The sequence below is a fragment of the Leptosomus discolor genome, chromosome 1, assembly GCF_034619465.1.
Source record: "Leptosomus discolor isolate bLepDis1 chromosome 1, bLepDis1.hap2, whole genome shotgun sequence".
Lineage (NCBI taxonomy): Eukaryota > Metazoa > Chordata > Aves > Leptosomiformes > Leptosomidae > Leptosomus > Leptosomus discolor.
Genome location: NC_141391.1, coordinates 159,093,758 through 159,344,766, shown reverse-complemented (window position 1 = coordinate 159,344,766; position 251,009 = coordinate 159,093,758). Strand labels below are relative to the sequence as shown.

The 251,009-nt window shown below is 44.8% G+C and overlaps 1 protein-coding gene across 5 annotated transcripts; it reads right to left on the bottom strand.

Annotated features, from left to right (window-relative positions):
* Nucleotides 1-20,148: 20,148 nt before the first annotated feature.
* On the bottom strand, nucleotides 20,149-204,736 carry ABTB3 (ankyrin repeat and BTB domain containing 3). 5 transcript variants are annotated; one of them, XM_086468482.1, is made up of 21 exons: nucleotides 203,954-204,736; nucleotides 203,761-203,899; nucleotides 197,664-197,681; nucleotides 156,308-156,326; nucleotides 154,177-154,193; nucleotides 96,594-96,674; nucleotides 83,118-83,322; nucleotides 71,420-71,572; nucleotides 57,313-57,478; nucleotides 53,816-53,905; nucleotides 50,541-50,642; nucleotides 49,316-49,409; nucleotides 49,071-49,206; nucleotides 47,177-47,397; nucleotides 45,547-45,725; nucleotides 31,794-31,899; nucleotides 30,914-31,016; nucleotides 29,116-29,197; nucleotides 28,072-28,140; nucleotides 24,975-25,088; nucleotides 20,149-20,464 (listed from the first exon to the last, which is right to left on the bottom strand). In XM_086468482.1, the coding sequence occupies exons 1-21, from the start codon at nucleotides 204,734-204,736 to the stop codon at nucleotides 20,255-20,257; spliced, it is 3,087 nt and encodes a 1,028-aa protein (XP_086324608.1). In that variant the 3' UTR covers nucleotides 20,149-20,254. The 5 variants fall into 5 exon arrangements, with proteins under 5 accessions (XP_086324608.1, XP_086324602.1, XP_086324575.1 ...); XM_086468476.1 differs by lacking the exons at nucleotides 154,177-154,193; nucleotides 156,308-156,326; nucleotides 197,664-197,681 and adding exons at nucleotides 122,180-122,201; nucleotides 154,987-155,013 and having other exon boundaries at nucleotides 96,594-96,684; nucleotides 203,769-203,899; XM_086468449.1 differs by lacking the exons at nucleotides 154,177-154,193; nucleotides 156,308-156,326; nucleotides 197,664-197,681 and adding an exon at nucleotides 48,490-48,513 and having other exon boundaries at nucleotides 96,594-96,743; nucleotides 203,773-204,736.
* Between the last annotated feature and the right edge of the window lie 46,273 nt (nucleotides 204,737-251,009).

Here is a 251,009-nt window from a genome sequence, read left to right as displayed (position 1 = left end):
GGCGGGCGGGCGGGCGGGCGGGGGCTGCCCCCTCGGCCGAGGAATGAGAGCGCTCCGTTCCTGACTGGGCTGGCTGGGAGGGCGACTGCCTTCGGCAGCGGCTGCTCTGGTGTTCGTAAAATCGATTGCGGAAAGGGCGCCGAGTTGCTTTTCTTCACCAGCCCGGGCTGTGGCACTGGGCACCCCGGCTGTCTTCAGCCGGGGCTGGGACCAGCTAGAGCCCCGAGACCCGTTTGGTAACAGAAGTTCTTGCTTCGCCGTGTAATGGGTCCTCCTGCAACTGCTCCTCCTGGGTGCTCAGGTGAAGCAACGTGCTGTCCCATAATATCGTAGAGCCGTTAAGGTTGGAAAAGACCTCTGAGGTCATCAAGTCCAACTGTCAACCCGACACCCCCACTAAACCATGTCCCGAAGTGCCACATCGACACGTTTTTGAACACCTCCAGGGATGATGACTCCACCACTTCCCTGGGCAGCCTGTTCCTATGTTGGACCACTCTTTCAGCAAAGAAATCTGTCCTGATGTCAAATCTAAACCTCCCCTGGCGCAGCTTGAGGCCATTTCCACTTGTCCCATCGCTTGTTACTTGGGAGACAAGGCCGACCCCACCTCCCTACAACCTCCTTTCAGGCAGTTGTAGAGAGCGATAAGGTCTCCCCTCAGCCTCCTCTTCTCCAGATTGAACAACCCCTGTTCCCTCAGCCGCTCCTCACCAGACCTGTTCTCCAGACCCTTCACCAGCTTCATTGCCCTTCTCTGGACATGCTCCAGCGCCTCAGTGTCCTTGTCCTTCTTGTGGTGAGGGGCCCAAAACCGCACACAGGATTCGAGGTGCGGCCTCACCAGCGCCAAGAACAGGGGGACAATCACTTCCCTACTCCTGCTGGCCACACTATTGTTGATACAGGCCAGGGTGCTGTTCGACTTTTTGGCCACCTGGGCACACTGCTGGCTCCGGTTTCTTCAAGTCCTTTGCTTTCCGCACTGGATCACAGCTTCCTCTGCTTGCAGGGAGAGACCTGCCCTGCTGATGTTCACTTCCACTTTGGCTCTGAAATATCCCAGCAGCAATTCACAAAAATTAAAGGTTGAGAAAAAATGTTTTGTTACTGATATCTAAAATTTATCCAAGGAAAAGAAACCAGTGCACAGAGTCAATGGCGAGAGGGAGTTGCAGGAAGTTGTGAGGGACTGGCATCTTCACAGGAGGTGCTGCTTTTGCCCTCCCAAATGTCAGCACTCTATACTCTATACATAACTCATTAAATCGGAGAAAATGGATAAAATGTCAGCTGGAACATACAGGAAGGTAGTCTTTTACTAAAATGTAGAAATCACTGCTGTTTCCATCACTGAAATCTTAATTTGGGGGATAACTGCAAATTACACAGATGGGAAGCTGAGGTTAGGGGAAGGAGCATTTCTTGTGGTAAAGCTCAAGGACTTGGCAACCGAACCTCAGCTTGGCAGATAGGATGGCTACATTATTTCATCCACATGTCACTAGACAGCACCAATGTAGCATTTTCATTATTTTTATCCTGATTCTTCTGTGGTTCTGGCATGAGAGAGAAATAAGGACTTATCAAAATATTACTACCTCTTTACTACCTTGTTCATTTCAGTCATTTGTTGCATTTTGTTTTAACGTAGACACAAACATAGCAAGGCAATAGCTGTATCTTTCTAGCTATTCCTTGTAGTACCCTGTAGCACAGGCATCCTACCTGGGGTCTAGATAATTACCAACCTTGCATTTTGGTATGCTTGCCTTTTTGCTGGCCTGTTACTATTTGCTTTGCTGGTCACCTTCTCTTATGGTGTTCAAGAAATCCTTCTTGTCCTCCCACACTACAGTTTGACTGTCAGTCTTCCTCCAGATTCTGAGGGAAGTTTTGTATAAGCAGTGCTATTCCCAAAGGACAGGCAGAGGGGAGTGTTATGCAGCCAAGAGCAGGAAAGCAAGATTACTTTTCAGTGGCTGTGGTTCCTGGATATGTTTGGGTTTTTTTGCAGATGTGTACATTTACAGCATGGAGGCTTGCACAACAAATGCTTGAGCCAGACTTGTTTTTACCGAAGCAATACCCAGAGGGGGCACACATGCTCTACCTTCCCACCCACCATATACACAATCACAAAATAGCAGTGTACTGTGGTGAGGCTCAACAACAGAAGTACCAAAAAAAAGAGACTTGAAGAAGGAGGAAGGAAGGAAAATAGGTAGCAACTGTGCATATGGATTTTACAGCGTAGAGACCTGCAGTTAGTAATAAAAATTTTTCTTCTCTTTTGAGACTCAGTCCATAAATGCTGAGTGATTCCAATACTTCTCTCCATCATACATGTGCTAGGGATGTGGAGCTGGGTCTCAGGGTCTTCTTAAGAAAAGAAAGACAGTTCTGTTAAATATATAATTGCTCCACAGTGCCTTGACAATCACAGAGATGGGGTTGAAAGAGTGGTGCCCCAGGCAGGAAGCTCCCTGCAGACATCTGAAATAGTAACTGATAGGAACTGAGATCTAGCACAGTACAGCCCACTCACCCCAAGGAACCAGCAGGACGACTCATAGGTCGTAACACACTAGTAAAAAAATGGTCTTCTAAGTAGTGTCCAAAGATGACTCAACCACAGAGGTGTGAGGCTTGGGAAAGCAAGCAGATGTTCATTTTTTAATTTGGATTGAATTCTGACACAATCACTGGAAGAATTTTGGGATGAACTCAAAGAGTTGTCCTAATCAGGAACAAGACTGTATAGCTGACAGAAGTCTCTTTCAATCTCTGCTAGGTGTAAGAAATGTCCATGAAGATGGATACGTGCAACAGGAGACAAGCACACGAATGGCTGTCTCAGGAAGGGTGCAAGGACCAAGTTCAGACCCTATGGAAATAAAAAGTCTGTGACACGAAGAATTGTCGTCAAACATTCTCATGCCACAGTCTGTTCTGGACTGGCCTTGGGCCTTTACTAAAAATGAGCTTCTAAAATGTAAAGGCTTCATTACACACACATACACTCCCATCAGAAATCAATGAGGCACAGCAGTATTTCTCCTCCAGAGCTGTTTTGTGCCTGGAATCCCTCTTAGACCCATTTCTTAATCCTCTGATGAGCAGAGCCGAGTTTCTTTTTATCCTGATGGACCTCCACAAAGTGAGGCAAGACTTGACAGTAGTGATTTTCTTTGTTTCAGTTTCGTCACTGATTCTGGTGTCAGAAACTTACGCCTGTCTGAAGTGAAAAGCACTAAAACATTGACCCTGTTTCTGAATCTGCACTTGAGCCTCCTGACCTACTGCTTTTCACCTGAGGATGCAAGTGCCGGATAGTTCCCATCAACAGGAAGTGTGTTTTTGTACAGCTTCTTTTTTAGGGGGTGTGACAAGGTGCCCAGAGAGCTATGGTATTATTCTTCACATTAAGTAAGGGTGGAAGAAGGAAGAGAGCTGGTTGATGAAGGAGTGATGTTGAAGCAGCTGGTGCCAGCAGGCTCTCCAATAACTCTTTGAAAACTTGAAGAGCTCCAGTGTCCAAGGCTCTGCAGGGACCTTGATATACCTCAAAACATGAAACTGTCAGAGACGCTGTAAACATTTCTAATATGACAGCTGGAAGGTACTACAAGGCCATGAAAAGGTTCATACTGCAAATCATGCAGGCTGTAAGCAAGAAACAAAGGGAATTTTATGTGCTTTGAGAGAAGTTATGCTGCAGGCTGATGGCTGTGGTTCAGCTGACCTCTTCAGATCAGAAGAGGGGAAAGGGACTGTTACACTAGCATGGCATCTTACTCAAAAAAAAATTTCTCTTTTCTCAAATGAGCTGCAAAATATTAGTGTTGCAGTCCCAGAGATGCTGAACAGCTAAAAGCAAAGTCACAACATCAAGAAATTCTCTAACTTAGGGAAGAAATAAAGGAGTACTTAGGAGTGGCTTTGAAACACCAAGGGCAGCCATAAAAGTCCTCAAGGTTACCTTTTGATTCTCTATTTGCATTCCCTGTGTGTTCCTGTGAAATACAGAGCATGAATAGTGGGAGGAAACCAAAGGAAGATCAGACCTCAGTAGGGCACCATCTTGTCAAGGGAGACTACATACCCTATTTGCACACAGCAACATAGCCTGGAGGGAAGAACTCTTGAACCAATAGCTAGGCATAAAGTTAAGTTTTCAGGTACTTGAAACAAGGCTGCTGTGGTTTTCTTTCATCCATGATCTCCTTAAGGAGTTCTCTGGGAGAGCACCAACCTCCTCACTTTAAAAGATAAAACATTCTTGCGCTAAGGCTTATTCTCCCAGATCCTAGGTGTTGCTTTTGGTGCTCTTTGCTTAACTTTATGGAATACACTAGATCTGTCACTTATCTTTTACCTGTGTCTAGTAAGAAGAATGATCTCAATGTGAACGAGATAGGCATTAAAGACATTAAATCCTTGGAATATAGTGAATGTGTTACCAGGGCAGAGAGGTGTACTTATGGAGCAGCTGCTTCCACAAAAATGTGTGCTGAGAGCTTGGGAGTGAGAGTCCCATCATCCCTGCAATGACTGCTGTCAGATAGTGCTGGAACCAACATAAAGGAAGAGAAAGAAATATTGTCAGTGCCCTCTCAGCAAGCTGGAGAAAAGATGGCTGGATATGAAGAACAGTCACGTTTGACACATACAGCAAATAGAGAAAAACAACTTTAAATGCATTGGTAGAAATCCAGAAGTAGTGAGTTGAGAGGAAAAGAAGCGTCTGGCAGAGGAAGAACCAAGATGCACATGAAGGTAGGACACAGTCAAGGACCTCGCAAGCCATTCTTGGCCAACTTACACAGAGAGAATGAAGGAAATTGAAAAGAAGCGTAGAACAATACAACATGCTAGGGATTTACTAGTAAAGGAAAGTCAGTAAACATATGGGTATGGGAAAAAAAACAACTGGCAGTGCTCCATGTGCTGGGACTCAGCCAGGTTATGTGAGTTCTGCCCCGTAACGCTTGTTCTCACAGCAGGCGGGAAGTGGGGTCTGTGTGCGTTCCCCAGATGTCACTATGGCCTCCAGCTCCAGGCTTTGCCAACCAGAGGTCCACAGTGTCAGCGTACACTTGGGTGAGCACCGGGAGAAGTGGCACACGCGTGTGTGGCAGGGCTCCCATCATGCCTCTGAGGGCAGCTGGACACACCAAGACACCTGAGAACTCTCACCCCTCCAGCACCGTGGGAGCGATGGGAGACATTAGGGCCAGTATTTGTCTCAATGGTGGCACATCTTTGTTTCCTCCGTGTCGAAGTATATTGCTCAGTACTGGTTGCCTGAAATATTTGTTATTCCAGGAGAAGACCCCAACTTCTTACACAAGCCACTGGGCTTGTAGAGCAGAGGGGCTGCTAAACTCTAGGAAGGTAGCCAGGCAGTAGGGTTGTGCTGGGGATGGCAGCCTGCCAGGATATGTGCACAGGTTCTCAGACGTCATTTACCTTGTAGTCTTACATCTTCATAGCAAAGCTTAGAGATAGCCAGCCCACACACCTACTTCGGAACAACATTTTCCTTGAAACATTCATTAGACAAAATGAAAGCCACTGCAGAAGTGTCCATTAAAATATAAGGCTCTGTTGACATGGAAAAAATTTGGCTGATACTGCTACACACCTAGAAATATGCCTATATAAGCCACTATGCAGTTTAAAAAAAAACCCTATTATTTCTGAGTGGTTTAGATGTTACAGTTGCTTTCTAGGCAGTCAAACTGAGACTTACAATTATCTTTTTTATGCTACACAGATGCCTCTGCTACTGATTCCACCAGCAGACCTACGTCAAGCACTTCTGACAGTGCTTTTGCCTCAGGACAAAACCTGAGACTCCTCTAGGTAAGCCCTAGTATGTAGCAGTGGAGGTTTAGACATTGCTGCCCCTTTCTGCCCTGTAGAGGAGACAACAGAGCAGTGGGCAAGGCTGTCCTAAACCTTAATTAGCTCAGTGACCGTGTGCCATAGCCCTCAGTCCATACATGTCAAGATTGTCCAGAAACCCTCAAAAAAATGGGAACTGAATGTAGCAAAAGCATAGCTGAGTTTACACAGAATCCAGAGGACAGCTGAACTACCTTGTTTTTCTCAGTGAGCAGTCGACTCAGATGCCCAGAAATAATGTTTTTAAATTGTTGCAATATCACTGGTTGGGAAAGGAGACAGATCAGCCCAGTTCACTACACGTGAAGCTTGCTTTGTTTTTTTCTGGATCCTGGGGAGGCAGGCAAGGGGGCCCACATCTCTTACAAAATTTTGGCAACTGCAGGGTTCCCTATGAGCTGCTTTTCAAACTCTGCTCCTGGACAGCCGAGCTTGCAGAGCCCAAAGGCACCTGACAGAACCATGATCCTGGTCTGGACAGTCACCCAGTCTGGTGCGAGCACTGTCTCACTCCCACGACTCACACATAGACCGCACTTGAAAGGATGTTACCACATTTTGCTTCCTGAACCAACCTGTTTCCTAATAATCCAGTACATTATGAAGAAAGGACTTGACTCCAAATCCACTAAAATGTACGAAACAGAAAACATTGTAAATTAATTTAAAAATTAAAAAGTAAAAATAAACCCCTAAAATAAAAATACTTGTCAAAGCCCGACTTTTACACTCATACCAAAGTTAATCAGTTCCCTCTATTTACTTCTGACTTCTCTTTGGGATACCCATTTGCAACTTATTTGTATGCACTTGCAGCAATGTTGTGTCAGGAGGCAAGCCTCCAGCCTTTCAGGTCTTCATGCATCCAAACCATCTGGCTACAACACATTTGCAGATGCTTAATTTTAAGCACCACAGAGCTCCATTCCTGGGTCATATGTGCCCATTTTTTGCCAGATCAGGGCTCAGAAAAAAGCTTTTCAGAATAGACCCTGTGACACTTCTTCACACACACATCAACCATACTGAGAGCAGCGTACGGGGGAAACAGCAGCAGGACTTCCAGATGTACAATCCCAAGCATGTGTTTTCTGGGAGATGGTTCCTGGGAGAAGTCCAGTCCTGCTGCTGTCTGAAGTATATTGAGAAACACCTGAAGAGGAGAACAACAACAAGACACAACAAAAAACCACTGACAGCAGCCATTTCCTAGACTAGAAAACAATGGAATTTTTATTGAACAGAGATGGCTCATAAACACGCTCAAAGGAGTTCCACCTGCTGTTCAGCAATATTCATTGCCATCCGATAATAACCTATGGGGGCAGCTGTATAAAATAGGAATAAAATACCAAATTGCTATATTCATTAATAAGTTTGCCTTCCAAATACAGAACCGTATGTTATTTAAAGTCTGAAAATAGACCACAATTGTTAGCATTTAAACCAAACCTTTATGATAACAAATATACAAAAAAGGCAGTCAATATATTAAACATTTAAATCAATAGCATACATTTCTCAGAGGTAAACATTGAGCAAACAATACCACTAATGATGTTCAGAAATCAGGTAAAAGTTTCAAGGTCAAACTCCAAACACTGTAGCTTTCCTAAAGCCATAGTGGTATTACACTTTTATCTAGCCCCTAAATTGAAAACTATGTAGCATGAACATTTGAAAACAGAACATTGGCTATCTGGCAGGAAATTGGAAGTTTCTTAAGTCCTCATTGTATTTATATTGAAGCACCTGCGGAGACAGAGGGCAGTAGGAGTTAAGCACTTCGTTTTGCAAGGTTGGGGTTTTAGTTCTATTATAGATGAGGGCAACAGCATCCTCATACCAAACACGAATTCCAGCACTGACAAAAGAGAAGTATTGGCCTGAAGGACTGCATGAAGAATCAGCCTTGCAACTTACATTAAACAGAATGGGACCTGCATACCTGCCTATTTACTCAAAGCCTGTGCTACTTCTACCGCACAGAGAAAGTCTCCTTCAGTAGTTGATCTAATGCCTGAGTTTGAAAGCTTGGGATACGTACCTACACTCAAAAATAATGTGACCAATTTACTATCAATAAAAACATGTTTTAATGCCAACAACTAATAAAAGTTCATATCGCAATATTGCTCACAACATAAATGTACAATTTGCACAAAACATGGCTCTTCAACATGAATATTTTGCAAGCTACAATATATATATATATATATAATATGTATAATTTCTTTTCTTAAAGAATTAAATGCCAGAGTGCATGCAAAGAATTTCAAAGCGGTAACACAACAGGAGCAATCACTTGTTTACAGGTTACTGAAACCATTCAATACAGAAACACTGGGATATTAGATAACAGACAGACAGATAGGTAGATGTATATACACACTGCTTTTTCATGGACCTTCCCATGTTACACCAGAAGCGTGGGTTCCTTATAAGCTCAGACCCCTATGAAAGACGGATCTAAATAGGGCTCTGAATGTTCTCCACACTCTTTGACCATAAATCACTTCTGTTGGAGATGACAGCGAAGGAGGCACTTGTCCTTTAGCCAGGGGTGGAGGCAAACAATCTTCTCCATAGCCAACATCTGTTCCAATTCCTGCTCCTTCACTTCTAAGCAGTGGGTGGTGAGCATCTATCCATCCTATGTTTTGGCTGGTCCCAAGCAGTCTCCTGCAGCCTTTACAGTTGGAAATCTAAGACTGGAGAACCTGGATCTCCTAAACAGCAGTGCACAGCACTGCCAGCATTCTAGTCAGGTATGTACAAGGAATGACGCGTATCCTCTGGTTTAAAATTTACATAGAGTATATACAACTAAAGCTATTCTATCAAGGTGCAAGTTTATTATTCTCTGGTGTGTTCCAACGAAGATTTCTTAAAAACCTTTATCCAGACCCACCAGGAGAGTTTACACAAAGTTGACATTTTGTCATAGTTCTTTACGTAGGCTTCGGTCTGCAAACTCCATAATGGCAACTCCTGCTACTTGCCCTTGGAGTTCTGCCTATGCACAGGACTGGATTTGGCAGACTGCAGTCATGTCTAATATAATTTCCTTGACTTCAATACATTTTTAACTGGGGTGAATTGGCACCATGTGTTTGGTTTGGGTTTTGGTTTTTTTTTTTTTTTTTTTTTTTTTTTTCCCCAGGAAGTCATCAATCTCTATGAAATGAGCCAGGACATGTAACTGGACGTCGGTGGGTTTGCAGTTCATGTGCCCAGTTCAGCTTTCATTGCTTTTCATGGGACTCTAGTATGTGAAGCTAGCACAGTTTGGCCCTAAGGGTACGTCTGGAAGTCCCTGGCACTATTTTACACTAGCTGACGGCAGGCGCTGCCCTCAAAGAAACTTAAAAAAAAAGACCAAATGTAATTTACTAAACAGTAAACATCAGACTGATCCACTAAACAGATGGATATGGAATGCAACTTGTCTAAAATTAGAATGGTTGATGCTTTCTTAGGCAGGTCTAAATTCATAAAAATCTTTCCCAGCCCACATTCTACAGCATGTAAATATACGATGCTTCTGATTAAGTCATTGGAAAAGCAAAGGCTGTGACCAACGAGCAGAAGGAAAGCCTACCCTCTCCCATTTCTCTTCAGCAAAAACCTCAACATTGTGCAAGTAACTCATGTAACATAAGTACATGTTTATGATCCCTGCTGAAGTAGGGCTGCTGTGTGCAATGACAGCAGGATTTGGCCTTCAGCCTTTATGGTGTACCAACCACAACTGTGCAGATGACTGGATGGGAAATTATATCTGCTAGTGCATTAAAAAACCATACAGCCCGGCAGTAACTCCCATTAAAGATTCCCACTGACTTCATGAGAGAGAGCAGACATTAACAAGTGTATGTTCTGCACCACTGGAGTTAGGTTTCTCAAAAATCTTTCTCTAATACCATTTTCCTCCATTTTGTAACTTGATTATAACAAGGCATTCAGAGCAGAGGCTTTGCACATGTCCTCTCAAGCTAAGGGGAGTATTTCACACTAGAAACAAAGATCTGGTTAGTTTTTCTCTTTTTCAGAGCAATACAATAACAAAGAAAACAACTTGCTGGTTTCGCATCCTGCCCTGACTTTGTAAAGTGTTAACAAAATGACATCTAGCAATGACAAATGAATCATAATCGCATTGGAAATTTTAAAAGGATTAGCATCAGACAGAATGGGATTTAAGATAACCTAAGCTGCACTCAGAGAAAAGGCTTTCAGTTTTCCCAGCATTTATGCTAAAGACCTGGTTATGTGATAGAACACGTAAAGGTTTCTGATTTTGCTGACAGAATACATTATACTCAAGGGAAAATAATGTTCGTTTAAAAAAATGTAATTAAAAAAATCAAAAGAAATTAAATACAAGCACACCTTTTAAAGTAACGTTCAAGTTGTGGACTTAGCGGACAACAGCTGCCACTTTAAATTATAGCTGAGCTCCTCTAATTTTAATGCATTCCCTTTTGCCTCATTTCAGAGTGCCCTCAGTTAGTGTCTTCGGTGGAGCGGTTTGCTCTGGAACATTAACAGCACGAAACAGGCACTTTTCAAAAGCATCTAACAGACTTGAGAGACTGACATCTTCAAACAAGCTACAGATGTCTGTCTGTCTTTCTGAGGAAAAATATTTGGTTCCAGAAACATTTGTATTTCTTAGCTACACTCTTTCTTGATTGAAAACATCTGCCATCCTATTGTCTATACTTGTGACTCTCTGCTATTTTGTTTTTATCCATCATAAATGGATAAGCAAAGGGGAAGAAAGTTTCACCTGTGTTGTTAACTGTAGATGACCTCAAACATGCCTGTGAACCCATGGACCAGTATTTCACCTCCATCTGTGGGATGGAGGACTCTATCTCTATGTTTGTTGATGATTACTGTTGGGTCATGTGATCTTTCATTTGCTTCTCATTAAAAAGTGAAGTTCGACCTTCCCGTAAAACCCCAATCATGAATGGCAGCAAACAAAACTACTCTGCTAGAAAAAAACCCAACCACCCAAATTCCTAACAATCACAATAAATGCACAACAATCATAACCATTCCTGGGTTTATATTACACAAATTAGGAGTCTGCCTAAAAACTGCAAAAAATCAAGATTAACTCAAAGGCTCTGCACTGTTGTACAAATCATCTTATTTCTAGCACATCCTTTTGTTTTCTTTTTACTTTTTTAGCTTTAAGTTCAAAGACATCTCAGGGACAAGAAGAAGTGGAAGTGAAGAGGGAGGAAGGAAGCAAACAGTTGTCCCACAGACAGTGCTACCTCTTCTCTCTTTTCAGGATGCTTGCACTGAGATTTCCCTGTTCAGCTGTTGTTTTCCATGGTAAACATAAAGATACAAAACCCGCCCTTCAGAAGTGGATGACATAGGAAGGATCACTTCCCCATTTAAAAATCAAGATCATGCTTTCTAATTACAGATATGCATTCAGCTTGGGAAGTGCAAGATATGCAAAGACTTCAGAGGTGACATAGTATGAGAGACGGAAAACAGACCTAATCCACAGAGTAGAAAAATTGATGAAAAGGCTTCCAGTGATACTTAATGTGGCAAATTTAATCATGTTTTCATGTTTGGTTTGTGAATGATGTTATAGTAGAATCTTAACTTGTATTTTTCTTAGAACATTCATATATCCTTCATTTAACGTGTAGATTACTTCTTGAACCTTGTATCAAATATAAATGCTAAACTAGGTACAAAGTGAAACCCATTTGGAAAAGTGGAGTGGAGGGAGGTTTAGCTGCACTAATGGATATTGCATTAATGCTTAGCATCCAGGAAGGCTGACTGCCATTAACAAAAAATCTCATTAGAAACATGATTTCACGCCTCATAACATATCCCGTAGATCTATTTACTGTCCATCTCTCTCTCTTGAACATACAAACACACAAAGGTAACTATGGACAGAAAATCCAAAGTATTGCATATGCTTAACCTTTTCTTCCCAATTAAAAAAAAAAACAAACCAACAACACAACACCAAAAAACCACAAAGAAGCAGAAAATGCACAACTTGGATGACATAGAACAAACCATTTTACAATGCCACATCTGTCATGAATGACTTAAGATGCTTTCCAGACTTCAACCTAATCAAAAGCCTGCTCTGAGGATAACTAATGCACAAATGGCATTACCACAAGCTTTCAGATGAGCAGGACTGAAGGACACTCTAGCAGCCCACCTGTTACTGGAGGGGTGTGTTTGCGCGAGAGACAGCATGTTGTATTTCCTGCTTTTTTTTCCTGTTACTCTTCATTATATTATGATTCAAAAAATGCAGGATCAAGATCCCTCTGCTGTGTGGTAGTTGCAAGAGTGAAGAGAGAGTCAGGGGAAAAAAGAGCATTGACCTTATCTTGGGACTGTAAACAGCAGAGATGCATTATTCAACCTTCCACATAATGCTGAAGGGATCAGTACAAGGAATGTCCTGCATTGCAGAGAGTGGGATTTAGTTATTTATTGTATGCATAATGCTCAGGCACCTGCATTTTCCCTACTGGTACAGCACATATGGCTGTACAGCAGCCGCAACACTCAGAGAAATATGCACAGGAAGCAACATACTGGTCAAAATGTACTGATGGGTCTTAAACAGGTCGAGTTTTTCTAGTATTAATTGGAATTTAGCCAGGAACATGAGGTCAAAAAGCTCTCAAATACTTTCCTTTAGTCCTCGTATTCTTCAATGGATAAACATAAACTCACAACTCAAGAAAGACTGCACATTTTACCACGTCCCCAAATGGCCCAATTAGTCACTGGGTCAGTAACTGCAAGGCAAAAATCAGTTCCCAAGGTATGGAACCGACTGTCCTAAATCTATTTCTCGGTGGTCTACCCAGGCTTGAGCAGGTTAAGCAGCGTATTTGATCAAGTGACTGCTTGGATGCTGCGGAAGCAGCTTTTACTCTGATGAGGCTCCAGGGGCTTCCTGCGCTCCTTCCTACCTTCTGCCCCAGCGAGGCACAGCCAGTGCTGGGGTGCAGGGGGCTTTTGACAATGCTCAGGAGCAAATCTCAGCCTGCAGATGTGCTGTGAGCTCTTTAAAAGCTATGTGGAACAGAGAAAACCAGGCTTTGGAAAGGCTCATTTGAAAGCCTCTCACGCAGTAAGCTATGCGATAGTCAATTTATCCACTGCTGGGAAGGGGAAAGGGTAAGGCTGGACTCCCTTGAACCTGTGGCTTGAACATCATGTTTTGAACCATGTTAATCTGTCCCTGCCAGAACATACAAGGTGTTAAGGCTTTGACCTTAATTAATTAAAATAACCTCCTAAAGCATTGGCTTTCTCTAAAGTGGCTCTTTTTTTTTTGTGTCTGAGCACCTCCTTTTTCTAATGTGGCCTATTTTAAACCATGAATTATTTCTGATTGGGTATTTCACAGTTTTTTCCCCATCTTTGTTTGCTTTAGAAAGGCAATAAGAAACAAGATTGCCTCTCACTGCGCTGGGCAAAGACGAGTAATGGAAGTTTTAATGAAAACACAGCAGCAGAGATGATGGGAAGTAGAAAGACCAAAGTTAACCACACGCAAACGGGTTCAGGCAAATTTGCTCTTGCAGCTGCGGCTGTGGAGATATTTATAAGGACAAAGAAAAGCTACGTGCTAGAGCTCCACGGCCATATCTGAGCACCGAGACTGAGCAAACATTCTGTGTGAGCACTGAAGAGACCAGAGCTAAATGCAGGCGATGCAGAGCAAGGGCTGGGAGATGGTGCTGCTTCCTCCTCTCCTCCTGCCCTGTCTTCTGCCCTCCCCTCCCCTTCGATTTCATGGAAACTCTGAGTTGGAGAACAAATGAAGCAGGAAATAGGGAACACTATGCCTCTGGAATCCAAGGCAAAGATCTGGGGTTAGGCATTCAAATTCTTGTACCTAATCCTCTTCCCTTACCGAGACCTCTTCATTAGCGTGCCATCCAACGCAGACAGTAACCTGTGCCTAATCGAAGCATGCCTGTTTGCACAGTGTCATCACCTCTGCAGGATGAAAGAACAAAACTCTAAGCCTGAAGAAGGATGAAAAACGGCTCTCCAAAGGAAAACAAACATCAAAATTGCTGTTCCAGTACATCACATACAATCAGGTGGACAGATTTAGCCAACTAAACGACATAGCTTGAAAACCACAAGATGTTTGGAGAATTTAACTTATCCAGCCAATGCAACCTCTCTTGTAAGTTGCTGCCACATCTCCTGGGTGTTTTGGTGACAAGCAGTCCAAGCAAAGCACAAAAAACATCATCTACCGAGATACTGACTTGAGAACATGAGATACCACATTTTGAGCCTCCTGCTTATGTCTAAGATAAATACACGCTAGGCCATCCATGGCTGTTCCATCCAAGAAGCCTTGAACCAAGCTGAAAGAATTACAGTTTAATGGCAACAAAAAGAAATGGAATACCCACTTCCTATCCACACTGAGCTTGCTTCCCAAGTTCTTAGGCTCACTGAAGGCAGCTGACAAATGCCCATTAGCTTCTGCGGGTTTCCTTCTGCTTTGGGCACCACATTTGTTATGTTTTCAGCAGCAGCCTCATTGAACTCACGGATCATTGACTCACAGCTGAAGACTCAGCTTTGCTATTTTTTGCCCTTGGAGGCCAGTTATAAATGGTAGGTCAGGTGCAATTCTACTGAAATGTGATAATCTGGTCAGAGCGGGCAGCCTCAGCTTTCACCCACTGAAGATAACGGGCCTTACCTCAAAATAAATAACAAGTTAAAAAATAACAAACATTAATTTTGTTATAAATGTACGGAAGACGTGATTGGAAGTGCTGCAAGTTAGAGATGTAAATGTTGTGCTTACAGGCATCTAAAATTAGTGACGTTCTCGTCTATGGGGTTTCAGATATCGAGTGCTATTTCAAGGCTAACTTTCTACAAGCTAGTTTATTAAATATTACGACAAATCCTAAGCAGCTTTTTAAATGCTTATATATTTCAACATCTCTGGGCCAGAGGATGAAAGCAACATCAGGCCCTTCACTTCTGTAAAGCACTCACAAAGACTCACATGAAAGACAATTTTTCAAACAAACTAACTTCAAGTCTTTGAGTTTAGGTAACTCTCATTCATCAAAAAAAAAAAATTCCACTGACTTCAGAGGCAGCTTTAGTGAATGCAGGCTTCAGGATGTCATCTTTCAGCAATATTTTTAAGACAGAGCCAGCTCCTGAGGGACACTGAATACCTGCAAGTGACTTCGACAAGTTCTGCAGGTTCTCAGCTTCTCCCACAGATGAGAGGGAATGGCTTTTTCTCTAGGATGGCCTGAGCCTTGCCTTGAGCATGTGGATGTGTGAACTTTAACACCACCTGTCTTTTTCTTGAACATAACAAACCCACTTAAGCAGGGTCCTGCATGCCTGAGTCCCCGCAGACCTAGTTGCGTTGCATGCCGTAACAGAATCCTTCTCTGATTTGAGGCAGGTATGGGGTGGCAGAAGAGATGCCCTTTCTGTTTTCTCACTGCACCACCTCAGAGCACTTTATTTCAGTACAAACCAAGGATTTCCTTTTTTCTTTTAACCTTCAAAGAGCAGCACATCGTTCTACGCTCTGAAATAAAACCAGAATTTCCGAAAGCCTCCAGCACACCACACACTGCAGCGCATCCAGGACTTGTGCAACGCTTGGTATGAAGCCAGTGGATATTCAATACAAAAAGGCTCAGTGTCAAAAGCAACTTGTAGAGGATTCTGCAAGAGCTCTCATTAGTGCCACTAGGAGCCTGGCTACTAAGCCTTCGCACCTCTTTAAAGACGTTTTCTCTGTCTTTAATAGACATTTGCACAAATCTACTCCGAAGCTGAGACCAAGCAGGGAAAAGTTTTAGCTGGGAAAAAAAGTCTTAGCCATTAGAAAGCTGGCCCTTTTCCAGAACGGAGAGCATCTGGCCACCAGCTGTGTTTAGAGGACAGTAGGCATAAGGAAAAGATCAGGGGAAAATCTGAGAAACAAGTAGATAGGGCTGAAATTTGTTGTGAAAAGAATACCAGCCTTCCTCTGTGATGTCCAAAACCTTTGCCCTCCTACATTCCCCATCCTTTTCTCCTCCCAGCTCTCAAGCCAATTACTGGAAAATCGCCCATTCAAGAGAAGACATATACCTCTTTCTGGGCTTGGGAAGGGATCCAGCAGGGCTCTAGAGTAAAAAAACCTGTGAATATGGAAACTGGCAGCAAAAAAACTGTGAGGAAATTCTGGAAACTAAGGGAGGACCTTGCAGAGAGGCAGAAAGAAAGACCTGCCATAAGGCAGGGGCAGGATGCCTGCCACTAATTACAGCAGCGGATTAGTATAAAAAAGACAGATGGAAAGGAACCCTTCACTCATTACAGGCTGGAAAGTTATTATTAAAAAAAAAAAGTCACAAATTTTCCTAAGGATGTTGTATTTTTTGCCCATTTCATCTAGATTGGAAGCAATATTTTCCCTCAAAATTTGTAAATTATTGCATATCATACAAAGACTAAAGAAGCAGAAGGCTTTTTATTTTCTAAGATGATGATACCATCTCTCTAAAAAATGCTAATAAAATGCTCTGCTGGAAAGAGCCTTATCTGATAGGGATGGTATTCATGAGCACCCACTGAAACTCACACTGCTTTTTAGATTAAATTGACAACAGAGCCCTTCCCTCCCAGCCCTAGATTAATGGAATGAAGAATCCATGCATGAAGCCACGTATAATAAAGCTTGGAGATTATGAAACAGGCTAGAAGACAGGATCAGAATTGCAACTGATGTTGGTGAACTGAGGAAATTGCCCCAATTAAAGCAGAATAAATTCAATAAAAACAAGTTGAAAGTGTTATACTTTGGAAGCTGCAGTAAACAAATGCACAAACAAAAACACGAATTCCTGGGAAAGCAGTAGTGAATCACCCAGGAATTATAACAGAAGACCGACTAGATCAAAGTCAGCCATGGGATGTTCTTGTAGAAAATATTCCAGGATATATTTTCTGATATACTTTACATAAACCACATGAGACAGTTACTCTGCTTTGGTTGTTACTGTATAAAACCCCTGCTGGAGTACTGCATTTTGGGGAAACCAGGGAGTCATGAGGCGAATGACAGCAAAAATCAGAGACCTAGAAAATACTAGCAAAGGAACTAGGAAAGACTATACTAGTGAGGAAAGTAGGATAATTCCTCTCATATACAGAATAATCTTGTAAGATAGGTTCTTCCTGTCAATCAGGGCTTGAAGGAAAAGCAACTCAATTTCCAATAAAGAAATTCCAAATAGTCTCTTAGGAAAATCTTCTGATTACAATGGTGGTGAAGATCATGGATCCCCGTCACTGGACATTTCAAGAGCCTGCAAGGTGCACATTGCCTGGCATGGTTCAGCTAGACCTCAACTCAGCCTCACAGCAGGAGAGGTGGACTAAAATCACAGTTTTCAAACTCTGGTCTGTGGATCCACAAAGGTCTGCTGACTCCTTCCAGGTGAAATGAATGCCAGGGTTACACAGGGGCTGGCTCTTCTGCTGGCAAAAGTGATGGGGCTCACATGTTGAAAAAGAATTGAAAGTCATTATCCTTTTTTTAAAACTTTTTTTTTTTTTTTAAGATTCACAAGACCTTGAAGGAGCAAGGGGACACACGACTGCATGGGCTGACGCAGCTTTGGTGGCAGACTTGCGCAGCATGCGTTTGGAGGCAGCTGCACTCCGTTGCTACAGCCTTTGGCTTGCATTTGCCTTTGAGTGCCCAAACACGGTGACCACTCAGTTCACGTACAGCCACCAAAGGCCATATTAAGCCCTTTATCTCTGAAAGAAAACCAGTCAATGTTACCACAGATACCCTCAACTCCTCAGAAGAACAACTAGCACAGTTATCCGTGTTTCCTTCCTAATGACTCCCAGGCAGGTTCCTACAAATGCTCAGAAGACATCACCTTCCAGGGGCAGCTTGTGCACACACAGGACTCTACACCCCCTTACCAAAGCACAGTTAGTATTTGAGCTAGAAACAGGGGACAACACCCATGGCTATCATTATAGCGTTAGATGCCAGACTGCCTATCCACAGGTATACCTGTGGGCATGTTTCCCAGAAAAAGCTATTCTGCCTATGGATATATGCGTATGCAACTCCTGAGGACTTTGTTGGGCACTACATATGTATCCAAGGGAAGAATTTTAATATCATGATTATTGTTTGGAAAACTTTGCTATTTTAAAGCATGAAGCTGCAGGGTGAGGTCTGCTCCTTCTAGTTATCATTGGCATGGAAGGATGGATTTCCATGGATGAGGAGGCACACCAAATGACCACAAGCACCCCTGCGTGTTGCTGTTGCACCAACCATGGTCTCGTTTCTCTAAGACCGCAGCATTCACACAGAAGTTGCCACTTCCTAAATGTTCCAGATAACATCTTCTGTGAACATCTACTATGCACCAGCCATGGTCTCGTTTCTCTAAGACCACAGCATTCACACAGAAGTTGCCACTTCCTAAATGTTTCAGATAACATCTTCTGTGAACATCTACTATGCAGATTAAAAAAAAAGTCTAATTGACTGACATGCTGTGTCTCTTTGACATTAGTGGCAGTTTAGACTTTTTGGTAATTTGTTGCAGAAACTGTAGAGGCTTTAAAGGACCAAGCACACAGGAGGATTTACACCTCAGAGTCACAAAACAGCTTCCTACCATGTTGATAACTAAAGCCAAAACTGTGTTCTCTGAGCATGCCAAAAGCTATCAACATGGAAGAGCACCTGACGTAGATACTTCAACAAAAGAACAAGAGGTTAACATGCACTGTCAAAATAAAACTTGTAAAGTCTATGAACTGGGCACAGTTTCTGAATGGCATGCTAGAAAATAAACATATTAATGTCACTTCGCCATGGAGAAGGCAACATCTTTGCCTACTTCTTGCTGTGGTTTTCAGAGACAGAGCATCAGGAGTGTTGTGACACATAGCAGATTTGTCTTGCTAACAATATGCTGCAAAATAAAGGAAGCTTTGACATCAAATCACACCCCCCATCCCACCCCACCCAAACCCTGCATTGTAGATAACCTATACATTCTCAGGATACAGTGAGAAATCATTCTATAGTACATATTTAATTATAATTTAAAAAAGTCTAACTCGGACACAATCTCTGGCCAGTAGCAAAGTACCAACACATTACTGAAGTAAAACTCTGTTATTATCCCTCCACTGTAACAAACAGAAATCAGCACCTCGAGAAGGGTCTCCAGGGGTGTCATATCACAACCAATCACACCAAATAAAAAAATATGCTAATTTCACAAATGAAGTTTGACAGGAAATAACATTGCATTTGTCTTGGCGAAACGAAGCACGAACGTAACATTTCACAGCTACAGTTACCATGCAAATGCATGTTTAGTTTGTCATTGTTTTCAACCCCAAATCACGAGTAGCATGCAGCTCTCCTGCCCCCCCAACTACTGTATTAGAGATAGTCTGGGTAATGTACCTCTTTGGTGTAACCATAGCCTGTTAGGCAAGATTATACCACCCTAGGAAAGAATACAAGCCAAACTTGATCGTATGTATGTTTACACAATGTACATTTTACCATTTAAAAAAAAAAAAAACAAAAAACATGTTACATAGGTTCTCAAACACAGCTCTGTCGAAAACGAAATTTTAAGCTTAAGAAATAGTTTTTAAACTACAAGGCCACCCCAGTATTTTTTATGAACAATTTAAAAAGTTCCCACCCCTAAAAATCTGCCAGTATATTTCCTCAGCCGTAACAGTCTTACCCACTCTCTAATACAGTTGATCTTTGCTCGACAGCAATAACAGTTCTTACATTTCTTAAATGCACGAGATAATGGACTCCAGGATAGATATAGTTCTTAAATGTGTAACACTGGAACAAATCCGCCTTAAATGATTAATCGGTCGATTTGGGTGTTCCCCGGCACCACCGCCCAGGCAGGGGCTTCTGCTGTTCACTGGTGTGAGTTCTGGCTTTTGTTGGCATCAAGCTCCACAACCACACGTGTGCGTTCAGAATTTGAGTACAACAGCGATTCACTGGATACTCTTGTACCTCATTTGCTCAAAAACACAGAGGAGCTTTGTTTTCTGTATTCCCTCATCCAAATGGGGCTGCAGCCCCAGCGCAGCACCTTTGGCCAACACAGATCTATTTGGATGCGAAGGAGAATATTTTAATTTTTTTTTGTAGTCATTTAAGCAACTGCAACGGGTTTAAGCAACTGCAACAGCAGACTTAACTTGCAGGGTCTTTATTAGAGGGTTACTGTCTTCCTCAGCTTTACACGATGGAGCCCTTTGAAGAAGACAAATGAATTGACTGAATCCTTGTGGCCAACGTCCTCTGTAAGTCCTGTAGTACATTTTGACCAGAAGTTTCTCCATTCTTGTCATACAACAGCTGTTTGAAAGCTTCATTTTCAATGAGGACCATCATATTTTTTAGGAAGTAGCCTTCACAATAGGAAGATAGTTCTGTGACTCCGAGAAACTACAAGAAGTGAAATTAGAGTAAGATAACCATTCTGATAAAACCCGCTCAGCAAATACAGTACAAAAGAGCTGCACACAACAAATACACAAGCTAATAAGCCTTTCAGACAGGCACAGTAATGCTTACAGTTACGTAAGTGTGGAAGGGAAGGAGTTAATCAAACAGCATGTTATGCTGATGATTCTGGTAACAATTCCATTATAGGGCCCTGGCTGTTAAGGAAATGAACATCCTTGGAAATCGGTGGCAGTTTTACCGCAGAGTTCACCAGACCCATGATTTCATGCCAGAAGTTACACCCTAGAACTATAGGTTTGGGAAAACATACTACAGACCAAGCTTCATGAATGGCATCCTTAGATAGGATGGGACATAGGACTGCAGAAACCTGTCATGCAAAGTTTCATGTTTTGAGGAATCTTTGCAGAAGAAATGGAGGTTTGTAGAGCATGTGGTTTGGGGCTGTCAGTATATCCTTTATGTTGGACACTGTGTTAGGGTAATAAGCAGGGAGACGGTAATGTGTGAGCAAACCTTAAATGACCCGTACTGGTCATTTGACGGGTGACCCATACTAGTCATCGCCCACTGGGTAGATCCTGTGGTCATACAAAGAGTATAGCCATGATATTCCACTATAGGTGTAATTATAAGCCATAGAACTGCAAAGAGCAGTGCTCAGCCCATCCTCCTGCCCACGTAAGCTCCTGCTAGGTCTGAGCTCCGAGTAAAGTGGGAACCTTTGGCTGCAAGGTGTAGCCTGAAGGGCCAGAACTGTTGGGGCATTGCATAAGTTTGGGTCCAGACTGGAACAACTACACAGCAGTGTTGCCCACCACCACTTGATCACATTCAGAACTAAGAATGGAAATTGCTAAAAAGTAAAAAAAAAAGGAAAAAGAAAATAAATACAGCTTAGGGTTAGGTAGGACCTGACTTCTGGAGGAAAATGAATGAATTTAACTTGATTTCAAACCATGCAAGTTTTCATCAAATTATGAGTGCATTATTTTGCACCTGGATGTGACAGCACATGTGTGATCTGTATTCTTCTTTGAAACACCATTCATCCCTATTCATTACTTCAATATATTCAGGAGATTAGGGAAATAATGTACTTATCTTGTTCAGATTTGTTCTGAGGCCCAGATTGCAATCTGTGCAAGTGCAGAGCATTTGAGGCATGTATTTGAAACTCCAAATGATTTTGTTGGGAGTTTGGGGGCATTCATGTAAAACACAACAGGTATCTAGCTGTAACTAATCAATCACCACTATAAATCCAATTTGCCTAGTTCCTTAATTTCTTTCTGGAAGTAAAGGACAATAACAAAGGCTTCGAAAAACGAAACCTTAAAGTGCTATTAATCAAATGACTGCCTTTGTAGATGTTGGGCCTAATGCTGTTTAATATCTTCATAAGTGATCTGGATGATGGGACCAAGTGTACCCTAATGAAGTCTGCTGATGATACCAAACTGAGTGGGGAAGTGGACACTTTGGAAGGGAGAGCCACCCTCCAGGAAGACCTAGATAGGCTGGAAGAGTGGGTTAACAAGAACCTTATGAAGTTGAACAAAGGCAAGTGTACGGTCTTACACCTGGGAAAATGTAATCCAGGAGTGCAGCACAGGCTGGGATCTACTGGCTGCGGAGCAACTCTGTGGAAAGGGACCTGGGGGTCCCAGTGGACAACAAGCTCAACTGAGTGAACAGTGTGCTGTGGTGGCAAGGCAAGCCAATGGGATGCTGGGTTGCATCAACAAGGGCATCAGCAGCAGAGATAAAAAAGTCAGTATCCCACCCTACTCAGCGCTTGTCAGGCTACATCTGGGATACTGTGTCCAGTTTTGGTCCCTGCTAATGCAAAAAAGATGTGGACGGCGTGGAGAGGGTCCAGAGAAGGGACTCAAAGGTGATCAAAGGACTGGGAAGCCTGCCATATGAGGAAGGGCTGAGAGAACTGGGTTTGTTCAGCCTTGAGAAAAGGCGGCTTAAGGGAGACCTTATCACCATGTTCCAGTATTTAAAGGGCGGCTACAAAGAAGATGGAGACTCCCTTTTTACAAGGTGTCACATGGAAAAGACGAGGGGTAACGGGTACAAGTTACTCCTGGGGAGATTCTGATTGGACACAAAAGAAATATTTTTCACAACGAGAACAATCAGCCATTGGAATAAACTCCCCAGGGAAGTGGTGGATGCCCCAACATTAGACGCTTTTAAGATTCAGCTGGCCAGGGTGCTGGGCCATCTTGTCTAGACCGTGGTTTGGCCGAGGAAGGTTGGACCAGATGATCCTTGAGGTCCCTTCCAACCTGGTATTCTATGATTCTATGCTGCAATTTTAAGAATGGAAAGCCCATAGGGATGCCACAGATTATTTTAATACTCTCAATTCAGCTTTTAAATTGTAAATGTGGCCAAATCCACCTTGTCTCTGGGCCAATCTGCTTGCACATCCCCATCTGGAAAGGCAAGTCTCAGCATCACCTGTGCTCCTGGAGCTGCAGCTGAGCTTGCAAAGTAGGAAGGACTAGAAATGGTACCTATTAACAGGAGCAAGTCACTCAAAACCTGCTCCTGGCTGATGTGGTGGTTCCTGGCTTCAATGCCTGCTCACCTTATTCCCATCCTCACTGCAGTCTAACATGGGCTTCTTCCACGCTTCGGAGAGCAACACGGAAAGGGAGATGGTCGGTTGGCAAGCTGCGCTTGAACTCCTTTGTGAGCTCCCCTGGCTCATCAGGACCATCTGGCCTCTTCAGCCACATTCCATTACCTCATATTCACGTAACAAACAAATGAAGCTACTGTGTGACGGGAGCACTCCGAGCAGAATGACCTGTGCTCAGATTAATCACCTGCACATCACACAGATCGGGAGCAAAAAGATGGAGTGTCTTCTCTGCTCTGCACACAGCCTAATAGAGAGGTATCTGAACTAGCTTTCAATGTGCAAATTCAGGTCCTGGAAACCTTCTAGCTACATCAGTATGAAGCTTGGCCTTGGTAACTTACTGGAAGCTGGATAAATTAGCCCATGCAGAGCTCTAGTGTGACGTGGCTTACCTAATTCCAGAGGTCAAGATTTCATTCACAGCTAGCTTGGCTGTCTCTGCAATGCACTACCCATGTCAGTGCAAACATGACCCTGGTTGTAAAGGCCTTTGAAGTACACCGTTTCCACTGCCTCCATTGGGAGTTGCAGGCACAAAAAACTTGTAGGCTGGGGCTCTTACAGGCAACCAAGGAGCTGGATTTAGCCACCGGGTTTGTTCAGTTCCAGCATCAGCAGTGTACCAGTTCCTCAGACAGGTCTAAAGCTCCATGTAAGAACTTTCTTCAGTCGGGATGTAAATAACAGCCACATTTCACAATTCAAAGAAAGCATGTGATTTTAAAACAAAATTATTCATTTTACTTTTAGTAACAGAAATACAAATCGAGAAGTTGCCACACGAGCCAGAGACAAAACAAGTATTTTTCAAAAGATTCCTGCACTGCTGATTTTTTTCCTATTACAGCAAATGGACCTGCAGATACACCTCATTTCTTATTCATTTTATAGGTGGAACTTCATGCTATTTCAAACGCTGTTGGTGCGTTATCTGTAGATCAAGACCTAACATTACTACTCTCTGTAGGAAACACCTGATGACGGGAATGGCGGTCAAATCTGCAGGGGTTTGGAGCAATCTGCAGGATTACTCTGTTCAATCAAACCTTCGTGTCACGCTGCACCATTTTATCTCTTCTAAGACACAATGTAAGTTACAGAAAAAAAAAATCTAAGGGATGCTTTAAAAATACTTCATTACAACTATTTGTCTATCATTTCCATCCTCTAAGTGAAAGTCTAACTACTAAGCACACAAGGGGAAGAGAAAAACTGAAACTAATCAATGTGGCAGCCACCTTAATCAATGAGCAAAAATAGGTTTTCTAGGTCAAAAAATGCCATGCTTTTATGCCTAATGACTTAGGCCCCCTCACAAGCTAAGTAAATAATTTTATTCCAATAAGAAGCTGCAAACCTCTGCTCTCCAAGACATAAAATTCTCATTACCATCCTTGTATGGCTTCGAGATGCTGCACTTTGACAATGTGGCATTTTTATATATTGACAAGCTGTCACCAGCATCGAGTATATCACCCCAGTGGGCTTCAGGCAGAAGAAAACAGGAAATTGTAATGGCGAAAATGCAGCTTGGAAGGTGAGAGAGAGGTGTCTTATTCAGTGAGGTGATTCCTGTTGAGATAAGGGATAGGTCTGCCACACAGTGGTACACTCAAATTGAGTTTGAAGCAATTGGAGAAGAGGGTGAGCAGTTGCCACAGATGCTTTTACACTACACGACAAGACTGTCGCTATACTAGGTACCTATTAGTCACTCAGTCCCAGTAAAGGACAAATCTTAAATAAATAACAATCACTACTTATCATAACACTGACCTACAAGTATGACGACAGACACATAACAAAAGCATATGTGGTTATTTTTACCTTGGCATGGTTATAAATATCCACGCAGTTTTCTGTATTAATGCTTTTTGCGCAAATGATCTCACAGTGTCGTTGTAAAGCTTCAAGCTGGAAAAATTTAGCAGCAGAGAGAAGCTAAAAAAAAAAAAAAAGGCAAGGAAAAAAATAGTCAAAACTGCTGAGTGATACAGAATCAGAGCTTGCTTCTTTACTGTTTCATTGTATTTTTTTCTCTGCCCCTGCTTCAGTTAGCATGAAAGTACTGACAAAGTGTCAGAATGAGAAGGTTGCTTGGTTGCTTCAACCCTTTGCAGTCTAGATCACACTGTGGGAAGCTGTACATGGAGAGAGCACCACAGGCTGCTGACTTTGGAATGGGGTGGGAGGGCAGAGGGGGTGAGAGGGGAAAAAGGAAATGGCAGCTTGGAGAGTCTTTGGTCACTTTGCAAACATGACTCTGCAAGGAGGGATCTGCAATTACATTCCAGGAAAAAAAGGTTCCGGTTCAACCATTCCCCAAGCTCTGGCTGAAACAGAGCACCTGGGCTGGATGTGGGGATGTCAGCAGAAGGGCCAGGACCAAGAGTACAGAGGAATTCAAACCAGATGATGATGAACACCCTGGGCAGTCTTAAAAAATCTAGCAAGGCAATAAACCTCAAATCTGTCACCTCAGCAGGTTCAAGGACATGGAGTCAGATCTCCATATGCTCCTTCCTCTAGCTTGTGCGCTGCAGTAAGGTCACGTCTAGGCCACGGGCATTGGCTCCACGTTACTCCAAGGAGTGGGTGCACAGCGGGGTACAACCCTATGGATATATGACCTGGACTGACACTACCTTGGGATCTCTGCATGCCACTGTACACTGTGGGCATGACCTGAAGCCTGTGGGGTGAAAATGGCTTAAATTTTGAGTTCTCCATCTGATTTCAGTAGTGCTAAGATTTCCCCTATTGCCCCCTTTTTGCCCTTTTACAGCAGGGAAAAGGAAATTCATTTTCTGTCTTTCCATGGTAGGTCATTGCCTCTGCCTCTCTGCTTTAACTTAGGAAGCAGGTTGAGGTTCTTCATTGCTTGACACTTTGTTCTAACCCAGCCAGGTCTCTTAGGCCAAGCTGTTCAGGTGTGTAGGCATTTACATGGCCCTTATCATCTAGGACTGCGTGACAAAAAGCTATCCTGTGAATCCCAAAAGGGCTCTCATGCCGCTAGGTAGGAGCACTGGGGAACAAAACTCTGAAACTTCCATGACACTATTCTGACTTCTCCTATGCATTCTGCTCAAGCTCTGCTTTAATCCCATAAATAAATCAAAGTGCTGGAAATCTGCAGTGCTGATGTGATAGCAGCCAGCTGGCCCTAATTATGAATTGCAGCAAAGATTTCTGTGGAGTATTTCTGGTGCTTCTTGTTATCATATTTGTAATAAGGCAAGTTGCTAAATGCAGTTTTGAAAGATAAAGCCAAATCCTATTCCAGCTGCCTCTGTGGCTCAAGCAGTCACGTGCTGGTTTGTAATTACTTTAAACTGTGAGGAACCATGGCCAGATCTGTTATCAACAGATCAATCAATCAGTCATACATTCTTGAGTCCCAGAAGTTTTGAGATGTCACAAAAGTAGAGCAAGCAGCCAGCTGAACTGCAGCATAAGCTTTTTAACAGACTAGGTGATAACAGACGCGTCTCTCTAAAGCTGGTGCACTGCCTAGTCTAAGGCTCCTTATTTCAGAAAGGGTTAGAAATTCAGGAGCTTCTTTCAAAACTACAAGTGAAACAGAGAATCAGTTACCTTTTCCTATAAAGCTCAGAAAGTCAATGTGGGTATGCTTAGTTAAAAAATCCACTGCCTGTGTTGGAGACGGAGAATTTCAGTCCTGACCAGTTCCATCCCCTGGCTGCCTGCAGGGTTGGTACAGATGTCCCTGTATCCATCAGAATTGATTAATCCTGTTCACTCGCACCCCAAATAAGAGTTGCTCTCAAATTTCTGGTTAGCAGTGCTTTGATAAAAGCCAAGCCTTGCATGGATGCCCCAGACAGTAGTGTCATAGGGACAGACGAATGTAGGCAACAATAAAACATCATGGTGGCAGACTATAACCTGTACACTGATGATTACCAGCTGTTTAAATAGCTCTGATTTTAGTATCTACTGACTTGTATTCTTTTTGGCTGCTATAATTCGGTGACTGTCAACAGGAAAACTCCCTGAATGACTATCAAGAATTTGCTCAAGTATCCCTTAGTTCTGTTTAGTTGGAGTCGTCAGACTGATCATAGCTGGCAATGACAGCACACAGTATTGGGAAGAGAATGACTTAACATCCATACAGGTTACGGACATGTGGCTACACTGAAGGCTCGTCCAGCTCCAGTTGGCTTGGTTTGGCTTTCACAAATGGGCAGAACGGCACTGGATGTTTTACGTGCAGTGAGAAAGGGGCAAGGAAGTCTCACTATCTCAGGGAGGAGCTTAAGGTTTTATTCAGAAAATTTCAGTCACATGCTTGAATTTGAACTGAACCGGGACTCCAGTGGGATTTCTCCCATGGTTAAAGCCAGGTACATGCCCAAGAACTCTCCCAAGTGAGGAACCAAACTGGATGCTTTTATGCTGCTGAGATAGGTCTGGACATGTAAGCCTGAGCTAATAAACCAAAAGCAAAAGTGTGATAGAGAGAAGCTGATCAGCCCAGCTGGACCAAAGCAACTCACCTATTGGGCTGAAAGAAAGAGATGATGGTATACTATGCTGCCAGAGTTCCTTCCAGATCTTGGTAACACCAGCTTTCCATTTCCTTGAAAGAGCCTCTCAAAGCATCTAACTAGGTATTTTTATTTCAGACACATTTTTTGCTTGATGATCATAATTTTTCTACTCTTTTCCTCTCTGACAGTCAACTCCGTACTGTCAAAAGTTACTGTAAAGGGCAACTGGCAGAGAAGGAGACCGAGTGTCTCCTGCAGGACTGCAGACAGCCTGGACACTCCCGGTGAGGCAGTGCTGGCTCTTACAGGAGTGCTCATGTCTTGCCCAATGGCCACATGCCCTTGGGTGAATGGTACACAGATCACTTAGCATTGCTCCCACTGCAATTAAGATAAATGTCTCTTACCTCCATAATTTCATTATTTTTAATCAGGAGTGACTCTGCACCTCCATAATAAAGATACTGCATAACCAGCTGTAATAAAACAAAGGGAGTGTTTATAAAAGCAAGCCAAGACATCAGGGAACAGGGAGTGATGTAAAGATTGCAGGCAGTACCCGAGGCTCTCCAACACCACCAGGATTTGTAGATGAAACTGGACTAAACCTCCTGATTTCAAGATACATTTATTACTCTGCCTCTCTGCACAGTTCAATGTTTCCTTCTCACAGGTAGTCTTAATGTCTCAACCCTCACCAGCCACATTGTCCAGACTTACTGGTGAGCTCCAAACAGTTTGCAGGAAGCTGATTAATTAATTCTGAATTTTCAATATTTTCTCAGTATGTTCAGGACCTCATCGATTCAGGAAAATACAGCATATATAATGGTTATTCCTTTGTTCCTTGCCTGTCAATGGCACCCCCGCCTTCACCCAGCTCTGTGTGGGCATGCATGGATGATGAGAAAGAGTAGGGGAGGCTTTGCACTGTAATACGAGCCAGCTAAGATCCCTCTGCAGCGAGCTTCCAGCAAGCCTAAAGTTATTGTAGGCACCTGGGAATTATCTGCTCTGTCTGAGCTCTGACTCAAATAAAGGGAAGCATATTCATGTATACAGATACAGACACAGAAACCAAGCTCTGTATTTTCGTGGTAAAAAATTGATTGAATATTGCTAAGGAAGGGAATGAACTGTGTCTCTTTCAAGCCTGTCCATTAAATACAGAAAGAACCAACAAGAGAAAAAACAATCAAGTGCTCTACCTTGACATGCACTGCTTTGTCTGCATAGCCTGTATAAGTGAAATGCACACTATTGTATCTGGTCAGGCACAACATGTGTAATCAATAGCACTCTGCAGCTTAGTGTATGGATGAAGACTGTGCTCACGAAACCACTACCCTGAGCTATGTGTTTATCAAATACATACGTACTAATTTGGACAGGGCATGTACGATGTTCCTATTACAAGTTCCATTCAAATTCAATGTGAGAACTGACTTTACCTGAAAGATGGGGTACTTCACATAGTTGATCTCAATACAAGTACTATCAGATGAGGGCTTGCTAGACAGCAACGCTTTAAACCTAAATAAAAAGGAGCAAGATTGATATACCAGCCCAATTATCTCTGTGAAAAAGTACAGCAAAGCGGAAGGACAGCATCAGCTCTTGCAAAAAGAGTACACTGAAATGAATGGATTTGTCACTGAAAAGCATCAAGATTTAGACACTGACATAAAATGAAGCTCAAACCAAAACGAAGAAGTCTCTCTTTTAGAAGATTTCGATTTGAAATTTTGGGAAAATACACCTAGTATCACAATAGAATAAAATGTACATATACAAGTCAGATTCTGTAATGATGCATATTACAAAATACATTTTTCTTTTATTTTTTTCTTGGAGGCAACATAATCTTTTAGGAAGACTTGCAACATTTAAAAAATGCACACCTTTTTTTGAAGGAGGTAAATTTTGGCCTATGTCCATTATACTGCTTTAAAAAAATGTTTTGGAACAAAGTATTGAAACAACTATACTAGGACTTTTAATGCCTCTATGCAAGCTCAATACAATTACGTAAAAAGAGGCAGGAGAGAAAACCAGATAGGTTGCTGTTCTCTGAAATTCAGACGCAAGTTTCAGGAAAAAAGCACATTTTAAGTTAGTAATTGCAGATTTATGTGAGCCATATATATATATGTAGCAATCTATTTCTCAAAACCAGATATTCCCATTTGATCAGAAGGTGAAAATAGGAAGCGCTGTCAGAAACATCTGCCCTTGTACTTCCTCTTTTTGATAATTCACCTGACCTTCTAAGCCCTAGTGCAAAGCTTGGCTTATCTATCAAGACCAGTATTTGCTGGATGGTAACCTTTTCCATATCACGACTGCATCTTGTTAATTAAAATATGGATAACAATTGACTTGCTTTTAGTAGTGTCAAACTCTGTTATGAAAACAATTTAGTAGGTTTAAAGCTGGAGTTTGGAATGTGTTTGTACCTCTACCAACAAGCTCTAAACCAAAATATCCATTTCTTAATTGAAGGCAGGGTAAGATACTGCAGTTGCTTTTTACAAATCTCTTTGTGCTGTGGGCTGGCAGCACATCTAGCATCAATTCCCACATTGCTCAAACTACCCAAACTCAGTGGCTTGTCCTTGCCGCATCTTGAAATAAGCTCTTATGGAGGGCGAGCTAAATTTGTTTAAAAGCACACCTTTTAATCATAAAGCTGCATACAAATAAGGTCTGTGAGCAACTTCAAGGTTGGATTGAGCTGGATAAGCCAGGTCCAGCCTTCTGAGCACAAGGAACAGACTATAAATACTGCCTTTGGATAGAGTATGGTATGTTTCGTAGTTATTGGATTTTATTTAAAAAATGTCAAATGCTCTCAATGAACGTGTGACAGTAGCTTGTTTTTCCTGGAGACTGCCTACATTGATGCAAGGCAGGATTTAGCCACTCACAGGATAAATTATTATTAAGAACCAAAATATTAAAGATTCCTCTGCGATTAAGAGCCGGATGGACCAATGAGGTCCATGAAACGTGCCTCAGTGGAATGAAGTCAGATGCATGGTCAGAAGCATGGAGCATTTACTGGGTGGGAATCTAGTGACAGGACCACTTGTAAAACGTCCTGCAGATGAAGCAGAAACAAGCTGTTGAGATGTTCCGCTTAGGAAAAACTTGAAGACTGGACCACCAGCTGTCAAAGAATCTTAACAGCAGCAAAAAACCAAACAAATCCAGAAACGGTTAAAAACCAGAAATGTCTCTATATTTTACCTTGGTGATGCAGTAAATAGCAACACTCTATGTGCATAAAATGGTCTTCCTTCCACCAGAAATGTAACATCTGACATCTCTTTGTTGTTAAGAAAATGGGGATCTAGAATCACAAAAAGAAGGGGAAAAAAAGCCAATAACTTTAGTTTGGAAGAGGTCATGAACGTACAGAATATTTTCCTGTTTTGACAAAAGAAGACAATAGCGTAAAAGGATATTGTTTTTAATGAGTAAAGCCCATAAAGCTATTTTGGACAGCCTGAGACAGAAGCCCCCCAGACAGCCTCATGGAGTTCAGACGAAGAGAATGAAAAGCTTTGAAGTCTGTGACGACCTTTGCTGAGATGACAGCTCCTCCCAGCTCTGCTACCCAAAGTAAACTGGAGCTGAACGGATGCTGGAGGGCCCTACGCTCATTCACACCCTATGATGCCCCTCTCCCTCTGCAGGGAAGTCTTCGTGCCAAGGGGAAGAGGGTCCTGGAAAATCGCTGGGGTCTTCTCTCGGTCACATTAAAACAACCCAGGCACTGTCAGCAGGGCTGGGAGGGCTGTGCCGCCACGGCATCACCCACAGCCAGCCATGGCGGTCCGAGATGCGGACAGACATTTGGCTCTGGGCCCCAGGCTCGGATCCCAGCCTAATTAGCAACACAGACAAATCTTGGCAGATTTACGGTCCCACTCTAACGCACCTGATGACCCTCCTGATTTCAGCAGGAGTTTCAGGTCAGGCTAAGTTTGGGGCCCTTCCTTCTTCTAGTTCTGCCTCTCAAATTCAGGTTTTTCTCTGACTCATGCCTCCTCAAGACCCAGCCAGCGACGCAGACTTCCCACAGCTTTCCTTGGAGAACCAACAAGTATCTTCAAGTCACACTTACCTAGGCGAGAGGTCTGCTTGCGCTTAATTTCAACGAGCTTTGGAATAGGGTAGGGTCCATAGCAATGAGTGAAAATGACAGAGAGCTGCTGGCTGATCACTTCATTCTAAGCAAAAGAAAACAAATATATGCAATGTAAGTTTAATATGCAAAGTAAGATCAGTATGCAAAGGAGATGTTATGCTGTTCTCAAAAGTTGCCTGTTTTGAAGCTGAAGAATATGATTGCTGAAGCTTCATTAAAAATCACAAGCTTAAGATTATCACTATTTGTTAGAAACTGCAGTTCTCATTTACTAGATTGCTATGTCTTCTGTAGGAATCAGTTAAAATGAAAAGTCCTCTTCTTGCACCAGAGGTCTTCTTTTCCTAACAAGCTCCATAGTCCCTGTCCCCTCCGTAGAAATGAAACTTCTTTACAATAGTGATTTCATTTCACTTGCAGACTTACTGTACTGGAAAATGACTTTCTGTTGTTCTTGAGAAAATGGTCACTGGTCACGTTTTAGAAGACCAGAGCTACAAACAGATACAGCTGCACAGCCTGCATGCATTTCTAAGCGCAACAGTCTCCCAAGCAGACCCTCCCTTACAGAGTGACTGAAGCGTCACAGTCTGCCACTGAATCTCCTCATTCAATCCCATTTTTTGGGGGATTGAGCACATCAATGTGCTCTTACACCGCTGGCACTGGCCTGAGCACCACTGTCCTGAGGAATATACCAGACCTTCACAGAACCAGGTCTTTCCCATTTCTGCCCAGGTTCCAAGGGCAAGGCACCCACAGGACACTTTCCTAAGCACCCAAGCAACTTGAGTATTTGTACACCTAAGCTGCAAGGATAGTGAAATGGATTTAGTGCTTAACTACCTAAATCGCAGCCAAAATCAGGATTTAAATGGTTTTGCAAATTTTATCCCACTCTTTGATGAGTAATTGGAGCAGGTCTAGCAAGTTCAATGGTGCCACGCAGCTAATTCACGATGACATCTTTTAACTACCCTGTTGGCTGCCGATTCCCTTCCATAGCAGGAAACTGAAAAGGCGAGGCACTTGGATATGTGAGGGTCCAAGCCCAAGGAAATAAGCAGATGAGAGAAAAAAAAAAATCTTAATATAAAAATTTGAGGAGTGTAGATATTATACTAAAAATATCTCCAGGCTTATAGAGCAGAAATTGAAGCTTTCCTTTCTCTGAGCGCATTTCAGCTCAGTTCTACCAGTGGTGCTCCTTAAATCCCATGAGGGATGAGGAGGAGTGGCAGAGATCCTATAATGACTCCCTTACTGAATCTAATCAAATGGGGTGGGAAAGGGTAGAGCTATGCCTCACAGGCACACGCTGATGTCAAAGGAAATTGCACGCACTCGCCCTCAGGCAGGAGTTGGCTCCTATAACTACGTCAGATGCAGCATTGAAAGAAATGCTAAGATAAGAGAAATACTGATACTAAGAGACACCATTTAGCACGGCGCAGGGACCAGCCCTCGGAGAGGGGCTCACCACTGTGGCTCTGAGACAAGGAGGACATCTCGCACCGGGAGCATCTCTCTGTTCAGCATCTTCTAGCCAGAGCTCTGCAAAGCCCTTCACAAAGGGAGTGAATCACAGGGCAAAGAGAAAAGGAAGATTTAAGGCCAGACTTAAAGAAGGAAGTGACTCAGCTGCCAGGAGGGCTGGGTGGGAGAGCTCTAGACAGACAGGGCAGAAAGAGCAATTGCTTCTCTGCTCGGAAGGGCTGTGCTGAAGCGCTGCTGCCGACTGACTCAGCCAGGGATGGGTGCATCCGGGGGGGATGCTGATTACCAGCAGGGCAGCTCCCAGTTGGATCTGGCAGATGCTAAGAAGTCAGTAAATACAACAGAGGATGAGGATAATTCTGTGGTTCAGAGCAGAGTGAAGCTTCTGGACAGGAGAGGAGTAATTGGAAGAGCAATGCTCACCTTTACCCACAGTGAATAAAAGCAGAGTAACTGCATTAAAGAGAATAGCTACTGGCAGCTCCCTCTCAAATGTGCCGGGGTGCACAGGTCCTGTCTATGCCGCTGAGGTTTCAGTGGGTCCATGAACTCACCAGTCCCAGCCACAGCTATGCCTGGGCAATAGCTTTTTAAAAACACAGATATACCTCGATAAAGACAATGCATCTCCTCCTTCCAGGGTGCGCCTGAGGGAATGCACTCATGGAAAATCTGTGTATTGACCTCCCAGCGCCTCGTTAGGAGCCAGAGGTCTCACTCACCAGTCCAAGCCATGGCATCGCGTACCAGGATGTCCAGGTGCACCAGGGAAGAACAGGCCAAACCCAGCCCCACAGGTGAGAGAACAGGATCCCTGCTCATAACCCCAACCAACATGACGACCAGGTCGCGAATGTGGACGACCCCATGGTAGTCTGCCTACGCAGGCGAGGTGCTGCCAGCTCCCTGGATCACCAATGGGGCTCAATCCCTGTGGTGTGTGCGTACAAGCCCATTATAAGGCCACCTTGCCACTGCCCGCAAGCCTGTGAAAAACCTGGTGTAAACTAAGCTCTAATTAGCTCAAGATGTGATACATTCAGATGAGAGAAGCTTAAAAGCCCTGAGACACAGAACAGAGACGGGACAAAGAGAAAAGCAACCTTAGGATCAGCACATCAAAGAAAGCAGGGCCATCAGACACAGTGGCTCGATGCATTGTGCAGCTTCAGACCTCCAATGCAGGACACTGATCTCATTTGGCAGACAGGAGGTTGGAGACCTTTGGCTGCTGTCGATAACATGAAATACTTACAACGTGTACCACTGAAAGGCCAAAAAATGTGCTCGGCTAGAAAGCTGAAGCATGTGCTCATTTAGAGTCATTGCTAACAAACAGCAGCACATTTTCTCCCTGAGACATGGGGATGGGAGTGGTGAGCTATCACAGCAGAGCAAGCTCGCTTCCCACACCACCCCACACGCAGCCAAGCTCAAGGGGCTGTGGCCCTGGATCTGCTCCCCACGGAGCCTCTGCTGGCTTTTACCAATAAACCAGGCAGGAACAGGCAGCAAAGAGGAGACAGAAAAGGGATGCTTTGTTTGCGACTGGATGGCTGGGGAAAAAAAAAGGCTTTTTAAAGCCAAATCCTTCTCTTGGAGCAGGCTGAGCTGGGCTGCCTGTGAAGTAACTGGGAACAACTGCAAGAGTCCATAACCTGGAGCACCAGCATTGCTCTGGCAGAGAGAAGGACATGTCCAGCCTATCTGACCTTCCCTTTCCCACACTGGGAAGCTAAGAAGTTGCCCTCGTTACCACATCCATCCCATTTAAGCACCGAGCTGGATAATTCTTCCCCATTTATCCTATCACCCTACCAGCTGACTGTGAAAGAACAGCTGTAAGAGCTCGCTGCAGCAGTTGTGCATGGCGATATTAACACCGTAGGAGCAAACCAAAGACTGTTTTCTTGCTACAGTTTGATGTTGGAAAACATTGTGCCAGGATGTGTGAGGCTGAGATCTGGAGCAAGGCCAGCTTCCTTTCAGACACGGGTGTTCATTCGCAGTCAAAGGGAGTTGATGCACATTTTCTGCTTGGGAGGGGGAAGAAAGCTTGGCATAGGATATAATAAAAATATTTACCTAGCCATGGGGTAGTTTACAGATAGGCAAGAGGGAACAGGGAACAACGATGAATCTCCTGAAGGAGATGATGCTTCCAGCAGAGAGTTGGTCGGTGAGCAAGGAACTTTGCTTTGTAGATACAAGCAGTCTCCTGACTTAAAAGCATTCTTCAGCAGAGATCTAAAGGAATTCCCCACTCCTGGTGAATGCACTTGAACTGCAAGGGGAATTCATAAATTCTTTTGAAGCAAAGCTGAAGGTTTTCAAGTTGCTGGAGCAGAGATGACTAGTCGATTGATCTGAAAAGAGGTGAAGACCTGGGTGGGGAGTGCAGGGGTATTTTTTCCTGAATGCTCATCTGATGAAGGTCTGTAGCAGGACTCAGGAAAGGCTCCTCCAGACTTTGGCACGTACCCTGGGTGAGCTTGCTCTATTCCAGCTTATGCACTTCAACCTAGCCTAGCTATTCTGGGATGTGGTCCTACAAGGTACTGGACACAGCTTGGAAATACATAGTCAGTTTTCTCCAGTACCTGTGGAAGATACGCATCATCTTGGTGGCTATGGTCCAAACTCTCAAGGGGAAAACTCTGATTGGATTCCACAGTTAGGCTAAGGTTTCACTCTTCTCTGACCACACGTTGCTTAGCTGCCTCTTCTTCATAGGCTCCCCCGTTCCCACACCACGTCTCTCCGTAATGCTCAAAACCCCACTACTTAGCTCTCTTTAGTGGCCTATAGATATCCCACCACCTCCACATGGCTGCCCTCAACAGCAGTAACAAGTTAGGCTGTTTTTCTTTGCCTCTGAAATCCCAAGCAGTACTTTGGGTTTTCCTTCTATTGATGTCGCCCTCACCAGCTCAGCCTCAATAATGCCCATTTAACCTAAGTGTGCCAGGCCCTCAAATTCCTCTGCCATGAAGCTCCAAAACCAAAAGCTCACCATGTTAAGCAGAAAAATCACACTCACTCTTCTGAGCTCGGTGTCTGCCTGTTAATACACATCTCTCCCCTGCAAGCAGAGAAACCATGCTGCTTAGGGAACAGGGGTGCTGGCAAAGGCATCTTTCTCTCTCTGGTCCTGAGGATGCTGGAATGACCCAGCTCTCTGCTAAAGGCAGAGCAGCAGAAGCGCTGCTTCCACACATGGTCCCTGGCAGCTGTTCCAGCAGTGGCAGAGCCTCAGGACACACCAAGGCCACTGCAGACTCATCCATGAACTTCCTTCCACAACAAGCTGGGAAGCCCTTGAATTATTCCTCTGTTTATCTTCCCTTCTTCGCAGAAAGGGACGAAAAAGAGTGAAGCAACAGAGAGGGCTTTTGGCAGATGCCTCCAGCCCTGAGCACTCAAACACTGTAAGACTTTCTTCACTGTCTCTCTGAACCTTTTCCATCCTTGCCTAGATGTTTCTGCTACGGTCCTCTAGCACAATTGGCTTTTGCCAGCTGCCTCAAAACTGATTAAATGCCACTTTAAAGGGTCAATCCTAGATGATTAAGCAGCATACACATAATTAATATTAGTCAACAGCTGCAAAGGTAAGGAAGCCCCAAAGGTTGGAGATACAGTTAGAGGCAGTGAACTGCGTAACAAACTGGGTTTTGTTAGTGCTGGGCTCAAGTCCTTCCACTGCAAATACAAACGGAAAAGAATTAATCACAGGTAAGGCACAAACGGACCCTTCAGTTAGCTTCTGGGAAAGCTGCCAAGCCTCCCTTTCAAAAGGCTCTTTATATCACAGCTGTGCATTGTATGTAAAAAGCTCAGATCCCGGGGCACTGTCTAATCCCTGGGTGAGAGCCCAGAAAAGGGCAGGTGTCACATCCATGGCATTTATTTATTGTAAATGAAGAAACTGCTCCTGCCTCTGGCAGGGAAACATTTTAGAAGGCAGACAGAAGGTAGAAAAAAAAAATCAAACCTGTGTTAGTACAAAGCTGAATCTGCATTACAAAAATACAAGACAGGATTAACAGTCTGTTATTAACATGCCGCTCGGTACCTGGCGTTCCCATCTCACATGGAGAATGCACGACGTACATGTGTGGATAACTTGCGTCCTGGTTACTGTGAACTGTTTAGACACAGAAGTACTACAAATAACAACGGGCAACATTACAGATCGCTGCAATTACTTGAGAACACTGAAACCTGCCGTACAAAATCACTCAAAGTTCCAGCCAAAAGATCGATCGCCGAGCGCAGGCTGAGCACCAGGTGACACACAGAAGGGCATTAGCCACTCCATAGAACCTGTAAGTGGGCACTTCGGCAACCTGGATGTCTTCAGGGTGATTTTTAGTGCAGGTTTTGGTGTGTGTGTCTCCTCTGTGGAAAGTCCACATTTTCCTTCAGTTAAAGTATTTCATTAGCCAAAATATTCCATTTTCAAGTGCTAATTTTTTCAAGACGGGTAAAATACTATGTGGAGAACCAATATTCTAATGAAAACTGTCACATCAGTAAACCCTCAACTTTCTGTTGCAAAGCAGTTTAACAAGGAAGTAAAATTTCACCCAGCATAGAGGTGTCTTTCCTGATCTGTCTCTAGGCAAGAGAAACATGCACAGCACTCTCCCAAGGGAGGGCTTTCCTCTAGGAGCTGATCGCGACCCAGTGCCTGCCTGAGCACCGTACAGGGTTCACCTCTCCCCTCTAACCTAAGTCCTTCCTGCAGAACAGGGTAGTCTGGCTTCGTACAGCAAAATACAGCTTCACTCAAACCCATCTTGAATATTCATTTCAGCCCGCTGTGAAGCAAGGGACAAACCTGGAATTTTCTAACTCCTTCATCTTCCAGTGCCACTTTCTAGGGCACGTGCAGACCTTGGGGGAAAAGCTGATGTTTGCTGACCACTGTGCCTGGACTTTGCAGAACAGACGCATGAGCTCAGTCTGTTGACATTCTCTGAGGAACCTCTCCCGACATTTATTTTAGAGGAATTAAATCCAGAAAGACCATAGCAATAAAGAAACAGGATGCCCATCTCAAGCTTCAGGTTCTGAGCATTTTGCTGCAACAGAGCAGGCAGGTGTTTCAGCCTTTCCTGCTGCTTTCTGTTTGTTGAAGATGTGAAGGGTTTTTTTTCAGTAGTTACTGCATCTATGACAGAGCCTGCATGCTGCTATTTCTGAAAAGATACATTAAAAAACCCCAAACGAACTATGTTCTAAAAGATTTTGGATTCCAAGTAGCTAAGTTACTGCTAAAAGAGTACTTCAGCTTTTAAACTGTATAGGCCAGGTTTCTCAAGATACCCACATGCCTGAATCCTTTTGGAATTTTAAATACTGGTTATTGTTCTGAGTTGTTATTTGTTCTCAATAACTGTCAACACTAGACTGGTGGCTATTATTCAAAAAACTCAGCCTTCCAAAACAGCCTGTGCACTCCTCCAGGTTGCTTTAGCTGTCTATAGGTGCATTTGTAGAGGTTGGGAAACTCTGCAGGAATTTTAAATTCTGAAGGAACACCTTTGCAAAGTAGTTTCCTGCACCTTTCATCAAGCCTGGCTGCACATTGTGATCAACACCTCGCTAATGGGCTGAATTTTAAAATAAACGACCTTGTCACTGACAGAAACCGATGGGATGGATGAAGAGAAAGCTGCGGAATGCAACTGAGGAATGGCAATGAAGGACCCCTCCCATGACTTTTCAAGGTGATTTTGTCTCGGACAATACACTAGCAGGAATACTTGTAGTCCTAAACCAAATTTTCCTGGTGTGAAGCACCTCCAGTGTAAGGCGAAGCTTCAAACTTCAGCACTTCGGGACTCATACAGGCACTTCAGTGATGTATGCCCACAAAGGATCCAAAGTAATGGCAAATAGCAGCTCCTCACCCATACTATGGGGGTAGGGAGAAAGTTGTAAGTGAGATTACTTGGAATTAAGATTGTATTTTTCTCAAAAAACTAGGCCAAGGACAATCTGATGAAAACTGCTGTACACAGAAAAAGTAATGGATGAAACTGGCTCATAACCTCGTACTACTAGCAGCTTTGCATGGATGGAGCCGGGCGATTTTAATGACAATTCAAGCTCATGCTGAGCTCCAGAGTGGAAATCTAAAACCAACCTCCTCTAAAGGCCACATGTGTTTAACTTCCAAGATTGTGGTTTTGAGTCTCTCTCTTTTCAGGCTGTGGAAACGTCAAGATCAAACTGAATCAGCTCCAGCATTTTCATAGACAGAGAACAAAGAAGCGTTCCACATGTTCAGCACACCATCCTCAAGGGAACCTCCCTGCAAAGACCGAAGAGCTGACCTGTGAGCCCCACCTCAGGAACTACAAGCCCACAGATCTGGGTGTAGGCTCCATGAAGCTCTACTAAAAGTTCCTATTTGGGGGGGCCCAATCTCCAAGCCAACACATTCACTCCTCAGGCAAATAGGGTCCTCCAACATGGAGTAGGAGGGCAATCCAGCTCAGAGCCAAGCTCAGGCAGACCAAACATCAACCTCGTCTGGAGGCAAATGAGTTTCCAGTGAGAAGTCTGGGGGTTTCCTCAGGCCGTGAAGAGCACAACACAGATTCCAACAGGCAGAAATTCAGTTGTATCTTCCTATCCTTCTTCTGTAACAAGATCTCCACTGTCATCTTAGCTTTGAGGGACTCAACTCTGCTCTATGCAGTAGCTAAAGTTAAGCTTAGGGCTACTTGTTCCCAGAAGTGTCTCTCCGGCTTCTGTCTCACACAGCCCTGTCCAAACCACTTTTAGCAGGCTATGTTTGTATGCTTGTCTGCCACAGACATTCAATCCATCCTGAAATGGTAGCACCTTTCCTCCTCATCTGGTGGCCCAAGTCCACCACCATATCATTGATATTTTTAGTGCCAGAGCTTTCCCAGTTTGAGTTTTGCTTGCTCTTAGGAAAGCACCTTAAACTGAGCTCTCTGTGTCCTTTCCACTGATTCTGCTTTCTCTTGAGTACCTCGTCTCTGGTCTTTGGTTTCGTAACAACCCAAGGTCACTGCATGACAGCAGGAACCATGGGGGGAGTGAGTGCAGAGCAATTCTCTGCCTGTTCTCGCAGCTCTGCCTCGCCAGCATGGAAATACTGCCACTTCCCTGCTCGCCATCCAATTCTCAAAGGTGCAGCTGATAAAGACATTTAAAGGCATGAAAGGAAATGAAAGCGCTTCGTCCCACTGGAAGTCACCAGGAGCTGGGTATCGAACCTTCATTTGTGCTTTTGGAAGTCATCCTCCAGGGCTTTAGTGCAGCAGTGAACAACCCATGTCCAATCTATTCACTGTTCTTCCCTGCTTATTTCACAGCTTGAAGAGAGGCAATAAAACTAGGGACTTCAGCTCAGCAGTTCTGCCTGATGTGCCAATTTTTGTCACCCTTCTGTACTCCAGCATCATGACTTCTGCAAATTTTATTTTTATTATTATTGTCAGCATCCCAGCACACAAATGGGAGTGGAGTGCCACCCTGCAGGACACCAGCATCAGTGCTGGCTGGTGGCAGAGCTCCCACATAAACCCTTACATCCAGGCCCTCTAGGAACAGGCATTTTACAAAACATCTTATAACACAAAAGGTATTCCTTATACAGGAATCATAGAATCATTAGGTTGGAATAGACCTCTAATATCATCAAGTCCAACCATGTACCATAATACCACCAAGCCCACTGAACCATGTCTACAAGTGCCACATCAACACGTTTTTTGAACACCTCCAGGGATGGAGACTCCACCACTTCCCTGGGCAGCCTGTTCCAATGTTTGACCACTCCTTTGGTAAAGAAATTTTTCCTAATGTCCAACCTAAACCTCCCCTGGTGCAACTTGAGGCCGCTTCCTCTTGTCCTATCACTTGATACTTGGGAAAAGAGACCGACCCCCACCTCACTACAACCTCCTTTCAGGTAGAGAGTAGACAGTGACAGGGTCTCCCCTCAGTCTCTTCTTCTCCAGACTAAACAACCCCCGTTCCCTCAGCCGCTCCTCATCAGACCTGTTCTCCAGACCCTTCACCAGCTTCGTTGCCCTTCTCTGGACACGCTCCAGCACCTCAGTGTTCTTATCTGATGGTGTTCTTCTAGGTATTGGTTATTTTTTCTTTAAACTTTTCAATTTTTGTAGTATCTGGCCTTTTTTGCACGGCCTGGGAACCTGCAAGAACATTTTGCCTGACAGTGCAAAGTAGAAGGTGGGGGCAGAAGGCTTGCTTCCTACTCTTGAGACCTGCCCTATGTTTCTATGTGATTTTTGGAGAATCCCTCTGGCCAAATTAATGAAATCCCCAGAGTCCCAAGGGAACTGGCCGATGTAGTTGCCAGGCTACTCTCCATGATATTTGAAGAGTCATGGCAGTCAGGTGAAGTCCCTGGTGACTGGAGAAAGGGAAACATCGCACCCATTTTTAACAAGGGTAGAAAGCAGAACCCTGGCAACTATCAACCTATTGGCCTCACCTCTGTGCCTAAGATCATGGAACAGATCCTCCCGGAAGCTGTGCTGTGGCGCACCGAGGACAGGGAGGTTATTTGAGACAGCCAGCATGGCTTCACCGGGGGCAAGTCCTGCCTGACCAACCTGGAGACCTTCTATGATGGAGTGACTACATCAGTGGACAAGGGAAGAGCTGTGGATGTCTTTTATCTGGATTTCTGTAAGGCCTTTGACATGTTTCCCCCACAACTTCCTTCTCTCTAAATTGGAGAGATATGGATTTGTTGGGTAAACTGTTCAGTGGACAAGGAATTGGTTGGATGGTCGCATCCATAGGGTAGTGGTCAATGGCCTGAAGTTCAGATGGAGACTGGTGACAAGTGGCATCCCTCAGGGGTCCATACTGGGACCAGCGCTGTTTAGTACCTTCATCAATGACATAGATGGTGGGACTACGTGTACTCTCAGCAAGTTTGCAGACACCACCAAGCTGAGTGGTGCACTTGATACACTTGAGGGACAGGATGCCATCCAGAGGGACCTGGACAACCTTAAGTGGGCCCATGGGAACCTCATGAGGTTCAACAAGGCCAAGTGCAAGGTCCTGCACATGGGTTGGGGCAAGTCCCGGTATCAATACAAGCTAGGGGATGAAGGGATTGAGAGCAGCCCTGCTGAGAAGGACTTGGGGGTACTAGTGGACGTAAAGCTGGACATGAGCCGGCAATGTGCGCTCGCAGCCCAGAAGGCTGTATCCTAGGCTGCATCAAAAGAAGCGTGGCGAGCAGGTGGAGGGAGGTGATTCTGCCTCTCTACTCCACTCTCACGAGACCCCACCTGGAGTGCTGTGTCCAGCTCTGGGGCCCCCAGCACAAGAAAGACATGGACCTGTTGGAGCGAGTCCAAAGGAGAGCCACAAAAATGATCAGAGGGATGGAACACCTCTCCTATGAGGACAGGCTGAGAGAGTTGGGGTTGTTCAGCCTAGAGATAAGAAGAATATAGGTCAGGCTGGATGGGGCTCTAGGCAACCTGATCCAGCTAAAGATGTCCCTGCTCACTGCAGGGGGGTTGGACTAGATGACCTTTAAAGGTCCCTTCCAACCCAAACTGTTCTATGATCTTATGAAATTACTCAAATTACAAATTGCTGTCTGACAGGCTGTCACAGCTTCTGAGGCAGAGACTGTCACTCTACAAGGCGCTGAAAATCTGTCTGTTTAATTACCTCAGTTTCCCTGTTTGTAAAGGGAGGATAAGATCTTCTTCCATATCTCAACTCATTAAGATTTGTTAATTGTTCTGAGATTATGGGATAGTTGGAACTATTTATAGGAATGCAAAATGCCATTTCTATTAGGTGCAAGTTGCCATGTAGTTAAAATATACTGAGCATCACAATATGTAGCAAATGGGACACCTTGTTTTACATCAGCCAAGAAATGCTAAGTGCTTCCTAGTTGCTTATTTTATACTTTTTGCCCTGAAAATCTCATTAAGGAAATGTACTGGGCCAGACCGTGATGTTTAGTAAGAGTCATAATCCTTCTCGAAGTTCCCAGCCCACAGGGAAAAGGATGTCCATGTGGGCAAATCAAACTCCTCTCCCCACAGCTCTACAAAATGTAGAGCTTTACAATTTGCTGTTGAAAGAGAACCACAGTTACGGCCCTTCTGCACTTCTTAAAGCAGATTTCCATTCTGTGGGTATACATGAAGAACAGAATCTGCTCTCAGCCCTTCCAGAGAAGGGAAACAGAAGATCCTTTGAATCTCAGCTTCCCTCAGCTGCCTTCTACAGCATGACCAGGGAGAACTTTTATTGGCTCATTCTACTACAAATGAATTTATTTTGATTCCTTCCAAAGGGCTGCATAGAGTATGTCCTCATTTCTGTCTGGGAGAGCTTTGTGAGAGGCCGTTTGGACAAGACCACCACAATAATTCATGCCATTTGCAGACAATTTGTAAACCCTTATGGTGTCCCAGAATGATTCATTATTTTTCTAAGAATATGAAGCGGTGTGTGCATTTGTGAATATGCATGCTCATCAAGAGTGAAGACAGGCAGCTCCCCTAGGCCCAGAGGCAGGGATAAAGATCAGCACATATTTCTTCTTTGTTATGTAGAGGTTTTTGTGATACTTCAGTTGTTTCACCCCTCCACATGTTAGGTTTTAGGTGAACCCAAAGCAGAAGGTAGCAGTCTTATTTGTTTCCAGGTCTCCTACAACAGACTCTGGAAGACGCACTCATGTCCCAAAGGTATAATCCCATGTATATTACTTATTCTAACAATGATCATTGGCCACGGCTTCAGCCACCCTGGAGAAGAGTAATTAAAGCCATCCCTCGTCCTAGATTACAAGGCCTAAACTTAATCTCATTAAGTTTTCAATAAGATCAGTTTTATAACAGATTTCAAACCAAACAGCACCTTGCTGGTAGTTTCTGGATGAACATTCATTAACCCAAGCAAGTTCAGAACAAGGAATCTACAAATCCTAGGATTTGGAATGATTTCCTAAAAGCTATTGCAAATATTCTCCATAAACACCCATCCAGTACAAACTAATCCCAAAGGGAAGGCTTACGGGAGCAAAAATCAAAACAATTGCTGGAACAAGTGTTCAGGATCTACTCGGGACTGTAGTCTAAGCCCTCTTTTGCAGCAGGATACAATAAATAAATCCATGTATGCTTTCACTAGCTATACTAAGTTTGGAACCTTTTCGTATTGAGCACCTACACCAGAACCTCTCCCCTTCTCACATTATTCAGGCTATCGCTGCAGGTGCTAAAAGTTACTTGCTCCTTGCTGTTACACGTAGAGTTGGGTGAGAAATGTTACTTACTTCCCAGTCAAACAATTAGAATACCGTACCAACGTGTATCGTGGTGCATGAGAAAAAGAACAGCAATCAAATCCTTTTGATGCTTTTCATCACTAAAATGATTTTCTGGTAACAGTGATGTTGACTGGGCATTCCTTAGGAGCAACTGACTGTCAGGGGGACTTGAGCCTGTTGGTTATAACAAGTTTCAAAAGGAAGTATCCATCTTTCACTAAGTAAGACATTTTCTTCTCCTTGCCTGCCCCATGATCATCCCCTTTGCTATTTATTATACTTGCATACCCAATGGTACCTCCCTCAAAAGGTTTTGTTAGTCTGATTTGTTGGGCTAAGAAAATGTCATCTGAAAGAATAAATCTGGGGAGGCTGCAAGTACAAACATTCACACAGAAGATTTTAAAAAATTATCCTGTTCTGTGCTTGTGGAAACCAGCCTCCCCACAAGTTTAAGAGTCAAAATCCCACATGAAGGGAAGAGAAAGTCATGTGAGAGGCTGAAGAAATCCAAAGCAAATATGAATATTAGCTCTGTTGTACAGTCCTGTAAAACAAGCTGGGTAAAATTACTCTTTGGGTTTGGTTTATCAACATTTCTTGCCATACCACAGTGACCCTTTTGACTTTAATTCCACCACTATGCGTCAGCTTCTGTTGTCTCTCCAGCTTATTGTTAGCATCAGTATTAAGCTGTTCTAGCAGGAGATGTGATTAGCTTGTGTGGTTTTAACCCATGCTTCCACAGTGAAAAAAACCTGAGATACATAATACAAATAACCATAAACCTGTACAGTCCAAACAAGCTTTAGGACAGCTATGCAAAAACAGTATTGCAAGCTTTTTGTCTTATGGGATGGGAATGAGGCTGACTTCTTTAAAACACCTAATTTATCATACCTTGCTGGCTTTCAGTATCTCAAACATCAGAGGCAACCCTTGTGTGATGAGCTCCTCTGTGTACTCTTCTTCCTGAATGGACTTGAATTCCTTTAGCAAGCACTGGATGAGGGGTCGCCTGTGCTGCTGGAAGGACGTGCGCAAGGACTCCAGCCACGTGTGCAGCGTCCAGGGAACACCTACAGATGGAGGACAGAGTTAATTCTCAGCTTCAGAGAAGGATGTGCCCTTCTGCTTTTTTACCTTTATTTATGTTAAGATTTTAAGCAAAAGCTGACAAATAACCCTAGAAATCAAATTCCTATTTATCCCCAGTTGAGAAGGCTGGTAGTTATCAGGACATCCCAGACGTAATGCACAGAGGCTTTCCTCCAAATGCTAAGAGAAGACTGTGGTCTCTCTGCTCATCTAGCTTTCAGCTTCTCTGCTGAGACTGCCAATTTGTGGTAATTGCTGTGGTGCTCTGTGATGCAAAAGCCTTTTGGAAACTAGATTTACTCTAGCTCATTTGTTTGAATGCAACCCTGGAGAGCCATTAAATGGTAAAAACCACGATTTTGGTCACTACCCACCTGGATTCAAAGTGGTGGTCTTCAGATTAAAACTTTCTTTAAGCACTACCCCACGTCCTCTCCTGATCATTACTATTTTCCCTAAACAGCACTGGTCGAGTTAAGCAGATCAGCCTTTTCAAGCAGTTTGTCGTGGCAGAACCACTCTCCAAGAACTTAAAGGGAACTGCTCCCATGCACTGAGTGAGAAAGCACATGGAGCTAATGTACCTCTGCAGGCATTAGACTGGATGTGACCTAGTTTCTGCTCTTGCGGAACAGTGTGGGAGGAAATGCAAGCCTCGCGTTTGGCTACAAAAGCTTTTTCCTTCCATTTCAGCAAATGTCTAGCACCTGGAAAGCAGCCCTGTCGCTCTCCTCTTGTTCACCGCCAGGTCTTTGCCTGCTCAGCCCATCCAGCGAACCACCACTCAGACCACTGCACATCCTGACCCATGCCACATGTCCCCAGGGCTGAAGCACAGCACTAGGCAGAGGCATGCTGGGCACTTGGGTCTCTTTCTCTGAACGCAGATCAATGGGGATGATAAATACACAGTCCAGACCAATTCCCCTCTGCACTACCCAACCACTGTCCCCACGGGCAGAAGCAACTTCCCAGAAGGCTGGTATGATGTTCAAGCCCTGCATTGGCAGAGTTGGCACACCAAGAAGCCAGTTCCCTGCTCCTGCCCTCAGAGGCTCACAAACCTTGCAAAATATAAATGTTTTAATGGTGGACTGCTTTATGGGAGAGCGCAAAAGAGGAGCTGCTGGAAGTGGCCCATGGCAGCTGAACAGTGCTCCAGAGCCTTACCTAATGCTCTGCCACACAGCAGTGAAGATGTCTGCTCGTGGAAACCACTTTGTCCTGCAGAAAAGTGCCAGTGGCCCCTGAACGTGGTGCGCTATGGAGCCGAAATGGGATGAGAACCTGCCAGATCCCCATCACTTTCTGCTTCCACAAGAGCTGAAGAAGATGCAACTACGGTTGGTTTAAGGAACAACCCATCAAGAGAGATGCATTTCTTACAGTGGTCCCTCCTCTGAGGGAGAGGAGAGAGGGTGACGGAACTGACCTATGCTCCGTATGTCAATGGTCACATCCACGTAGCCATGCTCGGCACTGTGGTACATGGCCTCCTTTAGGGCTTTCAGCTTGGCCTTGCTGTTGCGGCTGGCGCAGAGCGGAGCTGCTGCTGAGTCGGGCAAGTCTGTCCCCTCGGCCAGGATCTCCTCCAACGACAGAATATCACTCTTCTCCTTCTCCGGCTGAGCAAGCAGCTTACGAAAGACATTCCTGTCAATCACAGCATGACAGAGAGAGGGAGAGGGAAAGAGAGAATGTGAGAGCAGGGTCAGCGGCTTGGCTTTCTTTGTGCCCAAGAAACTTGCTGCGATGTGGCAAGTTAGGACACCCATCCAGGAAATTATTCAAATTAATGGCAGCACTGGCTGAGAGCAGTCCCGAGGCAAGCACTGCTCCTGCTAGGCCACCTGCACTGCCTGGGCCACATCTGCAAGATGCTGCTGTCATGACAGGAACTGTACAGATGTCGTATGAGTGCAGCACTTCAAGGGAACAGAGACCCATGAGCTAAACGTGACTCAATACTTCTTCCCACAATCAGGACAGGCTGTGGTGCCTCTGGACAAGCTCTCAGGACTGTCACCATGGAGGTCACTTGAGAAGGGAGCTGCCTGGAGCTACTGAAAGCACCACCACCCAATTAACACTCAAAGCAGTCTGGGAAAGCTGGAGCAGCTGGACATTCAACAAGGACAGTCAGGGCAGGTTCAAGCACATCTGGGACTGCTCTGCAAAGCCACTGATCTGTTTGGGCCATCAAAAAGCAAAGCCCAAACTCAGAGACTTGATGCCCTCAGGTTCATGCCAGTGTAACGTCATCTGTCTCAACAGAGTCACTCTTGGTTTCACAGGTGTGAGAAGAGAAACCAGCCTGTCTCCCATCCCGCCTCCCTCGTACTTGGACATCCTCCCTGCACCTGTGCAGATCCCAGTGTGGGGTGGCAGTGGGGCATGGCGTATCCCAAACAAATTTGTGACAGAGAGGGAAGGAGGAGGGAGTGTACGTGAGTGCCGTACAGGTAGGAACATAAAAGCCAGGCCCTGCAACATGCACAACCAGCAGCCAAGCCGAGGAGAGTCCCAAGTCCTCCTCGGGCACATGGCTCCCACTCATGCCAGCTGGCAGCAAGGCCAGATCAGTGAGCGTGAGACTCTGATAACCAAACTGTCCTCTTTGTCCCAGGGATCCCTCGCAGGCTCCAGATGGACAGCGTTGTGCGAACCCGCCCTGACATGCCATTAGCATGTTGTTAGACTGGCAGTTTGTTTCTAAGCAAACAGACGGTAGGTACTGTCTCTAACCTGTATCTATGTTCCTCTGGATGGCTACAATCAGAAAAGTAGGAAGTGAAGATCATAATACTAATCCATTACACTGCAGTCAACTCCTGAGCGTTGCAAGATCATGCATGCCAGGTGCTCATTTCATTACTTTTTTTTTAAAAATCTGCAGCATACACACAACATTAAGGCACACGGGACTTCACAGTAAACACAGACACAGAAACTCTGTTCAACAGCAATTAAGACTGCAGCATTACAGACACAATCCACCCCAAACCTGAGAAATATGTCAACAAGAAATTCAGAAGGAATGTCTTTGGCATTCCTTTCTGCTGTCACATCAGCTACCATTTAACAACCATTGCATTGCAACACACCACGAGGAGTCTCCTGCCTTTTTTTTTTTTTAAATCAGCTGTCAAAAAGCAGCTTGTACCACCAACCAGTTAAATTCACATGCTAGCAAAAAGCCTTACATTTCTGCTCAGTTGGTGGCATGTTCAATTGTTCATGCAGAACTTTCACCCATCTGCTCAAACCAGATGCCCAGGCAAAAAATAAGCACTTGAAGGATGCCACTAGACTTGTTCCCACTCTACCTGTGTCCATGTGCAGCAGCCTGACTGAAAGAGTTCATGTCACCTTGTGGAGTCATGGAAATGCCGTTCCTGTACATTGTTCCTATCATGGGGTCAGCTCCTCGCTCCAACAGCAGACTGACCAATTCAAAATTTCCTGCAAGTCAAGAGATGCATTTTTACTTCTTTTAAAATCCAGTATTTGCTCACCTAAACCACATATCCTGAGTAAAGAATTTATTACAGTGGGAGGAGAAAGTCCTTACCAGCAGCTGCTGCCAACTGTAAAGGAGTTTCTGAGTAATTTTCCTCTCCATGCTCCAAGGAACCTTCTACCTTTGCTCCAGCATCCAGCAACAGCTAGAAAGAAAATTGACCACTTAGAGCAACTGGGGGTATCACGGTCTTCAGAGTTCATGAACAGTGACAAATGAGAGTCTAATGCTTGTTGTTATCTGCAAACCAGATATGATGGAGACAAGTGACATGCAGATTCTGCCCATTGTTTCACAGAGGCAAATTGATTCCTTTTTTCGCTCATTTTATGCTGCCAGACACCAGGAGCACTAGTGTCCAACTTCAGAGCCAAAAAAGGGTAACCCAGTGTTTCTGAATGGGAAATGGGATAAGGTCAGCGTCAGGAAGTAATGCGCTGAAGATGGAAGTACTGAAAATTAGCCCGACAAGCATCCTTCCTTCAAGGTCTTCTAGAAGCCCAGCACCGTCCTAAAATGGATCAGATTGCAATTGCCTCCATCTTTAATATAAAGACACGGCCAAAAGAAAGGCAATTCTTAAGACCAATTGCAGCAATGAGTCCAAAAGCTGTGATCTCCATCAGGGACACTTCCACGTAAATAACAACGCTGAAAACAAAAGTGGCCAAGGAGAAAAAAGTGGCCAAGGAGAGCAGGGTGGAGCCTGTGCTCCAGCCCCCTCTTGGCCATTTCTGTCTTAAGGCCTTCACAGTTTTGGTGCTTCATTCAGTGTGCCATAGACACATCTGTTTTGAAGAATAAACCTTCTCAACTTCTGAGATGCCGAAGCACAGAACCAGCATATCCCACGCAACACCTCGATGGGGTAAGGAGAGCAAGTGCTTCTCCCCCTTTGGTGCAGCACAAGGGCTGTTGCCCACCTCTCTCCCACCAAGGCAGTGGTTTTGTGTTTGCTAGAATATTCTAGTATAAGAAAGTGTAATGAATGAATAAACAAACATATAAAACAAGTGGTCAGGAAGGAGCACAAGGAGTTGTCAGACTTTCTTTGGTGCAACTTTGCTCTAAAATCATCCTATTTAAACCTCATATTGGTTAAGGTTTGAACACCGTATTTGCTATATAATAGGTCTATTATATATCAGTACACTCTAGAAGAAGCAGAAGTAACCAATATGAGTATGATGAGAGGATACTGGTTTGAGATGGATGTAATTAGAACTGAAGAGGAGAAACAAAAGAATGAGATGCAGGTAGGGAAATACAATAATACCTGAACTACAGGAATATGTCCATGCAACACAGCAAATGTCAGAGCTGTCCAATGGCGGGTCTCAGGGTGGACGGATGGGTATTTATGAGCAGTACTGACAACCTACAAACAAATTAAAGTTATTTTTTTAAAGAGCTATAAGTAATAAAATTCAACCTGCCTTAAAGCCAGGCATGTGAGGGAGTAAGCAAAATAGAAAACCTGGGAAAGGTGCTTTATAAAATGATTGGCTTCATTTTTTTCCTGCAAAAATTTTCTCAATATTAAAACTGTTCATGCTGATTTGACAGCTTGAATAGAATTCATACCAAATGAAGTCTTTTTACCAACTACTGTAGCTCCATCTAAACCACTGGCCACCAGATACTTTTGCACAAGGTCAAAACATCCACAGCTGGTTACAGCAGCACACACTGGGGAAGTAGGGACGGATCAGGACGCTGACAGCTAAGGATTGCTCCCACTGACTTTTCCAGACCGTGTATCAACATCCCCGGGTCTTGGGATTGCTTCAGGCCCAAAGAAATTCTTTCTACATAAATCAGTATGACTTTTGTCACTGCCGTCATGAAAGACACATCACAAGCCCTACCCTAGAATCCACAAATGTGCTTCCAGGTTCCTCCTCTTCCACCGGAGGAAAAAGACAGCTGAGAAGTGAGGGGGCAGAGTGGCACTTCAGAAATGTTTTAAGAAAACTCCTTTTTACTGCCTTCTGTCTGAGTTGAGTTAAAAGAGCAGGGTGATGACAGTTAAAAGAGATGCAAACTACATCCTTAGGAAACAAAACGGTATTTTTCACATTGCTCCTTCCATTTTCTATGTCTTAATGCCTGCTGCCTCTAACGTAGACATTGGGGAAGATGAATAACCACTCTTTGCTTCAGTTTCTCTGTCTCAAAGATGGGGGTATTAATATTGATGAGGTTCACAGAGATGGTAAAATCTAATGAATGTTTGCAATCCAAGACAGCACACTCAGATGGAGTGTGACACTAAAATTCAAAATCTTATTATTGATCTTCAGAGGAGGACTAAAATCAGAGTAAAAGATGGACCATCTCTCTGTCTCATCAGCCAGCTATGCTTTTACTACCTTGTCTGAAGTTCTTTTATCCACGTAGTGGAGCAGGGCCAGTTTTTAAATGCTCAGTTGCATTAGCAGCTTGCATTTCCAAGTGCCACATGCAGCATTTTGCTAGATGCACATGACCGGGCCCTCCGTCCCAAGGACAGGGATGAGGGCAAAATCTGAAGAGCCCATGCAGATCCTGCAGCTTGCCAGAGAAGCAGATCTGCACCAGCACCTGGCTGTTGTTGCCCAGATTTGCCAAAGAGAGAGCTCGAAGTGCAACAGGAGAAGTATGTTGGCCTCTAAGCAAAGGCATGGGGCTTCTTTGGGTCTGGGTTTGCTCAGAAGGAAGAGGATCAAGCAGCTCGAGCCTTGGGGTTTAGGCTGGGGAGCAAGAGCAGCAAAGGATGGGGATGGGCAGGATCACGGTTCAGTGAACTTGCCAGCTCCTCCTCAAGCACAGATTCCCGCCACTGTTCAGGGCAGCCCACAGCAAGCAGCAAAGAAAATGAAGTCATTTTAACTCCTTTGCTCCTTTTTTTTTCTTTTTGGTTAGAGTTCTTCCCAGTTGACACAGTGTTTGCAAAAGACCTGTGGTTGAACCAGGCTTTTAAGGACTCAGTTGAGATTTGCAGAGGAGCTACAGGTCCCACTGACTCCAGAGCAAATTGCAGCTTCTCAGCACATCTGGAAATGAGTCCATTTTTGCTAAAGATGGGCAATCAAAAAGGGAGGCACCCAGCATTTGAGCCTACTTTTGGAAACGTGTATATATATAACTGATTTGCAAAGTGAAAGGGGGAAAATGATGCAGGCACCTGACAGAGTCTTTATTTTTGTTCATGGTTGATTTGCCTTTTTTTTGCCGTAATTGCCCAATTTGCACAGTTGGTTGTGGTGTGCACAAATCATCTTATAATTGCACACCATAATTATTCACAGTTCTTGTCCCAAAGTGTTTTCATTTGATTTTAGAGCAAACACTCTACAGAAATGAATTGGGGAGGTTCACATTCCTCATTGGAGCTGTTCTCTCAGATGTCAGCAGTTTCAGGAAGAGAAAATTGTTTAAAACTGTTTAAATTTGCATTTGGTTCAAGTCTGGAAGATTACTGGAGCAACTGGGAGGACTGTTCCTAATGAAAACTTGCCCTAGGAACCAAATAATGCCATCTCACCTCTGAGCCACAGGCAGGGTTAAAGGACAGAGCAGTCTCCACACCCCTCCAGTCTTTGGTGTGCCTATCGAGTATTCAATTATTGCCAGCTCTTGACAGTGGTGTGCTTGAATTTGAGGAACTGAAATCATCAGCTGATTTCACACAAGCCACCGAACAGCAATCAGATAGTAACGACTATCAGTCTCTTAAAGGTGACAACCATTTCTACTGTTAAATTAGATTTTCTAAAAGTGCAAAATGTCTGGCTGAAAGCAGTGACTACAATTTATCAGCTTGCTCAAGTCCAAACAGAACAGATGGAACATAGATAAGTGAAGCAGACAGCTTAATTTACTCATGACCTCAACAAATTGAAACTGGGATCATTAACAAATAATACTTTTGCGGATTTTCAAACGGCTCTTTAAAAATGTACATACCTGCATTGCACAGAGTTGGACCACAATCTGTTTGGTGGACAGATTGTGCAAGTTTGTGATATGCATTCATCAAAGAGATTTTTGTATTCTGGAAGCTTCAAGATCCTCGTCCAACAGTTTTTAGCCCAAGGCACTTTGTAAAACAAAACAGTGGAACCTACACTGCACTTGTATGCTGGGGATACTTAGCTGGAACATCCCAATGCATAGAAATACTCAAGCTTTGGCAGGTTATCAGAAGGGTGTTTCTTTTACCCTCTCAATTTTAACTCAGATGAGATTCAGGGAGTCCTTCCAATGTCATTAGAGCTGCGTTCCATGCTAGTGCTAATGCCTGTATTCATTTGCAGTGCGCAAACACAGCCAAATCAGTTATTACCTGTGGGGTAAGTCCAGTGACGACCCCTTCTGTGCAGCGAATGTTAACCAATGTTAACCTAATGCAGTTTGATTTCACTATTCATTTCAAGTGGTGCCGTCCAGGATAAGACAAATTTATTTTTGTTTTAATTCTTGGGATTTTCCCTCTGCTACAGTTTCAGGGGGTAGTTTGAGATGTAAACAAATAACAGAACAAAGATACAACCAACAAAAAGTCCTCACCTCAGCATTCAGATCTGCTCCAGCATCTAGCAGCATCTGCACCATAGCCTCATCACCCCTGACACAAGCATACATCAGTGGAGTCATGCCCTAGTCATTTTTTGGAGTTAAAAAACAAAGGAATTGACAAATTTAACACAGAACTCTCTTTGACTTTTTAAACAATTATTTAAGTATATATCATCAAGACTAACAGTATGTAGTTAACAAAAGTCATTACCTCTGTTACAGACATGCCCCTCAGACTAGCAAAAGCCAACCATTTCTGTAAAATCTCCGGTTTTGTTGTCACTTGTGTTGACTGTTTCTTTTTTCATGTTATCCTCAGCACGGTGAGTGAAACTAGGCTAGTCAGCCTCGCCTCCATCTTCAGATACTAAACTAGAGCATCTTTGTCTTGGGGGCCCCAGCAGAGAAATATTTTTATCAAAGCAACCGTATTTCCACTGGTATTTTAAAAAGACAATTCTATTCAGTTTTCTATTATCACAATTTCACAAAATCTAAATTTTTAATTACTGAAAGAGCCTTTAAAAACATTCCAAGCTCCTCTTAAGAGAGGTTAGATATGAGTGCAACTTTTTCAACGTGGATACTGTAAGGGGCTGGAAATGTAAAGGCTTTGTATAGCACGCCCTACCAACCAAGGACTTAATTCTAAATGAAATGCCAGACTGTTGCAAGTTGCTGGCTCTAGGAAAACATGGGCCTGTTTGGAGGAAAAGTAGATTAAAGTGACCCTTCCCTACAGAACCACCACAATGCAATTTGTATTAATCTGAAATACCTGCTGTGGCTGATCACCATTTCCCTTAAGATAAGTATTATTGTGGCTGTGGTAATAAGCCCAGATGAAAACATGAAAAAAAAAATAATCATTAAATCTACCATAAATTCTAACAGAAAAGCTGCTTATTAAGTACAGTAGGGGGTGTTGATCAACAGCCACCAGTTGTTTTGCAGTAAATCTACCGCAGCACGCAGCTACCTCCGATGCATGTTTATAGCCTACCTCGAGGTCCCCTGCTAAATTTGCTGTCAGATGATAGCCCATTTGCTGTTTAACGTGAGCACTGCTGCGAAGTGAAGTGATTTTCTGAAAAACTGGAGGTTCCCAGCATGGCCAGACACAGAGCCATGACACCGCTCTTCCTAGCAAAAGCCCAGCATGGTTATTTTTCCTGAACTACCCCATTTTTCCAGTTTGCATGCAGGGCTAAAGGTATTGGGTGCTTATGTACGGAAGGGCTGCTCTTGTAGAGAAAATACAAATTAAGGTTTGCCTCTGCAACATACTTGGATCCCCTCCTTGAAACACACTGAGCATTTCACAGGATCAAATCTGCAGTGTACTTATAGACATACAGAGTAAATGAATAGGCATCTGGGGCCTCATGCCATTATTAAGAAAAAACAAGTTCACCCCAGGCAAGGAGAGCTCTTGGGTGAATTGAAGTTACTCACAAAGAGAATTTGAAACTACTTCATCTACAGTTAGTGGCAAAACATTTCCCTTGGCAGTCAATAAACGCTACAGGAACAAACAGGACCATGAGAAGTACAAAAAATTGTGTTATGGGTTAGGGACAGGACGGCAGCTTAAAATTAAATACATGTTCCTTCAACTATTTTTTCAATTTCTGTAAGTGGCGTCATTTAATAATTAAATCAAGCGTTTAGCACAAGGGGTCTAATCAGATCTGAAAAAAGCCATTTGAAAACCTGGTGCCAGGGCTCCCCCCCTGCAAAACACAGCATGTGGGCAGCTGTGGTGAAGAACCCCACAGGAACGCTTGGAGCAAAGGGGTCTGCCTGGGGACCACACGGGATATTTTGGCCCTGCTGAAGCTGAAGAAGGACTTATGACTGACTAAAAAGGGCCCAGAATGTCATGCTGCAGTATCAAGGTTTTAAAGCATTAATGGTGTTTCTAACTTCCCCTTCCCTTGCACTGCTGTCCCAGCTGCTTTTGCCTCTGTTAGTCTTGTCCCTGTCCCCCTGCCCCCCGGCTTGTTCTGTAGCTCAGCCTCACGTTGCAGCACTGCTCAGGGCCCCTCTCTTTGCACATGGGAGGAATGGATTTTTGATGAGCCCACCGTTAGTGTTCGGCACACACACAGGGACATGGTAACAACATGTACAATCGACGCAAAGGTCATTTGGCTTTTGGCAAAACAAAAAATTACTCTCTTTCGGCCTTGTATCACTTAGGGCTCTGTCCTGCAAGATTTGGGATCCTACAAGACGTGGGATGTTTGATCCAGCAAAGCATTTAAGCACAGGCTTAACTTTCACTCAAATAGGATGTAAGCATGTGTTCAGAGTTAAGCATATGATTAGGTACTTTGATGAATCAAGCCAGAATGTTCCCAGGTTTCAGCCCGGAGGACAGAGGAAATACGCTGTGAAAAGTTTCCAGGTTCAGGCTAACTTATAATAACAGTTTTAAAAAGTATAATGTATGAACCTTGGAATGAGCAGTCTGATACTATTATTTGGGCGGGAGTATTGCCCTCTTCTAAAGCTTTTCTCAAATGAAACCACAATATTGACTCAGACTGAAGCTACTGAACAGCAACATAACTCACATTCCTGGAGCAGCTTTCATCTCAGAACACCTAAACCCACTAAGAGTCCAGGTCCTGTCCCAAGCGACCACCTCAGAGGCAGCAGTCACCTGCTTCCTGCAAAGGATACCACAGCTCTGGGAACGTGCAGTGACACTTTCAACAGGGGCACCAGAAAATTCAGAGGACTCCATTTCAAAAGGAAATGGTAGTGTCCATGGCCATTGTTCTCCTCTGGGAAGGCGGAACCACCTCAGTGAGCATCACAGTCCAACAGACTGCTCCCAGTAGGTAGCTGCAGAGGCAGGTTTATTCCCAGACACAACGATCAGCCTCATGGAGGTGTAACTCCAGGGAAATTTAGGCTTCTCAATTGGTGGATGTTGGCCACAATGACCAATGGAAGGGTAACACTGCAGAGATACTTTCATGTCTGGAAGGTCAGTTCAAACTGCGCTGAGCTCAATTAAAGTGTCAGCAATCAGTTGTTTCCTGTTGGGGGTTTGGTGGTGCATGTGAAATGCATTGCAGATCCCGTGGCAGTGTTCAGTGGAAGGATGTTCACCTCACAAAGCCCTGCTCCACACCATTATTCATGGCATTGAAGCAGTTTTAAGTATTCAGATCAAGACTAAGCTCTCTTGGGATCTTCTTCTGGCTTCACTTGACTCAGTTGACTGTTAAGAAGACTTCAAGGGATGCATTTGCCCTCATGCTAGTTTACTTCAGTACCAACGAAGCAATACAACTGTAAAACATCAAACTTAAGGTAGATGTTCACCTGGCAGTGCTTTAACTCAATGCAAAGTAATGTAGGGAAAGCATTAAGGTCCTATCTATGTTTAGCTGAAAGCTGGGGCTTGTTTTCTGTGATAAGCAGACAAAACTCTCACATTTCACAGTTGCATCTTTATGTTTTTGTCTCGTTACCTGTTCACTCATGCTGTTAATCCCATCAGGCCCCAGCAAGGATATTGCTTGTTTAACCAGATCTGTTCGGCCACAGTTGAGCATCCGGAAACCCAGGTCCTGCTTGAACTTTGCTTCGGTGGCAACTGCATCCAGTTTCCGAGATGCACAAAAACAGTCGTCGATTCTGTGGATGTAAGAAATAAATTCCCTCAGAGGACAATCAGAGGACAGACCTTGCTGTCCCTAGGAAAATAATACTTTGCCCTATTTTCGAAGGATGTAGGTCATGCACACATTCACTCTCCTTTGACCTGTATGTTTGAGGGAAGTGCTGAATGGGAAATGCTAATGCAAGCTAATAGAGATTGCCCTTGGTCTCTTTCATGGGACAAGTTACACATTTTATAAAAAATTGGTCAAAAAAAGGCACAGATTTCATTTGATTTTGTTTCCCTGTTTAAGCAATACACAACACATTCTCACCGCAAGTTTTGTCTCTGCATGTCAAGGTTATCCAGTCCCCCTGACCTCTGAAAAGTTTCAGTGGCTTCAGTAAGCTTTGAACTTACAACAAATGGATGTATAATCATTGTCAATACAAAAAAGAGACAATAAAGTCACTCCAAACACCTTCAAGGATCTCACCAGCACAGCTCCAGTAACAGGGAAGTCTTTTTGGAGCAGAAAGTGCAAGTCTCAGAATGCCAGATTGGCTGAGGTTGGAAGGGACCTCTGGAGATCATCTGGTCCAAACCCCTGCTCAAGCAGGGCCACCTGTAGATCAGGGCACCATGCAATCAGGCAGAAGGCAATCTTGTCAGGTAATCATGGCAAAACACCACAAATCCTTGCTGGTTGTGTCTAACAGATGAGAGGTTGTTCTTTTAAGATCTTATTCAAAAGATCTCCAAACTGTAAACTGCTCAAGATATCCATTTCAAATGGAAGAAGGGCTAGCAGTTATTTAGCCAAGATGTGAATCTACAGCTCCAGAGAAAGCCAGGCAATTCAAATCTGATGTTTATCCAACTCGGTTTCATCTTATTAAAACACAGATTTGCTTTTCTTTCATGCTGAGGAGTGTCTGGGGCACAGGGTGGAGTCCAAATTCACAGTGCTTTTGGTGTGAACTTGGATAAAGGACTGTATGGAAAAACACCACTTTCATTCTCCAAAAATGCTAGGTCAGAAAACGAGGGGCTACTTATGAATGAAAAACAAAGATCAAAAGTGCGAAAGTCAAACATATCAAATATTTGTTTTCTATTTCATATGTAAAAAAATGCATCAAACCAAAAGAAAAATCTGAACAGCACATCATTATCATGTAAATTTCTTCTTCAAAGTGCTTTATCAGAGCTTTATAAAATATATAACACTGCTTAATATTTAACAGCAATATGCAATGAATATGCTGTTTATATAGAAGCAGTGGTATGTAGTAATAGCTACTGCTCTTCCTCTTTCAACAGAGGAAGGAAAGTGAGAGGAAAAATACAAAGTATTTTGATCAAAGCTTCTGCAGGACTTAGTACCGAAACTGGCATCTGAGCTCCAGCTTGCTCTCTGCTGGGCCATGACCAGTCTGGAAGACAACAGGTATTTTGTTGATGTTCATTCTACACCATCAGTTTGGGTTTTGACTGCTAAAAAGTCGACATCCTAAGAATGCAAACAAGGTATGCATGGACTATCATTACTCAGGGGAACAAGGATGACACTTCACCACAACAGCATGCTGCAAGATTAATGCACAACACTCGGTCACAATAAATACACAGCAACAGGAAAAACAGATTCTGCATCAGTAATATGCCTACAACAGAGATGAAGAAAGCAACACATAGCAAGGCTGGGTTTTCTGCAGTAGTTTTTGAGCGAGTTTAAGGAAAAAGCAAAACCAGCACAGATATGCAGGGCTGAGCTCAATGACACTGAGATCCACTGGAGCAATTGCGGCTTCACACGTTCACACCATATGGCACATTTCTGACACAAGAGCTACAGCAACATTTGGTACTTGTTACCCCCATAGCAGGAGAAGCTAGAGATCATCTGTGCCCTCCTTTAACGTATGGCAAAGACAAAGCATTCTCAGAAGTTAGGTGGTGGGGATTTTGGTGCACAAAGAGAGAGTCTGGATCTCCCAGCTGCAGCTGGCCATTTCCAGATGAGTCTGGGCTGAAAATGAGGCGGTTCCTCAGCAAAGTGCAGCTATGGAAAGATATAGACATCCTCTGAGGACTGCAGAGGTGTCTGCCACTATGAATCACTGCCTGTGTTAAGTCACTGCTTCATCATTTGTACTGAGGTACATAACATACACTCTGAATAAAATGGGTCAAACTCAGCACTGACAGAAACAGGCAGTTTCACTGACGTCAGTTCAGCTCAATGCAGGCAAAATGATAGCTGACGATCTCCTCCTTAAAAAAAGCCAGATTTTGACCCGGGTTGCACACCCACACAAGGGAGGAAGGAGGAACAAGGACCTATCACACCTATCCTGGACAGGCTGCCCAAATCTCTACTCTGGCATGGGCTCTGAAATGACTTACTTCTCCGTAAGTAACTACTCCACGAATTGGCTCTGGTCAGCTAAAAGCACATCAGTTCACCTGCTTACTATAGCCGAAGAAGGGGACTCATTAATTACTGCTGATATTTGGTAACAGCAAATTAGTACTCCTCAGTCAGCTGAGGGGATATAAGGGTCTTGGTCCAAGGGCTCCGAGATGCTATAGCTGTAGAAACACTGTAACAATAACACGGATGGAGAGGAGTGCCCGGGCTGCACAGCTGGTAGGACACCAGCAAGGATGAAATGTGACCTAGCCCAAGTACCACAAAGCAAGAAAAGACAACTTAGTCCCACTACCAGTGGCCCACTGCCTTTTTATATCCCAAAAAGGTCCCGGTCCCATCGTGAGCGAGTTACAGCCCTGATTTATGGGACATAGCAAAGCAAACTATATGGCAAAATTTGACATAGATCATTGCTGGTGCTACCATTGTCATATGTTGACTAATAAAACAGATAGTGATCAAACTGGGGAGTTTAATAAAACAAGAGCATGACACAAGGCAAAGGAACAGAGGATGCTTCGGAAGAGAAAGCATAGCAATGTCTCGACAAGCCAGAGAGATGAATGAGTTAAGGAAAAGGAGATTTAACATGCACAGATACAAAGAAGTGAAGAGACAGATCAAAAATCATCAGGAACTACAAGTACAAAAGAGGAGAACACAGCATCACTTTTAACACTGGAGAAAGCCAACTGGGAAGATGGTACAGCAGATAAGACTGAGCAGTTGCATTTCAAAATGAAAACTGAAAAATAAAGAAATGACCCCCAAATCCATAAAAAAATCAACCGCAAGCCACCAGAGCACTGCATTTTCTCCCAAGTCCTCTTTCATATCATTAACTACATAATGTTGATCCCAACAGGAGCAGAGGGTCTGCTATATAGACCCTCTGCTCCATATGACACTGTTATGAGGGGATGCTGTGCCATCATGGACACCATCCAGAATCACAAACACTAAAGGATGCAAGACAAAAAAGGAGCAAGGGAATAGGCACCCAGGCTTGACTCACTCAAGACTTCTTAACTTTGGACTGCAACAAATACACTGACAAGCCTTGAAGAGGTGGGAAAAGGATGGGGAAAAGCTTGAAAAATAAGGCTGACAAGGAACAGTTAAGTCAGCTAAATATATAGGGTCACTTTTTAGAGCTGTGAAACTGTGCCTGCAAAGCAAGGGAAGCCAGAGTAAGCACAAACAGAGCTGGAAACCTCCCCAGATGCACAGTCAGTTCACCACCCTTTTGCCAAAAAGTCTTTGTGATCTTTCCAAGTGCACAGGAGGCTGACACTGGCCTGATGGTGGGACATCCCCTCCAAGGCCACCTTGGTTTGTTGCCAGATTCTGCCAGCTGCCAGCACTCACACAGGTTGTCCTTTCCCCTACAGAAAAGGTGCTTTTTCATTGAAGAGGCAGGGAAGGCTGATGGGAGGAGCAGAAGACCATGAGAGACCAATGTTCTTCTCCCTAGGGACAGTTGAAGGATGGCAGGACATCACCACCCTGGATGCTGACTGGGTGAGCTGAACTTTGAGGGCCCCCGGATTTGATATAGTGACCAGCATCCTTTGAGGGTGATATCCTCTCTCAAAAGACTGAGCCCATTCTGGATTTCCCTATTTAGCAACCTGTGGGGCTGAACAGGCTCCTTGGCACTACCAGCACTATACGCATGCTCCCACTCCCAGAATCGAGAAGCAATATGCTTGAATTAACAACATACACTGATAAAAGTCCTTGTGCTCAACAGCATATCCACCCCTCTAATTCAGGGCTTCAGCCTGTAAACTCCCTAACTGGTCCCTCCCGACCTGGAATAAAGCAAACAATTGCCTTTATAAGTAAAAGGAAAATTAGAAACAGGTGAAATCTTCTTGATCTTCTATTTGTATCAAAGCTGTGACCACATTTTTAACTTACAATGCAATACAATTATCTCCAAGTCCTCTTTTAATTCCTCACAGATATTGCTTCTACAGCAGTTATCTTCAAGATCATTACAGTGTTGCCACTCCACATAATTAACTTTACTGTGGCTTTATATGGGGAATGCCACGGTAACATTAATTATTTGCAAATGGTCACTGTCAAATGCTGCATGGTGACCATGACACTCTATCATACTCTGAAATACTCAAACCTCTGAAAGGAGTCAGAGATAATCTTCTTCATTTACAATGGGTCCTAGCAGTACAGCAAATTATTTTCATCTTTTCCCAAACTCACATTATGAAAACATAATGCAGCACTTCTACAGCAACGGTTTAAATGCAAGGGTTTGGGTTTTTTTTTTTTTTTTTTTCATTTTCACTCAGACTGGCTAAGATAGAGTCTGTGTGGATCTTTAATAAGTTACTCATGGATTGAATACATTTGGGAAAAAGGATGATTCAAAGGCAAAGTGTTTCCATCGTAACTGATAGACACAGCAGCTCTCTTATTACATAGCTTTTTACTTATTTGTTCTTTGGGAGGGGATTATTGCTATAGTCAGTAACGGACAACTGGGGGGGGGGGAACCAACAAAAAACCCAACCCCAAAGCAGTGCTGTGTAAATGTTTCCAACAAGAAGTAGACAACATCTTAATCATGTTCTAAGCTACATGTGCCAGCATAGCATGCTAACAGTTGATTTAAAAGAAATGGGAGTGCAGACTGTGAAGAGCAGCAGGGCAAATGTTCCCCTCTGCAGAAATGAACAGATCATCATTCTGATAGCCAAGCACCAAAAACTTGTTTGCCCACCTGGGACTCGATTGCCAGCCCTTTCAATTAAAAGAATGATAATCTATTAATTAAGTCAATCTTTTTAGCTCTGTGGAGTTTATTCAGTCTGTCCCTGTCCTAAATATGAATGAGGTCTCGAGTCAGAAATTATAGTTCAGCTGGTGGGATGCCTGGAAGGAGCCGTATTTCAGCCAACAGTACATATGCATTCGCAATACTGAATTTCTTGGGGTCAGGGATCAGTTTTGATCTGGGTATGCACAGCCTGCAGCACAAAAGGGTCCTGTTCCTCGCCTGGGGCTCTTCAGTGAGATTACAGACACAAATGGCAATAGCAGGAGAGCAGACGATTTGATTTAAATTTGTGAGCACTCTTTTTTACAATGTGGTGCTTTAAAAGGGAATATAATGGTGATACTAGCAGGACTGCAATATAAATACTATTTTGAGACAGTTACTTGCATTTTCAGTTTTGGAGAGAGAGGAAGTATGAGCACAAACATGTTGATCTAAGTGATGAAGAGCACTACTTTTTAACGCAGACATAAAATATCTCCATTTACATTACTCAGGAGCCAAATTAAAACAAGAAAATAAAAATATTCAGGATATTTAATAGCCAACCTCTTATTCTTGTCAAAGGCCTGAGAATAAATAAAGGTTACAGATACTGGAAAATACATTAAAAAAAGTGATGTGACTATCAAATCAAGACCCAAATCTGTATTTCAAAACACTCTTAATATTACAGTCCCATGCATATAGGCCAGGATCCATGTTCAAAATTGAATCTTTCTTCAGATTTTGAACAAGGCCAACATATCATAGGAAAATTTGGGTACAGATTCACCTTTCATATAAATAGATAGCATGAGTCTTCACTACTGAGACAATATGCTACCTGTATCCTGATTATTATATTCAAGAATGTGTAGAGAGACAGAACATATGAAACAGTAATGAACTTGCTTGCAATAGGAAAAGCGCAAGAAGGCTGGATCCTAAATCCTGGAAAAATACAAGTGTGTTCTGCCCTAAAAGTGAAGCAGAACATGAGGACAAGGTCCTCCCCTTCAATAATTTTTCTTATTACTGTTGTCTTCAAGCAGCCGGTTGGCAGGAGAAGTTGCGATTCACCTCAGGAAACCTGTGCTTTACCTTTTAAGTAATAAAATCTCCTTCATCCACTGGCACCATCTGCCTCAAGGGACTGCTGGATTTTATCAAGTAGTTTGCTTGCTACCGCTTGCTGGTTTGTCATTTTTTGTCTAATTATGGCAATAGCCATGGCTGGTGTTAAAGGATTAGTGAAAATTTGTGGGAAGAACAAGGACATTCAAGGAGCTAGGCAAACACCAACCGTCCCTACTTAAAAGTGGCTCTATCTAATTAAATAGCAGAATTTCTTAGCAATTTTATACTCTCTTTCCCTCTCCAGAAACTCAGCCCCTTACCCAGTGCATTTTAAGAGAGAGCGAAGAGCAATGGAAATATTTTTCTGCCTTCAAATCTCTATTTATTAAAGTCTATTTATATTTTCATGCTGTATTACAACAACAGGATTTCCATAAATAAAACATTACATGCAACTCTTCCTCTTTCACTTTAAAGTTAGAAATGCATATGTGTGGTATAGTATGAAGATGACATGGCAAATGGTATAGACTGCTCTGAAAGAACAAAATAACACATCTTCCCTTTATGTTGCTGTATTTTTCCCTTTCCACAGTCTTAAGAAAACTCTCTAGAATGAGCCAAGGATACTCTCCTGTTAAGTAAGCTTCACTCTTGAGGTTGATAATCCTTTTTTCCTAGAGAGCTTTCATTAAGAGGGATGATCTCAGACAGAAACGCAGACTTAGGTATTCTCAGGCAAAGGCTAATTGGAATTCAGGACTGATTTTAAACTAAAGACAGGTTTTCAAAGGCACTCAGACACTGTGTTTGCCCAGAGACCTTTCTGGATCAGAGCTGTAAATGCAGCTTGGAGCCCTGGGTAAGGCTGCGACAGGGCAGCGGCTGCGGGAGTGTATGGGACTGGAGAGTTAATAAACCCAGTCCTATCCTGCAGCAAGGCTTGGATCCATCTACACTTTCAGTTTGAACTTACTCATGACTTGTTAATATTCACATATTCCTGTGTCCGCGCTGCCCTTTAAATACTGTATTTTTCCTTCTGTGGTGTTTACTCCTGAGGTATTTCTGGAACAGTCACATGTTCCCTCAGCACCCACTTGGCTCAGCTGAATGAGACCCTTTCTTCTAGTCTCTCTCTATGAGAACATTTTGTCAAAACTCAAACTACCCCAGCCCATTTCTCTCTACCTGGTCCAATGTGAATATTTTCTTGACCCGGACACAGGATTTGTGATTCCACAACACTTCCTACCACTTTCACGTACAGAGGCACCAGTATTTTCCCGCTTCTACTAGCAATACCTCTCCCGATGCATCCTCAAAAGCATTTGCTTTATTCATGGCTGAGAAAAAATCCACTTTTGTGGTTTAGAATCATTCTGAGATTGAAATACTGGTCTACAGTCTTTGCCACCACCTTTCCAATACTCAGCTCCTAATATAGTATATGTTATACAGCATATATAGTATATATGTTACATATACACTGCAGTATGTATTTTTCTAATTAACCTCCACGTTTGCCTTTCATTTGTGGAAAACTGCATTTCATCCCATTTCTTTTGTCCCAGCCCTCAAGGTCATCCACTTTTTCCTGGATGATTTCCCAAACTTCCTCTGTCAGGACAATGCCTCTCTGCATCATGGCATCAGCAAATTTTAACTTCATGAGCACACTGCTAAGACTTGTGCCAAGACCCTTTCTGAAAATTAAAAAAGACCAGTTCTAAAGAGCGAGAGCTGAAGATCTCTGCTTGTAACCCCATTGCAGGCAACCCAGACCTTGTCACCTCTCTTGAAGCCAGTCCCTGCTCACTTTCCAATTCCTTTACTAACCCCCATCTTCTCCATCTTAACTAATAGCTCCCTGCATGGACTGCATCGAATTTTTCACTCAAGTCCAAATAGATGAAATCTACTGAATTTCCTTGGGGTAGAAAATCAGTTATCTTATCAAAAAGTTATTAGATTAGTCTGGCAAGATCTATCTTTAGAAAATCTGTGTCACATTTTATCCTATTTTTCCCTCAACAACATGTCTTTAATCAGTCTTTGCTTGAAAAAACATTCAAAGGCCTTGCACTAACAGCCTGGAATTTTCCTCGGATCGTTTTTCATCCTTTTCAAACGTTGGGCATTACTATTATTAATCCTTAAGAGTTATAGCACCACTCCAGGCTTTGTTAAAAATATTTCCCTCTGACCCTCTAATTTCATGAGGCAGCTCTTTCTCATTGCTGGGATAGAAGTTATCTGGTCACCCCAATTTGAGTGCATTAAGCTGCATAATTCGCTCTCCTTTTGATTACTGTTTTTCCATTCTCATAAACCTGTTGCTATTACTTATTTTTCCTTTCCCCCCAGGATTCTCTTCCTGAAAACAGAGGCAAATTATTTACTTCAGTTCTTGGGTGGCGGCCTCTGTTGGCAGTAATGCACACCCCTCACAGGTCCCTCCAGAAGGCCAGCACTTACAGACATCAATTTCACCTCTGCACCCCAGGAAGAGAGGAGAAAAATGTGCACATCCGTGGTCAGAAGTAGAGACAGGACCCCAACTCACAGCCAGGCAGAGAAGAAAAGGGGTATTTGCTGCATTCACTTCATGTGAGCCCAGCGCCCTCACAGAACCCAGCCATAACTCCAAAATGCTGAAGTGCATGAGCAAGAGATTAACGGGGATCAAATTATGTCTCTCCATGTCCTGTTGCGCCAGCTCCTGCTCTCACCAGCTCTGCCTTGACAGGCAGCAATGCTGCCACCTCCAACTAAATTTGACTGGAATGTAAGGGGGGGCTCTGACCACACCAGCAGGGTTGGCATGCAAGCCCCGCTGCCTAGCTTTGTCCTCCAGCATCCCCCCAACAACCAGAGACTGCAAACAATGGACTGTGATGCTTTTCACGGGCACCCTGGTGGTACCAGAGCCCGAGGGGTCTCCATGGGTTGTATGTCAATATGGGACAGGGCAAGAAGAAGACAAACCCCTGTGGGACTCCACCCATGAAGAGCCTGACAGTAAAAACGCCATTTCCCACCACTGCCCTTTGGGTATGGCTGCCAAAAAGGACTTCAGACCTCTTTACAGAATTGTCCTGGGCTCCTCCTGCCACAGTGTGGCACCTGCCTCCAGTGTGTGGCCATGGTGCACAGTAAAGAATGCCACAGGGGGCAATCTCGCTTCTCCACTGTACAAAAGAAAGGGACAAGCCCTTTCATCTATGGATAAAAAGAAAACACTCCTCAAGATGACTAAACTCTGCTTCTCCTCCAAATCCCAGTCAGGAGCTTTGCAGGCTGCTGGGCAAGGGGACAGGAGACTAATGGGCATGAAAGGGCTTCCACACACCCCTATGGCTCTGGAGAAATGCCCAGCCTCATGGGCAATGCTTCTGGAGGGTCTTGGTGCCATGGGGACACATTCAGTGTTCCTCTTCATTCAGATGCCAGGATGGTCCCTTGATGTCGGCTAGCAACCCCACAGGGCATTCCTTCCCCAGTCAAGCTGGGGTTCAGATGTCCAGCTGGGATGTTCAGGGTTCAGGAGCCAGTACCCCAGTGCAAGCTGGGATCTCCTGAAATGCCTCCTCCTGCATCACTGGAAGTTCTCGAAGTGAAGACAGTGCCTACCTGATTCCCTTCAGCAGAGCTAAGAGCCCTTCTCAGGGGTGAGCGGGCTGCTTGCCAGGACCAGAAATACCTGAGAAAAGCAGCTTTCCCAGAGAAACCAGACAGGGGGTGACTTGGAACCAGAGGTCTGAGGCAATGCTGAGGGCAGAAGACAATACTTAAAATAACATATGGGAATTGCCCTTTGTAGAGCGGAATTGCACTCACATCTCTGAGATGGTGTATTTTTCTTCAATTTTTGCGGCTCCTGGATATCAGAACGAACACGTGCATGCACACACACACTCATACACTAGCCTATATCCTTCTTTTAACTTCTGACCAGCCAGAAAAGAGCCCTTTATCCAGTCAGACACAGAAGCGACCAAGTAACAGTCTCTCACATTACACTACTACCTCTCTTGGGTCAGTTTGTTCCAGCATCTTTACATCCTCCAGGATTGCCATTATATATTGCAATCAGAAATGAAGCCACTGACCCTGATAAAAAACCACAGCAGCGTTTGTGCTGAGCAATACAGGATGCTCCTCCCTTGCTCTGTTTCTCTGTCGTCAGCCTCCAGTCCCCAGATGTAGTCACCCATTAGCAATCCTCCCCACCACATGTCTAACACATTGGGGGGGTTTTGTTTTAAATAAATGTCCCACAGAATGGAGGAAGGAAAGACATGCAAAGAGCTTCTTATGTTTGGGTGGAGCAAGGGGAAAGGTACCCTTTGCAGATGTGATGATGCAGCCAAACCGAGGCATCTGCAGCCAGCCAGCCCCAGTGCAGACGGAGAAGTGATGCTACCTTACTGCAGCAGAAAGGCAGGTCAACACATTTTTACCACCGTGCCCCTTTTTGGCAACAAATTACCTTCGTCCCTGATGCCTTCATTAATAAAAGATCTAGAGCAGGGAGCAGAGCACCCATCTTCACCAGATTTATGCCAGCAGAGAACTGCTTTGCACACAGCTCTCTACTGACTACATCCAGCTGCCTCAGGTGGCCCAACAGGCCCTGGGTACAGGCGAGGCTTTATTTAAATCTGGTCTCCACTATGACAGAGAATATTTTGGACACAACTTGAGCTTCCATCTCAGCTAGCTGCTGTGCATCCAGCAGTCAATCCATCTGTGAAACCTACCTCCTTGCAAAAGGTGGAGACAACTGGTCTATCTAAAGCTTCCACTCCTGGGGCGAGGTGAACATTTACATCCCTGCTCATGTCTCAACATTGGGAAAAAGGAAGAAACTTTCCAGCACGTCTGCTGCTATAAAATGAAAAGAGATCAGGAAGGAGACAGGCAGCTCCTCCCTGATTCCAGTTTCCCTCACTCCTGTAGCCAGAGCAAGGGCAGCTCCTCTTTCAGGAGATGAAAACATCACAAGAAATTAAGGCGATGGATTTTTAAAAAAGGATCAGAAGAGGGGAGAAAGAGAGGAAGTACTGGAATGAAAGGCAGGAAGAAAGCAGAGATGATTTACAAAGCCACATATAGGGAACCTCACTGCTGGAGTATGTGACTGTGCTGGGAAGTGTCACATGAATCTGCTGGGAGATCTCTGTGCTGTAGTTCAGATAAGAAACTGAACATTTGGTTTTTAGCCAAACTGATCCTGAACTTCATAGCCTTTGAGATCCTGCCAATCTCTCCCTCTCCCCGTATGCAATGTGGAAGCTGATTTTGCTTTATGCGTTTGCTATGACAGGTTGTGAATCAACACCATAGAATGATGCAGTATCACATGGGACTATGGGAACTTTTGGGTTCAGGTCTCTATATTTTTGTGACTAAAGATGACTGCTAAGAAAAGTCTAGAAATTGAAACAGTTTCAAGGCTCTACTTATTAAGCTGTTTCTATAAAAGTCACAAAACACATCAAGCTAACTGCATTTAAAATCCTCCAGCTGTCATCCATCACACAGCTTATTTTAAAAGCCATCCTCTGCCAAGTTGTTGTATTCCCCCCCCAGTGTTTGCATTTATGGCATTGATGCTCTCTGAAGAGTTGATAGTTGGAAACACTCCCTCTCTAACGGGGAGGCATGCATGAAAGGTAGGCGCTTGGCTTAGTGGAAATGAGAAGTGCTGATGGTCTGCCCTGCACACAAATAAAAAAATTACAAGCGGCAACGTTTCAAATTAACATCCTGATGCCTCACGTTATTCTTCAGAAAAGCTCAGTCCTTTCTTTGATCTCGGGATTACAGGCAGCCAGGGTCTGATTTTCAGCTATGCAAAGAACCTGCTGCACTACGCCGGTGGTAGGCACAGATCTTAAAATAAACCCCAAAGTACGCAGACCCTCATTTGCAGACCTCTGCCAGCACAGTAGAGTGAGATTGTAATTTTGGGACATCAGTGGGTGAATCAGGCCCCTACAGTCAAATAAGGGCACAGCGCAAAGTCTGGTCTCTCTAAAATCCAGAATTTGTCTCAGGAATTATTTCTCTTTTCATTCCCAACTGATTAATCCCAGACTGCGCTCTTCAGGCTCATTCCCACTTGCAAGAAAAAGAGGACAACTGCAATCGCTTCTATTCTTTATGAAACGAATTCTCGATGGCAACTTTAAATTAAGTGCTGATTTGTTCCACATAATTAATAAATCCTTCTGCAGCATCATACAACTCCCCTCAACCTCAAATGATTTGGAAACTCCCAGAAAATTGTCTAAGAGTTGATATAATTTTCTACATATATACACACCCACAAAATACAACTTTAAGAATGGTATATTGTGTTTTTTTTAATCCACAGATATTTAACCGTATCTACCCTAATTTTTAAGACAGAGAATGTAGAGTAGGAACATTATTGCCTTATTTGCAATCCTACCTAAATACTGCAAGAGGTATTCAATTAATTGTGCCTTTTCAAAACCAAGTGCTAGGTCTCCAGAAACTGCGCAGTACCTGTAAGTCCTGACATTTCAGTAGGGACACAGAACGCTGCACTTCTGGAAATGAGCGCCAAGACGGTCACACCAAAGGGAAGCAATTACAGCCAAGATCTGAAATCTGAAACGCTCAAGATTTCGCTTTTGAAATGCAACATATTTCTTCAATTAAATGTTGAATAGCTGTTACTATAAAAAGCCTATGCAGATCTCGAAGTAAAGCATTATACTCTCTGGTGAAAGAGTATGTCAAGGCCAGAGTCAACAGAAGGCAGCTGCTCCGATGCAGGTTGTCACAGCTAATCATGTAGATCACCCCTCTGCTTTCTGTGTTGCAGGAAAGAATGCACCTACTGCTGTAACAAGAGGCAGACTGCTGAAAATTGGGGTTTACGTACAATTTTGTCAAGCAATAGCAGTAAGCAATTTCTGCTTTGGCAGATTCAGAATGTCTTTTCATATGAAAATCAAAACCAAATATATTCTTGACTCCAGAACAGCCCTGGATCATGCTTTTGTACATGTACATAACAATAAGGCAAAACAGACACTAAAAACATATCCTGGCAATAAATACTTTAAGACTTAATTAGAAAACCAAAAGGTCGCATCCAATACACGAAGATGTCAAATTATCTAGGCTGACATTTACAACTAATTTGAACCGACATTAGCATGAAAAATACAATTTTACTGCAAGAGGTAGTCTTACCTACAAGTTTAAATGTGCCCTTTAAGCATTAATGCTGAAAACAAAGCCCTGAAAAATATCTGCAGCCCTGCCAATTACATTTCTGTATTCTATAGCAAAGCAACGTGTAGCAGACAATTAGCAGAAGATTTCAGCCCCTCATTAGCAAGCAGAACCTAATAATAAGAGAAAAAAACCACCAACATATGAGCTCTGATGAGCAGATTACGGGCTCGATCCAGCTGTGAGATATTCAGGCACCCATTACCATGCAACCAGCTTATCCACAGATGTGAGCAAATACCAGGAGCCGATTTTGCAACGCAGACAGCGATGAGCCCGAGCATCCATGCACCTCTCAAGGCAATAACAGAGCCCTCTGCCTGCCTGCTTGCTCACTGTCACTAGGAAAGAGACACACATTTTGCACAAAGCAGCCGATTTTTTTTTTTGTGGACTTACTTTAACTGTCGAGGTTCGCAGTCAACTCCCGGCAGTAAGAGCCTCGCTGCCTGCCGTACGTCATCGCTGTCCACCGAAAAGCTGCGACGGTGCCCTGCGTGAGCCACGGCAACCCGTATCCACTCCATCAGGGGAGGCAGCACAATGAACGGCCTGGGAAAGCACACAGACATGAATGCTACAGTATACTAGCATCAAAATAACAGGTATACAGAGAGAGGGGGCAGGGGTGCGTGTGTGTGCATGTGTAAATATGTGAGAGAATATATATATACACAGAGAGAGAAGGAAACAAGCAAAACAAAAGCATAGGAGAGCAAACAGGCGCAGCAAATTAGATGTCTCACCCTGTCTCCTGAGCAGGAGTATTTGTAGAGTGAGATTTATGAGCCACGCTCATTTATGGGGCTCCTGTGAGGTCAGTGCACCCGCCTGGCAAACCCTCCCTCCCTCCCCCCATCCTTCACACTGTGTATCCCGAAAAGAGGGCAGGAGCCTGGCACAGGACCACGTCCTGCTCTGGCTGACGTGCTGGGCTGGGTACACTCCCCAGCCACTTTGCAATAGGGATGGGAGAACGAAACGGGGCAAAGAGAGGGGATGCCCCCACCCCAGGATGCCATGGACGGAGAGGTGATGCGTAAGGAAGTCACCAGCATCTCCTGCCGATGCAACGCGTGCCTCGTGCTTGGTGCTGAAAGCGGGGACCTTTGCAGCTGACCCTGCTGTACTGTGGAGGTTATCAGTGAGCAGCGTCAGAAACCACACTGTTCCGTTCCACTTGTTGCTTGTATCAAACCACCACACCTTTGGGTACCAGCTGTTCCGCCACTTGAGCAAAAATGCACAAAACCAACCCTCAAAGTGGGTGGTGGGAATTTGGGCCACAGCCCCAACTTAAGTAAAGCACGGACACTATCAGAGACATGGTCCTTCACAAGACCTGGACACCCCTATGTCCTAGCAGGAGCTGCCCATGCTTTTTGGGAAGCACACAGCATACAGTTTACCCCCACCTACACTAGAAACTATTTGGGGACCAATAAAAAAACGCCAAAATTTAAATAAGAACCATAGCTTCAAGTCCTAGTTTGGAGTTAAAAAAAAAAAATTTAAAAATTTGCAGCTGAACATCTTGGAAGGTCACTGCCTGCTAGGTCAAGGTGGACAGAATCCCCAGAGCAAAACAGGCTGCAGCAACTGCCCTCCCATCCCCAACAGGTTTTTGTGCCCTTTTCATCACTGAGCTAGGGTGTCCAAAATGGGTGTCTCCTCTGCAGCTGTACACAGGAGACAAAGTCTGTGAGGGGAAGGGATGAGGAAGGGTACAAGAAATCCCTCTTTATAAAAATATACTACAAAATTCTAAAAATTGTAAAATCATTAAAAACCAGTAAATCTGTCCAAGAGCTACTTGAGAACTATGCTGAAAGTCCTGTATTTAGTCAGGACTGCTGAAAACTCACAGTGAAACTGTTTCATCCACACTGTGAAGAAGATAGGCTAAGGAATGTTAACAGAGATTGCTACAATATTAAAAAAGGGGGAAAAAAAAAAAAGACGAAACTTGTAAATGACTACTGTCCTCAAGGAATGTTTGTAATTAACCTGCTCTTACCTCCTTCTTCTGAACCTTTGTCTTTTGTCTCATTTCCATGTAGCTCCCTTTCCCCTCCTCTTTAACTGTATATTCCCATAGTCTCTCTGTTTATTAGATCAGTATATCATCCTAATACTGGAAATATTCCTTTTAGTGCAGCATCATCCCCTACTTTTTGCTCCCTTCACTTCTCCTGCTCCTTTTCGTTTGATATTGCTTTCCCTTACTTGCCTTCCTTTCTGTGGGGGGGAAAAAAAGAAAAATTCTGGATTAGGTGCCCCGTAGGCAAATACTTTACATTTTAAATATCTAACTTTACCCAAAAAGGATCTACTCCTAGAAAAATTATTTAAGATTATGTTGATTCTGGACTATCCTTTTCCTATTTATAGCTCTTTATGCCATTTATTTCTCTTTTCAAGACTTGACTTTACATAGCTCTGATATTAATATTCTTGAGGAGGGATGAGATATTTCACAAGCGCCGAAGGACACAGAAGCCCCGAGGCCACTAACTTTCCCTGGGACACTGGGTTCCCAAATCTCACAGGCGCTTAAATAAACGACCTCCTTTTGAAACATGACATCTTTGGCTGACTTGCCACTTTCATTGTTATTCCGTTCAAACACATCGCTGTCACCTCAAGACTAGGCTGCATTTGTTTCCAAGGCTTTTTGCTTTCCTTGGACCTGCCACGGCCACATAAGGAAGCAGATAAGGACAGAATATCTTCTCCCACAGCTACAGTGGAAAGATATCCATTTGTTGTGAAGGTGGTGGTGGTCAGAGGAGGGAGAGGGGAGAAGTGAAGGGTTCATCTGCTCCTGGAAGGTGACCTGCTTCCTAGATCACCTGCGACATGTGTTATCAGAGCAGAAAGGACCCTCTCTCAAGGCGTTAAGTAGCTGGGGACAAGTAATCAGTGGGAGTTGTTTTCATCACTTACTGTGCAAACAGCAGGAAGGGAGCTGCAAATCACACTGAAGTGTAAAAATGCATACAGTCACCCATAAAACGTGGTGCTAGGAAAGCAACTAAAGGGAAACTCAATTCTAGGTTATGGTTTGCATGAGTGAACATGGTCTGGATCAGAGAAATGAAGACAGGCTCGTACGGAGCCTTCCTATAACATCTGCTGGGCAAACAGAAGAGCGGAGGGCCATGCCTGAACTGGAGACCCTGGAGTTTCACACTTTCTTCTCATCTCTCATGCACGTCAAAAACTCGCCCAGCATAAAATCTGCCCCACCACAGTAAGAAGCAGAGCAAATAAAATTATATACAGGAACTGTGATAATTGCAGTATAAAACTGATTGGTTTTCCTTTCCTGGTCTTGCAAACTTCAACAGAGTAATAGAAATGAACATGGCTATTTGGTGCAATAAATCCCAAAAGGGAAGAGAATCGGTGTCCTGCAGAAGCGGGGGAATTTTCTCTAAAGGCCTGTTTCAATCCCTACATGAGGATGTGGAGTTTGCTCACAATATACTACATTCCTTTTTCCAAGGCAAAAAAAAAATCCTAACTGCATATCTGAGCATGTCAGGGAATTCATATTTTGAGAAGAGAACCAAATATGGCTGAGTGCAATAGGTTAAAAATACCCTTTGAGAGTCTCTACATCACGTGAAGGGGATTTTTTTTCTTTAAATACTGTTTGTGTGCCAAAGAAGAAAGAGGAACACAAATTTACAGGGGTGTGACAACCCACAAGACAATGTGACATCAGCAGGAAATATTTCACTTTTCAAATGACATCGAGCAAAAACTCGTTAAGCAATGCATCACATCATTGGCGTATACATTGATGTATCTCTGGTACAAAGGCAGGTAACAACCAGGAGAGTTTGGTACTTTTGCGTTCCAGAGCAGACATGTAGCAGATAAGTCATCCCATTATATGCTTTGGAAGTGCACACCTTAATCAAATTAACCTAACCATGGTAGGTATGTGTGGAGCTTGACCCTGTCTGAAGGGTATAAGAAGTCAGGAGCAGCTTGACTGCTCCAGAAGCACCTTACCGGGGTGCGGGTCCATCCTCCTCCAGCTCATCTCAGTACCTGCGCTTAACTTTAAACGCGTGCTCCCATCCTCTTTAATTCACGGCAGTTCGAAGTTAAGGAGGAGCTTAAGTAATGTCCCCAAAAAAGACGGTTTTTGGCACAGGCTAGTATTTTCCTGAACTGTCATCTAAGGGGGAAAACATGCCAGATCAGGATGCAGGGAGAGGTCTCTGCACAGAGCAATCCCCACCCCATGCAAAAGAGCTGAGAGAGGGGGAAGGGATGGGAGGCCAACAAAAAACAGATCCCAAAGGGTTGGACCCTTCTTGGCACTGTCCCTGGGTCCTTGCTTGAACAGAAAAGGGAATTATGAGTGTTCCACAAACACATCCCCAGTTCTTCCCCCCACACAGCATCCCTCCCCGTTCCCTCCTGCCACCCAGTGCCCCTCTCACATCTATTTTGGGATGGGTCAGGGACCCGTGAGCTCCTGTGCATGGCAGACATCTGCAGGCAATACCCAGCCAGCACCCCTTCGCAAGGGACAACCGCTCGCCTTCATCTCCCGTCCCGGATATCACACGTCCTTCTCCGCACCTCCCTCAGACGTGGCAACTCCCCACTGGCACCCGCCCACACCTCTCCCCAGCACCCTCCCTCCAGAGCAGGGCCAACAACCCCTCCACGCCCAATCAGATGTCAACCTTATCTCTTTTTTTTGCAGGGCTGATGTCTCTGAGGCACTTCGAGTTACAAAATGGCTTTTCAGAAAAGCAGGTGTAATGGGGGGAAAACCTAAACATAACACCATAACTGCACGAGGGATTGCCTAAAATCCACATTCCTCCAGCGAAACACGCTGCCCACCATTCCCTCCTTGGCTTGCTGGCACATGGAGATATTTAAAGTCCCATCATGCATATGCAATAGCTCAGGCTTTTTCACCACCACCACAACCATCATCATCATCATCACTATTATTATTATTACTATTGTTATTATTGTTATCAGTGGCAGTATACCTGTATATAAACAGGAGGAACTGTCAGATGGAAGAGGAGCATGACAAATGTGCACTGTGAAATGCAATAAGATGCTTCATCATTTTTGCCTGAGTCTGTGAGGAGACGGATGAAGCTCCTTTCTGGACACTGTCTGCTCCGATGCCAGAGTTGCAAAGCACCTGGGCCTGCAATCCTACAAATTCCAGCTCCCAATAACCCCTCACCCTGGTTTTTCTCTGTCCCTACCACCTTTGCAGGGTGCAGACTCCCTGCTGCCCACCGACCATGACTTCAGAGTCCACCTTTCCACCCAGTCCTTCAAAAGCAAGGCTGCCACGCACACCTACCCTCTTCTTCTTGATTTCCCAGAAGCTTAAGCAGTTTTTCCTCTCCCCAGTAGCTCCCTCGCCCTTGCAGTGAGTAATCCACGTTTTTGGCAGGACCCTCCTGCCAGGAAAGCAGTGTCGTGTCCCACCCTCTCCTCCCAGTTCCCACTATGGGGGTGACTCCCTAATCATTTTTGCCAGGCGATGAGAGTCCCAAACAAGGGACTATTGCCTGTCACCTTCTCTGGCATGCAGACTCACCACCTTTGAATGCTCTTCACCCAGGCTCAGTCCTCCTCCATCACTGTGGCTCACAGATCTCAGACAGACCACCAGCCCCTCGTTCACAGCAGAGCCTGCAGTACACTCCAGGTCCACAAGCTCATCAAATGTGCATGAGAAATTTCCCCAAATAATCACAGTGCTCAAAGAAAAAAATCATCATTTCTGGTGCAGCACAGCAGCCTCTCTATTTCCAGAGGTACTTCACATTGTTCTTCTTCAGACACCAAGCCCTTGCCCCACCATATGCACATGCTCACTGAATAAGTTAAATCAACTGCTGTGGAGAGGACTGGCTTGATGGTCTGCATCATGATGGGAATGGAGAAATCCCTGAGTGCTGATCCTACTCAGACGTGAATTCATACAGCTGTGTTGTGTTGTCCCTCCCTTAGTTTCACCAGCTGTGGACAGCTGTATAGACCTGACCTTGCTTTAACTTAAGCACCTTCTGTATAGCCCAATTATTACAACTGCTTTGGATAATTTCTGTTTGCAGGATCCTTTAGCTACTGAGGGTGCTATTGTGGTAGGCATTGAGTTTCTTCACTCACTCCAGCCAAGGAGAGGTGACTGCAAACCTTCATGGCAATGGCAGCCAAAGAGCTACATGCAGTTAGGTCACTGCTGTTTAAAACTGCAAAAGCAATCAAGAAAGAATTAACGGTGCTTTTGAGAAGTGTAAGGCTGTACTTTTACAAGAAAAAGCCTATCTAAACAAAGGTAAGGAGATGTTTCTGCTTGCAGATATGAGTCAGCAACTTTAACGTTATGAAAAGATCTTTTCATTTCTTTGGTTTGTTGTTTATGTTTCCATGGGTGGCTTTTAAAGAAAATCCCAATATACCAAAGGAAAAGCGCCCTCAGTTCTGACAGCTTTCATTTAGAACATATGAGGAAACCATATATGCGATGCTAGTCCATTTTTAGCGTTATTGGAGGACAGAAAAGCATGTTTTTTCCAATGTTTAGCATACATTTCAGATGGATTTCTAGGCTGCAAAACTCATATATTTACATCACAAACTACTTGTCTTCAGAGAGAGCCAAGTACTTTCTGATGCCTTCAGAAAGCTGCCAGTCCCAATCCTGCCCAGGTACCCAGTGGCATCAACCGATGCACCACGCCGAATCCATGCAGCTATGCCATGCTAGGCAGCTCCTCCACCACCCCACAAGCCCAGCTGATGGTGACCAAGTAGCCAGCCTCTGAAAAAGCCAATTCTGCATTTTGTTCAGGCTGAAGAATCAATTCTCCTTGCCCTCACACAAACCTCTGTGAGACCCCCTAGGCCAAGGGAGGGTTCGCCCTTATGCTTTCATGTACCAAGACACTGGTCCTCCAGAATCTACACGAGGGCATCTGCAAGTCACAGTTTTTGACTCGCATCCAGCATTCAAATGTGCCGTCCCTGTTGCCTCTTCTGTCTTAAATGCATTACTCACCAAGACTTAAAATACTTCCCAGACAGCTTTGACATCAGATTTGACATGACTGGCTGTGGCATAAATCTCTGAAGAGACATCAGCATTGGGAGTGCGGCACGGAACAGTGCAGGTAACGCGCTGTTCTCGCAGTGCTGCACACAATTTTCTCTATTAAAAAAAACCATACAGCCATTCCACGGACAGCGTAAGCCTAGCTTGATAAATTAGGTGTAGAATACAGATCCAGCCCAGCAAGGATATACCGTCTGACAGCTCAGCTACGAATACTGCCTGAACTATTTCTTGTAATGTGCAATCTCACATGCTTCTGGCAGCTGCCAATACCATTTCTGAAGGGATTTTTTAAAAGTGGGAAGTTTAATATTTAGAACGCAAACCTAGAGGATTTATGCAAGAATGCATCTGAGATTTCTTTTCAGTGGTTCCCAGTCAAATCAACCCTGATGTTAACTCTGAGTTCAGCAAGGCCACAGTTTTACTACATGAAGTTTCCAATTAAATAGTGGATAAAAATATATAGGGTCATAACAGAGCTATGCCATACTGAAACATCAAGCATGTGTAATCCCTTCTTCTGTTACAAGGTTCATTCAGGTTTCGTAGCTGGACTTCGACACTCTCAGTGCTAGTGCTTCACCTGTTCTTCATGAGCACTCCCCATCATTCCCTCCACTCTCTGCTGTCCTTTGCTGGAGACTGCCCTACCCATGGAGTTTGTACCACACACAATTTAAATCAGGGACACATTTCTCTAGTTATACTCTTACTGAAATTGTTCAATGGGTATTATCTGTACTACAGACATGAAAGTGCTTTGAAAGAGTTCAAGTTATTTTATAGCAGTGGAACACTCTCTCATTAAGGGGGCTGCATCACAATGATCAGCCAGGCACACTAATAACTATCCAAAGCATGTACCAAAATTCAGACGATAATCCTCTCCTTTAATCACGAACGACTCTAGACTACAATTTGTACATGTGTGCATGTGCAGGGGACATGCATATTTTTGTCTGTGTGTCCACGTGTGCGTGCAAGGCAGGTAGAAAAAAATAAAAAGCAAGCAATAGCCCATGGGAATTTCCTAAGGGACTGCTCCGCATGCAGGGGAAAGTAGTGAAGGAAAAGTGAAAAGATGGTTAAAACCAGACACGTATCCATCAACTCAATTAAGACCCGAGGGGAAAAGCTAAAGGCTGCCGGGTGGTAAGGGGAGTTAATGCTCCTCCAAGGCAGAGCAGCAGAAGAAATGCTGGAGAAGGAACTTTGCTGCCAGTGAGCAGAATTAATGGGTTGTTCTGGACAGGCTGAGCTGCTGAGCCGCTGCTTCTCAATGAGTTGTTAATGGGGAACATGGAGAGTTAGGAAGTAATGAGGAATTTGTCAATACAGCTGTGGATAAAAGCGGGTAAGGAACCACTTAAAGAAAAAACCATCAAACAAATCTGCAACTACAGATTCTGTGCTTTCCGGTGCTCAAGAAATTACTTGCAATAATTTTGGAAGTGTTAGAGAGGCTGAGAAGCAAAACACAGCCACGGGACAGATCCTTTTATTAAACCAGAAGCAGCAAGCAAGAAAAAATTCTTGGCAACAGTGCCCTCATCTACAATTCCTTCTTTCCTTTTTTTTTTTTAATTCCTGGGAAAGCATAAGAATGAACAAACCTAAATAATCCACAGCTGCCCACAGGTGGAGGCATCAGAGGAACACTGGTTTCACAGGCAATACATGGCACAAGACAAATGTCTCCACTGGGTCCCCAGCTGGGTGCATTAGGGAAGGGGGACCCCACAAACAGGTCCACCATCCACTGACCCCCTGTATGTCCATGCCTGCTAAAATAGCTGTCTACATGGCATCCGAGGCCATTATATAACCCACCCCAGCATGACTGGCTTGTGCTGGTGCCAGCAACACAGCCAAAAAATCAGAGGGTTTCTTCCAAAGTGACCAGCTTGAAAGAAGAATATGAATTTGGGGTGGGAAGGGGTCACGCATCCATCTTACAGTTGCATTTGGTGGCATTTAGGAAGTGTGGAAACTTTCCCAGGTTTTCTGAGAAATCCTGGCCACTGTCCACCTCCTCCCCCTCCCACGAAAGCAGGAGCTTCACTGTATAATCACTTTTCCCTTTTATTTTAATGTAAAGACAAACACTATTAAAAACACACCGCATTCTCATTTCTTTACCTCCATGAAGAGCAAACACAGAGAAACACTCCCTAGAAACAAAGCACCAGATTTATTCAAAGGTAAATATCCCATTTTATGTGTCCCCCAAGACTTTGAGGGAGGTACCGCTTTCTGTGCTGGGACATGCTAGGCCAGGCAGGACTGCCACCATATCAACTTCCCTCCCGTATCCAGCCTCTGCAGAAGGATATGCAGAGCCTTTGCAGGTCCCTAACTCAACCTGGCTCACAGCCAAAATCCAGGTGGGCTGGAGATGGGTGGGAAGGATGGGAGCAGCTCTCATGGGGCCACCGAGCCCTGCAAGCGCTGCGGGAGCTCTCTGGCTGCATCCTGCAACCCTCTCCACCCTGAGCATGCCACAGTCAGGGAGGAGGGGGCCAAGACAGTAGCCAAACTGGCTTCACATGAGCCAAGGGCAGCCTCCATTTCATGGAAATACTGCCTACAGCCAGATCGACGCAGTCCTGGCTTCTCTGCACCAGCAGGGACACAGAGAGTCCAAGGACGGGGAAAGATGCCTGGACCTCCTTGCTTCCTTCTGGGCTTCTTCCAACATAAAAGCAATTGCCACAGCTGGAGAAGCAGAGAGGGAAGACACCACACAAATATGGCACAAAGCTTGCAAATATTCTGCATGCAAAAATGTCATGTTTAACAAATCCACTTCCCTAGAACACACAAAAACCCATCATGGAAACTGAAACCACCAGAAATAAGTCATGGACCACAAAGCGTGCTTGCATGTAAGAAAAAGAGATGTGAAATAGGTAGGAAGGGTCCTCAGAGCACTAAGGAAAAGTAAGCTTCACCCATCTCTTCTCCAGGCAGCACAGGACGGTTGCGCCCAGTTGATGAAGCTCCAGAGCACAACCCCATGGAAATATCCCGGCTCATGCTTAACCCTGCATCGCTCCCACTCCAGCTCTAAGTACTAACGCATGTTTGATTAGGCAACAGGACTATCTGCTCCTTCCAAAAGTGACCACAACCTCTTGGCAATAACACCGAGTACTTGCTCTGGCCCTAACCGCACACCGCAGTTGTTAAACTGTCCTGCCAAAGGAAGACGTCTTGCCCGACAAGAGTATTCAAAATAAAGCAAAGAAGAACAATCGCTTTAAATAACCAGCGTTTCAAGTGCTCTAATGAAGAGAACATGTATTAAGGTGACCTCAGGGAAAGGAAAACCTATTAAAGTAAATGCTAAACGCGATTTTTCAAATATTCCTGCCCTTTTCACTTTCCACAGGGAAGTCTGCAGAAATCTTACAAAATCAGAGCCTCAGCATTATTCGCTTTTATATTCCCACTGGTTCCAGTGGCATTACTCCCACAGATGGGGACTACAGATCAGGTGAAGGTATTTTCTAATTTTGGGGTTTTTTTGTGCATACTAAACCAGTCTTGGACCCAAGTTAGGCCTTCCACAATAACAAAGCTGGATGACAAATTAAATTGGGAATTAAAAATAATTTAGAAAAATGAGAAAATTCTGCATTCTTGTAATTTTCCTTCTGTTTTTTTTCCACACTTTGGAAACAATAGAGCAAAAAGCGACAAACATGCTCACAGAGCGACCCAAACTTGAAAAGAAACAAAATGCCATCCAAAGGCAAATGGCAAAATTCCCAGTAACATCATTAATGCCAGAGTCTCATCTTGTACTCTTTTCTGTGAATCGATACAAAAGTATTTCAATGAAGACAACACATTATATACCATTTACGATTACACATACGATGAGATGCTCAAATGCTGCTTTTGAGATGCAGACCTCATACTGAAACAATAACTGAGCCCCATATGCGTGGCTCCTGGTGCACACGTGCAAATCAGAGTTTGGCTCACATGTACAGCGTGATATATACATCGGGATGTAAATGTGGAGCCCAGCCTGAAAAAGCAGCTTGCATTTGCATCATCGTGATACCCATCCTAAAAATGAATACCCAGCACTTTCTAAGCACCAGCCACTCCTCTCGTCTCCGTACTGGGGAAGTCTGGTTTAGGGCTGGTGAGAAGCGCAGCAGGGAAATAGCACAGCCTGCCTCAGCACACAAGTGGAAGCTTGCGTTACTAGAGGGTTTTCTGGGCTCCTGACAGGAGATGGCTTTATTTTCTTGACCAGCAAGCTGTCCTGGTCGCTTTCTGCAGTGCCTGGCTGCAGAGCTGCCCTGTACTGGACACCATGCCCGCCTGCCAGCATTTGGTAACCCCATCACCAGCTTCACCAGTGTCTCCTTCTCACCTTACGGCAGACCCTGAGTCGGGATGGGGCCTCAGGCATGCCTCACCTGCCCTGGCCAGCCCCAGAGCACAGCCAGAGCCTGCAGTGTCCCTGGCTGGGGCAGCCCCGAGGTTACTCCTGCACCCAGGTACTCGGCACGGCTGGAGCCCAGTATATTTAACAACCTCTCCTTTCTACGCGCTATTCTATTCATTTTCCACTTCCCCAGCCACAGCTGTTGAGCCCTATTAATGCACAGAAAAATCACATTTAAACCCAAACCTGCTAGGCCAGAAATAGAAGTTCTCATTTTCTTTTCCAAAACACAGAATAGCTGAGCAACAACGAAAGGAAAAGGAAATCTCTCCCGAGTGCACATCTGGAACCAATTTGCTGTATGTAGCCACTGGGTGTCACTTTTGATATATATTGGGTCAGCCACGCAGCGCTTCAGCGAGAGAAATGGATTTCAAAGAGGTGATCCTAAACCAAACCAGACTGCTCCGAAGCCTCTCATGCACAAGCTGTAATTAGCAATTAGCCAGGCAGGCTGATTTATTAACGAAATGTCTTCGCCATGACATTAAGCACCATGCAGTGGCTCTTACCTCTCAGTCTGCAGCGTGACTTTTGACGGCTCCACATTAGGGTTTTCCCACTCCATCTGCGGACAGTGCATGAAGTAGCAGAGGGTGTACAGAGCCTCTGGCTCCCAGTACAGTGAGCCCTGCTTCTGGTGCATTGGCGTCCCATTCCCATGCTGCTTGGCATTGAGGGGCTGGAGGTGGTGCATTGCTCGAGACACCAGGTCGCCTGGAAAAAAGGAAAAGCTGTGTGAATGCCAGGCTTTCCAGCCGCATCTCCTCTGAGTTTTCAAACCAAAAGACACGCTGGGTTGGTTTTCCCTTCCATTTAACCTCATGGCAAAGGACAGGACAGGATCCTGTGCACTGCTCATTGCCAGGTCAGACTTTGCCTGGTGGTTTACGTGGTGTGGTGTGACATACTCAGGCTGCAGACAAGCCCCCGAAGGCCTGCAGGTGACACATTTCTGCAAATATAGGGTATATGCAGTGTCAGGCTGGCCCATCTCAGCACCACCAGAACGGCTACGTTGGTGCTGGGGTGACAGCTACCTACAGCCCTCCAAACCCACAGCAGAAGTGGCACCAAAAGCTGCATGCTCTTGGTTAGAGAGTGGCAAGGAAATCCAGCCCCTTGCAATGAGGAAGGAGGCAGTCAGGTAATGCACAGAGCACTGCAGGAGCATGCAAATAGACACGAGTGGAGAAATAAGTTGGGGGGGGGGGGGAGATGCTAAAAGACAGTATCAGAAATGTGCAACCAAAATTACAATTTGTAAGCCCAGGCTGGGCCTGGAAAACTACATGTTAGCAGAAGACTAAAACCTGTGAAGTAGGTTCACCCAGCCATTTAGGTTTCCAGAGCACAGAAAATGGCCCAAAAGAAAGATGCTCGTCGTTCCCCCTGTGCTGATGTGGTTCTGGGCACTTCCTCACAGGGTGGGTATGCGGAAATCAGCCGCAATACAGAGACCAGGATCAGCAAAGCCAGCTAGTGAGATTAGCAGGCAAATATACGGGCAAGCAGCAGTGAGTCTCTTGGCACAGTACTCATTGTAACTAATTAACTAAAGCATCTCCCTCTGAGGCAGTGAATTTTACATTTGTTGACTAGTGACCACTCTATCAAAGGCAGGGAAACAATTGTGGTTATAAACTGCCTGTTTTCACGTGTTCAAATCACTCTGAGAGTGCTTTGGGGGGAAATAATGATCTTGGACCAAATCAGATGGTTTGTTTTAAATGAAAATCTGAGTAAGAGCCCTTTGGGTCATTCTCAAGCTATACAAAAGCAAGTGATGGGGAAAAGAGGACATAATTTTCCAGTGTTAAGAAGTCACACGCTTTCTGTTATTTGCTTTGCCCAAGTGACCACTGAGCACAAACTTGGAAGGAAAAGTTGGAAATGTACACTGAGGTGGGAACATAAGACCAAATCTGAAGGAAAAGAAATAAAGGCTGAATAACAAACTCCTGGGCAAACTTAAAACAGAACCATTTTGACTGTGTGCAAGGCAGAGTTACAGGTTTTTTTGCAAAGTCCCACCCCTGTGAACACATCACAGCACATCAGCTCTCTCCAGCCTGACTCTCACAGAAAACACTGCTGCTGCTGTGATAATGTGCACCAGGGGAGAACAGAAACATCTCATTCAAAAATGGTCAGCCCAGTCCTCCAAAAACACAGCCTTAAAACCATGAACAGAAGAAAACCGCTGGCATGAGAAAACTGCCGAGTCCATGATTTCAGGGTTTTAACACAATTTTTTGCTGCACTCTGCAATATTCCTCTGATTCAAAGCTTTCATTTAAAAATAGTTTCTGTCTTTTCCCTCTGCCAGGAAATTGTCATGATAGGACCAATCTTGCAGCCCTGCACGCTCATAATTTCCACGAGGAGCTGTGCATGTGGAAAGCTTGCAGCATCAGGTCCACAGCAGAAACAGATGTGCCTCTGAGACGACTCCCCAGTCCTGCACAAAATTATCTGCAGGCAACCAGAAGCAGCAGGGAAGTTTGGGACCCCCTTCACTCAGCCTACTCTGTCACAGCAGACATGCATTACCAGGCTTAGCACAGGCCAATTTAACTGCTAGCAACCTCGCTGATAGCAAAAGTAAATTCCTCTCTTTTTCGCCATAAGGAAAAAAAATAAATGCATAAAAGTGCTGGCTGCAACATCCAGCTTTAACAACAATAGCAAAAGCAGAGAAAAAGGAGTTGCTGTAAATTCAGCCTTTTCAGACCCAAGCCACTAAGGCATTAAAGCATGTGGTTAAAGTTAAGCACATGCCTTGTCTTATTTCAGTGGATTGAGACAGCAGGCACCAGAGAACACCTCTGACTTCTGCACCGAAAGATGAATAAAAATCAGGATGCAATTTAGGCCCAGATTCAGGCAGCAGAATTACTTCATCCCCATTCCTCCCCGAGCGCTGGGGCGACGTGTCTTCAATGACACATCCAGCACCAGAGGAAGCTTCACGGTGAGTAAGAAGGGAAAGTAGCTGCAAGAATGACGTAGGCGGGGTGGGCAGGTCGGCATCGCTGCTACTGAAAGGCTGGAGGAACTCGAGCCTCGCTGAAATCAATGGCAAAACTCCCATCCATTTCAATATGACCAAGAGTTCACCATTTTATTCTGTATTTCCTTAACTGCTTCCTAAGAAACCCAAACCAATCCATGCTATTAAAGCTGAAGTAATGCTTTTCATGTTTAAGCCTCATTTAATTACATTGTACCAAAAATTGATTGGTTTAGATCTTGCTTTTGCCTTTGCTACATCATCTCTGGTTACATTTCAAATAATCTCTACATTAACAATTATTAGAACATTCCTCTATCAGAGGCAACTCAAGGCTTAAATAATCAATACCTATAAAGCATCGAGCTTCACAAAGGACAGTAAGTAGGCATAGAAAGCTGCATTATGACCCTGGTGTCCAACAGGCAGAGCACTGGAGGCAGGATGGGAATTGCTGCTCTCTATTTTATTCCACAGTGTAACCTCGGACAAGCCACTGCATGCCCTAGTGCCCTGTCACTCCTCCATCCGCTTACAGTTACAGAGCTAATTCTTCAGTGCAGACACTGTGCCTTAGCATATCTGTGCACCAGGATCAACGTCAAGAAGGGATGAGGGAGCTGACAGGCGCACGCACACACTGTATGGCAGTACTTATGCATACTCTGTAAAATGTAGCGTTGTCCAACATCTGGTTCAAGATGCACGTGTGTTGTTTCAATCCCTATCACGTTTTGCTGCTCCTATTCTTCCTTGCTAAATATGCTTTTGCTTCTCCATTTTCCTCCAAAGAATATACCAAGAGTTGAAATTCTCTTTGATCTTGGCCAGGGCACTCCAAAGCCCATGAACACAAAAACAGCTCCATGATGGGACTCATTGGTCTGGTCTCCAGCAGTCAGCCAACTCAAGACTCGCCTGGGAAACCCAACCTATATTTGCTCTCCTTACCAGCTGTAAAAGCCACAATATAGCTGAACATCAAGGGTGACATTGAATTTGTGGACAGTTATAAAGAGGGAAGCCCCCTCCATCACTTTGTGTTAGCCGTTTCTGCTCTTCAGAGCCATGTTCAGCTACAGCAATGCTCTACAAGGGGAGGTTAACTGCTCACACCATTGCTGGCTCTTCTGCACATTTTTTGCCCTGAAAACATGTCCCAGATGTATCAACTGAGCGCATCTGGAAGGCCAAGAAATTCCTGAGTGCATCATTTCCAAAAAAAACCATAAAAAATAAAAATCCCGGCAGTGGAGTCAATCTCGTAACTCCAGGGATGCAGCTCCCGAGGGCTGTGGTGTCACGACACAAGTGGGTCAGCAGGGATGCCTGTCTCGTGATCTCCTGCACTCATTCTCGCCCCTGTACCACAGCCTGCAACCCATATGAGGAACAGACTGGGGAGCCAATCTGCCTGACAAAAGACCTTGCCAATTTTATTTTGTTTTTAACTTAAACCAAATAAACACTTCCACAATTTAAGCAACTTAAGCCAAACCAGACCACGCAAAAACTGCTCTGCTGGCAGAGCTAGGGAAAGGAAGACACCATATTGTGCAGGGTAGACACACAAAAAAAACCCGAATAGCAACATGGGGGTATATTTGAGGACATTTTTGTTGCCAAAGCTGGGAAGGCACAACTGGAAGGCAGGCTCCTAGAGGGCAGCAGAGGCGGCGGCAAGCTCCAGGCTGGCACTGCCTTGCAGCCCTGGATCCAGATGGAGAAGAGATCCAGCAATGCAGCTCCACAGCCCAGAGGAGAAACACTGTGCCTTGCACACCGGCTAGCAAAGGAACTACGAAACCATCCCCACACCACAGGGTATGGAGAGCTGCTGCTGTAGCTACCAGCATTTCATCCTTTCCACAACCAAAGCAGGACTCGCCCATTGCTGCTGCTGTCAGTTCAGCATGGTTTATGAACACAAGGTCCACAGACATTTGATTTAAAGACTGAAAATGTTATGTAATGTGACACAGGCCTGGTTTAAGGCAATACTGAATATTTAAGGAACAGATTCACTGATATCAAGCCAAAGATGTGATGGGACAGGAAAAGTTAAGCGACTCCAGTCTGTACGGGGGTGGTAACAACATGTAATGACAAACAGCACACAAGTGGATGGCTCGCGCCCTGTCCACAGTGACCAGCAAAGCCTTTTTTTTTTTTTCCTGTGTTTGGCTTCAGTAAAAGCTATTATCACTGCTTTTACTATTTTAGGGCCCAGTGTTTAACAAATAACACATCCATTTCCAATTTTGTACCAGAGGAGGGGTGAGTAAGAAGAAAAAAGAGGAGGAAGAAAGAGGAAATGATAGATGCCTGATGCCCATTTCTGAGCAGCTTCCTTTGGGATTTTACAGTCTGTGATGACAGACCTGATCTTGCAGTCATGCCTACCTAGGAGCAGGCTCACTGCTTTCAGAGGGATAAAATTCCACAGCCTAAAACATTCAGCTGGGTGTGTGTCTGCACAACCATGACCCCGAGGTCAATGATGCTGGACCGATCTTTACATGGCTACTCCCTACGAGATCTACCTCAAGTTTTTCTTGTTCCAAAAACATATCCTAAAAATGCAAGAATAACTTAACAATGACATTTTTGCACACTGAAAAGAAGCCACACAGTTCTTTGGCCCATGTCTTTCCTTCAAAGCCCAGGGGACAGAGGAGGATCTCTGTTTCTACCACAGCCCTCTTCCCATGTGATGCCCCGTTAGGACACCATGTAAAGCAGGGGCAGGCTATGTTTCTAGCATGACAGCATCCTACAGGCAGCACGCATCAGTTTGATAATGCTGGTCCGATCATCCTTCCAGCTGTTCATGACTCCAACGTGTGTAGCCTGTGCTCTCAGGAATCATGCCCTGCAGTGGGGCATGATGACAGCAGCAGTGTAACTGCTACCTGGGTGAGCGTTTTGTCCTGCAAAAAGGGGGCCAGAGCCATAGACTGGAGTTGTGCCTGTCCTTCAGAGCCCTTAATGTCCTCCTGTGTCCAGACCATGAAAAGGAGGAGTATCGGTCAGGGAGCTGCACTCCAGATGCAATCTCCAAAGTTTGCCCCCTTACAAGCATGTGAGCCAGATGCAAAACTCACTTTCTTGACCTGGATTCATCTCACACCTCAGTATAAAAGTCTTGGATCTATGGTTTTGTTCATGACCAGCTCCGGGGAGACTGTATTGAAAACGGGAATTATAACCTTGATAATAAACCATGATCTGTTCAATCAGACTGCTACCTGGTAGCCATGGCCATCTTGCATCCTTCCCAAACTGTAGCTAAGTCTCTCTTCCTTTATACCTCTGGTTTCTGCACCAAAGGGATGCATTGCTACAGCTCACCCCGGCATATGCCTGTAAGCGCAAGAATGCAGGTAAATACAAGTAGTTGAACTGTGTCTCCTGTACCATGGCAGAGTGCCTCCAGCAACCCGCTCAGTCAGCTGCCCAAGCCATCCCTACACTCCTGATCTCAGCTGCACTGTTCCTCCATGTTTGCTCTGCCTTCAGTGTTGCATCCATCTCTACGTTTCAAAAGTCAGCTGAGCAAAAACTGCTCAAGCAAAACCTTTTCTCAAATGATTTACTGGAGGTCTTTCTGTCGTTAACTCAAGACTACCCATCTATACCAGGAAAGGAGCATGCAGAAAGCTAGGGTGGGTGCACACTAAAAAGTGTTTAGTATTTCACTGTGCACATGCTCTTAGCACAAAGTATCTTCAAACATAAAGCTATGATGTTCTTGGCACACAGTATACTCCAGAATCAAGAGCCACCTGCCTCGGGCCACGCGTGTGCTTGGGGTGCCATAACCCACAGTCAGTGCAGCATCCCATGTGCAATAGATTCACCATCAAGCTCACCTTACAGAAACCTCCCCATCTCTGCCATCTCTGCTTGCCCACGTCCTGCCCCGTGTGAATTTACTACCCCAGGCAACCTTTTCTTCTCTTACAGCCATTCATCTCTCCCACAGAAGAACAAACAAAGGAACTGTGGTCCCAAACTCTGAATTCAGCACCAAAAAACCAGGACCAGGATACGACCAGTCCATTTCCTGACAGTGACTTCCACGTGGCCTCCCACAGATCATGTAACCTTTTATCACTACTTATCCTACCATCACAAGAAGCTTCTATTTATATTGCAGAGTGTTTGCGTGCAATTTAGTGCAAAGCCTTTGAAGACTGAGAAATTAGGCACTGGATATATGCCATAAAAAAGCCACAAATATAATTAAACCTTCTCAAGTTCACATACCTATTATAACAACACTATTACCCTCAAAATCTCCAATCCAATGTGGCAAGCATGATGTTTGTATTTGATTCCCCTTAAACCATGTCAACTACAAACAAAACAAGCTTTGACTTGGATGAGCTATTCATCTGCTGACCTAATGCAGAGCCTTCCCTCTGCACACCGTCGCTGCCTTACAGACCACTGTTCCTGGATTTTCTTTGGCCTGACATAGACCCATAGCCTCAAACTCTGAATTTAAGAGCCCACCCATGGCTGAGCAGGCCAGCTGAAGAGTGCTTATCCTGGGCTGACACATTGCCTGTGCTCTGCACAGCAGGGACTGGGAGGACTACAGACCTAAGGAAAAGAAAATGCTGTTTCAACCCTGAGCGTGCTGTGATGCTCAGGAGTTCAGGGGTGAACAGGATTCTGCACCTCAAGGGTGATGTACATGGAGGAGTCCTAAGCTGATACACTGGTGTATCAGGGAAGGGTGGTAGAGGGTTGAAGCCCACCAAGGCGATACCCGTTGCTTCTAAACCATCAAACCTGAGTGGGCTTAAACACACGAGGTAAAAGCCCTGAAGGAACAAAACCACCTGCACAGGGAGAGACCCTGGCTCAGTCCCCACGCAGGTGAAGGGGACTGAGTCTCACCTGCGGGGGGAGCCAGGAAGCCCCAAAGGAGCTGACAGCAGACAGGGACCAGGGCAAGCGATAGCTGCCTCTGTTCAGTCCCTGTAACCCCCAGATAGAAATCCAGCAGGGCAGTGAAAGGGAAGGTAAAGCCTCAGCAGGATGTAAACTGGTACTTTCAAATTATCCTCCCTCCTGCTTCATTTTCACTGATAAATAAATGCATTGCTTTATGGTTTGTGATAGTGGGTGTCTCAGGGGGAAGGGAAGAAAAGCAGGGGGTTGTTCGAGGCTATTAAGTAACGCATAACCCTTCTCGTGCACAGACGCAGACAGTGAATGGAGGCTGAGGTCCATTATTCAAACGGGGCTGCAAGGGGAACACAGTAGCAGCTAGGGGAGCCTGCAACCAGCTAGCACTTAATGGAGGCAAGAAACTACCTAGCATTTAAGCACTGCATTAATCTGTCTTGTGTTCTCTGCTGGGGGGCAAAGGGGCATCTCAACAACTTCCCTTTTTAGCTGTTACACACAGAGCGGACGACGTGGGGATCACAGCAAGAAGGAACCAAAACCAAGAGGCGCAGAAAGCAGTGGGAGAGAGAGCATGTAGAGATCTTGTGCAATAACCCCGCGGAGGGCCCTCAAAAACTAGGAAAAGTATCACCACATCTGGAGAGTGCCCACACAGGCTGCCAGTCTATGGCCAAACCCTATGCTGAAAGGAGCGCTACCATCTGAATTGCAGGTTTTGGCTAGTACCTCCGCTCAGCACTGCGCTGCACAAACCAAACCGTTCACAGGGAACAAGCTTGGGCCTTTCTCTACGGTGCTACTTAGTCTGAGAAAGGTATCTGACAAACAGGGCCTTTGTTCTGGCAGTAAATAAGTAGAGCACTTACAACGACCCTCTTTCAGATATCACCCTTTCTAGCAAGCAGTTTTACCCTGGCATTTGCTTCTAAGCCTAGATTTAACCTCTTATTTACAAGACATGAATCAATTTATACGGCTCCTGCAGTTCTCCTTCCTGTTGGTTGCAGAGAATTGAGACTAGATGAAAAGGCAAGGGAGGGGGATGTCGACTTTCATCATCTCCTCGGCTGGGGCTGTGAGAAGAAATGAAAAACAGCATTGGTATGTGCAATCATATTCCTACTTACAATTGAGCAGTAATAATTTCTTTCATCCCTAAAAGTGTGCAAAGATCTACTAGGAGGCTGTTATTTTGGAAATACATACATTCAGCACTGTGAAGGCAAGGAGAGGATGATGGGGAAGGGTGGCATTTCTCCAGTGGCAAAAAGGAAAACCTTGCTGAGACCTGAGTGGTGATGTGGAGCAAAGACTGGCCTGAACATCGCATCTGGGAGCTGTTCTAAGTTCAACACCATTCAAAGGCTAAAAAGCTGTGAGATCAGCAGTGTTAAGAGTCGCACCCACATCTTCAGATTATCCTAGTTTAAAATAAAAATGCCTACTCGTTCTGATCAATGCTCAGAGTAACACCACCACCACCGGTTACCGTGGTTTGCACAAGACTGGGTGGCAAACTTCTCACCCAGGAAAGCCATAGTGGACTAGTCATCTTTGGACTCAAAGCAAGCCCCAAACAGTTTTCTGCTCTAACCTGAAGACATATGTAAAGACATGGTTTGGATGATGTCCTAAGCCACAGTTTGTTCCTCTGTGTGGCTCGAGACACACAGCCCTTCTGCAGCCCTACACATGCACCTCAGCGTGGGGTGGTTGTCCCAACTCGGCCAGACACTAACACCTTACAGTCTTCACCCCAAGTGAGCGAGGGAGGAATATCTCTTGGTGTCAGGATTGGTGCTTAGCCCACCCCTAAGGCTCTGCTCTTCCTTGTCACCACCTATGTTCACATCCAAGAGAAAGAGGGTCCTCCTTCATCCAGCAAAACACCAGCCACCTCCACTTGTGAGCTTCATCCCTTCTGTACCCAGTCTCCAAGCTGGCAGCGGTATTTTTATATGGCTGTGTTGTAGTGTTGTGTAGTTAAATGTAACATAAATTTTTGTGGATTGCAAACATGCATATAAAGAAGTTAGAAAAAATATTAAAGGTCAAAATGCAGCATCATGGGATCTTTCAACAGCCAAAGCTCTCCCTAATATTCCGCTCTTTTTCTATTCATTCTACTCAGTTTTCCCTGTCTGAAGGGGGAGGAAATAAAAGTGAACTAGAAATCTAGAAAAACCTCCTAAACTTTCTGGAAAAAAACCCAAACAGATCTAGTCTCCTTCTCCTCTGTATCTGGTAATACAAGAAACACCAGGAAAAATTGAAAAAAAAAAAAAAAAAAAAAAAAGGAAAGAAAAGTCTCGTGAAATATTTTCTCTAAGATTAAACAGTGAAATACTGTCAGTCTACTGTTTAAAATCCTATTATTTTTGCTGTGCTTCAGTTCTTCCCAATGTTCTCTATATAATAAGCATTTCAAATGAAATTACATTATTTTAAAACACACTGTAGTAGGCAATTACAATTCCTGAATACTAAATGCCAATATAACATAGGCTGGATTCATTGTTGTTCCTTAACTTTGTGCCATGTTCATTATATTTTAATGAATAAGGTTTCACATTAATTTTTCAAGCCTTTTCCTTGGAATCACACATTACCGCTGTAATTGCATTGCAGAATTAGGTCTCCATTTACATTCTCCTCCTAAGTTCTGGAGACAAAACCTTCCTTTGATTTTTCCCCTAAGTCAGCAACATCGCCTCTTCTTCCTATTCCGGGAGAGCACCCCAGGGCCAGCAGCATCACCTCGCCTCGCCACCACCAGGCAGGGCAGGGCCATCCCGGTGACGACGAGTGCCTGCTGCCTGCTAAGTCTGGGAGATGAGAGCAGAAGCACCAGGCAAGCAGGGTTGGGCCGGGTAATGGAGCAGCATCCATGAGCCTGGTTGCACCTGCCCCGCCATGAGGACCCCTCAATGGCAGCCTGGGTCAACCTTCTCCTCTGCAGCATTCCCAGATGGAGCTGACCTCCCTCTATGGTTGTGTCCACCATCCCACCATTCCCCAATTCTCTCTCGCCTCTGTCACCCTGAAACACAGCTCACCTAAATGGTCTTTTCTAATATGCTGACAGCATACATGAAAAAATAAAGGGAGAAGACAATGAGGGCCATCACATGTAGGGCAAGGTGAAGGTACCACAACACGCAAGGCTTTTCACCTATTTTCTACCTGGGACAGACTGTGAAGAAACTAAGAAGATTTGACCTGAAATACAGGTGCTGGGCAGTAAACAGGTCCCATTTGCCAGCTGTCATCTTCCAAGGGACAGATTTGATTTCCTGATCTCAAAGCCTCCAGCAGCTTGGCAGCCAGTGATGCTGCTGTGTGCAAGGATGCTGGGCAGAACTGAGAGCAGGGGAAGCCTTTCCTTTGCATGCAGGCGCTTGTTAATTCTAGTTATTCTGAGTATTTGCAATATTTTAATTATTAATGTCGATAAACTATAGGAAATCTCATTCAATGGAATTGCTTTCCCCCCCCCCCCTTTTTTTTTCCTAAGATAAAATTAAATTGCTTTATTTCAAGATCACTCTTTCCCTTGTTTTTTGAGTTCTTTTGAACAGAACAGAAGTCCTGGCTTCTGGAATACTGCAAGCCAGTGAGACATTGCAGACACATGCCCAGGGACTGCCCACTCTCATGGTCCGGCAGGCCAATTTTCTGTCTTTCCACTCACTCCTGGCTGCCATCTCCTCCTCCTCCTCTTCACAAGTGCAATCCAGTGAGTCTCCCTCATCACCTTTATTCATCCCCACAAGAGCAGGGGTTTTTACATACCTAACCCTTCCCTCATATCCCACTTTCTCCATGCCAGAGGCTTGCCATATTCGCTTTTCTCTCCACAACAGCATTTCTAAATCTCTCCACCCCCCTCACACCAGGGCAACAATAAATCCTTCTTCGCCTACTCCCTCCCTGCCAACGCGCCCTGATCCCCAGGTGTTCCCCCCTGGCTTTTCCCCGCTGATCAGCATTTCTGCCCCCACGCTGAGGTTCCCCAGCCCCCCTTTATGGCAGGTGCTTTGCTGTAACCTCCAGGTCACAGCCTCTGCTGATACCAGAGACAGATACAGAAGCACTGAACAAAGAGCAAACCCTCTTGTACCCCCCACCCCTCTATTTTCCTTCTGCTTCACAATTTTCCCCAAAATTCACAAGTTTTTTGCCCACCGACATGCTGTGCCTCCTTCCATGTTTCACAACTCAGTTTTGGACTCTGCACCGGCACTGCTCCACAGCAAAGATTGCTACCCAACTGAGCATGAAGCCTTGCAAGCTTTGCCAATTAGCACTCCTCCTACTGCTTCTTCCCTGACATGCATCTGCTTGCAGCGTCTGGGGAGGTACCTTCGACGGTTGTCCAGAGGGCTTTCTGGAGGGCTACCAGCATGCTGGAGGTGCCAGCCTCTCTGACAGCTGCGTCTAACTCCCACTGATGCGCTCTTTTCTTCGAGTTGGCCACCCCAAAGAGTGTTTTGCCTGTGTTTGCAGTCAACAGACATACAGAAAGCAAACCCTATCAACCAAGCATTTGAATCTAAGGTAGGGACTACTTAGAGATGATAGATTTCTGGAAATCAAATTTTAAAAGGCTGGGGGTAATTAAGGAGTTTGGCTTTTTGGGTTGCACACAGAGGTTCAAAAAAATCCAGAATGGAAAAAAACCCCTACCTGAAATATCCACAAATTACTTATTTATTAAAACACAACCATACGTACTTTAAGAAAGAGAGCTGTATCATGCATAATTTAGTTGGCATACAGACAGTACTGTTGTGTGTTTCATAAGCGTGAAATAAATAAGCATAAATTACCTAATTTGAATAACACCAAACACCTGATTCCAGAGACGGAGCAACACTTCACGCTAAGGCATGTAAGTGCTCTTGGCTTGTTGACGTTTCACCAGAGCAGAGAAAAATTAGCAAGCTGAAAACTGAAATTCACATTGTGGCTTGTAGACAAACACCCATGGTACATCCACAGGGCTCGTAAACAGCACTGATGATATGCTGCAGCTACAGAGGAGACTCCCATTGCTACACAAAACGCCAGGTAAATGAACATGAGATACCTATACATGTTCTTTGCGATGTCGGTAACACAAAATTCAGTAACAAGAACAACAGTGAGCTTGGCAGCCTGTATCTTCATAGATTGGTGTCCTTTTAATTTCTCCCCAAAATTTTCTAACAGACCTTGGAAAAAAACCCCACAACTTTTTTGCTTGAACATTTCTGTTTTCCCACTCATAGCTTCATATCTCTAACTATACCGTAAACATGTGATTGGAAGGCTTCTATTTTAATAAAAAAAAATTCTTTAAAAGGCACTTCTGGTAACTTTATCTCCATGTCACATGAGGATTCACAGGGAATTTTCCTCCTACAATTTATTTGTGCTGAAACCAAAGCTTTCAAATTTTGACAGATATCATAGTTTCTCACATTTCTCAAAAAGTGTTTTGATTAACTGCAAATAATTTATCTTCCAAGCACAAATTCCTCTGGTGCAGGTTTGAGTCATGGTTCTTTCCTTTGCTGGAACTGGAAAGGCAGGGTGAAGGACCCTCTGTAACAGAGGTTGAACTAGCTCTGCTTTAAATTTGTGACGTATTTCCTTCACTTGTTGCAACCTTCAGCATTTTGCCCACCCATCTCAAAACAGGCATCCCAGTGAAATGAGACAGGACACCAATGCAACAGACATTTGCAAGTCTAGCCAAGCTGTGCAGTGCTCTCAAATGCAATGTAGGGAAGATGAAATAAAGCGTCTTTCAGCTTTAAAAATGGAAAGCAGTGTTTGCAAAGAAGTCATAGGCACTGCCATGAGACGGCATGAGGCTTCTTTCCTCCTATGGCTTCAGCTTCAGCTTTCAAACTGGCCATGGAGCATAAGCATGGCTAGATCTGACCCAGTGTCTCCTTCAACATCACACATGCCTCCTCTTCTCTCCTCTGCACAACCAGGCAATGCAAGTAGCTTTCGTTTACCCTGAGGAAAGAAACCCAAACATTATCAACAACATTGTACTTACTGAGTTCAGCAATGCTCCCCACACGTGTAGCAAGTAAAGACTGTTCAATGGTCCTTAGCTCTGACTGGCTGAACATCTGCACTTCCCCGGGCTTGTTTGACCTTGGCTGGTCTTTGTGAAGGTTCAAGCTGTCTGGCAGGCAGAGAACACCTACAGTGGATAAAAAGAAAGGAGAAGTCCAATGTAATTTCAGCCAGTATGGATGACTTTGCTGCCACCACGACATCATTTTGGTGACAGTCCAAGACAAAGCCCATATGTGCAGAGCTCAAACATAATCAACATCTATAACTCAATGTCACAGATGACTCATGCTCTCAGAAGTGGCCCTCGTTAGCTCTTCTGAATATCCTCAAGTCACTTAGGATGTCAATTAGAGATAATTCTTACAGAAGATCCTAGAGAACTGCCCAAGGAAGAGGTCAAGAGCGTTCGAAAGAAGCCTCCTAAAAACTACTCCAACCTCATACAAATGTATTAGAAAATGGTATATCTTAGTGACAGAATTCTTAAAGATTAGCTTAAAATTATGTATGGGACAGGCAATACATTTACAGCATTTTGCTGTAAGGGGAATTCCATTGACAATTGCCAAAATAACAGACAGCATCAAGATGCTTGCAGTGTCATTGACGGGCTTATTGAACTTCTTTTGTAAATACAACTCCTGGCATTTGAACTGCTTGGGCTTCAAAAGTCCATTATGCAGAAGCCCTTACAGCTGTGAATTTTTGTGGAGCAGGACATAAGTAAAGCTACTGACATAAAATAATTTACATACACATTCATTCAGGCACAAAAGTCAGTTTCTTCCATGACATCTAAACCCTCAGGCATAGACAGAGGACACATGTTTATTACTCAAAATCACTGTCATGCTAAAAACCCAGAACTTATTTACAAGAGCAAATGCTGCATTACCATCCTTGGGTAAGAGATGCATGGAAGTCCAGCTTGGAGAGCAAGCTGTCCTCCCTCCCTGTGGTCTATAAACAGACAGCTACAGCCACGCTCTCCACTGCATCACCTTCTCAGTCCTGCTGGGACACACACAGGTGGAGACCCGTTGTGGAATTGTACCTCTTTATGATAATTAAATTTCATCTTCTCTCCAATTGTGTGATATGCAACAACTACCTTCGAAAAGAAGGCAGAGTAGGAAATGTATTTTTTCTACTAGCTTTCACTACTCCTTCCTTTTAAGCAAAGGGAAGAGGTTCTGTCCTTATAGACCAAGCAGACTTTACAAAATACATTAAGGAAGAGGTACATAGTTTGTGTTTTTCTTCAGGGGGAAGAACTTATCTAGTTTCCCAGCTCAGTAAATACATGTTGTCTAACTCTACTGATCAATAATTCTACCAATAGGTACAACATTGGAGGTCCCAGACAGCATGGCCACCTTGATCCCTCTTTACTTGTTAATGAAACAGCCCCACAAACATCACTGCATTGGAACATAGCAAGACCAGGTAACATGCCTGAGAGGAGATGCCTCTCAGCCACCTTGTTAGCTCCACCAAACTGCTTTGGATTCCCTCCTCACATCCATCTCCTCCCTGCAAACAGTTTAGTTTAAAAGTTATACTTCTAGAATGGACCTAAGAACACCCATCCTGGGAGGAGAGAGATGACACAGGTTCAGTGAGCATGTTCAAAACAAAAAGCAGGGATATATACCCGGAAAACCAGGACCAAAGGTCCTGTCCACCATGGCTGGAAAACAGCAACTAAACCAGGATCAACCTCTGTGCACAACAGCAACACCAGAACAAACTCCCTAACAGCCTGTTTGAATGTTGGAGATAGAGGAGCAGGAGCAGCCTTAATTCCAGCCGTGGCTCCAGTCTTGGAGTTGTAACAACCAAAAAAAACCCATATGCACGTGTGGAAGGCCACAAGAGAGGAACACAACTAGCAAGGAAGTGCCCTGGAGAGAAAGAGCAGGACACAGCAACAGGGAGGAAAGAATTAAAAGCAGAGAAGTAAGGGATAAAAGCAACAACAGCTTATCAAACAAGCTCTCCAAATTCTCCTGCCATTGCTCAGTGGCTGACTTGCATAAGCAGTAGGTGCACTGATCAACATTAATATTCTGGGGATGTACAGAGTTCAAGAAGTACAACACCTGGATTTAAAATGCAGACTTGCCTGCATATTTTAATAAGTATTCTCTCTTGGAAATCTTCCTCATTTATTTAGATTATTCTTTATAATTTTAACAGATAGAAATTAAGGCAAATTGGAAGACTCTTCCCTGCAGAAAACAGATGTGTAACTGATCTAATACTTGAAGAGATTTTTACAAACAAGAAATAGAGCACAAACAGCTTTGTGGCACCTTTAAAAAATGATATCCAACAAGAAAATCTTTTTGAGTGAAAATACACCTTAAGTGTGGAAAAAATGCTGTTTTAAGATGCCTTTAGAAATGAGAGTCAAATGGTTTAAAATCATAATATGTATAGGAGATATTTCTCCAAGTGATTAAAGCAGTGAGACATAGACATTTTATCCTCTACTTTGTCTATGATTCCATTCCCACAGCCAGGCCTTTTCCTTACAAACAGCCCTGATGATTAATTACTCTGTTCTTGAGCGGGAGGAGTGTATTCTTAGGTTCCTGGATGAAAAGTGCAAATGAAATGCAAAATGCGCTATTGTTCAAAAACTTAGCAAATTATAGGATATGTCATGCCAATGGGTTTTACTTGGGTTGGAGATTAGTAAAGACATGCAATGGCCAAACATCTAATACTTACATGCCAGCTTCAAAACTATAATTGACCACAGCGGGTGACCAGTGGGGTGATGGAAGATTTGTTTGTACCTCTCATAATTTTGCTGGATCAGGTCTGGTTTCCGCCAGTATGGAGAGAGGGAATTCTATGGCTTGGGCACACGACGCTGCCAATTTTCTAGCTTCAACTGTTTTCCCCAAAAATTATTAAAGAAAAGTGAATAAAACGCTTTTTAGATGAAAAAACCTGCTCTCACTTTATCAGTGTTTGATGTAAAGCTCAAACTCGCTGACGAAAGACTATGTCAAGGGATTGTTCCCTGGCAAGAACAGAGCACACCAAATGAAGGCAGGGTAAAAACCGTAAAAAAAATATGATTATAAATACCTTTTTTATAAGTAGAAACATTTAAATACTCACTACCAGCTTTCACTGGTTTGGCTATAGTTCAACTTCCTTATTTTAATTCTCTGCTGATGGGTATTATCTACTTGCTTTTTCAACAGAGGGTTCAGCCACACTGTGTTCTACTTGACAAACAGGTGAGGGTCTCAAGTTTCCAACGGCCTGAAAAACAGGACTTTTTCCCCCTTGCTTTTCTGGCTGTCACTGACGATGTTATCTGTCATTCCACAACAAAGATTTCTGTGCAGTATCTTCAGAAATGAACGGCAGTATCTGTCTTCTCTCTCAACCGGCGCTATTCAGTGTCCTTCCTTTCTGCACGGTTACTCAACCCTGTGCGCTTCTTTGCCCATTATTTTATCCCTCTTCTTCCCTCTGATTCACTAGAGTGGAAATTAAGCAGTCAGTTGTTGCTCAGCGAATACGGGGCCAGACTCACTCAATACGCCTCTGGCTGCTCTGTGCCACTGAGCAATGTACAGCAGCCATACATTGCATCTATGACTGCTGCGAAGCACTGGAGCAAGGCAAGACAACCAAAGTGCTCAAGTGTATTTGGAGTTTGTCACCTCTTTCAGTGCTTCCCCTTGCCTGTACCCCCTTGGGGCAGGGATCTGTCTAGGACTTGTCTGCAAGAGACATATCCAGAATGGGCCATACTCTAAATTGCTTTATTCACTTTGCCCTTGGCCTCAGGGTACCCTGCAGTCCGTAGGTAAAAGACCAACGGGAAACGCAGAGTATACATTTTAAAATCAGCAGGATGCCAAAAAAAAAAATAAAAATCACAATGACAAGCTCCTAATGCTCCCTCTTGCAAATCTCTAGAGAAAAAACAACATCTTAGGGAAAATCTGGTGTGCAATTAATACACTCCACATTTTTGCTGCCCTCTGGGCTCAGCTGAAACGCGAGCCAGAGCTCAGTCCCCAAGGACTTAAAAATCCCAAACCAAAGAAGTACTGCACAAAATGACAAAGCGAAGACTGAAGAGTCCCAAACTTATAAAAGAAAAGTTATTTTAAACCTTCATGCAAACTCGTCCAAAGCCAGGGGTACCTGGTAACACTATTCCAGTTTCCCCATGGCACACCTCCACCTCTTGGGCTTGGCTGATGCACCACCCTTCATTGCAAGGCCGATTTTGGCACTAATATACATACATTCCTGCATACTCATTTCAGAGCTTGCCATGGAGCTGCCTGTGCTGTCCTTGCAGTGTGACAGAAGAACTGCGCGTGCATCACACAAACATCCCAAACTCAGCCCGGCAGAGCTTGTCCCTGCTCCTCAGTGCCTCCCCAGCAAAACAGCTTGAAGGACCTGATGGCCAAGAGCAACTTCAACACCAGATATATCAGTGGTTCTGTGACCTCTTTGGCTTTCAGGGCACAATATGGGGTTTACAGCCCCAAACTCACCCAAATACAGAGAAATCATCAAAAAAAATCTAAGTTCCCCCCCAATGTTCCTCTACTTAGACAGATATCTGCACTCATTTATACACCAGTTGTTGCAAAACATTTGATTCCTGAAGTGCTGGCACCTACGGTGCACAGACTCCAGGACCTGCAGTCGGACTTCACTTTCTCTCAGGCATAGAAGGCTGCTGGCTTTCCATGGACTATGTATTGCTCTTGGCACCACACAGCTATTTGCATCATGCAAAGGCAGATCAAAGGCCAAAACAGCAAAAAATAAGACAAGCAGTCTTTTGTATACCACCACGAATGACTACACAATGTGGAAAGTAATAAAACAAGTCTGTTTATTTGGAATGGGTAGTAACGTTTGGGGCAAGGCTGTGTTGCATCCTCAAACATCCCATAGTTTGGTCCCAAACCAGCTCTGCCACCTAAAGCAGCATTTTCATCTGTGAGTCCATCTCAGAAGAAAAAGAATGAGAGAGCCAGAATATAAACTTGCAGTTCCAGTTACTGCAGGTCTGAAGTTACTGCTCCAACCTTCCTCTTCTCACCTATTGTAAACATGCTTCACTACCATACACCTCCTATATTTGAAGCTTTTATTTGTATTTCAAGGAGTTTGAAAACATTTAATCAAGCTATTGCTTGAGCATACAGCAAATTCACCAAATGACACCTCAAGTATCACTGAATTAAGTTTTTTATACATATCTGTATACAAAGTGAGTGACCAAGGCAAGCAAGAAGTCTGCACTGCCTACACTCATGAAATACCTAATGTCATCCATGTTCCAAATTCTTTGCCTCCTCCCTCTCCTTTATTATTCAAATCCCACTGTCTAAACCAAATCAAAATTTCCAATGACATAAAATTAATAAAAGTGCCCACTGGACAATGTGATTCAAATGATCTGTGCTGAGGCATCTAGCAGAAACCCAACATAGATGTGTTTGTTTTGACTAAAAATATAAGTTCTGTAAAGACTATAAAATATTTTTCGCACATTTCACAATTTGCTTCTTTGGAAAGACTGCCAGACTTCTTTATATATATTCATTTAGAGTCTGAACAGAGGCATGAAGGTTTTGCCGCTCTCTTGTTATTTTTCTTTAATTAAGCGCTCCTACTTTCAAGAGAAAATAATACAAAGTATCTTTGACCTCCTCTTTATCTATGTATTACATCCTAAGCAAATGCACATATCTGGAAAACAGCTTATACTCCCACTGCAAGTAATAGCTGGACCCTACTATAGAAATTAAGTGTGCAGGACAGATACCAGGCAAATTGCTGTTTAAAGCAAGCCTGAAAATGGTAGTTAACCCTGAACAGTCCCTAAAATGTGGTGTTGCAGGTTATACTGCTCAAGTAAATGCTGACCTTACCTAGGAGGACTATGTTTACGAGTAGGAAATCCACTCAATCATCATAACTTTTTTTATTTTTTTATACAGGAACAGGGGACTAGAATGTCTTTGAGTTCAGTCTTCTGCTCTCATAAAGTACCATGTGAAGTTCAAGAGGTCATGAAACATCCAAATGAAAAAAAAATCCATTTTCTCCCACAAGCTCACGTACCAAATTATTTCCCAGCACCACAAAGCATTCTTGAGATCTACAACACAAGGGCCAATGGGAAAGAAATAAAAGGAACAAAAGCATTGCCAGCTGCCTTTGCAATACCAAAACACTTCACTAGCTGCAAACCCCACATGGTTGGTATTCCAATGTGCAGAAAAACTCTCCTGACCCCACATTTTGCAATTGTGGCAATCATGACTATGTGAGGATGATGCACCATGCAGCTACACACCAGATTTTCAAGCACAGTGTGAGAACACCAGCATCATGAGCTCAGCATCCTGACACCAACACACAGCAGCTAATGAATACAAAGAGACAGAATATCACGTAGAAGCTCAAACCTGGAAAGAAACCCTATGGTCTCTGTTGTTTGAAGCAACCTGCGCCATGACTCCTTAGTTCAGCCTGTCAACCTGACCAGCAAGGCAGACGGAAAACATCTTGCCTTCTTACAGAAATGAGACTATGGGGAAAACCTTAAAGCTAATCATATCAGCCAGTGCTTTGAGTTAACAGAAGACCTGGAAAGCGTTCAAGGGAAGGAGTGCGAAGTGTCTTCTTTCCACACATTCCATCCCTGTTAAGTAACAGGGAGAGGCTGAGGCTTTGCATGGAGAAAATGCAAAGTGTTTGGGAAAGCTAAGTGGTGATATAGAGTTTCCAGAATCTGAGTCTTAGAGTAGGCAGAGCAGCCTAAATGAGGAAGGGTGGAACAGATACAGGAATCAGATGCAAGAGACTAAGGGCACACTACTTTGTATGTCTTTTAACACCTACTATTTAAAGACATTAATAAGTGTTACCAGCTTTAAACTTAGCCTCAAGGCACCAGCGATAAGCAGGTAAGGCAATATTCATGTCCAATCTATAGATGAAGTGAAAGTAAAGCATTAGAGAGCTTAGTAACTAATTCAAGGTGAAATAAGAAATGTCAGAGAAAACCAGGAAAAGAGCATAAGGCTTCTCGTTATGCAGTTTAACCACAAGAGATCACCCTTTCTCTCCTGGAAAAAAACAGTAGAAGAGCAAATGAATAATGCTTGAAAACGAAAGAAATGAGAGCCTAACATAATCCGCCAAAAAATCATCAATGGCAGCAAACACTGATAAACAACAAACAGAAGTCGTATAAACTGCAGATTTTGGGTTCTCACCAGCAGGAACTTTACTTCCATAACAACTGCAAAGAATGATCCTGTGAGCTATGCAAGGGCAACTTCTTTTATTTCACCTGGCCAAGTTTGAAGGTTTTGTCTGAGAAGTTTTGCCTCTGGCTCCTTGCAGTTGGAAATTTTAGTAACTGCATATCTGCAGAGCAGTTTTTTCCAAAGACATGTGATCATTTTCAGGGCAGTATCCCAGCTGAGTTGGATTTGATTTCATCAAAAGGCAGAACGAATGATCATCATCCAAAGCAAAGAGCACCTCTGTGAGATATTAGAGAAGATGTTAAAGGAAGATGAGATAATAGAATTATATTACAACACACAACTGTGACATCTTTTCTTGCAAGGAGTTTCTTAGCACAACACATTCTACTTAATTGGGACGTCCTCCTTATTAGGATCCTTCTAAAGGCAATCATTTTAGCCTAATGATAATGAGTGGCAATCACTGCTGCTTAAAATGGCATAGAAGTAACAACAATTCAACTAAAGTAGGATATATTCTGCTAGCACCAAGCAGTTAAGTGGTGTACAACCAAGTGGAACACAGGATGGATTTGATTGCTTAGGATATATATTACAAAATGAAGAATCAGAAGATTAGATCCCACTAAACACAGGAACTGAGCTCCCAAATCACCAGCTACAGCTTTACATTTATTTTTATTAGGATATAGAGAAAACAAAATCTTGGTCCTGCCAAAATCAATTGCAAAACTTCAAAATCCTCAAAACCACCATCAAAAAAAAATAATACAAATACAGTGAACGTGAAGCAAGCCAGTCCACAACCAAGAGAAGAAGTGGAGATCCATCTCCTCATACTTATCCCAAGGTCTCTCCCAGTTCCCTAAAGTGGTCTTCATGGTACTGCCATCGGGCAAGCCACAGCAGATACTGCTTTTCGGCATGCACCCATGGGCTGTACAGAAAACACGTGTGATGATGGCACGGCAAGCTGTGGCTGATGCAGTAGCTGTATCCCCCTCCCTTTCCCTAGTGAAGGGACTGAGGTGCACCACACACCTTCACCTACCTGTGATTTTCACCACTGCTCTCCCTGTTGGCCATGAAGGGGCATTTTATCGACTTCACAACAGGAAAACTGCACAACAGCACACTGTGCTCAGCCACGCTATTCCACTGTCACAGTGACCATGAAAGTTTCAGTACAAGTTCTGATTTTTTTTGGCAGAGAGATGTTAGAGCTGACACAGCACATTTATTTCACGCTGAGTACCCATCAGCTCGAGATTACCCTGATCTAAGCTATGCTGCCCTGGAACTAGCGATGTGGGGGTGAAAGGTTTTTCTATCACAGTCTTTGACAGGAGGCATCCAGATACAGAAAATAAAACTTTAAAATGCCAGTATCATCTTCCATCTCTGCCTCATGCAAATAAATACAATACATGCAGCCCTCAATGTCTCAATACAAGCAAGAAGTTGAGAGGTCATGGGGAATCTGACGGAAGAAAAGAGCATGATGAACGTGTTGGCAGCGGTGGCTAGTGAGTAAGCTCAGAGAAACGTGGATTTGATGGTACCCAGTCTAACTGCAAGATGTCTCTTGCAGCTACCAGCAAGTACTCAAGATGGCAGGCACATACTCAAGGGGGAAAGGATGTGCACTGGTATAAACATGGACTCTGGACATGCACAGGAGTACTACCTCATGCAAAAATGGGTCTGGCTAAAAACAGGCACAATCCCCTATTAGACCGAGAGTTCGCAGAAAGTCTAAGCCTTTGAATCACTGAAAATGATGAAGAACGTTGTTAATGGGTTTTATTTTATAGAAGAAGGCCCGTCAGCTGACAGCAGCAGAAACAAGAGGATTCAGTGATTCATAGCTTAATATGCGTTCCTAGAGCCTGTAATTTCCTTCATTCATTACCATCAGCCCCCCAAAATGCCCAGCCGTGACAGACTACTTCCCCTTCAGCAACCATGATGGGGGCACAGCCTGAAAGCCTGACGGTGCTGATATGGCATCTCTCCTAACCCAGTCTGGTCTCCTCTAGTATTTGATAAACAAAATAGCTGCAGCTAATTAAGCACTATCATATAGTATATAAGCAGTGAGTTTCTTGTGACAATACTGTTTCGGACTTCTTCAGAATAGAGACTGAGTATTTCAATTGCAAATGAATAACCCCTTACAAGCACATAATCCCCATTTTTGCAAGACCTGCTATCCAAACAGGCTCCTGCACCAGGTACTTCAGCTATAGTAAAGCAGTACAAAATGCTTGATCCAAAAGCGCGTTTTTTCCACCACTTTCTCTGTGCACCACCATCCCTTTGGCATAGCCACCATGCGTCAGATGCCTTTGAGGGTCAGACACATAATTTCAAAAACACTGGTGCACTTACATTTCTGAGCAGTTGCACTGAATACTATACAATACACTTGGCAAGAATATTTTGAATACCTAAAAAAACACCTCCTCCATTTGCTTCAGTATTTGCAAAGATTAGTATGCTTTTTACAGGACAAGGAATTGTTTGCCAAAATTCCTCCTTTCGCTTTGGAACACCATCAGCTTGTACAAAACCCCATGAACAACATATAGCGGAGCAGCATTTGGTGCTGTGACTGGGCGCGGGGCGTTCTCATCACAGTTACCAGCTGCACCCTTCCCATTTCACAGGTGGGCACGATGGCAGCAGCTGGAAACAGGATCAAGGCAGCAGGACAAGGCGCCTGTGGTCTATGGAGCAATCATGGCCTTGTGCTTGGAGCCAGTTATGTTCGCAAAAGCTTATGCAAACCATATGTACATGAATAAGGATGATCTGCAATTCGAACTGGTGAAACACTTGACCTTACAAGGTTGGGGTGACTGGTTGATAGGAGAATGACACCCCTTTCTGCAGAACTGGATGCTTGCCGTTTCCTTTGTAGGCCACTTTCCACAAACACCAAAGCCTTGGGCTCTGCCCCAGGCAATGTTACTGTAACATCAAAAAGCAGATAAAATCACCTCTGTCCTTCAGCTTTGAACTAAATCATCAGCCACAAATGTTTCTGGAAGGCACTAGGGTATGTGATTGAAAAAAATAAGTAAAAAATAAATTAGTAAAGTCTGCAGTCGGTATGGCATTGAACCCAAAAACACATGACATGTAGGGGCTACAATGAAGCCTCCTAGCCTATGGACGCATGTGAACAAAATTGCACCGCTGCAGCACGTTGCCACGCTTCAGTGGGGAAACGCAAGCGGCTCTGGCACAACTCTTACTGACTTCGTAAGGGTCGGGATAGTACCCCTGAGCGATGAGTTTTGGGTAAACTGGAGCGTGCAGTAAAGGTTAAGTAATTAGAATTTCCTTTCAACTGCTTGCACAGATGAATATCAGATTAGCCACTCCACCCACACCATGAAAACCCACGCTTAATGAAAGTAAAGAATGATAAGATGTTTTAGAAACATGAGCTGCTATTTACTGGCTTTAGGGCAGCATCCCATCACCCCAAGCATTTACTATGCTCCCTCCCACCCTGCTAAGGATGGCACTGAGCAAACGGATTATCATAGCAGGATAAAAACCACCTACTCTCGAAGGTATATCGTATAGGACTACAGTGATCTCCTGAATTTCAACCATCCCAGAGCAGGATGTGTCCTACAGTCCTCTGCATCTCCCCGAGTCAGGTTTGCTGCACCATTTGGAGTATCCCTAGCAGGCGACATGTTCTCACCTGCAAACACCTGAGCTCAGGTACCAACAGCTGTGACCTGCGTGGGACCAAGGTACCCAGCTCCCACCATCAGTAAAGGAGTAACTCTCTGCCTTCAGCATGTGCTTCAATTGGTTTTTACATGTATTTAAAGCCAAATATTAATCTAAAAATTTCACTGACTGGAAACCCTGGATGCTGGCCAGACGACAGTCCTTTCTAAAAGTAACCTTTACGTTCTTCAAAAATTCCACTTGGCTTACTAAATAGAAATGGCTTGTTAATAGCACGTATTTCACCATCCAGACCTTTGATATAGACACCTACAACAATAAATCAGCTCTGACCAGTAAAGGTTAACCTATACATATATATGGTAAAATCATTACAGACCATGAAAAAAATTTACAAGAAGAGAAATTAGGCTATGTCGTTAGCATACTTTTATGACCGCTTGCCCTGCAGATTGGCTGGTTGAACCCATTTCAAATAATTCAGGTTTTACAGAGCTGATGGACAACCTCTTCTCCACCCAGCTATAAGACAAACTAACTGTTTTCAGGTTCATGAGCTCATTAAATGGCTACCAGTTTAACTGAAAAAGACTTTCGAAAATTACTTCACAGAGCTTTAATACTTCTTTTCTGATCCCTGCAAAGTATCCGTTTGTACATTCTGAATTTTATGATATCAAGATAGACAGTTTTATTCCTAAAATATCTCATTCATTTTTTGAAAATGATGCCCTCTATTACCTTTTCCAGACAGAAATGGCTGCACATTTATTCTCAGAGTGGTTAAAGATCAAACACAGTTTTCATTTATGCATAATCTTCAGATTTGAACCTCTACATTATTAATCTCTTCCACTGTTTCACCCAGACATTCACACACAGATCAACAAACACCAAAATCCTTGTATTCCTGCAGTGAAGGAATACGATCATTTCTATGCCAGACCCTTCTCCAGTGCACCAAACAGATAGTAGTTAATGAATAAACGGACGCTCGCCATTTTATCTTTCTGGTTCAGTCTGGTCTTTGGGATGACTTTGACACAACTGCATCTTATACAGCCTCTGCTTCAAGTAAAGCATGACACTGTTCCCTGTGGGCTCAGCTCTTCCCATGGCTACCCTCGCAGGGACAGAGACACATCCCCAGTGTGCCTCTGCTGCCCCATGGAGCTGCTTCACCTCCAAGCACAGCTTCATCAGCCTTTCCCCAACACTCAAGTAGCAAAATTAGGGCAGGGAACAAACTGTGAATCAGTTTTTCCCCCACAGCCTTGGTCTTGGAAATGGCTGAGCCAACTCGGCTGAAATTTAAAAAAAATAAAATAAAATAAAAGCAAGAGAAGTATTTTTTAAATCATTTGGGGGAACTGACTGCCCTAGAAAAACCTAAATGCCGTTGGAACACATCAGAAACAACTGAAATCAGGGATGTATAATGATGACCGGCAGGTAGCATGACAGTAGGCCATGCTAACTCCCTCGCTGACTACGTCTCATCCACTGATTTTATTTGCCTTTTCTCTTTTAAGCAGACTGAAAGAAACTAAATGGTATTTGGAAACTTCCAGGCACAGCTTCAGTGGGTCAGTATTACATAACTGATAAGCTGACTAAGCAGCAATATATGCTATGAAGGACATAGAAATTGAATACAAATCTTGGAAGTTGATTCAAGTCAAAAGCCAGATGGAAAAGAACACCCAAATAATAAAACTAACACAAAGTAAACTCTTCATTGTAACCGTTTTCCCAACAGTCAAACAAACTCCATTTCCATCACTTGGGTACAGTCCCTGAACAATCACCTGTTAATGACATCATGTCTTCCCTCATCTTGCTTGCATACAGTCCTCCACTTCATTTTTTACCAGCTGTGCTCATGACAACTATCTGCTGCTTGCAGCATCCCTGGAACGCATTCCTTAGCATCTTCTCCAGGGCTACAACAAAGAGACACCCAGTCCTTTTACTGGGAACATCATCTTATACCTGAAACAAATTAATCCCATGGTTCAGCCTGGAAGTCCTCACTGGAGGTGGTTACAGCTCCTAAACAAGTCAAGTTGCACTTATTCCAATCACATTCTCTGTGGATAAGCACAACAAAATACTCCCTGTTTTAGATTTCTTAATATTAATAATTATATTAATGATAGGCAATTATAAGAGAATTATGAAGTTCATAATATTTGGAAAAGACATGGATTCGACGAGAACTACTATTTCGTAGCATAAAAGCACACCATGAAATGTTAATTGCAATGCACAACACTGCAAGACCTACAGGAATTACAAGCAAGTTTTCATCGTCTCAGCTGCATGTCATGAGGAAAACCAAAAATAGACTAAATTTCTACTTTGAAAATAAAATAAATTTGTAATTAGTTATTTTAATTCTATTCTAGTGAAAAGGCAGAACTTTACAATTCACATCGTTTGTAGATACATGGCCTCCAGCCATGAGCGGACAACACACTACCATTGACTCTAGCCACAGGCACCGCTACAGAAGGCCAAGAATGATCTATGAGCTTCATTAAGAAATTTAAATAGAGTTCATATATATAGATATATAGATATATACATACACACATCCTATGAAATTAAAGCAGGCATTTGCATGCACTAGGCTTCCCAGAGAGTACCCTCTGCTGGAGAACTGTCACTTACTTAGGGCTCGTTTGCCCAGAAATAAGTAATCAAGAAAGTAATTCTTAACTTGCTGCTAAGAGTCTGAATACATGTTGGACTTGGCTGTGAAGAGACATGCCTGCAGAGCCACCTCCATACGTACCCCTCTTGGTGGATACTTGGTGGAGCCAACAGACAATATGCAAAAAAATGAGTTATGATGCCTGTCCCCTGTTTATCTATGTATTCATTTCATCTCAAGAGTTAACAAGTAATAGGATCCAACTCTTCTCCTAAAAGCATCCATTTTCGTGCGAGGGCTAAGCCACAGCACAGTGCTGAGGCTGCAGTCGTACAGGTATCTGACAGCTCCTGAGTGTAACACACAGAGCACCAACCCATTAGAAGAAAATACCATATTAAGTAAATTGATGCAATTTCTCTCATTGCTATGGTCTTTTAAATCAGAATAGTTTGGGTTGGAAGGGGCCTTTAAAGGTCATCTAGTCCAAGCCTCCTGCAATAAGGAGGGACATCTTTAGCTAGATCAGGTTGCTCAGAGCCCCGTCCAACCTGACCTTGAATGTTTCCAGGGATGGGGCTTCTGCCACCTCTCTGGGCAACATGTTCCAGTGCTTCACCACCCTCACTGTAAGAAACTGCTTCCTTATGTCTAGTCTAAGTCTAACATCTTTTTACTTTAAATCCATTCCTCCTTGTCCTAACGCAATAGGCCCTTCTAAAAAGATTGCCCACATCTTCCCTGCAGGCCCCCTTTAAGCACTAGAAGGCCGCTATAAGGTCTCCCCGGAGCCTTCTCTTATCCAGGCTGAACAACCCCAACTCTCTCAGCCTGTCCTCACAGGGGAGGTGCTCCAGCCCCCTGACCATTTCTGTGACCCTCCTCTGGACTCGCTCCAACAGGTCCATGTCTTTCTTGTGCTGGGGGCCCCAGAGCTGGACACAGCACTCCAGGTGGGGTCTCGTGAGAGTGGAGTAGAGAGGCAGGATCACCTCGACCTGCTGGCCACGCTTCTTTTGATGCAGCCCAGGATGTGATTTGCCTTCTGGGCACATTGCTGGCTCATGTCCAGCTTTTCATCTCCTAGCACCCCCAAGTCCTTCTCAGCAGGGCTGCTCTCAATCCCTTCATCCCTCAGCCTGTGTTGATATTGGGGATTGCCCCAACCCAGGTGCAAGACCTTGCACTTGGCCTTGTTGAACCTCATGAAGTTCACATGGGCCCACTTAAGCTTGTCCAGGTCCCTCTGGATGGCATCCTGTCCCTCAAGTGTATCAACTGCACCACTCAGCTTGGTGTTTTCTGCAAACTTGCTGAGGGTACACGTAGTCTCACCATCTATGTCATTGATGAAGATATTAAACAGCACTGGTCCCAGTACAGACCCCTGAGGGACTTTTAAGCTAAGTTTTAGTGCACTAAGGGACAAAAATATACTGTCTAACCACAGACTATTCATAGGCAGAGATAAACTGTTCATTTAAATGTGAAACAATACCATTTTCTCTTGCACCATTATATATACGTTATACAGACGTAACACTTCAAAGACATGTTGCACATAGGTAATGTTTTCTGACATGAGGTTTGCATAATGAAGACAGTTCTTCTGGCCCAAATTCCTCATGTTAATCGTGTCTCTAGGTGACTAACAATGGATTTAGTGGATGCTTAAAATGATATGTTGAGTAAGAAAGTTGCTTCTTACCCTGGCAGAAGAGGAAGCAACCTCCCTTCTCCCCATTTCTTGCAGTGGAAGAGTATAGTAACGACAATATTCCAAAATACGCAGGCCACCATGAACACGACTGCAGTGGGCAAATCTTTCAGTATGAGAACTGGAAGACCACATTTGATAAGAAGAATTTTGACAAAAGAGACGAGCTTCTTTTTTTTTGTCTGTGGAAATTGTTATTCTTGGTAGTTCCAGAGCACAGCAAAGCACTGAAACTTCTTCATTTAATATATCTTTAAGTTCCTTTCTCAGACAATTTCATCTTTGTTCAGCATTCAGGTGGTATTTTTTTGTCCACTACACATAGCTAGGCAATCTGACACATTTTTATTTAGTTTCCAGAATCAACTGTGCGCATAAACATCACCAGTACTGCTTCATCAAATGATCATGAGCTCTTTCCCCACCTCTGCTTAAACAGCCACTACTTGAAACTTTGAGTTCACAACGAACTTCAGTGTCAACTGACAAAAAACTGAAAAGTCTCCACCTCAAATCATTTAAAGGAATGAGTGCAACAATCATGGCAAAAGCAATGACAATGTGACAATCTGAAAGCCTTTGAGACCAGTTCTCAAAATTAAAAACACTGGAGATTCAGGCTTTACCCTACATTCAACCCCATAAACATTAAAAATTGTACCAGTTCACATTTAAGGATCCCCAACTAACCTTGACTTTGCCCTAACCATGAAATGAAGGAAACAACTGGAAATTTTGAGACAAGGTTTTTCCTTCCAATATAGCTGGAAAGAGGAACTAGAAACTGTCCTTTAGTTTTGGTTATGGACTGATCATAAGGCTGCCACTTGCAAAGTCCACCCACTGGGGTTTTTAAGCACAAAAATGTTTCAGAAGGGATCTGATTCAGAAAGGGCTAGTCCAGCAGCATGGCATTCCCCAGTACACTCTGAGATAGGGAAACAAGATGCAGATGCTGACACAGATTGCCCTGAACTGGTTTCTCAGGATCCATAGCCTTGATCTTCGCATACTTTAGAAAAATTCAATCTGAACTGTTCATACAGCAAAAAATACATTCTAGGGTTTACACATAATTAATTGGCGGGGGGGGGGGGGGGGGGTGCGAAGATAAATACAACTGCTAGAGACATGTTTGCAACTCTAAGGAGAAAAATAGTAAAATATTTTTGGGATGACTTCAGAATCATGGGAAATATGCTGGATGAAGCAATGGCTTTCTTGTGCAACTGGAAGTATGATTAAAATGTCCTTAGGCACATAACTCAAGAGTCAGCACAGACCAATATGATGTAGACAAGAGAGATAAGGAGCTCGTGAACTGTGGTTTATTGACAAGATATACAAGATGAATACAAGCAGCTATAGAGAAGGAAAATAATAAAAACATAAACGATGGAAAATAATCCTCACACTGAGCCATTTTGCACGCTTTTGGGGAATGAACTGACAGCTGAGTATGCAATAACATTCATGTGATCTACCATCCTCTCACTTCTTAGGAGTTACTAGTAACAGAATGGTGCGCATGTCAGCAACATAGGAGAACAGTTCTGTTGAAGCAAACACCAGTTTGCACTTAATTTTAACTGTACAGGAAACCTTAATTTAGGTGCTTCAAAAGCAGACTAACCAAGAAATGACTCTGAAGCAAAGCAAGGAGAGACATTTGAAATATGTAATACTAATGCGGCAAAAGATTATGCATCTTGGGGGCAGCTAGAACATGCAGCTCTTCATCCAAAGGCGACAGTGTCCAGGACAACAGCCAAGACAATGTCTTATCCACAGACAAGAAATATATTACGAGATGAACCTAGACTAGGCGGGAACAAACACATTTTTGTCACCTCTCAGCTGGATAAGGGCAGTTCATCTACTGATCATGAAAGCTCCAGGCCCTGGGCAAGCCCCAGCTCATGCAGTACATTGTCTCAGCCATGCAGGCTCCTAAGCCACCACACTTCCCCTAGAACTAACAGCCTCATGGTGTTCCACCACCTTGCAGTCCAGGTGCAAGGTACTTGGCTAATAACTACTTACTTGGCTAATAATCCTGTTTGGATATCAAATCCAGTGGCCTGTGGGACACATTGGAAAATCTGCCACTAAGCTGAGGAGACCAGAGATGTTTGGATGTGGAAGGTCACTCCCGCAGGTATGCAAAAATCCTGCTGTGCTGAGGCTCGGCTGGTGGCAAACACCAATGAGCTGCCCGCCCCTGGAAATCCTGTTGCAGCAACAGCTCCCCGCTGGTACGTTTGTGCATGTGCCAACACCTGCTCTTTATTCAAGTCCCTCTGTTGGTTTATTTTGGCTGCCGACCAAATCTCCACATGCTGTAGTCTACAGCCGGCACTCTGAGAGGGCAGCGGGTGAACAGCACGGGGGTTGATGGCACAGCCGCACCGCTGCTGGCCTGAGAGCGGGCAAACCAGCATCCCTGCTGAGCTAGGCTGGCTCCTCATCGCTTCAGGATGGTTCTGCAGTAACCATAGTCTGTGAGAACAGAGTGACCTCCTTCATCCCACCAAGGGACGTACGTGACATCTACAGGTGCTGTGGTTTGCAGGCTGTGGTTGCAGGCACGGAAACAGGCTCGTGTAGCTGTGCGTGCTAGTGAGCATCCTCTGGCTTTGAAGAGCCATCAGCACATACCAGCCCTGCACTGGAGGGGTTTGTAAAGCACATTGCTGGGTTTGCTTTATCACCACAGACTAAATGCTACTGCAGATGACTCCAATAAAATGAGATACATTGCTGTAATAAAGGAAACAATATTTACCAAGATACTTAGAACTTTATTTTCAATATATATCTTCAAAGCAATTAACTAATATTAGGGCATTAATCTTACTCAGACCTCCGTGACTCAGGTGGGTATGGTTAGGCCTCTTCTAGTTTACACAGTTATGGTGTAATGCTGCAAATCTGCTGCTTTGAACAGCAGCAGAGATACTGGTACCTGTGGCAAAACTAGAGCTCAGAGGTCTTAATCCACCAGCCCAAACCCCCTTCTTTAAAAGAAGGGAAAGAGTCAGCAGCAAGGTAAAACAGGGTATGAGACACTCCCTGGGCAAAGCCAGCCACACGAGGCTCACTGCCACAACCACCAAGAGCATGCAGCATGACCAATGCACCCTGTAAGCATTTGAACGCATAGATCCAATGAAGGCTCATTAAAGAAGCAACTTTCTAGCTTGATGCCATGCAAAGTGGCTTCAGGCCAGCGTATGTACACTGACACCGGGGACACTGCCCTTATTTACACCACTGTTGGTCCCAAACCAGCCCTAACTAGGAGCCCAAAATGCTCATCACGATGAAGAATGAGAGCTATCCAAAGGAGCATGCTACAGAGGAGCAGCGAGGTGAGAAGTAGAGCTTTGCTCCTACGGGGAACATACGCCTTGTCCAGGTCCTAGGATCTTCTCCAGCAAGCACAAGCCACCCATAGCACCACTCCAAAATAAGCTGCGAGTCAGGACTCCCACCTCCAGTTGCAGCCTGCCATGGACACCTCCTTGGCCTCCAACAAGCCCACAGACCTATGCATGCCCCAATTTACTCCTCTGTAAAACTGCTGATGCCATGGAGGTTTGTTTCAGTAATGTTTGAAAAGCACCTTGAGGAGAACTATGCTACGTAAACAGCCCCCCCAGTAGGTTTATCAATAAATCAATTCTCAAAAAAACCAGTGAAAATGGAAGCTTCATGGTGGCTTATTTAAACACAGGCAGATGACTTGGCCTTGGTAGCAGAAGGGCACACGCTCTGCTCCTTCGGCGCGTTTCAAAGACAACTCTGCTATGCAGAGGTGAAAATGAAGTGCTCCTAAAAAAAATGCTCCCCTCACCCAATGCTGTGGACTTTAATAAATCCAGATGTCTAATATTTCAATTCTTAAAACTATGCCTTGTAAAAAAAAAAAAAAAAAAAGGGCAAAAAGAAAAATGTGAGGAGGAAAGCACACTTTATATTCATTAAAGAGCTCAGAGAACTGCACAGTCTACCTGGGAGAGTCGAAGGAAAGAAAAAAAAAAAAACAACCAAACCCCAAAGTACAGACGTTTCAAATCATACAGAGCAAATATTCAAGGGCAGTGAAACATTATGAAGTAGCTTAGCAGAACTGTTTAACAGTCTCAAAGATACTTTTAAACATTTCATTATCGAGAAATCCAAATGTCAAAAAATCCCAAAATTGGCTTAAAAATAAATACATTTTTATGAGTAACACTGGGGTTCTTTCATTTGCTGCTTTATTTCCAGAGCTTTCAGCACACACTCTGCTCTAGTCGTGTTGTCAAACTTATCTATTCAAACAAGAAAAACAGAAATTACATTTTCCTGCATGTCAGAGGAAAAGTTCTCAAGAAAACCCAGCCGCCTGAGAGATGGGGCTTTAGGAAAACCATCAAACAGGCAGAGACCTTTCCTGACCACATCAGCCATGGTTCTTAACTGGATCCTCACCGGCATCTCAGACATTCAGTCTGAGATTTTTAGTAGCACCTTTCATAGATTTACAGGCAATAATTCTATCAAAGCCTTCTGCTTTTCTTTCATCTTTTGAGGAAAGAAAAAAAAAAAAAAGATTAAGAAGAATGCCAAAGAAAAGCTTGTGGCATTTGCCAGGGAAAGAGGAGACAGTGAAAATAATTCAGCACTAGGAAAAAGAATCTATATTGACAGAGTTTATAAAAGTATTAAATAATACAAATATAACCCATGCAACAGCCCCAGGACAAGAAATCATTGTTTTGCAAGCTGTCCTTGTGACCTTATTATTATTTCTTAAATTGCTCCAACACTTTGAGCTTTGCCGGTATTAACACAGAGAAACCCCTGCAGGGTTGGGGACAGAGGCAGAGCCACTGGGGCTGCGGGCCAAGGGCTGGAGCACGGTCCCACCACCCCTCACCACTGGAGCTGGCTGGTGGGACTGGCAAGCCTAAGTGCTTTGCAGAATGAAGTAACCCCTATCAAGGTCATGCTCTGAATGCAAACACGCTGCGAGGAACTTAATAGAAACTAATGATTGTGTAAAACATGGTGATTTTAAATTTAATATAGAGCTTTGTGATTTGAAAATCTGGGCTTGGATGTCACAGCATTTCCTTGGTTTCAGCTTTTTCTAAAGGTGTAAAAGCACCACGCTCTTGTTCTTAAGAGAAAGTTTAATGAAAATGCCAAGGGACAGTGATAAATGACTTTTAACTCAACCACTGATTTAGCAGAATATCCTTAACCAGATGAAGCCCATAGGAAACAGGTTTCAGACAAGGCAAAACTCATACTGATTTTATCATCAGCGCAATAAAGATCAAAGATGGCGGGACTTTTTATTTGGCAACTCATCTGCTTTTTGTTTTTTTAAATCCTACCATAAAAATAACGTACCAGATCAAGCTCTCCATCACTACAGTGAAAAATGAGCAGTAACACCAATAGAGTCACTGAGACTACCACTGAGCAAAACAAAAAAAATCCGGTCCCCTCTCTTTTTTGGGTATAACTAGATCTCAGCAGCAGCTTGCTAATCGCTCAACTCCCAAATCCCAACAGGAAGCAGTGGATAACAAGGGAGCCGTCCGGAAGGCGTGCAGCCCATCCAAACAAGACCTCTTGCTCTACGGCAGAACACACTTATCTCTGCAAAGCCTTTGTTTAACCACTCCAGCTGAAAACACATGCGGATGACAAGCATTTACAAGTAATTTAACCTAAAATTCATCGTGGGGTTTGTTAGTCTTTGCTGGAAACAACATTTGGCAGCCATACCAAGCCTCTGAAGCCTCAGAGATGGGCACTCCTGATAACATGAAACAGAGGCTGGCAACATTTTCCATGGCAAGCTTTAACACAGTTCACTGGTAATCTTTTCAGAGATGCTTTTCTCTCTCATTTCATGTAAACTTTACATCAAGTTCCGTAAACTTTTGTTTAGTGAACTCAAGGAACTCATTTTAGTAAAAAACATGAAAAAACAAAATCCACGAAAATCTGAAAGAGGAAGGGAGTGAATAATTTGACCTGAAAGCTCATGTGTTGACCAGATTTTCACTGTAAGACTAATCACTGAAGAAAGCACCAAATGGCAAAATTCACTCATCATAAACTTCAGAGATTTCAAGAAAGCACTTGACAGACTCCATCACTATTCACTTTGGAACATCTTGAAGTGTTAAACTTGCCAACAAAAATAATTACATCATCAAGCTTTTATACCAAGCTGCAGCTTGAATACTTAAAGCAAATGCAGATTTAAGTACAGGGTTCAACATAAAGGCTGGTGTCAGATCAGCAAGAATTCGCTCACTTCTGTAGCTGGGCACTGCAACAGACTTCACTGGGAAAACAAACATAAATGTAACAATATACGGTTTAACAACAGCCCCCTTCAAAATTCAGCCGTTGCTGATGTCCCCAAGTCTTCCAATTGTAGCCTACCCAACATGTAAGACTGATAAAAGGCCACCAGTTGGATGCAGCACTGGAGGAAGATGAGGTTAGCAGCCTGCTACAGAGGAAAAAATGTAATTAAAACACAACTCCCATCTTAGAAGAAATGATGCATTTTATACAGTAATTGGCCATAATTCACAGTCAACTGGGATAATTTCACCAACTGAAAAGAGGGTATTTGTGCTTAGCATCTTAAATAGGATTCATCCATTAAAAAAAATTATCTACAACTCAAACTCTTGAAGACTACAAGTCTTCAACTCAAATTGTATTCCTGCCTTGATATACGGACAAAAAAGCTGTAAATCTGTGAAGGGTCCAGCCAGACAAATGCTGTTAGAACCAAATGTATCAGAAGATCCTGGGGATAGCATAAAATTAACTGGTAAGAGAAGCAAGGATTTACTCCAAGGCTGTCTCTTATCCGTAGGGTTATCCAGAAAAGGTGTGTGTGGGGGGGGTAATCCTGACCTTGAATGTCCAGGGATGGGGCTTCTGCCACCTCTCTGGGCAACATGTTCCAGTATTTCATCACCCTCATTGTAAAAAAAATTTCTTCCTTATATCTAGCCTAAATCTAACATCTTTTAGTTTAAATCCATTCCTCCTTGTCCTATTGCAACTGGCCCTGCTAAAAAGATTGCCCACATCTTCCCTGCAGGCCCCCTTTAAGTACTGGAAGGCCACTATAAGGTCTCCCCGGAGCCTTCTCTTCTCCAGGCTGAACAACCCCAACTCTCAGCCTGTCCTCACAGGGGAGGTGCTTCAGCCCCCTGACCATTTTTGTGGCCCTCCTCTGGACTCGCTCCAACAGGTCCATGTCTTTCTTATGCTGGGGGCCTCAGAGCTGGACACAGCACTCCAGATGGGGTCTCACTAGAGTGGAGCAGAGCAGGAGAATCACCTCCCTTGACCTGTTGGCCATGCTTCTCTTGATGCAGTCCAGGATACAGTTGGCCTTCTGGGCTGCAAGTGGACATTCTCCAGCTTTTCATCCACTAGTATCCCCAAGTCCTTCCCAGCAGGGCTGCTCTCGACCCCTTCAGCCCCCAGCCTGTATTTATACCAGGAGTTGCCCCGACCTAGGTGCAAGACCTTGCACTTGGCCCACTTCTCAAGCTTGTCCAGTTCCCTCTGGATGGCATCCCATCTTTCAGGCATGTCAACTGCACCACTCAGCTTAGTGTCATCTGCAAACTTGCTGAGGGTGCATGTAGTCCCACTATCTATGTCACTGATGAAGACATTAAATGGCACTTGTCACCAACCTCCATCTGAACTTCAAGCCATTGACCACTACCCTATGGATGCGACCATCCAACCAACTCCTTGTCCACTGAACAGTTTACCCAACAAATCCATATCTCTGCAATTTAGAGAGAAGGAAGTTGTGGGGGAAACATGTCAAAGGCCTTACAGAAATCCAGATAAAAGACATCCACATCTCTTCCCTTGTCCACTGATGTAGTCACTCCATCATAGAAGGTCTCCAAGCTGGTCAGGCAGGACTTGCCCCCAGTGAAGCCATGCTGGCTGTCTCAAATAACCTCCCTGTCCTCCATGTGCCACAGCACAGCTTCCAGGAGGATCTGTTCCATGATCTTAGGCACAGAGGTGAGGCTGACAGGTTGGTAGTTGCCAGGGTCCTCCTTTCTACCCTTTTTAAAAACAGGTGTGATGTCTCCCCTTTTCCAGTCACCAGAGACTTCACCTGACTGCCATGACTTTTCAAATATCATGGAGAGTAGCCTGGCAACTACATCGGCCAGTTCCCTCAGGACTCTGGGATGCACTTCATCAAGTCCCATAGACTTATGTACATTCGGGTTCTTCAGCTGGTCACACATCTGATCTTCTCATACAGTGGGAGGGACTTCACTCATTTGGCAAGCATGGTAGGGATGCAACTTGAGCAGAAGAAGGTAGGGGGAAAAAAACCTGGAAAAAGTGGAAATGACAATGGAAGTTTTGCAAGCACAGATAGCTTTTTCGAGTAGTTCCTCCTCGTCTTCACCTACACAGGCAGATTAAAAGCTGCATCATTAGATCCTTGCTGCAGTGACACAGACACCAAAAAGCAGTAATTTTGCTTGTGTAATGGCACCTAGACTCTGGGCTTTTGGCTAGTTGGGCTTTGCCAGCCGGAGGCAGCAACTCCCTGCTGACAGCCACGCCAGCAGGACGCAGCAGCATCCACACGGCTTCAGCCTCTCCTACGCCTCAGCCCCAGCAATCGCAGGCTGCCACCGTGCTCTTGCACGTGCAGAAGTACAGCCTCACCCCTCACCCTTGGAAATTATACTCAAAACAAAACTGCCCACAAGCAAGCACACAGGGTAACAGCAATAAATCTGTCCCCTCACACAACTGATCTTTGCTCAACTGAAGGTTTTATAGAGCTGTGCTACAAAACTGGGGGATACTTAAAAGTCATTGCTTAAGAGACAAGGAGCTTACCAACTAGAAATTAAATGTGATGTGAAGGGATTGCTTCTTTCTATTCTTACAATTTTAATGTTTCTATAAACGTTTTACATACACACACTATCTGTCTTCATTGTAAGCTTGTAAACTATGAAGGCTAATTTTAATAAAAGAGCAAATGTTTAAAGCAATGTAAATCCTCCTAAATGGCAAATGCAGTCTATGTCTTATAATATGCTGCATCTACTAGCAATTTACTAGCATTTAAGTGACCAGTGTGAACATGACCTGGACTAAAATTAAACTTCACAGCCCAGTGTTACATGGCTAACAAAAATTGCACAGATTTTAACATATGCACCAAATAAAAACCAAAGAATCCTAAAAAAAATCAAAAACCTCACATGTGCAGGAAAACAATTGTTCTCATCCATATATGTAACAAAATATAGAGGTAAATTAATAGTTTTGGGTTGATAATTCACTTTAAGTTACAACACATTCCACACACGACTCAATCAGAAAACGTAATTTTTTGGAACAACTTATTTAACTGTATGTCGAAACCACACCAAAGGAAAGCTAAAGTCACAAAGTCAAGTATTCTAAAATTAAGAATTGCCAGATTAAATTTACTACAGCAATCATAATTTTGTTCTCTTGTGCATGCGCACTACCACACATGGTTTTATTCTGCTGCTACTTTTTTCACAAAACTGACAAGAGACCTGCAAAAACTTCTGGAAAGTTGGAAGGAAAGCAGAAATAACAGGAGACTACAATTATTAGCCTCTGATTCTAGAGAAAAACAGTAACATGGAAAGAAAAAGAAACACAAACTCCCACTACATTTCCTTGTCCTCATGTCACTGAGATGGATGGCTTCACATCGACGTGTTTCCAACGTACAGTTAGCCACCTTTTCTCTGGCTGAACATCTACAGAGCAGTATATTCTCCCTGGTACCCTAGATTTTCCATCTGTAACAGGTAGTATTCCAGGGATTATGGAAACACAGGACAAATCTGCTTTTGTGAAATACTGCTCTGCAATGCCAGAGATTTGATCATCTTGAGTAGGACAGTCAAACACCCAGTAACACCCCAAAAGAAGGAAGCATCTGAAACTACCTCTCACCCTTTCTTTGCTTGGCTTTAAAATTATAACCCCTCATTAGAGGAATATCTCATTAAATAGCCTGTCTGGGTCATTGTGCAGGTTCTCTGCTCTAACAGGCAGCACAAAACCCCAGAGAACTCGGAGACAGTTGATGTCCAAGAGCTTTTTCTTTGCTGCACTGAGCAAAGATTTGCCTGGTGTCTCTAAGGACTCTTACTGCAAGAAAGTTGGGAGCCTTCAGTTTGTTCTCTCCATCATTAAATCTCCAAGGGAAAGCACTGTCTTTCATTATCACCATCATTAGCACTTCCTGGCAACTATGAATTCAGTTCCTTGAACCACCTGTCCCAGCTCTGCTAAAATCCTCTGGAGGAGCTTGCTGACTCCTTCTAAACCCAGGTAAAAATGTTGCCATTATTACAAGTTATTTAAGAGGACCTTTACAAAGCACAAAGAGCACACATTTCAAGGGCGAAGTTCACTAACAGTATAGGATGATGAGCATTATGGCACTGCTGAAGCCATTTTTTTAACACCTAAAGAACCTAAATGCAGGTCCATACATCCCAAATCTCATGTTTATTTGAAGTCAGAAGCAGTGGTGACTGAATCTAGACTAGCATTTGTGTCCTCAACGGCAATTTTTCGGGCATTTAATGATCCTCTCTGACCTTCCCACATGATCAGCAGCGTAAACTTCAGCTCGGTGAAACAACTGATGAACATATTGAGAAAACCTGAGAAGGTGCAAGACAAGAAACAAAGTGTCCTAATGGCATTTCTTTCCTTGAATGCCACTAACACAGAAAACAGAGCCCCACTTATAGTCCCAAAGGCAGCAGATATTAAACTGCCCTCCTGATCATCTTCAACGTATTTCCATGAGTAACTGCAAGCTCAGGCACTCTCAGCTAATACCAAAAACAGACCGAGTGAAAATTTAAAGCTTCATAACCTTAAGATGGTAAATGCTTCCACAGCAAAACAAGGTAGATTTTCAAGACTACTTACACCACAACATACCCTTACAGATGTTTTTTGAGCATACACGTAATAAACAAACAGCCTAAATGTCAGAAAAACTGTTGATTTAAAGCCTGGAGTAAAAAGAGCATGCCGTTTCCTGGCGGAAGAGCAGCCGAATACTGCTGCAATGCTTGCACACGTGGATCAGGACATCAAAAAAGCCAAACTTGACACCAACAGCTTTGAAAGTAGGAACAAAACAACACCTTGCTTAAGTAGACAAGGAAGCATAACTTAAATTCCAACTTGAGATTCAAAGCATCTTAATAAAGCACCATGCATACATGAAAAAGCAAAATATTTTAAACCTTAGAAAGCACCTCTTTGAAAACTTTTTATTTTGTTTTCTAGAAGATGCACTTTGACCCTCACATTTTATGCCACCTTACTTTATTTTGCTATTTCATGTTTCATTCAGAAAGAACAGAAAAAAAACCCATGAGTGGCTCAGATTTGCTGCTCTTTTTGCACCTTCAACGGTGTGCAAGAGTGAATAGCACAGATGTTTTCCATCCCTCCCTCCAGCTGCGACCAGTGAGATGCACATCCTCTCCTGGCTCCAGCTGCACCCCCAACAACCTGACTACACCAGCCTGTCTCCATCTGCTCATGACAGCTCCCTGGCTGGAAACGGGGACCCCCTGCAAGCTGCCAGCTGAACCCAATGGAGTCGCCCAGCCATGCAAATGGCCAGGCTCTGCAACCAGAGGGGGACGAGAAGCGGCAGGCCAGCAGGCCAGCCAGGCGATGGATGACTCCGCAGGGAGCACTGGTTTTTGGCAAGATGCTGTGAAAGCACCAGGGCAGCTGACGGCACCTCTCCCGACGGCTTGACTCTCTATCGGTAGGCAGCAACCACGTTGGCTGTGCCTGCCTGCATTCACGGGTCCGAAGCCATTCCCTCCTGACCGCACGTGGCTTTACACCAGGCGTGTGGCTGGTCTGTGGTATCTGCACTTCATGAACATCCAAAGCAAGAGCTATCCAGAAGCACAATGTTTTGCAACCCAGGCCGAATCCTCCAAGTGAAGTGGTGCTTTTCTCTGCTCACAGAAGATTGAGGGGGATACTCATTAGCTGCAGCCTTCAACCATAAGCTTTGTAATCTGCAAAGGCAAAAATACTGCTGAGCACTCCTATTAGCAGGAAGTCTTAATGAGGGTAAATGCTGGGAGCGTGTCTCAAGAAAACCAATTTCCTCGCTTAATTTGGACAAGGTGAACCTGACAAGATGATACTGCAGTTATACTTCGTTGTACAAACTCAGGGCAGATGGAGGATGCTGGCTTCAAACTCGGGGCTACTTCTTTTACAAGGAGCCCACTCCAGGAGACCTCACCCATTTTTCTGCTGATTAGGTTTATCTGTCCCTCAGCTGAAGGACAGGAAAAGGCAAGGTGTGCTACAAGGCACAATCCCACATCAGACACACTCCTAGAGCAGGTACGCAACAGGAGCATCTCCTAGTTCACAGCTAGACAAGCAGCTTACAGAAGTGGGCTTTTCCTAACACTTCGACAATATCAATCAATTAAACATTTTTTACAATTCAACCTCTCTTTTTTCCCCCTTATCCACCTCAAGCAAAATAATTACCCGGACCACAGACATAATTTGCCTTTACATCCACACTTACACAGGGGGGGTTCTGCTGGCACAGATATCCTAGCCATAGGTAACACAAAGTCTAAGGCTCTGATAAATTTAGCATAAAAATGCAGCCAGTGCAAGACTAGGCAATAGTGGTGCCGGGTTTTGAGGAATATGGTCCTGAATGTCTACACGCTGCTTGTCACACTTATTTCCATTATCCCCTCTTTCTTCTCTGTGTACAGAAAAGCAACTTAAATTATCAGGAAACCTGTTTTCCATGCAAACACAAGGCAGATTCTCTCTTTAACGAAGAATGGCTTTCAGAGTATTCTGGCTATGAAGAGGCATGGACTCTATTCTCAACTTGAATAAACCCTAAACTTCCAAAATTACCTCAGGAGGAACACACAGGCTTCCGCCCTGCAAACATATACATATGTATATCTTTGCTTAATTGAACTGTTATTCATACATATAGATATTTGCAGAGCTCGGGCCTCTACCTCTTTGTATTCAAGTTGCTTGGCAAGGAAAATGCAAACGCGCTAATGTGCTGCAAATGCAAATTACGTATTATTGATAAAAAGTTATAATTCAGCGTGGAGGATTTAAAGAGAAAATACTGACGCCTATACTGAAAGAACGGAGCAGAAAAACTACAGATTTTTTTTAAAAAAATGGTTTATGTTTTCTAGTTGTTCTATTTATTTCCACCTATTAAACATTTTTCTGTTTATTATCGCTCAAAATGGAGCACCTCACCTTGTTTTCCAACTTCAGACTGCATACAGATGCTGAGACACTATTCTGCCTATCAAGATGCGGTTTTCACTACTTTAAATTAAAAAATTCCCACAGAAGGCACCAAAATGGGGCGATGGCAAGAAGGTGAGAGAGGCAGGAGAGACTGCTGTGCTGAAAAGCTCTGTTGTGTTCGGCCACATATTTTTCTCATTTGTTTAGTCTGAAATTCCTCCTTCAGTGACTCTGGATTTGTTACCTTTTCGGAAGGCACTGGGAACATCTGGAGTCCATATGGCTTGCACCTACTCTGTGCCAAATGAAGCTATATTCTGTTTTCTAAACCCTTTACTTCTCCCAGCATTGCCATCAATGAGGTTTTACGTATCTCCACAATGGACTACAAGGTAAACTCAGAATCACTCAGTTTATTGACACAAATTCCATGGCAGTGCATTAACTGTGGCTGGGTCAGCTGGCATTTTTTTGCCTCGTTTGCTTTATTTTTTTTCTTTTTTTTTTTTTTTCCTCCAACATTATGACAATACAAAGGAACGTATACTGAGAACGCAATTCAGCGATAATGTCACCTGCACTCAAGGAAGCTGTCCAACAAGATAAAGTCAGGAAACAGCTCATCCTGATGGTCCTTGTGTAAAGAATTACATTTCTAGATAGAGTTAAATATTTCCTTTGGTGTCCTAATTTCCCAACCTCTTGATAGAGCTACCTTGTGTTTTCTTCCAAGAGAGTTATGATTTTTGAAACTCAAACACTGGGGAAAGTGGCAAAACGTTGTAAAAAGTATTTCCCTCTCCCTTAGCTAAAAAAGGAGAAATATAGCTCTTACTTGCCCCCTCCCAGCTAGACGTTTCTGCATCTCCCACAGGTTTCTCTCATATCCACTGCTGCTGGAGCTGCAGCTACTGGAGAGACAATGAGCTGAACTGAGGTTTCCCAGCCAAACCCACTGACGCAGATGTCTGTACCACCTTGAACCTTGACAGAGGGTTGTTTCACTATTCCTCACTCTCCAGGAGGGATGCAGAGACCCAGAAACACTCCACTGATTATTTGGGTACTGTCCCAAATCCAAACGGGATTTGAAATATTGTCTCTGTTGTAGAACAACTAGCAATCTGTGTATTTTTTTCTGTTGTACACCAGGTCAATTCAAAGGCATTAATCTCAGCAAGGAGCCCACTCACATTCTTTATACTCAAGGAAATACCAAGCCCTGGATCCCAACGACCACTAAATTCTATCTGTCAGTGTTAGAGACGTCACGCTTTTGCCTGAGTCATTATATTTTGCTTTGTCATTTACAAATTTCATCTCTGTATTCAGGCACTAGACTGAAATGGGAAGACTGGAGTCCACTTCTACAGACTCCTCAAGGGGCCCTGGACAAGCTATCTATTTGAACCTCCAACCTTCTCTTGCCCCTCATCTGCCCACAAGATACTGGGCTTGCAGGAGAAGGTCTTTCTCAATGCAAAGAATATGCTGACCATAATGCAACCAGCAACAAGACCTTCTGGATAATATTATAATAGAATCAGGGATAGTCACAGTAGTGTTTTTCTGCAGGTACAAGTCAAAACCAGAGCAGTTCACCCCAGCATCCCAAACACTGATGGTTCAAGCAAAACCTATCTGTACTCTGGGTGTGAATTTGCTAAGGCAAATCTTCCTCTTCACAAATACATCTCTGTCACTAAGGTCATATTTAAATTCTGCAGTAACCCTTGCATGAATTCACCAACGTACAGAAGGCTGCACCTTCCTTTTCTTTCAGGCCAAGCACCTTCAATGCTATTAACTTCCTTGCCGATTAAGGACAATGGTGCTTAAAAAGGTGTTTGCACACAAGACTATGTATTTACACTGAGTTGTCTGCACACACGTGTAGTTGTTACGCTGCACAGCACGGCACAAGTGCTCGCATCCCCCGGGCACTGCGCAGCCCTTCCTTCACACGCTCTGCAGCAACATTAGTTCAGTCTTCACAATGTGTCGGGGAGGTCAAGCCGCCAACTCGACGGTGAACCTGGAGAGTAATGCATGCCATCACTGCCACAGCAATGCTCCTGCATGTCACCAAAGCAAAAACTCGCCCCGACTGGGATGGTTTCAGCAGCTTTACTCTCCCCTTCCCAGCTCTGCCACATACCAGATGTGGGAGCCAGGCTCCAGTGCCACAGGACTATGCTGTATGGCCAGGTGCACGGGCAAGTGGGGGAGGCATGAGGGGCATGAGGGCTGCGCTCTCCCTCCTCTGTAGGCTCCTCCTGCCCTGGTCCCATCCAGTGAGCAGCCTGACAGGCTCCAGCAGGGCTGCCCACAGCATTACATATCTCCAGGACAGAGACCTTGCTCCGAACATCTGCCGACCCTTCACCGTGTTTACTGCTTGCTAGAGGCTGCACAAGAAACGCTGCTTCACCTCCACTGCTTTCAGCACCCACAGACCTCCTCACCTCCACTCCCAGGGTTCACATCCAAAAGGTGCTGAGTAATTGGGCTGTTGTCCAGAAAGGCACTTAAAGCATCTCCTTGAACTCTCCGACACTATTCGCACCTTACGAGCTTAAAGGCTTTGCCAGGCCAACGCTGCCACTCTGACACGACGTACACCTCTTTACCACCACCATCCATGCAAACACAAGCAATGTGCGCTTCTCTCTCACTCACATGCACATCGCTGTCCTTCCAAAGCACAAAGCAAAACAAAGAGCTGCCCGCGTGCAAACATCCCCGAGAGGAGGAACCACATGTGGCAGATGCTACTGCATTGCTTAATGCATCATTTATAGCCTTTCAGGGACTGTACTGCCATGATGAGTAATTTGGATAGAATATTGTCCAGAGACTGTACTCTGTGGATTAGGGCTCTTTGAAGGTCACTAGCTGGGTCAAAAGCAAGAAAGCCCTGGTAAAACCAGAGCTTATCACCAACATAGATCTTGCAATGAGAATGAGAGCAGAAATGGGCTCTGCAACACTGAAACATTTATTTCTTTCACTGTCGAGCCTCCTTCTGTATAGCCTATGTATAAAACATGCTGCAGATCTGTCTGTCGGAAAGCAGAGGCTGGCAGCGTGCTGTCTGTTCACATCCATGTCCAACCCCGGCTTCAACTGCTTTGCGAGCTGGGCTAGGTACAAGTTCAAATGCAAGGAGGTTAGCAATCACAAACCACGTCTCCACCACAAGCACCTTTTGCTGCCCCACAGCAATGCAAACATCACATCTGAAAATGAGATGAGACAATCTTAACTCGTCTTTAACAGAAAGAGTCTCAGGTCAGCAGGGACGACAACTGCTCAAGTGCCGCCTTGATTTACACAGCTGTAAACTGTGGCCACATATGAACCCAGGCAGAAAGGCAAGTTCATGAATTATGAACAAATACGGCGTGCCAAAACACATCAATCATCATCAGTCACGGACAAGCGCAGCACCATCAATTCGTAATGTTGACATTTGCACAAAACTTATACAAACAATCAATCGAATTGCATGGCTGACTGGAAAAGGAGATGTCGGGTTTATGTCATTTAACACTGGACTTTTCACTGAATGCGAAATGCTAAAAGACTTTAAAATAAAATTGATGGAGAGTCACTGCTCTAGTCACAAGTCAGATAAACGGCCTTTGCCAACTAGAGAAAATAGATTAATTTACCCATTAATTCTTTTCTTCGGGGCTGTTGGCAAAAGTCAGGCAAGCAGCTGCCTCCCTAAACACCTGAAAACCTGAAAGTTTGTTTTACTCAGCAGAAAACGCACACTCTTCTCCCAAGGAAGAGCATGAGAGGAAAAGCTATGAACATGAATGTTTTTAACTAGGTAACCAATGTTTTAAATCAATACAACAAGGCTGTATAAATCACACAAAGAGCCAGAAGTTGTAGACTGTCATTCCTAAAAGTAGCAGGACTAATAACATTTTAATGACCCATTTTAAAGAAAAACTTGCTTATGGACATGTCTTCTTCAAACTACTATTATCAGCAATTAGATTCATTTAACTGCCTAATTTCCATCATTTTACAACTACTGATGGTTGCATTAGGGCAGCTTCCAAAATGATCTAGGCTCACGCATTTTGTGCCACAGTTACAAACTACAGAGCTTCCAACACTCTTTGCTCTCAGGCAGGAACAAGTATTTCCTGAAAGCATGTTTTGAGCAGAGTGCATTGAAAGAAGAGGAAACTTCTGTGGTTTTCTTTCTCAACTGCCACACAAAAAAGGACTTCCTTGCGTTTGAAATGAAAAGGGAAGGCATACCTTCCAGATAGCGGAGCAGCCTTTGCTATAAACACAAGGTGAATGCAGCTCTTGTTCTAGAGGCTGTACGGTTACAGATAACAGTTTTACTTGAAGGCTTTTAAGAAAAACCTGCTGCTGTTCACTTGCCAGAACACTTTTGCTTCACTCCTCAGATCCAGCATCGCAGCATGCGCCAACGCAAAACCAAACCATTTCTGCAAGCGCAGGAGGTGGAATGGGCAACCACCTCAGCGAGGTGTGCAATTCCCACCACCCAGCAGAGCATCCCAAAACCACCCCCCGACCCTGAGCAAGATGATGTGGTCCTGTCAGAGCCACCCGGCTGCGCGGGTGTAAGGCAGGTATATCCAAGTCAGTGTGAGTACACAGATGTAAAGGTCTTGATGAGATAAGAGAGCATCTTATCTTTAGCCAGCACTGCTCTCCCCTTCCACAACATACACATAAAATTGGGTGCTGGTTCAGCCAACCACAAAAGCACCTACTTAAATTTCAGACGGTAAATGTTGGTTATAGTCACACTACAAGAATTGTTGTTGTTAAAGGTAGATACAGGATTAAATACAAGTACTTTGCTGAATCGATGTCTTGATCTCTTTTTACTTGTGTCCAATCCTACACCTGAGCTAGACCATAAGCCCCTGAGCGTGGAAAGAAAAAACACCCTTCTGCGACCTGAAGATACGCCCTGCACAGAAACAGGTATGTGAGAAAAGGGCTAACTATTTATGTAACATTAGGTATGACTTCAGGTTTCACTTCACACTTCAGTGACATTCAGAGCAACTCTAAAAAAAAAAAAAAAACAAACCCAGAACTGTCAGATATTTTCCCTCTCTCTGGAGGAAAAAAAAAAAAAAAGGTGGGAGCAGGGGAAGGCAAGGAATGTTCATACGCTGGCTGGAGCTGCACAATGGGGTGGTGTTTCTGAAGTTGGGATGAGGCCCTGGGAGCCTCCCAGTCTTCCAGTGCCACTTTGGGGTGGCTGCAGGACCAGCCCAGCCCCACTCACTGACCTCCACCCCTGGCTCTTGGCTCTGCTGCATTTCTCCTCTCAGGGGCTGCACCTTCCACCATCCCCCAGTGGTTCTGCACAGCAAATGGAAGATGCCGACAGCATCTCCCAGACTTTCCTTTTTCCCGGGATGTGGGACCTGGCCATGCCAACACTTGTGAAAGCAGAGCCTGCCCTTCCTCTGCCACAGTGCTGACTGCCGACAGAAGGGCTCCAGAGTCAGGATCTTTCAAAAAACTCTTATCTGAAATGGCAGGAAAACTTTGATGACTGTTTGAGCAGTTAAACCACAGGCATCCCCGGCCGCCATGCAGAGCAGTGGGAAGGAAAAGAGCTCTGCAGGACGCGGAGAGCAGCTCTTTGCTGCACCCAGCTCCGTGCAGCAAGTAATTAGTGCGTTTTGAGGTCAATACGCTGCAATTGATTTTTCTCTCACTTACCGATGTAAACTGGGAATAATTCCATCACAGTTGATGTAAACATTAGTATAAAATTGGTTTAAGTCAGAAAAGCGCTGGGTTGACTGTGTTACTGTATCGGAAAGCCAGTTTCAAAAGAACAGTATTTCCTTGTAACTATGTCTACATCAATAAAATTCCATTATTATCTTTATTTGTTCTAATGCCGTTGCTCAGCTTCAGACTGTAACAGGAAGTGCTTTCAAGTCAAAATCCAAAGCCCCACAAAAATCCACAAGCTTCCTTCTCATGTGCCACAAGCTTTTTTCTGCAGAATACCAAGCGTAAAGGCGTCACTAGCTGTAACATATCCAGCACGCCGAGTGACCCTCAGGCACGAATGCCATCATCTCCACCCTGATGTTCCTTCCTCAACAGAAGTGGAAGTGCTCCTCCTATTTTCTGTAAGGATAGTCAGAAAGACCCTCCTTTTGTGCATGAAAGAGGATTTCTTTCTGCTTAAGGTGCATCCTCACCAACACTAACATCCCATAAAGCAAGAGCCGATGTTTCCTACTAGCTGTAAGGAGAGTACAGATACTTTGCCACACTCAAAAAAAAAAAAAAAAAAAATAAAAAAAAATTGCTGGCTTAAATCTTACATATGAAAGGCAACTTGCCACAGGAGGACCCAATGCTTGCCTTTTGCTGTGTGCTTACATGGGATACCCAATGCTTTGCTCAGATAAGCTTGGAGCCATGCCAGGGTCCCACAGGGAGGGATGCAGAGGGGCACTTTGATGGGGACTCCTGCAGCAGGTCACCCTGAAAAACCGACAGAGGATTTGAGAAAGCCTGGGTTTAACAGACAGCCCTCACCCCCAAAGCAGAAGAGGAATATTCTAAACCACCCCGAAATACGAGAAAAACTTCTTGCCGTACTTTGAAAAGGAGACAGCAGATTTTCCTGCCTGCTGCTGAGCAGAGCCTGGGCACCTCTGCTGCCTGATGCCCAAAGCAAGGGGCTGCCTGCTCTGTGCAAACAACGTCCTGCCTCCCGCGGCTCAGATTTATCCTCCTGGAAATCTACCCACAGGTGCTGCTGTTTAAGGCTGCACAGGCAGGGCTGTATTACACCTCCCCTCAGCACCAGCACACAGCAGCTCTGGTAGGTGCTCTGCTTATTTATGTTTTTATCTTGTGTTTGGGAAAGGTTTTACTGTACAAAGGTCTGGTTTCAACCAGTACTTAGTGCTACTCATTTGGTGCATTTAAGAGAGTTATTAAGAGAAATTCAAAGACGACCCCAGGAGAACTACTTACAAAGCCCAGGCTTTCAATTCACCAGGTCCCAAAGCATAGCTCTGGACTCCCCAAATCCCCCCCTCCACACCCCCACATGCACCAGCCTCAGCAAATGCAGATGGTATCTATCCACCTGCTCTTTGTGATAGACGAGTAGATTTTTTTCCCCACACACTCTCAAAGGGCCATGAGCACATCTGCTAGGCTCAGCCTGCACCCATGCAGCTTTTTGGCAGCCCTCCATCCCACTCGGTTGCTCCCCAGTTCACTGTGAGATTTACTTCCTTGCTGGGAAGTACATAGAGCTGTGGAGGACCCAGTACGGGAGGGTTGGGAAAACTCCTAACTACAAACAAGGAGTCGGAGCATGGATGCTGGGAGCAGTTGCATGCCTGGCCAGGCATTCATGCTCACGCTGTGCAAATGCAGCAGCTACAACAGCTGCACAAGGCTGGGTTTTAGTAGGCTCACTCCTACCCAAACCGGTTACACTCTAACCGACAGGCCAAAGTGCAGGTTGGGTTCAGCCTGTGGCAGTGCATGGCCCCAGCACGTGTATCCCCTCGCTGTGGGGGCACCAGGGCTTCCTCGGACGCAAAGTGTGAGCTGCTTCTCAACTACCTCCCCATCAGCAGCGGCCACCCCCCCAGCTCACAGACACCCTGCCTCCACTACTGCCAAACTCTGCACAGTGTATAATTTTCTGATACAAGCAAATAATAAGCCAAAATCAAAACGTATTCAAAACTTTTTTTTTCATTGGCTTACCACTGAAATGGTGTCTAACCAGCCCAGGAATACTAATTCTCCCAGTAGAAGGGATGTGAACAAATCACCCCACCCTCTGCTGGATCAAGTTTGAGGTTCACAATGATCACCTCACTTCACTGACAGCAACGGGCCAAAGGCTTATTCTCATGAAAGCTCATCAAAATGAGCGATACGCTCATTCCAAATACTCAAGAGAATTTGATAGGGGACAATTTTTTAATTTCTCCATAAAATAAACTCTCACCCACTCTCTTTTCTGCAGACTGCTTTTGCAGAAGGCAGAGAAGGTTCATGTCTGATCCGCTGCAGATTTTGGGTGGACAGCGGTGGGCCCACTGGTCATGGGTCTCACATTTGCAATCCCATGAGATAACCACCTTCTCCCTGCCACCCACCAGTCTCCTTCCCTTCTCATCTGAAATGAAGCAGTTTGATATAGTGACTTCACCTTATGTCTGCACCTGCCAAACCTAGAACGACATACTTCCTGGGCAAGGCAAATGCTAAGTCACAGCAGTAATAAAGGTAGGCTGTGAATCATTCCCGTCCTGTGTGGAATAAGACTTTATTTCTCCTTTTTTCCTCCTCCACCCATTGTTGCAAAACCAACTTCCAGTATAAGGCGCGAGGCTCAGCATAGCTCTGCTGCTGGTGGGGCCAGTCCTCCAGCACAAATTACCTTGCTCACAGATGATGCTCTGCAAAGAGAAGTTTCTCCACAAGAGTTTAAAATCCATCCTTCTGGGCTGTCTCCCTGCAAAGCTGAAGTACAAGCCTTTTGCACATGGGAAAAGAGCACTGCTTGCATGCAGATTGCTCCTAAATACGGCATTTTAATTAAGGGCTGAATCATGTCCCAGCTTGTGTAGTAACAGCGTGTAAAATAATCCCTTTAAACACTAACTGGTGGTACTTACCCCAGTGCAGCAGCAGGACAGGGAGAGGGAGGCTCTGCACCCTGTGGCTCCTCACCACCGACCCCTTCTCCTGCATCGCCCTGCCAAAAACGAGGGGTGCACAGGGCAGGGCAGGGCAGGGCTGGGACCGGGCAGCGGGTCAGCCCCATCCCCCAGGCACCCATCGCTGCAAGTCTCACCCCAGGGGCCGCCCTGCATGCCACGGCCTCCCTGGGTAGAGGGGAGACCCCCAGGAATCCACTTCTCTTCTCTGACCTCCAACACAGCCCTCCCAGTTGCTTCGGCCCTGCTGTGCGCATGGGGATGGGTAGGGAGTGGGATACTCCCCAAAAAGCTGCTGCACAGAGCTCCTGGCAGGAAGAGGAGCCCGTCAGGGTGCTCCCAGCAACACCACACTGCTCCCCATGACTTAAATGGGATGTCTGGGAGCCTGACAGCTCTCCAGGCCTGTGTTTGCAACAGTCATCAAATAAAACAAATGCACTCCTCTTTTTTTTTCTTTTAAGGAAAACAAAAAGAGAGAAAAAAAAAAAGAATTACCAAGGAACAGAGCTTTTCCTCGCTAGCTTTTTTTTTTTTTAAAAAAAAAAAAAAACCCCACAAAATATAGTGCCTTCATTGTGCAATGCCAGGTGTGAATATCACACTCAACATTTAAGAAATCTGAGACTGTTTAAAGGCAAGAGAGTCTGTTTTACCCTACAGGCACAGGATTCAGAAGGGCAGGCAAGTCAGCTTCAACTTACACCAGAGTTAAGTGCGGCAGCGAACAGCATCATCTGCACCCTGGTCATCACTTGCAGCAGTGCTGGCCAATCCTGAAGTCAGTATCTTAATTAATTTTGAAAGAGAGAAAAAAAAAAAACAGAACAAAACAGAAAGGCTCATCTTACCTTATGACTACAGCCACAGAGCTTGGGGCCTTCATCACACACACGTTAAAGTCAGTGACTTCATATCTACAGGGCAATTTTCATCTTCTTACTCTGCTCAAAGCAGAATGACTCCTCCTCTCTATCCCTTGGTAACTCCTACTCCCCAAGACCTAAATCAACCTGCCTGATTTTTCTTTTTCTTTTTTTTTTTTTTTTCCTTTTTTCTTTTTCTTTTTCCCCAGTCTTGGAAGTTTGGACTGAAAGACAAAAGGTAACAGTTGACAGAGGAACTAAATATGGAAATGTGCAACCTCGTTAATCAACATGAAGAGCACTCAGACATGAAGAAATTCTGACAAGACAACTTGTACAGACTCCAGCACACTGCTTCAGACGTCCAAGTATATGTATATGTATATGTCCCTGCATGGTCTCAGGGGGCACACACCCCACATGCTTGGATTTGAACTCAAAGGTGCTGTCCCTCGCCAAGCCTCCCTGCTTCTCCTGCCACTGGACCACCCTGACAGCACATCCACCCCCTGACGCTGCAGCAACAACCAGGACAAAACGTGGCAACCCCAACACCACTGCCTGTTTCTCTACACAGCCTTTTTTACCTACTTCAACTTGCAATCCAGGGGAAAAGGACAGATTACAAAGCTTTACAGTGGAAATCCATCACTGAATCGTGGTAATCTCCCTCTGCTCTGCCTTACTTGCTCTTACCCATAGTCAGACCAAAATACAGCCATATAAAGATCCAAAATCCTGAAACAGGACAAGGGCAAAGGCCATTACGAAGGCCTCAATGAAGCTGAGCTAAATGCAACCTTTTATTCTGTGTTATAACATTGCTTTGTCATTCACTGGCAGCCAGGAACGATGTGCTGCTTCCCTCAGAAACTTGCCCCAGTCTGAAAACTGTAAAATTGCAAAATCCTTTCTGTTCTAACCGGCCTCAATACAGCCAAGTTTCACAGTGAGATTCAATCCATTAGCTGATTAAAAGCTATAGATCATGCTGTCTTGGACACATTCAGGCCATTATGAATAAGACCTGTCAGAAAAGCTTCCAGCACAACCGGTATCTTTGAAATTGCTAGGGCTACAGTTAATAAAACTTCACGTTCAATCGTTCTTGAAGCCTGCAATACCAACAGGCAAAGAAATTTATGGTATTCTTTGAAATTACATATTTAGAAGTGAGTAAGAGGTACAGCAGCTTTAACTCCCAAACAACAATAAAAAAAATCCGAAAAGAACACCAAAGCCATTGTTGCATGCCAGCAACAGTCTGCTCATGAAAACTGCACCAAAAAAAAAAATATAAATCACCGATTAATTCCAGCTTCAATTTGCAGATTTGCTTCCTACAAACTAAGCAAAATTCTGAAGTTTCTCTACAGACAACCTTCTTCATATCCATCTGTTTAGTCCCACCACTCCTAAAAAACATTAAAGAAAACACCCCTCCAACCAATGCATCTAACTATTATTGACTGCTCTTGAAAGCCATCAGTTTACCAAGAGCAGGATTCAAAATAAGAGAAACCAGAATAAATAACAGAGTTTTTCAGGGTTTGCAAATACATGCTGACTGCTAAACAGCAGCCGCTGTTTTTCAGCATTGCTACAAGCGCTCTTTCCAAGTCACCTCCCCATATGCCAGGACTGCCAGTCCCTGGTATTCAGCAAGGCACTTCCCTCATGCTTAAAATTCCCCTGTGCCACTGAGGGTGGGGTGGGAACCTGCATGTCTCTGGGAGGCCCCACCTCTCCTGTGCTAGCACCAAAATACCGCTAGCTGTAGCGAAATTAGGCAAGTAAATTAGAAGAATGAAGCTGGGTTTTGAATATCCCTAAGCTTACTCGACTGTCGCCTCTGACATCGGTTCTCTCTTGACAGGGAGACAACAACAAAACCACCAGGCCTCCTCTACCCAAGTAAATTCTCCCTCATTTCTGTCAACTGGAAACTCGGTCCTTGTAAAAGCGCTCTATAAATGCACCTCGGTATGTCACTGTCTTTTTATTTGTGTCATGGCAAGCCCCTATTACAGGAGATTTACAAGGCTTCCTAGAGGCTCAGCAAACCTCCTCACTCTTTCAAACTTTATACAATAAAAAAGTAAAGATTTTTCGTCTGCACATTTCAAAAGTATTTAAGCACTTGCCTTTTAGAGTGCCAAACCCTAAATCTTATCAAATTCCTAGCTGCACATTATTTACCTAAATAATTTATCCTTATACATTTCAAATTATTTTCAAAGAGGCTGTAAAGGTTCCCGGTGTATTCAGCATTCATGGCCATCAAACAAATCATTTATGCAAATATTTTAGCTCAGTTTTCGTTTGCCAGCTAGTTACCATGTCCCCATCCCAAGCTCACCCAAGGCAAAGAAAAGACTGTAATGATTTCTGAGTCCTTCTTCACCTGCCATTCTGCATGAATGGTACCCTGTGAGTATTTGCAAATGTTCTGTGACCTTGTGAATTATTTTATTGTAGGATGTAGAAAAGGAGCTTTTCAAAATGACAGGGAGTCATTTACAATACCCATAGTCTGGTAAATGACTTAAGTGCGACTCCCCACATATATTAGTGTTCTTCACCTGGTATTATTTAAAAATGTATGCTTACTGTTAAAACATCCTCCACTTTCAGATAAGCAAAAAAAAATACAGGGAAAAAAATTATTTGTAACCTTGGCTAGATTTGCTCTTGAAAAAAAATCTTATACTACAAAATATTCTTGGTCTTACTACTGCTTTTAATAAACAGCTAACAATAAAGGTTACCAGATCTTATCTGTTTTAAACATCAAAGAACTTAAATAACAGCAATTATCCCAATCGATGGATCACAACCAAAATATCTAAGATTGGGGTTTTTTCTGCTGAAACTCTGAGGATGAAGAGAAGTGCTCCTCCAGGAAAGGGGCTTAGAGCCAAGCTACAGAATATGCTTTAGAAAAGGGAGGGACCTTTTGGGCCATAGGAAGGGTGGTTTTAACCCCTTTGCACTCTTAACTTCCTAAAAGCTTTCTAGGGGTACCACAGATGCACAGTTCAGCTGAATACCAACAAGCTTTTTAGACTTAATTTTTGCAGAGACCTCGTAAGCAATCCATTATAAACTGACAAATAGGTTGAGAATTACTTCGCAAAAGGGCTAGGAAGCAAAGCAGCCATACAAGCAAATCCCACAAGGGACAGGTCAGATAATGTCCGACTACCAAGAACATTAAAGGAGAATCCAGAGTTTAAAAGATCGTGTGATTTTTTTTGACCGTGTGATTTTTAGTCTTTTTTCCCCCCATACCCACGATTTCTGTGCACGTATTCTGTTATGCCCTTGCTGATCACCTGCTGTCATCTGAAACTGGAAAGAAAACATAGCATTTATCTCAAAAGGAAACAAAACAAGTGATCACCAACACTCCTAGAAGCCTCGACCTTCAAAAATAAGAACTTGATTTCTTAGGGCAGCAAGACTGTGAAATAAGGACATAAGAAATTACTAGAATGGTAATGTGACTGATAGTACCAAGTGTATAAAAGAAAGTTTCCAAGACTCATGAGCTACTTCAGTCAACCATACGTATTTCTTAGTTGAACTCCTATATATCTAACAAACTAGTGTTACAAAAAAAAACCCAAATCTGTGCCATCTGCACTTGGAACAAAAAATTCAGATAACTGAAGGAAACACTTTGACGAGGACAAGAATAATCAAAGGTCTGGACCTGTGAGACAAGAGTGAAGTGATCAGATTTGCTCTGAGGTCAGCAAACACATCAAAGGTTGCTGCAAATAGAAACGAACTGATTTGTTCTTTGCAATAATCGTGCACAGAACAGGAACTTACGGGCTCAAAATGCAGCAAGGGAGATCTAATTTAGGCACTAGGGAAGGCTTTTTTCCAATGGTAAAGATAACCCTGGGCAGGTTTGTTGAGGGAGCCTGTGGAGTTTCTCATGTTGAAGACGTTTACAAACTGAATAGGCAAACTCTTCCAAAACTGTCGAAGATACATCCTGCTGGGTGCAAGAGGGGGGACTCCTGAAATAATTCCCAGGACTATTCTCATGAGTGTATGACAGATTCCTGGACTGAGAGAGGGTAAACTCCATTAACAAGAACAGAGATTAGGAGTTCCTCCTCTTTGTGGGCAAGGACAGGAGGAAGCACAAAGCTGACTGAAGGGTGGAAGGGACACCATTTGCTTTCAAAGCTCTCATTGGCTGGTATTGCTCAAGATGGTAAACTAATGACTCCGTTACTACATAAATGGTTAGCCGCAACACACGCATTGCCTGTTTAGTACTAATATTAGAGGTGAAAACACAAACAAGGTCTTGACAAATACATAGACAACAACGTGTAGGTCCTTCTGTCTCAGGACCTCAAAGCACATCCACCAGGCTCCCAATGCAGGTGCTGACATCCCCACTTTACACAGAGAGGAGGCAGACAGAGCTTAGTTTTCTGCCTGCAGCCAGGTCATGGTGATGGGAGGAATGGACACCCCAGACAAAGCGCTTTGCTCATGATCTTCCCATCCTCCCAGCACTATTTTAATGACTGTGAGATGTCCAGCTAATACAAATCCACTGACTTCTTGATGACTACCTGAGGTTGCAGAGCATCTTTCCTAAAATGAAGAACAGCAGGGACTCTAGAGGATTAAGCAGTAACTCACTGAGCGAAAAAATGGGTCTAAAATCATCTGACAGAAGACCTGAGGTGGCTGCCAGGAGCTCGGCAGGCTCTGGAACTGTATTAGCTTCCAGATCTGTATGTCTGTATCTCGGGGTTTTCCACTAAAAATTGGGGTTTAGAAGACTAGAAAGCTACCACTGATGAACATGGGAACCCAGGACATGAGCGATGTTTGAGCCACCTCTGTCTGCCCTCTGCTTTGTATTAGAGGACATTTATTTATATTAAAAAAAATTGCCATGTGGGTGTATTTATGGACAAGCCAAGTAAATTTTCCACCCAAATCTACTTCTAAAATTACAAGTACACTTCCAGCTAAAACGAATGACAATGCAGTTACCTTTGCAGTAACATCTGCTCCAAGCACTTGCTCGTGTGTTTGCTGTCCCCAGTGAACAAGACAATACTGCTCTGGTGGAAACGGAGGCTTGGGAAAGGAGATAACGCCCCAAACCATCATTTCTCAGGCTCACCGAAGAGCTGGTATAGATTTGATAAACAAACCATTGAAACGCTCTGACAGCAGTCAAAAGGGAAATTTATTCTGTGAGTCTCATTTCGAAGTTTATGAAATATGTTGGACTAAAAAGCACTCGTTGCACACTAGCGACACTTAGAAAAAGACCTTTTGAAAGTCAGTTGCTGTAAGTAGCTGGGGTCACTCACTGCCAGCCATGGCTTCCTGCTCATGAGGACTTTTCAGATGACACCAAGGCACAAGCTTTGTCACCAGAAGCTTTATTTATACAGTGCTGAAGAAACACCGAACCAATATATTTGGTTTCTCAAAGGCACAAAGACTCAGTGCATGCCTTGTGCAACAATGCTCAGCTCCAGGCTTTTCCTGGAAGACATCACTGGCTCGTACTGGATACCACTTTCCTACATGGCTTTGAACACAGGTTTTGGCAGGACCTTGAGAACTGGGATAACAAAGGCACCCAATGAGCACATTGGGCGCCTTTGTTATGCCAGTTCTTGGGGTCCTGCTGCCCACCAACAACACTCATCCAGACACTCCATCCAGGCCCCTGCATGCAACACGACCACTGTCCTTGCTGGCATCCAGCTTTCAGGTCCAGCATTCCTCAGCACCACCTTTCAGCAGCAGGCTCTCAAATGAGGACAGATCACAGCCCCATTTTTATCCACGGAGGTTTAGCTTCTAATATCTTACCTTATAAGCATGCATGCTATATCTTCAGACTAGCCTTCTGAAGACATCTTCAATATGTTTCAATCACTTGATCGCCCACAGTCCTGCTATTTTCCTACCTTTTTTAGCTGCTAGAGTAAGCTGACAACATATTTTATCTAAAACGTCCTCCAACCTAGTAAGATTTTACCATGTCCTGCATTCAGTACAATATAGCCATGAAACATGGATTTCCCTTAGATAATAACATCAGCACTTCCTACCCAAGGGATCACTCCTTCCAATATGGTAAAAGACATTTTCCTGTCAAACCTCTAAATTCAGAGACATCAGTACTATCCTTCAGGGCAGACTCCAAAGTTTCTGAGCTGCCTAAGAAGGAGCAGCTGCTCCTTAGAGACTTTTTTTCCCAGGACAAAAAGGTTTTTTTGAGCTGAGAATTAAATTTAGTTTACCTTTTCGGGATCTCTCTGCATCTGGTAAGTTAGAAGCTGTACAAGCACAACTAGTAGCAGGGAAACCCAATATGGGATACAACAGACTGAATAGGACAGCTTTTCTATTTCTTTCCCCATCCCTCCCGTCCTTACGCCAACATGCCTCTTACCACCTCCTCACAAATAACAGGGTGTTAGATGATGAGGGAGTCCATCTTGAATCTCAGAATCTAATAAAATCCTCCTGAAATCAAAACATCTCAGCAAAATGGCTCAGCTTCAGCAGAATAGCGTTGTTAATTATTTAGAGGAAAAGTGCCAAAAATATTCCAATTAGACTCAATCCTATTATCCTCTTGCAGCTGCCTTTGCTGAGGAACTTCCAAAGCTCTTTACCCAGTGTATCTGAGATCTTAAAACTTTTCTAAAGGAAAATGAGTAACAAAAAGCACCTGAGCGCCTGTCTGAAAACTGCAGCTCTGGACCACCTACAAAGATGTGGCACTTTGTGCCCTGTGGCCTAATGCTTCCTCTCAGTTGCAAGTATACACCAAATCAAAGAAATGTATGCACAGGATTGTGCTCTCCATCATTCTTGCTCATCTTCTTAAGGATGCTGCTGTTATATGTACTGGTTTTGAACATCACCTCTTCTTTCTTTTTTTTTCTTTTTAAATAAGGTGACAGTTAATTCAGTTTAAGTTTTCATTGCCTGCTCTGATGGATGGGATCAGGTCTCCAAGTCTGACTTGCAGTACAGCATGTGGTGCTTCCTGAACCTACTCCTACATCCATAAAGGCCATATTATAATCATGTCAACATTAATACTGAGCCTACTGTTACCTATTGAAAACTAAAGGCAATACTAGTGAAGAAAGCATCTATGAACTATGGGATACGATAAAATCATCTTGGCATTTTTCTGAATGATAATTCAATTGTCTTCATCCTAGAGATAAGCAAGCTTTGCTCAGATCAATCAATCTGTTATCAAACATAATACAGCTATTTGGAGTTCCAATTAGCAATGAAGATTAGCTGAACATCAGTTTAACTTTTTATGTATTTACATATAATTAATTTTCATGCAAAATGTTACTGGATAAAAAGATAAGTCTATATGGATTGCCTTGCATGGCATCGCCCCTTGCTTTTCACTCATCTAATACAGCTTTACTGAGTGCTCATGCCACCATTTACTTATTCTGAACACAATGAAAATTAAGATTATTTCTAACTATTCATGTCAAATGTCCATTTGAAGATGTCTCCTACCAAACCTCTAGACCTGAAGTAGGTCAACTAAAGTACAGGTTACAGTCAGATGGCACAAATTTTTCAAGGGCTTTGCTCAGTGATTTTCTTGGCTATCCTCTCAAAACCAAAAATACCACCCAACATGGACAACAAGATTTCAGACCCTACGAAGTCATAACTATGCAATGGGCTTTATATTGAGTAGCTGCAAACGCAAAAGCAGGCCAAAAGAGAATCATTACTGTCATTTTATTAAATCAACAGCAAAAACTACTTGGAGAAAGGTCTGTGTTTTGAATTACACCTGCACTGGACCTTATGGAACTGCACCTGAACTTCAACAGGGTTTCTCTGCAATGCTGCACACTAAACCACCACCAGCAAGAGAGTGGTAACATGACCCCGCAGCACATCTTACTTCTGTAGTCTGGAGAATACTATCCACTCTCAAAACCTTTAACTGCAATAACATATTGCCAGGTACCTCAACAGTAGCTAACTTCCTGAAAAGCATGGCTAAAATCACCCTTCCCTAAAGCTCTTCCCTTCAGAGATCATCTATTTATACACACTTAGGCATTGACTCTAGAAAGTAAACTACAAGCTTCTGCTTGCCAGGGGTGGGAGGGAATGTGAGTGGAAAGCATGCTCTCATTTGAAATCCTGTATTTTCCTGTCTTAGCAAGGGAAACTGGAGGAAAAAGACATACTTCTCCACTCAACTTTCCCAGCCCCATTGGCACATCCATCCTGCCCACGTTCCCATGTCCCACAGCTGGGGCATCCCAGCTCCTGCCCCATGGGGTGCCCAGCCAGGATGTGTCTGTTCCCTCCACCAGCCTGTGGGCAAAAACCTCCTGAGCAGAGCACCATCATTCCTGACCAGGTCTCTCATTTGGTCCCAAGCTATCAATTGCTTCTTGTGAGAAAATGCCTTTCCAAGCTCCTCCAGCTGGGGTAATGCCTTTGGGACCAGTTCTTTGGCTACACACCAGAGCAGCTCCCCTTTGTACCTCAACCCCGCCACATGTGCCAGAAAAGCTGTCCCCACAGACTCTTTAATAAGAACAAGCGATGACTCACTGAATTAAAGCACTCTTAGTCCTAGTGGCTACAAATTTAGCGCAGAACTGCAGTTTTCTGCTGAGCTTCAGCCTGTCCTTGTTTTCCATCCAGCCTTGCAGAGAAGCATCCCAACCTGACAGAGGAAGGATGCTTCACCCCGTGTCACCCTCGTAGGCGAGCAGTGGGGAGGTCAATGGGAGGAGGCTCCATGCAACCCCTGTGGTTTGGCACGGAGGCTGGGCAGTCCCCTAGAGGAAGGAAACCCAAAAAACCCCCCACTTTGTTCATCAGCCGGGTCCCCAGGGCTGCTTGCAGCCACAAAAACTGCTGCTCTGCCCCCACAACTTCAGCCCTGGAAGCAGCATGGGGTCAACCACCCCCAAAGCCCTTCGCCACTGTCAACAGATGACCCACAGATAAAAGCAGTACCCTCCGTCAGGATCTCCTGTCCCTGTAACCCTGGGTCGCTGCCACAGCGCTCAGCTGCTCTCCTCCTCTAGGCAAACATTTCCATTTCCTCATTACACCTGAATCTCCTCCGCAGTCACTTCCCCAGCAAATTTGATTAGAGCTACGCATTTTCTCACATCCTCTAAATAAAGAGTGGGTTATTCACATCCACAGTTGCTCTCCTATACATTTGTTTATCCAGCTATTTACATTGGCAAGCAGTCACCCTTGTAACCATTACAAACTAACCATTGGCGAGACCAAACCAGCGTGTTGTCCTGCAAACGGCCACGGCCTGCTGGTCCGGCTGCAATAACCACCTTTTTGCACACACTCATTTAAGCTGACATTTCTCCCAAGCAGTTTCATTACCCTAGCCGTCAGCCAGCAAGTCCATCCCCCCTTGGGAAAACTCTGCCTTCTTGATTGCCTCGTTCCTTTGACCTGTGGCAGGTCTGGTCCTGTTTGCATTCAGCCTCCCCCAGGTCATGTAAAACTAAGGGGGGAGCGGGGGAACCCTAGAAGAGGTGCAGGCTTTATATGCTAATAAGTCCCACGTTAGCGCTTGACAGCTGACAGCAGCGTAATGCAGGCAGTGTTGCTGCAGGGCAGGTTTTGGGCAGGAGCAGGTGCGTGAGGCCAAGAGGCATGTGTGCACCTCGCTAATGGTCTTCAGACAGGACATTCCAGCACCTCTGAGGTGACCCATTAACAACTTGCAGGATGTGGTAATGAATATAGGGCAAATAAGTCAGCGCATGCCCAGCAAGGCAAGCTATTGAGCCCGCACTTCGAAGAGAAACCTCAGAAATTAGACCTTTACAGTGTTAAAAGTATTGTCGATAGTATGTAAATGTGTTTCTATACATTTATGGATTTTTCCCTCACCACTACCACTGACTGTGCCTGTGCTTGAATTTCCTGGACCAAACTACAGAAACCACAGAAACGGCTGGTCAAAGCCTATGAGGAACTGAATGTGTGCTGGGTTTTAAACAACACCCAGTCTATGCTATTTATTAAATTACCAGGGTGCTTTTCCAGAGACTAATTTTACCAGTCTTGCTCTTTGCTCCAGCAGTGCTCCAATCAATTGAGAAATCAAGACAGTCAACTCTGAGATCAAAGAATTACTTAGGCAAATGGAAAACTGGAAAAGGACCCGAAAATCAACCAGAAAAAGGACCTGAAATTCTCCCTTAATCACTCTTTTGATACTATGATGATAAGAGGCTTATTTGTACCTTGAATACCTTGTATTCAGAAGGCTGAGTTTTTCTCATTCCTTTTGAGAAGCAAAGCAAAAGAAGCAAAAAAAAAAAGCGTATCAAAACCAGTCACGAAATGTCACCGTGAAACTACAGCACAGTTATATACAGATAAGCAAAAAGAAAATACCAGTGATAACAGGTGTGTTTAGCAGGGCGGGGACTGTTTTCACACTGCAGTGAAAAGCAATTAGAACTATCTAATATCCCAACCACTTTCAAAGGGCTGGTTTGTTTGAATTTTTTTTTTTTTTTTTTTTTGAAATGGTGGCAGAGCTGAGACAAATTTTGCCAACATTCAAAACAAGTTTTTGTCAGGCTCATAACACTTTCCCACTGGAAGTGGAGGGCGGGTTGCTCTCCACTGGCACATACTGACACATGCAGCACCCGCAATGATCTCTCTCTCACATAGAGGAGAAGTGGGTTGTTTTTTTTCCCCCTAGATAATCTGAGGCTTCTTGGGGAAGCCTATGTATTACTCACTAAAATTTCTAACACTCATTAAATTATTGTTAAAGGTCAACATTTAATACTCCCCACGAGAACAGATGTGTTTTGTTACCCTTCAGAATAAAAGTATCTCTAAGCACAGGTTGCCCCCCCTGAAGACAAAAAGTGAGCCAGCTAGGGCAGGGACCCTCCCCACTATTTTCCACCACCAGCTTCAATTTTACTGTTTCAACTCAGTCCTCAGCTCCTGCGGTCACAAAGAAACTCCTCAACACGACATAGTGATAGCGAGACTGGCTGGGGCACTCTGAGCTCACTTTTCTTCAGGGGGGAAGGGGGACACCTCTTAAATGTCAAAGAAAGGTTGGGCAACACCAGCTTTCAGCCTGAATTACCAGATGCAATGAGTCATCTCCCCAGTTTCATATCCGCCATCACAGCCTTGAGGTCAGCAACGCCACAGATTTTACATGCAACTACGCAAAACACCTGAGGGTTGGACTTTCCTGGGGGACAGAGCCTGCTCCTGCCATATACTCTCTAAGGGGCCAGCAGCTACGACACCCTATGGAAAAGCAGCCTAGTCCTGGGCAGTTTCTGCTCCCCAGAGCTGTGGCTACAGGAGACATGTCCAAGCCGTTCTGCACAGATGTCCCTCCACCTTTGTTTTAACTCCTCACGCTGCCAAGCTGTAGACTTTTTTAGCTACAGGGTTCTTCTTAGGATCTCTTCTCCTCTTCTTGTTTTGTGGAAAGCACAAAGATTTAGCATCCTTGCCCTAAGCGCTCCTTCCAAAGGAACAGCAGAAGAAATACATATATCTCCCAGGGGAAGGAATTAAGCTAGTATCTCACTGCAAGCATCCTTCAAGGTGACGCTGACAGCAGTGTCTGCCGTTAATGCGGCTGCAATAGCTTATATATATCAGCGCAGGTACCCAGCTGGAAACGTTCAGAAGCATCGATCCCAAACTCCCCAATGCTGGCACTAAAATCTATGGCCAGACTACCTCCCGATCACCAGTGTGCACATGTTGTCCACCTGAGGTACAGGTATTTGCCATCACCCCCATCAACTACTCTTGCTCCTGCAAAAGTCATTCATTTAAAGTCAGTGGGATCTATGCAGCAAATTTTCAGTATCTATTCCACCCTGTTGATAATGTCTATAAATTACTTGGAGAAACCAGCTGTAAAATTGCTAAATTGCTGATTACATGAAACTGAAGGGAGTAGTAAATACAAAGCAACCACAAGAGAGTTCCAGAGGGATTCAGATCAGTTATGTAACTAGGCCAGTACACTGAAAATTAAATTTACTGTGGAGCAAACGTAAACTATTGCTCAGTTACTGGAAAACTGCAGAAGCAAAACACCTGCACTTCTGAACTGAAGCGCAAGAGAACAGGACCATGAAACAGCAACAGACACCTATCAAAAATCTCTCCTGAAAGAAGAAAACTAACCCAGCAGAGCCACTGCTGCGATAGGGTCTCCAGTAGCTGGGAACAGCACAGCCCTGGCAGGGGCCTGAGCAATTTGCTGATCACACTGCTCAGAGACTGTAGGGCAGGTATGAGAGCAGACTACACAAGGAGGCTGCAAACAGAAAACATCTTTTCTTAACAGGCAGCATTGCTGTTTGATTGCAAACCCGGCCAAGAGGAAAGCAAGCTGCTTTACAGACAGAATGAGAAGCTCCCAGACCCACTATCCATGCCTGTGGCAGCCAGAGGGGGACCCCAGGCATCTGAGCCCAATGAAAGATCTGAACTGAGAAAAGCACTGAGGCAACGAAATGCATGAAGGGGTTGTGGATCTAAATAACAGCTTCCTAGATTACCTAAGTTAAGACTAATTTGTCTCAAAAAGGCATGCAAAATCACCTGTGCTTTGCTTCATACACCTGTTAAACCCGTGAGAGCCCAGAGGCTGGAGTTCAGGGAGAAGAGGAGCACAGTGCAGCAACCTGGTAATCCCCCATCAGGGACAGCTCCACCATAGCCGTGACACCGCCCAGGCAATGCCACCACACCGACACTGGGAGCCGAGGGAGCAAGGTGAGGGCACCCACCTGCCTGGGGCACCAGGAGCCCAGCAGCGAGGGCTGCCCCAGTAGGGATGGCCACTGTGCAGCGGGGGGGGGGGGGGGGGGGGGGGGGGGGGCGGGGGAGAAGAAAGGGGGATGCTGATGGGGGGAGAAGCCAGCTGCCAAACCTGGTCTTTTCCCAGCGTAATGTTTTTCCAAGGGTTTGCACTTCATCTACTTTGTGCAGATCCTCGCGAGGATGGGAAGGTGGCATGCCTGTCACCGGGCAGCTTCTCTACTAGACCCCAAACCCCCCCTCCCAAAATAACTCACCTGGATCAAGCAACATATTTCCCCTTAATCTCGCTCTTGGAAATATCCAAGCTATTTCGGTTGAAATTCCCTCCCACTCCGAAATTAAAATAAAATACACAAAAGCATAATTTTTGCTAACCTTCATGGGAAATTTCAGTATAGGGAGTTACAATTTGGCAACATGACAAACAGCTGATAAAGTCCCAAAGTGCAAGAAGTCAGTCAAGGGACTTGATTTGCAGAGATTGTTACCTGCACTGCATATTATACAGACATTTTAAAACTACAGAAGCAGAGACAGGATCCCCACGGTAAAACATGTAAGAACTGTCTAACAGCTACAGAGAAGAAGGTGCTTCACTTTAACATAACAGATCACCGGGCTGATGTTCCTGCCTCCAGCAGCGAACAATACCTGACACTAAAGCACAAGGTGAAAAGCCTTCAGGCTTCAGTGCTGCCAGGTCCTGAGCAATCCTGTGAGCTGCTGGGTGCCCCCATCTCCCCCAGCCTTCAAAGGGTGCCCAAAGATGCTCAACGCTTCCTCAGCCACTTGCAGGACCATGGCACCCAGGCAACTGTGCAGTGCGACAAACCATCTCGCCTCATCTCTGGAGAAGCAGTTATATCCTGAAGCATGAAATTTGTTTAGCTCTGTTTTCATATGCATAACAGAGTATCTGAAATAAAATTATATAATCCCTAAACAACTAAATAAAAAAAAAAAAAATATTTTTGATACTTAAAGGCATCTAACAAGCATGAGGGAAGAGAGGAAATTTAAGGAAAAGATTAATTTTTAAGTGGAAAACAGAGAATGGCCTCAAAAAGTAAAACTATTACGGTAAAGAACAATATTGAAAAGTTAATTAAAAATGTTATTAGACATAATTTCAGGAGAACAGAAAATGAAAAAATAATCAGCATTGATAAGCCAGATCTCCCACTCTTAGGTGTTCTTTCACAGATGAAATTTTATTGCCTATAAATCTGTATCACGTTTTGCAATACAGAAGAGAAAATCTCAGGTTTTTTTCATTTTCCATTTTCTTCTCAGAAATCTAATATGGTTAGCTGACTGTGTTAGCTTAATCATTGCCTCTCAATCCAAACGGCAATTCCCAAACGTCTCTCCCCTTCTTTACCCAGGCTTTGCCTCTCCACGGCAGCCTGCTCTCCCAGGGCAGGGAGGCTTATGCTTCCCTAGCCCCCTGGGGTCCCCTTTGAACCCATGGCCACCCTCAGCCCTGTTTGAGGGGATGAGGTTTCCAACATGTCGAGTCGCTCCAAAATGAATGAAAATGACAATGAGACACAGGGTCAGAATGAGCCAGCAGGCACACTGCCTCTCGCCCGCCTGCAGCACGGAGGACAGGCGGGGGCTGGAAGGAGCCTAGGGACATGGGGACAAACAGGGGACATGGGGGACTTGGCGAGAACAGATTTGGGTAACACGGCCATACACAAATCCATTAAGAATGCTGCTTTTAACACCTATCACAAATTGCTCGCTTTCCATCTGAGGCTCCACTGTTTTGTTTTTTGTTTTTTTTTCCTTCTGCCTGATTCTAGCTCATAATTCCACCACACACCAAGGCTTCTGCTCTAGGACCCTGCTGAATCTCGGTGCTAAATTGGGAAGTCTCCCAAAACGCGTTTTGCCTTGCAGTGCCTATTGCAGGATTTCCACCAGCAGCACCCAGTGGAGATAAACAACCCAGCAAGCAAATAAAGAAACTGATGGGTCTTGGGTTCCCCCCTCCCCCAACCCCCAATAAGATTTCAAAACAGACATCAGTTCATGAATAAAGAAAAGGTTTTGTTTCTAAGATAATGAAGTTTTGTGTATTTTTAGTGCCAAGGAAAATAGATACAGAAGAAAAGGAATGAAAGCAGCATGGATGCTAAAATTTCAATTTTCCTGAGCTCCATCGCCTCTAGGCTATGTCCGCATCTTTCCACATCTTCACAAAGGGGACGACTGGTTCTTCCTGGGTGTCAATGCACGTGATTTTAAGTCATACTGAAGTCAGTGGGACAAAGGCACGTGCTTAAATGATAAGTTTGAACAGCTCAGACTCTGAAGGACCTTCACCCAGCCCAGGGCTTCCTTTCGGAGGAAAAAAAAAAAAAAAAAATCGAAATCAAAGGACTGTCATAGGACCATGAGATGTCCAATACTGCCACAGCAGCTGATGGGGATTTAAAGGCTCTGCAGAGGAGGAATAAAAAGATGGTAGGAGAAGGTTAACATTTGTAGAAAGGCTTGAAATGGGGCAATCAGAATAACTGCATTTGGATGAAAAATGCTAAAGATTACCAGCTTCTCCTTCTACAGCAGCAGTGTTTCCATTGTGTGCAACACCCAGGTAATTTAGTCCTGGTTCTTTGCAGCTTACAATGAAACCAAAGAGAGAGGTGAGATGGACGGCAATTGTCATAGTAAGGAGTTTAGGTGTAGCTGAGAACATACTGGGTCAATACTGATAAACACCAATCTGTCTGGTTTCTGACATGACGTGCTCTACACTTTTGTTTGCTGAAGCTGAATTACTACCATATCCCACCCATTTGTTCTCTCGCCAGAAGGAGCAGCACGCAGGAAGGCACCTTTGTCAGAGCAGGGCTGGTTTGTTCAAACACACATGGCTAGGCATTCATGCGAGGGCACCAAAAGACATGCTCCTCATGGAAGCTCCAAATTGACCCCACAGCGCAGGACAAGCTCACAACTCTTCCACAAGCAGACTGGGCTTTTAGCATGGCAGGTAACACCAAACAAGAAGTCCACCCCAACAAGTAAATTCGAGTTTAGGATGTTAGCTAACACCTTTTCAAGTCGGAGGCCTACTCAAAAACTGTTCTTCCCAAAGGCCTGACCTTATCAGACCTGAGTGCATCCAGCTTCAAGTGAAGGTAACACCTACCTTGCTGGCAAGTTTAGTTTAGCAGCATTAAAGGTGTTTGTGTTTCTTCAATGAAGAGGGAAGAGACCTGTGGGAACAGCTGGTGGACAGGTTTCTGAGAAAGCAACATTAATTTCTGTAAGGAGACTGCACTTCCAAAAAAGTAACACCAGAAAAACCCATGCACGGAGCATGGATCCTACCTCTGGTCCCAAGCCCATAAAGACCCCTTTAGCTCTTTCAGATGATGGCATGTCTGTGGGAACCATGCTTACAGAAGAAAAAGAAACAGTCAAAAAGTATAAATGGAACCATTAATTTCTCTCTGTCACGAGCATTTTGCTCACCACCAACCAAGTCAATGTCTCAGTAACTATTTATTTACACCCACGGCACATAAGGATTCATTCCAGAGACATCAGAAATAACCTCCAATCCCTTGCAAATAACTTGCACTCCTCCACTGACTACCAGTTCACCCCAGCTTGAGGGTCTTTAAAGACACAGCTCCTGACCTGGAACTAATGCCTCAAGCTCCAGCTTCAGCTGTCACTGGAAATGTCTCCTTCAGTGCTTTGGGTTTACTTCACCATTTAAAAATTCACTTTGAGAGTGAGTTCACTTTGAAATGATCATTCCTACAAACGTTGAAGAGTTGTATTTTTGGAGAAATGTCAATTAGGTCATGACTCGGGAAAGCAGGTACTGAGCTCCTGCTGCCACCACCAGGAATCCAGCACGCATCTCAAATACAGCAAGTGCTCAAGTGTTTCCTTGATATTGGGACCTGGGCTTAAAATCACTTCTGGCCACTGAGCTGCCCACAGTGGTGCCCACAGGCTGTGCCCAGCAGGGGACGATCACCCTGCAAAAGGCAGCCCCTACCGCCAGAAGCCTGCAGCATCTACAGCAGAGGCCCTGTAGCCCTTCCCAAAGCAATCTTCATCTTTTTCTCATTAATTCCACCTATTTTTTTCCCCCTGCTGCTGCATTCATCACTATTTATGTCCCAACTGACTGCAAATAATTGATCCCTGCCCTCTCTGAAACTGTTCTTTATGTACTTGTAGATCTTGTGTCTCTACTCAGTCAGCTGTCTCTGCACAGATCTCATCCTCAGCCTTTTCTACTACAAGCCTTCTGCTTTCAAATCTTTTTTTTATTTTTTGTTGATCCCCTTCTGGCTATTTTCTAGTATATCCATTTAGATTAACAATGGTACCCAAAAGCAAATACAGCACAGGAAGCAGTAATGGCAGCGCAGAGTAATAAATTCCCCTGCTTTGCATCTGACATGCCTGCTACTCACTAGTGACCAGCAAGTTTGGATGCCAACTCCAAGGGAACTGGGAGAGGCTTGGCTTTCAAAAAGCACAATACATCACTTCTTCGAAGTACAGAGTTTTTTTCCACAAGCAGTACCCAGTAAAAAGGATCATTTCTGAAATAAAAACCAAAAGCAAACCCCCGCTGGTTATTTTAAGCGGACTTCCCACAGTTGGAGATGGAGGTTCAAACCTCAGTCCCTCCGAGGACCACACCAAAGGAACGCTCAGGTAACCCATCCTGAGCCCCTGATTTCTTCTCTGGGTCACTAACTCTGTACTTAACATGCCTTCATACTCTGTATATTTAAATATTCCTTTCTGCCTGAATCATGTCGTTTCTTTGCTCACTGTTTTTCACCAGCTTTGAGCTATTTGTCCAATCACTTCATAACAGACTTCATTTTAAACAAAATCAAAGAGCACCTTTTTAATTTGTAAAACACATTTTGCAGCACACAGGCCCCTTCCAGGGCTGCCCACATAATCCAGAGATAACTCACAATTTTGCATGGACTTAAGTCCATCCCTATTTAACGAAGTTTTTCTCCAGTTTGAAGTCCAACGACTCCCTTACCCTCACTGAGCACGGTGTAGACAAATCAGCAAGCCATTGCACAGTCCAGAAAATGGGGAGGGGAAATCCATCCCTTTGCTCTTTGTTTGACTTGTAACCAGAGCTGTTAACTGCCAGTAAAATTAAACCAAAATTGAAGCAAAAATAACTTGTTGTGGTTCCCCTCCACACGCCCCCAGGTCAAACTCTTTGAGAGGAAACTAAGTATTCCCTTTTCTACCACCTGCTTTCACCAAATTGTGCATCCCTGCAGAAGCAATACTACACTGCACAAGCACAGCAAGTCCCAGCTCCTGGGAAACTCTGAGAGTGCTGTATGCCCATACCTCTCAATGGTCCACACTTGAGCTGGATATCTAATGTCCACAGACATGCAGTACAACACCTATACACTGTGTATTGTACCTATTCACTGTAACTTCTCTGCATGCACTAGAATGCAGATAGTCTCAGCATGCACAACAGTTATTTCCAAGCATCAGGACATGCCTGGGAGTGTCAAGAACAAGGACAAATTTACAGTTCTCAAATCCAGAAAAAAGGAACACATGTGGGAAAATTGGAATTTAAAGTGACCCCTCACTAGTGTTGCTGGAAGAAGAATGTCACAGTGGAATAGGCAAAGAGCTTTCCAGAAAGACAGAAAGGCCAAAAAAAGCACCAGCGCATCTCCAAAATCATAACACAGACTGTGGATAATATGTACTTACATACTTCCAAAACAGAAAGCATCATGCTAAGGACCACTTTCTCTTGGAGGAAATCAATGGACACTGTATGTACGTACCACACAGACCTACTACCACAGTGAGATTCTGGAGGACCTCAATGCTACAGAAAACCTTGAACCACAAGTATTAGGGAGCCCCTCCGTGTGCCAACAGGAGCTAAGACCTCTTTGTCCACCCAAAAGAGACCCTGCCAATGATACTGCACGCAGTCTCACCCACAAAAAGTCACATTCACATGCCTCCTCCAAACCAGTGACACCATACTCAATCAATAAATCCCAAGAAGCAGTGCTTCTGCTGGCTAATCCCACTGGCCTGCCAGCCAATCTCAAAAGCCCCAGCACTCGGGGCCGTTGGCATCACAAGGCTGTTACGACATGATGTTCAGATATAAGATGGAGAACAGCCTGACCCAGACACAGCAGGCAATGCCAACTCCATCTCGGAGCAACCCTGCGACTTGCAAACTCAAAGTGCCAAAATTTGCTCTGAATATTCAAGATGCCTAGAGGAATCACAGTCCAGAAAGACTCATTAGGGTACATTTTCCATCACTAAGTCTCTCCCTTAAATGAACACTGTAGATAAACCACAATCTTCTACAGAACCTTTATTGCCTGAAGTACACTTTTTCCACAACTTACTTTGTATATTTTTAGCATTTGTGACAGGTAGAAAATGCTCACCTCCTTTGGCAGACTCCTCTCCATCATTTTTACCGCCAACAGTCTTGTTCGTTTTAAATAAGGAGCCCCAGGTAAAAGCACTTAATTATAGTGCTCTATGGTATCCTGGCATCTTATAAGATTCCCGCATTTGCAGACTCATGACATCAGTTTGTATAGCAGGCTGTTAGTCTTCAGATAATAAATGTATTTCATGTCTTTGATTACCAGATACTGCTGCTTCTTACTTAATAAGTATTTGGAAGAAAAAGGGAGTCTATGACAACTGCACCCATATACACCAAAAACATCGAGCTGTGTTTGGATATTTCAAATAAGAGTTTAAATGGTACATGAATCCTTCTGTCTGTTGTCTCCACAAGCATGAGTTTATCACTGGCATAGGAAGGGGTAATGGGAACCCGCATCTTTGGGTGATGTGGTGAAAGAAAGCTTCTGCACAGGTCTGGTCTTGAGTCCACCCAAGTCAGCCAGGTCTTGACAGCCTCTCCAGGCTGAGACCAACCTAAAATCCACTCAGCAGTCACAGCACAGGCAGAAAAGCCCTACCATATCCCTTCACATATTTTCTCTATGACCTGGAGGACCCGCTTGAATAAACTAGATGATACTCTAGTACATCTTTGATCAGTTAATACTTGGGCAAGGCCTATGTTTTAGAGGCAACTGTGGAAACAGGACTGGGATGCTAAGGCTAATTATTTAAATAAGAGTGTTTGAACTGCATTTATAGCAAAATGTGTTGTTCATGTTTAATATTTTCTCCAACACCTTTCCCAATGCGCTGTGCTCACATCTGGTCAAAGCTCCTTTGACATGCAATACCAGTACCTGGGGTTGAGGGCTCAGATCAGCTGACCACAAAGGTTTAAACTTCATCTGCCAGCTGCCCTCTTCCCCCCTAATGGGTGACCAGCTGAAAAAGCCCAATTTATATATTTTCAAACCATAATTCTTTTTATTTGCTCTCAGGTTTCTGAGCCTCTGGAGCACACATGCTTCCTATTTTTGAGCTCTTTTGCACAGCCGCAGCATGTAAAAACTGTGTGGTGGGGGTGTCTTTTGAGGGAAGGAGGAAAATTAAATGAACACAGCAATTCTTATGAAATCCCACTGTAGTAGCTGGGGCTTTACAGCAAGTAAGGAAACAGTCCTTGAAACACTAGCAATAAAATCACAGAAGCTGGTAATAGTGTCACTATTCGAGGTGCACAAAAGCACCAGCATCTGGACCTCAGTAAACTGGAGGTCTACAATCATCATCACCAAAAAGCACCAAAAAAGAAAAAAAATCTGTAGGTTATATGCCAACAGCAGCACGCTATCAAAGCTGCTTCCTCTGCCAAAAAGGAATGCAGGTTTAAAATCCACAGTCAAAGACAGACTTTGCGGTCACATTTTCAATCACAACGGTTCTGTCCCTAACATGGCTCAACTTGATGTGAACCAGAACAATGTCAACCTCTTCCATTTGTCTTGCTATTTCTTCTTACTCTGAATTTCCAAACTTTCCCTTGAGAGGCCAGGAATAACTGGATAATCAAAAACACCCTGTGGTTTAGGATAAAAAAATGCAAACAGCATTTTTTTATGAATCTAGCAGTCCTGCTTGCAATCCACAATAACTGCCCTTTAGTTACATGACGGTATCGTCCTGCTTTGGGTGGATGAAGAACTTGTATTTTCCTGTTTACATTCAAGTTATCAGCTGATATTCTAGAAATAAAAGAAGTATTTAAATCCTTCCTACCCAATTCTTTTAAACCACAACTATATTAAAAGTCACATCATTAAACAAACAGTTCCCATGGCCTCAACTAACCAATGCCTTCCACTGAAAAAATCTGCTTTTTTTGGTTTTCTTTTTGAAGGCAAGTATTTAACTATTAGCTCCTTGGTTTATCCCTGCTTTTGAGAAAAGTTTTTTTGAATAATCAGATTAATAAAGTTGTGACTCTAACTTTAATTTTCATGGGAAAATGATTTACATGCTTCCATTGTTGAAGTCTGATGGAAGATATGAACCAACTTCTCTTGCAGAGCTGCTGAATATGTAGAACCTCAATAGAACTGGTCTACTTGATTATAGATCAATTTATGTTTATGCAAAACCGAATACGAATATATCTTTGTCTTAAAGGCAATAATCTGTTCCTCACACTCATACTTCATTCCGTTACCGAACGCCTCCCCTAGTGAATACTTGCAATAATTAATTTTTATAAAAATGTTCTGGAAACCTCTCAGGCCATTTTTAACCAGAGAATTTTGCCATTACATTTGCCACATACAAATGCTGCAAAGAGAAATACTGTTCAGGTTTCCAAAAATGCTTTATAAAGAAATGAAGTGGCTAACTCCTCGCCCACCCCTTCGGGCAATGTACTTCTGTAACCTCCACAATATTTACGAAAAAGAAAGCAAACTATTCCTGCAGGAGGAAAAATGGGGAATTCTGTACAGGTTTCTCCTTACTTCAAGAGTCTCCATCCATTAAACATCCACGAAAACCTTATTATTTATGATTCTCCTTCAAGAAAGGACCTTTCTGAAAATGTAAGAATATCCTAAAGTACTGTTTTAGAGGAAAAACAACAAATAGAATATTTAAGATCAGTGAAATAGCTTTATGCACAAAACTCACATTGATTTTATTAGGTTACAACCCAAGGAAATTCCTGTGTTGGGAAAGAACCCAACAACGACACAAGTGCTACTGACAGCCATATGTGCAATAGCTAATTTTTGGAAAAGAACAGATCCTCCAGAAGTAGCAGCATGGAAAAATAAAATAGGGAAAATCCTTTCTTAATGTAAAATAAAAAATAAAGAATTGAGAGACAGATGCAAAGCTGAACCTAGCTGATTTTCATAATGTACAGGTTTACCTTTTTTTCAGAATTGAACAAAACACACAGGTAGTAGAAAGCATTGAATACAAATTACATTTTTAAAGGTAGCAAAAGCTGATTATTACAAATTTGAAAAAAAAAAGTTAGATGCTTAAATTAAAAGTTCCCATGAGCTACCCAAACTTTCAAGATGCCTCATTTTTTTTTGGCTTTCTGACAAATTCTCTTACTCTTTCTCCTCATTAAGCCATGGTTTTCCTTCTTCCTCCTTGCTTGAGACATACCTCACAGAGCTAATGTGTAAGTGGTAGCCAAGGTCCTTCCACATGGATTTATATGGGTCACTCTTGACATAAATGAGCAAGAAGACATTCAGTCCTGCACCATCATTCCCTCGTCCCTCTTGCCCTTCTTTGGTCTGCTCCTCATCCCTATTGTGTATGCTTAAAACTTCTCCTTCAATCTGTCCTCACTATACCATCAGCCACTTGTTGTAACTCCATCATTGTATCTTGAAAGTTGACAGCCAAATGGGACAGACTCAAGCTATCACCGAGTTTTCTGCCTCTCAACAAAGCCCAAGGGCAAAGGGGGAAATGAAGACGAGCCCAGCAGGCAGTCACATATGATTAGCTTCAAAGTGCTGCCCACTTGCAGGTTTTCCCATGCAATACCCAAGAGACTGCCTAGTGCTGGAGCTCTGCATCTGTACTCCACATCCTAACAACAGCTCCCTCCCTCAAAAGGTTGTTTTGCAGCTCATAGTAACACCTTCCATAATGAAGAGCACTAAATGCTTGATAAAGGTTACCATCCATGGTGAAACAAGCAGTTTGCTGACCTTCCTCCAAAGCACTGTCGACGCAGCGCCTTCTTTGGGTTTTGCAGGCGTGACAGCTGACTTAGACATCATACGCTAAACTCCAGCACTACCATGAGAGCCTTACCTTTCTGGGGCTCCACAAACAAGGCAGAGTACCTGTTTGGCACACATACCTCTGAACCTATTCCTGGTGCCTGCAAACCTGTAGAATGCCATCTCAGGTGGAGAAGTGACTTGTGTCAGCAGAGCTTCATTTGCATCCACCAGGCTGATAACAAGTGTGGAAAATGGGGCAGATGCTTATTTTGAGGCGGCACAGACTATTCTGTACATGCTACAAACATTGGTGGGACTGCAGTTTTGGCCAGAGGTGGCTCAAGCCATCCTGCCCTCTGCACACAGAGAGCAAATCCCAGCTGCCACCCTGCAACAACAACACTGCTCACGCATTCCTCTTCAAAGTGCTTCCCAAAAACTCACCCATTAATCCTGCCAGCACATCTGAGAAGCAGACACCTCTGTTATCCTCAAATTACTGACTGGGAAGCCAAGGTAGGGAGCTGGAGGCTTGAATATTCAAGGGGACCAGAGAGGCATTAAGGGTGGCATTCAGCTGCCCTAAATTCCCAGGTTCCTGTACCTAGATGCCAAGGGCCCCAGAGGTTTCTGGAGGGCAGCTGAGAAGGGGTGAGTGAAGGCCAGGGCAGCTGCAGGCACCTTAGTGAAATCAGCATCAACATGGTCCTAAATGCCCAATTCCCACTCTACTTTTGGCCTTCCCTTAGGCTCCTTTGAAACCCTCAATGCTGGAGATGTCCTCACAGGGACGCAAGGACCCAGCTTCTGAACAAGAAGGCCCCAATCTCAGCCTTCTGTTCAGGACCATGCAGCTGCCCTCTCTCTGCACCATCATGCTGCAAAAAATAAACGAACCTAGGCCTCCACTGGACAGACACAATAAGGCACCAAGATCAAACAACCAGGTGAGCAGACACCTGTATGAACTCATACCAGTAAATACAGGTTTCACATCTTCAGAATTTTAACCAAAGCAAGAATATGAAAGCTCTTCCCATGGCCTGAACAATTCACCTACACCGGCCAAGACAGGTGAATTATGCCTTTATTTGCAGAGAAGGAACAGGTTCTTTTTCTTGCTGTTTCTGTTTAACACCCTTGACCGGATAGTCCTTGAGCAAAGTGACCTAAATTGGAAGTTAGTCTTGCCTCCAGCCAAGTGTTGGATTAAATGCTTTCCAGCAGTCTGTTCCAACCCCTATTCTTCTCTGACTCCGTCACAGCACTGGGGCACTACTGGCACCGGTGATTTGCAAGGCTCAGATGAGGCATTGTGAAATGCTACAAACCATGCACCCATCCGCAGCCCAGTCGTCCCTTCGTGCTCCTTTCTGGTTTTGAGCTGCTGAGACCATGTTCCCCTTAAGCTGCTGTAGGAAACCACTCATTCAGGTGACTCTGCACTCAGAGATCCACATCTGAAGGCAATCCAGCCCTTCTGAGGGTTTTGTTAAATCACCATTAGGTGAAAAGCTAGTAAAATTATGTATTTTTGAGAAAGAAAAGCACATGCGCCACACGCCCAGGGAGCTGGAGTAGCTTCAGGCAACCTGGCTCACAAGTGGGCAGCAGACTGAAGAGCACACAGCTAGGAGGAAGGCAAAAGGAGCCAGTGTAGAGAAGGCAGGGGACAACAAGGAGACAAAAGGAGAGAGAAAAGAATGAAGGAAGCTACAGAGAAAAGCGAGGATTTTCCTTGGACACTAAAGAGAATAAGACAGACTGTCAACTGGTGCAAACTGGTCTGACTAGTCTCCATCTGCAGAGCCGGCCATGCTGGGGACGGAAGAAGCACAGCTGTCAGTGATGTGGCTCTACGAAGGAAAGCTGTTGGAGCAACTCGTATTTTGCCAGGACGCACACCCAGATCAGCTGCTGACTGTGGAACAAGTATTTAAGCTCCTGTGCCTGGTGTTCAGAAGTCTCAGTGATGAGCACGATACAAAAGTTTTTACAGCAAAGAAAGAAAAAACAAATGAGATTGATGATCTTCTCTGGTCTAACCTTTCCCTCAGGCTGCACTCATTACTGCTGACACATACAAATCCAGCGCACGTGAGGCTAGATCTACTGCAACAAGTTTTCTCTAGTCCTCCAGTAGTTTAGTATTTCCAATCAGCCTCTGTGCCTAGTGACACACACGGTACTTACTCATCTTCTTCTATCACACATAACACAGCAGGCAGCCGTTCCTTAAAACGGCGTACTTAAATACAGCTGATGTGGAACAATTACTACCATGTAAAACATATAATGGAAGAACTACTAGAGTCTTTTAGTGCAATTCCAGAAATGATACAGCTCCTTCTGCCTTCATACACTAATTGCACTGAAATTGCATCCAATGAGTCTATGCATATTTAATCAGGTCTGGGGCTGCTGAACACACTGCTATTGCATAGGGTGCTATCAGCCAGAACTCTAAATTATTAACTTCGCCAACTAAACTTCTGCTGAATAATTTCAGGTTGGCAGTGCGTTGTTTGACTGAAGCAAAGCTTGCTTTGTGTATTCCTTTATCATTAATATTCTTCCTGTGTTTCCTACGGCACTGAAGTGCTGGGAAGGGTCACTGTTCAGTTCAAGACGAGGCCTCCAGGGAGGATGCAGTGCCTCAGATAGACTATATTATATGCCATCCCTGAATATTTTCCTAAGCAAAGCACCTCCTCTTGGGTCATGTCTAATCTCATCACTAATTATATCTCTTTGTTAAGGCCAAAGAACATATCTGGTAGTCATCTTTATTAGGCAAAGATTAATAAATAGACATGATCCTGCTTTTCAGCCTTCCAAGTAACATGTAAAGCCCAGCTAAGTGCTAGGAAAGAACACAGGGAACATATCCAATAAATGAACCTGTGCCTTCACAAGGCTTTGCTCATTAAATAAAATGAGGCTATGACAGCTCCGCTTTGCTCCAGGTGCTCTCCACCAAGCTCATAACCCGCAGGCCATGGTGGATGAACGGCTGAGCCCACCAGCTTCATCTCTGCCATAGAAGGCAGTGCTGGGCTCAATCGCTGCCTCTGTCACCAGCTTCCCCAGCTGTCCCCACCATCACACCCCATTTGCTTCCATCCCTCTCACTGCTGTCCCACCAAACAGCACCCAACTTCTGCAGGCAGCCAACGGGCACGCACAAGCGGGATGCTGGCACTGGCTGCTGGCAGGGGTACACACCGGGGCAGCCACACGCTGCTTCTGCTGAGTGGGGCTGCTCAGGGCTGCAATCGCCTCCTGCTTATGCTTTGCTCTGCAGGAAGCCTAACAGATAAGCGCTGATGCTCACAAGGGCTATATAAGATACACAACAAGCAGCCCTGTGTGGGTAGGAGGGGTGCTACCCAGAAGCTGCTGCACAAGTGATGAGGAGCGTCGTCGTCAAGCTCTTATTTCCATCTTTCCCACACTTTTCATTAGGGAACAGTGGGGTTAAAGCAGTCAACCCCAGCTGCATCAAGACTGATTCCAGGCTCTTAGCCCACAGCTACCTGCATTTTGAGATTCTCAAAACAAACACGTTGTAGAGGTACAAACTATCTCTATCCAACATTAATTATTATTAATGCTAATTACTCACAAACATGAAACACTCCCCATGGAAGATGCAAAACATGTATCTTTAGCTGTCGGCCTGCGCAACAGCTGGTGGAGCTGAGCGTGGCAGGCATCTGCTTATCCAGGGTTTTTTCCTGACAGGGAGGCAGCATTACAGTGAGCCTCTCACACCTAGCATTAAAAATCAGTATACCCTGGGGAGAAAAATGGAAATTCTGAACCAAGGAACAAAGTGCAGATTGTATGCAGATCAGTATTTGCTATTTATCAAGCAAAGCTATATGTATCAGCTCATAGTTGTTGCACCTCCCTCTAAACGGGCACTCTTTATCAAAAAGTGAAGGCAATTAATGTTATGAGCACTGTTAAGTACCATACAAAAGCCGTGCCCAACCTACTGATTGGTGAACTGAAATCAGTGGAAGTCCCGTGGAAATCAGCACCCTGTACCATATTCCCCCATGTGCATTCCCATTACAAGGTTTACACATAATTTGTGCCTGAATTAAAGGAAAACCCAGTAAAAGGAACCACCCTAGCTCAGATGATGCAAATCTCCTGGCCTGGGCAGCCCTCAATCCACCCAGGAACATTTACATGCAAATTTAACTGGTTTGAAGTCACACTGTCGGTTAAGCGGACGTAACTTGGGGTAGGACCAGCTCCCACCCCTGAATCCAAGCAATCCTGCTGACCTTGGTGGAATTCCCAGGCAGAAGCCCACCAGCCCAACCCTGGCCCTGGGGAAGACCCATGCACAGGGCTGCTTCCAGCCAAGCTACTGCTACACGAACCCACCTAGCCTGCAGGTCACAGAGGAGGCCGAATACACAAGAAGAGCATAAAACCACGTTTCTGACACCTGGCAGCCTACAGAAAGGGATGCCATTGTTTAGTGCCATCACGCAGACTCGCACCACCATCTCTTTTTCTCTCAATGGCAGTAAACTACCATTGATTGTCTCTCCCAAAAGTCAAAGAAGAAAACTTACCTTATTTGTCACCCACAAGACATATCAGATCAAAGGGTCAACGGATGCTGGCAGAGCAATCTGGGTGCACGGTGGTGGAGATGCCCCTAGGGGCAGCAGGCTCAGAGCCAAGCACCCCAAACTAAGGGACCACTTGAGGACAGCACCAGAGGCTGGGGCAAACAGGGCTTTCAGCTGTGTTTGTCAAGGAGGGAGGTTTCTCGGAGGCTGGTGGTGGTCTGGGAGCACAACTGCTGCCCCTCATGCTGCACATGGCGGCCACAAAGCCCCAGGGCTGCCCAAGAGACAGGACAGAGGAAGGGTGGGTAACATGGGGCATGGGAAGGCTGCCCCAGCATCACAGTACACCGGGCCGAGAGCGGCACAACAGGCTTCCGGGGAAGAGGGCGCATTCCCTTCTCCTGGCCCTCTCTGCAGCAACCTGAGATGCAAACGAGGTCTGATGGGGCGCGAGAAGAAAAGGAACTGAAGGAAGAGACACCAACTAGCAAACTGCTGCAGGGTCTCTCCAACCGATCTCACAGCGATCCTGAAGCTTGCACAGATGAAGACCACTGGAGCCAGTAGCAACGTTTCTCCAGCTGTTTCCTAAATCTGGGATGTCACCCCGCCTTCAGCTAAGTTGCAACATGGCGCCTCAACAACCGCTCTGAAATAAATGGACCTCCCTACCATGGGATCCAGCAACAGCACTGCATCCTTGCTGGCAGCCACTGCTCACAGTATCCTCCATGTGCGGCACCAAGAGCCAAGTGTCTTTTAATACCCACACCCAGTGACACAAGAGCACGTCTGCTTAATTACTGCTGCACCAGATGCTGGGTTTCACAAGGTCATCGCCGAACAGTATGGGTAATTTGCACCATCAGCTAGTGCCATATTTTGCACGTAGATAAAATATATTCACAAACTCCCAGCCAAAATAAAAATCAGCATTGTGGGAAGAGGAAAGTGAGGAAGCTGAAGGCCAAAGGGCCAGTAGGAGCTGCCGGAAGAGGTGAGCAATGGGAAGGTGTTTAACTCGAAGCACAGGGAGGATGGATGGAGGGCTCAGCAAGGAAGCCAAAAGGGGGCTTCATGGCAGAAAACACTACGCCAAGAGAAGACAGTAGCTGAAGACCCATGCCATACAGGTTTTGTTCCTGATACTGAAACACAGCACACGTTCAAGTCACTCTTGGATAGAAGTGGAGGGTTTGAGACGATCACAAGTAAGGAGAAGTGCGAAAACCGAGATGAAGTGATTGAAGTACAACTGGTTTAATTTTCAAATACAACCATGCAATCAAGGCACCTCCCATCTGGGGCATGTGGTGAGAAGCCACCCCAAACCCACTCATGTGGTTCATGAGGTCACCAGAAGCCCTGGCACAATTACATCCTTCTGTCAGAGCTACTTATTACTGTAACATATGACATCTTCTTTCCTCTTGGCACATAAGTATCAGTATTTTATAAGACCTACAACCACACTGCTACTTTGACAGCTCTCAAGAGCAAAAAAAAACCAGGAGAGGTAGAAGGATGATTGCCCACCTAACAAGCCTGTCTCCAAAACAAAGATTTATGACACAGAGCCCAGTTTCTGCCCTGACATGCACCTGTGCTCTTACATGGATTTCTTCGGAGTACCGTGGAGTAGAAGTGGTGATGATTTACCTCATGGTGTTACACATTTATATAGAGGCTGTCTTCTTTGCATGTTTGAAGAGAAGAGTCTGCTGCTTCAGTAGCCAAAGGTTAAGCCAGATATATACAATGTGTTAAGTCCTGAATTAAAGATATTCAACAGATAGGACATTAGGCACTCGAGGGAGGCACCAAGAAAGACCCTCACGGTGTTACGAGAAAGCAGCAGTCAGGATCCAACCAAAAGTCTTTGAGACAGAAAAAGAACGCATTAGGGTGCAAGGATGAACACTTGTTTCAAAACATGACCACTGTGTTAAACGGAAGAGTTAGATTCACATACGTAATGTCACCAAAGCAAGCAGCTCCAGCGCGGTGCACCAGGGGGGTGTTCCAAAACCAGGGGAACCTCAGGGGGACTGAGAGCACCACCAGCAGCCTGCAGCTCACATCACAGCAGCTGATGAGACTTAGGTGGGAGGAGCAACAGCAGCCAAGTCCCCCTTCTTACATACAGAAGCAGCCCTTAGGGAGCAACAGTGCCCAGGAGCACCAGCGTGGCACCTCAGTTCACATGCAAGGGCATGCAGGAAGGTGGCTGAATCTCTGCCAGCTCAACCAGGGAGCAATGGTATCCACCCAGCAGAAAGCATGGCCTCTCTAAGCTCTGGACCCACCACAACTGATGCAGCTAACCAGACAGAGCTCTGATGGGAACACACTGCCACCCAGGTGTCCGGCTGCAGGATGATGTGCCCTGCTCTCATGCCAGGACTGGACAGCTGCAGCGAGCACCCCGGGAGGTGCGTACATGGAGAGGAACTCCTCCGCTTAATGACAGAACTCCGGGAGGAGATGAGTAGGTTGAGGAGTATCAGGGAGTGCAAGAGAGAGACAAGACTACTGGAAACGCACCCTACCTTCCCTGGGACAGGCCCAACAGGCAGACAAGGATGGATGATATGGAGAATACCCTATCTTCTCTCCGCCTGGCTGAACACAGGGACTTAAGGGATAGGGGGCAATGGCGACCAGTTACTGCCCAGCACAATAGGCATGTCTCCTCTGTGACTACCCCACCTTGTCAAGTGCCAGGCTCTGCAAGTGGAACCAAACAGTGATAAGGACAATGGTTCACCTAGCTTAGAGGTGTCACCAAGGTTAAGTCCATCTACACCCCACATCAAAACTGCTTCCGTAAAGAACAAAGATAAGTCATTGTCATGGGAGACTCTTGCCTGAGATGAACAGAAGGCCCAATATACAGACTGGACCCACTTAGGGAAGTCTGCTGCCTTCTCGGGGCCCATCTTGAAGATGTGAAAGCATCCTACCCTGGTACAGCCCTCAGGTTATTATCCATCGTAGATTTTCAAGGCAGGCAGTGATGGAGTTGCAACAAGTCCGAGGGCAATCAAGAGAGACTTCAGAGCCTTGGGGCAACTGGTTAAGGGATCAGGAGCACAGGTACTGTTCTCCTCTACCATTACAGTTGCAGGGAACGATGAGGGAAGAAACAGCAAGAGCCAGCAGATCAATACCTGGCTCCAAGCCCGGTGTCACCAACGGAATTTTGGGGTGTTTTGATCATGGGTCAGTTTACACAACTCCAGGCCTGCTGGCAACACACGGGATACACCTGTCTCAATGGGATCTTTGTACAGGAGTCAGCAGAGCTCATTGAAAGAGCTTTAAACTAGATTTGAAGCAGGAAAGGGATAAAACCAGTCTCACTAGAGATATGCATGGGGGTAGCATGCCAATGTATGAGGGACTGTGTACTAGTGAGGTCCTTCAGTCTGCCATCTCATTAATGTTTACAAATACGTAAAGGGCAAGTGTCAGGAGGATGGAGCTGGGCTCTTCTCAGTGATGTCCAATGACGGGACAAGGGGCAACGAGTGCAAGCTGGAGCATAGGAGGTTCCACACTAACATAAGGAAAAACTTTTTCACTGTGAGGGTGACAGTGCATTGGAACAGGCTGCCCAGAGAGGTTGTGGAGTCTCCTTCTCTGGAGACATTCAAAACCCACCTGGACACTTTCCTGTGTGATCTACTCTAGGTGGTCCTGCTTTGGCAGGGGGGTTGGACTAGACGATCTTTCAAGGTTCCTTCCAACCCCTAACATTCTGTGATTCTGTGATCTCAGTGGAGGTAGGGGATGGAGAGCCATGCAGCAGCCCAGATGAAAGGGTTATTGATGCTTTAGAAACCATAGAAATGGCTGAGAATGATCACATAGGAATTATGGCTTCTACCCCCAAAAAGGTGGTAGCCCAACTGAAGTGCATCTACACCAATGCATGCAGCATGGGCAACAAACAGAAGGAGCTGGAAGTCATTGTGCAGCAGGAAAACTATGATATAGTTGCAACCACAGAAACACGGCGGGATGACTCGCACAACCGGAGCGCTGCAACGGATGGCTATAAACTCTTCAGAAGGGATAGGCAAAGAACTTGATGATGGTGAAGATAAGGTTGAGTGTTTATGGGTAAGAATCAGGGGGAAGGCCAACAAGGCAGGTATCATTGTGGGAGTCTGTTATAGACCACCCAACCCCAACAAAGAGGCAGGTGAAATATTCTATAAGCAGATGGGAGGAGTCTCACAATCACTAGCCCTTGTTCTCATGTACCAGACATCTGCTGGAAACACAATACAATGGAGAAGAAACAGTCTACGAGGTTCCTAGACTGTGTGGAAGAGAACTTCCTGACACAGCTGGTGAGTGAGCCAACGAGGGAAGGCACCCTACTGGACCTGTTGTTTGTGAACAGAGAATGACCTGTGGGTGATGTGATGGTTGGAAACCATCTTTAAAGGTGCAGGAGCAGGCTGTCCCCATGTCCCAAAAGATAAGCCAGTGGGGAAGACCACGGGCCTGTCTGAATGGAAAGCTTTGGCTGGAACTCAGGAAAAGAACAAGAGAGTTTATGACCTTTGGAAGAAGGGGCAGGCAACTCCGGAGGACTGCAAGGATGTTGTGAGGTTATATAGGGAAAAAATTAGAAGGCCCAAAGGCCAACTAGAGCTTCATTTGGCTACTACCATAAAAGACAATACAAAATGTCTCTATAAATACATTAGCAACAAAGGAAGGGCTAAGGAGAATCTCCATCTTTTACTGGATGTGGGGGAAACAAGTGACAAATGATGAGGAAAAGACTGAGGTACTTAATGCCTACTTTGCCTCAGTCTTTAATAGTAAGACTAGTCGTCTCCAGGTGCTCAGCCCCCTGAATCAGAAGACAGGGAGCAGAATGAAGCCCCCATAATCCAAGAGGAAATGGTTAGCAACCTGCTACACCACTTAGACACACACAAGTCTATTGGGGCCCAAGGGGATCCACCCAAGGGTATTGAGGGAGCTGGCAGGAGTGCTCACCAAGCCACTTTCCATTATTTACCAGCAGTCCTGGCTATCCAGTGAGATTCCAGTGGACTAGAAGTCAGCAAGTGTTACACCCATCTACAAGAAGGGCCAGAAGGAGGATCCCGGGAACTACAGACCTGTCAGTCTGACCTCGGTGCCAGGGAAGGTTATGGAGCAGATCATCTTGAGCACCATCACGTGGCACATACAGGGCAACCAGATGATCAGGCCCAGTCAGCATGGGTTTATGAAAGGCAGGTCCTGCTTGACTAACCTGATCTCCTTCTATGACGAGATGATCCGCTTAGTGGATGAGGGAAAGGCTGTGGATGTCGTCTACCTGGACTTTAGGAAAGCCTTCCACACTATTTCCCACAGCATTCTCCCGGAGAAACGGGCGGCTCATGGCTTGGACAAGTGTACACTTCACTGGGTAAAAAACTGACTAGATGGCCGGGCCCAAAATGTTATGGTGAATGGAGTTCAATCCAGCTGGCAGCCAGTCACAAGTGGTGTTCCCCAGGGCTCAGTATTGGTGTCTGTTCTGTTTAATATCTTTATCAATGGTCTGGACAAAGGGAACAAGCGCAACCTCAGTAAGTTTGCAGACGACACCAAGCTGGGCAGGAGCGTTGATCTGCTTGAGGGTAGAAAGGCTTTTCAAAGGGATCTGAACAGGCTGGACCAATGGGCCGAGGCTAATTGTATGAGGTTTAACAATGCCAAGTGCTGGGTCCTGCACTTCAGTCACAACAGCCCCATGCAGCACTACAGGCTTGGAGATGAGTGGCTGGAAAGCTGCCTGGTGGAAAAGGACTGGGGGGTACTGGCTGACAGCCAGCTGAACATGAGCCAGCAGTGTGTCCAGAGAAGGGCAACAAAGCTGGTGAAGGGTCTAGAGCAACAGAGGAGTCGTGCGAGGAATGGCTGAGGGAACTGGGGTTGTAGCAAGGTTGGTGTCAGTCTCTTCTCCCAGGTAACTAGTGACAGGACAAGAAATGGTCTCAAGTTGTGCCAGGGAAGTTTACATTGGATATTGGGAAAAATTTCTTCACTGAAAGTGTTGTCAAGAACTGGGACAGGCTGCCCAGGGAAGTGGTTGAGTCACCATCCCTGAAGGTATTTAAAAGGACACGTAGATGTGGCACTTAGGGACATGGTTTAGTGGAGGACTTAGCAGTTCTTGGTTAATGGCTGGACTCTATGATCTTAAAGGTCTTTTCCAACCTAAATGATTTTATGATTCTATAATGAGCTCACCCTGCAAAAGCCTTACCCTGAGATTTTTATTCAGGTAAATGCCTATTGATTTCATCTTCAGTGCAAATTTCATGATCCGGGCAAAACACAGCTTATTAAGAGATTACAAGGTTTGATTTGAGAGTGTTTCAGTGACAGCAAGGGTTAAGCTTGCTTACTTAAATTTAGGAGAACAGAAGCAAGCCTACCTCCACAAGACCAAAAGGCTGAAACACAACAATCTATATATGAAAATATGGTACAACTGGAAAGGACAGGAAAAAAGTGGAGAAATCATTTATGCTTAACTGGGACACGTGTAACTATTTCCCACTACTGCCAAAGGGCTGTGAAGCAACGGCAGGGGAAAGCCAGCTGGATAGGTGGGGCAATGCCATACTCAGAAGACCACGCGAGTACACCATACAAGCTGCAGCAGAATGACACGTCTCCTAAGCTGCTGCTTCATTTTCCAATAGGTATTTAACCCGGCTAAGCACAATACAATCATATCTGTGTTCCCCAAAAAGATGAAGTAGGAGTACGGGGAAGCAGAGAGGTGCATTTCTTTATTATGACTACAAAAGGGGACAGAGGGAAGCCAGACTGGCAATGACAACATAAAATGCTGCACAAACATACACAAATAGCTCCTTTTTTAAAAAAAAAAATATGTGCTTTGCTTATGGCCCCAAAAAGCACTGCACTCAGCATATTTATGGTCTGTGTGTTAGTTTTCCACATTAAGATGACTGCTAGTGCCTTCCAGGGCTCTGAAAACTTAAAACTCTCACTGGAACCCAGCTTCTGCTGATTTATGTTTGCATCATCTAACCTCTGTGGACCTACACTGCTATCAATGACTAAACTGCCCTGAAATAGGATTATATCATTTCTAGCACGAGCAATGTGTGTAAATATTGGACTTAAGTTTCCAGAGCAGTCCAGACTGAAAAACTAACCCTGCATTCGAATGGTTGGAACTGGAAATAACATGCAATTTTTTTTTTTTAATAATGCATGGAATTTACTGTCACAATTAGCTAAATTTACACAAATACATGTGTTTCTATACACATTTGTATGCATGCATATTTACTGTATCTTCACGTAAGAATGTTAGGGATTCTTATGTCTACCCGTACCTGCATTTTCAAAACTCTTGCAATGTCCCCAGTCTTTCCACACAAAAGCCAACTTGTGCCAAATACAAAAAAGGAAAAAAAAGAAAATCAAATCACAATAGCTCATCTTTCAGTGTAAAATAAATTTTGTTTGTTATCAGACTTCAAGCATATCAGCCTGGTGAATGTAAACCTGTAAAAAATTCTTTTTTTTTTTTTGAAATAAAAGTATTATCTAGCTCCTGCAGTAGTTCTTGCTCCTGCAGTAGTTCTCAACCTCATGGTTGTCCTTGGTTCTGCAAGGAGGAAGAGTCCCCCAATGGCCACAGTACCCTCCTGGGAGACTAGACCTCTGGGGTTCATCTGATTCATTGCCCAGCTTCTGCCAAACCGCATCCTCTCTGTGTGTCCATCAAAAAACACTTCACTGGCCCACAGGACTTGACTGCAGAGCTCTATATATAAAATATAGATTTTATACCTGGGTCCTACTCTCCTGACCTCTAATTGACTTTTCCAAAGGGACATGGCTGCACCCATCTCCAGAGCCATCACATTTCACATCGGGATAGAGCGAGCAGTTGGTTGTATACCTTCCGCTTTTGTGCTATTTTGGTAACCTTGCTGGGACACTTATCTATCAAGCGAAGAGGGCACTATATATGGGAGCATCTACCAATGCATTCAAGTCTTCCAGCCCATAAGAAGCAATCTGATCCCCACCGCACTGCATCAGCAGCCAGTAAATGTAACTCCTGTTACAACAGCTGACGGACTAAAGCAGAAGTAACAGCACACCAGGCAATGGGATCCCCAGCAGGTGCTTTCCTCTGCCAGTTGTTGCACCGAGGGCAGGAATGTTTCCCCATCCCACTGTTGGTGAGAAAAGGCTTCCCATCACTCTCAAGAAGGAAGCATGTAGCACTGCTTTGGATGGCAAGCTAAAATAGTTAATTTCAGCATGGAGTATTAGGTCCCATTCGTCTCCTCATGCAAGCAACCATGCAGCACCTTGAAGCATGGCGGCCAAGCCAGCTCCAAATGAAGTCAACAAGAGCTTTTCCAGTGACATAACCAGGAGTTGGCTTGGACCACAAATGACCATGAACACTGCCTCGACAGGTTGGAGGAGTAGGTGGACATTTGGCGGTCAGTCACGAGCATCCAGGATGAAGCACTGACCCAATATACACAGACACCCTTCTATACGTATGCAAAATGTGTTTCACCTATTTTGAAAACAGCAGTTCAGTTTCAGTTACTGATAACAAGCAGGTAAACGTAATATAGCAGATTAAGTAAAAATAAAACTATCTTTTCTTCACATCCCCTCTTCATAAATTTTTTCCTGCCAAATGGAAGAAGGCTAATTTTCGCTTCATGTGGGAATTATAAAGGCATGCAGATTAACACTTTTACTCTATTTTCTCACAAAAGCTGCCATTTCTCATAAGCTGTATTAAACCCTAGGCTCCGAGTTTGAGAAGATGGTGCTGCTCAATGCTGTGAAAACAACAAGACTCTGTATGGTTGTGCAGCATCCCCTGCCCTGCTGGAGCTAAGTAAATTATAACCTTCACTTCTTTCAGAGAAACAGTCCCAGCTGCAGAGAAATGATTCTTTCAAATGACAATATAAAATGATACAGTCAAGCTGCCCAACTTCATTCCCAGAGAGATTTTCTCTCAGGATGCAATCTGGTTTGAGTGGAGGGAGTTATCTGAAGACTGCATCAGAATACAGAGGACAGAGCTGTCAGCAGCAGTTTCAACCTCTTGCAGAGAGCATTCCTCAATATATGTGGAAACACTCACGCACAATTATTGAAAAGGAAGAGAGTCACCCTAAACGTTTTTCTATGTCCCTGATGGGATCCCTGAATGAATAAATATTCATTCACTGTGTTTCAGCTGTTGCCACTGCAGCAGGCTCCAAGGGCAGAATTTAAACTCAGAGCTGGGGGAAGGAGTAGAGCACCCCATCACAAGGAAAATAAAATGCAATTTCCAGTGGACAGTAATTGGGCCCTGAGGAACTCAAGGTGGTTGCTTCGTCACTGCAACGTCCTGCAAGATGCGGTTCCCAAGCCTGGTCTCTATGGCTCAAGCCACCAAGACTGCTCTGTGACTGGGTCAGGCCTCAGTATCAAAGTCCTCATGTTTGGGTGCTAGAAAAACCTTTGGTCTAGCTAGGATGCCACATCCTGGGCTTGGCCTGAAAATAAGACCAAGGAGCTCAGAAAGTTGCTAACAGATAGAAATACTCATCGCAATTGGAGAAAATGCATGGAAGCAATAGAATGCGGAGACTGTGGTTGATGAGCACAGACTCCAGCACCAGGCTAACCTGAAAGAGTTTCAAGGTGCTGAACAAAAGCTGCCCATCAAGAATGTCCATCTCGCAGCAAAAAAAAGCACACAGTCTGAAGAATAATTGCTGCTGTTGCTGGGGTTGGTTGGTTAGTTGTTTTCTTCTGGGGTTTGGGAGTTTTTTGTTTGGGTTTTTTGTGGGTTTTTTTGGAGGGAGGGGGGCATTAAAGGCAACTAAGCAAAAAAAAAAAAAAACAAACCAACAACCAAAAAAAGCATTCTCCATAGCTGGGTGAGTGAAAGAAAAGATAGAGAGGAAAAAAAAAAAAAAAAAATCACATATTTGGATTTCCATGCCCACATGTTTTTACCCTCAGTGTAGACTACCTCTCACCAGGAAGATGATGTTCCCTATCTCTACAAACAGATACAAAGACCACTCTTCCCCATATGCAGGTTTGCCCTGAGTCTTCTACACCATCACAAATACTGTGTCCATCCATCTCCAGCAGTGAGCAATCACCCATCCCACCAGAAGCAGCCACACTTCACCAGGCAGCACAGCACACAGGAGGTATTTTGTCCACCCTGAGGACAGGACGACTGGGTGTGCATATTGCATAGGCTGCTTTGAACACATCCCAGATGGGGTGTTCAGTTTAGGAGGCACAAGGAAAGGGAACCAGCACTAGTTGCCTCACACAGTTGAAGGTGACATTGTACCTATTGGTACTACCAGAAAGCAATGGTCCTCCCTGCCCCTATGCACCAGAAAATTCCCTGGTGTCACAGCCCACAGGCTGGCCAGCACTCACAGAGGGCAATGCTGGCAAGATGAGCTGATTGCAGAGAAAAATACAAGTCAAATAGCTGATCACTTGCTCACTACTCGTATACACACTCATCAGACTGCTTTTTGAATCAAGAACCTCCTTCCAGCCAGTGAGTTTGCTCTTGCAAAAGCATGAGGACAATTGCAAAACAACAAAAGCAACAGTGTTACAGGTATTTACTAATGCCTTCACTGACATTCACATAAAACATACTGCAATATCACAGAGGAATGAGGAAAAAAAAACCCACACACAATCAGCCTGTATTTATGGGAGCCTCTTAGAAGCATAGCTGGCTTCTAGTTTCCAGTATAAGACATGAACCAGCATGTCTAGGATGGGGCTGCTGTATAGTGTGAATAAAACTATGGTAAACCTCCCTTCAGCATGTGTGAGAAGGTAGATGGTACCAGGTCCAAATCGGAAGCCTACAAACTCTGTTAATCCATGCTTGAGTTACCCTGCTGGAAACGACTAACTGGGCTTGGGTTAACTCTTTTCCAAGAGGAACACACTCCTCGCTTAACCTTCACCAGCTGTGAACTCACGGAAACAGAGGATGTGACCTTTACAGGATGCAAGCACAGAGGAATGACTGAAGAGGTCATAGGGCACACATTATCAGCAAATGAACCTGAAATGTAAGGTAGACTGAAAAGAGAATAGCAAGTGTTTGCTGGCACCCTGGCCACAACCCTCAAAAGTCCTACCTTCTGTGCTTAGTACTTGTCTCTCAATGCTGTTGATGAGCAGACAAGAGGACCTTTTAGGGGTTTTTTGCCACTTGAGCACAGCAAGGGAGAAAAAAAAAAAAAAAAAAAAAAGCAAAAACTTCCCTTGTCAGGCCATTCATGCAACGCAGGCAGCAAGAATTAACCTATAACAGCGGTGCCTGTTAAGCCTGGAAGCACACCCAACCACCAAAGCAACAGAGCAGCAGCGTGCCCCCTCAGCCAAGAAACAAGACATTTAACATCATTTCCTTTTCCACTTTCCCAGAACCTTTGAAAAATGGCATAAAACGAAGAAAAATACCATTGCCAAAGTGATTTCAGTTTTAAGCTGCTTGCATGACAGAACGCACAATAAGTTTAAGTGTGACTTCCAGCCAGAGCTAGTTCCCACTAGCATAACCAACATCAAGAAAGAAATCCAGGTCCTTTCTCATGCTGCCTCAAGTATAAACCAGCTTATTTTACCCGAGCACACAGGAATGCTAAACAGGTCCACTTAAGAATGCATTATTTGCTCTTGGACATATTCTCTTGTAGTCCTGGAAGGCAAATAACATTTGCTTTCTGCAACACATCAAACTGAATACTCGCATTTGATTAGCTAGTTATGTGAGGTAACCTCGGGCTTTCTCTGCTCCTCTGCATTTTAATAACCTCTTTTTAATTTCTGGCTGATAGTATTTTCACCCCAAGTGTATTAGTATTTCCACACACCTATGCTAATTCCAACACCACAAGCAGCTGCCCGTTCTTCTCTCTCCTGGTCTTCCTACACTTTCTGTCTCACAGTTGCTCCTGCTATGTGAAAAGCATGTCTGATTTGCCATCTTCAGATAACTGGGTATTATACATCTTACTTCTGCTTCATCCAGGCCACTTGGTAATGCATAGAAAACTTCAGAGACGTCATCAATATTCTTTCACACTATACAGCCACATCTCAAGATTTTTCATAGCTTGAGCACAGATCTGCTAAAACTATGTAACCAATCTAATAGCACCACATGGAAACCAATTTTTTAATCTTATTTTTCTGCAGAATGAAAAATACTATAATGCTAAGCTTGAAATAAAATTATGATGTGTACTTTAATTTTTAATATGTGAGTATTTTTCCAGATCTTGCTTTAAATCCCCACTGGTGCCTGCAATTCCTTGAAGCATTCTTACACTACATTACATGAAAATAAACTGCATTTATCCCCTGCAGAGCCAATCTGTGCACCAACAATAAACATCCTAAGCCTGCCTCTTTTAATATGCAAAACTCTGACCTCAGATGTACACACAAGGTTGCCGCTGACTTTAATGAACACAGGAAAGTATATTTAAGAGAAAAATTGGGAATACGGTCTGGTTTTCCTCAATATTTCATATAACCACTCCATCGGATTCCTATGGGCCTTTTTACCCAGGCCTCTGTAATAAGCTTTTGTGAGCTATATCTCCCAGTAAACACTGTTCTCCTTTGACTTCAAGTTTCAGAAACCTTAATTTAACTCAGAATATAAACAGCAACTCCAGAGACCATTTCTAATCCCGTGTATTCCTACGATGCTGTTACATAGCATGTTGCTCCTTCATAGCCTCTGCTCATCCATTTGCTGCAGCACTCCTGAAAACAACCCCAGCCGCACATTCAGCTCCCCCAGGGTCAGGCACATAGGGAAGCTTTAGGGCACATGCCACAACCATAGGTAAAGCAGGGATTTAGGGCAGCAGCACGATACTGCTCTTGGAAGATGACTGAAAATCTCGGCTCAGGTGATGTACGCGTCTCGCAAGCCCAGCTCACTGCATGGGGCTCACCTAGATGGGTAACATTGCTCCAGGACCTTGCCACCAGCCGGCAGACATTTGCTAGTATAGTTCCCAATGTATGGAAATAACTTCACAGATGCTGGATTTTGAGAAAAAAAATAAAGCAAACAAACTAAAACTCAGCCTGATGTGGTGAAGCCGCTGTCCAAAAGAGGCTCCTCTGATGGCGGCACTGCTAGATTTACATTCCTTCATAAACCAAAGTCACATTAGGCCTTGCAGAATCCAATTCCACCCATGCCAAACGACCCGTTTAAATAATGAAGCCCAGCACAAACCGAGGCTAATTAACACAGCATGGAGTTTCCTCTCCAAGGCGTTAAGCCCGGGGCTGATGAAGGCAGATATCACCGCCATGGGACGGCAGCCCCTGCAGTGAAGTCCACCCCCCTTGCCAGCACCTGGGGGGACAAAGCCACAGTTACTCGGGGGAAACTGCAGTGCATCCCCACCTCTCCATTGCTTCAGAGAGGCCAGGACTGTGGCACAAACCCTTAAAGTTCATCAGCTACCCACTTTCTGCCTCCTCCCTGCCTTGCTGCAGCCACCCAAGGGGCTGTGCAGGGCTCAGGCAAATCTCCTATCCTCCCCGCCCCCCTCCCTGAAACATTCCCCTCCTTCCATAACACAGGAATAACAAAGCTTCACCGGCTCACAGGGCAATGGCAAGAAGGCACGATGGGTTCCCCACAGCAGCAAGGACCGGGGGAAGTCCCTGGACATGTCCCAGGCATGGGTGGCCACATGCAGGTTCAGCTCCCAGGGGCAGGGGCAGCGCTCGCTTTAGGAGGGATTTCAGGTTTTGCAGATGCCTGCTGCTGAGAAAGCATTTCTATTGTGCAGAGGGGTGGGACGGTGAGTAAGAGCCCTTCATCACCCAGCATGGCTTTACACTGCTTCCCTGTTTTCTGGGTGGAAAGCCAACTAGAGATAAACTGGGCTGCATTATATTACAAGTTATGACAGTGACATCGCAGAAAAAGAAATGGGTTTTGTTTCCTCCAGCTCCCTGCTGTAGTTTCCATTAGGCACAGAAAAATTCAGACAGCACAAACATTTTCAATTCAAATGCTGCTGCTCTGCCCTCACCAGGACAACTCCCCAGGGAGAAGTTTTGCTATTGCCGGTGGCTGATAACGAAAGAGTGCCCACCATACTACCCCACTTTCAGGTGTTCGGCCAGATGGTCACCTGAAAACAAAAAGCAAACAAAGCTTAAAACTCCATCACCTTTTTCCAAAATGCTTGCAACCTCTGCATCTGATTTTGTATGTGCTGTTTGAGATCAAGGTTATCTGAAAGACTTACATTCCAGGAATGGTTGCAAAGTGTACAGGTTATCCACGGTGCTGCTTGCTTTGGCTAAAAATAGCAGCTGGTAACATGATACAACACTCCCGCCCAGTACTCAAAAACCAGAAGTGACAGGCAAGGTGAGAAAAGGTTAAGAAAGTGCAACTGGATCTCACATTTTATTTTGTTAGGAAGACCAAATTCAAACCTTACATTCAAATCCTAGGAACCATCCAAACCCCAAACCATCATCACAGCCTCACAGCATTGCCCACTTGAATCTGACACGGACATCACCTCCAACTCCCCCTGCATAAAGAGACTTCCACAAAAGCTTCAAGACTCAAGGAGTTACTATCTGCTGCCCTGTCAAACTGTGGATAAGCTAAGGCACAGACAAGGCTGGTAACTGGTAAGTGCTAAATGAGGTGAGCCACTTCTTCATGCCTCTAAGAGCAAGCAGGCTGCTGCCACACTGCTTCAATGCAGTGCTGAGAGCAGGCATACAGGCTACGGCCCCCCGCACTGCTATGGGGTGAGCTCTGTGCCCACTGAAGCATAATTCCCATGCACAGACTGGAACAGACACACACAGCCCACCGTGGGTGAAGTGGATGAGGTGACAGAAAAAATGTCACTTAAACCAAATAACAGTTCACTACTCTACTACTTATACATTGTTTTCATCAGGTCAGAGACTCTGACAACAGCCTCAGTCATTTCATTTCAACTCCAACAGCAGCCATGTGCAGAAAATGGTGCTGGAGCTCCCTGCACTGAAATGAGGTGGATGTCCTCGCTGCAGCTACAACACAAATCTGCTTGTTTTCATCACCAAAAAAAATGGATAGAAAACAAAACTTCCAGTGCCAGGCACCTCTTCTGGCTTCAGGGTAGTGACAAATGCAAGCCATGCAAAGAAGGACAAGCTTTGAAAATAACAATTTAACTCTCTCAAATAAATGAGCACACCAGGGACGATTCAAAACCATACAAGAGGTGTAAACCAGCTGGATTTCAGGAAAGATCTCATCTAGCACTCAGCAGCCTGCTGGACTGAACAGCACCATGTCAAGTTAGCTCTTGGTCCTCAAATCTCATCCCACCCCTCAATAATGACATCTTGTGCTGGCCTCTGGCATGTCACTTAGTTTGCTTTCCTGAGCTTTTCCATCTATAAAATGTGAATAATCACATTTAATTTCCTTGCAAAGCTGTTATTAGGGTTAATTAGCTAATGTTTGTACACTGCTTTGAAAAATGTAGGAGTGCTCTCTCTCTTTCTCACTCACTTTATATATAAATATATGATGTCCTATTATCATAACCATCTGTGCCAGTGGGAAATTTTAATTGCTGAGCTAGCTCTTGGGAAAGACCTGCCATTCTGTAATATATAGGTCAGAGGACTTTGTGAACTGTGAAGGTAATGATAACACATTTCAACAGGGAATGCAATGAGACATGAGGTAATGCTAAATTTGGTGCTAGGAGGGAGGTGTTCACTAAAAACCTACAAGAAAAATCTTGGTGGTCCTTCTGCATGAGCCAAGTACTATGGAAGGGACTTAAAATATCTCTTCAGGAAAACAAATTTATCTTCAACTAAAAAAAAATTGAGAAAACAGCATCCTGCATTTCAAAATGAAAAGGACGTGATACCCTAAAGGCTAACCTGGAAGAAATACATGTGAATTGCTAGAGAGAAACAAGTGGGTCAAAATAAATGGCTCCTCTGGCTCTTGGCATGAAGCAAGCTCATTTCTTAAATAAGAAAATAAATGAGAGAGGAAAGAAAAGAAGTTATGAAGTCTGAATATACAATGGAAGTAAAAATATTATAAGGCATAAAGTTAAGGAGACAAACAGTAGGGGGTTTGTTTTGCTTTTTACTTGAAAGAGTAAAGGGAAACGAGTATATGTTTTATAAACATATCAAGGAAAATACAGCACAGAGAATGGGTGTATTGTTGAACAAGGCAGGGGATCACACAACAAGAATCCAGACAGATGAAGCACTCAAGTTATTTCCCTATGTGTTCTGTACAAAGGACACAGAAGTATTAAGCAGGAGATAAAATTCATTATATAGATAGGCCTGGGGAAAGAAAAAAAACAAAACAAAACCAAAAAACTCCCGACAAAATATGAAAATATATCCATTTAATCAATGTGCCAAATTCCTTCTATAGCAAACACCTACTGAAGTCAATGGAGTTAAACAAGAGATAAATTTAGCCTACCATTTTACAACTCAATAACACCAAATGACATGCACAGAAGGGATCTAAAGAAACCAAATATACACTAAGACCATAAAACTGCTGTTGAGCAGTCTTGAAGCTCATATGGAACTAGCAAGATATGAGCAGTCTGGAGATAAACAGTTTGTAGAAAAAGAGGTACGACATGGGGATGGGGTAAGAGACAGAGTTAGGAAATTGCAATCAACTGCTTTATTAGAAGAAATAAAATACACAACATAAAACAGCATGAACAGTAAAAGTTCAGTAAAGAATGATACTGCCCGAAGAAACCTGAATGTCTTCCAAACATGCAAATGTCTTGGAGGGAATGGATTCTAGATTAATGAAGCAGTCTTTACTACTTGTTCCTATGGGATTACATACATGAGAGAGTATGATTTCAACAATAACCCCACAAAAACAGAGGGAATAGCAAAGTCCTAGGTCATAGTCTATGCTCATCTATGCTGGTGTAAATCTTAATAACATTCACCAGCTGCCGTGGATTTAGCTCAGCGGAGCTGGAAGCCAAGGCTGGACCAGCCTTGGACCCAATCCCTTCACAGTGTGAACTAATGGTCTTAGCAAAGGTGATAACTTAGCACACAGGGATAACGACATTCTCAGCTCATCCTGGAAAGCAAACTAACGCTCATGCCAGAGGAACTATAAATAAATCACCAAGCGTGGCCAGACCTCAGGCTGCTGGACAGAGGAGCCAGTTACAAAGACTGATTTGAATGAATTCAAAACCAAATTCAGATTATTGACTGATATCTCCACCCGAGACCAGCATTACCCTGGAAACACGCCTGGAGATTTTCAGTCACCTAAACAAACTGCAGATCCACATCTTCTCTCAGTGTGCTTATTGTGAGCTTAAGTAACCCAGATGCATCAGAAATGTGAGTAAACTAGCCAGTTGACAATTTAAAGCATTTATATATTTTCACAATATTCTAATGCAAAATTTCACCTATTTACAATATTTGTAGAAAACAAAGAATTTCCTATAGCACCCACAACCTTTACCCAGAACCACCAGATCTCCAAATGCTATCACATAAGAACACTGATTCAGGGTGTTCTTACAAAAAAATTGCTTAAAGACCAGAAGTATCAAGCAAATGTCACAATCAAACCACATTTACGAAGGGTAGCAAACAGCACCCAGTGACGAGAAGAGGGATGATGTGCATCTGCTCCAGCCCAGTAAGAAAACCCACTTCACTGATGAGTGCTGAGGAGGTCACCAGGTGATGGAGAACCACCAACATAGGTGAAGACCGACTGAAACAGTGCAATGAGCCTGCAGGCTGGGGAGACACACACAACTTAGGAAGGATAAGCCTTCATTCAGCCAAAACGCACAATTTTGTGCCAAAGTCTGCAGGTTTGTGGAGGCGAAAGAGGTGCAACTGGGGAGATGCCACCAAGAGGATCACAGGTTTAGGAGGCACAGGGGCTTTGAGGAAATTTGTTTATAGTTCAGGGAGAGAAGAGAAAATGGAGACAATTTACGCGTAATTGAAAAACAGCAATATATAGCAGCAAGGGAGTGGCTAACACACAACACATGAAAAGTCATAAGCAGCTTGAAAGAAAGATTTCTATATATTACAGTAAAACAGTACCAGACAAAGCTGCCAGCGTGCAGGCTTCCTGGCACTTACCCAAACAGCTCCTCTGCTGGCACTGTACCTCAAAATTGCTTTTTATTTGACATTATCTGTCCTGCCTGCCTTCTGATCACATTGTAAATAAACCATCCCTAATAACATACCAGCCCGCAACAGCTCCCTGCACCATTATGAGTTGCCCACTTCATGGAACAACACGTCACGCTCAACTCATCCCTCTGCCTCCCAACCGGCACCAAACGCACATGGGAGGGGACTGGACCTCCACACTATCGTGCCCTTGGCTTTGAAGGGACACACTGACTGCATGTCCAACACCTGATGTTTGCCACAGCTTCTGCACAACCCGCTTGATACCTCTGGCAAGCCAGGCCAGGGCTGCTGCATCAGCTGTCAATCAAAAGGCCCACAACACAGTCATTTCTGTTTCTTGGAGGAGTAACTACAAGTCCCTGTTGTGCACTTTGTGGGTTTGGTTTTTTTTTTTAGAGGCAGCTTACCTTGTCAAGGCAGGAATGGGAAAACAAGTTTATTCAGGCTCACCCATCCTTCATGGAGTTCACAGCCCTTGTGAAAATAGCTTCCCCCCCCCCACACTTTTCAAGTGCTCAGAGATGACAGGCATTTCCAGAGCGAAGGCTGAATGGGTGCATTTGCAGGACATCTACCCTTAACCTGACTTCTCGGGAAGTTCCAGGCCTTGCAGAGAGGTTATTTCCAACTGTTGTATCAGCAACTCAGGGGATAAGCCTGGTGCCGGGTGGCTTAGTCAAGGATTATCAAAAGCTGGGCTGCTCCCCACGTCTCTTTTTAGCTGCCTTTCTCTGCTCTCAGTGAAGTTCCTGGGACTCCTTCTGCTTCTCCAAGAGCAAACATCAAGCGTCCTTCCCAGAAAACCAGGTGATGAAGGCTTATGGACAATGCCAGGTGATGCATCAGGAGACACTGGCCACATGCTATTAAGAAATCGCCGCACAACAGTGCGGAAAGCGCAGTCCTTCAGTGGCAATGAGCCTCAACACTGGCTGTCCTACCAGCTGCATCGCCAAATCAGCTGCAGGAGGAGGGCACCCCCAGCCCATCAGCCTTGACTTCCTTCATCTTTGCAATTTTCCAGGGCTCTGGTCAACACCAGAGACTCTTGCAGGCCACAGGGCTGGGAAGGCAGAGTGCTAAGAGGGAAGGAAAGCCTTTGGAAACACTGTTTTAATAACTTTGCGCTTGTATCAACATGTATCTTCCAGTGAACATGCACGGACTTATTTAAGAGGGTCACTGTGCATTTCCCTTTTAACCAGCTGCACGGTGGGATGATGTTTTGAAGTAACTTGGTGCACGACACGTAGTCAGCAACCATTTATGAAACTCAGAAGTCAGAAGGGCAAAACCACTCATCCTAGACCACTTGTACCTCCTTCACTGGTGCTGCAGTGGTGATTCGCTTTGTCCCTTGACCTCCCAAGCTAGTTGGATGTTATACACACTAGAAGTTTACATCTAACCCATATGACCATGCTCAGTAGATCCAATTTACCAGAATAAGTTTTGTGGTCCCAGTTAGGAAAGAACTTTTGTGGCTCCTCCACTGTCCCTGCACAACGCAAGTTTCAGCCCAGCTGAAGGATGAGACAAAAGAGATATCAAGAGAACACAGAGGCAACTCGGCCATCAGAAGGCACTAAAAGCTGCGAAGTGCTACAGATACATTTCACGTCATCCCAAAGCAGCAGAAACCAAGAGCATCTAAAGAGCAAACTATTTTCAGCAGCACCGATAGGAACTCAGAAATTAAAATACCAGGCTACAGAGTGCATCCACTTGGTTTGCTGGCCCATACGGCTGAGGCAATTATCTCCACTCATTTCACCTCTCTGCTCACTGGAAAAAGGATGGATTTGGAAAGAAGAATGGAAAAATACTGCTTAAAAAGAGCAACAGTTTTTCACAATCTCTAAAAACATTTCCATATATATTATCTCAAAAGGATATAAACTAGTACAATCATAGGCCATGCTAAGCTGCGCCACCTCGTAATATGCAATCACCACCGTGCAGAACCTGTATGGGGTAGATCAATCACCTAGCGTGTTACCAGGGACATCAGAGCATTCTGGGGCACCACAGCACAGCAGAGACAGCCTGCTGCTGCAGTCTGAGAACTTCAGAGGTGGTTTTTTTCTTAAAAAAAAAAAAAAATTATGTGACTAAATGCTCCCTTTCCTGTTACTGTCTGCATATTGTTAACCGGACAACTCAATTTTTAAAGCACTTAACAGATCATCTACAAGAACTCACCATGTATACCCACACTTGCCTTCTATTTCCTAACCATCCTTTAATTCTTAATAGAACTGTACTGCACAGCCTGGTGTTCCCAGCTTTCCTTTGCATCAGGTTATGATTCACAACAAATCTGGCTACCTGTAATTCTCTACAGCTATGCTTGTAGGTATTTCACATTTTTAAAGCCAGGGAAGTCTGAAACTTTGGGGCAATAGCGGGGGGGGTGGGGGGGGGTGGGGGGGTGGCGCGGGGGTGGAAATGGCTGCTTAGCTCTAATTTGAAGTAAACACCGCCTTCTGGTAGATGCCTACCCTACGGACAATAAATGGGGAGAATCAGAGACCACCAGCAGCATGATGACCCCTAATTAGTTACAAACAGAAACGAGAATGTATGGAATGGGGCTGCCTGCACCCGTGCGCAGTAATTAGTAACACGCTGCACCACGCACGGTATATGACACTGTCACTCCATCAACTTCTTTGACAAAAGAGAAACGAGGTTAGACCTCCCAACCCAACACGCGGGTTTAGTTTTAACAATTTATTTGAATGATGCATCACAGTGACAGTCAAGGAACATCCAAGCTGGATGTTATGTCTCAGGCAAAAACCCCAAATCAGCCCTACTATTGCCCATAGCCTTTGCATCCAAATTTAGGAGTAAAGCAGAAACCTTGCGAAGAAGCTGCTGTCTTGATCATCATTAGGAAGGTGTCTAGCAACAAAGGCCATGTAGCAACGTGCCTCGGAGGAATGACAGCAGAAGGGACACTGCTACGGGTGTGCTGGGTGTGCTAGAATAGACAGCTGCTGCTATCACTTCCAGTCAAATGCACTGCAGCTCCCGTTACCATCAAGCAGTGGAGAACACTTTTATGTCATCTTCACCCACTGCTATCTTTGACACTGCTTTTGCCTCCACTATTTACACACTGAAGAAAGAGAGGGATGCTGGGAGGACAATTCACTCAGAAACGCCTGCTTTTTAAGAAACTACCCTTCTTACTTTCCTGCAGCACATGCATGGGTAAAAATAGGCAGCCGGCCTCGATAGCTAGTGAAGCTCTCCAACACTGAACAGATTTGCTGCAACCTTCCCGGGCACCGCGTAAAGCCCATCCTTCCCCCTAGACACCCCTGAAAGGAGTGAGAGGAGAGCCATGCAGCGGATACGTCGTGGTTTCTAACTGCGCTGCCCTGGGGATACGGCATTAGACAGGGGCGGAAGGGTTTTCCTTCCCACCCCATTCTGTGTTTCAGTCTCAAAACCTACCTAGCCATCAGTTTACCAATGAGGACAAGGGAGGAGCAAACGTGGCAGAGGGCAGCACCCGATAGCTTATCACCTGCTGTAACTGCAGCTGCAGAGACTTGCAGTTGGCCCAGCACCATCCTAAAAAGAAATATGGGACTACCAGACGCAAGATACAGGCACTACTTGAGGAGGAATGAGACAGAGGGAAACTAATTCCCATGGAGATCAGCCGGTGCAGAGTCTAGAAGGAGCCTCCAGAGCTCACTCCACACATGAATTCAGAGAGTGCTTTTGTCACAGGTACATTATTCACTCCTTTCTGCTTCCCTTTTATTTTCTTACAGATCACAAACCCAACAGACATCTACGATGACTAAAGAAGCAATTACAGGCATGTCACTGAAATACTGCAAGGACAGAATTACTCCGGATTCACAGTACACCCTCACCGCTTGCTGACAACTGTATTTGCTACAGACCTGACTCTGTTTCCGCTGAAGCCGTACCAGCACACACCCTGCAAGGCGGTGGAGCAGCACCATGCCTCAGGTACCATCAACACCTTGCAAACCATGGAGGCAAATGCTGAGCCAGGTTTTCAAATGTGGGCAGCACAGTATCTTTAGCCAAACCCATACGACTAACAACTGCGTGCTTTTCTTCAAGCCGTATCAACAGCTGGCTCACTGAAGACATGATCTAAGACATCTGCTACTCGCATTTTGAGGGAATCCTGAGCTGGGTGGGTATGGAAGCTACTCACTGCATAGTTCCTGAGAAACAAAAGTGAAATTCAATTTAGTTGGTCAATCAGATCTCTTAATTCCTGCAAAGCTCCTGACTAGGTGCATTTTCTCTTCCACATACATGCACAATTCCAGCTGCTTGGCCTCACAGTAGACACAATCAAATACAAATGCGGACATTTAAATCTTAAGCAAATTCAGCTCCATGCAATGCAAACATATGTACTCTCATACAGGCACACACGCTTTCCAGCAACTTAACAATTCATTGCAAGGGAAGAGTCTGTTTTGCTTCAGGAACAGGTATTGATCCTGACACCCAAATGGCATCTTCTCAGGAGAGCAAAGTTATTCCCCCTTGTCTATGTCTTTTTCTGGATAGATTATCTTGGCCTGAAATAGTATATTGATTCCAGGTGTCTTTAAAGGTTCAGTGCATGTGTACACTGAACAGGAGGGGCAACATCTCATGTTCCCACAGCACAGTAATTGCTACTCCTGCAGGGATCTGCCCTTCTTTGCCACTTTCCTTAACCCTTATTTTCTCTCAAGGAATTACCCAGGTATGCACAGTGCTGGGGTAAATCTCCCCTCAGCTTCCACTGAGTTTACACATTCACTTTGCACAAGTCAGAAAATTTATTTGGCTTTTTATTATGTTTATTTAAAGGCCTACAGAACAACATAAATCCCTCCTTCCTTTTCTGGAGGAGCCAACAGGACTCGTTAAGCCTTCTGGTTCCCTCTGCTGCCATAAAAAGGTGCAGAGTTTCTGAACGTGATCAGCTGCTGTGCTAAGTCCCCTGCTGCAGTCTCGGAAAAAATTCAGAGTTCACGCACCACCCGACAGAGACTTCCATGGGACCACACCAGCCTCCCAGCACTGCTGAGCAGAGGCGGTAGCCAGGGCTGGCAGTGAAGGTCATCTCTGAGCAGAAAGGCTTCCAGAGACCCTCCTCTTTGGCTTCGAGTCTTTGGAAATAACTAGGCTTCAGAAGTGACTGTCTACACAATGCACAGGGCTGAAAGGAGCAGTGTGCCTCTGCAAGGAAGCTCTAGAAGTCAAAGCACTTAAGCTTTTGCTTTCTACCAGGGTTCCAAGATACTGTCCTTGAAGACATTAGAGCCAGGTGTCCTGTTAACAGGGACAGAAAGCTAGACACCAACCAGAGCATCTCCTTACACACCCATCAGCCTCCCCAGGCAAACTCACAACTACAAAAAAGGGGAGCACAGACCTCAGCTACACAGAAGCCCTGCATGGTTTCCACCTGGCAGAGCCAAGGACTGGAGCAGGGTGCCGAGCCAGGCTGGGCATACCACGAGACATGCCATTTCCATATCTGAAGGCAGTATCCACCCCTGCTTTACATCCCTTCCAGCTTCCCAAGAGTCAGGGAAAAGAGCTCCCACAGTCAGGCAAGCTGATGCTACATCAAAATGAGAGAGATCAAATTGACTACCGCCATGAGCAGCTACAGCTGCACCTACCTGCTGGTGTTCTCCCGCACAGAGTGAGGCGAACCTCAACATCCCCAGACAAACACGTGCACAAGCACAAGGTTGGTTTGTGCATGCTCAAGGGAGGTGGTGCTTCCAAACGCTACATTTACACATGTAAAACAAAGGCAAATTGCTGACTAGCTGACAGCTTATCCAGCACCCCGAGGCAGTAAGACTGCCTGAAACGACTCCCTCGCATTCACTGGGAGAAGGCATCTGGCAACCTGATGGCAACGGGCTACGGTATATTTGCTAAATCTGGATAGCATCCCTTAAGTTGCCCTCGCAAACTGGTGGCATGCCAAAGCCGTGACATACTATGTGCTAGTGTCCCCATCAATCACTCATTTTGAAGTATTTCAAGCATGTGTGTTGTAAGAACAGCTTCCATCAACAGCAGCACCTCAAAACACAGATGCTGGCATCACTGAAAATTGTCTAAGGAGGGAAGCACTATATGAAAATTCAAATTTAAGAGATGTTTTTCTCCAACAAGCACACTCCAGGAATAGAAACCACAGTAAAACATGGTGATCTACAGAAGGGTGTATGTATCTTTTCTAGGTCAACTCTCAATAACTTTAGAAGATACCAGGTCACAGACTCATTCGGTGGGTTGGCTTTTTTTTTTTTTTAAAAAAAAAAAAAAACACACAAAAAACAATGCAGCTATATTGACTTCAATGGAACTTTTCCATTCTTCAAGCACTAGATCTGCCTAACAATATATTTGACCTAAATGGATCTGAAGTTGCTTTCTCTCACAATAATGACAAGCCCAAGGAAGATCATTGCAGCATGTCCTCATCAGGTGTTAGGAAGCGGAAATTTAGCAAAGGTTTACAGCAAGACTTGAGGCCATGAAACTAAATTCTGCTTTCATTACCAGCTGCTGAGTTTTAGGCTTGGACCTGCAGCTTAGAGTCTATGGACTTGGTAAGGGAAAAAAAAAAAATCAGCCAGTATTTCCATGCTTCTCTGTAATTTGAAACCACTGAGACATATCTCAGGGTATAAATCACACAGCTCTATAAATAAAATAAATTATGATTTTGGAGTCTTTGGAAGAAAGCTGACACCAAATTCATGTAGCAAATGTAAGAAAAAAAATAAGCCTGGCCTGTGGCCCAAGCACATAAGAAGCTCCCCCTTGTTCCCTGGGAGGAAGCTCCACCACCACCATTAGTTGGCTATGCCCCCTGGGGCTTATGACTACAGGTTAGTCTACAATACACTAAACGTCTGTCTGTACATAGCATCTTCAAGTAATGAGGTAAATGTTTATTAACAGAAAGTGCTACCAGCAAAATTCCAGCAAATTCCTGTAAAAGGTTGAGCTCCTTTTCTCAGGCAATTAAATAGTGAATCTTCCCAGTAAGTCCCAGTCCTAAGTTCACATCACATGGATACCTATGACTGCTCCTCTGTGCTACATAGAGCGTCCCACTTCTTAAACATACACAGTCACTTCTGTGAACTGCAGTACAACCTCTCCCGGCAGTCTTCTTAAAACAAAGCTGCCACATGCATGTGAAAAAGCAAGTAACCCACTACCAGAAAATACTTAGTTTTGTATAAACCAATTATCCTCTGCGGCAAGAAGATCAGATAAATACAATTTTGAAAGTGTGTGCTTATGAAATGATTGAATGCATCATTTTGGCTCTTTTATAACAAATTAAAAGATAAAACTGAAGAGTTCTTTAATTTCATAACGGGAAACAAATCTTCTAACAGACGACTGTCACTTAAAATCCCTTCATAAACATCCTGCTCAGTTTCAGAGTCAGGGACAAAGGTGCATTATAAAGTGCTTTAAGAAATGGATTCCCTCCTATTCTGGATCCCATCCCTCTCTAATACAGAGCAAACTGAGGTGGTTTGGCCCTGGCCAGGTGCCCACCAAAGCCACTCTATCACTCTCACCCCCTCAGCTGGACAGGGGAGAGAAAATGTAACAACAGACACGTGGGTCAGATTAAGACAGTTTAATGAAGCAAGTAGCCGTGGCGGAAGCAAAAGCAAAACAAAAGATCTTATTCTCTACTTCCCATCAGCAGGTGATGACCAGCCACTTTCTGGGAAGCAGGGCTCCAGTATGCACAGCCGTTGCTCCGGACGACAAATATGAAATGAATGTCCCCCCTTCTTCCTGTTTTCTCCAGCTTATATTGCTGAGCAGACGTCATGCGGTATGGAATATCCCTTCGGTCAGTCTGGGTCAGCTGTCCTGGCTACATCCCCTCCCAAGTTTTTACTCACCCCCAGCCTACTGGGGAAATGTCGGGGAAACAGCCTTGGTGCTGTGGGAGCCCTACTCAGCAGCAGACAAACACTGGTGTGTTATCTAGCTACCACTGCACAGCACGGTGAGGGCTGCATCTCAGGCAGACCCATTACACAAATAAAGCAGGACACATCTCGGAGACCACCAATACAAAATCAGTGAGAGCTTTGCCTGCTAAAGACATCAGGATCCTTGAGGGTGCCTATAAACCACCATATTTGGAGTCTAAGCTGCAGTTCAGGTAAGTCTCTATCTTCTGTACATGACACAAACATGACTGTTAAGTAAGCTTACAAGAAATATGGAGGAGCACATGCAGACCCAATTCTCAAAATCCTTGCAAAATGGGAAGTTGCATGTCTTACCTAGTTTCTAAGAAAAAGATATCTACGCAGTTGCATGCGCCTACCAGTCCCTCAGTCACCTCCAGCAACTTTCCAGCTCATGGGTAGATTTCAACTAACTGTGGCCAAGGACTACAGCAAAAGGGATGGCCAATGACAACCGTGTTTCTTTAAGTGTTACGAAAGCAAAAGATCCAGGAGAGAATATACCATGTTCCCCCATGGAGGGAAAGGCTGGTGGCAAGCTGAACCTTTGTCGGGCATGGGAGAAGCGACACAGGAGTGTGCTGAATGACGCAAAGATGGAAAAAGCTTGCATCAACCTAACTAGAGCACGAAGCCCTCCTCATCCCTCCACCCCTGGGTTTAGGCCACAATAACAAATAACTCAACAACCAACTAAAGCATGGAGTCTACTCGCTGTCTCAGCAGTCCATCCTGCCTCGTGCCTTGCTCAGCCGTCTCCTGGGCCTCCTCTCCACACCATGCCTGGGTAGGACACAAGGGGCCACCATAAGCCAGCTGTCTTTCTCAGCAAGATCAAACCCTTCCCAGAGGGTACAGCGCTCAGGCAAACACCACCAGCTTCTTGGACAAATGCAGTGTTGTTGGAAAGATGACAGACCTCCACCAAGACCTTGGTCCTGTTATTCACAGTCCCATGGGAAAAGACATGGGGGCAAAGCCTTGAAGTCCACAGCCCCGCCATGGCACTTCTCCCACCAGTCAGTCCTGGCGGTTACAGAGAAGGGACAAAACACAGGTCTGAGAAAGCAGAGCAACAGCCTCCTGCACGCCATTAGATAATGAATGGACAAACTCACTCCCGTCAGTTTCAATTAACAAGCCCCATTTTTATCTTTCTCCAGATCATCTCCAGGGAACAGGGTAAGGCTACCAGCCTCCTTGCCACGCTCTGTTAAGGTTAAGCTCAAACGCCCTGCATCCACTTTTAACAGAAATTGTTTGCAGCACTTAATTCCAAGAAAGCCTCAATTAATTGTGCTAGAGTATCACCATTAGAGTCCATTATTTTCCCTCCAAGACGTTATGTTACTACATTATTGATGCAACAGTCCAATGTAATGAAGCAGTGCTTTGCATCCTTCTTTCTTCTGAACACAAAGTCTAGAGCGCTATAGCACTGATGCCAGATCTAGTGAGGGTTTTTTTCCAGCAGGTCAAAACTTCCAGTTAACAACCTAAAAAACAGCTGCGCAAAAGTTAAACACCTGTCCTTAATCAAATGCAAATGCTTGGGTTACTACTTGATACAACTCAGAATTACAGCTATTTCTAAATACTCTGCTTCAACAGTGAATATTTTTACCTCATCTGGACAGACTATTTTCAGAAAGGCATTCAAGAGAGATTAAGCCAGAATGCAGTAAATTAGTGAGCCGCTTAAGTAAATACTGAACTTCTTTGAAGTTAAGGGGGGAAAAAAGCAGAGGGTCACCACTCATAACACAGAGAGCACATATGAAAGCCAGAGAAGGAAGATTTGCCCACGTCAAAAATGCAGACGAAAACCTAGAAAAGTCATCATGGAAGAAGCTCAGAACAGCAGATTGTTCAGTCCTGTGTCCTAGTGAACAATACTGCAGGAAGGAGCCTCTGTTTGCAGGGTGCCCAGTCAGCAGCGAACAGTTCTGCAGCGCAGAGGAAGGCCAGGAACACCCGCCACGTCTTCTGCAATGCCTGGGAAGGCTATCCAAGCGAAGCTTCGGCTAAAACATGAAACAGTGCTTCCTCTGCAATTATTAGTAAGACAGAGCATTAATATAATCTTTAGGAATGGTCTGCTTCATGTGCAAAACTCCAGCACATTGTTTCCCAGTCACTCCCTGCAGTATTCAGCTCCCCAAACCCCCACTACATCACGAAAAGAAGAGGGCTCTTTAGGGTTATTTTAAATTTACTCTTTCAGTTTCATTTAATCTTCTTGCATCCTGGCTGTCTGCAAAAAATAGGCAGCTGATCAGTTTCTGCTTTGCCACTTACTCTCTTGCCTGGTGCAATCACAGCTTCCCCTGGGTGCCTTCTTTCTGGACCAAATAACGCCACTCCAGTTGACTATCGCCATAACGAAATATTCGCCCCTTGGGCCCCCCAACTTTCATTATCTTTTCTGCTGTTTGCTTCTATTCTTTCTGTTTCTGGAAATGAGGCTATTGAAACTGAACTAATTACTTCAGGCTCAGAGGATGTTTTATGGGGGTGCTGTATTGTTCTCATTTTTCCTTATGCCACGGCCAACACCTGTGTGTTTAAATACCAACAATGGTTTCAGTGCATCAGTGCAACATCAGCAGCACCATGAACCTTCATGGGGAACAAGATCAGAACCCACCCTCGTGATGCTCCTCAAGCCACAGTCAAGAGGCGAAGTAAACTAAGAAGTCCTCATTTTCTCAACCCCTCTTCCCTTAAACGCTGTCTCTACCCCCAAAACAAATGTTTTCCCAGGGGCTTATCCAACTCAGTCCCTACCAGACCACAAAAGGTGTGAATCCCAACCCTAAAGACCCCAGTATGCCCACAACACCTTCTCACTCAAGCCAGGGAAGTCTTGGCAGCACTGTCAGGAGTGTGCAATCCATGTTGCATAAGCTGCCCGTGGGCCTTGCAGCTCCTTTCGACGGTACAGGTCTAACTCTGCTCAGCAACTAGCTTTGTAGCCAGTTTTGCAGTTTGGGTGTGTTTGCACTGTTTGCATGAGAAGCAGCTATTAAGCAGGCAGCAGCGTTCCAGGTAAACTCCCAGGGAGTCCCAAAGCATACCCCTAGGTTCGACAAATCAGAGCCATCTAATCTCAAGGTGACAAAGGCAGGGGTAAGGCTGGCAGGGTCCCTTCCAAAGGAAAACCTTGCCACAGCTGCGCCCCCTCACTCCGAATGAAAGAGAAGTTACCTGCGATAGCGGCCAACGCCTGAGTATCCAGGGCCAGCCCAAAACCTTAGAAAACACTTTGTGATTCACCAGCTCCTGCCTCACACCGACACAGTCTGTAATTAAAGTTGTCTGGATAGAACCTCACCAGCCCTGATAAAGTGCTGTTTTCCCACCCATCTGATAACTGCCGAGTCTCTCCACAACCTCAAGCTCCATCTCGAGCCCTTCTCTCCCCATGACACCCCTGGTCAGTGGAGAGTAGGCAGATCCGGCAGACATCAGCATCCCCATCTGCTCTGGCGGTTTGATGGCTCTCACCACCACGGGTTTCCTCATAAAACCTGCCAATTATCCCACGCATACGCAGATTCTGTGTGCTGAACAGAGATGACAGTCCACATCCTTCCTGAAAATCAGTTGGACTATCTGCATGCTTAAGGGGGAAAAAGCTTTGGCTAGGGTATTTTTCTATTGTATTTAACCTCCCTTTAGAAGCATCCAGCCACCACAGTTTAAATGCTGATAATATATATCAGACAGACAGCGTCATCAACTTGCCTACCTTGGATCCCAGCTTTTGGCTGAAAGAACATTGCTACATAGATTCAGCAACCTTTGCATTAGATAGGCGTTTATCTTGTTCCTACATTTAAACCTGTAAAACGGTTGAAATTATTCCTGCTTCTCTTACCTGCTGTCCACCAAACATGTTCTTTAAGATGAAAGGCAAGGCATTATATGCATTCACACAGGCAGGAACCTTTCATTAAAGACAGTCTGCACATTGCTGGTGTCTGCCCCCCTGCATTCACTCAGCTTTCAAAACTGTTCTCCCTACCCAAAACTATTTGATGCACAAGACAATTTTTTGTGAGCATGGTGATACAATGAAGAACTAGTTAAGAGGTAAAGCACAACAGCAAAGCAACTACAGGTCCTAACTACTGAGGTGCAGCTTGTCTGGGGTTGGGGTTTTTTTCCATGCTAAAGGAATTGCGTATTTTGAAACCCTTCCTCCTTACTGAGAGCATGCCAGATAATTAAACTGAAGCTCTTATTTTTAAAATCTAATTTACTTTTGAAAACATACGCTGCTGGACTACTTTCTTATGTGGGCCAGCAGAAATAGGCTAGTCAGTTAGCACGAGGGCTTACAGGCAGCGCTGAGCAGTCTTTACGCTGAACACCATGAACCAGTAAAACAACAACAAAAAAAAATCCTTTAGAATTGGGAATAAATACCTGAGTGAGGTACTGGCACTGATCTTTAGTTTTGAAAAAGCTTATTTTTAGCAAGACTAAATCTGGGTCCACAGCTCCGACTCAGGAGCTTCTTTAATTTGTTACCAAATGTGAAAGCTCATCCTGGTGTTTGTCAGGCTGCCACCACCACAGAAATCAGTGGGAATGTTGCCGAAGCAGGGAGAACAGAATTGCGTTTAGCAATACCTTTGGAATACCTTATATCATACATCACTCCACACAAAATGTACACTGGAGAAGTGAAATAACACCAGTAGCACAAGGATAATTTTTCCAAAGTAGTGAGTTTTGTGACCCTTATTTTATAAACATCAAGGAAGTAACAGCATCTAGACCCTAGCAGTTTTGTTCACTATACTGCAACCCAGAGCAAAATAATCTTCCTACCCAGACTTACAGTGAATGATTCAGTGAAACTAATTTCTGTAATATACTGGCATGCAAAAAAACGACTCTGTGCAAAAAATCTTCTTAGCATCCTCCACAAAAAGCATCTCAGTGGGTACCCAAGATGACTGTGACCTCTCAAATCTCTCTCTTTTCTATTGGCAGCACTTCCCACCAAAGGGCTGGGAGTCCAGCATCGGTTCCACAGCATCTGGCCCGCCTCGCTAGTGGCAGCTTGCCTTGCTACCAGCCACATCCTCTGCTTTAAGGTGACAGAGAAGCAAAGATGCTTCACCTGGGGCAAAGGACCTGCAGCTTGGGGAGTGGCTACAGCCCACAGTCCCATAACCTCTATTTTTCCAAATCCCTGCCAGATAACATCTTGGAGAGAGGCTTGCAAGGCTTGCTCAGCCCTCTGCAAGGAACAGCTTACCCTCCCCGACTTCAGCTCCTTGTTCACAGCCAAACACAATATATTAGCCAAGGCGCTACAGCCCAGCAGTGTTTAACCAAGACTACCACGGGGCCAGAGAAACTGCGAAACACTGCTGGATGCAAAGTTTCCTCCAATTATTTGACCACCTTGAAAATGCAAATGCATTCACCATACCTCTGCTGCAACCACGGCCCTGTTCACTTCCCCCACCTGGGAGCAATATTTCATAGCAGCGCAATTTAAAAGCAGGGTGGTTTTATTAATTTTAAAGCCTCAGACTCTCACAGGTCCAAGTGCTACTCCACAGCATTCGAGGACAGAAATCCAGTGCTTGAAGAGGCCTCTTCTCAGGGATTCCTGTTCGCCTGCTCACTCATGAGCCTGTCCCAAGACCTCTGTGGCCGCCTGAAGTCCATGTGCTGTTCACATGAGTAAGATCTATCTGCGTACAGGCTCTGGGAGCAGGCTGCGAATTTGCTGACCCAAAGGTATTACCCGACCCTCCCAGCTTGGCCGCAACGCCTCCATGCGCTCCTATCTCCTGGCCAGCATCCCACCTCCCACACATCCTGCAGCGCTGATCTCTCCCTCCACTTTCGCTTTCAGCTGCCTTATACCAGCAGGGAAAAAAAAGCTTGTACCAGTCTCCTGGGCTTACACGCATCTTTTGAAAGATCCAGTATCAACACCCATTACTGCCTTCAGCACAACAGTAGGAAAAGCCCAGTCCCCAAGTATCACGCCAGCAAAGTTCCCACCAAGCAGAGCTGTTATGCTCACCGACAACAGTCAACCACGCACCACCAATCACGTAGATTTACACCCCGTCTGCATGACAGTCACCCAGAGCAGAACCTGGCCTAAAATTTTTGAACAAGTAGGGATGCCATTTCACATGGTGCTTTTAAATTGCGTGGAACTGACTGGGGTGGACAAGTCCTTCCTTACGCACGTCTGCCAGCTCGATTCAGCAGGGACACGATCACCTGTCCTGAGGCCTGTTGGTATGAGTGGTGCAATTTTCTTCCTGTTCCTTACTACCAATCCAGTATCATTTAATTCTAACTCAAATCAAAGCAAATTTCTTTTCCTGATCAGTGACAAGCCAAGAGAATCCCCATGGGAAACTGCAAGTGTCCCAAGCACCTTCTCAGCCCCCAAGCTGGTCCATGTATTTACTGCAGGATGTCAACAGCCCTCTTACAGTACCATATATTATAAAACCTCCTGGGTTGTTTCCAGGAATAATTACACCAAAAAAGGGTACTACTTACTATGAACTGAGCACAGGAACGTGTTGGGTCTGTGTCTGGCGGGGTTTTGCTAGCAGGGGAGGGGCTATGGAGGTGACTCCTCTAAGAAGCTTCTAGAAGCTCCTCCAGCTCCCACTCAGGCCCACCTCTGGCCAGGGCCGAGCAAATCAGTGCCTCTGTGATAACATATTTAAGAGGGGAAAAACTTGTTGGGCAAGTCTTTGTTTGGAGTGGAGGAGAGGAGTGGGATGTGAGAGACACAACTACGCAGACACCCAGGTCAGTGAAGAAGGAAGGAGGGAGGCAGGTGCGTGCCAGAGCAGAGATTCCCCTGTAACCCACAGTGAGACGGCAGACTGACCCCCTGCAGCCCATGGAGGTTAACAGGGGAGCAGATGCCCACCTGCAGCCCCCAAAGGACCCCATGCCAGAGCAGGTGACTGCACCCAAAGAAGGCCGTGACTCCAAGGGAAGACCACACTGGAGCAGTGCATCGCTGGGAGGACAGCACCTCGCAGAAGGGACCCACGCTGGAGCAGTTTGTGAAGAGCTGCAGCCCTGTGGGAAGGATTCATGTTGGAGAAGTCCATGGAGGACTGTCTCCTGTGGGAGGGACGCCATGTTGGAGCAGGGGAAGACTGTGAACAGTCCTCCACCAAGGAGGAAGGAGCAGCAGAGACAATGCATGATGAACTGACCGCAACCCCCATAGCCTGTCCCCCTGTGCTGCTCGAGGGGAGAAGGTAGAGAAATCAGGAGCAGAGCTGAGCCCAGGAAGAAGGGAGGGGTGAGGGGAAGGTGTTTTTAAGATCTGGTTGTACTTCTCACTATCCTACTCTGGTAAATCGGTAGTGATGGTGTTTACACCAAACTGATGTTGTTGCCCCAAGTCATATCTGTTTTTCACCCGTGACCACAATTGGTGAGTGAGCCCTCCCTGTCCTTTGTCTTGACCCTCGAGCCTTTTGTTATATTTTCTCCTCCCCATCCCACGGAGGGGGGAGTTGCAGTGAGCGAGCAAGTGGCTGCATGGTGCTTTGTTGCCAGCTGGGCTTAAACCACAACAGGAATCAAGAAAGAGAATAAAATACCATCAAGTAACAGGCACCACTTGAACAGAGCCCAAGAAAATGGTCACGTCCCATAAGCCATGCTGTACAGGCTTCTCCTCACCCACAAACTGTCATGGTAAGGGACTGTGATGATTCAAAAGCATCAGTTCAGTATAACAGGTTAAATTAATTAAAATAACTAAGACAATCCTCTGCAGCCTCAGCAAGGTACCAGCAGAAGTGTCTCTAACCCATCCATGCTTCTGAACTGATCCACACCAATAACAGCTCCTTGTTCTTCAGCTGCTCCCAGAAACATACTCCTCACTCCTGCTATCAAAAGGACCCTACAGCTGAATAGGGTCCCCTTCTCACTGACTCATTTCACCTGATCGGTGGCCTCCTCTCTCCCGTTTTTACAGGAGAGAGATGTAGCTTTATGGAAGGCAAAAGGAGTGACTGACCACCAGATTATATCTCCTCACAGCCTACCAACAGCAGGATTGCTGTATTACCTTCTGGGAAAATGGGAAGCTTACATGCTGACAGACAATTGGGGCCATGCTGAGCCTATTGACAGAAACTCTTTGCTGTATGAAATCCCTGCAAGGACAGATTGAAAGCCGCATTTGAGGCTTCGGCTGGCATAGTTCTCTAACATCTGTGGGCTTTTTCCAGGCTGTCCCCATTGAACACCTCTGGCAAAGTAACCACAGGTTAAGCTGACTGCACAAGCTCTGGGGTAATTTTGACTCCATCTGTATTCTTTTAAAATCTTTAAAACACTTAGCAGGGGCATAACAATTATAATTACAGTTTTATATGGAGACGGTGCAGTAAGTTGCTTTCAGAGAGGAAGAAAAGAAGGAGAAAAGCAAAGGAAGAGAAAAGTCCCTACTTTTTCTTTATGCCTTGCTGAAGCCTCCTATGCCCAGGGCAAAGAAAAAGACTCTGCAAACAGAGCCAAGGGTGGGAGCACTGGGACGGAGGGACTGGCAGGACAGCACTGCTGCCAGGGCTGGACACAACATCCCAGCCTGGGAGACTGAGAGAGGCACCCGTAAAGTGTTGAAACTGGGAGGAGACTGGGAAAGTGAGCAGGCACTGACGCACGCTGTGAAGATCACACAGCAGATTTGGGAGGCAACAGCACTGGAAAAATCAGCCCACAACACCGAGCAGCTGCTCATTTCACTGCCCAGCAGTTAATGCTAATACTTGGTGTTAAAGGAGATAACGGGAGCGGCCTGCCAGGCTCCAAGCAGCCGTCTCAGGCCAGCCCGCTCTGGGACTCAAATGGCACCAGCCCTGCTGCTCATGATCCCTGTGGCAAGGGAGCGCATCCCCGTGACAAACTCCTCCATTCATCCTCACCTTGCTGTACAGTCTCTACTGGGCCAGCAACAGAGCTATTTTGGGTGGAAGCTGCTAGTTTCAGCGAGCTGTCTGAAAGGAGCACTCGCTCTTTTTGCGCTACACATTGGCCAGAGGAAATTACTCCAGACAAGGATTTAATTCCCAGTGCCTTCATGCTGCAGGAAACAGCTTTCTTCTCCTCCGGTGTCATTTAATCAAGCGTGGCTTCCTCCTTTCACACCTTCACTGGGGGTAAGATGAGGAGAAGACCATAAAGCTTTCCTCTAGCTTCTGAGAGAGGAGAACCAGGTCCCTGTCCAGGACAAGGGAGAAAAGGCTCAAGCTTTACAAGTCCCCAGCCAGTGCATCACTGGGTATTTACTCTGGACAATGTGGAAGAGTTCTGACTGATAACTGACAGCTTGGTTCAATATGCACTGCACAAAGGCCAACACACTAACATGTTACTCAAAGTAATTCTGAGCAGCTACAGAAGAGAGAACATTTGCAGCAGTGTTAGGGAAAGGTACAAAGTTGTCCCAAACGCTCACCTGCACCTTGTGTCACCAGCTTACAGTAGGGCTGAAAGACTACATGAAGCTTGTTTCCACACAAGAAAAAAAAAAAAAAAAAAGAGCCAGGAACCCACTATACTGCTAAAGTTACTGTTATTTCCCTAATGTGCTCCTTGTATATACAGTCATATTTCCCAATCAGAAGTCCAAAGCCTCATTTACATCAGAAGCTAAGTGGTACAGCTGCAGCCCTAAAACTCCCTAGCGTGGCCACGGCTGTAACTGTTATTAAGGTACTTTCCGACATGACAAAAGGAATAATTATATTGGCATACATCATCTTTATGATTATTCAGAGTGTTTCTGGGATTTTTTTTTTTTTACGTTCTACTCATAACTGAAGCAAGTTACATGAATAAAAATGTCCAGAGGGAAACAAACTTTCATCAACCAGTCAGTCAAACAGCAACCTCGTACCGAGTCTCTACTTCCCAGTCCCACCACGGCTCCTCAACCCTCATAAGGCAACAGAGGTCTGCAACAAGCGCACACACGCTGAGCGTCCGTCTGTCCCACTCCTGCCACCACTGGGCGTCCGAGCAACCCACCCCATTCCAGGGAAGGAGCGTGGTTTCCCCGCTGCCATCCCAGCTCCCACCAGCATCAGTGGCCACAAGCCACAAGCAGGCACAACCTTCTACCCTTCGGGCAAGCAACTCTCCCTCCCACCCGAAGAGGGGACAACTTCACAACTGGTTCAGAGAGGCTGTGGATGTTTGCTTGCGTGGTTGTCAGGTAAGAGACTCGAGAAAAAATACACATAATTTGTTGCACCGCTACTGATGTCAACTTCTGGGCAAGGGACTCAAGCACCCAGAAGCAGACAGGAAAAACATAACAGCAAAGACCCCTAAGTGTAACATATACGTGTATATAAGAAACTTCAAACTGTATTCTAAATTTTTTTTACTAGCAAAAAATATGATTGAAATACAATGGGGAGAGAGGAGGGAAGGATGATCTTGAAACTGCAGTTAAAAAAAGCCCAAGGAAAAATTAATTAAATTCCATTTTGTGCCCAAATATTCCTCTATCATCTTAGCTGAAATAAGTTTTAGATTGATTTTTACATTGCCCCAAAAGCTGTAATAGCATCTTGAATGGTTCGATTACAATAGAAAGCAGGGAAGTAATAGATAACAGTATGCCTGTGAGTAAAGGAAGGGTATGGTCTCTATAGACACACACCTATGTATACATATGTATCGGAACTTAAAAGCATTAACTGATTTGGCTAAGCTGTGCTAATGTACTGGTACTGCTCATTTGCTCTTGAGTCCCTCTAGTTCGCCTGGATTAGGAGAAGAGGCTGAGGTTAAACCGAGGTTAGCTGACACGTGTCAGCCAAGCCTGACCTAATCCTGGGTTTCTTCCTAGTTGTTGTGTCTTCCTCTCTAAATAATATTAAGAATAGGAAGAAACCACAGGGACACAGTTGGGTTCCAAATAACTATTTTTAGTAGCTATACACAAACAGACAAGGCAGAGTTGTGCACGCTGGCTGCTCTGTAGAAACCTCCTCCCCACGATCCCCAGCTCCCTGGCTGTCTCCCTCGTGGCCTGTGCCCTTCCCACCACAAGTCCTGCCACATAAGGAGACCTTCAAGACTGAAACAGGAATTCTATATTCATCTAAGTGTTGTCTAATACCACTACTCCACCTGGTAAAAGGCAACCTTTATAATACAGTGTAGGTGACTCTGAGCTACTTGGACCTGCCATCCAAGCATCCCCTGTGAAAATGAAATACATGGACCTAATCCTATGATTTGCACTGGATCCAAGACCCGGGAAAACTTCCCAGTCATCTCAAAGCAGCTCTCAGATCTGGCCTAAAAGTAGGGGTTTGATGAGCAATAAAGAAACAAAAATAATATAGCTTAAACCACAGAGGTGCCAGCTTTTACTGCCTTTCATTGAGTACACAATATTTTGCTCCTACTATTTCAAGGGAAATAACACTCCACGCGACTGTTATAGGATGTAAAACGTGTACTGTGCTGTTCAGATGGAGCTCGTAATTGAAACATTTGAGTGCCAATGAAATCCCAAACGTAAAGTTTTTAATTTTCATTCAACCATGGCATTAAAATTCTGGTTGCACAGGGGGGAAAAAAAATTTACTACCTCAAAGTGCCTTTAAGGTCTATTCTTTCTGATATAGTAACTGGGGTAAGCTCAGACAAGATGCCAGCAGCTACTGGCTTACTCCAACGGCTTGCTCCCAACACCACTGCCTGCTTCTCTTTTGTCATCCCTACCCCAGTCCCACACAAGAGGTTATCAAGAGGCTTATCAAGGACGTGTGGCCTGCTGCCTGCCATGCACAAAGGAGTGCCACCACCTTCGTGCCTTCAAACTCCACATAAGGAATGAGCGGGCAACCTGTTAGAGAGCGGAGCTCCTGTTGAGGCAGCAGTCCAAGCTCAGGCCAGACGCACCCGAGACAAGCCCAGCAGGCTGAAGCACCCACCGAAAGAGCTGGCTCAGACATCTTCTTTGGCTGAAGGCACATGACCATCATTTATAGGAAGGAGAAGGTTATCTTGCAATACTGATCTTATTCAGTCGCTTCCAAGATGACTGAGTATGACACCAGGTTATAAAACCTCAGCTGAAACCACTAAATGCTCTGCACAGCTGACAGGGAAGCCCTGAAAGGCTGGTTTGTGTCTTGCAGATTCTCAGACCATCTTCCCCAACACTCATGTTCACAAACTGTATTAGAGCAATCTCAGACTGCATCATGAACAAACTCATGTTCCTTGCATACTTGCATCCCATGATCTTCACGGGTTGCCTGTTTCACTGTCCAGATGGAATTTAAGGTGTTGAACTTAGCCTGGAAAATTTTTAAAGGTTTAACATTTGCCTGCCAGAGAGACACCACCTCTTCCTCAAAAGAACTGCCTGCAGATAAGGTACTGCTAGGGGGTCTGCTTTTGCACTGCTTTCCTTTCCCCCCACTCCTTTCATTCAAACCATATTGGCCCTGGTATATCCAGAAAGGACCCCACCACTGCTTCTCATCCATGTCTGATGGACCAAATCCAACAATTTCAGAGCCTGCAGGTCCACATGCCACCCAGCTGAGGAACAACACCCTGATTTATCAAACCTCCAGAGCACAAGACCTGTCTCTTTTCCTGAAGTAGCGCAGAGATGCGAGAAGCTGCTACCTATTAAGCTGCTTTATCACGGTGTTTCAAGTACTGAGTACAGAGGAAGGATGAACCTGTGGTTACACCACTATTAGAGATGTAGCTTCCAGCAGTCCTAGCCTCCTACCACAGACTGCCCAAATAGTTTCGAGCAGGTCAAATAATCTCTCACATCAGATTTCCCCACCTTTTAAGTGCCTGAGAAGGAAACATTTGCAACCAGCCATGGAGCACTCAGACATCAAAATCGTGAGGACTATATAAACAGATACATATCTCACCGGTGAAGAAACAGGCTAATGTGTTTAATGGTTTATTACAGCTGGTTTAGTTGCCATGAAAGTACTTAAGAGCATGCAACGCGTCCTTGGATTAAATCTAAATACATGTAAACAGCAATAAAAAAAATGGCTTTTATTACAAGAAGGCCTGACTCTTGTTTGCACCTGTAACTAAATATATACGACAGGATGCCAAAGTACATATTATAAGATGCTAAAAAGCAAAACAATGTTACAGTTGTTTGCATAGAAAAATATAATGACACAGGGAGAGAGGCAAAACAAAATGGACAACTTGCTAGGGTCGGACTCAAACATCTTAGCAAAATGCCATTTGCTCAAGTCAGGACTGAGCTACCAAGGAGATCTGTGCCAGGTAAAGCTACAACAAAATGGAGAGAAAAACTCTGAATTATGTCCCTAGAAGGCAGATAGATGAGGGTCAGAATGAAGTTCATTTAAATCCACTGAGCTGATACAGAAGGAGTTAGAGAGAGCCGCAAAACAAAATGAAAGGCTCAGTAGGAGCCTGCACAGCCAGTGCTGCAATGTCAGAAACGCAACACAGTGCCATCTGAAACCTACAGGCACTGTACCAGGACTCGAGGAAAAAAAAAACCCGGTGGCACTCCTGGGGAAGACACGCCTGCCTGCAACCGCGCTAGGACGAAGCGCAAGGGTCCTGCAACACATGCCCCCGACAGCAGATGCATTTCGAGGGGAGGTTCAGTGGAGCCTCTGGGGAGGACATCCACGGCTGGAGTAAAACCGCCAGAGGAACAGAACAGAGCCGCGTCTACTTCCACCGGGGAGGAGGATTTGCCCCTTTCTTTCGCTCCTGCTTGGCATCCGCCTTTGGGTCTCTTATGGGAGTGAAGGTGTCTCAACACAATAGCTAATTAGCTGTAATGCATCCTCTGTGGCTATAACAACTTGACAGGGCTTATCTGTAGACCTGATCTAGGCTTCCAGTTATCCTTGTTCTCCCAGTTCCCTTCCTTCCCCCCCCCCCCCCCCCCGCCCCCCATATTTGCATCTCAGCTTGACAAGCGTTTTGTATTTAAGGTTAATAAGAGTGTTTGCATGTGCCTGTGCACGCTTAGGAGAAGGCAGGAGGAAACCAATCGATTTTAACTCCAACTCCCCGAGACGCGGCTCGTTCCATTTTCCCTTCCCTGACAAACATAGGGAGCTGAAATAAGAAACGTCAACTTTGGGATCCTGCTCCACCGAACGATAACCTGTTAAAAATATTGGACTCTTGGTTTAAAAAAGGAAAAAAAAAAAAATCCCCAGGAAGTTGATGCATCACCGTGTTGCATCTGTGTCAAGCTCTGGGTAAACAAGCAGCAACATGAATGAAATCTGTCCAGAAAGACTGCATTTCAGCGCCAACCACGCAATCTCTGGCCAAACCACTGCATATGTAACAAAGTTTGATCTCGCTTGCGAGCGCTCAGCTGCGCTTCTGCCATTTCCTGTGGAAAACTGAAGCTCTGAACGATGTCTATCACCCAGCCCTCGCCCGCACCCCTGCCAGCTGCCCCGAAATACACACACACACACATACCCCTCCCGAGGCCGGCAGAGCCAGGCGGGGATGCTCGGCAGCTCCGGGCCGGGCACTACCGAGAAGGGGGGAAACCCACCGCGCTGATCCCCCCCTCCTCCCTCACCGGCCACCTCGGCGGTGCGGCCCGCCCCACGCCCAGGGGTACGGACGGACGAACGGGAGGGCGCCCGAAGCGGGGGGGGGGGGGGGTCCCGCCCCGGCGCAACAGGTGGTCGGTGGCGCCCGGTCCCGCCCCGCGGCCGCACTCACCGCTGGCGTTCTTGCCGCAGATGAGGTGCTGGTAGGGCTGCAGCAAGCCCCAGAGCTCGGGGTCGTTGTTGACCGTCTGCTCCAACGCCTCCAGGGTGAACCGGGGCGCCTCGCCGCCCTCCTTCTCCTTCTCGGCCGGGGCGGCGGCGGCCGGAGGGCGGCCGGGCGGCGGGAGCGGGGCGGCGGGGCCGGCCAGCACCCGGGCGTGGATGTCGCGGAAGAGGCTCTCGGTGCCGGCGGTGAGGTAGATGGCGGCGTGCTCGTGGATGCGCAGGGCCACCCGGCTGTCCACCATCCAGCGGTAGAACTTGCCCACGGAGAAGGCCAGCCCGCACCGCGCCGACTTGCCGCGGCTGAAGCGGTCGCCGCCGCTGCCGCTCATGTTGTAGAGGGAGAGGGCGCCGAGGGCGGCCGCCGTGCAGCGGGCCGAGAGCGTCCAGCCCAGGACGATCTCCATGGCGCTCCGCACCTCGTGCTTGGTGCACTTGGCGAAGCGGAGGCTCAGCCGCTGCGCCTCCCGGGCGATGCGCACCAGCGCCCGGCTCACCAGCGTCGAGAGCCGCGCCGCCGCATCCCGGCTCCCGGGGCTAGCGGCGGCGGCAGCAGCGCCCGGCGCCCGCTGCTCCCGGCGCGGCGGCGGCAGCAGCAGCGCCTCCACCTCCTCCAGGCTCCAGGGGACCTCCTCAAGGTCGGGCAGGAGCCGGGAGCACTGCTGCCCCGCGCAGTCCAGCACCTCGGAGTCTTCCGCTAGGACGGTGTTGACGGTGTCGAAGCTGTTGTGCCGACTGTGCATGGAGTCAGTTAGGTGCGGCCAGCAGCTTCCTCCATAGGGGTACGCGGGGTGCGAATCCGAGCAGCACAGCGACAAGTTGGAGGAGCGCACCGAGTCCGCCGCGCCACCATACCCGGAGTCCAGCGTCAGGTCTTCCAGCGTCCTCACCGCCGTCTTACCTCTCCGGGCCATCGCTGCACTTCATGCTGCACCCGCGGGACCCGGGCGGGGAGCGGCTCACAGGAAAGCGGTGGCGGGGAACGGGTGGGGGGGGGGGGGGGGGGGGGAAGAAGAGAACAGCAAGGGGGCGCGCCGAAACCCGCCGGCCGCTGCCACCCTGCTCGGCTCGGCTCCGCCAGACGCCGCCGGTGCTGCCCGCGCCCCGCTGCCGGCCACGGCCCCACTCCGCGCCCGGCCCTGCTCCGACTCCTGCACTGCGCCGCGCCGCCGGCCCGACACCGCACCGCAGCGCAGCGCCGGCCAGGCGGCGCGCGAGGGGCGGGGCCATGCAAAGCGCCTCCGGCTCGCGGCCAATGGGGTGGCTCGAGGGCGGAGACATATGCAAAGCGCCGCGCCCGGCGGCCAATGGGCCGGCACCCTGCTCTTGGCGGCGCCTCCCCTCGCCTCCGCGGGGCGCGGAGCCCCGGCGCGCCGCACCGCGCAGCGAGGGGCGGGAGGGGCCGCGGTGCCGCCCGGACCCGCGCCGCGCCGCGCCGCGGCGGCCGGCGCGTCCCGGTGCCGCCCGGGGGTGCAGCCCCCAGCCGCGCTGCAGCCTGCGCGCAGGCAGGACCCCGCGGTCCGGTCCCGAAGGCGGAGACTGCGCACTGCAAAATGAAGACCCGTTAATCCGGCGGTGGCCCCGCGGGCAGCCGGGTGCGGGGCGAGGCTCGGGGAGGAGTGCGGGCTCCCGCGCCCCGCGTCCCCTGTGCCTCTGGGCTGGGAGCAGCCCGGCGCGAAGCACGGCTCTGCTGCATCCACCACCGCCGACCCCCCGGCACATCCACCGGCGTCCCGCTCCAGCCCTCGCTGGTTTTCCCCACCGGCAGTTTCCTGCTGTTGCTACAGGCAAATGGAGTGGGGTACAGACACACACACAGGTAGCAGGAGACAGTCAAGAAGCAGAGCATAAACTGCCACGGAAGAATACCAGGCATCACTCGAGTCAGGAAAAGCAATTTCCAAACCATTAAAACAAGACCAGTAAAGCCCTTAGACATTCTCGAAATTAACCCTCTAAATATCACAAAGGCTTTGACAAGTAAGATTTGTGTTGGGCTTAGGGTATGTTTCCATTGCACATTAAGATTTCTTGTGCAATATACGGACAATTTATCCCCAACTGATCTTACACGGCTAGGTTTTAGTGTTATTAGGAGTTGCCTGGCTAATATCCCAGGCAACAGACTGAGAATGTATAGGCTTGTGCATTCTGGATTTGAAGAAATGTTATATCCTTTTAAGTGTAAAATGCCAGTGAAATTCTATCCCTTTAAGGATAAAAAGCCTAGCAAACACATTTCCACATTTCTCTATCATGCCAACAGAGGCGGCCAAAATTCTTGAGCAGACAAGGCAAGTCATGTAAGAGATTTCCCCATCCAAATGAGCAAAGCCTGGCGATCCTTCAACATAAACTTCCTACAGGATAGGCATGAACACAACTACAGGTTGGCTCATTTGTCAAACAGGTTGAGGAAAACTATGACACCACTGAAAGCACCGGGAAGGGGTTGTCTTGCAGATTAAGTCGAGTCCTGTCAGAAACTGGTTTCTCAGCATAGCCTTGGACCTCCTGCAAGATGTACTATGCACATACGTTTCCACAGAAATCCCGAACGGCACCATATCCTGATAAAAAGATAGTGGAGCTGAGGACAGGAGCAACCTGAACTAGAGCCACTGCCATGCTGCAAGTAAGAAGTTGAGGCCCACACTGCTGGCAGCAGCTGGTCTTTGCGGGGGGATCGTCAAAAATGAGAGCATGCCTTGAGAGCAAAATCCTACGGACTTTGTGGCAATCCAGCTGTACGTCTCGCAGTAGAGCCCTCTGGTGTCTTCAGCACTTCAGTGCAGTGGCTGTTCAAAATTCACGTTTACATGTGGTAGGAGAAGGAAGGCACCTCCCGGACCGAACCCCTTGGGAGTTGTTTTTCTAACAGACTCCATTTACCTGACCCTGTCCCTACGCTTTCACAAAGGGCCACAACTGCTCGCGCTGAGCACACGTGACAGCAGGCCAAACTCAGGGAAAGTCCAAATTTGTGAGGTTTTCTAGTAAACGGTTTGTTGGGTTTCACAGAGACACAAGGTGGGCATCCAGGGAGGACGGAACAAGTGAGCTGGGTGGTTTTGTTCACCAACCTTTGTAAATAAACGGTGCTTCAGAGGTCAACACCAGCCTTAGGTGTTGCATCATTTTTAGGCTACAGCATTAACCATGCTTCGAGAAGAACAGGAGAAATGAGAAGTGGACAGCTGTCTCAGGTTGCATGCAGACTTGGGCATTCGTATTACTGACTCAAAGCCAGTTTATACTTCAAAAGAGGTTGGGGACATTTCTTGTTTTAATTCAGAAAGCAAAATATTGGGCCTTACTAGAGATTTTGTAGTCGCAACAAGACGAACATCACCTCGCACACGGCAGTTTGATTCCCAGTCACGCTACCAGTTCAGAAGATGTTGCGACAGTTGGACACACCAAAGGCATGTCAGCAGCACCGGGCTAGTTTAAGCTTTTGAAAGTGGCAGCCAGAGCTTCTGACTCATTTCTTCAGAAGACTAATTACCTTCTCATTGAAAGGGCTGAAAGGTCAAATCAGTGCAGAGTGGCCATTCTGGATCCCCAGTGATCTTCGGTGCCTGAAGGATCTTGCCTGCCTAGGTGTGGATACCCTGGCTGCTGTGTCCCGAAGCAAGCTTCAGCGCGATTTGGAAGGACATCTGAAAGTAATCCTGAGGCAGGGTGACTTCGTTCTTGAAATTGCCCTGGGAAAAGACGGGATCAAACAGTTTGGAGGGAAACACACCCCTGCAACATGTCCAGTGCCTACATGGGGTGAACTTCGGAGACATTCCTCAGCTTTAATCCAGAATGGGCACCACACCTCTCCTGCCCTGGGCTGAAAGGCAGGTGTCTGCAGCTGTAACCCCACTCTGCAAGCCTTACAGCCAGGGTCATTTGCCTATTAGACAAAAACATCCACTGAAGAAAACAAAGTCCCTTTATATGTCAAAGGCTGGGGCGAGGTGGAAATTTTCAGCTTGTTGGAGACATGGATATCAGTCATCTTTACAGAGAATTCAGACAGGGACTGATTAAGTACCATTCCAGGATGATAAGTGCCAGCAAAAACTCTGAAAGAGGGAAATCCGAAGCACATTTTAAAAAGGTGTTCAGGGCAAATTTAAGTGAATGGGACATTGGCAGTTGTATGGGGAGAGCAGTAAGTGCCGCAATTCTTTCCTTCCCCACCCAATTGCCTGCAAATGGCATCTTCTTGAGAGCTTTAGGGAAAACCATGACAGCAAACTCGTTGCTGGATAGAACAGGAATGTACCTAGGATCAGGCCACTCCATGCGATTTCTGTATTCAAAATTGCTGTACTGCAATAACAGCTCAGATCAAAAGCAGCAGTCACAGGATCTCCCAGTGCTAGGGAGATCTCTGACTGCTAGGAAAAAGCAGCAAACCTTATGAGGGCCTTGCTTATGTTGCTGGGGAAGTTGGAGTGCTAATGTTTCTAATCACAGGGGGTTAATTTACAAAGCAAGACTGTAATCCTGTACCTGTAAAGCAGGCGTGAAATGCACATCCCTGGCAGAGGAGCCTTTGGGGCTGCAGCCTGCGTGCAGTCTGCTGTGAAGACGACACCCATCAAAGAAGGAACCGAGTAGTGGCATCAGGTAGCACTGTCCCTGCAGGGCCACTGGGCGACTGCTGCCAACCTTTTAGACAAGCAGGCTCAAGATGACGACTCTGGTGTTGCTCCTCAAGCACGTATAACACGGAAAGGAGTGGGGATGAGTGATGCAATGAGGCCACCAGCTCGCTAGCTGGAAGGGGGGCATTGGTGGTGCCTCCAGCATGAGTGGGAGAGGCAGCCAGATGCCACACCACCCGCTTTTTCCCCAATCAGCTCCATCCTGCTGGTTTTGTCATCTAGCCGCATTACGACCCCCAGCAAGGACTCAGCAGGAGCTATTGCCCCACAGAGAGGAAGGGTTCAGCTGATCAGCTTGAGTAAAAGGGCTGCCCCTGAATTCTGGGCAACTACTGCTTAGCCAGGGGCAGCTGCCTGGCTGCACTCCTCTGCTGCGCAAAAGCAGCAGCTCCTACTTCCCACTGAGCTCAAAACTGTTCCAAATTTTCTTCCTGCAGCCCCTATGCCCTGAGAGCAGATGTGCATTAGAGATGTGTAGACTTATGCCTGGCATGGAGGGGAGTGATTACTTGGGATTTCTCAGAAGCCACTAACCAGGGATGCTCAGAGAAACTGCCAGCCAAAACCAAATCTCACCACATATAATGAAGCTGTGGAGCCCATGGCCATGGTACGTTTTGGAAGCCAAGGGCATAAACGATTTCAGAAAGAGATCTGACAAATCCCTGGAGGCTAAGGCCACTGGTAACTATTAAAGACAATGCTGCACATGCAATCTTCATCTCAAAGTTTCTCAACAGCTGTTTGCCAGAAATGGGAAGGTTGTGCCAGGGAAGAAGCACTTCGTAATCACTTGGTTCCTCATGGGTCTGTTGTTGGCGGCTGTGCGAGACAAGATACTGCACTGCAGAGACGGGACCAGACCTCCCAAGGCAGTCCTTTGGTTCAGGCTCTTACTCTCACCCCAGCCGAGGTCATTACCACCAGTTTGCAAGTGCAGCCTGGTTCAGAGGTCTGCACAGCCAATGCAGCAGCACTTACTGTCTTCTCAAGTTGTTGGATCTTGTCATTTGCTCTAAGGAAGGATTAACTGCAACATCTACGTGAATCCTGACAGGTTTTAATGTCTTCTTTTCTTAAAACCATCCATGATGAAGACTAGAACCTCCCTCAATGGTCTGTTTCCGAGTCCAAATAATCTTACTGCTTGAAACAGCCTTCCTAACATCTAACCTAACCTTTTCTTTGCTACAAATGTAAAGAATAAAAAGGTGCTCCCAATCATTTTTTAGTGGACTGGACTGGCATCTCTGTCTCATTTTATCTTAGGCAGTACTAAAAGCTTATACACAGCCAAGCAGAATACATACACAGTTAGCCCCTAGCCAGTAGATGTAGGTGCTTCTCACAATTTGCTATACCACTCCAAAAAAGTGTAGCAGCGTTTGCACGCTTTACGTGCAATAAGATTACACGTACACACTACGTTTTGATCAGAACTAAAAGAAACAGGAACAGCAGGCTTCCCGGAGGACAGAGACAAGACTCTGTTCAGCCAGTGGTAATTTCCATTCCCACCCAAAACACAACAAACCTGCATAAGGGATATATGCATGGGTATATGAGAAAATCATTTAAAGGTGAAACCTAAAGCAACAAATGTGTTTGAGATCAGCAGTGGCTGTTGAGTTAGCCAGCCCTTCACTCTTCACTTGGGAGGTTGTCCAGCATAAAAATGCTTGAAGTTACTCCACCATCTTAAGCAATTGCTTCTTTCTGTCTGTTACTGCTGGAATCCTCTTACTACTTGGTAGTCTTAGAATGAACATTTTGTCCCCTCAAGGAGTGGAGTGCTCAAAATCTTGTTGGCTGTTTGCAGGGGCTCAGCCCCACCATTAGGCAACCACACTTGCTGCATCCTGATGCTGCGAGGAGGTGACAAGCTGAATCTGGCACTCACTTGGACCCCCATGTGCCACACAGTGTGTCTGCTCTCTCCTGGGGGCTGTATTCATTAGTCCTTGTTTACAATTTAAAAGTCAGTCCTCATTTTAAAAGAAAATTAGTATTTTGGGGGTTTAAATATGATTCTTTATGATACTGTAGTCCACACATACTTTTATATGCAATTTTAGGAGGTACAAGTTCTACAGTATGACCTTTCCCTCTGGTGAACATGTGAAGGAAAGGAGGGGAGAAGGACGTGAGCCATGCTCTCCACTTCCCCCCACTCATGTGAACTTCTTTTAAAATAGAGGGGAAAAAAAGGGACTACAGAAGGTTATTGTAAAACCCATTCACACCTCTGCCTCTTGCCAGTACTTAGGGCTTACTTACATTCCTGCTATTAAAAAAGCCCGATGACAGTTAAGCCTATTCCCAGACAGCGCTACTTGACGAAGGAAAGTCCTAGGTAAAGACTTTCTCAATTTCCCCATCTAATGCTTTTTTTTTTTTCTTAAGGGGGCGTTTGCAGACAAACAACCTTGCCATCCACGTAGGAGATCTCTTCTGCACCACAAGCTCCCATCCCCAGCATGCACACCGCCACAGCTGAGGTCCTGCTCCCTGCATCTCCTGGGGCCTCCCTCGCTTCACAGAGCTCACTTGGTACCACACTGGCTGGTGGGTGGGTGGGCTATGGGCAGCCGTCACCATCTCAGTGGGGAACAGTTCTTCCATCACCACATTCCAGCCCAGTTCCAGGAGAAGGAGCTTTGCACACGGGTTCCCAAGCTCACTCCTTTCTTATTTAAGCAGGCAAGGATTTTTTCCGCTTCCCCCCACAATAATTGAGGAAGGCATTAGTGAGCCGCAGGCCTACATAATTACAAAGCATAATTAAGATAAGAGACTAATACAATTCCCTGATATTAAGTAAGAACTTTCTGTTTGTAGGCAAACCACTAGAAAAGCACACAAAAGAAGTAATTTTAATATGAAGGGTTTTTTTTTCTTCCATTAAAAATAAGAAAACAAAAACTAGACATTTTGACATAAGATAACATTTAAGGAACTGAGCTGTACTGCGCTGTTCCTGTTCCTTTGTCCTAGCACTTGCAACTTCTTTTGCAAGTTTTCTTCACCTCATTTTTTTTTTTTAATATTTCAGCATTCTATTCATTCCTTCACTGACCAAAAGTATTGCTGAAATGCCCATAAATAAATTAGCAAAAAAAACCCCCAAAAAACTAACTTGCTCCAACCCTGGTAAGAACTCAGAAAAACTTATATCATGTCAGTGTTTTTCCTTGCAGAGAGATATTACATCACTGCAGTCTACCAGGTTCAACAACAAAATGTATCTTGATACATGGGAGAGACAAGGGACCATTCTTGCTAGAAGTTTACATTAAAAAAAAAGAAAAGAAAGAGTAAACTGTAGATATAGCAACATATAATACAAACTTTTGAAAGATTAAAAGTATTTTTTAAAAAAATAACAGTAGAGAGCATCGGGTGATGAGAACAGACATTTCCCAACTTGGTCACGAGGTGTGTTTCATCACCTGTTTCATCACCCCTTGGGGCTCCGATGTGGTGCGGTGCAGTCCAGCATAGGTACCCTAGTGACTTGGAAATGGAGGGTACAGCAAGATGGGAAGGGAAAAGCCAGCTATCTGCTTCGGGGAATGCAGTTGCACGAGGTTAGGGTCGGTTTAATAAAATCAAGGACCCGCCCCGTGAGGATGGTGGGCTCCACATGGGAGCAGACCTCTCCTGCAAACCCACTGCGGCTTCTGAATTGAGTAACTGTGTTTTCAGGAATTGGGAAATTGTCACAGACCCCTGATTTCACATATGGTGAAGGTGTGAGCAAATCATACAATATTTGTGGGAAACCTCTCTCCCTAATCAACCCATAAGCCCCACTTTCTCTACCCTCTTCCCCTCTTTCCCTCTCATTGCTGGGAGTAGGCAAACTATTTATGGTCTGCACTGGGATTATGCTTTATCCACTTTATCAAGCCAGTAACTTACCGGAGTTTCATGTACTTCAAGAAATATGAGCTACCAAACTGCCTCTTCCAATTTCAGTAATTTCAAGTATTTCTTGCATTTGCAGATGCCTAAAGGCTCGGGAAGCAAGCACTGCAGAAGCAGGGGGAAGGGCTGGGAGCCGTTTCTGCTTCACATCACAAGCTCTCAAATGACCTGTATCTCATTTAGAAACCTGCCAAAACACCTTTCCAAACAAGCAACTTTTTCTCCTTTCAGAGTCCCCTGTTGGATGTCTTGCTATATACCTTGATGCCAGGCATACACTCATGTCAGCTGCAAAGGGAAAATAACATTTCCAGTACTCAAAGCAGGGGCTGGGAAGGGCTCATGCTTGACAGCTGCTGGATGCTGAAGACGACTGTAAATACAGGACAGGAGTCCATGCTGGGCCTGGGAAGGGGCGTGGGTTAAGCACACACACAATTTTATCCTGTAGTTACAAGGACTGTGGAAGGGAAAAGCTAACAACGCTTAACACCCGTGTTCCCGTCCCCTGCAGGCAGGGCTTGTGTGCAGGGAAGCGCCCATAAGTAGCTGTTAAGCGTATGCTGCAGAGACAGTACAAGCTAGGTGGGGCCCAGTTTGTAAGCACAGATGGTTTAGACTGAGTTTAAGGCAGTAAAATAAGCTTTCCACAGACTCCCAATGTGTAAAGCCTGTTACCCCCAAGCACAGGAGCTCTGTGGTGTTGGTGACAGCCCACCGCCTTCATCTGGGTTCAGATCTCAATTTCAGCTTGGTATTAGAAAGCCACTGTATTCTTGTACCTTGTCACGAACTGTGGATGGGATGGGAGGGGGGGAGTTGTCACAGGTGGCCGTGCTGCACTCCCAAATCCCCTTGGACTCAATGAGAGAGGCTGTGGTGGAGGATGGGACCAGTTTCCTTAGGCCACCAGAGAAAGCAGCTCCAGGAGAGGTGAAGGTGCAGTGAGTCAGTGGAGAAAGGAGCTGCCAGAGCAGATATCCCAGACACCAGTAAGGCTCCAGTCAAATCTCAGAGACAGGATTTCCCAAACAGAAAAGGCATCTGGGGGAGAGAAGACATAGTCACGTCCCTTTTGGGTGCACCTCCACATAGTTTTTGCAGTGACCAAAGGAAAGAGCAATTGGGTTTTTTTTTTGAAAACCACACGGTCTGTATCCTTCAGCAGCCATTCGCTCTTGGGGAGATACTCCCCTCCCAGGGCATGGGTCTCCAGGGTGGGCATGGATCCCAGAGTTGCAGGGGGCTGACCTTGCACAGTTCTATCTAAGTGGAAAAGAACGGGTTCATTTTAACAGCTTGGCCAGGACACACCAGCCAGAGTCCTGCTCTGGGCCTCCTGGGACCTGGATCTTCTACCTAGTCCCATCACTGCTGTGGTGCTCATAGACCTGGACAAATCACTTCACGTTTCTGTGCCTCTGTTTTCCAGCTGTAAAATGAACATAATTATATTGACCATCTTCATAAAATGCCTTGCAAATGCTAGACGACAGCTAAGTACTATCATGATTATTGTATAAAATAATCCATTATAGCCTCTGGATGCTGGAGAATAAATGAACGATGGCTGGAATCCACATAAACACTGCGTTAGATCAATGCAGGCACTGTTACAACGTTGATCTGGTCTCTTAGTGCGTGTTCCCACAAATCCACATGGGGATGAAAAATCCAAACATATCTCTTGGCTGACAATTGACTGAAGATATGTTACAGGGAGGAATTAAAATCTAACCCCATTGCACAAACCAAGCTACATAGTTCCTGCTTTGATCACAGAAGGAAGAAAGTTTTTTTGGCTGAGTTTTCTGCATATGAAGAGAATTGTTTTCAGTTTGTTTTGGGGGTTATTTTTGCAGATGAGCCATCTGAGTTTGATATGAAGAAGGCACCCTACCGGTGCATTTAAATGTTTAACACTACGTCAAAGTGAGGCATCAGCTTTAAAAATTAACAACTGTCTGGGAACAAAAGCACTGTCCCATTTGCTAGCAATGGGAAAGAAAAATCCCAAACTAACCTCCATTCAAGCTCAAACGAACATCTCCTGTACTCCATCTAGCAAAGAGGCAAACTGGAGAAGGTTTTTCTAGGAAAGCTTCAGAAGAAACCAGCTTAATTCTATGGTGCAGTAAAATCCAGCCCAAAGCCACTTGCTACTTTGTGGTTGAGAGACTGTCTGCTTCCGGCTCTCCCTCTACACCCTGGTCATCACCAGTCAATGCCAATTAAAGGGTTAGAATTGCTACCCACAAAAGCAAAAGACACTTACCATATTCAATGGAAATGCATTGATTTCTTTCTCACAATGCCGCAACCCATGCATTTTTAACAAGGGCATGTGAGAGAGGTGCTTTACCTGCTGGTGAGCAGAGAGCAGTTGCGTGCTGCAGGCTTGCCCCATGTGGTGGATACCAGCATCTGCCATGGGTACCAGCATCTGCAGTGGCCCCAGCATCTACCACTGCCCAGCTCCCATCCCAGCAGTCATGGAGTTGCAGGTATGGTAGATGCTACTCTGCCTTTTCTGAAGTCCTACAGCAAGGAAGGAGAGGAATAAATGTATAGGGACATTTTCTTCTAAGAAGAGACCAGTGGAGAAGCTGGCTCTGCAGCCTCTGCAGCCACAGGATGCTGCGCACACTGCACAGCGCCACTGGCTCAGGCATTCGGATCAGCATGCAGGAGATGGACTCCCTGGGGTCACCATCTGTACAGCAGATCTGTGGTAACCTCACCAAGCACAGCAAGGTCGGGATGGTAGCTGTCTTGAAGGACAAGCTCATCAGGGTCCACACAACATTTCGCTTCAGGGAACACAAGCAATTTGCCACAGGCTGGTTCCTGAGTGCCAAGGTGACTACTACAGTCCTTCCCAGGGCATTTCAGCTGCTGCCTATGGCTTTTCCAGAGCTGTACAGCACAGCACTCAACCAATCTCCTAATTACAAGCAGAAGGCTTCATTTTAACATGATACCTTCCTTTGTTGTACACTATGTTTTAAGCCTGATGATGCATTTCTTGAGGAGACCTGTTGTTCCTGGTACATTCTCATCCTGTGAAGGAAAAATACCCCAATGACATACCAGCAGATAGACAGACTACGTACCTCAGTGAGGCTTTTGATGGTGATAACCCATCAACCTATACAAAACATCATATAGCCCAATCATCCCCCAGAACAACGGGGTAGGGGGGGTAAAAGTCTAGGATTCACATTTTCAATCATGTGACCCAAAATCAGAGGCCTAGCCTCAGATTTTGTAAAGATTTATTTTCCCCCTCGGGCCTCACATATTCCCCTCGGTCTCAGTTGCTTCTTTAAAAATCCAATTCATCCAAGGGCAGGGAGGAAACCATGCGCGATATTGGACAGTTAAAATCTGCCACATTAAAAATATTGGGGTGCTTTGCATATATCTGAGCATCTCTACCCAGTGAGGGCACCGTGTTCCCACTCAGGATATGCAGAACTCATTTATACAGTGAAATACTTCTCCTGCCATAGTCCAAGTTTCTTATTTGAAAAAAGAGATGGCATTTATTCAGTTGGTAAAATAATCCGGCAGCACATATTGTGCCCCTCTCACAGCTTCTGGAAGAAAGCCCAATATACACATTCTTACTGATATAAAAGCTTTTCTGCAGCCACTGGCAAAAGTATTTGGAAAGGGTTTCAACATACCCATATCAGCAAGATGCATATGCCTGATTTCTGTTTGCATGGCTCAGAATGTAGAAAGCAGCAGTCACGTAAAAGAGTGGTAAAATGGCCTTTAGTTACATGTTAGAAAACAAAGTGATTGCAACAAGCAACAAGATTTTAAAGTGGCTTTGCTAATGGGAACCAGACGGCTCATGTCAGTCCTTTTAGTTGTTTGACAATACCCAAACCAAGAAAGTTAGATCCAAAGGCAATAAAATAACCAGTGCTTCACGCATCCACTCACAGGCACAGAAAATCTTCTGTTCCTTCGTGTGAGTCCCTGCCCCAGCCACGCCAGGGCACTGGCTGTACCAAAAATGGCACCAGGGAGCTGAGTTGGTGGGAAAATAACGTGGAGAAAGCAAAAGAGGAAGGAGGAGGTCATGTGCTCTGCTCTGTGACACAGTTCAGTGCTGGGACAGCTCTACGTGTGGACACAGCCAGCTTAGGAGAAGGACGGAGAAGCAGCAAAGGCACAAACATGTGTTGTTGTCAAAAACAGCGTTCAAAGCCATAGCCCCAGCACAGCTGCTTCTTGGAAAGCCATAGCTGGAGCACAACCGCTTCTTCCGAAGTCATCGTCTCAGTACAGCCACTTTTTGTCTCTTCTGTGATTTTCCAGGGTAAGGGTAGATCACGGGTGGAGGCTGGAAGAGAAGGGCGCTCAAGGCGAACATCGCACGAGCACCGAGCTTCGTGGCCATCCACTTCAAATCCTACCGTTACATACATGCAAGTGACCACATTGCTGATGTAAATTTTTTCTCTGTGTAATCATTTAATCCCAGCTGTTCCCACAACAGTAATTTTTTCATGAAGAGGTGCCCTTGCCGTACTGGTTTGGAGCATGAGATCGCTTAACTGAATATCTGATCTCTGGCAGTGGCTGATCTTGGTTTCTTCCGAAGAAATCTTAAATATGTTCTGTGACACATGCTACTGGGCAGCAATATGTTGTGGAAGAAGACTTTATTTCAAAGCTGACTAGGGCTCAACATGTTTTTTGAGTCGATAGGATAAACAGTGTAATTGTGCATCTAATTTTCTACGCAAGTGTCTCAACCTGACATTTCCAAAATTTAAATGCTCTAAGCACTGACCTTGGGGCAGCTAGGAAGAGCTAGACTTTTATAGTTTTTTCAGCATCAATCATCTTCTGGCTGGTGCCTCTAAAAACAAATGCACATGGAAACCTAGAGCCAAATAGTTTAACAAATTTAAAAAATGGCTGAATAACTTCCTCTCCCCTCCCCCCCCCCCCATTAATGCCACAGAATTATTTCTATTTTTGTGAGGTGAACTGGAATATTTTTAAGTCTCACCCTTCATTGAGGCTTTGCCCCTCCTTGATTTTGTATTAAGGCACTCAGCATGTCTTTTCTCATTGTTCACTGTTTGGTATCTTCCTGCCCTGATTCTAGATTTCACAGACTCCAATTCTCATCTTCTACCAAATTCTACAACACATTTTGGCTGATATACAAATACATATATATATGTATTTGTATATCCCCTATTTTTACATTATCCTTCTCATGAGGAAACCAAGATAAATGCCATATTCAAAGCAGTGCTGATTTTCCAAGTAGTGTTAGGTTTGTCCCCCCGTACTGTGACCAAGGGATTTGTTTGCTTTAACACAGCCACACACTGGGTTTCCACCACTGACATATCTGCATTCTTCCCAGGAGGCTGCTGTTAATTCCATCACAGCCAGATGTGAGCACAGTGAATATTGTTCCTGACAGGATTATTACTTTGTGTTTAAGATGCTGAAACATTTAGAAAAATTATTCCTATTTCAGTGTTTATTCATCTGGTACACTATTACAGTTCACCTTTACTTACTTTACTTCCACAAATGACACCACACTCTGCACTAATCCTGTGTGACAGGGTTGGTCTGCTGCCCGTGTTGATAGCATCTGTATGAAAGGAGGAATAGAGGATCAAACCACACATAAACTGTCTTCAGGGCTGAAATTAAGAATAAGAAAAAGTTTGGAAAGCGTTGACTTTTTTTAATAACGTACTGCCGATAAGACAAAAATCCCACAAAAGCTTCTCAGTTTAAGAGTATACGGAGTGTCTACATTCAGCCTCTACCCAGGGCTAAACTGCAACAGTCACTCTATCACCCGATGAACCCTCACTAGTCAGGGAGGAGAATCAGGAAAAAGGAGAGAGGACCTGTAGGTAGAAGTACAACAGCTTTAATGAAACCACCACCAGTGCAAACTCAAAATACTAAGCCAAATGAATATACTGTCATCAGAGTAGTCCTCAGCAGAAGCAGAGGAGGCACAGAAGGTATACCAGCAGGAACAACCTTGCAGGAGCTTCCCTCTCCTCACTAAGCCTCCTCCCTTTATAATGACCGTGACATTATGGTATGGGCTGCAGCTGTAGCTGCCTCAGGTCAGCTGCCCTGGCTGGCTTGAGCCTGCCAATGGCTGGCCTAGGATTCTGTCCCAGCCAAACCAGGACAACGGAGGAGTGCTGAAGTTGTAATACACTGCTCTTATAGAGCATCCATAAAGGATCCTGCTGCTGAGAGCTGAGGTACTAATGAATAACTTTTTCTGCTTAAACACTTTTCAGTTTAGCAAGTTCTGCTTCCAACTTACCAGATGCTGTAGGCAACCAGAGCAAGGCGAATAATAGATTTTCAGTTTCATGCCAATTCTAAAAAAAAAAAAGAGAAAAAACAGTTTATGGGTAAAGCAAACATTTTGTACAGTACAAACATTTTGGCTTTGAGCCTTTAGAACTTCCAAACTGAACCTGAAAGATTTTGAAATAAAGTTGTGGCAAATCAGAAGATGTTGAAAGGAACGGTTCAGCTTCTTTGAAGTTTGGATGCTCATTTCCCCTCCCCCCCTTTTGTGCATATGAACAATTTTACTAAACTGACATTTCGGTCTCCAAAGCGACACTTTCTTTCCAAGAAAACTTTTGGCCAACAAAATGTCATCTCCCTGTGTCACAAGCAGATACAAAGAGAAAGCTCTCCAATTTGTATCCCTTTGAGTGGCTCCAACACATCCTCAAAGGTAAAAACGAGATGTGAAACCCAAACCCCATCACTTCAGTTGATGTGAAGTACATATCGCCAAAGTTAAGTAATGAAGACAGCTTTATGCTTACAGTAACTTCTGACTACTGGTGTCCACTTGCTAAACTGAGGTGGAAAACCATCACACTCCAGAAGGTAAATTCAATATAAAGCTCTTTAAAGATTATAGATCCTCCCTCCCAGGGAAAAATCTTCTTGTTGTGAAGCCCTAAATGAACAGGGCTTATGCCAAGCTGGGCAGAACAACGCCTGTTGTAAACACCAATCTCACCCTGTCCCATCCTCCTCCTTGCACAGCATGCTGCACCCCATGAGAGCTCAGGCTTCAGGGACAGGCTTGTGCACCTGTACCCCTTGCTGAGGAATGAGAAAATCAGGAGAGCCCCTGATGGGGAGAGCCCCCTGAGACCCGTGTAACTGTAGGGACCACGTCCCTCATGGCCAGGTGTAGGCAGAGGTGAGACACAGCCCTGGGCGGGCACACTGCTGCTCAGTGCACCCCAAATAACACTTCCACCACTGTTGTGCTTCACTGAAGACATCCACTACAGCACCCGTCTCAAATGTAACAGGCCTGAAAGCAGCCAAGTGGCTCTATTTAAAACTAAAGAGGAAAGTGCAAAGCTTTGAAGTCAGAAGGCATATAATGAATTCTGTAAAACTTTGTATTTCAAAGCTGGTTCTATTTGCAGAAGCCATCTGCCCAGAGAAAAGCTTGAACATGCACCTCTGACAGGAGTCAAAAGAGTTGAGGGAAACAGATCTCAGTGAGGATGTTTCACATCATCCGTTCCCACAATATCTGAAATGTCACTTTGTAGTGGAGCAGCTTCCATCCTCATATCAATTACAACGTTTACATCCAGCTCCCTCAGGGTGGCTGGCATTTGAAGTGACTGTCCGGTCCAGTAGCTCCCAGCAATTTCTAATGAGATACGCCAATAAGACATCACTGCTTGTCCCTCCTAATGATAACTACGAGTTCTCTAGAGCTTTCCCTTAAGCCACTGTCTTACTTATCCCCTTATTGAGAATTATTGATCTTCCTCTCTCCCCTTGCCAGCACTCAGCTTTTAAGTCACAAATCCAGAGATGCCTCCATCCAGGAGGACGAGGGGTCGTGTGATGTGCAGCCCTTTCACAGGCAAGGAGTGCAGCCTGTGAGCCGGGTTACCATCACGCCAGCAAATGCAAACCCACCTCTTGGGCAGAATCAGCAACGGAGGCAGCTTCTTCCAGCACCATCTCCCCCGAGCATCCATTAGCCGAACTGGCTTGCAGCACAGAACTAGGGCTTACATCTCTGTAGCAAGGCAAAAAAAGACAACTTGTAAAGCTCGGAACAAGTCTGTTTAAGAATTCCCTCTGATATCACTAGTCTTTCATACAGCCCGTACGAGCCATTAAAATTCTGTCTGATAAGTGGCTTCCCAAGAGCATGAGAGCCGGGCGAGACCACGCCAGCCACAGGCTCTACCAGTATTTCTCCTGGCTTAAAACAGACCCTAAAGTAAGCCTGGAAGTCATCTGTGAAACCAACCTGTGTCATAGACTTAGAAGATTAGTCTCTGCATCACAAGGAAGTAGAGAAAAGTAGAGGTCATTCCCCTGGAAAAAGGGTGAAAGCCATCACTGGAAGCTTATATGAGCCAGCATCTGGGGCAGCCGGAGGGAGGCTGGCCATGGCCACTGTCCTAGCAGAGCCTGGAGCTGTGTGAATGCTGACTGTCGAAGGGCAGCATTTCCCCAGGTGTCTCCCCACGATGCATTGCTGATGTTTACAGACCTGGCGGTATCATCGCTGTCTTTGATAGTGGACAGTGACCCTAATAGAGGCAAAAGTTATCAAGGAGAAGAGGAAGAGTATAAGCAGGCAGAGAGAGACAGATAACATGACTGTGTAAGCCTTATTTTTCACTAGAAATCAGCTTAAAACCAGTTTCCTCTTCTTCCTGAAATCTTGACTTCCTCGTGACATTCACTGGATACAGCCCACTGCAAACATATACAGTTCCCACTGTTATACTATTTCACCTCATCACAATCTTTAGTGTATTTTTCTTTAAGACATTCCTGCCAAATAGTTATTTCTTCATCCATGCTGGTTTGGTTAAGACCTATCAGCCTTTGCTCACCTGCGCTCACATTTACGCCTGTGGCATCATGTGGGAAACTAGCACCAGCGCCCTGCTGCAGCACGTCACAGAGCCCTTCTAGGAAATGCTTTGTAGCACGTGGAGGAAGGAAAGTGCAATACTTTTGCTTGATGGCCTCGAAACAGAAGCTTTTAGCTTCTGCAGTTTTGTCAGTCCAAGAGATTGGTTGTTTTTCTGTGCCTGTAGCTGGGGATGAGCTGGGGATAGAGATCCTCCACACTGTGACAGCAATTCAGAGGGGTGCTTCAGAGCCCTTGGGCTACACAGATACATGCAAAGGTCCAAGGCATATTTATAACCCTGCAACTGAAATTAGGTTGCAGGCATTGGCACACAGTCCCACCTCTGATCTTACTGTGACTCCAGGAGGGGAAGAAACTCCATGCTTACACACAGCTGCTCTGACTTCAGCTGGGATGTGTCTGCATGAAGCTCTTCTTGCATAAGGTCCTCATCAGTGCCTGCACGACCAGAGGAGTGCATCTTCCAAGTCAACTTTCTGGTAGTCTTAGAATAGCTGCTGTAAAGGGAAGAGCGGCCTTTCTCAGTGACAATAATAATAATAATAACAACAACAACAACAACAACAACCACCACCACCACCCCATTGATATTCGCAGAAAAAGACATTCTAACTGGATCCTTCCATTAATACTGCCTGAATTAGCACAGCATCCCAACAGGATCACAGACCCCACCTGAGCAATGTGGCACCTTCTCCAGCTGGTGTCTGCCAGGACAAACTCCCACAGGTATAATTCCCTCTAAAATCCTGAGGCTCAGGTGCTTCTCACTGCCACATCGTCTCCACATCTATCCTGCTGGAGTGCCTTGCAGGAGCTAGTTTAAAACTTACTCTTGCTACTGATGCCTAGTGCTAATTGCAAACAGAAGAGGCTGCTTAACATGCTGTAATCCTGCCCCTTTAACTTCTATTTTTGGACAGTGCAATTTCTTTCTTGTCGTTTTTAGTTTTTAGGGGGCTTATTTATTATCTGGACACTTTCACTCAGCAGGTGACCTCCTTCCCACTTTCAGCCCAGCTGCCGTCTTCAGAGGCACCGGGTAGCCAGATGGACTGAGGGATGCACATGTCTACTCAACAGCACTGCTTTTCATGAAGGGTAAGAGAAGGATATGGCCAACACCAGCAGCTGTTTTTTTCCACCTTTTCTTTTTAAAATGTCAATCTCATACATGTCACAGGGTTATTCCAAACTGAGCATTTTTTGCTTTTTCCTTCTCAGTTACAAACTGAATTGGCTGGTGGAGCAAGCGGCTGCGTAAGTCATCATTGCTAACAGTTAATGCATTGCTAGGTTCTAGTGCATAGAGGTAGGCACTGGACATTACCTAGAAATAGATGCTTTTTGGCCCCCAAAGCTTAGATGAAAGGACGGGAGAGGGAAGAGGAGCATCAAAAGTTGAAACTGTTTTTGAAGGTGGACAAGAGTGGCAACCCCTGGTTCAATACCCTGAGTCCAGACCATGGCTGTAGGGGCAGAGGACACCCTCTCCCAGGGGAAAGCTGCTTCACCATGGAGCCCAAAATGTTGGATTTGGAATCCAGGGCACTTGCTCCCAAAACTTTTTAAGCATGTACACCAAGGAGTCAAGCAAGTAAAACAACAGCCACCAAATTATTTGCATTCCAGCAATATACAACTGAAGTGCTAATACCTACCAGCTGTACCTACACGTCAGCTTTTTGAAACAAAGATCACTTCTTTGTTGTACCGAGGGCAGGAGAAGAAGGTCAGCAAAGACATACTTAGTCCAGGCTCTGCACTGATAAGAGGGCTAGTGCAGGGTCTTAGTTCTTCCCTGCTTCAGGAGGTCCGAGAAAGAAGGAGTCAGGCTCTGCTTCAGCACACTCTGGTATTAAAATGGCGTTATTTGAAAAGTGCCTGCAATAAAGTAGCATCTTCTTACTGAGAAGATGTGCTCCCAGCAAGGATCAGGGTCATATCTGCTGATTTTAATGACAGAAAATGAGCTTGTGACATATTACTTGTGCTATCATGGCAGAGTTAACTTGGCCAAGAGACAATTAATGGAAGATGTGTGGTTGAGCCCCCTGTGCTGTTCTGAAAGTCTCAGGCTGTAATTGGTATCACTGGCTCTTGTAAAATAAACTGTGCTCCTGATCCAGATCAGAAATCAAAACACAGCACTCCAAAAGAAATATTTTACTTTAGGAAGTGGCCTTCTGATAAAGTGATTTTAAAATTCAGAGTGTTTTAAGCAAGTTTCTGGCTTCCATTGCTGTTACTCTCCTCAATGTTGTGCTATATACTCTCTTATTTCCCTGCCACGGCTCCATACTTTCTGTAGTTGGTGACTCTTGATGACGCATTTCGATGCATTCAGCACAACCACACACTAGCATGAACCAGAGATCACCATATTTCTGGCTGTGGAGCTAGAGTAAACATGGACCTGTGCCCAGACAGGGCTGGCGGTGGCTGGAAAACCAAGGCTGAAAGTCTAACAAGAAAACTGGAAAAAATCCGCTCCACTGAAAACATGGTGCTGGAGCAAATCTGTCGTCGTTCAGTGTACTGAGGGCTTTCAGGCAGCCCAGCTTTGGTGTCTGGAGCAGGCACCACTCTTCCCATTTTCCTGGCTCCTTCCCACCCTCCACAGTCACTCAGGAGCCATTTCCCCATGCCCTACTTCTGCACATGTATCGGGCAGAGCTGATAAGGAAGGAGAGGAGGGTCTGATAGCCAAGAGGCTCTGCTGCTGTCTCCCTGTGTGGCCTCATCACACCATGGCTGTTTCTCACAATAAAATGACTAACAGCACTTCCTTACCTCCCGGGGTGGGGTGGGGGGGGTAGGGGTGGGAGGATAAAAACGGCGACAGCCACAAAGTGCAAAGTTATTACAACCATCCATCCAGAGAGACTGTCAGCTTTAGCACGTAGGCTGCTATCAGACATGGTGCCGAGAGCATTCCCAGCGGCTGCCCTGTTGGATGGAGCATGTGGTGTGCTCCTCTGGGTTAGTTGCCTCTGGGTACAGAGGCCTGAACCTCATATAAACCATTTTCTGCCTCAGAAAGAGAAAGTAAACCTCTTCCAACAGGTTCCTCCTTTTCTTCCAGGAGAAGGAGGCAAGGGAAACCTCTGTCACCTTGGACATGCTGAGGGAAACAGAGGAGGAGCTCACGCCCTGCTCTGCAACAGCCCCCTGATGGGAATTAGCTGAGAAGCCATACTGGGAGCCTCTGCTGCTCCACAAAAGCAACAACTAGGTGTGGAAAGATGCTGTCAAACCCTATACCACATCAGTTCTTGCCACAAGTGCTCCCTCGCCTCTAACCACCCTGAAACGAAGCATAGTGTAAACAGTCTAGTAAGATCTATTCCAGACGCCTGCTGTGGCGCATCAAGAGATTAACACATTAACTCTGAAAAGCACACTAATTTTAAGGAGAACTCTGTACTTAAATAAGTTTTGCAGAGATCAGCAGTTTTTCTGATGCTAGGGAACCAGGGAAACCTGTTAACAGCAGACTCTGTGGATAACTGAGAAAATTATTCAACACTGCTTTTAAAGGACTTCGGATTACAGTATTGTGTGGGTTGGTAATACTTGGCTCCTGATCTTTTCAAATATACATTTGCAATGGTTTGTTTATCGCTAGCTTTTGCCTTGCAGTCAGGCAAACACAGCTCCTACTGGAGGTCCAGCTAAGCAGGGTAAGCCAAGTCAGACATTGCAAGAAAGACTATGGACAAATACATCTATCTGATGCAGGAGGTTTGTTTTGCTGGGGGTCTTTTTTTGGACTTAACGTATTGTATACAATCAGGCATCGAAGTATTACTTGATAAAAAACAGGAGAAGAAACCACCGGCTCAAAATTATACAACCTAAACTACAGGACCTGAGATGCATACCAAGGCAGCCCAGGGGGCAGGGAGGAGCAGAAGCGGGGTGCGAGTACACCAGGGAGCTCAGCACAGTGGGTGGAAGGGGTAAACCTGCCAAAAGAGATGGGACTGGCACTGTGCCCAACATATGCATCCCAGAGCCTGGCAGACTTCCCCTAAGAACCAGTTTCACCAGTGAAGCTCTGTCGGTTGAACCATCCTGCCGCTGCGGCCAATCGACAAGAGCAGCCTGCCTACAGCTGGCTATGTCTTCTAGGCAAAGGGGAGGAAGAGGCATGCATTACACTTCTTACACCACAACTTATTTGTTTACATGGTTTCAGCCATACTATGTGCATATGCTTACTGAGCTCTACAGAAATCAGCTTTCACAGCCAGCTGCTCCCATGCCTCCTTCACTTGGCCAGATAAACAGACAACATATACTTACTTCTTTTTTATTGTCAAGGAGCAGTCACAAACAAATGCGGTGAAAATCTGGCCCTGAAACAGTATCAGAGCAAAAATTAGCCCATGAACAATTGGATGTTTGGCCATGTTCCCACTTCTTCACTCAGACATACTAAGCAGAAAGAAAGCTGGTGAAACCAGAGAGCTGGGAACATCCCTGATGGAGCAGAGACCTGGCTGCCAGGGTTCTGTGGTGGTTGCTCTGGGGCAGCTTCTCCATGCCACAGGGCAGGTGGCACAGCTGGAGGAAAAAGGGACACATCTAGGGCATGCTAGGCTGCCAGGGAGCCACAGCAAGGACAGCACAATTGGCTTGCAGACTACCAGAGTCCCAGCTCGCCCCAGAAACCATGTCCCTGACCCTGGTGTGAATCTGCCCTCTCCTCATTCCTGAGCAGCACCGCATGAAGTGCTCACTTGGGACAACCACCTTGATATAAAAAAAAAAGAACCAAACCAGCCAACAACTCAGGAGCCCAGAGCTCCTGCCTTTCCTCAAGGCAGCTTTCTTTTGAAGCCAACCACTCTTATTTCCCCCCCCCCCCCCCAGTCTTTTCAGCAATGGTCCCGGCATAAGCTGTTTAGTTAAGGTGGGCTGTTGCCACAGTTTTGTCCTGTCCCTATCTTTCACCTTTATTTTGCATGGGGAAGATGTATATTCCGTTTCACATAAGCCCAGGAGTATGTGAGTGATTATGTGTGATCAGCTACATACAATTATCTTAGATATAGGCCTATAAATGATTCATTAAGATCTGTATCAGCTGGTTATTTAAAGTGTCCTGCTAATTAAAACTTTGTGATAAAGACAACTACAGCCTTCCATAATTATGCCTCTGGACAGTGCGATGAACTTCCAACTAGTATTTGCAATCCTGGGCGTAAGTTGACACTTAAAGTAGGGTAGAAAAATATAGGTTAACTACTGCCTTTAATTGCTCTAAGATTATTGTAGAATTTCATTTTACAACACCCTGGGACTCTTCTGCATAGTGCACATTACAGGCACCGTTAGGTGATGATACTGTACACTGCATTATCTTTTTTTATACCTGCAAAGCTTGTGAAAAACAAAGAAAAAAAAGACTATTTCACCTAGAAGGAATGTGTCTGCCTTGTCTCATCTGGGGGGGGGGGGGGGGGGGAAGTGGACCTAAGACATGTCTGAGGAAATGCTGCATGTTTTACCCTACAGGATCAAATTTGGCATTCTTTGCTCAAGCCAGAGATCCTGCTAGGCTCACTGTAAGCTTCTCCTGAGTAAGGTCCACAGATCTGTGGTAACCATACACTTGATCCAGCTTCCATCAGTGCCAGTAGGAAGAAACACAGCAACTCAGAAAGCACATTAGGTCCTATTTCGTTGGTCAAAAAGAGAGCTACACTCAGTTTATGCCAGTGTAACTAAGTAGGTCTAATTCAGTTTGTCTCCAATCTTGTTCTCTCAAAATACGTTTGGCGTCAAAGGGAATACGCCGATGTATGAAACAGGTAGGGACTTTAAACATTTTCTTGGGATGGCTATCAATGTAATAAAACATAAACAACAAGTAATAAATGCTAAGTAAAAGCAGCTTTTCCTAAGCAGCTTATGCTAAGATTATAAATCTTGCTCCACTACCGAAAGACTACATTAAGTGTTGTCCTTCTAATTTCGTTGGCAGCCTGATATCTCCACTAGGATAAATCGACTAAGATCGATCAGCTCAGTGGCTCTTCCACTGCATGTTCTGCTTGGTTAATCACAACGGGAGATGACTGCCCTTATGTTGACATATGGCGTCTCCTGGGAGGATGCTCAGCTTGCTGCTGTCGTCATCAGAGCAGGGCATGTTTCCCCAGATGTGTGACTCAGGTATAACTTGTTGACTCTTGCTAGCTACAGAACATTGCCTAAACCCTAAAGTCTGCATCCCATGGGAGCAATGCACTAATCGAATCTGTGGTTAGTTTCTACAAACACTAATTTGTGAATACAAAACAAAACCTGTAGAAGATATGTCTATCAAATGCATTTGAGTCCCCAAAGGTGACCTGGTATAGTCCATACCACCATGGCCTGTACCAGTAACTCACCAGGGTAGGAGAAACATGAAGTAAACTCCACGCCAACCTTAAATGCTTTCTTCTCCCCACTGTCTCTTTCCAGCTTCTCATCTCCAGCCTCATTCACACAGTACCTCATCCTCAAAAGCTACTGCAAGACAGAGCTAGAATGGAATAGGCAAAGAAGTCTTTAAATACAACTTTGCTTTGGCTAACGAAGTTTTTACTGACTGACTGACCTCGTGCCTATAATAGCAGAAAAGTAGTATCTAAAAACCTTGGCCATATCGAACAGGCTGTTCCTCATGTTCCTCATACAAGAAAATTAATGAAGCTCAGTTTCCTACAGCCCTGTGTCTCAGACCACCTTATGGTGGCTCCTCTATTTACTTTTCAGTTACTCTTATGATATAGTGGATGTGATTAGTCCTTAGTCACTCTTGTCTCAACTGTTCTTTGGTGTGTGTTGAGGTCTGAGTTTCAAGTTAAGCTCTTGAATGTCCTGTGATACCAGCTATCGCTCATTACATTGCTGATAGCAGCCTTTAGCAATTGCTCAGGGGAGCACTCACAGTGTAGCTTTCTCCTCTATGGGAGCATTTCACAGGGTTTCTCTATCTAATGATCTACTTTAATTAAACTGATAGCAACCTAACTGTGTTTGAGACTCCTACTGATAGTTTATCGAAAGTGATTCAGACTGGTCAGCCTCAAATAAGGAGGCACAGACCAAGTGAGTGTTTAAGTCTTGAATCTCCCATGAGACAAAAAAGTTCACAAAACAGGATAGCCCCATGTGTGCCAGCTCCAGCCTGTAATGGCTGTGGCAGTGCCAGCCCATTGTTATTAGTCTGTAGCAAAGGGATCTGGGCTTAGAAAAGAGGCTTAGAAAAGAGGAAGATGAAGATGAAGCTGTTCAGGAGTTCCTCAGCAAGCATCGCCTTTGCTCCTTTCTTTGAGGGATGTGGGATGCAGCATTAGAATGACCAGAATTTTAAACTGAATTTCAGCTCTGCTCCATTTGCCTTCAGCATAAAAGCAAGCACATCACACAGATATCCCAATGGACTTATGGCTGTGATGAGCTTGGTTTTTCCTATGCATGCCACCTTTATGTCTCAGACATCTGTGTTCTTTAGGAGCATCTTGCAGACTGGCCCCAGTGAGTATCACTTTTCCCAACAAAGGAAATGGGGCAGCAGGCAACCCGCAAAGGGCTCATCTATACATGGCTCAACCCCATTTTTTCAAGCTATTGGTATGGCCAACTCAGTAGAGCACCCAGGACAGACAAGAAAAGGTAACATTTCTATGGGGAGATAAAATTCAGTCAAGCTCCCATTGATCTGAAACTGTATGGGAAGGTATCTTACCCCTGTCAAGGTTCACCCTTGAGCAATATCCTAAGGCAGTAGCTGCCAGTGAGTGAACGGCAGGTGTAGACAAGGCTCAGGGTTAACTGTAGACACAGATGCTGGCTGTGGCAGCGCAGAGATGGAGTACAAATAGGGTGTGATGGTAGCTGGACCCAGCAAGCTTTCTTTTGGCATGAAACTGGAATAACAGTAGCAGGAACGCCCAGAGCCTGAAAGGACAGGGAGGAGGAGAGTCTGCCTGCTACCCGACATGGGCCCCGCATTAGCATGGGAGCCATGTCCAGCACAGAGCAGAGAGAAGGAAGACTCTAACACCGCTTACTGTGTCCTTGGCTCAGCAAGCAACTCCATGGCTGCAAACAGCATTGGTGCAGCTCAAGACTGATTACATTTTTCACCTTGCATATTCTTTGGGTGCAGCAGCACTGCTGGGAAGGGCAAAAATTCCCATTGCAAAACCTACTTCTCTGAACGGCAGAGGCACTTGAGCAGAGGAAATACCATTTCCCATTTGCACTGCAGTATTTCCCCGTGGCCTTTGGGTGACATCATCTTGACATTCTCCTCAAAAAACAGGTGGTTCCAGGCATTGACTGATGGGAGGAAATGAATTATCATCTCCCCTGAAAGATACGGGAACAGAACAGGATTAGGTGTCTTACCAAGGGCCATGAGGAAGAATGGGGTCAAATTCAGAATTAGAGCAAAGGTGCTCTAACAACAGGCTACAAGCCAGAGGTTTGCTCGCTGTCTAGCACAATGTGGCCTAATCCTGCTGAGGCCTCCAGGCAGCACTGCAATATGCATCATCATAATAATGAGTTTCTAATCCCAACCGAATGCCAAACCCAGTAGGCACCGCCTGACTCACAGAAAGGATTAGCTGACAGATTGTAAACAATAGTTGCTGGAGTCACTGGCCCCATTATGCAATGCTTTTATGCTGAATATATAGAAATAGCTGAGAAAATTAGGAGCTTTTCCTGAGAACATAAGTAACTGAGATTTTCAAATATAAGTAATGGGTATTCTCACTCTTCAGATCTGAGGATAACTTGTCAATATCATTGTACACCACTCCTAACTCTTGAATCAACCAGATTAACAAAGATAGGGACTCATGTTCATACTATGAGACAATATAGACAAGCTACTTACAGGATGATCCTTTGAAGCATCCAGACCGTGCCTGCCTCTTCCCATAAATGGGTCTTACTTTCTTTCATCATAGATGTGCCTCTATCACAAGCCAGAACATGCAGGAGAAGCAGGGGGTGCGTGGGAAAGATGAACAGAAATTAGAGAAACTAACATTTCTTTATGAGAATTAAAAAAATGGAGATAAAATAGATGGTTTTATATTAAAATGCATGCTACTAGCCTACAATATAATTCCAGGAATAGCCAAGAGTTGGCATCTAGGAAACAGAATTGCTTGAGTTACCGTAACTCAAGAGGAACTCGTCTGAGGATAGACGGCTCAGCCACCAACAGCCTTATTACAGACCACACTCAGTCTAATCACTGTGCAGTTTCACTGAGCTTGGGCTTGATCGTTCGCCTCACAACAGAGCTGCTTAAACTACCCCCCAACTCAAGTTAGAGGGGGGATTTATTAAATAGGAGTCAGCTAGGGACAGTCTTCAGGTTACACTTTAAGTTCATGATGAAGGAAAAAAAAAAGTGGTTTTTTATTGATTTTCCTTAGTATCCAGCCTTTATAATTGCTGATGTTTTCATGTAATTTGTTTCTAATTTCACCACGCTTTCCATAAGTAAAACAATAATAAATCAGACCTAATGCTTGCCAATCTGAATTCTTTGGTAGAGGAGACAAAACAAGCTCCCAGAAAGAAGGGTTGTTGCTAACCTTGTCGGCAGGCATAAAGAAAATCAAGGGAAATTATGTGTGCTAATTTTGTTATCTTTCTGAGGCTTGTGATCTCAAAAATCCTCAGGGATTTTTTTGAGACACTACCTCTCTGTCAGTTCTAAATAGGAAGCATGCTCCATGAACAGCAATTAACAGTGAAACAACAATTATGATAAATGATGAACAATAATAAAATAACAATGGAAAGAGCAGTAGCTCCTGCCTCTCCACTTGCCTTTTATGCACCATCGCAGCTCAGTCCTCCTTTTTTGGCTAGGCAGGACACATACTCTAACACAGCTGAAGGCAAAGGACTTTTGCTATTGACTTCAGCAGCAGCAGAACAGGGGCAAAGCAGAGCTAAATGAAAGGGATTTCAGTGTGATCGGCTGGGGCCTGTCAAAGAGCCCTTTAAGCTTTGCGTGTCGGGTGGCGGTGGACCCAATGGCAGCAATGAGCACTTTGTTGGTCACGTAGTCGGGGTTACGCCTGCCGGATACGTGCAGGGGCTACTGCCTCACACAAGCACCCTCGGCAGCCACTGGTTCATGGGGTGGCCCATGAACAATAAGAAAGATATTAAACCAGACTTGCACTGTCAAGGCTATAGAGGGAAGGGAGGACAGCAGTGCCCTGTCTGTGAAAACTGCCCCGGCACCCCTCAGAACAGACCAGTTTCACTATAACTAATGGCATTATGTATTAAGATGCAAACATTGCTTACAGTTTGCTTACAGCAACATGTGCTGAGGTGAATATCCCTTTTGGAGGAATGATTCAATTTACCCTTCTCTTTCAGCTCAAATTTTCAGTTTGCTTACGTGCTCACAAAACAACCTTCACACAGATGTCTAGTCTTGGTAGGTTTCGAATCACAGGGATTGAATGTGAGAGGTGTATACCAAGCCAGAGATTAGTGTTTAAAATAAACTTACCTTTTGCAGAACAGAGAAAACAGCTGAAGAAACATCAGGTCAAGTAGCTGTTGTTCGATCTAGTTGCTGGTTCTACTCGACCCAAGTCAAAGCTCGCTCTCTGTAAGTCCAGTGCAAAGCCTCCTGCTGGCTTTAAGCAAGGCTGAAATACACACAGGTTACCAAGAACACCAAAAAAACCCACAGAGTTCATAAAGGTCTGGAACTAAAGGGCCTGAAATAACAAGAATAATCGAGTGTGCTTTAAGTATCTATCAGACCTACAGACCATTTTCATAAACATAACAGCAAGGGAATAATAAAGGAATTTTGTCATTAACTGTGAGGTTTAGCAGTTACTTCCTTTCAAACTACACCTGACTACGATCTAGTCACACGTGAAAGCAGAGAGGTTGCTCCTTACATGCAGTGCTGCCCCAATACAACCTGTGCTTTCATCATACTTCTGCACACTGGAGCATCCTGCAACCCAATTGTTTTCTAGAGCGTGGAGTCGAAGTCTGTAACTGATTGAGCAGCTTATTACTCCCTTTGCCCTCTTCCTTTCTCTGCATTTTATTTCCAGGTGGGCAATAATCTGGATTATTTTTGCCATTGCTAGAGTATCTTTGTAATGGAGAAAAATCAGATCTATGCATACTTGTTTGTGGTAAAGCAGAAGAAATCTTTAGAAATAAAACAGGGCCTGGTGATGGGAAAAGATGAATGTTCAGCTCTGATCACAAGGCTGCAGAAAGTTAAGAATGTGAAATAAGACTCCAAAAAATGGTCCTTGAGCAATGCACAAGAACAAAACAAACGCCAAGGCTTTGCCAATTCACTACATGAGGAAATTCCTTCCTATCCCAAACATAGCCAGAGATTCATCAGTGTGACTGGGAGCAAATATCGTTAAGGCTGATCTAGCTTGTTTTTATCCAGGCATGACACTGGCACTCAAAAGATGATGTTGGGTTTTGATCTCGCCTTTCAAAAATTACACAAGGAATCTCCCACGGCAAAAAATTCCAAATAGTGATTAACCTTTTAGGGCAAAAGCCAGACTTTCCATGTGTTTGATCTAAATTCAGTTATTTTTTAATTTCCAGGAGTGGCTTTTTTTCTTCCTGTTGCTGCTTAGTTCATATAGATTCCTGTGCAGGTCCTGAAGATCTCCTGAAGACACGTCAAGTCCTACATAAGAGATCTGAGGTCTGGTAGGGGTTAATGCATTTAAGCTGTGAAAACATGTTTCCGTAAGTGGCAGCACAGCTATGTAGAAATCTTGAATGTGAAGTAACTTCACACACAAGGAATGTCTTGCGGTTCTTGATGGAGTCAGGTTGCTCTTTTAATTTCCATGCTTGGAGTGGTAGTGGCTGCTCACTGGGAAGGAAGGCAGCATGGGGCCATTACCAGATGAACCCTGGGAAGGCCCCGAGCATGTTGGATTTCAAGGAGTGCAACTGGAGTCGAGGATATTCAGCCTACAAAGGATCTAGCCTTTCAAATGCTTTTCACTGTTGTAGGTCAAAATCATTAAAAAATCAGGGGATATCTTGTTTATGTACTGATATCTCCCATGTCCAGGCACTTCATGATAAATCCTTACAATGGTCATAGAAACTGCTCCTAATCTGATTTGGCAAGCTGGCCCAGCGATTCCTGATTCTGATTAAGTGTCTCCTTCACTTGCTGAGTGAAGTTAAGCCATCACACCGAACTGATGAACAGCAGATCCAATGGGTCACTTACAGATACCAAACTGGGTCATTTAGTGGTACATGGCACAAACGAGCTCCATTGGCAGCAGCTGTCTGCTGCCTACCTCTCTGGGTACACCTTTGAAGACAAAGAGAGACTTTCTGGAAGCTCCGGGTGTCCCAGGAGTGTGGGAGCAGCAAGCCAGGTCAGAAATTCAGCCTCCATAATCATGAGGTGAAAAACTGGGCTCACTTCTACTAGATTAAGCAAAAAAGCAGCAACCGCAGAGAAAAACAAGCAGCATTTTTCAGTCTTCTTGCAGTTCATAATGCAGCCTGGCAGCACTGTACTGTGCAATGTAGCTTTTCCCCAACCAAAGCTGTGCTAAGGTATAGTTGAAGAGAGACAGTCCAAACCAGCATTTTGGGGTAAAACACTACAGACACGGCAATAATCCAAAACCTAAGTATTAGACATTCAGCATGAAAGAAGCACTGAGAAATACACAAGCCCGGCCGAGCATGGAAATAAATAGTTACTGCAGACAAACTAGCTTGCCTCTGTTCTAAGGTGATTCAATACCATGACCATGAAACTAAATTAAAACTACAGGCATGTAAGTGTGATCAGAGCGTTAGTCCGATTATCTTACAAAAATTTAAGGTTTAAGGTGTAAAAATTATAAATGCAGAGTCTCAACATTAGCCAGTAGGACAAATTAACATTGCCCTACAATATATTTGTAACATGCTTTGACAAGCCTCTTCGCCCTTCCCTTGTTCTATTGTCTGAGCTAGTATATAAATGTTTTTCTGATTAAAGAATAAGATACACTGGTGCAAGGTGGGGAGAAATTGGATTCTGATTAAGTCCTTAGAAGACAAAAAAAGGGGATGGGTAAAAGAGCAAGTCTGCTTCTCTGTATCTTTTATTCTATTCTTGATCACTAATTTAAGATCAAAAATGTGTAAGTATCCGATCTCTCATCATATGAGCTATCTAAACAACACAATAGGTGGAAAACAGAGAGCAAGACCAAGCCTCTTCGTCTTACTTTAGGAGCAAGTCCCCTCCATGGAGTTGTTTGGTAGCAGAGGGGTCCATAGTAAAACACATCCCCTGGTGATGGCATTAGCGCTATGGCCAGCAGCAGTGTGGGGAGACGAAGGCGAGGGAAACATCAGTACCTGAATTGCAAGTGCACATGTAACGCTGTTTATTCTCAAGTGCTCAGTGCACCCTGCAGCAGTAGCTCCTTAAACCCAGATGTGCTGAAAGAGCCACAGCTCCCCTGCTCTTATCACTGCAGTGCCTTCTAGCCAAACTCCTACATGCACTGAGCTTCTGCATGCGCTGAGCTTCTGTCCTGACGCATTTGCTCATCACCAAACCTGCTGGAGATAGGAGCAAGAAGGAACTCGATGGCAAAAAGTGCTGATCATGCAGCTGTAACAACATGGTTGACATCAGTGATGCTGAGTGTGCTTGCTGCGTACCTGCTTAGCTTCCTGTGAGACCTCCGTGTCACATTTAGGACAGATGCCTGAGCGCATCTCCCTCCCTCCAGGTACCCATGCTGCCAAAGGTCCCTGGTATTTGCAGGAAACCCAGAGACTCCAGGTCTCTTACTTCTGCCTCTTGCTCCAGAGGGTGTCTGCTCCTTGGTGAAGGGCATTTCTCTTTAAAACAGTCAGCCTGTGGCACTCCTGCCATTCCCTCTGTACTCGGGTTTTCCAGGCACTAGTCCTCAAGTGGAAATGCTGACAGGGCTATTTTGAGTCAATGACTACCAGTTGCTGCCAGAGCTCTGCCTGGCTGGGGTTTCTCAAGGTTGATGTACCTTGCTTCAGTGCCTAAGACTGAGCTGGTTTCCAGCTGCCGAAAACCTCATGATATTCATCAGAACAAAACCGAATTGATAGGCTGCCACCGACGCTCTCAAAACCTTTGCTCTCTTTCCAACTTAGGAAAAAGAATATAGAGGATTTCTCAGAATCTGCCTTCCCTATGTAGGGTAGGCAGTGTACAAATCATACCTTACTGGTTTGGGCTTTAAAACTGTTATTCTTCTAAGATGAAATCACAGCAGTTTTCCACGTGTACTGCATGAGAGCAGTTCTTGATCAAAGGTGCATTCCCACTAGACTCCCCCTGTACTTGCTGTGGATACCCGGGGTGGGATGCATCTGCAGACTGTGTGCACTACAAGTACAAAACAGTGGAAAAACCCCTGTGAGGATAAAGTTAGCTTTCTGTTTATATTTAAAGCTGATATTCCATGTAAGCTGTGATGTTACAAAGTCAGGCGTGTATAGTATTATAAAGACATTTCTCCTTGCCCCTTTGTACATAGCTTGACAGAAGCAAGAGAAAGACTCTGACAGATGCTGATGAAATGAGCTATCTGGTTACAGAGCTGAAATATTTGGAAAGGACACAAGTGAGAGCAGAATTTATTGCCTTTGTGAAAAGGAGATTTAATTTCTAAACTATCCACACGTGGCAATGAACAACCTTGTCTCTGCCCTCTGGTGACAGCTTGCAGGCACCATGCAATTATGATTAAAGCCTTTTATTGTTTTTGTCCCAGATTAGATTAAGTTGGTATTTAAAGATACAATTTTCTCATTGCATTGTCACGCTGGGACAGACATGGTTGTCTGTGCACTTTTACTGGGGAGCAAAAAAGAAATCTGAATGCTTTGAGGTAAACATGTCTGGCAAGACTCCTAACTTCCAGGAAAGGCAGAAGAAGTAATTACAATGCTTCTAGATTATTAATATTGGTGTTAATTCTTAGTATTCCGTTTAACTGGGAATTTGAATGAGTTCACACAGCCTGCTAAAGACAAGGCAAGGAAGAGAAGGCCACTGTGCCGTGTTTCTAGTGCTGCCTACAGCAGAGGTCCTCTCCCTCCCTGGCCATAGCAAGGTCAGCATCCCTGCTCCCAAAGTCAAGGCCACCTCTGCACACTGCCATGCCGGGCACCTCCTCGTGCTGCAGGATTGGGACATTTCTCAAGAGTAAATCTTATCATGCAGCACCTAAAGCTCTGAGACTTACGGATCAATTTACACAGTGAGGCCTATGGTTGGATCAGATGATGACCTACACAAGGATCATTCAGTTATGCACCTTTCAACACATAAAAAAACCCATCTCAACTGTTGTTGTTAACATTATCATGATTTTACAGAAATGGTAGCTCACCTGATGGCTACAATTACAACATGCACAGGCACAAAACGCAACAGAATGGCTCAGTGATGAAGCAAGTGACCCACTGGTACAGAGCCACCAACTTTCCGGCCAGCAGCATCTCCACGTGACAATGTGATCTCTGGCCTAGGCATTGCATGGGCTCTCCAAATCATTCTTCGTTTATCTTGTGATGGGTTTATCCAATCAGCACCAGTCTCTGGCAAGCCTTGCCTTTTTGCTGATGGTTTCAGCCCACCATTTTAAAAGTCAACATTAATTTGTCTTACAAACTAATTTTACTAATCTTTTTGCATTTCACACTAACCGCCTTAGAGCAACAGTTTGCACAGCCCTCAGGCATCAAGGGAAGGCAGTGTGGTCTCCAATGCAACAGCAGCAAAGCCTGTCCCTTTTCACCTGACACTGCTGTCCTTCAGAAGACACCCTTGCTGGATGGGGGTGGTCTCGATGCCACCCCCAGCCCCGGAGAGCTGAGCACACAGCTTCACAGCAGGCTGAGCTCCCTCATCACCTCTTCAAGCAACATCCCTCAGCATGGAAAACCTTGACATTCCCCAGGCCAGTGCAGAGTGCAGCAACGGGGCTCCAGCCCTTGCTTCTGTGGATACTTGATATGAAATATGTAACCATCTGCAGCAACAGGGACTGAAACCAACAACCCCACCCCTCTTTGCGTTGGATGGAAGAGCATCTTAATCTTCAGACTAAGAACTGTCTGAGGATGATGCGAGGGCTGTCTTGCAAGCTCTCCATTCAGGGCTGTGGGGCACCCCTCCTCAGGCACCTGATGCTTCACTCAGCCCCTGCTGCGGCATCCTTGGCCATGGGGTACCAATGCACGTGCAGGAGGGGGGGCAAGCTCCCATGCCCATGCCAGCGTGCAGCCGCAAAGTTCCCCAGAGCAACAGTGCTGCCTCATATAATCTGCCATGCAGTCCTGGGTACGTGGGTCCCTGCTCACCCATGTATTTTCCTCATTACAGATGTTTGAATCATGTCACACCAATTAGCTATACAGGTGGGATGGTGGAAGGTGACTTTAGTTTTGATGTCTCAAATGGTGTCACCTAAGACTTCTCTAAGCTGCTGACTTGACCATATTTAACTTGCTATAATTATAGTAATTAAATGCAATTGTTAATAATTAGGATATTTACAACCTAACATTATTCAATGTTGCTTAGGCCCAAGATTTAGTTTTTATTACATGGAGAGTGTGAGGTATCTGTGCTACTTTGATATCAAGAGTACTCATAGGGAAAGATTTGACATGTACTGTGTCAAATCCCTTTGTCCCTTTCTTAAAGGGCCAAACCTATAACTGATTTTAATTCCAAGATAATTAAAGGATATATTTGCAAATTCTCAAAAAAAAGTCCTGTTTCTACTCAGAGAGTAAATGTTGCAAAATTTGTAAAGGACAAATTGTATTTTTCATACAAAAAGCTTATGAACCCCAAACTTATGAACAAACTGGAACTCCATTATAACTGTAGCATCATGACTATTAGCTCAAAAATTATAGTAGGAGTGGTAAAAATAAATAATAATGGCTTACAACAGTCTGGATAAAAATCATACTGCTTATCAGCTGTATTCCAGTATTACAAAGCAGACGGCTCTACCTGTGAAGCAGACCTAAGAAATGCCATCAGATTGAGGAAAAAATGAGGAGCAATGCACGAGTACTTGCAAGTACCTAACATTCCCAATTTTAAGAAAAAGGACCAAAAGTGACAACAAATAGCTAATTGCCCAAACAATTTCAGAGATATGGGTATGAAGCAAAGAAGAAACAAACAGGTAAGGAACTTGAGATGGCATGACAAGGAGCACCAGCTTGGAACTGAAAGTAGGAGACATTTTCATGAGCCCCGTTTAAATGCTTGCTATTCCAAGAGGCATTAGGTGGCTCAGAGGGGCTTCTCCAGCACATCACTTGCCAAGTAAGGCCCAAAGGACTCTGTCTTCTATCCTACGGGACTTTGCCATCGGAGTTTCCTACACTTTGCACAGAAGGAACACCTTGTTTCAGAAGTTGTGGACAATCAGCTCCCAGATTTTTTTCTTCCTGTGTGGATACAGAAAGATGCCTAAGAATTAAAAATCACACCTTTTTACCGTGAAAGTGAATGGAAGAATGGCAGTCTTGTTTCAATGCCTCATTTATTAGAATCAACAAGAGCTCTGCCAGCAGTCACAATAGTGCCACATAACAACACCAGCATGTGGTCATCCAGCAAATGAGAGACCAGAGGAGACACAGACTTGCTGCATACGGGACTAGAAGCACCAAAGGGTCTTATATCAAAACAGCTTTTCCCAACGTGACGGGTTTGCTCTGCCTTGCGTGGTCTGTTGCTTTCAACCCTTTGGAATTGACCGCGATACTTCCTAGACATACTACTTTCATCCACCAAAACGTGGCCCCAGAGTCTCACACCAGGCATTATGGCAAGATATCAAATCCAGTGCAGCATGGGCAGCACCTACACAACCAGTTGGATTCCCTGCCTGCTTGCCCAGCCTATGCAGCCCTACAGCAATATCACTGCCTGGACAACGTTATGCTCAAGGGTTAACTTCAGCTATACTGGCAACGTAGCAGTGCCCCAAATGTGGAGCTGGCCTGGATACCAGTGTTCTGCAGCATGCTGTGCTGCAGGCAGCAAAACCCCTCCAGGGCCTGATTACTTCTAATTATAATGCCTGGCAGACATGCAATGTTTTGGCGGAGTTTGGCAAGTATTTTATGTTGCTTTGGATTGACTAAGGGAAGCAAGCGCCATCAGCTGAGCATCTCCCGAGGTGCATTCGTCAGCAAAAGTGGTGCTCTCCAACCAGCAAGCTGGCCCCTTCTGCCTGAGCACCAAAGCACTGCAGAAAGACCAACTTTCCACCAGCAAGGGGCTGAGCAAGAGCTCTTATGTCTGCCACCACCAGCTGAGCCACAGTGAGAGGGGGGAACTCTGTGGGAGAGCAACACTAGCAGAGACATCGGGCTGGGACTCAGGAAACCCCTGCTGCTCTCCCTGCCTCCGGTACCCAGGATCAACAGCTACTTGATGGGCCCTTCCTTCCTCCCCCGCCCCATCCTTCACCTTATATACTTATGGGAGAAGTTTCTCAAGGCAGCGAGTGCCTTTAATATGAGGCTGTGCGATAGCGCATCCAAGGGAGCCCAATTTCAAATGGACACCCCCCCCCCCCCCCCATGCTGCTACACGAAAAATTAGGAACAATCACAACTTAAAGTGATGTGGGAAAAGACCTGCATCTCTGGTGGAAAATTACAGCTCAGAAATCTCTTCCATTTTAAAACCACTCTGTGTCTGATAGTCCCCATTGCAGCTCGCAGCTGTAAATGAGCTAGCTGGAGCGCCAGTAACAGCTTTCCCACCGGAGCACTGAGCCCAGCAGCCGCTCATTCATCCTACTGGGACGATCACTCTCTTGCGACCAGGCCCCTCAATACCGATCTCAAATTGCCAAATGGGTTCCCTATCCTGCTTTGAGCCTACTGTCTGGCACAGCTGAATGGTCTGCATTTGCAGGAGCAGGACAGTTTACTTGTTCTAAAAAAAATAAAGAACAAACATTTTATTCATGCCTTCAATGGCATGTCTCAAGTTCTGATTTAGGAAGTGTGATTGTGCCATTTTTAAATAGAAAATGCTTGAGTTGCTCATGAGATGCTGAGAGTTGTGTAAGATATGCAGAAATCTATCAAGTCCCCATAGAAAAGATGGCTAAGTGTGGCTCTACGTTTGTTTTTTTTTTCAAATGCACTTAAGAACAAGACTTCATAACAAGCATCGCTGAGAATCTGCAACTGTCACAAAAGGGAGTGGAAATGTAAGTACAACCTTAGAAGAGCCTCTCTGACATGCTTAAGAAATAAAGTCACGACAGCCTCTTCAGAGTAAACCCTCTGAAATATCTAGCTGGTGAGATGTATTTCATATACAGGCAAACATTCCGCTTCTCTCCCTTCCTGGGCTCTGGAAATGCTTTCTTTTGACCTGTCTGAGGTTTTCCTTCTACTTCAGCTTTTACCTGATGAGGTCCTGCTCACATACAGTCCTATTCACATGGTTAGCCACTCTGAGCCCCAGCTGGACCTCTCCAATTATTTTTTAACAATCTAGCAGAAGATCTGATAGTAAAAAAAGTGACTTCTGAATAAGAACATCCAGAGACTTAGCACACTTAAGCATATTAATTTCATAACGCTAGTGGATTTGTCCTAATAATCATAAGCACCCTAGTAATGACTCCCCCCTTCTCCCCCACCCTCATTTACAAAGCAGTGAAATTAATGGAGCCTGTGTTTCCACAGATTTGTATCTTCTGTTCCCCAACAATCCTTACCATCCCAGCAATCACCAGCTCCTACCCTCTGCTTCTGACATATGCATGGGCAAGATGCTGGGCCAGCATCAGCTGGACTGAGCTATGAGCAGGGTCCCCTTGGTGGACCCCTGTCTGGGCCCATCTCCTTGTTTTAATGAGCTTCTTCATAAATCTGCTGAGACTATATAATTAACTTTGAGACTCCTGAGCTTCTCTCAAACTCTGCTGGGTTTGGCCAATGGGATCAAAATTTAATAGTTGTGACAAGCAGCCACGTCCCTCTGCCCTGACACAGAGGGCTGGAAAAAGTGTCAGTTCCATGAGTGGGGGCAAACTCCTGCTCACCACCCTTTGTCTCCTTCCACTACCTCTCTCCATGCAGCAGGTTAAACTGCCGCTGCAACGGCATGTTTCTGTGAGGCAAGAAAGACTCTGGGCAAGGCTAAGAGTTATGTCTCTGCGTCCCACAGCCCCTTCAAGTGGATGCTTGCCCATAAGCAGGGCAGCAGTAGGGATCCTTTTTGGCTGCTGTTTCCAGACAGCTCACCCTTCCCTCTCACACCCTCCACAAGCCTCCCAGCCCATTTTTTAGTCTCCTGACTTACTTGGGTGTGCTCCAGATGGCAGACACCTGCACACACCCCCACTAATTAAGCTGCACAAATAAATACTTCATCCAGAGAAAATAAAGGAGGAAAAAACTAACTCGTCACCCTCCCCAGCTGTATTACCAGGGTGTTTTACAAACACAGCATTCCTCGCAATGCTCCCCAGCTTCGGGAGAGACACCCAATAAAGTCCCCTGTGTATGACCTGGAGGCTATACAGCTGCTGGCAGGAGGCTGCAAGCAGCTCCTTGAGATGCTCCAAGCTTTCTAAGTGGAAGGCTGTGCTCCTCAGCTTTAGAAAATCGCCATCATTCAGGGTGAGGAGTAGCTGCGAACAACTGGCATCAGAGCTGACCCTCCAGGATGACCTCCACACTCCCTAGGTTGTCTGATTGATACTCCCACACCTCAGTATTTAAGAGACAGCTTCCAGGGCTGCTAGTAGCTTGCTTTACTCTTGAAAAAACAAATCCAGCTGCTCCTACCAGAGCTAGCACACAAAGCTGCTGGCATTTGAAAAGCATTTCAGGAAAGAGTCCACCCCGTAAAGCTGGGTGGCCCCAGTGCCAACCTGCTTTGTATTGATCCTGGGGATACATGGCCTCTTTCCCTGCCTCCTTCTCTAGCCACTGAGCTTCCAAATTCAGCACAGATAGCAATATTAATGTAATGAGTCCTCTGAAGAGCTACAGAGAAAGAGGCTTTTGGAGGAAGAAGAACAGTGCAGGGGAAATGTGACACTATGCATCAAGTTTTGCAATACAAAAATTCTCACTTTGGTTCGTCAAATTACTCTGCTTCTTCAAAAGATAAAGAAACAAAACTTTGCCTTCTGAGGGGTTAAAAGAAATGTGTAGTGTCAGACATTGCCCATCCCCACCCAGGATGAGGTCAGGCCTGTCCAAAGTTCTTGAGGCATTCGGGAGAGCGAGCAAAAGCCTTACCTGGGCGTGGGGCTTGGAGGGAGAAATCATGGTCTGCATGATACAGGTCAGGGCCTGAGCGCTCTCACCACTGGTCAGTCTGAAGCAAATGGTTTCTGAAATAGGCAAATGTCTGCAAAGAGTTTCAGTGAATCAGCATTTTACAGCAACATAGATTACAGAGGGGAGATGAACTCCAGGCTGCCAGAGCTCACTAGTGGCCATGGCCCCCAGTTGCTGTCCTCACCCCACACCTCACAGTCCTCAAAAGGCTCCCAGGAGCCCCCTCTCTAGCTCAGATCTCAAAGCAGAGCCCAAAAACTGTTGCACAAGCTGCTGCAACTGCAAGACACCTCTGCCAGCTGCGCTCGATAAGCAGGTCCAGGGACCTTGGGCTCCTCAGACCTGCAAAGGGATGGGACAAGACCAGGACTTGCAGCTCCGTTAATGAGAGCTTCAATAGCCCAGGGATGCTCAGATGTCCAAAAAGCACCTGAACACCCACTGCTTGCTTCTGCACAAATCTGCCTCAATGCACAAACCTGATTGTTTTCTCCTGACAACAAGCAGAGAAAATTCAAAGCAGCCACATCAGCTACAGGAAAGGATGGAAGTATCCCCCACCCTTGCTGGACAAAAGTCATAGTCTTTTGTCTGAGATAGTCACCTGCCTGGGCACAGCATGTGCTGCACATGTTGCAAACCTGGATTTGCCGGAGAACCAGGACAGTGATTCTGGCATAAGCTCAGACATTTCTCCCTTCCAAGGGCACCTCCTTTCCAAACGACATCAATTGGTAACCTAAGAGAGATAAAATAGGAGCAAAAGTGAGAACAAAAACATATAATATTTGCAGGTGTAGAGACAAAGCATAATTATGCATGCACACTCTTTAATTATTTCATACTCTGAAAATGCAAAAAAGGTTTCACTCAAAAAGATAACTTCCTTTAAAAAATTGAAGCATTGTTTATTGTGGGTTTTTTCCTCTATTTGAAGGATGCTTTTTAAAGGTTCCAGTACTGTAAAAGAGTATTTGCCTTCTCTCTCTCTGTCTGTCTGTCTCTGTCTTAGCCTTCCACAGCTGGGAGAAAAATCTAAAGACCTTAAATAAGTTTAAATATGAAAGTCAAAAAAAGGCTTTGAAAATAAGCTGTGAAGGAACACTCTGTATTTGAACTCCACAGAGAACATTAAAATCAAGGGAAAGCTTAGAGCTGAAACTGTAATAGATCGAATTTTTATATTTATTTATATATATATATTTCAGTCAGAAGACTCAATGTCTTACTGCTTTCAATGGGACTTTTGTTTGTGTAAAGATGGAAGAACAGAGCTCTGTTTCACCACAGCTCTGTGCTTTGTCTGCTATCTCCAGTCCCAAAATTTTGACTCCAAACCGGGTCAGGACACTCATCTCCGAGAGAAACTGAGTTCACGTAGGACGGGAGTGTGCTCCTTTCTGCGGTATCACCAGCACCAAAATTCCAGCTCTGCTGAAACTGGTGGCAAAACTGCCCAGCTCCAACAGAACTGGCCACTGCCAGGCATGCACGGTCACCTTGCTGCTTCCCCCGGCACCCTGCCACTCCACGGAACCCCCATCACAAAACCCCCATCACTCTTATACCCACAGGGACTTTGCCTCGGTGGGTTTCTCACTTAGGGATGAGACCTCTCTTGCCACAGCCTGAGCTGCTGTCGGGCTGGTCCCCGTCACCTTTGGCATCCAGAGTGGAGGGAGGCAGGGCTAAAAGTTGTGCAGACACTAACCCATGTTGGGCATCATCCTCAAATGACTGCTTTTTCCTGTTCACAGCTTCCCTTCTGACGGTTCATGAAGGTCTCTGTGACAGGTTTGTCATCCACTCACGGCCAGCCACACCAAGGTGAGCGTTTCCTAGCAAAATCTGATGAATGACTCCCCCCCCACCCCCCATGCCTTGTGTCCTTCAGCACAAAGTGCATCATCCCACAGCAGGAAAGCACTCCCCCGCAAACGGCCCTAACTCAGCTAGGAACAGCAGACATATTCTGTGGGGTTTTTTTACGTATATATACACATATATATCTATCTCCTGCTCCTTCTATTTGCCAAGAGTCTTAAAATATGGACCATCACTGTAACATTTGAGAACAAGACTATACACAGTGCATACTGCAACCCTAGTGAAGTGTGCCCCTTTGGTATTGAGGAAAATAATTTATAGGCAACAAACGACTGGACAGTAATTCAGGGAACAGATAGAGTTTCCTAGTAACTCAAAGGTGGAGGAAGGGAATTCCTGCCACTTTTACTATTGTGGTTTATAGCAGCAATGAGGAGGATGACTAGAAAGAGTCTATTTTAACAACAGTACTCACTTATCAGCCAGAGAGGGGAGAAAATTGTTGGAGCTTCATTCAATCAGTGTCTCGCAGCTTCCTTGGTACCATGCACAGGGCTCCAGGGGATAGCTGCGAGAGTGGCATCACAAAACGTCCTTTCTCTCTCCGTTTCTACTCCAGAATCTCTCCAGGCTTGAAGAAACCTCTTGTCTCTGTACCACAGCTTTGCCCCCAGAAACAAACACGGTACCCACCTGCGTGAGCCGCTGTGGACTTCTCTGCTCACCAGTGCTGCATGGACGCTATGTGCTTAATTGCAGTACTTTTTTTTCTTCTCCTGTAAAGGCAACTCTCATTCTACCTGGGTTAACTTGCAGAGGGAGTGAGACTTGCTTTCCATCCTCATTTGTGTCTCTTCCAGTCACAGAGAGACTGTGGCAGTGCCTTTTGCTTTTGATTAAAAGAACTTCTGATATCAATTAAAGTGCAGCGACCCAGCTTTTATCTTCTGGCCCCGCTGGTACAGCTCTCTTTTGAGAGGCAGGATCCCTCAGTGGAGCTATTACAGCAGCCTTGCAGCACCGGAGAGGATAATTCTCCTGAATAAAAGCTACGTGATGGAGGGAGGCAGAACGGGTGACTGTGTGTATAAACATTAGAGTTTGTTTGCTAATGCAAACAGCTCTCAGGGTGAGAGGGGAAGAGCAGAAATATTCAGTTAAACATTTAGCTCACAGAGTTTACATACGGTGACATACACAGAGGTGATGTTTGCATGGCTGACACTATTGGCAGTATTGGATTTTTTAGACACGCTTTCCCAGAGCATTTTTCTTGCCAGGAGAATCTTTAGTGAAATTGTGCAAGTGTAACAGATCCATCATTCACATACAGAGCCGTGCAATTTTTCTTCCTTCTAAAGAACAGCTTGTTCCCCTTTTTACAAGGTATCAATAGAGGAGGACCTGTTCCTGAAGCTTAGATACAGATTCTCAGGTTTCTCACATGGGTTCAGATCTCAGCTGAGGTAAGTCAGCATATTTATACAAAGGGAAAACCAAGCCTATGGTGGTTTTTCAGTGTTGATTTTTCTGTACCTTTGTGGCTGGGCTTTTTTTGATAGCGAAATGTAAATGCAGCAAGCTTTTTCTGTTCTAGGGTTAAAAATGCACACTCATAGAAAGATAACATCTCTAAGTACTCCCATTTTATATAAGATCCATATTTATCAAGGGGTTTATCAGGAATGCCAAAAGAGACTGCTCGGCTCCTGAAGGGTAGGTGGTTCATTGCTTGAGACTAGGCACTAATGTAAATCAAACACAGTGAGGTCAGCACATGAAACTGGATGGAAGTCAGAAGGTTAAGGTTCTTTTCTTTAAGCAATAAAAATGTTTCTTCTATGTATATATTCCCCTAGAAAAGTAAACCTTAAAGCCAAGGACCCCCTCAGAGCACTTGCTGCTGCTGTTACAGAACTGTGCTAAAGGATGCAGATGGGAACCTTAAATTAACCAGAAGCTCTGCAGAAGACAGTGACACTCAAGTTTTACTTTTCTCAGACTGAGATGTAAATTAGATAAATAACGCAATTACCGAAAAGCAGAACAGGGTGTCAAAAACTGCCTCGGCTTTGCTAACTTAGGTCTCACTTACATTAAGATGTTCTGGTAAACACGACGTTTTGCTCAAACAGACCCTGGGGTAGGATACTCCAAGGAAGTTAGGTCCCATGTCAGCCAGGTGCTTGAGGATGACACTTTTCAGGTGTGCATTTAACTCCTGATCACCTGTGTAATTCACCTGCATAATTGACTTTACAGCTCTGAACAACACGGCCTGATCCTGCTGCAGCATAACCAACCTCTGGTCTCTCAAAATCATGAGGCAAGGACTCTAAAAAACACTCCAAGACGGGTTTGCTTTGCCCACCTGCAATGCCTTTACTCACCTTTTCATGCCCGAGTCCTAGGGGTCCTCTTTTTCAATCTTGTCCACAATTACAGGTGGAAATTTTTCCCCTCTCTTTTTCTGAAAAGGAAAACTGAAATCCGCCAGCAATCTCCCAACTCCAGGAGCTGCAACCATAAAAAGAAAAGCACAAACGCTTGAGCACACACACTGAATCTGTGAGGCCGTTGAGAAGTGCCATTTTTTCTGATCCAACTGCAATTATTGGGAGCATTGCTACTGTTCCCAGGGCCAGCAGAACTGCCCTGTCCTGCCTGCTGAGCCCTGTGGCAGATGAGTTTCAAAAACGGATGAATTCCAACTTAACTCGAAAAACAGCCAACAAACTGTTCTTACATTTCTTTCAAAATGAACATGTACATCATACAAAACCCAAAAGGTAATGCAAAGAAACTGGACTGCCTTCCACTCCTAGGAGAAGCTGGAAACCCATTTGATACTATGTTTTAAAATGCCATTTTTCTTAGCACTGGATACTTTAGTTGGAGGACCCCATGATGGATTGATTTTTTTTTCCTCTGTGAAAATCTTCCATTTCCTCTCTTAGGCCACAAATGTAAATATAGAAATACATCATTCTGAATTGGTCTGTTTACAATGATTTATTTAATGGCTAACCACAGTGTCTCGGGCTACTGATCCATAATTTAAATATGTCACACAAATACAACACTTTGTTTTCGATTCGTTCTCTGTACATATTCAATAAATTGAGCATATGAAAATAATAAAGTGAGGCCTTGGTTATCAATTCTGGCAGGGTTCACGGTCCTTCTAAATGTGTCTTTAAGTCATTTTAGTTTGCATTTGAACATAATGCTCGTGACAGGCATGGCTTAAACTGAGCCAACAGAGCTTTAAAATAAATACTGGAAGCTGCTTGCTGAAAGTTGATGCAAGGTCTAAGTCCCAATCCAGCAAACATCCCTGTTTCCCTCAGCAGTCCTGGTTCTGGCATGGCTCCAGCATGGCCCCAGCAGGCTGAGGATTCCTAGGACCTCTTTGTTAGCCAGAGTGAGGGTTACCAGAGACCACTGCAGGAAAGAAAACCCCAGCCTTGAAATTCAGCTTTTGGCATCCCCCACTTCTTCTTCCAAAGATGATCTGGATTTGAGGCCTATTTGCCCTTTGCACAAGGGTGAACGTCCCCACTGTGCCCCCCCAAGAGGTGCAGAGCCATCCTTAGGGTTGAGGAAACAGACAGTTTTCTGTCAAAGTCCTGCAGGACTGTTTGTGTAGCACGCTGTTCTGCACACTTTTGGTACTCATATTAAAGCCCTTTGCATGCAAAAGCATTGCAGCTCACATTTCACGCTTACACCCATTTAGGCTTTACCATTGGATCCATTTCATATTGCAATTAAAAGCTACGCTAGCATGCAGCATTTTAAGAAAGAATGCACCTTTAACATTTAAGGATACCGTATCTTGCTGCAGGAAGTCAGAACTTCAATGAAGTCTAGTCTGCTTTGATGAATAATTGATGACATTTTTGCATAGGAAAGTAAAAAAAAAAAAGAGCCACTCTTTCTATTGATCCGAGAGACTCAAGTAAATTAAGCAGATGAACATTTTTGCCTACATTTGTTAACTATTGGTACAATAGCAATACTGAGCAGAGGCTATTTCACAGTATGTACAAATTTAAGGCTGGAAATAGAAAAAGTCTTAAACTGCATCATGTTCAACTTCTAAGACAACTTAACCTGATGTCAAACAGCCAGAGACCCTGTGTACACTGTCAGTTCAAGGTTATGCATGTCTTCCCTGAGTATTGCAATGTTGTTAACATATGAGAAGTAGTGGAGATTGTTCAGCCACTTAAATGACCAAAAGAGTTTTAAAGACTTGGAGTTAGAGTTTGAGCTGGAGAAAAAAAATCATTTAGCAAGTGCAGTTCATTAGTCTGACCTTTGTCATGTACAGCTTTTTAAAACAGATATTGGAGGAAATAATAATCAAGATGCAGAAATGAAAGGAGGCAAAAATGCAACATGATTTTAGGAAAGACAGATCACATCAGACTAAGCTTGTCCTGATCAGTGAAAAGTGGTAGATCTAATCTAGGTGGACTTTGGTTACATTTGACTTAAGCCTACATGGAAAGTTATCAGTGGAGCTGGAGAAGCCATGTGAGTTGTTTTTTGTTTGTGATTTTTCTTTTTCATTAAATGCCATTGCTCCAGTTCACACCTACGAGAGATTAGTCCTCTTGCAATTTCAACAGCTTTCACTGAGTTTGCAGGTTGAGAGTCAGAGCACTGGTGAAGGCAGAGGGTCTTCTCCAAGCAGAAGATGCCGTGGCTTCTCTGTGGCTGACAGCAGACCCAGCAGACCTGAGCAGGGGACCTAGTGGCCGCCACCTCAGGGGCACAATGTCACCCTCCACAAGCCTGGTGAGCTGGTGGAAAATTTGCCTGGGTAAGGAGCAGCAGTTTGCTGCATTCGATCTGCAGGACAGGTTTCAGAGCCAAGGTGAGGGGGTTATAACAAACCAGCAAGGACACACTGGGAGGGCATTTCCAAGCAATAAATATTTAATTAGAAGAGCTGAGAGGCAGAGGCAGTCCATAAAATAAGACTGATGAGTCACTGACTGTCAGTCTGTGCCTTCCTGGTGCACCAATATTTCTACTGGACGTTCACAAAATTAAAAATATTACCAGGTCAGATGTGGCCCAAGAAGTTTTGGAAAAAAGTAAGAATAGTGCAATTATTTCCATGAGATCATTTTGTCTTCCCAGCTACGTTTAGCTAGTGGCAAGTAGTGCTGTTCTCCAATGTTTCTGGTCCTGTTTCTTCTTCTCAAGCTCAAACTCCCCTTTCAGACCAAACACCCTGTGTTTGAGAATGGCTGACTTGGTGTATATATGAACATTTATAAACCTGCCCTCCTAAAAAAATGCCATTGCACACAATCCTCCCTAACAGGAACACAAAAAGAAACAAGTCTTATGTGAGAGACATTGGGTACTGCCAGGGGGAAGGCAAGTCAATACCATCAAGATGAAGAACAATGACAACAAATCAAACTAGCCAGAAGCACCAGCCCCTTTGAGGCTTTTGTTTCTTCTATTTCTATTCATGCTCATACCTACTGCAACACTTCAATGGCAGAAAGCAAAATAGAAAGCAGGTTTAAATATATAAAATGAGTTTGGTGTATGAAAAGCAGTTAAAGTTGACATTGCTCAAATGAGAAGTGAATACATTCAGACAGCTTATATTTACCTTTGAGTACAGCACTGCACAGGACAGAGCTGGGAAAAAACAGCAATAGTTTCTTTTCCCTTGAGAGATCAGTGCAAAGAGCAGGTATCCACCCCAGTAACTGATACGTTAGACATCCAAAGATTGTCATGTTTTGACACACAATGTTTTCTTTTACGTTGGATGGTTTTAGCCTGCAGTTTTACACCTAAGAAATTATTCTGGGCAGAGACGCCTGGGCGTGCACGGGTCACTCCTAGAAAGACTAATATCAGGAGAACTGCCAGGCTGTGCTTTGGTTTCATGGAGTTGGTAAGTCAGTATCTAGTGATTTCCCACGTGATTATGGCTAGGGATGTCAAACTAGATTCTATGTCTACGCCTAAGCCAGGGCGGGTATAAGCTAGGCATGTTCCACAGTTCTCATCTCACTGCAAAGGTAGTTACAACTAATGAGTTAATCCAGTGCCACCAAAATCAATGAACATTGACTTTAGTACAGACAGGATCAGACTCTACATCATCTTACTGCCTATAATCTACCTCACAAGATAAAGAGTTTAAAAAAATAAATAAAATCAATGACGAAACTCCTATTGACTCTGGAGGCATGGGAACAAGCCTGTGATGTGAAAAGCCAGCCGGATGCTTTCTGGCTAGGAAGAGCCAAGCAGAATTGCTTTTCACTCAGAAAAGTAAACAGAAAAAAGGAGGACTCCACTGTGGCTACTAGATGGCCTCTTACAAACTGAACGTACAATTGAATCAATACT

What these genes read in the sequence shown, in the direction of transcription:
- ABTB3 (XM_086468449.1), bottom strand. Translation starts at nt 204,736, where the DNA reads ATGGCCCGGAGAGGTAAGACGGCGGTGAGGACGCTGGAAGACCTGACG. An exon ending in AGATACTGAAAGCCAGCAAG is followed by an intron (nt 31,900 to 45,546) that starts GTATGATAAATT and finishes TCTTTTGCTTAG; the next exon opens with AATGAAGTGATCAGCCAGCA. An exon ending in AAAATAATGAAATTATGGAG is followed by an intron (nt 25,089 to 28,071) that starts GTAAGAGACATT and finishes TTTTTTTTTTAG; the next exon opens with CTTCTCTCTGCTGCTAAATT.